General features: G+C 40.9%; 1 protein-coding gene across 1 annotated transcript; it reads left to right on the top strand.

The window, feature by feature from the left end:
* The first annotated feature begins 32,532 nt into the window (after nt 1-32,532).
* Nucleotides 32,533-186,534, top strand: LOC126213181 (DEAD-box helicase Dbp80-like). Its single transcript, XM_049940809.1, has 10 exons — nt 32,533-32,824; nt 46,489-46,745; nt 83,253-83,345; nt 113,576-113,678; nt 121,954-122,068; nt 137,244-137,421; nt 162,205-162,442; nt 167,504-167,666; nt 182,714-182,905; nt 186,114-186,534. Exons 1-10 carry the CDS (start codon nt 32,768-32,770, stop codon nt 186,173-186,175), a joined length of 1,458 nt encoding a protein of 485 aa, XP_049796766.1. The 5' UTR covers nt 32,533-32,767; the 3' UTR covers nt 186,176-186,534.
* The last annotated feature ends 101,824 nt before the right edge of the window (nt 186,535-288,358 follow it).

The raw sequence follows: 288,358 nt of genomic DNA on the forward strand, positions 1-288,358 counted from the left end.
CTCTCGCTCCGCCTACTGCTCGAGTTTCATCTGCCTCCTTCACTCAGTCTGCCCGTGGCGTCTGTTTTAAGTAGTTGACGTTTTGTCTGTGCGTCGGAAAATGTTGAGTGTACAGAAAGAACAGCGTGTTAACATCGAATTTTGTTTCAAACTAGGAAAATCTGCAAGTGAAACGTTTGTAATGTTACAACAAGTGTACGGCGATGATTGTTTATCGCGAACACAAGTGTTTGAGTGGTTTAAACGATTTAAAGATGGCCGCGAAGACACCAGTGATGACACTCGCACTGGCAGACCATTGTCAGCAAAAACTGATGCAAACATTGAAAAAATCGGTAAACTTGTTCGACAAGATCGCCGTTTAACAATCAGAGCAGTGTCTGAGTTAACAGGAGTTTCCAGGATGTCAGAACAAATCATTCTTCGGCGTTCCTTCTGTTCAATTGTGAGACACTTTGGAACCATTTTTGAACACACTTTGTTCATGTTGAAACTTTCATGAAGAATCTGCCTAACACTTTCCTTGTCAACTCCTGTTAACTCAGACACTGCTCTGATTGTTAAACGGCGATCTTGTCAAACAAGTTTACCGATTTTTTCAATGTTTGCATCATTTTTTGCTGACAATGGTCTGCCAGTGCGAGTGTCATCACTGGTGTCTTCGCGGCCATCTTTAAATCGTTTAAACCACTCAAACACTTGTGTTTGCGATAAACAATCATCGCCGTACACTTGTTGTAACATTACAAACGTTTCACTTGCAGATTTTCCTAGTTTGAAACAAAATTTGTTGTTAACACGCTGTTCTTTCTGTACACTCAACATTTTCCGACGCACAGACAAAACGTCAACTACTTAAAACAGACGCCACGGGCAGACTGAGTGCAGGAGGCAGATGAAACTCGAGCAGTAGGCGGAGCGAGAGTCACGTGACAGGCCACGCGACTTTCAGCCTTATTACATTCGTTTTATTGTTTCACCAGTACTAGTCCGGTTTTTTTCTAGCCACACCTCGTATGTTGACTGACAGAGACCGCTGACAGTTGAAGAGCATTGTAATGTGTGATAGGCAGACATCTATCCAGACTGTCACACGAGAATTCCAAAGTGATCAGGATCCACTGCAAGTACTATGACAGTTAGGCGGGAGGCGAGAAAACTTGGATTTCGTGGTGGAGCAACTGCTCATAAGCCACACATCACACTGGTAAATGCCAAATGACACCTCGCTTGGTGTAAGGAGCGTAACCATTGGACGACTGAACAGTGGAAAAATGTTGTGTGGAGTGACGAATCATAGTACACAATGTGGCGATCCGGTGGCAGGGTGTGGATATGGCGAATGCCCGGTAAACGTCATCTGCCAACGTGTGTAGTGCCAAAAGTAAAATTCAGAGGCAGTGGTGTTATAGTGTGGTCACGTTTTTCATGGAGGGTGCTTGCACCCCTTGTTGTTTTGCATGGCGCCATCCCAGCACAGGCCTACATTGATGCTTTAAGCACCTTCTTGTTTACCACTGTTGAAGAACATTTCGTGTTGTAGCAGCTCCTTATTGTCAGAGGGCTGCAGAACCGACACGCAAGACATGTTGCTAACCCCTTTTCAGCAGTGCAGAGAGGAACATCGCCAGCAGACAGAAACAGTGACAGACTTTCAAAATAAACACGGAACTACTTCGCCGACCAACATGTGACAAGTGTTCCACCAATCAGAACTCATGTGACTGCTGTAGCACTCTGCCGACCTGGCTTTATAAGCACGCCTAGACAATCAGACCGGCAGTGTTTACCAACTGCTAGAAACAGCTCTGGCCAGTACATCGGCCCTAGCCATGTACTCACTCGCCGTAGTCTTTTTGTAGCAAGTTCTATTTTGTAGAATAGTTTTGGTCTGTATTTTTCCTTTTTGGTATGTATTTTTCCTTTATTGTCTCGTCTTCCTTATCTGTTTGCTACCACAGTGTTGTGGGTTTTGTTGGTTTTGCATTTACAACTTAGTGTATGCTAAGAAGGTGTTATTTTATTTAATTGTGATAAAGTATGTTCAAATTGACGGTTAGTTCTTTCCTGCCAACCGCAGAACACTATAGTTCGGGCATGGTGATTGCATCTTTCAGCACGATCGAGCACCTGTTCATAATGCACGGCCTGTGGCAGAGTGGTTACACGACAATAACATCCCTGTGATCAAGTGACGCACACAGAGTCCTGACCTGAATCTTATAGAACACCTTTGGGATGTTTTGGAACGCCGACTTCTTTGCCAGGCCTCACCGACCGACACTGATATCTCTCCTCACTGCAGCACTCCAAGAAGAATGGGCTGCCATTCCCCAAGAAACCTTCCAGCACCTGATTGAATGTATGCCTGTGAGAGTGGAAGCTGTCATCAAGGCTAAGGGTGGGCCAACACCATACTGAATTCCAACTTTACCGACAAAGGGTGCCATGAACTTGTAAGTCATTTTCTGCCAGGTGTCCAGATACTTCAGATCACATAGTGTATGTTTCCACCCCCATGAACCATAGACCTTGCTGTTGGTGGGGAGGGTTGCGTGCCTCAGCAATACAGATAGCCGTACCGTCGGTGCAACCACAACGGAGGGGTATCTGTTGAGAGGCCAGACAAACTTGTGGTTCCTGAAGAGGGGCAGCAGCCTTTTCAGTAGTTTCAGGGGCAACAGTCTGGATGATTGACTGATCTGGCCTTGTAACAATAACCAAAACGGCCTTGCTGTGCTGGTATTGCAAACGGCTGAAAGCAAGGGGAAACTACAGCTGTAATTTTTTCCCGAGGGCATGCAGCTTCACTGTATGGTTAAATGATGATGGCGTCCTCTTGGGTAAAATATTCCGGAGGTAAAATAGTCCCCCATTCGGATTTCCGGGCGGGCACTACTCAGGAGGATGTCATTATCAGGAGAAAGAAAACTGGTGTTCTACGGATCGGAGCGTGGAATGTCAGATCCCTTAATCGGGCAGGTAGGTTAGAAAATTTAAAAACGGAAATGGATACGTTAAAATTAGATACAGTGGGAATTAGTGAAGTTTGGTGGCAGGAGGAACAAGACCTTTGGTCAGGTGAATACAGGGTTATAAATACAAAATCAAATAGGGGTAATGCAGGAGTAGGTTTAATAATGAATAAAGCAATAGGAATGCGGGTAAGCTACTACAAACAGCACAGCGAACGCATTATTGTGGCCAAGATAGACACGAAGCCCACGCCTACGACAGTAGTACAAGTCTATATGCCTACTAGCTCTGCAGATGATGAAGAAATTGAAGAAATGTATGATGAGATAAAAGAAATTATTCAGATAGTGAAGGGAGACGAAAATTTAATAGTCATGGGTGACTGGAATTCGATAGTAGGAAAAGGAAGAGAAGGAAACGTAGTAGGTGAATATGGATTGGGGTTAAGAAATGAAAGAGGAAGCCGCCTGGTGGAATTTTGCACAGAGCACAACTTAATCATAGCTAACACTTGGTTCAGGAATCATAAAAGAAGGTTGTATACATGGAAGAAGCCTGGAGATACTGACATGTTTCAGATAGATTATATAACGGTAAGACAGAGATTTAGGAACCAGGTTTTCAGTTGTAGGGCATTTCCAGGGGCAGATGTGGACTCTGACCACAATCTATAGCTTATGAACGGTAGATTAAAAATGAAGAAACTGCAAAAAGGTGGGAATTTAAGGAGATGGGACCTGAATAAACTGACTAAACCAGACGTTGTACAGAGTTTCAGGGAGAGCATAAGGGAACAATTGACAGGAATGGGGGAAAGAAATACAGTAGAAGAAGAATGGGTAGCTTTGAGGGATGAAGTGGTGAAGGCAGCAGAGGATCAAGTAGGTAAAAAGAAGAGGGCTAGTAGAAATCCTACCTTCCAAACTTTACAGAAGCTCTTCTGCGAACCTTGCAGAACTAGCACTCCTGAAAGAAAGGATACTGCGGAGACATGGCTTAGCCACAGCCTGGGGGATGTTTCCAGAATGAGAGATTTTCACTCTGCAGCGGAGTGTGCACTGATATGAAACTTCCTGGCAGATTAACACTGTGTGCCCAACCGAAACTTGAACTTGGGAACTTTGTCTTTTGCGGGCAAGTGCTCTACCATCTGAGCTACCGAAGCACGACTCACGTCCAGTCCTCACAGCTTTACTTCTGCCAGTATCTCGTCTCCTACCTTCCAAACTTTACAGAAGCTCTTCTGCGAACCTCTCATTCTGGAAACATCTCCCAGGCTGTGGCTAAGCCATGTCTCCGCAGTATCCTTTCTTTCAGGAGTGCTAGTTCTGCAAGGTTCGCAGAAGAGCTTCTGTAAAGTTTGGAAGGTAGGAGACGAGATACTGGCAGAAGTAAAGCTGTGAGGACCGTGCGTGAGTCGTGTTTCGGTAGTTCAGATGGTAGAGCACTTGCCCGCGAAAGGCAAAGGTCCCGAGTTCGAGTCTCGGTCGGGCACACAGTTTTAATCTGCCAGGAAGTTTCATATCAGCGCACACTCCGCTGCAGAGTGAAAATCTCATTCAGGAATACAAACGCCTCAAAAATGAGATCGACAGGAAGTGCAAAATGGCTAAGCAGGGATGGCTAGAGGACAAATGTAAGGATGTAGAGGCTTATGTCACTAGGAATAAGATACATACTGCCTACAGGAAAATTAAGGAGACCTTTGGAGAAAAGGGAATCACTTGTATGAATATCAAGAGTTCAGATGGAAACCCAGTTCTAAGCACAGAAGGGAAAGCAGAAAGGTGGAAGGAGTATATAGAGGGACTACACAAGGGCGATGTACTTGAGGGCAATGTTTTAGAAAGGGAAGAGGAAGTAGATGAAGATGAAATGGGAGATACGATACTGCGTGAAGAGTTTGACAGAGCACTGAAAGACCTGGGTCGAAACAAGGCCTGGGAGTAGACAACATTCCATTAGAACTACTGACGGCCTTGGGAGAGCCAGTCCTGACAAAACTCTACCATCTGGTGAGCAAAATGTATGAGACAGGCGAAATACCTTCAGGCTTCAAGAAGAATATAATGATTCCAATCCCAAAGGAAGCAGGCATTGATAGATGTGAAAATTACCGGACTATCAGTTGAATAAGTCACGGCTGTGAAATACTAACGCGAATTCTTTACAGACATACGGAAAAACTGGTAGAAGCTGACCTCGGGGAAGATCAGTTTGGATTCCGTAGAAATATGGGAATATGTGAGGCAATACTGATCCTACGACTTATCTTAGAAGCTAGATTAAGAAAAGGCAAACCTACGTTTCTAGCATTTGTAGACTTAGAGAAAGCTTTTGACAATGTTGACTGCAATACTCTCTTTCAAATTCTAAAGGTGGCAGGGGTAAAATACAGGGAGCAAAACTCTATTTACAATTTGTACAGAAAACCAGATGGCAGTTATAAGAGTCGAAGGGGACAAAAGGGAAGCAGAGGTTGGGAAGGGAGTGAGACAGTTGTAGCCTCTCCCCGATGTTATTCAATCTGTATATTGAGCAAGCAGTAAAGGAAACAAAAGAAAAATTCGGAGTAGGTATTAAAATCCATGGAGAAGAAATAAAAACTTTGAGGTTCGCCGATGACATTGTAATTCTGTCAGAGACAGCAAAGGACTTGGAAGAACAGTTGAATGCAATGGACAGTGTCTTGAAGGGAGGATATAAGATGAACATCAACAAAAGCAAAACGAGGAAAATGGAATGTAGTTGAATTAAGTCGGGTGATGCTGAGGAATTAGATTAGGAAATGAGACACTTAAAGTAGTAAAGCAGTTTTGCTATTTGGGGAGCAAAATAACTGATGATGGTCGAAGTAGAGAGGATATAAAGTGTAGACTGGCAATGGCAAGGAAAGTGTTTCTGAAGAAGAGAAATTTGTTAACATCGAGTGTAGATTTAAGTGTCAGGAAGTCGTTTCTGAAAGTATTTGTATGGAGTGTAGCCACGTATGGAAGTGAAACGTGGACGATAAACAGTTTGGCCAAGAAAAGAATAGAAGCTTTCGAAATGTGGTGCTACAGAAGAATGCTGAAGATAAGGTGGGTAGATCACGTAACTAATGAGGAGGTATTGAATAGGATTGTGGAGAAGAGGAGTTTGTGGCACAACTTGACTAGAAGGGATCAGTTGGTAGGACACGTTCTGAGGCATCAAGGGATCACCAATTTAGCATTAAAGGGCAGCGTGGAGGGTAAAAATCGCAGAGGGAGACCAAGAGATGAATACACTAAGCAGATTCAGAAGGATGTAGGCTGCAGTAGGTACTGGGAGATGAAGAAGCTTGCACAAGATAGAGTAGCATGGAGAGCCGCATCAAACCAGTCTCAAGACTGAAGACTACCACCACCACCACCACCACAACAACAACAGTGTATGTTTATATGTATGACTTATCTTTTCCTTGTATTAAGATGACAGACCCTATACGATTGTAAAATGAACCATGGGCAAATAAAATACTTATACTGATGTTCTTAATTTTCTTTCAAACTGATAAGAGATTCCCAGTTCCTTGCTTTATTTTAGATGGGGGCTTGTAGTACTTTGCATCAGAGTAGATGACGTAACTACACTCAGAACCCTAGATAAGCATCCAAAATATGGATACTATCTCTGCATCTTGCAACATCTCTATAAAAACTGTTTATTGGGTTGGTGCATAATTCCATTACATTTTTCCATATGTGTAATAAATATAACAAATACACATAACAATAACTTTAGTCATCAATAATGTTTTCTTGTTCACTATTTACAACACTCTGCCAACAGTGAGGTAACTTTTCAGCTTCACAGCTGTAGAACTCATGTGGTTTTGAGGTGAAGGACTCATTGAGCCTTGTTCGGAATGCATTTTCATCTGGAAAGATAATTCCTTGAAGGTTGTTAGCAGAAAGTGGGAGAGTTGAAAATCTGAGAGCACAAAATCAGGTAGATAAGATGGGTGCAGACTGACATGCCAACCCAACTCGTGTATGGTGTTTTTTGTTAGTCTAGCAGAATGCAGGAGGGCGTTATTGTGGAATGGCTGTCTTTCTGGTCATTGTTCTTGGATTGCATCTGCAAGACATCTCAGTTGTTGGCAATAAATGTCGGCAGTGACGGCTACACCTCAGGAAATAAATTCATAGTACACCACACTGTTGCTGTTCCACCAGATGCATAACATTTTCTTTTGTGGATGGATGAAAGTCTTTGTAAAAGGGGTTACTGCTTTGTTTGGGAGCGATCATTCTTTTCTTTTCGTTATGTTGCCATAAAGACATCATTTCTTGTCACCAGTAACAATACATGATAGGAAAGTTCAGTGTTTTTCAGGAGCCAATTTATGATGAGCAAGCAGAGATTCACATGTGACCACCCACCTATTTTTGTGATTTTGGCTTCGAGCTTTGTGATTTTGGCTTCGAGCACGCAGTACCCATATGTCTGATGTCTGGACACAGTTCGGCACATTTGCCAGTTCTCGAGTTTGAGTTTAAATGATCTTCATCAAACCTCGAAGGTCATCCTGAATGCGGAGAGTCACTTATGTCAAAATGATCCTCCTTAAATCGAGAAAATCATTTCCTTCCGGAGCCCTGTCCAGTGACATTATCTACATAACACAGTGTAAATGTTTCTGGCTGTCTCCGCTGCTGTCGCCCTTACTCAGACAGAAGAATATGTTGTAGATGTTCTGATTTCCCCATTTGGCACTCAATTTTCTAACATAGCTCCACTCACTATCTCCAAATGAGAAAACACCAATATTTAAACTCACATAGCAACTGTGAACTACAAATATAAAATGACAGTTGATAAATAATCCCCTAGCAATCGGAATACGAACATATAAAACAAAATTGTCACAAACGTATGCACTAACCAAATACTGTAGGTGCCCTGCCCCAGAAGACGACTCCATTAGAGAGTGAAAATATGCAAAATAAGCAAACACCCCCATCCACAGGTCTACGCAATTGGAGTTGCTTCTAGGCATAAAGAATGCTTAACTGAACTGAACTTCTTAATTAGTTTAATCACATTGAACAAGTATTTCATTAGGGATAAAATGAAAGCCAACACCAAGCGCCACTATGCAAGTTTACGTGTCCACATCACAAACTATAGAGGGGCAATATGAGAAAATCTGTGCACGAACTGTGGACCTTGCTGAAGTGGTAAGGCTTGTGTGGCTGAACAATACAGACAGATGTATCATAGGTGCAGTCACAATTGAGGGGAATCTGTGGCGATGCCAAACAAACATGTGGTTCACAAAGAAGGGCAGCGCCTCTTCAGTAGTAGGAGTGTCTGGATGACTGCCTGATCTGGCCTTGTAAGATCAGCTTGTACGGCCTTACTGTGCTGATATGGCGAATGGTTGAAACCAGGGCAAAGCTACAGCCTTTACTTTTTCCTGAGTGCGTGCAGTTGTACTGTGTTGCAAAAACTGATGACATCCTCATGGGTAATATATTCCAGAGGTAAAATAGTAAAAAAGTAAGCTGCTTTGAGCAGCATAATGAACTCATTATCGTAGCCAAGATAGACACAAGGACAACACCTACCACAGTAGCACACGTTTATATGCCAACTATCTCTGCAGGTGACGAAGTGATTGAAATAATTTACGGTTAGAGAAACGAAATTATTCAGATAGTGAAAGAGTATTAAAACTTAATTGTGATAGGTGACTGGAATTCAGTAATAGGAAACAGAAGAGAAGGAGATATTGTAGGAGAACATTGAGTGGGGGAAGTGAATAACAGAGGAAACCACCTGGTTACTTTTGAACGGAACATTATTTATTCATTGCTAACACTTGGTTTAAGAATCAGGAAAGAAATCTTTATACAGGGAAGACACCTGGGAACTGGGAAGTTTCAAGTTGATAATATAACGCCAAGACTAAGATTTTGAAATCAAATTTTAAACTGTAGGATGATTCCAGGGACAGATATGGATTTTGACCATAATTTACTGGTTATGATCCGCAGATTAAAACTGAACAACAAACTGCAAAAAATGAGAATATTAAAGAGATGGGAGAAAAAATAGAAATAACCAAATGATGTCAATAGTATCAGAGGGAGCATTAGAACAAGGAAAATAAAAAAACCAACACATCAATATCACAAATCTGTGAGTCCAGATAAACGTGTTTCCTGAAGAGGGGCAGTAGCCTTTCCAGTGGTTTCAGTGTCAATAGTTTGGATGATTGGCTGATCTAGGTAGCTCTGAAAGATGAAATAGTGAATACAGCAGAAGATAATATAGGTAAAAGGACAAGGCCTAATAGAAATCCTTGGATAACACAGGATATTAAATTTAATCAATGAAAGGTGAAAATATAAAAACACAGCAAATGAAACAGGTAAAAGGAGAGTGACATAAAATGCAAAATGGCTAAGTAGGAGTGGCTAGAGGACAAATGCAAGGTTGTAGAAGCATGAATAAGTAGGGGAAATATACGTGCCACTCATAGGAAAATTAGAGATATGTCTGGAGAAAGAGGAGCAATTATTTGAATATGAAGTAGTTGTCTTTTTTGGTATATAAAATTGATATTGATAGTTTTCTTGTTATTACTGTTATTCTGTAGTTGTCAATCCTTCATAAGTGTGTAGTCATAGTAGTGCACATACTGATTTTCATTTAATATCATGTTTTTTTCACAAAATGTTCATGTTAATTATAGTAAAATTGCTGAACAGTCTTATCCTTATCCTAGAACAGGGCTTCCCAGACTTTTTGTCATGGCATACCATTTGATATTTTTGGAAATTTGGGCATACCACTATAGCTTGTTCACTTCTTAATGAACCCTGAGATGTGTATTATGGCAGGGGAGTGGACGGGGGTGAGGGAGGTGTTGAGCGACAACTGTGACGGGGGAGAGGAACAGGATGAGGGAGGAATAATTTATAATTTTTACTATCTTGCTCAGTGCTGACTATCTGACTATGCACACACGTGTTTTGTGTCATGCCGAGCAACTGCTATGTAGGCTGTGGGGTTCCTGCCCCCGACCCCACTCCTCAACCGCTGTCACTGGTACAGCCCCCGCTGCCCCGACACTGCAGCCTCTGCCACCTCTGTTGCTGGCTCCTGTGAGGTGGACACCTCTGCTGTGTCTCTGGCACCGACTGCTGACCTCGATGAGGACTTCACTAAGGTGACACTGTCCCCAGTCCTGCCCTGTGGCCTCTCACAAGTGGGAGGGGGGGGGGGGGGGGGGAGTGTACGGCACACCAACCCACTCTTTCATCACTTGTGCCCCTTACTCGCCACTGGTGCCTGCCCACCACACGCTATAGCAGACACCATCATTGAGCAATGAAATGGACGTCAGTGCTATCATTGGAGTTTTCTGCGACTGGTAATCTCAGTGCCTTGTGAGATAATTTTTTTTTTTTTTTTTTTTTTTTTCAGGGTACCAGTGCTTTTCTGGTACCAGTGCTTTTTTTACTGTACCATCCATTTTTCTGTGCCAAGTGGTTTTTATATAAGTATGTATAAGGTTTTCCCACCCCAAGGAGAAGTGATGTACCATCACCAATTTGAGAGTGTGCACGTCCAGACAGTTCACAGGTCCACTTGTAGAGATCGCCTGGCTTGGCCCCATGGCGTGCTCTGGTGAGCTGCCAAAGAAACAGCATTATTTAAGTGATCACAAAGGAGTGCTCAGCCTATTGCTTACGCTGTATTACTGTTGTCCCGTCAATTTGTATCTTACATGTTGCTCTATAAAGTACTGTGTTCCATACATCGTGTTTGTTCTTGCTATAACATGGCTTTTAAGGTCGAGCGGTTCTAGGTGCTACAGTCTGGAACCGCGCGACCGCTACTGTCGCAGGTTCGAATCCTGCCTCGGGCATGGATGTGTGTGATGTTCTTAGGTTAGTTAGATTTAAATAGTTCTAAGTTATAGGGGACTGATGACCTCAGAAGTTAAGTCCCATAGTGCTCAGATCCATCCATCCATGGTTTTTAAATTATTTTAGTAAGTTAAACAGATCACTCCTTCTGTCTTCTCAAATTGAAAATTCAACTGTTCAGTACCTATCAGAAATGCAAAATTTGGAATGACTTTGCGCAAACATAGCATTTACATCCAGCAGCATGTGCTAAATAATAACACACGAGTCCCACTACACAAAAATAATATTTGCAGCATACACACCCCCATAACTTTATCGACTCAAGATGAAACCGAGACATAAAATACCTCACCAAAACTCCAGATCCAGGACAACAGACAAAACACCACAAGCTCTGCCGCGAACACTTATTTATTCAGTGCAGATACTTTCATCCTGACCACCATTCGTGATTTTAACAATGATTTCATATAAATACTTCTCATAAAACATATATAAATCTTTATAGTCATGTTGCAACCTCTTAATAAACTCGCTCATATGTTATTTCAACAATTTTAAACAAATGTCAGACATCCAGCAGTCAAATCGAAGCACTAATTTGACCCATTTTATAAATCACAAATAAAATTAAATACACATTGAAATTTACTGGAATATTAAAGAAGGAAACTCATGCTGTTAAGATCATCTGTGTCTGTGTGCAGGATTCTATAGTTATGGCACTATTTATCTAAAGAAAGTAAGTTGTTTGTAACATGTTTTATTAGATTCATTATTTTGCAGGCATTATCCTCTTTCATCTGGTGTCACAAGTGTGACTTTCAGATTGGGTTCATTTCTTACAATTTATAATAAAAAATAATTGTAATAGGGTCAATCCATTTAAAATCACCCAATATGAATAAAATTTGTTGATCAACATTTTTGATTTTCTTGATTTCTTTATCATGAGTTCCCTACAGGCAGGCATTCACAAAACACTGTTTTAAAATTTTTTATAAGCCATAGTTTTTTTCTGGCAGCAATATCTACAGTGGCGGTTGGGCAAATTTTAGTGGAAATCGACGTTTGCGGAAAGTTTAATTGCCATGTTATTTTAAAAGATATCAGAATAATTCAAAAACCAGTGTGCTCAGCATGAAATGAACTTCAGGCATTTTTTAAAAATTTTTCTGTCATGCAAGAGTGTCACTCAAACTCTTTCTGTAAAGACTCTGAATAAATTTATCAATCTCCATTTTTTAAGGCCTTCAATTTTCATGAAGGAAGAGAGACTCACTAATAATATGTTATCTCTGTGTTGTGCACTTACATAACTACCTGCAATAAAAGTTGCAGTCCTGAGAATGCACTCCTGCTTTTTCTAGAGCTTTTCAGAAATGGCCAAAACCCTTCTAATGTCAATTTTTGCAGGTCAATATCTAAAAAGGGACTGAATGAAAACAAGTGAAAATTTTACAGAATGTTCTTTATTCTCATGGGAATATCTCACAAAAAAATTATGACTGAGACTCAACTACATTGAGAGTAATAGAGCAGCAAATTTCAGTAAAAATGTTACCCCTCTACATGCTCGTGCAGTGCCAAGTTAGCAAACAAGGGCTTGAAATTATTACAGCTGACATTGGTCAAATGATGTTTAAATCATTACATACAATAAATGATCAAATATTTCTACTTTTAAATAACAATGAGCAGAGATAACAATTGGTAAGAGTTCTAATTCTTAAAATTAACGGTAGATTTGTTGTACTACACTTGCGTACAGTATACACATAATAATGTTTCTCCATGTATACAGATTTAAAACTTCAGTTGTAACTACTTGCCAGCTGCAATTTTCATTAGGGAGTTAAACGAACACGGTATTTCATTGCATAGTTTATCAGTTATGTTGTGTGTTCTACCAGACACTGTTGTGAGTTCCAGTGGAGTCAGCTTTCGTACTATTTTATTTGCAGGCACCTAAGAAGTGTCATTTTTGGAAAGTTGAAAGGCAGTTCTTGGACCAGAAGGGTGAAAGAAATGCACTAAAACATCATTGTTATCTTCACTTTTCTCTTCAATTTTTCCAAGCCACCACTTTTCATCATACATACAAACAACAAAATCGTTATTTGTAAAAGATGATACATTTGTAAAAAGTATTTAAGTTTGATGATCATCAAAGTTGGAGCCTTTGGAAGTAACAAAACATCTTATTTGATTGTCACTTATGGGAACATATCTGTGATAGCTTCTTGTTCCTTTCAATGGTAAACAACAATCAAATCTCTCAGTCAGCTTTGTTTTGATTTGTTCAATTTCAGTTGAAGAAACAAATATATATCTAATTCCAGTAATATTCTGTTGACAGTATTTGAACAAATCGTGTGGAGTCAGGATCTGTTCTGTGTAAGGTCTTTGAAGGGAAGCTCGTGTAACTTCTCTTTTTGTTGTTCCGCCTATCCCATCGCAAGAATTCTTTCCGTGTGATGAGGCAAAGAAATTCCACTCTGCTGGTAAACCAAAATCATTTTTGTGTTGGCAGATATTAATGAAGTTTTTCTTCTTTTTGTACTGGCTGCTTGCGCCATCACTAAAGTAGATTATATTTTCAACATTACGTATGATATTCTTAATTTCTCTAATGAGGTGATGTTGAAATGCATACACAGTTGTGGTATTATGTTCTAGGTGGTCACTAATTACACAAATAGATTTGCAACACACGTTGCCTTCTTTTTTAAAGTAGATGACAAACGGATGCAGTGTCGCTTGTGCATTAGTCCAGTGAAAACTTTGAATTTCATCCTGTACTGTATATGTATAGTTTTCTGCAAAATCACCAATCACTGAACAGTGGGTTTCTTTCAGGTTTTCTTTCGTTTCATTAAAATATTGATTTTGAGCTTCTGAGATAAAGTGATGGGATTTTAAAAGCACCAGCTTATCGACAAGAGACTGTAAAAATTCCTCACTGGGCACTACCTGTGTAATAAGCTCAACTCTTTATCAGTTTGTACCCATTGTTTGAAAACTACTTCATCAGGCAAGATGTCAAGTTCATTTTTTAAGATATCAAGTAGGGTATCTGGTCCAGGACATCCTGCACATATGTCAAGCATACATTTTTCATTATCAATATCACATACCATGAAAGCTATCAGGTCTTTATAATTTGCATTAAGCTTTGCTCCTTCCATCATCAGCTTTGTGTTTTGATGATGCTTGCAAACGCGTACAGTATGAGTTACTGATGAACCCGGAAGAACACAACACTTTGGTCGTAGAACACAAAACATAGAGCGGCCAATTTTGTTATCTGGGTATTTTTGTTTATAGAGGCTGTACAGCTCATTCAGCGAGAGGAGAATTAACCTTTTCTGCTTCTGCACCTTAAAATTGTCAATCACAGTTGAAACACATTCCTTTTTACCAGGACACATGCAACTATTGTCACCATCCTCGTAAAATTCTTTAACACTATTAATAACAACTTCACTTATTTTGTTCGCACCTTGTCTTTTCGAAAGATGTGGTAAGATACCTTGATCCATAACTAGCTGCCTAGTTAACTTCACCATGTATTCAGATGCACCAAATTCCTCGATTATTTTTTTCCTTGACCATGATCTTGGCAAGAGGCTAATTATCTTAATTTTGTCAGCTTTACTGGAAACTTTGAATTTTTCTTTCATTTTGGTAATAAGTATATCATACTCACTTTGTACATTTTCTGTACTATTTCCATTCTGAGCATCTAAGTCATTATAGAAAGATTCTTCCAATTTTCACTTGACAGCACTTGTAATTTTATCAGTTTTTCTTTGTAAAGCTGATAGTTGCTGGTCTTTGTTGAGCTTTGTTATTTTATGTAAAGGAGATAATTCCAAAGTTTCACAGATTGATTCTACTTGATGCAAAGCATCATCCTCAACCAATTCAAAAGGCCCAGGAAGAAATTCAGGATCATTCTCAACACTAATTGCCACTTTTTCAGCTGGTTTATTTACAAATATTCTTGATGCGCAAGTTGGGCATAGAGCTTGTCCAGGAATTAGGTTAATATCCACATTTTTTTGTTTGTTTAGGTGTTCAACTAGTATTTTATGCAAACCATTTTTAACTGGCTTTTTGTGAGTATCAAATGGGTCACAACACTTTTTACCAAAAATGTGGTTGTATTTGTCAAAATATTTATCTTTGTGGTAATAACAAATATTAGAAATTTCTTTCGAAATTCTTAATTTTAACAAACATTGTTCTTCAGCTGGCAAGTCACTCACTCTTATTAATTCTTGATGCACTTTCTTCTTGTTGTTTATGGCACTGTTCACTTATTAGTTCACCCACAAAACAACTCATTTCAATACTTGAAAAATCTACTATTCTTGAAAACAGTTGAAGATGGGGGACTTCAGATCTACACTTACAAAACTCTTATTCACTTCTTTATTGTCTTGGGTCCTGCAAAGAAAGTAATATGAAAAGTAACTCCAATGAAATTCACAAAGTGTCTGGTAGAACACACAATATAACTGATAAACTATGCAATGAAATATCGTGTTCGTTTAACTCCCTAATGAAAATTGCAGTTGGCAAGTAGTTACAACTGAAGTTTTAAATCTGTATCCATGGAGAAACATTATTATGTGTATACTGTACGCAGGTGTAGTACAACAAATGTACCGTTAATTTTAAGAATTAGAACTCTTACCAATTGTTATCTCTGCCCATTGTTATTTGAAAGTAGAAATATTTGATCATTTATTGTATGTAATGATTTAATCATCATTTGACCAATGTCAACTGTAATAATTTCAAGCCCTTGTTTGCTAACTTGGCACTGCACGAGCATGTAGAGGGGTAGCGTTTTTACTGAAATTTGCTGCTCTATTACTCTCAATGTAGTTGAGTCTCAGTCATAATTTTTTTTGTGAGATATTCCCATAAGAATAAAGAACATTCTGGAAAAATTTCACTTGTTTTCATTCAGTCCCTTTTTAGATATTGACTTGCGAAAATTGACGTTAGAAGGGTTTTGGACATTTTTGAAAAGCTCTAGAAAAAACAGGAGTGCATTCTCAGGACTGCAACTTTTACTGCAGGTAGTTATGTAAGTACACAACACAGAGATAACATATTATTAGCGAGTCTCTCTTCCTTCATGAAAATTGAAGGCCTTAAAAAGTGAAGATTGATAAATTTTTTCAGAGTCTTTACAGAAAGAGTTTGAGTGACTCTCTTGCATGATAGAAAAATTAAAAAAAATTATGCCTGAAGTTCATTTCATGCTGAGCACACTGGTTTTTTAATTACTCTGATGTCTTTTAAAATAACATGGCAATTAAACTTTCTGCAAACGTCGATTTCCTCTAAAATTTGCCTAACCGCCATTGTAAAAACAGCTGCCAGAAAAAAACTATGACTTATAAAAATTTTTAAAACAGTTTTTTGTGAATGTCTGTCTATAGGGAAGTCATGATAAAAAAATCAAGAAAATCAAAAATGTTGAGCAACATTGCCTGGGTGATTTGAAATGCATGGATCCAATAATGTTAATAACTTTTTAATTATTAAGGCTTTGGACATGGATTTATTGTCAGTGAGCTCATCCTATTGCTGCAGTTCAAAAACTGTTGTTGGGTTTTCTTCAAAATGCTTATAACAGGTTTTTCATATTTTTGTAAAAATTATATTATTGGCGAAATTTCAAGTCACACGCCCCTCCATCTAGCTCGTCCTGCGAACGTGCTGCAGGAACACACCCCTCTTTCTGCCTAGAAAAACTGGAATGACTGCTGGGCCTTATGGCTCGCTAACCACCTCTACTTGTACTCAGCTCGACTGTCACAGTCCATCTGACAGCTGGCTGCCCCAACAAACATTCACGCTGGCCAATAGCTGACGTTTCAGATTCAGTCCGTACTGTGCTGGTCAAACTAGCTGCTTGTAATGTTGCATACCGTGTCACAGGTGTGGGTTCAGCTCTTTAAATAACGGGGCTCTCGAAGCTCAAAGACACATTCAGTTATGCCACCATTCTGTCCGTGTCACCAGAGACAGAGAGAATGGTGGTTGTTGAGTTCCAGTGAAACCGTAACAATCCAATCGGTGACAGTCTGCCTGCTACCGGCTTGCCGATTTCGATGCTGAGATGCAGCCGACCTGATGCAAACAACACCTGTGGTCTGCTGTTGCCACATTCTGGGGCAACATGGATGAGGTGTGGATTGGTGTGCTGCCAGCCCTCCCATTTGCAGGTGACCTGCCAGCTGTCATCACCCCATCTAGGTGTGGCGCATTGGTGCAGGGCCCTGGCTGACTTGTGAACATCTGCTGCAGTGTCAGTCGACCTGTGGTGGGTGACCAGGGCCTAATCTTCACAACAAACTACATCCTGGACCACATTGCATCTACATCTACATCTAAATGCCCTACTGTGCAAACCACCATGAGGTGCATGGCAAAGGGTACATCCCATCCCATTGTACAAGTTGTTAATGTTTCTTCCTGTTACATTTCCATATGGGATGTGGGAAGAATGACTGTTTGAATGCCTCTGTACATCTAGTAATTATTCTAATCTTATCCTCACATTTGTATATGAATGATGCATATGGAATTGCAGTACATTCCTACAGTCATCATTTAAAGCTGGTTCTTGAAACTTTGTTAATAGACTTTCTCGGGATAGTTTACATCTGTCTTCAAGAGTCTTCCAGTTCAGTTCCTGCAGTATCTCTGTGACACTCCCCTTGGATCAGCCAAACCTGTGACCATTCGTGCTGCCCTTTTCTGTATACATTCAGTATCCCCTGTTAGTCCAAGCACAGATCCCATACACTTCAGCAATATTTGAGGATGGGTTGCATAAGTGATTTGTAAGCAATCTCCCTAGTATTATACCGATATACCAAAGACTACAACCTGCTTTACCCACAACTGAGCCCATGTGGTCATTCCATTTCATATTCCTACAAAGTGTTACACCCAGGTATCCGTACGAGTTAGCTGATTCCAACAGTGGCTCATTGATATTATAGTCATGGGATAATATGTTATTTCATATTGTGAAGTTTGCAGTTTTACATTTCTGAATATTTTATGCAACTTGCAAATCTCTGTACCACTTTGAAATCTTATCAAGATCTAACTGAAACTTTATGCAGCTTCTTTCAGACAATACTTCATCACAGATAACTACATCATCTGCAAAAAATCTTAGGTTGCTATTAATATTGTCTGCAAAGTCATTGATTACAACATTAAGAGAAAGGGCCCCCAGCCGGAGTTACTTTTACGTCTGACAATGACTCTCCAACCAAGATAACATGCTGCATCGTCCCTACCGAAAAAGTCGTCAATCGAGTCACAAATTTCACTTAAGACTCCATATAATTGTGCGGGGTGAGCAGCAAGTCTTGCCCCTATTATAACAATTTATAACAGAACAACCATTGGACATAATAATTTACATTTGATGCTGTTACATAGGTTAGTGTTACTAGTTTTTTTCTAAGATTACTTACTTTAGTAAACCTCAACGTGTGCTCCCTCGGTAGCTCTGAGAATGTCATGGCGGTATTCCAGTTCCAGGCAGGTGTTTTGTAACATGTGTTCTGTCACAATACCCACAGCAGCTTGTATCCTAGCCTTCAGTTCATCAACGTCAGCAACTGGTGTGATGAAGACTCTGCCCTTGATTAGTCACAGAAAAAAAAGTAAAGGGGCGTAATGTCTGGAGAGCGTGGTGGCCAGGGTGTTGGACCCTTCCTTCCAATCCACTGATCCGGAAACGCCCCTTGACTCTTTTTTCTGGGGCTAATCAAGGACAGTGTCTTCATCACACCAGTTGCTGATGTCGATGAACTGAAGGCTGGGATACAAGCTGCTGTGGTGTGGGTACTGTGACAGAACACATGTTACGAAGCACCTGGCAGGAACTGGAATACCACCTTGACATTCTCCAGGCTACCAAGGGAGCACACGTTGAGGTTTACTAACGTAAGTGGGCTTAAAAAAAAAACACCTAGTAACACTAACCTATGTAACGGCATTAAATGTAAATTATTATGTCAAACGGTTATTCTGTTATAAATTTCTATAATCAGGGCAAGACTTTGTGCTCACCCTGTATTTTGACTATAAGTATAGGTGTGGTACTGAGTGAAATGCTATCCTCATCTAAGCGTGTGACAGGCTGCCTACGAGACTGCTGAGGTGTAGGGCCACACTGCACCGCAGATTGCCAGGAGCAGATAACACATATCAACTACACACTGCTGCCTGCACAAAAACACACCGGCAGTGGCACACAGACTTACAGCTCTCACATCACTACTTGCTAAGCAGACACACGAGTGCTTATTCACAGCATGCACTGAGGCAGAGCCACTGTACGACACACTGAGCAGCTTCGTTACTCTGTATGCCCGTCCGTCACAGCAAATAAGTGTCATTACAAATATTGCAGTGTTTCTAGCAACTCTGGGCATCTCTCCCACACTCTGTGCTCAGCCCTCTGCACACAAAGTGATGACAGTTCCCATTGTTGCAACAATTGGGAATGCGAAAAAGTTAGTGTTCAGCATTTGCAAACTAAAAAGAGTAACTTTATGTGAAAGACAATGTTTTATTATCCACTAAAAAGCTGTTGTGCCTCCTTCTTGTAGGCTCATATTAAAAATGCAAAATCTGTCAAAGATATCAGCCCAATCTTGAAAACCACTGACTTTTTCCGGCACAATGTCAAGCGCCGGCACGTCGAGCAAGAAAGGGACGGCAGAGGGGGTTGTGAGGTGACCTCAGCCAATAGTATGCTCACGGACTCCTCGTCTAGCGTGACACTGAGACAGGAGTGGTCTCTACACGAAGAGAATATACGCGCCGCACTGCCCAGCCGCAGCCGGAGTTGAAGAAGAACCGTCCTCCGAACGCTACAGCATTGACTTATGAACTGTATTGTTTTGCTTGCATAGGAATTGTATATACCAAAGGACATTGATTACTTGCATGTCGCCATCTGCTTGCAACACACCTTTGTGAATAAGCAATTTATCTTACTGTAATAAATGTCATTAATACGATTTGCTTGAATTGTTGTCTAGCGATCTGAGAAAGCAGCTTTACTAGGCACCCAATACTAGATGAGTGGGTAGAACACAATGCTGGCCATCAACAAAAAAATTCTATGTGTCATTCTTTTTGTCAACGATAAAAATAAAAACATTAGACCTCAGTTCAAATATTGTCTGAAATCTTGCCATGAGAGAGCCATCTTACATCAGTGTGAAGAAACACACTTTTTAAGTTTACCTTCCATATCTTAACACAACAGTGCTAATGGCTGTGAGTTTAGAGCCCTTTCCCTGGTGCAGTTAATAACTTTTACAGTGTCTGCGAATACAATATGAAGACTTTGGGCTTATCCTTAGAAGCCGCAGCATCTGTACCCTTGTCTATTTGAAGAGTGAAATAATTGCAGTGCTGCAATAGCAATGACAGTGTTTCTTCAGTAATGAAAGTTGCATCTTGAATACTTCCTTTTTACAAAATTGGTGGATAATGGAACTTTCTGTATTTCTTTGGCTGCTTTATCCCCAAACTGCTTAGACCATGATTCTAGCCACGGACAGCAAGACACACTCACCAGTTGTGTGACATTTTCTGTCCTTTGCAATTCTAAAACCAGCCAGGTTTGAGGCTTTTATCGAGTTCATATCAGTCTTAATAAAATTTGCCACACATTTGGATTCTTTTTTAAAAACCTCAGATTTCCTATCTAACAAGTCAAAAAGTTTACCACCTAACTCAGAGTGCTTAGAACATTGATGATTTTTTAACAAAGAAGGCTGCCTGCTTTGACTTGAAAGCATTTCTAAGCATACAATGCATTGGGGAAACAGCTTATCTCTAGTTTCTGTATACTATAAAGCCAAGTAGTAAGTAGCTTTCATCATATTTGAGTTAGGAGTTGTTAAGATTTTTTAACTACATTATTGAACATAGAAGGAGCTTTCTGGCTTAAAAATAGCTTCTTGGTTAACTTAAAACACATGTCATTAATAACTCACATAGTCACATTAAACTTCACATCACAATTTATAGTATAAGGCACAATCAAATGAAAACCAAACACCTGCCATAATACACAGTCCACAGGTCATCCCCCCCACGTTGCTACATTTTGATACTGTCACCACTGTGGTAGGGAACGGCATAGTGCCACATCACAGATGCACGCAGTTGTTGGTTTATGACCATTGTTGATGGAGTGATTTAGTGTGTTTGTCCAGCTGTTTCTCAGCAGAGAGGTGTACAGTGAATGTTGCATGTTCCTGATGTGTGTGCATGAGTGGCAGAGGAGATTCCAGAAAAGGCGCACACCGTTGCAAGGTAATCTGCTTTCAGGACAGGCCCGTCGAGCCATTATCTCTGATGTGATGAGGCGAATTTATGGCTTTATCCGAGGAGCCTGACGAATCACGGAGCAGGAAATCTGTGTTCAGGTCGGCATTAGCCATGTCACTATGCATGCCGTCATGAAAGTCCACTTGCAATACCATAACATTTGCGTACAGTAGGTGCCGCGCCAAGTGAGTGAGGGACAAAAGATGGACAGAGTTGCTCAAGACTGAGTCATCTGCTGTGGTACCATGAGGAAGAGCATGCATTTCTGTTCCGTATCATTACAGGAGACGAAATGTAGTGCCACCATTTCGAGCTGGAGGGCAAATGGCAAAGTCGGTAATGGAAAAATCCCACATCTCCCCTGACAAAGAAATTCGATTGTATTCATATAAGTTCGGGTAAGGTCACGACGACCTTATTCTTTGACTGCTGGGGTCATTTGCTCATTGAATTCCTCGAACATGGAACCACAATCAATGTGCAGTGTTATGAAGACACTTTTCAGAAACTGTGACATACCGTAAATTCGAAATTCCCAGGAATGCTGTTGGACAGAATCATCCTGTTGCATGATAACACCCGCCCCCACACTGCCAATGAGATGAAGGCTGTGATTCAGTGATTTGGTTGGGAGCCACTGCACCACCTCTGTACAGCATGAATCTAATCTTTCACTGGGTGATTTTCACATCTCAGGCAAAGTGGAGAAAGATGTGTGGATGTTGAATGAGGTGGAAGAGTGGGTGCAGTTGTTAATCTGTCAGGGGTCAATCATGTCCTGTGAAACTGGAAGAGATCATCTCGCCTCCCAGTGTGATAAATGTCTTAATGCATGTGGTGATTAGTTTTGAACAGAACCATTCCACGGCCCGATTGTGATGGGTGTTCGGTTTTCATTTGACTGCCCCTCAAGGTAAGAACTAGCGCACTTTAGTACGCATACTCCTGTTCCAGACCCAAATGTCCTTTGTATCAATATGCCATTTAACGTATTACTCAACAAAGCGACAATAGCAACAATAAACTGTTCACACATAGAAGAAACTTTTTATGAAATGAATGAATACTTAGAGCTATAAGGCATCCTTTATTGTAAAATATGGCGTTTCAGTCTTCGATCGCTATTCTTTATTTTCAATAACCGGTGTGTTCTGTACGGACAAGTTACTCTGTAACTACAACATATGATCTGAAGATGGGCAGCTACCCGAAACCGGTTATTGAAAATAAAGAATAGCGATCGAAGACTGAAACGCCATATTTTACTTAATGAACGATCGTGGACCTCCCAGTGAGACAACCATGTCTTGTTGTGATATCCTTTATTGTAACAGCAGAGGAAACCACGTTAGGTGAAAACACAATCTTAAAAGAAAAAAAAGTGATATTTATGCTACGAAGACAATATTTTGTATTTTAACTCGGTTTCTAGGGATAAAATATAAATTTATTTATGTAATTAGAAATGTACTTTCATCTTTTTTATTATTTCAACTATTCACTTAAACTTATACCAGTAAACTGAAGGGTTTAATATTATAAGAAACCAATTGTTCTTAGAAAATAAGTAAAATGGTATATATGTGATATATCAAATGTTCTTGTAATACTGTATTATTTCATGTGACTTGTCCTACAATAGTAGTACACTATTTTGTACAATATGTAATCAGCTGGACCAAATAAAAAATCAAATCAAATTAACTACTGCAGCGCCACACATTGGTTCACCACATAAGTTGGCAGCAATTGTAAAGTGGTTGGAAAACTTTCGAATAATCACTGACAAGACCTGATGAAATCAAGATGAATCATTCCTGGCCAAATGACTAATGAAGGTAGAGGTGGGGAAAGTACAATACAAGCTTCCTGTGTCCTGCATACAGTCTGAAACGTTCTGCAGTAAATACGTTTTTTAACGTTATACAGATGCTACTTAGCAGTCATTTTTCTCACTATCATTTTGCTTTAAAAATAAAATACAGTAGAGCGTCGATTATGCGAAGTAATTGGGGGACACGGGTGTTCGGAAAACTGGTTTGTTGGGATAATCGAACTGTACATGTTTATTTGCCAAAAAGAACTACTGTACAGTAAATTTATTCATAAAAACAGGCATCTCTTTTAGTATTACAAAGTAACATACAAAGGCAACTTCAGTAGGAATATATAGTATGTGGCACAGTTTATTAAACAAAAATATATACATATTATATATGCATTTTGCATGAACAATACACATAGTATACAAAATTAAAATTGGATAAAGTGGTTGCAGATTCACCTTCTTCTAACCTTTTAATTATCTCGTACTTGTCCCTCATAGAAAGGACAACATGTTTACGTCTAAGCATTTTGTATCGTCAAGTTCACTTCTTCACGCAGCAGCACACAAGTGGTCCTAACAGAGAACAGAAGGTGACTGCACCGTGAGAAGCTCTTCTTGGGGACGTGCAATCCTTCAAACTGCGCGGAGCGGCACACCTCAACTCTAAGCCGGCGCAGCTGTTGCTTTGATACTGCCGCTACTTCTCCTGCCAGTGCCAAGCCGACAGAAGTGTGCTGATTGTTGAAACACAGCGACTGGCAGCTTGGCCATTCAGCAGCGCCTTGTGAAGGCCCCATTAGAAGCAGTGTTCCGCCAGTGGTGGCCCAGTGTGGCTACTACTGTGGGAAACTTGGTTTGGGAGTGAGGGGGATAATGGACGGTAGGGTGGGAGAGTAACAGGTGCGAGCGAGCACACAGTTCTGTTAAGCGGTCGTTCGGTTGACTGACGTTTGGATAATCGACGCTCTACTGTAATGTAAAAGAATAATTTGACTTGTATCTGTATATGTTTTATTTACTTGTGTGTGTACCACCTGAAATGTCCCTGCTACCACCAGAGGAACGCATTACCGTCTAGGAACCCCTGTCTTAGAAGACAGGTAGAAGAAAGGCAAAACTATGTTTACGGCATTTGTAAATTTAAGCAATGTTTTGACAACTTGTTGACGGGACTACGGTATACTCTTTGAAATTCTGAAGACAGCGGGTATAAAATACAGGGAGGGAAAGGTTATTTCCAACTTGTACAGAAAGCCGAATGCAACTGTAAAGATTCAAAGGAAGTCAAAAGAGTGCAGTGGTTAAGACTGGACAGAAACAGAGCTGGAGCCTATCCCCAGTGCACACTGAGCAAGCAGTAAAGGAAACCAAGGAGAAATTTTGAAAGAGAATTAAAGTTCATGGAGAAGAGGTAAAAACTTTAAGGTTTTCTGGTGACATTGTAATTCTGTCAGGGATGGCAATGGGTTTGGAAGAATTGTTAGCTGATCAGAATGGATAGCATCATGGAAAGAGTTAATAAGATGGACATGAACAAAAGTAAAACAGGGTAATGGCATGTAAGCAATTAAAGCAGGATAATACAAAATGAGAAACTGAAGTTGTAGATTGATGGTAGTTGAAGAAGAAAGGATTAAAATGCAGACAGGCAATAGCAAGAAAATCATTTATGAAAAAAAGGACTTTGTTACATCTAACATCTTTCTCTGCCTCGTGATGACTGGGTGTTGTGTGCTGTCCTTAGGTTAGTTAGGTTTAAGTAGTTCTAAGTTCTAGGGGACTGATGACCATAGATGTTAAGTCCCATAGTGCTCAGAGCCATTTGAACCATTTTGAACATCTAACATCAATTTAAGTGTTAGGGAATATTTTTAAGGTGTTTATATGGAGTCTAGTCTCATACAGAATTGTGGACAATAAGCAGTCCAGACAGTAAGAGAAAAGAAGCATTTGAAATAAGGTGCTACAGAAGAATGCTGAAGACTAAGTAGATAGATCAAGTAACAGTTGAGGAGTTACTGAAATGAATTTGGGAAATAAGAAATTTTTGGCACTATTTGACTGAGAGATGGAATTGGTTGATAGGTTACATCATGAGACATCAAAGAATTGTCAGTTTTGTAATGGAAAGAAGTGTGGATGATAATAATGTTAGAGGGACACTAAGGCTTAAACACACTAAGCAGGATACACTAGTATTGGGAGCCGCATCAAACCAGTTTTTAAACTGAAGACTACAACAACAATAATATGGGAAAATTGAGAAACTGATAAAATATATGAAGGGTGGTGAAATTTTACTACTTTTGGATGATTGAATGCGTTATTAGGGAAAATAAGGGGAAAACGGTGTCTCTGGAGAATATGATGTGGATAAAAGGAATGATCTCGTCTCAGATCTCTACTTATTTTGAAAGGTAATGGCTTTAGGAAAGATTGCTGTACAAAACCTGCAGTTACTGAATTTATCTATAAAGTGTACACCCTCCTGGATGAAGGAAGGATGACAGGCATATTCTAGATCTTTCCGAAGCCTTTGACTCAATCAGCTGTTGGCTGCCCAATAAGAAACTGAAGGCATACAACGTCAATGAATATTCTATGCAGTTATTGTCCACATACCTAACAAATCATAAGTAGTGCACTAAACTTTCATCCCAAATAGGTAATAAGGTCATGGATTTGCAGTCTTCTAGAGATATAGTAATCCATGGTGGTGTCACAGGGGTCAATCCTTGTTTATGTCAATGATGTATCTTTCTTTACGCCAATGACACAACATGACCTTTCAACTCCCACCTAGTAAGCTATGCTGATGACGCCTTCCTTCTGTTTTATGAGAAAGACTCTGAGGCAGTTGCAACTAAGGATGTAATGGAAGTAACCATGTATTTTCTACACCAAGGCCTAAACACCGATATCAATAAATCCCAGCTACGATCATTTAAAACAGTTACCTCTCATGAGATTGAAATACACTGAGGTGATAAAAGTCATGGGATACCTCCTCATACGAGGGTAATCCCAAAAGTAAAGTCTCCTATTTTTTTATAAGTACATAGACCTGTTTATTTCTGCAATGGTTTACATCAGTTTACAGCTTGAACATTTAGCTATTTTTTGACAAAATCACCATTTCTGTCGATGCATTTTTGTAGACGGTATGGCAGTTTTTGTATGCCTACGTCATACCAGCTCGCCGCCAGCTCCGCGGCTTTGGTGAAGGATGCCGCCACTGGTGTGATTGTTGCTTGGTCTCAGGTGTAAAGTGGTATGCCCAGGTTTTGTCACCCATGACAATTGAACCAAGAAAGTTTTCCTGTTCGGCTGCAAGGCGGTGAAAAAATGCGTGGAAAGCATCAACTTGTTGCCGTATGTGGTCCTCAGTCAGCATGCGTGGCACCCATCTTGCGCACACCTTCCGGTAGTTCAATGTTTCCGTTATCATTCTGTGAGCGATGCTTCAGGAAACCTCGGGAACCAACGTGCATACATCACCCAGGGTGATCCGCCGATCTTCATTTATGCTTTGCTCAACCTCCAACACTATCTCCTTAGAAATTGACAGTCTCCCGCTCCTTTGTTCGTCGAGAATTTCGGTCCAACCAGCTGCAAACTCTCTACATCACTTACGAACATTTTTGACAACCACGCACGACTCACCATACACTTCCGTCAATTGGCGATGGATTTCAATCGGCGCAGTGCCCTTTGCGTTCAAAAACCGAATAACTGCGTGCAATTCGCACTTGGCGGTAACATCCGACGGGAGCTCCACTCTCAATGGCTGCCAAGCCAAGACTGAGCACCTCAGTGTGGCGTGCATATGTTTACACACAGCACGTGAAGCACTCTTCATAACAGTGTGACCAACTGCCACACACACAGAATTCTTTACTTATAAAAAAATAGGAGACCTTACTTTTGGTATTACCCACGTATCATTCTGGACCTCCTTTTGCACAGCATAGTGCAAAATGTGATAAGTGACATGGACTCAAGAAGTTGCTGGACATTCCCTGCAGAAATATTGATAAATGCTGCCTCTGTAGCTGTCTGTAATTTCAAAACTGTTGTTCTTCAAACCGACAGAGCAGTTGTGGCCCAGTGACATGGATTCGGAGTTTGGAAACATGAAATCCGTGAATGGCTGCAGATGTTCTCCGAGTAGCCAAACATAACCATTTCCACTCAGTAATTGGTTCAGTTGGACCTGAGGATCCAGTGCATTTCATGTAAACACAGCCCACAGCATTGGAGCCACCACCAGCTTGTGCAGAGCCTTGTTGACAACTTGGGCTCATGGCTCCATGGGATCTGCACCACACTCAAACCCTGCCATCAGCTTTTACCAATTGAAATCGGACTCACCTGATCAGGCCACAGTATTCCAGTCATCTAGCGTCCAACCTATACGGTCACGAGCCCAGGAGAGGCACTGTAGGTGTTGTCACACTGTGACCAAAGGCACGCGTGTCTGCTTCCGTAGCCCATTAATGTCACAGTTTGTCACACTGTCCTAACTGATATATAATGTTACTTTAAAATCCGTCTTGATTGCAAATTTTTTTATTATTCATATGACCGGTTTTGGTTCATTCGGAACCATCTTCAGATCTGTAAAAGTAATTATACTAATTTACTATTTCACGAGCACACCTACTCTCAAAACAAAACAGTTTTTGGGGCGCATATGGCTGCGACAAAGCACTCAGTCACGAATATTGAAAACAACTTAGACATCCTGCATAGAGCTCATAAGGGACGGTTTCTTAACATTTTAGAAGAGATCGAAATATACACCCACAAAAATAAAGGTCCGGATTTAATCCTCAACGAACAAAGCGAATTCAATCATAACGCCTATTTTAGCATTTATGACGACCTACTAAGATGACAACTGTTGCGTATGGAGATCCAGGCCGAGGGACGAGAGATGGTGCACGGTGGAGAAGCCGGAAGACGCGTGCAACGCCTGGCGTCGTTGACGGGGCCCTCCTGTGCGGCTCTCTTGCCCGCGGCGATTGACAGCAGACGACTGAGCGGACCGCAGCACAACACCAAAATGGCGGGAACCACGGAAGCAGACCGTAGAAGAAAACAAGTTCACACCAGCACCATAGATATTAAATCGCCCTATGCCTTTTAGATCGTATAAAAATGATAATTTTACTGTTATTTAATCCTGACAAGTACAGATTTTAGCTTTGACATCTACATATTTTAATTAAATATTTTTAATATAAAAAAGATCTACTGAATACAGTATGTGCAAATGGAATGTAACAAATGTACCAGACGCCACCTGTCGGTAATAGTGTTATAATTAATATAAATGACGTGCACTCTGCCAACCAATTTTACGTGACGTAGCATGTGAAAGTTGCTGGATTTGGACGGGTTACTCCTGTAACTGAAATATCAGGTACGTTCTGGTACATTTGATGTTGACTAGATAGGATGAAAAAGATTTGCTTTCGTGAAATAGTAAATTAGTACAATTACTTTTACAGATCTGAAGATGGTTCTGAATGAACCGAAACCGGTCATATGAATAATAAAAAAAAATTTGCAATCAAGACGGATTTTAAAGTAACATTATAAAATCACTGATTGCTGTTATCCCATAAGACATTATGTCTGTTTATGCTAACTGATATGTCCGCCATAAATCTCACATTGATTTCTGTTGTTATTTCAAACAGTGTTGCTTGTCTGTTAGCAATGACAATTCCACACAAATGCCACTGCTCTCAGGCGTTAAGGGAAGGCTGTCGGCCGCTATGTTGTCCGTGGCGGGAGGTAATACCCGAAAGGTGGTATTCTTGGCACAATTCTGACAGTGTAGATCTCTGAATATTGGTTTCAAAATTGAAATGTCCCATGCGTCTAGCTCCAACTACCATTCTGCATTACAAGTCTGCTAATTCCTGTTGTGCAGCCATAATCACATTGAAAACCTTTTCACATGAATCATCTGAGTACAAATTACAGCTCCACAGTGTGCTCCCTTTTATACCGTGTCTATGTGATACTCCTGCCGTCTGCATATGTGCATATCACTATCCAATGAATTTTGTCACCTCAACGTACACAACATACAGCTATGTTGCATTACATCAGCTGAAACAGGTAACATTAAATTTCTTGATATTCACCTGGACAGAAGAATCTTCCTTGTCCGAATCACATTATTTGAACGTGAGGGAAAACAGCTGTCGCTTATACCGGAAATACGGAAGAGTCCGATCCCGCCCGTCTGCTGTGACCCATGACGTCACAAATATGGCGGATACGACCATAAACCATGATTATAATACGGCGCATATAAAGTCTGTACGTACATATTGCGAGGACGAAAATACATTGAAAAACAAACACAACCACTTTCCACAAAAAGCCTAATGGCACTAACGGGACAAGCGTGGGAAATGGGGAGTTTCTAGGTGGGGGCAAACTAAATACAAACAAATTTAGACACCCACCCCCATACAAAACCACACAAAACGACGAAAAAACCGACATCACAAAGCTCCCCAAATACCACTAAACACAATATCATCTGGAATCAGACACTTCCCTTGACCTATATAGCTCAACAGCAGCTCCCGATCCCATAAATTAGGATCGAACACTTCCCTTGGCCTATATAGCTCAAAAACATCTCCCGATACCAATATCAACATACAGTCACACGTTGGGATCGAACACTTCCATTGACCTGCGCACTTAATTTTATCCGATTAATTTTACTAAAATTACCACACGATGTACAGCGAACAACACTAAATTAACCTTGACACAAAATCATTAACTCACTGAAACGAATTCCACTACAAACACAGCCGACACTCGAACAATTCTGGATAATGTGCAAAAGCAAATTGAGCCCATTACACCACACAAACGAAAACCCTGAACATACCACCAGAGAGCACAACAAACCACAACACGACGACATCTGCAAACACGCCACACTAACAAACCAAACTCCGCGTCGTTATGACATCACACACGACAACACCCTTACGTCACGGGTCAAAGCTGACACGTGGGATCGGACGCTTCTGTTGACCCCTTATACCTGATAAGCCAACTGGCAAAAATAGTTCCAAGTCAAACCTTAAAAGTTGTATTCAGTGGAAAAATTTATCCATTTCTTAGTTATGATATTGAACTGTGGGGCTGTGCAGTAAACCTACACCTGAATAGAATATTGTTATTAATGAAAATAGCAGTTAGATTTATGCATCATGGAACCTTTGTGCAACATAAATATTTAAAAATATATACTTATTATAATTTTTGTGTGTAGTAAAAACAGTGTAAACAAGTGTAGTGACACACATAATTATGACGCTAGAATTAAGGGCAGCTACTTCAAGTGGAGGACAAAATTAAAAATAACTGCCAATAGTCCTTATATTAATGGTACAATGTGGTTCAACAAACTACCACATACTTTGAGAACTTGTGAAACAAAACTGTTCCACAAGGAGATAAAATGTTTCCCAATTATGTAAGTGTTTGTATTCACTCAGTGAATTGTAAGCTACAGGATCTCTATTGCAACATGTAATATATGTAGACAAATGCATGTGTTATTACTGTATGGATTATTTATACTAATTTATTACTCAACCTATGTATGCAACCCCATATTTATGCATGGGCCTGGGCCCAGGATAGCAAATACTAGGGGTGACAAATTTTTGAGAGTGAGAAAAATGTAGGGTGGTATCAGCTTGGTGCTTTTATTAATGTTTGTGCACATTTGCCCCTGTTTTATTAAGGTGGTGAAGTTCTAATATAAGGCAAACATCAAATATGAATGGTAAGGAATGTACAGATACAGAAAATTAGTTGAACAAAAGAGGAGATGGAAAAGGAAGTGTCGGGTCAAATGTCAAAGCTAGACATGTTTTTTTGTGAACAAAGGACTATATTCTGTAGCTGCTTGTTCTTCCTCTCCTGAGAATGTGAAACCTAGAAATGTGAGACGTGAGTTTCTCCTGGCGTATACAATTTTCAAACAACTTACAGAAATTGTACTACGAATTGACTCTGTCCTTTTGTTTTTTGACAAGGGTGAGAGCAGGATTCCAAGCAGAGATTAAACAAGTGAAAATATGTAGTCGAGGAGGCATACTTGGAAAAGACAGACTCTGATGAAATATTTTACATTGTTTGCATAACGATTGCACAAAAATGTAGGAACTAAATACTGGACTGTGAAGCATACTAAAGGGAAATTATAGATTCCAACAATAACTTACTGGCACCGTACTTGTAGCTTGCTGGACAGTGGGTTTCAAGACAGAAGAATAAAGACAAGGAGCACCTAACAAAGTGATGTACAATATTAAAACATAAAATGGAAATTCAGCAAGAGAATGAGCTATGGAAAATCTTGAAGGCTTGTTCACTAGATGATGGACAGCATGTGATAACAAAGTAAATACTTACGGCAGGGTAGACGTACATAGGTACAGTGAAAGTAGAGACAAATGAGTCGTGTATAACACAGAACATAGTCCATCTCATTGAGAAAAGGGACATGTAAGAATGAGACATAAAGCCAGCAGTACAGCATACTTCTAATGAAATACACAGTAATTGTTAACGATGTTAATAATAATGGATAATCGAGAGACATTAAGAAACAGGAAGATCTGTGTACATTAAACACTGATGTGGCACACAAAAGAATGAAATACGATTTAGCACGTGTTGGGAGATTTCTGCACAAACTGTTGTCGAATAAGATAGAAAAGGAGGACGCTGTTAAAGTTTCAAACACATAATACTATTCTTCTGAAAGTTTGCACAGTTTATTTTTGGAAAGAAGTGTATAATATGGGTCAGGAGATATAATGTATATAGACGTTAATTATTTTGTCTACGTACACCCAAATTGTGAAATTTGGGGTTTGGACTACATCGGTTGAATGCAAAATGCATGATATTCACGATGACTTAAGACTGTTATTTCGGACGACTGATTTTCGGGAGGGGAATAAAAGTACACAGAAAACAAAGAAATATTTTCGTTGGCAGAAGCCGAGAATAGTTATACTGTTCATTATTGACAGATAAATTTAAAAGAGAAAAAGAAGACTGTATTCACAATCATATTTAACAGCTACAAACTCTCGTTGATTAAATACATTGGTCAAATCAATAACATCTACACATCAGCCTAACTTGCAAGTGCATTCGGTGTTTACGACTTTCACTTTGTGTTTGTTTGCTATTTGTTTTGTTTGTACCTGCTGCTCTGGTAGGAAATCAGAGATATTGATGTTATCGACCATAGAGGTAGGAACCATGTTATCGACTGTTAAGCGAATAATTAATACGAACTGATTTGTGAAAAATAGTGTAAACACTGACTTGGTTTTTCAGGAAATGCTTCATGAACATAGTTTGTTTTCTGGCTATCAGAACAATTATTAAATATTGAACGAATTGTAACTGCATCCAGTTCTGTGGATACAAGGCTTTTGGCGTTACATACTTCGACATAAAAATGGCAGATGGAAAAAGCAGAGATGTATGATAGACATTCATGTGCAGCTGTGGTACATGAAGCGCGAAGGTGATAAATCAGTCGAAAAAATTCAAAAAAGTAATTGCATTATTCACACAGGAGTTAACTATGAGTAAAGTAAGCTGGGAGGAAGCAACAGAGGAAGAATTAAAGTTGGCGGAGAAGGTAAGAATGTCACAAGGTTTCACGTGTTTTTCTGTATTTACATAGTAATTAGAAGAATCCGCTCAGATCATGCCACTTCGTTCTTCGCAGCCAACTGTGATAGTTCAGTAACAGCCTATCGTATTTTTTTTGCTTTTAACAGGCGGACGCTATGTGAACAACATAACCTACAAACCATTCATAAATTTGTGTGTTACTGCACGTATAGGTATGGCTGATGTCAAAGGAACACCGAAATAAGTTCACTATTTGTACCCTGAAGTTTAGTCTTCATTTTTTCTCTCTCGTGTTGTTGAATCATATAGAGTATTGTTACTTGTTGGCCACACGACCTCTTGATACGTTGCAGTAAGCATCACGTACACAACAGTAGCCCATCAAGTAATTTAAATAGATTGTAAGCAAGGGTCAGCCCAGTGCATATAGTCCACAACGACCGACCGAATAACCACGTCCCTGCCTGAAATTGCTTTATGAAGTATTAAGAAGAGTGAAATTCGTGCGCAGTAGTACTTTGTAGTAATGCTGTTGTGCACAGTAACTGTATCACACACAATTTGGGTTTCAATGAACAGAAAATTCTTCAGATTTTCGTATAGAAGGGGGAAGTGTAATATATTTCGTCATTTCACTTTTTCTATTGTGGCGCATATCACGGCTACTTTCTACCGTTGGGAATGCTGTCAGTCAGTACTATATACATATCGTATCCTATGGAATTTCAGACTTAGGTTAAATGATGGAAACTGTAGTGAAAAGTAAAACCTCACATCTCATATGAAAAGATAGGACATGCAGTACTTGCTGGGATTTTCTCTCTCTCTCTCTCTCTCTCTCTCTCTCTCTCTCTCGAGTTCACTGTGAAGGAATCGGTGATGGAAGCTATGTGTGTTACAAGCTGCTGATGTGTGATTTTTCACTGTGTAATCAGGATTAATTTCTACCTGGTAAAGACTGCTAGTTATTCATTTTCATATATACCTTTTGTGGTCAAGTTGAGTGAAAGCATTAAATTTACAATTTTTTTGTAGATTATTCCATAGTAGCAGTGTTAAGACCACATCATTTGGAAACACTGTTCATAAGTACTTATAGATTTTTTTAAAAAAGTAGTAAAGCTAATCTTCTAAGTAAAGTAGGTGAAATTGCAATGAAGGGGTTGTGGCAGCTGAGTTGTTAAGCATCAGATAGCAAATGTTAGAGATTTAATCCTCTGTAGCTCTTTTGACCTATCACTTTGTGAATCTTCTCACAATGCTCTGTGTGCATGTGCAGATGCTCAAATTTTACAGTGTACGCCAACAGATGTTTGTGTACTGTATTGATGCTTCATGTCTGAGGTGAACAAAGTCTGTTACGGTCCATGTAGTGGTGGTCACACCCTACTGTGACTGTAGCCATATACACAGCCATTTCAAAGAAAAAAAATAATTTGTTTTCTTTATTGGTATGTTCATACTCTGATTAAAATTACCTTGTGATTGACAGATTGCAGTGGCAGTGTTACTGTCGTGGCTAACACGCTTCACAAGGCACTGCACGTACCTACAAAACAGGCAACACAGCAAGCCTATGGTGCTTCAGAAAGGCCTATGGTTGGTTGGCAGCTGGCCACCATCAGTCAACTCGTTGAAGCATAAACCACAAAGTAATTTTAATTAGAGCATAGAATATGATTGCTGTGTGCGCGTGTGCAGTACACAACTCTTCATTGCTTATCACTTAACTTAAACATTTCTCGAGTTATTCTCAGTTCAAATAAGATGTTTTTAATAATTAAAATAAGAAAATACAAGACTGATCATAATTCTTATTATGAAGTAGTCAATTTCGTCAAATGCCTCGGATTAAATTTAGGCAGGAATTTAATCTGCCAATGAGGTTTGAATTCCTATCAAAATGCTACTAACAGCAATACGCAAAACATTGCATATTATAGTTACTTTGAATCTGTGTGGTAAATTTTTCTGGTGGAGCATAGCACAGATACTGATTCTGCAGAAGAAAAAGTCATTCAAAATGTATGATACTGGCCATCGGCTTTGACTTGTGACAACAGTATTGTGTTATATGACGTCGTGGTTGCATGGCATATTTGATATGGATGATGTTTGAAGAGGGCATTTCATAGCCTGTGTTGAGCATTGGTGTTTGGAAAATGTATTTGAGTGATGTTATTAAGTCTTAGGACTGGAGTGCTGTTTGCTAGGAATTGTGTGTGTGATGATTTGTGAGTGAGTTATTTTAATGTCTGTGGCTGTTGATTACAGCTTTCCTTTTGGCTTTGGAATTATTAGCTCAATGTAATGTCCACAGTTGAAGATTAAATTTGTTTTTTGCTTGTTGTTAGTTATGGGCATGATTACAAAGTTCACCAGCAGGTCGCTGTGCTGCAGTGCCCATTGATGTGATGACAACTTTCAAGTATTTGCAGTTGTGTGGATTGATTTCTGAGTAGGTGAAATGCCATGTTTCTGGCAAAGTTAGCAGATTAACTAAAGTTGCTGTGTCTGTGCATGAATGATTGTGTGACTTTGACATGATAGTTTTTGGCGAACTATTAGAGGTGGTCCTAGTGTGTGAGAAATGGGAGACCTTAATTGTTTTAGGGTTATAGTGGCATGTGACACCCTAGATTTGTGTGTTGGCTCATTGGGGTTGGAAATATGGCTTTATTTTATTTTTTGTAGTGTTTTATGGTTTGTGTGTAATTGTTAATTATGTATTTAAATCGTCAGCATAATTTTTTGTGAACTCTTGACTGTGTTGTTAGTTGATGGTAATAATAACTAATGGATTGGTGGGTATCTTGGGGTTTGTTCTAGCTATTTCTGTCAGTGTAGGTTTTTGATCATCATCAATCGTCGTCATCTTGGACAGTTTCCAGCCTCTGCCAGAGTCTGTATGGAACATAGGCCTCTCCATCGTCTTCACCTTGGTCCAGTCTTCTCTGTCCTTCTGGACGCATACCTTGACTCCTTTCAGCCAGCTGTTCTTGGTCTTCCTCTTGGTATCTCTCCTTCCAGTTTCATCTCGTGTATCCTCCTGGGTATTCTCTTCTCCTCCATTCTGTTAACATGTACATACCATCTCAGCCTTGATTTCTCTATTTCCTCCTGTAATGGTTCCACTTTCATTAACTCTCTGATCCTCACCTTTCTTAACCTGTCTATCTTTGTCACTCCAATACTGTTTCTCAATAATTTCGTCTCACTAGCTTGTACTTTGCTTTTTTTCTCTTCCTTTCATAACCCAGGGTTCTGAGGCATATGTCAGGATAGAGACATAGTATGACCAGTATATAACCTTTTTACTGATATGGGTTACATCCTTGCTCCATATCGGGCTTGTGACTCTCTTCCAAAATGCTTTTGCTTTTCTCCCCCACTCGTTTATTTCTGTTGTTTTTTTCCATCTTCCTGTATCAGACTTCTTAAGTACTTGAAACTCTCCTCAATCTTTCCCCACCAATTGTTATTCCAGTTGTTCCTCTCTCCTTCTTTCTTGTTGCGATAATCATCTCACTCTTACTTATACTAAACTTCAACCCGTATTCTTGTACTGTTCGTTTCCATGTGTCCAATGCTTTTGTACTTCCTCCTCCTTATTCCCCCAAAGCATCAGATCATCTGCAAACACCATAGCTTTCATCTATTCCATATTCATAGTGCTGTTCCTGAAGTTGTCTTGCAGCAAAAATTAGATCCACTGTGGACCTTCCTGTTCTGAAGCCATGTTGCTCTTCTCTCATTCTTCCTTCTAATTTTGTCCGAATTCATGCTTCCAAAATTTTCTCAAAAATCTTTGCACAATGACTCGTCAGTTTTATCCTCAGATAGTTCTTGCACTCTTTTCTATTTCCCTTCTTAACGATCGGGACAATTATTCCCTTCTTCCAGTCTTCTGGGGTCATCTTCTGTCTCCACACAATTTTCATTACTCGATATAGCCACTGTATTCCAACCTCTCCTGCTGCTCTCACCTTTCTACACTTAGCTCATCCAGACCTGGTGACTTCCCTCCCCTCATCTTGCTTGATGCCTCTTCCACTTCTCCCCCATGTAAGGTCTTTTTCTATTTGCTGTTCCTCCTCTTCACCCCCCCCCCCCCCCCCCTCCTTGGCTTGTTCCTCCTCGTCCAGGTCTCCATTCGGTTTCAGGAGTTCTTCAAAATACTCCTTCCACATATTCTCGAGTTCCTCTTTATTCTCTACATCTTGTCCACTTTTGTTCACCATTCGAGCATAATCTGTCAGACCATTCTTCATCTTACTTTTTAATCATCCCATATAACACCTTTTTTGAATCTTCAGTATCATCCTCCATCATTCTGGTCCACTGTTCCATCCACTTTCTTCTTTCCTCCACCACCGATCTTTTTGCTTCTTTCTTTCTTGCCTGATACTCTTCTCTTGTCTCTATTGTTCTCTTCTGGAACCATGCCCTGAAGGCTCTATTCTTCTTCTGTACTATATCCTTTATTGTTTTATCCATCTCTTTTTGTTGCTTGTCCTCCCACATATTGTTTCCGCCACACTTACTAATGTTCCCTTGAATCCACCCCATTCCTCTTCTACTGTTTTTGGTTCTTCCTTTGGGATGCATTCCTTTACTACTTGTAGGTACTGTAGCCTAGGTGTAGGTTTTTGATGATAGTTATATTAGCGAGTTTTCATTTTTTGGTATTGTGGACTTTGTGAGCTGTATAGGTCAAGTGAATTTTTCAGTATCTGTGTTTTGGAACGATATGTAGCTTTGTGGTATCGTGAACTTTGTTTGAACTATATATGTCAACTGAAATTTCAGGCACAAGAATGTAAGATGATTGTATGCTTTCTATGCACCAATTTCAGTTATATGCTCAGGGTCCACAGTATACATGGGGATGAAAACATGTTGTTGTTCCAGTATTCAGTCCAAAGATTTAAATGAAATGATGCAGCTCTCAAAGCTATGCATCCTGTGCAAGCTTCTTCATGTCTACATAACTACCGTACTGCAACCTACATCTGTTGGAACCTGTTACTTGTATTCATCTCTTGCTGTCCCTCTACAGCTTTTACTCCCCACACTTCCAATCAAAACTAAAATTATAATTCCTTGATGCCTAAGTATGTGTCCTTTCAACTGTTCCCTTCTTTTAGTCAAGCTGTATCATAAAGCTCTTTTCTTCCCAATTTGAATCAATACCTCCTCATTAATTACTTGATTTACCCGTCTAATCTTCAGTATTCATCTGTAGCTCTATATTTGAAGTAGTTTGAGTCCCTTTGTCTGCACTGTTTATTACCCAAATTTTGCGTCCATGCGAGGGTGTGCTCCATACAAATACTTTCAGAGAAGACTTCCCAACATTTGAATCTATATTCAGTGTTGCCAAGTTTCTCTTTATCAGAAATGCTTTTTCTGCTATTGACAGTCTGCATTTTGCACTGATGTGACTAGTTATGAGATGCTTCCTAATATTGTGTTGGAGATCTTGTTCTCTGGAGTAATGCAGCAGCTTGATGTGGCATGGACTCCACAAGTTGTTGGAAGTCCCCTGCCTTTACAGCCATCCATAATTATGAAACTGTTGTCGGTGCAGCATTTTGTGCACAAACTGACCTCTTTATGTCCCATAAGTGTTCTGTGGTATTCATTTCAGCCAATCTGGGTGGCCAAATCATTCATTCAAATTGTCCAGAATGTGCTTCAAACCAGTTGTGAACAATTGTGGTCTGGTTCCACGACATATTGGCACTAAGTAGCCGAACATAACCATTTTCAGCCTGTTCCGTATAAACACAGCCCACACCATTATGGAGCCACCACCAAATTCCACAGTGCCTTGTTGACAACTTGGGTTCATGGCTTCATAAGGTCTGTGCCACATTCAGATCCTACCATCAGTTCTTACCAACTGAAAATGGGACATGTCCGAGCAGGCCACAGTTTTCCAGTCATCTAGGATTCAACTGCGAGCTCAGGAGAGGCACTACAGAGTGTTAACTGTAATATGGCAGAGTTGTGAGGGGAGTGCGGGGAGGGGAGGAAGCAAGCATTGGTTGGCGAGGGGAGAGGAGCCGTTGGGGGGGACAAGGCACGCCTGCCAGTTACAGTGCTGGCACTACAAATTGCACGTCATGCTCACACGAAAGCAGACGAAAGGCTTGGAAGTAAAACTTGCTTTAAATGTTGTTCGTAAACGAAACTGAAATTGTCATGTATGTATGTTTGTCTACTATGCGCTCACAAACCATTCATCCGATTGCAATGAAACTTTGGTGAGTTGTTCTCCGAACGCCCGAAAAGAGTAATGGACAATGTTTCAACGATTATATCACTGTAACATGTGAAGCGCAATTGATTAGGTGAAAGCTTGTCATACAGCAGACCTGGGTTTGATGCCCACTGCTCACAATTTTTTTTTTTTTTTTTTCATTTTATTTCATTCCCTGCAATGTAAAACTATTAATTATAAAATTTAAATATACTTAAACAGGTCATACAGTATAATGTAACTGTCAATCTCTATTTATAAAAATGAATGTATGATTGTCTGCCCTTTGTGCGTTCCCAAACCATTCATCTGATTGCGATGAAATTTTGGTGATTTGTTCTCCGTATGCCCACGAATGTACTGCAATATGAATGTGTTTCGAAATAATACAGTAACCAGTGGTGTTTCCGTACAAAGCAATACGGTAGCAAGGCAAAATGAAATATAAGGTAATTCGGACGAAATAGGGGGCTCCTTCAAAGTGATCGCGAACAAAATATCTGAAATGGAAACTCACCTTTTCTTGCCAGGCGTTTGTGGTGATACGCCAGGATAATTCTTGGAAAACTGTTTGAATCTTCCAATGCTACGCATGCTTTGTCCTGTGTATCTAGCAGCTCTCACTGAAGATTTGTAAATGGGGTGAAGCAATTTTTTCTGCTCCCTTTCCGTTTTGCAGCATTCAGTCACACGCAATATAATTTTGCGAGCATCGCTGCATAATACCGGTTTCCTTCTAACCGTAGGCCTACCGGTAGGGGTTGTTGGCGACTCCCGAGATGGGCCAGCAAATGCCTCTTCACTCATTTTGATAATGTTTAGCACAACTGCACAATAAAAACACGCAGAACAGTACAGTGCAAAACAATAACGAAGCAGACAATGGCTACCTTGTACAACACAGTCACCTACGTAATGTTGGCAGCAGTCGAAACTGCGTGCTTACCGAAGCCTCCCGACATTTAATGACTTCTACCGATTCAGGACTAGGGAGAGGTCTGCCGTCTAAAAGTTTACACACTGTACGTGTGATGTCGTGCCATTAGCAGAGGCACTCACTTCATACGTCTGCTGCCCTAGCCCATTAATACCAACTTTTGCTGCACTATCTTAACTGGTACGTTCATCGTACAACTCTCAGTGATTTCTGCAGTTGTTTAACACAGTGTTGCTTGTCTATTAACACTGACAACTCTGTGCAAATGCCACACCTCTCGGTCATTAAGTGAAGGCACTCAGTCATTGCATTGTCTGTAGTGAGAGCTATTGCCTGAAATTTGGTGTTCTAAGCACACTTTTGAGGCAGTGGATCTTGGAGTATTGAATCCTGTAACAATTTCCAAAATGGACTGTCCCGTGCATCTAGCTCCAACCACCATTCCGTGTTCAAATTCTGTTAATTGCTATTGTGCATTTCCGTGAATCACAGGCGAAATACCCACAGACTTCAAGAAGAATATAATAATTCGAATCCCAAAGAAAGCAGGTGTTGACAGATGTGAAAATTACCGAACTATCAGTTTAATAAGTCACAGCTGCAAAATACTAACGCGAATTCTTTACAGACGAATGGAAAAACTGGTAGAAGCGGACCTCGGGGAAGATCAGTTTGGATTCCGTAGAAATGTTGGAACACGTGAGGCAATACTAACCTTAAGACTTATCTTAGAAGAAAGATTAAGAAAAGGCAAACCTATGTTTCTAGCATTTGTAGACTTAGAGAAAGCTTTTGACAACGTTAACTGGAATACTCTCTTTCAAATTCTGAAGGTGGCAGGGGTAAAATACAGGGAGCGAAAGGCTATTTACAATTTGTACAGAAACCAGATCGCAGTTGTAAGAGTCGAGGGGCATGAAAGGGAAGCAATGGTTGGGAAAGGAGTGAGACAGGGTTGTAGCCTCTCCCCGATGTTATTGAATCTGTATATTGAGCAAGCAGTAAAGGAAACAAAAGAAAAATTCGGAGTAGGTATTAAAATTCATGGAGAAGAAGTAAAAACTTTGAGGTTCGCCGATGACATTGTAATTCTGTCAGAGACAGCAAAGGACTTGGAAGAGCAGTTGAACGGAATGGACAGTGTCTTGAAAGGAGGATATAAGATGAACATCAACAAAAGCAAAACGAGGATAATGGAATGTAGTCAAATTCTATCAGATGATGCTGAGGGGATTAGATTAGGAAATGAGACACTTAAAGTAGTAAAGGAGTTTCGCTATTTAGGGAGTAAAATAACTGATGATGGTCGAAGTAGAGAGGATATAAAATGTAGACTGGCAATGGCAAGGAAATCGTTTCTGAAGAAGAGAAATTTGTTAACATTGAGTATAGATTTAAGTGTCAGGAAGTCGTTTCTGAAAGTATTTGTATGGAGTGTAGCCATGTATGGAAGTGAAACATGGACGATAACCAGTTTGGACAAGAAGAGAATAGAAGCTTTTGAAATGTGGTGCTACAGAAGAATGCTGAAGATAAGGTGGGTAGATCACGTAACTAATGAGGAGGTATTGAATAGGATTGGGGAGAAGAGAAGTTTGTGGCACAACTTGACTAGAAGAAGGGATTGGTTGGTAGGACATGTTCTGAGGCATAAAGGGATCACAAATTTAGCATTGGAGGGCAGCGTGGAGGGTAAAAATCGTAGAGGGAGACCAAGAGATGAATACACTAAGCAGATTCAGAAGGATGTAGGTTGCAGTAGGTACTGGGAGATGAAGAAGCTGGCACAGGATAGAGTAGCATGGAGAGCTGCATCAAACCAGTCTCAGGACTGAAGACCACAACAACATGTGAATCACCTGAGCTCAGATGGTGGGTCTGCCAATGCACTGCCCTTTTATACCTTGCATACTCAATACTACCACCAACTAAATACGTGCATATTGTTATCCGATGACTTTTGTCACCTCAGTGTATTAGATAATAAAGAAGTCCTCTGTAAAACTTTGGGGCATATTATGTACAAAGGGTGTTCAAAAAGTTTTGCACAGTCGTCGCTAATTTTTTTTATTTTTTGCAGGAGGAGAATGAAATTTTTTGTGAACATACTTGGAACATTTAGCTATATATTGAACCTACTCAACGTAGCCTCCATCAGCAGTGATGCATCTGGCGCCACGTTCTTTCAATGATGTAAATGCACTTTGGTGAAATTCTGGGGATTGACTTTTATACCACCACTTGACACAGGAAATAAGGTTTTTCTCACTATCAAATGTTACTGTGCTGGTGGGCCTTCAGACTACTAGAGAGTTAAAAATCAAATGGAGCCAGGTCCGGACTGTAGGGAGGAGGAGGAACAATTTTCCAACCCATTTTTCCCGATTTTTCTCCTGCGTCATAAGGGCTGAGTGGGGTTTATCATTGTCATGGTGTAGTCTGATCAGCTGACCCTGAAGCTGTGGTCTGTGGGTCTTAATGGCACGTCATAGCTTGTCCAATGACAAACAGTAACGGTCCTGAAACTTTCTGGCAGATTAAAACTGTGTGCCCGACCGAGACTCGAACTCGGGACCTTTGCCTTACACGGGCAAGTGCTCTACCATCTCAGCTACCGAAGCACAACTCACGCCCAGTCCTCACAGCTTTACTTCTGCCAGTATCTCGTCTCCTACCTTCCAAACTTTACAGAAGCTCTCCTGCGAACCTTGCAGAACTAGCACTCCTGAAAGAAAGGATACTGTGGAGACATGGCTTAGCCACAGCCTGGGAAACATCCCTGGAAACATCCCCCAGGCTGTGGCTAAGCCATGTCTCCACAGTATCCTTTCTTTCAGGAGTGCTAGTTCTGCAAGGTTCACAGGAGAGCTTCTGTAAAGTTTGGAAGGTAGGAGACGAGATACTGGCAGAAGTAAAGCTGTGAGGACCGGGCGTGAGTTGTGCTCCGGTAGCTCAGATGGTAGAGCACTTGCCCGCAAAAGGCAAAGGTCCCGAGTTCGAGTCTCAGTCGGGCACACAGTTTTAATCTGCCAGGAAGTTTCATATCAGCGCACACTCTGCTGCAGAGTGAAAATCTCATTCGAGTAACGGTCCCAGTTAATTGTGGTGCCAGGTTCCAAAAGTCAATGAAAATGACGTCACACTGATCCCAGGAGGAGGAGGCCGTCACCTTTTGGTCTGCTGTTCGTGAAAGTCTCAGTTTCCTCTTCCGAGGGGAACCCGGATGACACCACTCTGTGGATCGGGGTTTGCTCTCGGGTTCTGACAAAAATAACCGTGTTTCATCCTGGGTAATGATGCCGGTCTTGAAGAGGAACTCCATCACTGACCATTGTCCCAACCTGACATCTACTTCACGGTCCATTATGGCTCACCTGTAAATAAAAGAAAATACTTTTGTATGCCAACTTGTAGCTGAATATTCCAAGTATGTTCACAGAGAATGTCATTCTCCTCCTACAAAAAATAAAAAAATTAGAGATGACTGTGTAAAACTTTTTGAATGCCCTTTGTACGTATATCATACATAAACTGCAAAAAAATGCATGTGGGTACCAGTATGTAACTTTTACCTGAAGCACCTCCAATTTTGAATTGTTTTCTGGAATGGGTCTACTGGAAACTGATGCAGCGTTATTAATTACGTAATTTTATTTTTGTAAGGTGATAGTTACAACTTTTGACTGCTCCTACTATTTGATTACTAGTGCACCTTTTGTAAAAAGTGAGCAGCTTGTAAAAACATTTCATTGTGGTCACTTTTTCTTGTTACGGTATTGGGATTTCTTTGGTGTTCTTGCCATCTGAAGTTATATTCTCAGATGCAATGAGGGATTTCTGCAGTCTCATGTAGTGGAATTAGATTGTGGTTTGGCATTAAAGGGCTTGCTCATGCAGTCAGCCAACAGTTGGACAGTTTTACGTAATCATAGGGAGACATTGTGTTTAGTGCTGAAATTGAAACATCTTAGAATGTAGTTTGGTATTTGTTTGTTGCTCGTATATTAAATGACTCTACATCATTTCTTGGAATGGACGGTATTTGCTGCTTTTTTTAATAATTCATTGCACATCCTGAGCTTGTGGTCAGGTTGATAACTGAATAGTTAACTGAAACTGACATTACCAAAGTAATCCTGTTTTACATTACAGGACTGCACTAGGTGCTGAGAGTTCCTTAGTGTCATGCTTCTTGATGCATTTCACAGCCTTTGATTTGATTGTGATCTACATGTGAGATATTAGGTTCAGTGCCTCCCTACCAAACATGTTTACTGTGTGCTATTCTCTCCTCTGGTGCTTAAAACTAGCCATTGGCATGACACTTCTTGTCTCCATTTGTGATCATTTTCTCAGTCTTCATGGCATGTTGTAATTGAATGGATCTGGTTTACTCTTTATTTGAAAGTGAATTCAAAAAAGCGTTAGAGCAAGGAGATAAATGTATGAAGCCTTTTTTTAAAATGACTTCATATTCACTATTGAGTTTACTAATATCCACTATTGCAAGGTTGACTTTACTCAACATTAATCTCAATACATAAAAGGAAATGGACTGACTCGCCATTGGGTAGCCCAAACCACTAAGAACAGAAACTTGGAATTTGGAGATGGTGTTGATCTTAGACTGTAGGCATCGTTTAAGAAGGGATTTTTAGAAATTCCAGCCCTAAGGGGATGAAATATGTGATGAAAAGTTTTTGAAAAATGTTGCTATTAAGGGAATTTTTGAATCTAGTTCTGTGAAAATTGGTATTTGGTTTCTGAGTGAGAAATAAAGAAATATATTTAAGAATTTTTGGATTTTTTTACCTGTGTAGGGGTGTAAGGTTTTTGAAACTGAATCATTATTAAAGAACTATAAAACATTTTTAAAGCTAAACCTGTGAACATTGTTCATTTGACTTCTTGGTTAAAAATAAAAAATACACAGTACAGTGTTTTTTGAAATTCAACCCCTAAGGGGGTGAAATGGGTCTTTAAAAATTTAAAAAAATATTTGGTTATATTAAAACATTTTTAAAGCTAAATTCGTGAAAATTGATATTCACTTCTCTATTAGAAATAAAGCAGTATGTATTTGGGGATGAAAGTTTCTATGGCAGTATCACCACAAGAACAGAAAAGGTAAGATTAACAAAAACGTCAGACTCCAGCTACCAGAATTGCCTTTCGGTCAGAAGCACATCTGAAAAAAATCGTGCTTCAGTCTTAATCAACATGAAAAGTTTAGACGGTATTGCAATCTGTGAAAAACATAAAAATTCGATTAAAGGAAAACTAAACAAAATCTGTGCAGACCGTTCAGTCTACGTGAGTGAAGCAGTGGTCACTAAGATAGTAAAGAGAATAAAAATGATGTAAGGCTCTATGACTTGCCAGCCTTGTCGCATGCACCATCACAAATCATAAAGTACACTGTCACATTATGAGAACACACAAAACAAAGAGCTAAAGGCAGCTCCCATAGCTAATTTTACTGTGATGGATGGGATAAAAATTCGTGAAACTAAGATTCACGCTTACTGCACGTGGTCTTAAAAAATCCGGCTTTGATGGGTAGTTGAATAAGAAAGAGGAAGGTACTGAATCTGAGTAAAATGAAATTTATGGCAGAATCTGACTGAAAGGAGGGCTCCATTCATGCGAGAGATTGAGAAATTGTTTTGATTTGGTAATGGATGGATGTATGGGAGTTAAACATTGTAGATGGAGACCAATGCTTGAAAACAGTTAGCATGTTCAAATGGGAGCAGGTTGTAGTATTATGCAGAGATGAAGAGGCTTGCACAGGATACACTAGTGTGGAGAGCTGTAGCAAACCAGTCTTTTGATTAAAGGGCGCAACATGAGATGATTAACATGTTCAGATAACTTTTCTGTTCCTCTTTATAGATGCTATTAATACCATCTGGTTTTAATTCCTCTGAGACCCAAACTTGGTCCTATCCAGTGAAGTATTAGAATGTGTTCTTTGTGGGTCAAATTAGTTACTTCATCAACACTCACCTTTCACCAGCCTTCAACATGCCTCAGTAACCCATACTATAGTATCATCTGTGGTAAATTTGACTCCTACATGTCCAGGTTCTGTTATTAATTAGATTCAATAGCCGACTGTTAAATTATTTTATATTCCATTAAACTTAGGCTTTTAGACTTTGGATTCACATAAACTATGAAGTCCGAGGTGGAATGTGCATAAAATGCTCCTCCTGATGTAAAGGACTTGAGTTTATAGTTTGTGGGATGACACAATTTAATTGTGTACAAAAAGAGCAAATAAAATTTAATTCTAAAGGATTTACTAAGTAAATGTTGTATTTGAGTAATATTTACCGTGTACAGTGGCATTATTTCCTATGGAACTTGTTTCAAATTTGACAGTCTGGTGTTGCTTCTTCTTTTCGTTAATGATTTGCTGGAATTCTGGAATTACAACTGGTCTGCTCGGTTTTGTTTGCAGTTGAAGAGTGTGGAAATAAAGAAAGAGCCGCCTGCCAGTAATGTGTCCCCTGCCACAGAGAGGAGCGGCGATTCAAAATCGCCAGCACCTGACGCTCCTAACGACGAGGGAGACGAGCAGATAACACCTGCCGAGCGCTCCTTGCTGCAGAAGATCATACGGAGGGGGCTCGTTGAAAATAAGAATGACATCGAGATTCAGAGAAAGGATCCGTCGTCGCCTCTCTTCTCCATCAAATCTTTTGAAGCCCTTCACCTGTAAGTAGGGATTGTTCTACTTTTCTTACCAGTATTGTCATTTACACTGTATTAAATACTGTTGAAGGAGAAATGTCAGAAGATAGTAAGCCTTTTGTGTTCTTACCTGTTGATGTCGGAATCCTTCTCTCCTTATATGTACAGGGTGTTCAAAATATGTGTCACATATTCCAATAAGAAATAGTATTGGTCAAAACTAGAACTTTTTGTATAATGATGCGTCCAGATACCAACAATACCTGTCGAGATATGGGCCAGTATGTCCTAACGTTCCATCTGCTCACACACCTACAGATACAGCTGGCTCAATTTGCATTCGTCACATGCTCCTTAAATGTTTGCGTGCTGTTGATGGGTTGGGATACACCAATGCCTATTAATGTCTGCATAGCCAGAAATCCAATGGATTGAGGTCCATTGAATGGGGAGACCACGTTACTGGACTCCTTGACCTGTCCATTGCCCACAAAACATTGTAGTGAAGTATAAGGGCCAGTCAAATGAAAACGGGACACCTGCCACAACGGGACCGTGGAATGTTTCCATACAAAAGTAATCACCAAACACTTTAAGACATTTATTCCGCTGGGAGATGAGACGATCAATTCCTGTTTTATAGAATGTGGTCACCTGCTGACGGTCCACACGTGTGCACCCACTTTTGGTTTTCTTCATCCAACTGGAACGGACACCCACACATCTTTCTTCACGTAGCCAAAGATGTGAAAAATCACACTGTGAATGATCCGGACTGTATGGAGGACATTGCAGTGCTTCCCAGCCGTGGTCCGATTGGCAGTGTGGAGGCAGGTGTTATCGTGCAACAGGATGATTCTGTCAGACGTCATTCCGGACGTTTTGACTTTATGGCACATCACATTTTCTGCACAGTGTCTTTGTAGCACTGTGTGTTGACTGTGGTTTCATCCTTGACAAACTCTGAGCATAGGGCTCATACGGTATGAGAAAGAGGTTATCGTGACCTCCCTGGAACTTGTGTGAACGGCTTTGAATTTCTTCGGTGGGGGAGATGCACGATTTTTCCATTGTTGGGTTTGCAGTTTGTCCACAGGCTGTTTGAGTCCTGTCAGATGGAATCACTCTGTTGCACGATAACACCTACTCCCACACTGCCAATTGGATAAAGGTTTTGCTTCAACAGTTTGGTTGGGAAACACTGCAACATACTCTGTACAGTGTGGATCTTTCACTGTGTGATTTTCACACGTTTGGCGACCTGAAGAAATACGTGCGTTGGACTAGGAAGTGCAAGAGTAGATGTGGTTGTGGGTACATCAGCGATCGACCACTTTCTACAAAACAGGAATTTGTCTCATCTCCCAGTGGGATAAATGTCTTAATGTGTGTGGTGACTACTTTTGAATGGAACCATTCAATGGCCCCAATGTAGAGCAGTGCAATTAGTCCTAAAACGGCTTAACCTGAACATCCAAAGTAAAAGTTTCCACCCAACTCCAAATTGTTGTATACAGTCCACATATTGTTTGGTAGAAAGTTACATCATTTTAAGCGTCAGGTCTCGGGGAGGGGGCGAGCGTGTTTTGATCTGTTTTTCTTAAATATTTTGAGAAGTATATGGTTTAGTGCAAAAAGTGCCATATACAATAATTATCTACATTAAATTGTGGACAAAAATGGCCCTGTGCATAATCTTGCTAAAGTGAACGGTTCCAGCGTTATGGAGAGTGTAAAAGTAGAAATTTTTTGCATTTTTAGATTTTTTGCAAAAATGAAATTATGCAGAAATAACTAAACAGTTTTAAGGCCTGGCCGTACAGAATGTGGCCTGGCCGTCCGGCCTGTGGCCTCGAACCGCAGCTGGCAGGCTGCACTGTTGAATCGCTCGTTATTGTATGGCAACGGTCGCACAGTGTGTGGCTTTGACGCCTCGGCATGCGGCTTTGACGTACTGGCCGCTGCCGGGTGGTCACAGATTACAGATTCGCCGCAAGCCGGAGCAGCTGCTTGCCACTGTTGGCGCATTCAACTGCTCTGCTGTCACACTGAAAGCAGCAGCGTGAGGCCGTTTTTGTCTTGCAGCTCGTAGTGCATGCATCATGCACACAGAAAGACTTGTAGAGGAGGTGAGAGAGTACAACTTTTTGTATGATACACGCGATCCTGATTTGGAGGTAGAATACTTTTGCCCTCGATGTGCTCTTGATAGCAAGCTGAATTCTCGAAAATAGTGTAGTCACTGTGATGTTCGTATGGATCAACGTTCGCCAGGAGAACTAGCGAAAAGAATTTTTTATAACAGAACAACTGGGATCCACTATCCTTCGGGCATTTTAACGTGATATGCTTTCTGTCTGTGCTTCCAAGGCAGTTCGGAAATCCCCAAAGTTCTAGAAATCCTCCTTCAGATTTCTTCCACATCTCTGTTGTAGGAGTAGGTAAATAGTTGGGCTGTAGAACAGTCCATATTACCTGGCACACTTCTTTCACAATTTCTGAGACTGTTGAGTGTCCTAACTGAAAAGAAAAAGCTATGGTCTGGTGACTGTCGCCTGTAGCCAAGTACCTGGAACAGATTAAAATAAATTATGCCGATAGAACAAATCGATAAGTTAACGACCAAAGATATTTTTGTTTAAATTCAATGAAAATTTTATGAATGCAATGAAACAAAACAATCTATTTAGTAGGAAGTTCTCTCTAGCGGGACATACAGAACTAGATGTTACTATTGTTTGCTGGATTCGTAAACACTGCAGATAAATTTATCACTCCACTCGTAACTAAATTGTGGGATAGCACTTTTTTCTGCCGAATCTTTCATATGATACAGCAAAACTGAAACGGAATAATTTATACGAGTTCTGTATGAAGCACAAAGAGGCCACAAATGGTAAAACTTACCCCAAACAAATGGCTAGTCTATGCCTTGTATCAATTGACTTTCTCCAGCTCGTTGTGCATTTCTCACTGCTACATTTTTATCAGGCGATGCAGTTCCTCGAAACATTCTCGCGACATACGAAAATATTTGAAGAACCTATCTTCGTCAGACTCTAGTTCAATATACAGATGACGGTATTCTCCTAAGCTTTCTCTCTCGCTATTAATGCCGTGCACCCAACACCTCCTCATCTCGGTGCCATTTCGTATATCTAGTACGAGGAGGAGTTCTTCTTAGTCTGAGCTACTCATTTCTGCACTAAAAATGAATTCGCACAATCATAACGTGTCCCGCGTGAAGCTTCCAAATCGCCTAACACCGAGACAATCGCGCTACGCACCCAAGCTTAATAATGGGGTTCGGCCCCTTCCACAGTATAACAGCTGACGCAGCAACAGTCGCTGCGGCTGGCCGGCCGTTGCTCGTGTGGCGTCTCTGGCCGCTGGGGCCCGGACCCCCGCTGCGCCGTCAGTCGCAGCAGCAGGCTGGATTCTGTCTGCCCGGGCCTTTATTAAAGAGTAATATTGTACAATCACATTATATTTCAAAAGAGTCTAATAGTTACCACAGAAGGTTAGAAGGCGGAGAAATACTGGGAACGAGGACCAGTTTACTAAAAGCTCGGCCACCAGTACAGAGCAGTGCGTAAGGTCCCTGTCGACCACCTACACCTGCCACCCACCCCTCCCCCTCACACACTCTCTCATGTACTTTCTTTCCCTCAGTCGTATCGGGGAGACCTGTTGAATGTGTTTGTGAGTGTTGTTTTTAGTGGACTGATGACCATAGATGTTAAGTCCCATAGTGCTCAGAGCCATTTTTGTTATTTTTAGTGAAGTTCCACTGTCATTTTTTTTAATGTTCGTCTTTAGAATGCTGTACGAACTACGTGATAGTCACTTGAAAGTTTGTGAATTACGGCAGAGTGTGCTTTGAAACCTTGTAAGGATGTGGGTGGTGAACTAATTACTCTGACTAGAAAAGCGGTGAACAAAATAATTAAGTGCAGTGAAATTTGTAAAGATGCTGTTAGAAAAGTTCCTGCAGTATGACTCGCTTCAAGTACATGGTAAGTATCGACAAACTTATAGGTTACGTCCAAAGTCACCTCAAAAAGAAAAGGAACCTCCAGAAAAGATTCCATGTGAATCATTTGATTTTAAAACCGTATGTTTTCTTTGTGGTTGCAAATGTAAGTAGGGTAGAAGGACAGATCCTCAAAATTACAGACCAATATCCTTAACATCGGTTTGTTGCAGGATTCTCGAACATGCAGCTAACTCTAAATATAGATAAATGCAAATTAATGCAGATGAATAGGAAAAAGAATCCCGTTATGTTTGAATACTCCATTAGTAGTGTAGCGCTTGACACAGTCACGTCGATTAAATATTTGGGCGTAACATTGCAGAGCGATATGAAGTGGGACAAGCATGTAATGGCAGTTGTGGGGAAGGCGGATAGTAGTCTTCGGTTCATTGGTAGAATTTTGGGAAGATGTGGTTCATCTGTAAAGGAGATGGCTTATGAAACACACAGACCTATTCTTGATTACTGCTTGAGCATTTGGGATCCCTATCAGGTTGGATTGAGGGAAGACATAGAAGCAATTCAGAGGCGGGCTGCTAGATTTGTTACTGGTAGGTTTGATCATCACCCGAGTGTTATGGAAATGCTTCACTAACTCTGGTGGGAGCCTCCGGAGGAAAGGAGGCGCTCTTTTCGTGAATCGCTACTGAGGAAATTTAGAGAACCAGCATTTGAGGCTGAGTGCTTTACAATTTACTGCTGCCAACTTTATTTCGCGGAAAGACCACAAAGATAAGAGAGATTAGGGCTCGTACAGAGACACATAGGCAGTCATTTCTCCCTCGTTCTGTTTGGGAGTGGAACAGGGAGAGATGATGATAGTTGTGGTACGAGGTACCCTTCGCAACGCACCATATGGTGGATTGCGGAGTATATATGTATATGTAGTATGTATAGGAATCCAGCTAAAGAAAAGTACAAGTTTAGTATAGAAACTTGAACTGATTGAAAACATCCAAATGAAAGCAAATAACAGGCACAAAAATTCGGGAGATGAGGTAAGTGTGAGGCTCTCTCTGATCATAGATCTTGTCAGTTCTGATGGGAGATATCACTGGCATTGTTACCGGACATTTCAAAAGCCAGGATCATCATGGCCCGAAAAGAGATCAGCAACAACCAAAGGTGGATCAAGTGCTGATGCCAAAAGAGAAGACACTGTTGAAAATCTGTGTGATTATGTGGAGCAAAATTAGGAATGTCAGTAGGCTTTCGAAGAATTACAAAATATGTTCCTTCAACTGAGTCCCAAAGTTGAGCCATATCCTGACATACATTTGAAAAGAAAACTTATCCAGCACTATGGTAATAATTAGAATTTTACAGTTTTATCAGGGAAAAGAAGTGTGATTTGTTTTTCTGGAGCAACTACTAATACCACTACTTTCTCCCATCTTTCGGGCAGTGTACGAATCCCGTGTTGAAAAAATTGTTCATCTTTTGAAGCGATCCACGAATCAATCCAATTTGTGACTCCTTCATGAGCTCGGAAGTGTTGGTCAGCCAGGCCATGCATCATTGATCTAAACAGGTGATAGTCAGAGGGAGCAATATCTGGAGAATATGGTGGGTGTAGTAGGACTTCCCATTTGAACGTTTCCAAGTACGTTTTGAACTCTTCTGCAGTGTGGGGCCGAGCGTTGTTGTGCTGCAAAATATCTTATCGTGCCTCTCGCTGCATTGCGGCCGTTTGTCTTTTAATGCTCTGCTCAAATGCATTAACTGCGTTCGATAATGAGTACCAGTGATTGTTTCACTTGGTTTTACCACCTCATAGTACACGATGCCGATCCCACCAAATGCAGAGCATGATCTTCGAGCCGTGAATATTCGGTTTGTCCGTCGGCGTGGAAGCATGGCCGGGATATCCCCATGATTTTTTGAGTTTAGTATTATCGTAATGAACACATTTTACGTTCCCAGTCACAGTGCGATGCAGTAATTCCTTCTATTTTTGCCTCTGAGGCACCTGTTCACAAACACACAAACGCCGTTCAATGTGTCTCGCTTTCAGCTCACACGGGACACAAGTTCCTTCTTTCTGAATTGTGCCCATAGCCTTGAGACGTTTCGAAATGGCTTGATGTGTCGCTCCCACTAATCGTGCCAATTCTTCTTGAGTTTGATGTGAGTCTAATTCTGCATCTACGAAAACATTCTCTCTTCCACCACTATGCCAGTCTACGACATTCTTGAAGTGTTGAAACCACTCGCAACACATTCTTTCACTAATAGCGTCCTTACCATACGTACTTGAGAGCATTCGATGAGACTCTGCCACTGTTTTCTTCATATTGAAACAAAACAGTAACACCTCCCGCTAATGACGAGAATTATGCTCGTAAACTGACATTTTCAATCAAGAACAACTTTATGATGTAGACACAAATCGACTAGTTTTTGAATGAGGTTAATGTTGACCGAGGTCAAAGCTAACTGCCTGACATCTGCGATCTGTTTCTTTCGACCGCTACTTACTGCTGTCGCTGCCTATTGGCAAATGGCGGAAGCAAAGTTGTTTTCGGTAATGCAAACTACAATGTCCAAAATGTGGATGGATGTAACACATTTCATGTCGTGGGTAGAACTGCTTGCATAACACCTAAAGCCACTCTTCAGGCAGAGGACAATGTACTTGACAGAATGTTACTGCTCTTGCTGTTGAAAAACGAGACCTGTTTGATTTGCAACCTTACAGAGCCCCAAGTACATCTGACTGTTCCAAAATAATTGCTACAAAAATGGCTTCTTTGAAAATAAAACCACTGTCACGTGAACATGGCCGAACATTTAATTTGTTTTGGTTGAGTGGTACCTGGTTGGAGGTCCCAGAAGAATGTAAACCTGGTTGGAGTGGCTGCATGGAAATGCTGTATGCGACGAGAGAGTTCCAAACTTCCGTTATAGTCCCTCTTCCATTCATCAACTTTGCTCCTTGAAATCCATCAACAATTTATACAGCTCTTCTTTAAGCTGCCACAAAAAAAGGGACTAGCAATGGACAAAGCATAACAATGGTGACTTTTGGTCAGCCTTCGTACATTAAAGCTCACGAAATAGTAGCAGCAGCAGCACCACCTGATGACACCTATTGAAGTCATTCTTCATTCTACTACGAGGTTTTCACTTGTTAATGTTCTTTTTGTCAGCCATTTCCAGGAAGTGGTGTGGAGGAGTTACAGTACTGTCTATGCCGAAGACAGTGTTCAACAAATGATGAACGGGAAAACGTATTCCAGGGTCAGTTGTTCCCTCTTCGTACTCGGAGGCACTCATTACTGTATTTTGGAAACTAGTAAAGCTCTTATTAGTGTGGTTAAAGATGAGCAGGGTTGCCACAAGTTCTGGAAATCAGGGAAATTCAAACGTGTCGGGAAAATTGGGAAAATATCGGGGAAATTGGGAAAATATCGGGGAAATTGGGAAAATATCGGGGAAATTGGGAAAATATCGGGGAAATTTGGAAAAAAAAAAACACTGGAAAAATCTGGTATTTGTCTCAGTAGATGAAATGGTTTGTTTACTAAGATGTCGTGCATCGTTGCTTGTTGCGTGCAGCTGACAAGATGCACCGCTTCCCTGCTCCCTCATTCTTACTGCTTCTCCCCTTCCTACCACTTCTTACCACTTGTAGTCAGTGCGGGCACCAGTTCTTGCTGCTTGCCTAGCAGCTGCCGATGAGAGGCAGGGAGGCATGAGGGGTGGTGTGTTTGGATCTAATTCTCAGAGACTGTAGACGCTGCGGCTGGAGACGGTGGTCATGTGTGCTTGAGTTTTGTCTGTGTGATTTTGAGAATATGAGTGTGTGTGTGTGTGTGTGTGTGTGTGTGTGTGTGTGCGTGTGTGCACGCGTGCGCGCGCTCTCTCATTTTCTGTCAAATGCTGTGGCCAAAGATTTAGTTGTGAGATTTTGATTGTCTTTTCTATGCCCCTGTCTGTGGCTCAGTGATCATTTTTACGGTGAGTTGCTACCTATCCTTGTTAGTATTGATTCTCAGAGTATCTGTGCAAGTTACATGTTGCATGGACTGATCACCACAGTCTCATTTCATCAACATGCTGTCTGTGACACGTGAATAGGTGGGCACACGAGTGGCCAAAACTGCAGGCCATTTCTGCGGGCATCTCTAATGGATCAGATCTGCTGATCTGAAGCTAATGTCAGGCCCTGCTCATTGGATCACCGATCTGCCCTTGGCATAATGTGGTAGATTTTCGGGGTTTATCCGTGGAACCAGGACAGAGATGCGCCCTTGGAGATCAGAGGCCGTGGGCAATGGATTCCAGGAATTGTGACTGTCACACCGCAAGCACATTGTACAGTGTGGCATTGTATAGATATTTTTTATTATAGTACATTTGACACTCTAGAAAGTATGGACAATCAGAAGAAGAAGAAAATTGTGGCAGTCGCTGGTAATTTGTATGCTATATACTCATAGATTTCTCGGAAAAAAATCTCACAATACTTGTAAAATAACACAGCTCTACAAAATAAATTTTTTTTTTCGTTGCCAGGGAAGTTTGAACGAAAATGGGATATTGTTATGATACTCATTCCGAGTATATTTGTACTTTTTCCAAATTGGCTCTGGTTTTTGAGATATAGGTTATTTGTGGAAATGAGAGTTTCATGTGGATAATATCGACTGCAGGGTCCATATATGGTGTAATGTATTTGCTACCTGTTTTTAAATTAGTGATATTGTACTATCTTTATTAAACAATTGTGCTCAGGGAGTGCATCTGTGTGGTTGAGGATTACATCATGCAAACATCACACTGTCAGCATGTGTTCAGTCCTGTTGTGCGGTGCGTGTGTTGAAGATATTGAGGGTTGTGCAGATTTGAATTCGGCGGTACTCGACATCCATTTGTTGGCCGAGGTAATCCCTGGACTCAGTAGTGAAAAACTTAAGGCAGGAATATTTGATGGTCCTCAAATTCGCAGGCTCATCAACGATACCAATTTTACAAGTGTCATGACTGTCACTGAAGCATCGGCCTGTAACAGTTTTGTCGCTGTTGTAAAATGTTTTTTGGGCAATCATAAAGCTCCCAATTACGAGGAACTGGTCAAAAACATGCTCACTAACTTTCAAAACTTAGGAGCTAACATGAGCATAAAATTGCACTTCCTTCACAGCCACTTGGATCGATTTCTCGTAATCTAGGTGATTTCAGTGAGGAACAAGGAGAGCGGTTCCATCAAGATATGAAAGGAATAGAGGAAAGATATAAAGGAATATGGGACAGGCATATGATGGCAGATTATTGCTGGAATCTGCAACGTGACTGTTCTGAAGAGACCTATAAAAGGAAAGCGTGCAGGAAGCGGTTCGTCATGGACGGAAAATGATATACTTATAGAGAAACTTTTCAATTATGTTTTATACGTGGACAAATGCCTATCAGGTTTTCATAGAAGCTATTTATAAAGATTATTTTTTCATTGTAGTTTGTAGCGCTCGAGTTCAGTATTAGCAATTTTTTCTAATTTTTTGAATAAATCATGCATTATCTCAAAAACTAGAGCCAAACTGCATAAATGGTTGCTATATTCGTCCTCAGCACCACTAACCCATCCTAAAGCCACTCAAATATCCTTGGCAAGAAAATGAGTGTTGACCAGTGTAATAGACATAACACAGTGGGTAATAACAGACAATAACGAAGATAGTAGAACAAACATTTTATTGGCGGTCACCTATAGGGTTGGTTTACACAACTCTTCTGTGCCTTATACACTTCTTTCAAGAGGCCTACTTTTTTACTGAGGTTATTTCTGTAGGGTATTTTAAATCTGTCTTGTGACTCCAAGGAAATGCTTTTTTCCCCCCCACCTGATGTGTTTTGTTTTACTGAAATAAAATAACAGCGGTCTTAATGGAACATGCATACATTTGGCTTCCTTTCTCCATCTAAAAACAGTTCATTACAAAAGATGTTGATGTTAGTACTTACGATTTTTGCTCACATGGGGGAAAAATACAGAAGTCCTTAAATTTTTTGTCAACTTATGTCTTTACTTACCCTTGAGATCACAAAATTGGCCAGGGAAAAATGCGAAAACTTGTCTGTATATCGGGGAATTTCACTTGGGGACACTTCTGGCAATCCTGATGATCTCAGTTTTGTCTATCCAACTTTCAAGCGTGGTAATGCATCTTGTGATAAGATTACGTAGTCATGTACAGTGAAGAGCTCTGTACAAATTTTGGAAAACCATCTTCAATGTTCCAAAGAATCAGGACAAACACGAAAACAGTGGATTCACTTCATAGAAATGATTGAGCTTATTTGAATGTTTATTAGAGCTGAGAGGAGTGCAGACTTTCTCCTTCTCCTTCACCGTGTCCATCAAATGCTCCCATTTTCTGCGCATGTGGTCACTTAAACTATGGTAAATCTACACGTGTTTATGTGCAAGACTTGCTGGAACTTTTCAACTCAGTGAGCCCAGATAACAATTTGTTCATTAATTGTGGTTGTTTCACCATCCGACATACTGAAAAGTTTTGGTCTGGAGTGACATGACCATCGAATAGGTTTTGATGAGATTCTTGAGTAGCATTGGTGGATTGACCGGACGCACATCAATAACAGCAGCAACTATTATTGGAACTGAAATGCAGGAGGATCTGCAGCGAATTGAACTCATGGTGCAGGGAATGGCAATTGAATCTCAATGTAGACAAGTGTAATGTGCTGCGAATACATAGAAAGATAGATCCTTTATCATTTAGCTACAAAATAGCAGGTCAGCAACTGGAAGCAGATAATTCCATAAATTATCTGGGAGTACGCATTAGGAGTGATTTAAAATGGAATTATCATATAAAGTTGAGCGTCGGTAAAGCAGATGCCAGACTGAGATTCGTTGGAAGAATCCTAAGGAAATGCAATCCGAAAACAAAGGAAGTAGGTTACAGTACACTTGTTCGCCCACTGCTTGAATACTGCTCAGCAGTGTGGGATCCGTACCGGATAGGGTTGATAGAAGAGAGAGAGAAGATCCAACGGAGAGCAGTGCGCTTCGTTACAGGATCATTTAGTAATTGCGAAAGCGTGGAAGACTCTGCAGGAGAGACGCTCACTAGCTCGGTGCGGGCTTTTGTTAAAGTTTCGAGAACATACCTTCACCGAAGAGTCGAGCAGTATATTGCTCCCTCCTACGTATATCTCGCGAAGAGACCATGAGGATAAAATCAGAGAGATTAGAGCCCACACAGAAGCATACCGACAATCCTTCTTTCCACGAACAATACGAGACTGGAATAGAAGGGAGAACCGATAGAGGTACTCAGGGTACCCTCCGCCACACACCGTCAGGTGGCTTGTGGAGTATGGATGTAGATGTAGATGAACTCCATGCCAGCTTGTTCTCGGGTGTGTGAAGCAATGCAAGAATTTGCAGGTGTGCGCAGTGTATAACCAGAGCAGCACGTGGAGCTTAGAGAGGCAAGGCAGAAAAGAAATTGCAAGGACTTGTAAACTTTTATTTATGGGCTTGAGGAACAGAATCCTCTTTCCACAAGCCTCTTTTCCCTTCAAAACTAGCGCCCCTTGAGAAGGTGGTGGAGTTGTCATTCCTACAAGGGCCTATCACTAATGTATCATGGCCTCTAAAATCACAGTTTGCTTTTACAAAACACAATCATGTATAAAAAGAAATTTGTTTCCTTAGTGATAATGTCATATTTATTCAAAACCTCCATAACTCTGGAACATTGCAAGATTATGCATAGGGTCATTTTTGTTCACATTAAAAAATGTAGATTAATTTTTTATGGGGTACTATTTGCACCAAGCCACATAGTTTTTGAAATATTTAAGAAAAACTACTAATTTACCAACGTCTCCCCCCCCCTTCCCCCCTCCAAGCCTGACACTTAAAATGATGTAACTTTTTACCAAACAATATGTGGACTGTATAGAACAGTTTGGAGCTGGAAGGAAACTTTTATTTTAGATGTTGAGGTTTGAGTCTAACTGCACCATACTAATGTGTTGAGTGTTTAGTTTTCGTTTGACTCAGAGTAGCATGTTCCATAGAAAATGGTGTGGTGCTTCTTTGTGCATAAACTAGGTATTGCCTTTCTGCAACGGTGATGTTGTCTAACAGAGCTGGTAATTAATTGTGCAGAAATTGGTGATATACAACATCTGTTAATCTGTTTGGTAAAATATATGGCCCTAAGAGTCTGTCACCAACAATTCCTGCCCATACATTGATATTGAAGTTATCCCGATGCTCCACCTCCACGATTGCTCGATGACTTTCATCTGCCCTCGCATGCATATTATGGTAATTAATTATGCCATCGCAGTCCTCTTACCTCAGCCCGCGACCTCTATTCCCTCCGATGATCTCTGCGTTGTCGTCTGCCACGTGGTGGTGTCCCTTTGGCATCGTAAATGGTCCTCCTTTCACGGGAATAAGCTTAGGATTTTCAAGCCTCTCCCGGTGCCTAGGATGACCTCCTCTCAACCCTCCCACCGGGAGGAGATTATTTTAACTCGGCTGCATATTGGGCACTGTGTTTTTTAGCCATTGTAATTTGCTCAATGGTGCTGCCCCACCAGTTTGTACGTATTGCGACCAAATTTTAACTGTCCGCCACTACCTGCTGGAATGCCCTTTTTTTTATGTTCCATCTTGGGTTCGACATCTGATTTATCAGTTGCTTCAGCAAATGACACGCAGGCTGTCGCCCGAGGTTTACTTTGTATCTGCTGAATCAATATGGTGAAGGCCGTTTAATTTTTAGTTTTGGATCTCCATTTTTGTATGGTTTTTTAAGCCTTTTTCCTGCATGCCTTGTTTAGATGTCTCCTATTCTTTCCATTGGGACTGACATATAGTTGTTTCCCTTCTCTCTTTGTTTGCATTCTTTAGTTTGGACTTGGGCCCGTATGACCTCAGTTGTTTTTTGCGCCCTAAAACCAAACAAACAAATAAACAATTATGCCATCTGTTATGAAGCCTGCCTCATCCATAATTAAACTTTGTTCCTCAGAAGTAAAAAGTCCTATATCTCAACAGTTGTGGTTTCTGTACACTTGTGACCAATAATACGTCCTGTAGGAATGTGTGACACTCTGTATAAGGATTTAATACTGTTTTCTGAAGGTAGACCACACCTCTTGTAGAACTCTGTATAAGGATTTAATACTGTTTTCTGAAGGTAGACCACACCTCTTGTAGACTTTGTAGCTAATACTAAGAAAATAACAGTAATTTTAGTTGATATTCCCCTGTAAGTCCTACAATTTTTATGACTCTCATTGTTTCCTATGTGGAACTGATTTTACAATGTATAAAATGCCAAGGTGCTGACTGGTCTGGCATCATACTGTATGTCCCCCTATAACTGGCTGCATAAATCAGCTCGGAGATTGTAGGAACGCAGAGGCATACAACCTATAGTAGTACTGCCCCTAATTAAGTACTGTAATGTTCAAAACAACCTGTGGTTTGACAGCTTTACCTTCTTTGTGTTAACCACTAAAATAAATTGCACTTGTACCTATTATCAGTTTTTTTGCTTTTTTCCTCCTGAACTGCAGGTTCATTTCAAGTGGTTTGATAAAGAAAATATCCTGGAATGAATATACTTTGTCACTGGAAAATATTAATAATGGTTCATGTATGTTGCAGTCTGCACTCTGTAGAATAAATTTGTGCCAGTAGTACTCTGTGGATCATAGTTTCTTTGAAACTCTGGCAGTTCAGTTTTCTGTTCTGTAAAGTAATTTCTTCAAAAAATTGACCAGCTTCAATAACTTACATTGCAATACAATACAATGTAAGGCATGATTTGTAAATTTTGAAATATGAAATGTGCCAACACTTTTGTACATCATATTGAAAAGTTCAACAAGGAGTGATGATTTCTTTCCATTCATTTTTACAATGAAGAGCATAAGATATTGTGACAAAGATATTGCCATCTTCTTGCAATCAGTGACTGCCCACTAAGAGATGCATTGTCTAGCATGGTAAAGGACTGTCACAAATGAGAAATGTGACACACTCAGCAACCCCACATGAAACAAAGGAAAAGGAAAAAACCATAGGTTTGCAGTACAGTGAATACAGTACGTTACAATGAAATATAAATATTGTAAAAACAGGGAAATTCAAAATGGATATAATGATTACAAATGCAATGCATGGCGACACTGTTAAGAATGAAGGAGCGCGTTAAAGAAAATTGTTTTTCTCAAAAAAACCAGGTGTTCTGGCATTCTGTATAACTTTTCTTGGTCACACACAGAATTTAAGTAATAGCTGATTTCACACCATATATTTTGAAGCACATGTGGATTCACCAAAGGGGGCACATTAGAAGTGTGCATTTTGAGATCTGGAATTTTTCGGCAAAGAAGGCATATTCCCCAGGTATTTCACATGATCTCATAAACAAAAATCCGTGGGTTTTAGATCTGGAGAGCTAAGTGATCAGAATCAGAACACAGCATTGTCATACCCAAGAGTTTGGAAAATGCCTATTGAAAAAACATGCAGACCTCCAAAGGGGGGGAGGGAGGTTGTCCTATCTCGGTGAAATATGTAATTGACGATACCTGTGTTGAACTGTGGCATCAACGATTGCTCAGCCATGTCCACTTAGCTCAATGCCGAAAAAATGGGCCATACAGTTTTTGTGCTGACATTGCACAGGATACATTATCATCTTTTGATGAGTCAAGCTGACGTTGAATTAAAAGTGTACTCATATTTGAGTGTTGTGCTAGTTAACTTTGCCACTTACATGGAAGATTGCCTTGTTGCTAAAATATGAATTATATACCGTTTCATTTCTGGCTTCATTTTGAGGATGTGTGAAATCATTGGCACTTGTAGCTGTCTGCTGGCTTTGTATGTCAATTTCTGTGGACTACATTCAGCAGAAAGAGGAATTCTTTCAACATTTTGTGCTGTGATATGCATGGCTGGCTAGTGCTTTCTCTTTTGCACAAACATCCCCTTAATTCGATCTGCCGATGCCGCGTGTGAACTTTAGCATTTGGAAGTGCTCTATTGTATTGCTGATGAAATTGTCTCTGCATCTTGATTGCAGAACAACAGTTGTTAAAAATCTATTCTGCCAAATGCCTTGTTTATGGGATCTGCATTTTCTCTTGCAACATGTAACTTTCAGTTGTTTGTTCCCGCACATATGCCAGCTTCTAATTTACATTGCTTGCACATTGGTAAAAATTTGGAACTTCCTTTTACATTCTCTGTAATTTTTATGGAAAAGACAGATGTCCCAACACTAATGTGTAGGGACAGGAAAAATTCGGATTTTGCAATAAATGCAAGAGAGATGTGAATTCTGCCTCAAAATGCGAAATGTCAGAATTACCTAAAAGGCGTTATTTCATAGCAAATTGTATCCTGAGAAACTATTTTATCAAAGAGAGTTTGAAATAGCTTTATTTTTGGCGTGTCAATATCAAAAATGGAATTAATTTTCAGTTACTGGTGTTATATAACATTTGGCAAAGCCGGTGTGGAAAGATAATGTACAGTAGAACCTGTTTGCAAAATAAAAAAGTGCACAAACACAATAACACATCAATGAATGGATTCTCTAGCGCCATGCCAATTGTGGGTTGTTGAGTGGTCTGTTTGTAAGATACATACTGTGCAATGCAACATAGTACTCAGCTGTGGGACCTAGTATTTTATAACAAAGAAATACTTATGTTTGCTAGCCTAAGTTCAAATGTTGGTGTAATGTGGACACTTTAAACGTTGGCAAATTAGTCGGATGTTTTGAATGGTGATTATGTCGAATACTGCTAGATGTCGAACCTGAACTGCTTCGTCACCAATACTCTGCCAACCTCAACCAGCAATTGTGCATTAGACTTTCCTGAATGCTTTGTATTGTGTGTTGCTCATTACTTTCTATTCTTATTTTGAAAAGAATGACGTGACTAATTCTGGTCCGTCATGCATTTCGATTGGGATCCTAACAACCCAAGAATGGATTGGCAATCCCTGTGACAGTGTGTCAGTTCTACTTTTGCAGGATACAGGTGTAGGCTGCAGCCCTGAAGGAGACAGGGCTTGCTTCCCTGTGCTGCTGCTCCCCCTCGGGTGCTAAAAATTCTAGTTTATTTACGCTTGTGTCAAGTTGCCTCTATACTGTGTCTGTACTTGGCACTATAATGATTGGGAAAAAAAGTCTAATTTTTCGACTGTGTTGAAGTTCATTGCCCAATGTTTGATTAGAGTTATTTTCAGTTCTGTTTCTATGCTAAGTACCTTGTCATTTCTGCCTATAATTTTGCAAAAAAAAAAAAAAAAAAAAAAAAAAAAATAGACGTTGATTTTGCAAAGAATAGGTGCTGCATTTTTCAATCCATTCTAATATGTTACAGTACACTGTGTCCAAAAGTTTTCAGACATTGTTTTGGCTCTGGCTTAAGGTAATCAGCCATGTAACTATTGGCATGTAAAATCTCCATTTCCGGCCAGCATTTTGAGGGAGGCTGTCTACAAAGTTCTTACTCTCTGTGAAAGCCGAATTTGTTTCTATTCTGCCTGAAGCGTGGGAAAATAGCTGACATGCACTCATTTTACCATCACCAAAACCTGATAGACAGAGCTCAAACCGGGAAAATCATTCTAATCACACCTACTTTGCGACTTTCACCGCTGCTGTAATGTACACTGTTGCAGACCAACAAAAAAAAAAGCGTGCTAAATTTAAAACGAACGCAAAATCACAAAGATTGGCGATCTTTTACAGAAAGTCTTATAACAGTTTCCCGAACGAAACTTTATCTTTAAACCTGGCAGAAAATCTAAGGAGATCGTGGTAATATGTAAAGTATGCTAGCGGTAAAACACAGTCAATGCTTCTCTGCGTGATAGCTATTGAAATACTATCAACGATAGTACTATGAAAGCAGAGTTACTAAATGCAGCCTTTCGAAATTCCTTCACCAAAGAAGACGAAATAAATATTGCAGAAATGGAACCAAGAACAGCTGCCAACACAAATAGTGTAGAAGTAAATATCCGTGAAGTAGTTTAGCAACTTGACTCGTGTAATAAAAGAAAGTCTTTTGATGTACACTTTATACCAACTTAGTTCCTTTCTGAGTATGCTGATTGAATAGCTCCATACTTAACAACCATATACAACCACTTGCTCGGAGAAATACTCTACCCAAATAGTTGAAAAATACACAGTGCAAGGTTTTGGAACATATATTGTGTTTAAACATTATGAATTACCTGGAAGAAAACGGTCTATTGGCACACAGTCAACACGAATTTTAGATAACATAATTCTTGTGAAACACAACAAGCTGTTTTGACAAGGCAGGTTATACACTACCCGGGACAACCGGGAGATCCGGGAATTTTGTCATCCGGTAGCAAACCGGGAAAAACCCGGGAATTTTTTTGAATTCCGGGAATTTTTCATTGTTTTAGTTTTCAGTTAAATCTTTTGTAATTTTGACTGGTAAAGGCCGATACTCTAATAAAGGATGTTGCTGTATCCCGCTACTGCAAAATAATACTTCAACAATAAAACATAAACGAGAGAAAAAACGAAAATAAATTGGAAAGGAAATGCGCCATATACAACGACGACACACAGTGCTTATGCAAGCGTGTGCCAACAGGGAAATGTGTCAGTGACTTTAGGAAGTCTATGCAGTGCTTCATAACGACAAATTGCTCCGATGAACGTGAAGTCACTACTGTTTACATTTGATTCGTTTTCGAGTTACGAGCGGGCTCGTGCGCATGCGCAGTCGAGTCGCGTTAGAGTTGGTAGATTCTCCCGCTTCTGGCTACAGGAATGTGGCTGTTGGCTGTGCAAGCAGTCGCAGCTAGGTGATACCGGGGAAAGGGGGCACCAAATTCATATTCTTGAGGAAAAGAACGTTTCACAAAGCGCCTAGCATTCAGCGCACGTTTGTCTGTCGATTATTCATATGATTTTGAAACGCTGCCCAGTTGGTTTTTGAACATTTTTGAACACATTTTAAGTTGATTTGTGAATGATAAGTTGATTTTTGAATACGTGATGTCTCGTGTCAGGAGAATCCTCGTCGCATCTAGAAATAAACTTCCCGCAGACAAAAGGAGACGGGGCTATACGAGCTGAGCGGAGTGAAGCCGAACGGATGAATGCCAATCGTTGTCTGATTATGTGGTTGATAGGGTTTGCGAATGATAGCGTTGTTATAATTACTAGCGAAATCTATAGATTCAGACTACCAGAGTGGAAATAAACGACGGCTAGCAGCCGCTTAAGTTCTATTTTGGAATTAACGCGGAAAACGTGTTGTACGAACACGTAACAGCACCTAACCGGAAAATAATAACCTGTGATTCTGGCAGGGCTAGTTATGTTAATCGGCGAACAAATTTTGCCAATGGCAGGAATAGCTACAGAGTTGGTGATGACAAGCTTGTTTGTTAGAACTAGGAAGGAGAAGAAACGGGGACACCACACAAATTATGGAAGAACAAAACGATTCAAAATTTATATAAAATTTTCGTAATACTACTTTTCGATCTCGTGCTTGAGAAGCCGGTGCGTATGAATGAAATGTGAAACCATTTCCTAAAAGAAAGCTTTTTGCTTGTAGTAGGCCTAATAGGCATTTGGTATTGGTACTTCGTGAATTATATTCTGTCTTGTTATAAAAATGGCCATTTATGCCAAATTTGTCTCGTTTATTTGGTGTGTGCTACATAATTGCTGCACTATTAGAAAGGCCTGTTTTGTTCTATCTAGCAGACAGTGACAAAATAGACGTAATCAGATCGAGAAACAACACCAGTCTTGGGTATTATTTATGTTTACAGCTTTTTTTTTTTTTTTTTTTCAGTATTAGACAACGACATTTCGATTTTTCATGTAGCAAACCGTTTGACGAACTTTGATGAGGTAATAGATTCTTTCGCAGAAAGGAAAGCACGCCATGTAAAGCTGTAGCAAAATTAGAGAGAAAAAAATGCTAGGAGCTAAGGATTGAACAAATGTGTACTTTCTTGCTTATGTCTTGTCTTTATTGTTTTTATGTATCCTATATTTAATTTTATATCACACAGAAGAGAAAGTTATTAGTTAATAGGCAATAAAGAGTGCAAATTTTGTGAAGAGTTCTTGTTCTCCTGATTACAAATAATCCCATCCGCTATTAATTGCGAGATATGTTTTAAAGAGGGGCTGGCTGTCAAACCGGCCGACTGGGAGCAGGAGAGGCACCACAGGCATTTCAATTTCCACTGTCCTGAATATAGTTTGATGGCATCCATTCCAAAATATACACGTTTCAATTCCACAGAGCGAAATACAGTGACGTGCGGTAGATGAATGCTTTATGAACAGGCGTGGCACTGCGCTTTGGCTCACTTAAGACCAAATAATATGTCTTAACATCTCCTCGAACACATGTTTTAACATATGTTTTATGTTTCAGACTTTTCAGAAAGATGTGCGCTACAAGGTGAACATGTTTTTGAAAATTTGATGTTTTTTAGTACTGACCCTGTTCGCAAATACCGTTGATCCGGGGCTGATGCTTAGAGCAGTCTGAGCTATAGTGGGTAGTCTCCACGTGACCCGTGTTTACAATTACTGATTTTGCTGTTTGCCCCTCGTTTACTGTCACGTCAAATGAAAACAAAACGGATTTCTGTGGCCGGGAGCTATCAAGTGAATTAAAATGCATTCACATAATTACGGAAGGCTAAAATTTTCATTAGTTTCAGATTTTAATTTATTTCCACTTTTCTGATAGTCAAGCATCAATCACCTTGCGAAACAATGAAGTTATTTTTGTCTGTTCGCTAAAGAAATTTGACTTTCATGAACTTTTTCCGCAGAGGCAGTCAATGTATTGGGAACGAAATGTTTAATTCCACAGTACTGGCTAGTTTCAACTGTTCGCTGCATTTCAAGTGCACGTTTTCAACTTCTAGCACATATGGCATTTTGCCATAATAAAGAACCAAACATGATATGATACAGTACTGGTGCTCCAAGAAAATTTACATCCCAAAACCACACGGAAAAGCTTGATATCAGATCGAGGTCTACTTCATTGGGAATCTGGACATACGAACGTGCACTTTAAGAATGCATTTTAAATGTGCACATTTTGGGTATGGTTCACGAAATTCCGATGCTCTTGGAGTATCCTCCGATGTCTTGTTTCTATTGACATAATGTAAGATCTTTTAATGTTTTAAAAGTACAGTATGGTAACTGTATGATGGCTGAGTTGTGAGGGGTGTGCGGGGAGAGGAGGAAGCAAGCATTGGGGGGTGAGGGTGAAGAGCCGGCGGGGGGGGGGGGGGGGGGGGGACAAGGCATGCCTACCAGTTGCAGTGCTGGCACTACAAACTGCGCGTCATGCTTACACGAAAGCAGACGAAAGGCTTCGAAGTAAAACTCGCTTTGAATGTTGTTCGTAAACGAAACTGAAATCCTCATGTACATTAAATATGTTTGTCTACCATGCGCTCACAAACCATTCATCCGATTGCGATGAAATTTTGGTGATTTGTTCTCTGTACGCCCACGAAGGTTACTAGCCGAAAAAAAAGGAACAAGACACATTCTTGAGGAGATATGACGTCATAAACAATGAGATGCCACCGCGGGAAGATACCCAGATTTATGCGTCCACTATTTGCGAATGAGAGCTCTTAGCGACTAGCAACAAATGTTACATACAATTTCAAACCTTTACGAAAATTTTTCTCGCTGACACTCCCCACAAAATAATGAAAGGAAAAATGGTTGTCGCTTGCTACATTTTCTCAGTACATACCGTAAATCTGCCGCAGTAGGCATGACGTTTTAATGTATTATTTCGTTACTATTAACTCTAATCGCAACATATTTCGCATACAGTATCCACATATATCAGTAAATGCGCCGGCAAATTTGTCTCTTTACGACATATAATTCAGGGGGTATGACGTAAACATCGAGATGCGTGAAAAAGTGCCACGTCAGGCATGACATTTTGTTCTATTATTTCTTCACTACTAACACTATTCGAAACACGTTTCGCTAACGAGTTAAAAAAGTATATAAAACCACGGGCGTATTCCTAAAAAAACTCCCGAGATGGGCCAGCAACTGCCTCTTTACTCATTTTGATAATGTTTAGCACAACTGCACAATAAAAACACGCAGAACAGTACAGCGCAAAATAATAACGAAGCAGACGACAATGGCTACCTTGTACAACACAGTAGCTACGTAATGTTGGCAGCAGTCGAAACTGCGTGCCTACCGAAGCTTCCCGACGTTTATCTACTTCTACCGATTCAGGACTAGGGAGAGGGCTGCTATCTAAAAGTTTACACACTGTACGTAGATACGGGCTTCACGCGTTATGATAGCTCCCCATGCGCCGTGACGCCTGTTACCTGCGCCCTCTGGCAGCTGTTGAAACGAACCTCTCTCTAACAGGTCGCGGGAAAATATTGCGAATGGTGGTTTGAAAAGCGTTACTTTCAAAGTAAATATCCTTTCACGCAAGATGAACTATGCGCGAGAATGTACCGTGAATTTATTAAATCACAGAGCGTTTGACTCTCATTTAAAAATCGACTCTTTGACTACGAGCCATTTAGAAGAATTTTGAACCCCAAAGATCAGACATTATTAAAAATTTTACTGGCACATTTGTGTGATATCTTTTTAAAGTGTAACACGCGGAGAAAAGATAAACATTATTTGCGAAAGCTTAGCTTCTCTTGCAGCTTTTTAACCGTAGAGACCAATATTACGTGTGAAAGCTTTGCTTGTCTTGTAGCAACACCATGTATATTAATTTAAACTATCAACTTTCCCTGTTTGTCTTTTGCTGGCTACTTAACAGTGATGTTTCTATTGGCTGACTACATCACGTGCCCTATACTCTGAATATCCGCTGCCATCGGCTGGCGAGATCACGTGACATGAGCTATGACTGCCTTACAAACGCTGATTCGGAAAGTAACACGCGGTGCTTGGTGGAATTCCAATGTATACTTTCATAATGCGAAAATACGCAGCGTACATATTGCTGCACATCAAAGATATTTCCAAAACGGTGTCCTTTCCCCCTGAGTTTCATTTTCTAAAGTGCCGGGAAAGTCTACCCCCGTGTATAAAACCATAACCATTCAGAGGATTGATAAGGGAAAATATACAGTCACTTAAACGGAAAACGCGTGTTTTCACCCGGGAGAAACCGTATTTTTAACCGGGAAATCCGGGATTTTTTTCCTTCGTCCGCGTATACACTCTGCAAGGGCTTTCAAATTTATTATGTATTTCTAGATTTCCAAAAGGCTTTTGATACTGTACCACAAAAGCGGCGTGTAGTGAAATTGCATGCTTATGCAACATCGTCTGTTATGTGGCTGGATTCGTGATTTTTATCTATGTAAATGATTTAGGAGACAATCTCAGAAGCAGTCTTAGGTTATTTGCAGATGATGCTGTCTTTTATTGTCTAATAAAATAAGATGATCAAAACAAATTGCAAAACTATTTAGAAAAGGTATCTGAATGGTGCAAAAGTGTGGGGGTCACCCACATGAGTGTTAAGAGGAATCTGTTAAAACTTGGGTTACGCAATAAATGTCTTAATTTAAATGCCATAAATTCTACTAAATACCTAGGAATTACAATTACGAACAATTTAAATTGGAAAGCATGCACAGAAAAATGTGGGGAAGGCAAACCAAAGACTGTTTTATTGCCAGAACACTTAAAAAATGTAACATTTACTAAAGCAACTGCCTACACTTCACTTGTCCATCCTCTTTTGGAGTACTGCTGCACGGTCTGGGATCCTTACCAGATTGGATTAACACAGTACACCGAGAACGAAGAGCAGCACGTTTTGTATCATCGCAAAATAGGGGAGATAGTGTCTCTGATATGATACAGGATTTGGGCTGGACATCATTTAGACAAAGGCGTTCGTTATGGGAGAATTGCCTCACAAAATTTAAATTGCCAACTTTTTCCTCCAAATGCTAAAATATTTTGTTGAATCAGACCTACATAGCGAGAAACAATCATCATTATAAAATAAGGGAAATCAGAGCTAGCACAGAAATATATAGGTGTTTGTTTTTTTCTGTGGCACTATTAGAGAGTGGAATAATACAGAATTATTGCGAGGGTGGTTTGATGAACCCTGCCAGGCACTTCAGTGTGGTTTGCGGAGTATCTGTGCAGAAATAGGTGCAGATATACCATCTGTGGGGTATCCACAGGATCCAGCTGCATCGTCTGTTTGGCTTGGATTGTGTGGTGTGAATGGTCACTCCCTAAAACCACACTGCTCAGCTGTGCAGTCCCGTGACATTGTCTCCGGCTGACCTCTCGACTGATGTTTGCCCTTTGTCATTGTGGTTGCTCACTTCTTGACAGCAGCACAACTGTGTGAACAAAGTCTGGCTTCCTCCAAGTGATACTTGGTTCTGTATCTCGTAACTTCCCACTAAACCTTATGCTAAGTAATAGTTTACATCATACAGTAATGTTCTCCAGGCATTTGTCACACTCCGACCCTTAAATCAGATTGACACAGGGTATACCACAATTTATCACTCAATTGTTCTTTTCATCATCAATTGTTCAGTAGTGTCACTTAGCAGTACAGAAATGTGTGGTTTATGACAATTGCACCCCATTACTTTTAACTCCTACACACAGAAACCAGATGGCAGTTACAAGAGTCGAGGGGCATGAAAGGGAAGCAGTGGTTGGGAAGGGAGTGAGACAGGGTTGTAGCCTCTCCCCAATGTTATTCAATCTCTATATTGAGCAAGCAGTAAAGGAAACAAAAGAAAAATTTGGAGTAGGTATTAAAATCCATGCAGAAGAAACAAAAACTTTGAGGTCTGGCAATGACACTGTAATTCGGTCAGAGACAGCAAAGGACTTGGAAGAGCAGTTGAATGGAATGGACAGTGTCTTGAAAGGAGGGTATAAGATGGACATCAACAAAAGCAAAACAAAGATAATGGAATGTAGTCGAATTAAGTCGGGTGATGCTGAGGGAATTAGATTAGGAAATGAGACACTTAAAGTAGTAAAAGAGTTTTGCTATTTGGGGAGCAAAATAACTGATGATGGTCGAAGTAGAGAGGATATAAAATGTAGACTGGCAATGGCAAGGGAAGCGTTTCTGAAGAAGAGGAATTTATTAACATCGAGTATAGATTTAAGTGTCAGGAAGTCGTTTCTGAAAGTATTTGTATGGAGTGTAGCCATGTATGGAAGTGAAACGTGGACAATAAATAGTTTGGACAGGAACAGAATTGAAGCTTTCGAAATGTGGTGCTACGGAAGAATGCTGAAGATTAGATGGGTAGATAATGAGGAGGTATTGAATAGAATTGGGGAGAAGAGAAATTTGTGGCACAACTTGACAAGAAGGGACCGGTTGGTTGGACATGTTCTGAGGCATCAAGGGATCACCAATTTAGTATTGGAGGGCATCGTGGAGTGTAAAAATCGTAGAGGGAGACCAAGAGATGAATACACTAAGCAGATTCAGAAGGATGTTGGTTGCAGTAGGTACTGGGAGATGTAGAAGCTTACACAGGTTAGAGTGGCATGGAGAGCAGCATCAAACCAGTCTCAGGACTGAAGACTACAGCAACAACACAGTCATTCTGTTAGGTCGACTACTGATAGAACTTTGGAACTCTAGCGATTCCTCCACTGCTTGCATGTGGTTCTTCCTTTGTATATCTACTTCTCAGGCACAACACAAACAGTTGACTTGGGCACTTTAGAATAGTTGATATTTCCGGGGTATATTTCTTGCTCGGGTGACGTCCAGTGACTAGTTCACTTTCGAAGCCGCTGAGCTCTACCGAGCGTCACATTCAGCTGTTATTGCTTCTCTACTGCGTCCTTTCATACTGGCGGTGGCGAATTCCACGTTACATAGGGGTGTCCAGATACTTCTGAACAGATAATGTATGTCCGCTTTCCTTGAAGCTACGGGTTGCTACAAACATTTTGGACACAGCTCAGTTTTCTTTTCTAATACAGAGTGAGGTGGTGCAGCAGCGAGATGCTGGACTCGCGTACTGGGTGGTGGTGGTTTAAATCCCGTTCGGGCGTACAGATTTACATTTTCGTAAATTAGACCAGGCAAATGTGAAGATAGTTAATTTAGAAAAAGTAACAGAATATGTCGCTCATTTTTCCTCAGTTTGTGCTTGTGCAGCTTCTCTGCATAACTACTGCAAGGTATGTCAACTTGGACCTCCTGACTATTTTGATATCCCTCTACATTTTTTACCCCTTCCCTGCATGCCTCCTTCTATTACCACATTATCAATTTCTTAATTTCCTCAATGCATCAGGGTATGTCCTACCAACAGGTCACTTCATTAGTCAAGTTCTGTCATAACACTTTTTTCTCCAGTATTCAGTTCAGTACCTTTTCAGTTACGGTATTATTCAGTCTGACCGTCTAATTGGCTGGAACAGCACATTTCACAAGCTTCTGTTCTCGTATTGTATGAACTGTTTATCCCACACATTTCACTTCTGCGTAAGGTGATATTACAGACAGATACCTTCAGAAAAGACTTCCTAATACTTAAAAATTGACATTAGATGTTGAGCAATTACACTTTTTCAGAAATGCTTTTGTTGCTGTTGCCAATCTGCATTTTATATATACCTGCTTTAGCAATCGTGAGTTATTTTGCTGCGTGAATAGCAAAATTCGTCTACTTCCAATGTCTCTCTTTCCTAATGTACCAAAGGCATTCAATAAGTAATGCAACACACTTATTTTTCTTGGCCAATATCTGTTGAAAAAATGCAGAATTTGCTATGGAACATGTCTCTTTATGTTGGAAAATCAGGGCACTGCAGATATTCATAGACACTTGACAAATGTCTTACGGACACCTGGTGGTGAACAAAAGCGTGGCAAGGTGTCTGTCATCATCACAAACTAGGCTCTCGGAGACCAGTGTGGCCTGAGCTCCCAGTTGGTGCACATCGACAGCGCAGAAAGATACGTATATAGCTTCTTTTCTGTGTTTACTTAGTAGATTCTTACTTAAATTGCGTGAGAGTTTCGTATAGGAGCTGTAATTTCGAGTTTCAGTTACTGTAATCGTAAATTCAGGCAGATTGTAGCGCAGTCGTTAGGCATTTGTACAGGTTAGTTCATACATTCTTTGCGTGTCTCCCTTGTGTTATCTAGGCACGGACTCGTGTTTCAGTAACTGTTGTTCAACATCGATTAGAATGGACAGGGACTGTGATTGCTGTGTTTGGATGAGGGCCGAGTTGGCATCCCTTCGCTCACAGCTGCAGGCGGCGCTGACTTCGGTCGCGCAGCTTGAGGCTGTTGCCGATGGGCACGACTGTGGGGAGCCGGACTTGGGTATCACGGGGATGTCGACCTCGTCCCGTCTGTCCCCAGATCGGTCTGCCGCTGTGGTTTCCTCGGTTGCTGCCCGCAGTGCGGCTGAGCCCTCGCCTGTGGTCGATTGGGAGGTCGTTCCGAGGCGTGGCAGGCAGCGAAAGACGTCCCCGGAGGCTGATCAGAAAGCCTCCCCGGTGCGTCTGACAGACAGATTTCAGGTGCTGTCTCTGGCTGAGCCAGATGCAGCTGCCTGCCCTGTTTCAGAGGATGATTCTCAGCCTTCCAGGTCCGGGCAATCGCAGAGGAGGGTGGGCTTATTGGTAGTTGGGAGCTCCATGTTAGGCACGTAATGGGGCCACTTAGGGATATGGCGGCTAAGGAGGGGAAGAAATCCAGTGTGCATTCCGGGTGGAGTCATTCCTGATGTGGAAAGGGTCCTTCCAGATGCCATGAAGAGCACAGGGTGCAGCCAGCTGCAGATGGTGGCACATGTCGGCACTAATGACGTTTGTCGCTTTGGATCTGAGGTAATTCCCTCTGGATTCCAGCGGCTATCTGATTTGGTGAAGGCTGCCGGTCTTGCTTACGAGATGAAGGCAGAGCTCACCATCTGCAGCATTGTTGACAGAACCGATTGCGGACCTTTGGTGCAGAGCCGGGTGGAGGGTCTGACTCAGAGGCTGAGACGGTTTTGCGACCGTGTTGGCTGCAGATTCCTTGACTTGCGCAATAGGGTGGTGGGGTTTCGGGTTCCGCTGAATAGGTCAGGAGTTCACTACACTCAGCTGGCGGCTACACGGATAGCGGAGGCTGTGTGGCATGGACTGGTCGGTTTTTTAGGTTAGAAGGCCTCGGGAAAGTACGGGGTGGGCTGCAATCTCAAAGGGTGCATGGCAAATACAGGACATGCTTGGATCAAGGAACAGTCGGAATTGTAGTTGTAAATTGTTGTAATTGTTCTAGGAAAGTCCCTGAGCTTCAAGTGCTAATAGAAAGCACAGAAGCTGAAATCGTTATAGGTACAGAAAGCTGGCTAAAGCCTGAAAAAAGTTCTGCAGAAATTTTTACGAAGTCTCAGACGGTGTTCAGGAAAGATAGATCAGGCAGAATTGGTGGTGGAGTGTTTGTGTCTGTCAGTAGTGGTTTATCTTGTAGTGAATCGAAGTAGATACTCCGTGTGAATTGGTATGGATGGAGGTTATACTTACCACCTGAACTAAGTTAATAATTGGCTCCTTCTACCGACCCCCAGACTCTGATGATACAGTTGCTGAACAGTTCAGAGAAAATTTGAGTCTCGTAACAAATAAATACCCCACTCATACGGTTATAGTTGGTGGGGACTTCAACCTTCCCTTCCTTGTTCAAAACCGGTGGTAGGCAGGAAACATCTTCTGAGATTGTCCTAAATGCTTTCTCCGAAAATTATTTCAAGCAGTTAGTCCACGAACCCACGCGAATTGTAAATGGTTGCGAAAACACACTTGACCTCTTAGCCACAAACAATCCAGAGCTGATAGAGAGCATCATGACTGATACAGGGATTAGTGATCACAAGGTCGTTGCAGCTAGGCTCAATACCGTTGCTTCCAAATCCACCAGAAACAATCGCAAAATAATTTTATTTAAAAAAGCAGATAAAGTGTCGCTAGAAGCCTTCCTAAGAGAGAATCTCCATTCCTTCCGAACTGACTATGCAAATATAGACGAGATGTGGCTCAAATTCAAAGATATAGTAGCAACAGCAATTGAGAGATTCATACCTCATAAATTGGTAAGAGATGGAACTGATCCCCCATGGTACACAAAACAGGTCCGAACGCTGTTGCAGAGGCAACGGAAAAAGCATGCGAAGTTCAGAAGAACGCGAAATCACGAAGATTGGCTAAAATTTACAGACGCGCGAAATTTGGCACGGACTTTAATGCGAGATGCCTTTAATAGGTTCCACAATGCAACATTGTCTCGAAATTTGGTAGAAATTCCGAAGAAATTCTGGTCGTGTGTAAAGTACACAAGCGGCAAGACGCAGTCAATACCTTCGCTGCGCAGTGCCGGTGGTACTGTTACCGACGACTGTGCCGCTAAAGCGGAGTTATTGAACGCAGTTTTCCGAAATTCCTTCACCAGGGAAGACGAATGGAATATTCCAGAATTTGAAACACGAACAGCTGCTAGCATGAGTTTCTTAGAAGTAGATAGCTTAGGGGTTGCGAAGCAACTCAAATCGCTTGATACGGGCAAGTCTTCAGGTCCAGATTGTATACCGATTAGGTTCCTTTCAGATTACGCTGATACAATAGCTCCCTACTTAGCAATCATATACAACCGCTCGCTCACCGATAGATCTGTACCTACAGATTGGAAAATTGCGCAGGTCGCACCAATGTTTAAGAAGGGTAATAAGAGTAATCCATCGAACTACAGACCTATATCATTGACGTCGGTTTGCAGTAGGGTTTTGGAGCATATACTGTATTCAAACATTATGAATCACCTCGAAGGGAACGATCTATTGATACGTAATCAGCACGGTTTCAGAAAACATCGTTCTTGTGCAACGCAGCTAGCTCTTTATTCGCACGAAGTAATGGCCGCTATCGACAGAGGATGTCAAGTTGATTCTGTATTTCCAGATTTCCGGAAAGCTTTTGACACCGTTTCTCACAAGCGACTTCTAATCAAGCTGCGGGCCTATGGGGTATCGTCTCAGTTGTGCGACTGGATTCGTGATTTCCTGTCAGGAAGGTCTCAGTTCGTAGTAATAGACGACAAATCATCGAGTAAAACTGAAGTGATATCAGGTGTTCCCCAGGGAAGCGTCCTGGGACCTCTGCTGTTCCTGATCTATATAAAAGACCTGGGTGACAATCTGAGCAGTTCTCTTAGGTTGTTCGCAGATGATGCTGTAATTTACCGTCTCGTAAGGTCATCCGAAGACCAGTATCAGTTGCAAAGCGATTTAGAAAAGATTGCTGTATGGTGTGGCAGGTGGCAATTGACGCTAAATAACGAAAAGTGTGAGGTGATCCACATGAGTTCCAAAAGAAATCCGTTGGAATTCGATTACTCGATAAATAGTACAATTCTCGAGGCTGTTAATTCAACTAAGTACCTGGGTGTTAAAATTACGAACAACTTCGGTTGGAAAGACCACATAGATAATATTGTGGGGAAGGGGAGCCAAAGGTTGCGTTTCATTGACAGGACTATTAGAAGATGCAACAAGTTCACTAAAGAGACAGCTTACACTACACTCGTTCGTCCTATGTTAGAATATTGCTCCGCGGTGTGGGATCCTTACCAGGGGGGATTGACGGAGGACATCGAAAGGGTGCAAAACAGGGCAGCTAGTTTTGTATTATCACGTAATAGGGGAGAGAGTGTGGCAGATATGATACACGAGTTGGGATGGAAGTCATTAAATCAAAGACGTTTTTCGTCGCGGCGAGATCTATTTACGAAGTTTGTCACCAACTTTCTCTTCCGAATGCGAAAATATTTTGTTTAGCCCAAGCTACATAGGTAGGAATGATCATCAAAATAAAATAAGAGAAATCGGAGCTCGAACAGAAAGGTTTAGGTGTTCATTTTTCCCGCGCGCTGTTCGGGAGTGGAATGGTAGAGAGATAGTATGATTGTGGTTCGATGACCCCTCTGCCAAGCAGTTAAATGTGAATTGCAGAGTAATCATGTAGATGTAGATGTAGATCACAACAAGGTTGTATAAACCTGTCAGATCTCACACAAGACACACAGCTGTTACTTTTCTGATGTCTGAACATGCAGACACTCTTTTGAGGTGATCCACAGATCACAATCGAAGATCTTGCTGCGCAACTGAATGTGTCTGTTGGTAGTGCTGACACACTTATTCACTAGTTGTGTTAGTCAGGCAGCGAGTAACCCAGTGGTCACCCACCTCTTAACAGAAGATCCTCAGGAAATTGGAGAAACGGCTTCAGTGTGTCTGACATCACAAAAACTCAAATGTTCTTCTCCTCCTACGTAGACAAAACGAGGTCTCACACACCCCTGCGCAACTGAGAGTAGTTCGCAAAACTTCAGTAGACTGTTCTTCCTCGTCCACTCTACAGCCTGGATCTCCCATCTTTGTTTGGACCGATGGAGGATGGACTCTGCGGAAAGCAGTACGTGGACGATGGAGAGGTTATTGACACAACAATGCTGGCTTAGATGTCGACCAGTAGAGTAGTACCGTGTGGGCGTACACTCTCTCCCAGTGTGGCTTAAGGCCGTTGCATTGAATGGAGATTATATTGGAAATGAGGGTTTTCTTGCATAAAGAGTGGGGAATAATTTGGTGTGTTAGACTCAAATATAAAACCAATCTGATTTCAGAGAAAAAAAAGTTGTATTACTTATTGAATGACTATTGTAATTTACTCAACATAGCACAATTTAATGTGACTGTATTCCATTATTCTCACTTTACTTTTGCTGATGTTAATTTTATAATGTCTTTTCAAGACACTATATGTACCATTCAGCTGCTCTTCAAAGTCCTTTGCTGCCGCTGATAGAATCAAAAGGTCATTGGCGATCCTCAGTGTTTTTGTTTCTCATCTGCGAACTTTAATAGCCTTTAGTAAATTTCTCCTCGATTTCCAGTAATGTTTCTCTCTTATCTCCGTAGACTATTAATGGAATGTAACAATATTAGAGAAGGAAAGTTGCCACTCACCATATACCGAAGATGCCGAGTCGCGATAGGCACAATAAAAAGATTCACACGATTATAGCTTTTGGCCATTAATGCCTCTGTCAACAATACACACACATACGCACGCACACACACTCACTCAAACACAACTCGCTCACACGACTGCAATCTCAGACAACGGGAAACCACACTGATAGAGACTATTAATGGCGTATTCAGGATATTTCAGTCAGTATTAACCAGTACTATAACTGCCACTGTACGATGAGACACTGCTCGACACAATTGGCACGTAAATAGATTATTCAGTCACTTAAATGTGACCATCTGTCAGAAGCCTGAATATCTGTCATTTGCTCTGTGGACCACTGTGAAATGTGCAGGAGGAGTCGGTGGGGTTGTGGAAGGTACACGGTCAGAGATGTGGGGCAGACTCGGATCTCGGGGCAGTAAAGTGAGGAGCAGCTATGACGTACCCCGAGTTGTCTCGGGAACACTTGGCCGAGCTGAAGTTGGCGATGCTCACTGGTACTCAGCCAGAGAAATGAGCAGCAGCGTGACTCGGATGAGTAGGAGTGTGACACGTGCACACTGCTAGCACATTTCCAACTTCACTGTGAAGTACTAAATACAGGGTTATTATAAATGATTGAAGCGATTTCACAGCTCTACAATAACTTTATTATTTGAGATATTTTCACAATGCTTTGCACACACACATACAAAAACTCAAAAAGTTTTTTTAGGCGTTCACAAATGTTCAATATGTGCCCCTTCAGTGATTCGGCAGACATCGAGCCGATAATAGAGTTCCTCCCACACTCGGCGCAGCATGTCCCCATCAATGAGTTCGAAAGCATCGTCGATGCGAGCTCGCAGTTCTGGCACGTTTCTTGGTAGAGGAGGTTTAAACACTGAATCTTTCACATAACCACACAGAAAGAAATAGCATGGGGTTAAGTCGGGAGAGCGTGGAGGCCGTGACACGAATTGCTGATCGTGATCTCCACCACGACCGATCCATCGGTTTTCCAATCTCCTGTTTAAGAAATGCCGAACATCATGATGGAAGTGCGGTGGAGCACCATCCTGTTGAAAGATGAAGTCGGCGCTGTCGGTCTCCAGTTGTGGCATGAGCCAATTTTCCAGCATGTCCAGATACATGTGTCCTGTAACCTTTTTCGCAGAAGAAAAAGGGGCCGTAAACTTTAAACTGTGAGATTGCACAAAACACGTTAACTTTTGGTGAATTGCGAATTTGCTGCACGAATGCGTGAGGATTCTCTACCGCCCAGATTCGCACATTGTGTCTGTTCACTTCACCATTAAGAAAAAAATGTTGCTTCATCACTGAAAACAAGTTTCGCCCTGAACGCATCCTCTTCCATGTGCTGTTGCAACCGCGCCGAAAATTCAAAGCGTTTGACTTTGTCATCGGGTGTCAGGGCTTGTAGCAATTGTAAACGGTAAGGCTTCTGCTTTAGCCTGTTCCGTAAGATTTTCCAAACCGTCGGCTGTGGTACGTTTAGCTCCCTGCTTGCTTTATTCGTCGACTTCCGCGGGCTACGCGTGAAACTTGCCCACACGCGTTCAACCGTTTCTTCACTCACTGCAGGCCGACCCGTTGATTTCCCCTTACAGAGGCATCCAGAAGCTTTAAACTGCGCATACCATCGCCGAATGGAGTTAGCAGTTGGTGGATCTTTGTTGAACTTCGTCCTGAAGTGTCGTTGCACTGTTATGACTGACTGATGTGAGTGCATTTCAAGCACGACATACGCTTTCTCGGCTCCTGTCGCCATTTTGTCTCACTGTGCTCTCGAGCGCTCTGGCGGCAGAAACCTGAAGTGCGGCTTCAGCGGAACAAAACTTTGAGTTTTTCTACGTATCTGTAGTGTGTCGTGACCATATGTCAATGAATGGAGCTACAGTGAATTTATGAAATCGCTTCAATCATTTGTAATAGCCTTGTACTAACACTATGCAAATGTGGCTGTCGCTGTTCGTCCTTCAAACTTAATGTTTAACACGTTGATTGCCATGAGGCTGCCACTGGCAGTTGGGGTACTCAAAGGTTTGTTTCTGCTGGGCTACTTGGCTCCAAGCAGAAGGCCGTCATCAAATTGAAGAAACGACATCAGCATGTTTGTCACCACAAAAATGCAATCGAACTTCTTCTCCTTGACAGTGCATAGCCTCAAACAAGTCTGCACAACTGAGGTTGCACCTGATGATGTGGTGTGGTCTGACACTGCAGTAAACATTATTTTATGTGTGGCAGACGTATTAAGCGTGCAATCGCTGCAGCTGTTACAAAATTTTATATGCTGCTTTACATTGGTAGTGCATGAAATCACAAAACTGACATGTCACCTTTTTTTGAGTACTGGAACTTACCTTGAGCTGCTTGCAGAAAGGTTAAGAATGGGCTGCATTTTTTATGAAGATGAAGAATCGGTGACTTATAGTGGCAGACAGGAATGAATGTATATATAAAATACACTAGGATGCCATAAGAAACGCACCACTTCAGAAGACAGATGTGAAAGCGTCCGAAACCCGTAGAGTTTAGTAGAGTTCTTAAAAACAGGAGAAGTGAGTGGTTTTTTTCATCATTACTTGATTGTTATTTCCACATTAGCGCCGTTTGACCTGTGCAGCGTGTAATAAATGTATGAGAATGCTCGATTTCTGTGCAGTGCGATGCAAGCACATCAACAGGACAGATTTATTTTGCAAATATCACAAGTCCGCGTTAGCACGCTAATTTTAATTTACACCTCGAAAGAGACTGGTTTATTGTGAAGACTGGAACCATACCAACATTTACTAACAAAAACTGACTATATGGAGTATCAGACCTAAATTGAGACTGGATTGAGGAGGTATGGCAGGGAGAACGTAATGTATTATCTGGGATGGAGAGTTGTTAATGGATGTAGAACTTCGTTACTCCCGTTGAAACCTGGTTGGGAACTGAGGTCGATTAAAGTAAATGGGTAAATCGATGAGGGTCATTGGTATACAGAGTGAGAGATGTCTCCTGATTCTGGAACTGTAAGGCTAGTAGCTTCAGTGACAGCATTTTAGTTTAGTTTGTCTGTGAAGGGTAGCATTACAAAGTTTCAAAAAATTCAGATTCTAGTGGTATTCTAATAATAAACCAGTAAGCCATAAATAAAACTTTGTTTTCTGTTAAAAACGAATGAGGAAAAAACAAAACAGCTCATATCTGTGTATACAGTTGTTCAAAATTGCATATAAGGATAAAGAATATATATGAGAGAAACAGTTTGCTTGATGGTTGAACTGCCCTTCTTTCATAGCTAAACCAGACTGCAATAAAGAAAATCAAACTGCACATTTTCATAGTGTGCCATAGCATGGTACTCAGCTTTAAAGGAAAACCTGTGTTTTAATAAATATACATATCCTGTGTCCGTCCAAACATTTATTGGAGTATTGTGTAAAAATTTGAAGTTAATCGGCAAAGAACCTTTTGAGATTTTTGGTAACAACATTAAACATCAGCTTGCGTGTATATAATAGTATGGATTAGAATGAATGTGGTGCCATGTGAAGTACCTTCTGCCACACACTTCACTGGTTCGCAGTGTAGACCGTGTACGCGGCTGCAGATTTAGGAAATGCACAGGTAAAATATTCTTAAAAAAAGGAAAAAATCTAAAGTCTAGTTTCTGTTGGAGAGCTACGATGCAGATTGCTTCTACATTTTTGTTTGAACAGAGTGCTTCCTTTATTGACATTACCACATACATGTCCTACTGTTTACAGTGTATCGATTTGCTGGGGTTAAAAGAATTTTTGAAAATAAATGATAAACTATGTGCTTGGTTTTGTGTCCAGTGTTACTGCTTGTATGCACAAAGCCCTTTTGCTATTTCACTCAATACTGTAAACAGGTCGCAAGTGAATCGGAGAACCACTTTGTTGATAACAGAGTATTGTGATGATGAGTTGTTACAATGCATTTCATTGGTTAACTGCCATGTGACATCATGCCACACTAGAAGGGGCTAGCAAAACACAAGGTCCAATCACATTAATGTGACCACCCACCAAATGCCTGAAAACCGCCTTCTGCAGTGCAGGAAGTGTGTCAGTGAGGTTCTGGAAGTTACCATCAGGGATGTGGAGCTATGACAACTCCATTGCCGTGACCAGGTGCTCTAGGTTTCTCCTCTGAGAATATACGGCACGAACTGCCTGATCGACGTGGGCCCACTTACTCTCAACGGGGTTTAAATCTGTGAGTTTGGTGCCCAGAGGAGTATAATAAACTCGTCCTGGTGCTCTTCGAACCATGCGTGTGCACTCTAAGCTGGTTGACGTGTTGCATTGTCTGCTGTGCCGAGGAAAACAAACTGAATGTACGACGTGGTCCCCGAGAGTACGGGCATTCTTGTGTCGATCCATTGTGCATTCCAGAATGATGAGATCGTGCAGGGAATGCCGTGATAAGATTACCCACACCCTTTAGTCTCCGTCCTCTGTCCTGGACCCTTGAGACATCGTTGCAGGGCTGTACACGCTAATGGCTGTGTGCTGGAAGGAGGATAAAATGTGATTTGTGTGAAAAGGCGACCTGTTGTCACTCAGGGGCACGCAAATGCCATCCTTCGCCACTTGCTTCAGAGTCTCGTAAGCAGCAAGATTCACTTTTTAGTGAGAGACCATCTTACCGTCTTACATCTTCATAACTTCATCCAAATTTCCACCACATCTGTAAAGCACACACGCACTGTTCTATAGACAATTTTCGGTTTATAATGTACAAATTTTACGTTTGTATTGAACCCTCAAATGGCATCAAGGATCAGATTGTCACTTGTTAATAACAAACCAGCCTCTTTAAATCAATCTTACTGCACACAGATTTCAAGATTTTTCAATATGTGTGATATTAATTAGCTAAAATTTGACGATGGACAGCCGGCCAGAGTGGCCGAGCGGTTCTAGGCGCTCCAGTCTGGACCCGCACGACTGCTATGGTCGCAGGTTTGAATCCTGCCTCGGGCATGGATGTGTGTGATGTCCTTAGGCTAGTTAGCTTTAAGTAGTTGTAAGTCTAGGGGACTGATGACCTCAGAAGTTAAGTCCCATAGTGCTCAGAGCCATTTGAACCATTTGACAATGGACAGAAATGCCCAGTGGTTAACTGACTTATGATGCACCCAGTATTTTAGCACAGGTCATTTAGCCAGTTTTGTTAACTGTCCCCCTTATCCTTTAGCATATTTTCTTTTTCAGCCATTTCATAACTTTGGATTTGAGACATGTCATAACCCTTATTTCTGCATGTAATTTTATTGTTGTTTGCATGAAGTAGACTTCTGTTGTCATTGTCTGTGATGGGTATTGCTAAATTTTGCATTTGTTGCAGCAAGCCAAACCTTCTGAAGGGTGTGTACGCAATGGGCTTCAATGCTCCTTCCAGAATACAAGAGGCTGCCCTGCCGATCCTGCTTGCAGAACCGTAAGTCTCTTTTTCAATTTGGAGGGTCCCTTCTGTCCTCTACAGAGTTTAATTGCAGCTAAATATGCAACATTTTATCTTTTCTACATTAGGTTTTTATTAAATGGCACACTGCTGTTTTCTGGGTAGAGGAAATGGAGATAAATGACTGCATTTGCTCTAGAAAGGCATAATTTTAAATAGCAGTTAGATATTAGTCTCCTCGTGAGGGACAAATTGCATTTGTGTGAAATTAGAGTAAAGCAGTTGTTAGTTATTTCCCTTGCAGATCCTTCTTGATTTTGACTCTGCTGCAAGAGATAGATTTGCTAGGGGATGGCTGGGACCAGTGTAAAGAAAAGCTATTTTCAGTAAGTTAGCAGATGACTAGGTCTTTTGTACAATGCAAGGAGGGAAGCTTGGAGTACAAATACAATCTTGACCCAGAACTGAATTTTCCCAGTTAATGAAAGTTGTTGATATCAGAAAATGTTAGCGTTTGTTTCTTTGGCATCTTTGTTCACATTACTTGTAAAATGTAAAAATTACATGTGCAAGGTATGGAGAACCTCGAGCAGCTCTGTGCCTTCTTGCTAATTTCACACTTTATTGTGTAAAAATAATCATCGATTGCCATTTAGCATTTACTGAAGAGTTGGTGCACATGAAAGTTGCTGAGTTTCCAGATTTTTGTGGAGGGTGGTTGCTTGCTGTATTTTTTCTGAATAGTTTGATGGTGCATTACATACATACGCTATAAATTGTCACCTCAATATGAAATATTAACATCTGTAGGGATGGATGCACAGTCCTCCGGTAATACAAATCAGTACCTCACCAAGTTATGCAGGAATGAATCTTTAGAGGAATGTGTACATTTTAAATCCAATGTTGTTTCCCCCTAGTAGGAATTAAATTCTAGTACGAATGAGACTGAGCACTAGCACTGGAGATCACAACTTCGTGTTAATTTATAGGTCCAACCGAGCAGGAGGGAGGAGTGAGCAGCAGCAGAAGCTCTTCGCGTTAGTGCACAATGTTTAGTTTAGTGCTTTTCTCAAGAACTACTATGAAGAAATGAATATTAAGTCTTTTCATATTCATATGAAGTCATATAGTCAATCATGATTGACTAGCGTGTGTCCAAGTTTTCTAAGAGCTTGGGTATTTATTTCATGCGTTAGCATTTATGTGAGGGACTTCCTTGTGGAAAAAGCAACTGGTGATAAATCTGTTGTCAGTAGTGTGATTTCTTTTTGTTTCAATAGCTTTCAATAATTATGCATCTATAGTGTAGTGAGAACTTTGCAGAATTAATTTTAGTGTTTGTTTATTCTTCTCATTTATAGTTTGTATGCATGTCAACTTCAGTAGTGCCACAGAGGATAAATTTCTCTCTTGTTGACATTATCTGTCTCCTAGTGAAATATGCTTTTAAATACTTGTCCTCGAGCCATTCCTCACTAGCCATTTTACACTTCCTGTCAGTCTCATTTTTATATGTTATATTTCCTTTTGCCTGCTTCATTTATTGCCTTTTTGTATTTTGTCCTTTCATCAGTTATAGTCAGTACCTCCTGTGTTTTCGAGGGATTTGTATTAGGCCTTGTCTTTTTACCTATTTGATCCTCTGTTGCCTTCACTATTTCATCTCTTAAAGCTACCCATTCTTCTTCTACTGTATTCCTTCCTCCTATTCTAGTCAGTCATTACCAAATGCCCCTCTGAAGCTGTTAACAATCTCTGGTTCGTTCAACTTATGCAGGTCTGATCTCATTAATTTCTAACCTTTTCTGCAATTTCTGCAGGTTTACTCTACATTTCGTAACTAGTAAATTGTGGTCATTCAGCATCTGCCCTTTGAAATGTCCTGCAGTTTAAAATTTGGTTCTGAAATCCCTGTGTTACCATTATATAATCAGTCTGAAGCCTTCTGGTGTCTCCAGATCTCTTACAGATACACAATCTTCTTTCATGGTCCTTCAGCCAAGTTCTAATGATTAGATTATGCTCTGTGCAAAATTCTACTAGGCAACTGCTTCTTTATTCCTCTCCCCCAGTCCAATTCACCTATTTTTCCGACTCTTCATCTTCCTACCCATCAAAATTAAATTTTCGTCACTCTTAACTATCTGAATAATTTCTTTCATCACTCTTAACTATCTGAATAATTTCTTTTGTCTCACACTTTCGACAATCTCTTCATAATCTGCAGATATAGTTGGCATATAAACTTGTACTACTGTGGTGGGTGTGAGCTTCCTCACAATAATGCATTTACTGTGCATTTCGTAGTAGCTTAACAGTATTCCTATATTTATTCATTATTTAACACACTTGTGCATTACCCTTGTTTAACTTTGTATTTATAACCCTGTAATCACCTGACCAGAAGGCCTGTTCTCCCTGCCACCGATCTTCACTAATTCCCACTTTATCTAACTTCAATCTGTGTATTTCCCAAGAAGGTATTATTGATTGATTTTTTTTTTTCAAATATCAGCAATAATGCATGACACAATGTGATGAAAATTACAGCTGGTGAAATGAATGTAAGAACATTATCTTCCTCGCTTAGTCCACCTGCTCACCTGCTACACACATACTTTGTACCATGCATCTGCGATAGTAAAATTGAGACATTTACAGCACACATACTTACACTGAAGTGCCAAAGAAACAGGTATATGCATGTGTATTCATTTACAGGGATATGTAAACTGGCAGAATACAGTGCTGCCATCGGCAACATCTATATAAGACACAAGTGTCGGACACTGTTGTTGGATCGATTACTGCTGTTATGATGGCAGGTTATCAAGATTTAAGTGAGTTCGAATGTGATGTTATAATCAGCGCACAAGCGATGGGATGCAGCATTTCTGAGGTAGCAATGGAGTGGGGATTTTCCAGTACGACAATTTCACAAGTGTACTGTGAATATTAGGAATTGTGTAAAACATCAAATCTCTGACTTTGCTGTGGCTGGGAAAAATCCAGCAAGAATGGGACCAATGACGACTGAAGAGAATCGTTCAACGTAACAGAAGTACAACCCTTCCACAAATTGCTGCAGATTTCAGTGCTGGGCCATCGACAAGTGTCAGCATGTGAACCAGTCAAAAAAACATCACTGATACAGGCCATAGGAGCCGCAGGCCTACTTGTGTACCCTTGACGACTGCACGACCCAAGTTTTACGCCTTGCCCTGGCCCTCGAACACCAACATTGGATTGTTGATGACTGGAAACATGTTGCCTTGTTGGACGAGTCTCAGTTCAAATTGTATCAAGGGGATGGACATGTGCAGGTATGGAGACAGCGTCATGAATCCGTGGTCCCTGCATGTCGGCAGGGGACTGTTCAAGCTGGTGGAGGCTCTGTAATGGTGTGGGGCGTGTGCAGTTGGAATGATATGGGACCCCCGATACGTCTAGATACGACTCTGACGGTCACACATACATAAGCACCCTGTCTTATTACCTGCATCCATTCGTGTCCAGTGTGCATTCCGAGAGACTTGGGCAATTCCAGCAGGATAGTGTGATTCCCCACACATCCAGAATTGCTACAGAGTGGCTCCAGGAACACTCTTCTGAGTTTAAACACCACCTCTGGCCACCAGACTCCCTAGACATGAACATTATTGAGCATATCTGGGATGCCTTGCAATGTGCTGTTCAGATGAGACCTCCATCCCCTCATACTCTACAGATTTATGGACAGCCGTGCAGGAATCACGATGTCAGTCCCCTCCAGCACTACTTCCAACATTAGTCGAGTCCATTCCACGTCGTGTGCCCGCGGGTGCCTTACACAATATTAGGCAGATGTACCAGTTTGTTTGGCTCTTCAGTGTAAATAGCTCATGAAAATTGCTGCAGTACACCAGTAATTTCATTATTTGCTTCACAAGAATAAGTGAAGTAACTGACAGTTAACTAGACAGTAACTCTATAATTGCTACTCCACTTCTGTAGGGTGTCCACATTATAATAATAATAATAATAATAATAATAATAATTTATTATTATTATTAGTGGCATCTGGTCAGACACAAATCACTGGCAGAGTGAAGTCTTTCACTTTCTGCCAGTTCAGAAGTAAGAGTCCAGCAGTTGAGTGATTTACAGACAGTAAGTATAGTGCATGGATTTTAACTGGGTTGCCTTTACACAGGGATGAACCAAGTGTTGAGAGGGAGAGGCATGCTATAGAGAAAACATGTTTTGTAACAAGCCTGTTGGTTTATTGGGACCAAACAGTGAGGTCGTCGGTCCCAACAAATTAGGGAAGGATGGGGAAGTAAGTTGGCTGGGCCCTTTTGAAGGAACCATCACGGCATGTGCTTGAAGTGATTTGAGAAATCATGGAAAACCTGAATCAGGATGGCCAAATGAGAGTTGGAACAATCGTCCTCCCGAATGAGATTCCAATGTGCTAACCACTGCGACACTTTGCTCGGTTTCGTAACATGTCTACCCTCAATGTAGATAGTTAGCTTCCTTTTGTGAAAAGGAGTTGTAGGTACCACTTGCGATGCACTGAGAAAAACTATATCATTCTGTTAAGAATGTTGGTAGAAATAAACAGTACCAATTGTGTTGAGTCATTAGTTCACTGTTTAATAAAATGCCTATAAAGAGTATATATTATTTATGTTTTGTCATTTTGAAAATCAATGTTCAACGAAAATTCTTTCTAAAGTTTGTTGATCACTAATGTAGATGATCTGTGGGGATGGTGGGGAGAGCGACTGGGGGGAGGGGGGGGGATGTACTAGCTAATATTTGATTGCGTCAAGGGGTAACGGTCTCAATTAAAGTTAGCAATAACTGCTCTAGATCACGGGATCCCAGGTTCAATTTGATCTGCTTGGGAGCTGGGTGTTGTGTTGTCCTCTTCATCATTTTGTTGTCACGGATGTGCAAATCGCCAAAGTGGCGTTAAGTGAAAAGACTTGACTACTGCAAATGGGGTCTCCTGGCCAGTAACGCTGTACAAAATAAATATTAACTCGTTAAAGTAGAATTTAGTAGTATCAAGTGTGTTATTTAATTATTTTATTTGTAGGCCGTCTAGGGATTACAGTAAGCTTGCTATTGCTGTAATAACAACTTGATATTGTTTATTTTTTATTATTTTTAAGGCAAATATTTTTTTATCGGTTCACTTTGTCTAACATTGTGTACATCTGAGCACTTGGCACCAATTGGCCATTTCTCCTCTCAGAAAGTCCCAAATTGCGCTTTATAGAATAACTTTGTGGTCGGTAGGTGGGGAGACAGTGTTGCCGATATGCAGGCAGACATGCCCAATGAGGCTCTGTGCTTGTATATGCAAAATAGGCTGTACAACGAGCATGTGGCACTCGAGAAAGATCTGCGAGTGGCTCGTGGGTGTCACCTACCACTCAGCTTATTCCATTATCAACCACAATGTAGTTGTTTTGAAGATATCCAGTTTGGTGTGTCTTTTGCTTGTATGCTCATTTACTGTAGTTATTTTTTGATGTTCATTTGCACAGATATTCTTGCTTAGGGTTTAGAGGCAACTATGTTGAAGATGCATCTTGTACATTAGTTGCTGCTGACACTTTGTATGTGGCTATCAAATTGTACTCTGTGTTTAAACATGTATTCACAATTTGTACTATTAGCCAAAACATTGACTGTTGGCCTTGCAATTGAAAGCCATGTGATGGTATTGCTGGCATGGAAGTGTGAGGGCGAATCACACAAATGGGATTTTACTTAAAATAATTATTTACTGAAAAATAAAAGGCAAATACATCTCCCATTCCATTACGTCATCTGCTACGGCAACCGTATGTAGAATATTTGAATTAAATTGGTGTTGGTTGCAATTTGTTCTTTTATTAACAACTTATTTTGCCTTTGTGAGGCATCTTCAAATTGGGTCTATAGGGATAACAAAACTAGCAAAAATTAGGGAATGGTCCTAGCATGCTCAGTTCTGAAAGTGAGTAAGGAATTTGTACTAAACTTAAAATTTTCTTTCGACAACATTTTAAAAACCATAAAACGGCTCTGTGCTAGATTGAAGTATGCATGGAATCAGATGAGAAAAACAACTAATGTAATATTGTGTAACTGCTCAATAGAATGTTAAATAAATAATCAAACTGAATAAAACATACCTTAATAAAGTTTTACCAGTAGACCAGCATGGTGCAATGTTAGGACCACACTTGCAAAAAAGTATACTCATTTAAACCTAATACACCGAGGTGCCGCTGCAACTTCACCAAGGCAGGAGTGTCAGCTGCTGACATCGATGAGCAATGGAATGAGGCATGCATACAGTGACTGCAGAGGACACACCTATATGGCATTCAAAGTATATTTAATGCTTATTAAAAAAACACCTAAAATTGATTGAATGAGTACAATAAGATTAAGTGGTTACAATTAATCAGAACGTTGTCGCCGATGAAGAAAGCTTTAAATTATTCCAAATATATAAAATAGTAACACCAACTACAACTAAATAAAACTGTAAAATAACCAACATATATGGGTGTCATCCCGATAACCAGGGATAAAAAAATTCTTAAAACAGGGAGTCCTGACACAATTTTTTCATGGTTTTTAAAAAGCTGTAGAAGGATAATTTTAAGGTTAGTAACGATTACATATTTACATTTATAATAATCCATGCTAGGACTGTACTCTAATATTTGCTTACTTTACTATCCCTATAGATAATCTAGAGATGCTCCACAAAGTTGAAACACGTTGTTTATAAAAAGTATACATTGCAGCCAAGACTGTTTTTAATTCAAAACAAATACATTTAATTTTTCTACATAGTTTTCTCCTTTTGAAATGCAATTTTCCCAGTGAGAAGGAAGTTTTTTTATACCAGTGCCATAGTGAAGCTGGTTGCCTCAGGAACAGATTGAGTACAGATCTCTCCACTCTCTTCACCTCCAAATCATTGCCCTCTTAGAGCTCCTTTAAGTTAGCCAAATAAAAGAAAATCACAGGGTGATATGTCTGAAATCTAGGGAGAATGATAAAATTGAATCTAGTGCAATTCTTCAAGTTTTGAGACTGTTGGAGCTTCAATACAGGACCCAACACGGTTATGGAGGAGGTTGACCTCTCGATTTGGTCAGTCTCGTCTTTCTCGGCAATACGCAGCCCTCACCTTGTTCGACAGCTCGCAGTAGTAAGCAGTGTCGATTGTGTGTTGCTTGTGCAAAAAAATCTGTGAGAAAAATGCCTTGTTGGCCGAAGAAAATGGTTGAAAGGACCTTGGCAGTTGACAGTCGGTTCTTGGCTTTTACTAGGGTTCTCGCCTTTCCTCCGCCACTGTAGACTAGCTTCTTTTAACTTGGGAATGCAGTGATGGCTCCACACTTCATTGCAGCTGACAATTCGACTCAAAAATTCAGCACTTTGTCGCAGATCTCACCGTATGCTTTTGGCAGACCTCCAAACATCTCGGCTTCTGATCTGGCACATACTTTACAGAACTGAAGGCCATTTGCGATGATTTCTTGATAGCTTCCTTAACTTACCTGACAAGTCCTGCAGTTTGTAGTCCAAAATGTTGATCTGATGATGGCGATCGTGTTCCTGATTTCACATTTTTGTTCTTCCTCCAACTGTGTTTGCCAGACAAACCCAAGAGTTGTTGACAGTGTTTCCACAAACTGTAGAGACAATCTCTGAAAAATTTCCATAACTCAAACTCATTCTCGAGTGCAAAATTTAAAATTATGTGCTGCACAACAGAATGGTGCGCTTGCTGCTCAAACATCGTGAACACTATTGACGAACTGGTTGTGAGTGTGAAATTGCCAGTGGCCCCCACTCCTAATGCCAACCTACTCCCCTCCCACCCCCTGCCCGCCACCTCCCAAGCGTATTAGAATGTGGCCCCAGTCCTACCAACTCTCTGGAACAAAAATCATATTTATATTTGATTTACCCTCGTATGTAAGTAGAACAGAGACAAATGGGGAATCAGTCTAGTGACGATATGGGCCTCAGAAAGGAGAAATCTGGTGACATAAGTGACTTTTTTAATGACCCGTGGAGCATCATGGAAATTGCAAATCTGGCCAGCAGTTTGCAAGCTACTATTGTGAGCATCTTCAGAAAATGGTGGAAGGACAATGAAACTGTGAATAAGTGACAAGTTGTAGGATTTCCGTACCTTGTCACAGAATGTAGGCGTCAGAGGCTTGACTGCTCTGTAAATTAGGGTAGGCAGCAATTTGTGAAAGGTCTGATGAGCAGTCATAACATTTCAGAGCACACCGTCAGTGTCATTATGAATGTGTGGTCTGCAGCACACAACCGTCTGACTAAATATGATCAGTTAGAATTACAAGGACATAGAATAATTGAAATTTGAGCGGGTACCAATGGAAAACTGTAGTCTGTTCTGACGAATCACGTTTCTTGTTACATTAGGTTGACGATTGTGTCCGGATATTATCATCCGGGTGAACGGCTGCTCGAAAAAGGTGCTGTGCCACAGTTGTGGGCTGGGGGCCAGTATTACCGTATTTACTCGAATCTAAGCCGCACTTTTTTTCCAGTTTTTGTAATCCAAAAAACCGCCTGTGGCTTAGAATCGAGTGCAAAACAAGCGGAAGTTCTGAAAAATGTTGGTGGGTGCCGCCACAACTAACTTATGCCGTCGAATATATGTAGTGCTACACAGGCATGCTTTGTAGGCACAAAGATAAATACTGGCACTAAATCCTCTGCGTCAGTAAATAAATTAAAAAACGAGCTTTTTTTCTCCGCCCCGAGTTTCGACCACTGCATTTTCATACATTATCCAACGAAGTAAATACAAATTCCGTATTGTTCATCTTCGAATGTAGCAGCGTTTCAATGTACTACGAAAATCCGACTGGCAAGACTGTTTGGGATGTTTGTCAATATGGCCAACTCTACGTTCTGAATTTTTTCCTACCTGTGAGAAGAGATGGTTGCTAATAGGAACTTCTATGAATTTTGAATCACATGCAGTATTCTCTTCACCATAAGAATAATAAGAATATAAACATTTTGCCATGTATTGTTATATGTTTGCTGCTCTCTCATTTAAATCCTGTCTGCCTAATAAACTACGAAACTAGAGTGAGACAACAGCAAACGTGGAAGAATATACATATCATGTCATGTTTATATTCGTATTATTCTTATGCCTAATAGTGATACAGTCAGAAATGAAGCACAGCAATTGACTAGATTTTTAAATCTAAGATGACTCTAATTTCTGTGCAGAATGTAATGTACTAAAGAGGTGTCTGCAAAGATTTTCAAACGGAGAAAAATTTTCGCTAAACCCTCGTTCAGAACATCTTCTATCGTACGCAGTGTATTATTTGGTTCTTGTTGATCATTATCAAAGAAAGCAGCAGTGTAAGTAACAACAAATTGCAGTCTCTTGCCATTGTTTCGCTAATGAGATGATTCCTCTCTTTTTTTTTTTAATTGTAAACGGCGGTAGTGCGTACAAAAGCAAGCCATGCCGCGAGCCGCGACAGGCCGTAAACACGAACTATCAGAATGCGACAAACGATGCATGACACAGTACAGTAATGCATTTTCAGCTTAGAGTGACGTAAACACCTATAACAAAGAAAACGACGCTTATCAGATCAAGGAAAAGTAAGCAATCAATGCAAACCAGATGAAGCAAGTGAAAAAGGAAGGGTACCCGTACAAATACGGACGGAGCGCCTGACGCATAGCAATGGCTACCTAGTAAAGCTTAACTGCTAAGGTTACGACTCGAACCAAACTACTGTAGCTGTATCGTCATTCATTCGACCTAACTTGTGTCTCATATTACAATGGACCAACTTTGTTTCGATTTGGAGATGCGGCCTAAAACTTTTCTGAATTTAGAGTCTCAAATTTCAGGTGCGGCTTAGATTCGGGAAAATTTTTTTCCCTTCATTTTGAGTCTCATTTTTCAGGTGCGGCTTAGATTCGAGTGCGGCTTAGATTCGAGTACATACGGTAAGTTATGGGCGACATTCACTTGGTCTTCTGTGGTAATTCTTGGCAGCCCTCAAAGGTGCTGTGACAGCTCCAGACTATGTGAACACTATAGTGGACAACCTGTATCCTCTCACACTGAGTCTTCTCTGACAGTGGTGATATCTTTCAGCAGGATAACTCTTCATGTCACAAGACCAGAATTGTGATAAAGTAGTTTAAGAAGCAGAGTAATGAACTTGTGTTGATGCCTTGGCCACCAAATTTGCCTGATTTTAGCCTGATTGAACACATCTTAGATGCTATGCCCATAATTTGCAGAAAATGCATGACCTGTGTGTTGACCTATGGTGCCACATACCTCTGTGAAACCTACCGACGGCTTTACAGATCTGTACTGAGCAAAATCACTGTTGTATTGCAATCCAAAAGTAGTTGAATATGCTATTAAACAGGTGGTCGTAATGTTTTGCAGCACCTCTGTATATTCCTTGTCAGTGTTTTTAAATGTTGATGTGGCCTTCAGTCCAGACTGGTTTGATGCAGCTCACCATGCTACTCTATCCTGTGCAAGCTTCTTCATCTCCCAGTACCTACTGCAGCCTACATCCTTCTGAATCTGTTTAGTGTATTCATCTCTTGGTCTCCCTCTACGATTTTTACCCTCCTCGCTGTCCTCCAATACTAAATCAGTGATCGCTTGATGCCTCAAAACATGTCCTACCAACCAATCCCTTCTTCTAGTTAAGTTGTGCCACAAATTTCTCTCCTCTCCAATTCTATTCAATACCTCCCCATTCGTTATGTGGTCAACCCATCAAATCTTCAGCATTCTTCTGTAGCACCACATTTCGAAAGCTTCTATTATCATTTTGTCCAAACTATTTATCGGCCACGTTTCACTTCCATACATGGCGACACTCCATACAAATACTTTCAGAAACGACTTCCGGACACTTAAATCTATACTCGATATTGACAAATTTCTCTTCTTCAGAAACGCTTTCCTTGCCATTGCCAGTCTACATTTTATATCCTCTCTACTTCGACCATCATCAGATATTTTGATACCCAAATAGCAAAACTCCGTTACTACTTTAAGTGTCTCATTTCCTAAGCTAATTCCCTCAGCATCACCCAACTTAATTCGACTACATTCCATTATCCTTGTTTTGCTTTTGTTGATGTTCATCTTACACCCTCCTTTCAAGACACTGTCAAAAAATGGCTCTGAGCACTATGGGACTCAACTGCTGTGGTCATAAGTCCCCTAGAACTTAGAACTACTTAAACCTAACTAACCTAAGGACAGCACACAACACCCAGCCATCATGAGGCAGAGAAAATCCCTGACCCCGCGAGGAATCGAACCCGGGCGTGGGAAGCGAGAACGCTACCGCACGACCACGAGATGCGGGCAAGACACTGTCCATTCCATTCAACTGCACTTCCAAGTCCTTTGCTGTCTGACAGAATTACAATGTCATCGACAAACCTCAAACTTTTTATTTCTTCTCCATGGATTTTAATACCTTCTCCGAATTTTTCTTTTGTTTCCTTTACTGCTTGCGCAATATACAGATTGAATAACATTGGGGAGAGGCTACAACCCTGTCTCAATCCCTTCCCAACCACTGCTTCCCTTTCATGCCCCTTGACTCTTATAACTGTCATCTGGTTTCTGTACAAATTGTAAATAGCCTTTTGCTCCCTGTATTTTACCCCTGCCACCTTCAGAATTTGAAAGAGAGTATTCCAGTCAACATTGTCAAAAGCTTTCTCTAAGTCTAGAAATACTAGAAACGTAGGTTTGCCTTTCCTTAATCTATTTTCTAAGATAAGTCGTAGGGTCAGTATTGCCTCATGTGTTCCAACATTTCTACGGAATCCAAACTGATCTTCTCCAAGGTTGGCTTCTACCAGTTTTTCCATTCATCTGTAAAGAATTCGCGTTAGTATTTTGCAGCTGTGGCTTATTAAACTGATAGTTTGGTAATTTTCACATCTGTCAACACCTGCTTTCTTTGGGATTTGAATTATTATATTGTTCTTGAAGTCTGAGGGTATTTCGCCTGTCTCATACATCTTGCTCACTAGATGGTAGAGGTTTGTTAGGCCTGGCTCCCTCGAGGCTGTCAGTAGTTCTAATGGAATGCTGTCTACCCAGATCACATTTGTTGAATTTTAACCTAGTGTATAGTACAATATCTTACACTCTTTTTTATAGTAATTCCTGTAATAAACATTACCCTGTGAGGATAAGACATTCAGATGGATGTAGAGATGTTAGCTTTATGTTGGAGTTGAACTGGAGATTTTGGTATGAGGCACGTCTGGAAAGTAAGTACCATTTTGAGAAAAAAGATTCAGAAAAATATTTCTTTCAAACCAAAATTTATTTTTACAAGGAAGAGCATTTCTTAATCAATTTTTCTACATAGTTGACACCATTGCTCAGACATTTATCGTAATGGGAAACCAACGTACCTATGTCTTCTTCATAAAAAGCTAACGCCAGTGAAGACAGCTACTGAGGAACACTGTTCTTTTTGAGTCGTCATTGCTGTCAAAGCACCTTACTCCAAAATCGTGCTTAAAGTTCAGTAATGAGTTTGTCAGAAAATGTGAGATCGGATCTGTACAGTGGGTGATCAAACTGTTCCCAATTCCAGAATTGTTGAGTAAATGTTTGAGTGACAGCAGCAGAATCCAGAGGTGTGTTGTCACGAAGCAACACAATGCCTCGATGGAGCATTTCACACCATTTATTTGAAATGTGTGCCATGGTTTTCTCAATGTTTCACAATATTGTACTGTGTTGATGGATTCATTCAACAAGCAGGATGCCCTGTCTGTCCCAAAAGGCAGTGAACATGATTTTTTTGTGCTGAAAAATGTTGCTTTGAATTTTTGTTTTTTGTGGGGGTCACAAGTGCCTCCACTCAGACTGTTCTGATTCTGGAGTGACATGACAGACCAAAGTTTCGTCACTGGTCACAATTAAGTTTAAGAACTTTTCTCCCTCATTACTGTATTGTGTTAAGAAATGTCCACAAGCACAGCAAAGTTTCTTTGTTTTGTGGATGTCCATGAATGTATTCGGACCCGACGTGAACACAGTTTGTGAATGAGATTTTCACTCTGCAGCGGAGTATGCGCTGATATGAAACTTCCTGGCAGATCAAAACTGTTTGCCAGACCGAGACTCGAACTTGGGACCTTTGCCTTTCGCGGGCAAGTGCTCTACCACTGAGCTACCCAGGCACGACTCACGCCCAACATAAGGCTGCCCACTCTGTGCTTCATCATGAACATTCACCATTGAATTGTCTCACCCACTTTTTCACCATTGCATCAGTCATTACATTTTTCTCATAAATCTCTACAAGTTGACCTTGAATTTGAGCTTGCTTAACATTCTTTGCATTCAAAGGCCGTATTACAGAATGCATTTCAGTCAGTAGGCTGGGAGATTACCTTGGACGATTTGAGTGATCACTAATAGATATAAACAAAACACAATTCAGCTGTCATGGTGTCGGTGGAAAGACAGTGAACCAGAGATGAGTGCTAATGTGCAGAACTGTGACACGTGTGCTGCGGCAATGGTAGAACGAAGTGCTACTTACCAGACACGCCTCGTATCCATGGTAAAGCACTCTTTGGATCCAAATGTTTTGTGTGGTATGAAAATTGTTTCCATTTTGTGGTTCTTGCTTGTGGAATTTACATATCTAGCTCATTTCCACTGTAACCCATTCACCCACTTATTGGAAGCCACTCCTTAGTTGTATTGGTGTGTATCTGGTGTTTAACTGCAGGTTCCAACATTCTAATTGCTGCCTTGTTAATATTTCGTTTTTTCACATACTGATTTGAAGAGTGGTGAGAGTGCACCTTCCTGTTGAATTTCAGTTTTGACATGAAAGGGTTAAGAGAGATGTTGAAATTTTATTTTGAACTTTGTGTCCGTCGAGCTCATTATTCCTATTCGTCTTGGAGAGAATAATTTTTGCCTTCCTTTGCAACTCAATTGTTGCTATTGTTTTTATTCAAAAACATTTCATGTAATTATATAGGATACCTGTCGATTATGTCTAATATGATTAGGTGACAAATGCTTTTTAAAAAGGATAGTAAAAATTCAGTTGCAATGAGGAGTAAAATTTATTCTTGTATTAAAGAAATAGCACTGAAGTAGCAACCAAGGAAGAATGGCTATAACTATTAACAATACAAGGTTATTGTTGTTATTATTATTTTATTATTATTATTCCATTAAATTTCGGGCATCCAGCTGTGTAAATAAAATTTCTTCCACCTATATTTCGGCCGCGTATCGTCCAGCCATCCTCAGAGTGAATCACAACACTGACGACAAGATGCCGTGCTTGGCACCTTGTCATCAGTCTTGCGAATCACTCTGAGGATGTTTGCACGATATGCAGACGAAATATCAGTGGAAGAAATTTTATTTGCACGACTGCATGCCCAAAATTTAATGAACTATTCATTATACTGCGAGAAGTAGAGAACGCACATTACTATTGTTATTCTTTCCTGTCTCAGACATTATGTCTGGTTAAAAATGGAAAGTGACGCGGACCTTGATCAAGCGTGACTTCCTTGTAACTGTATGGTATATGTTATATTGCATTTAGGAACTTTCGGGTAATTGAACATGTATCAATAATTACGGATTTCTGTAGTTGTATATATATGTTTGGATGTAGCTGTATTGCATTGATGTACTGGTGGATATTGTGTGGTATGACTCCTGTAGTTGATAGTATAATTGGTATGATGTCAACTTTATCCTGATGCCACATGTCTTTGACTTCCTCAGCCAGTTGGACGTATTTTTCAATTTTTTCTCCTGTTTTCTTATGTGTATTTGTTGTATTGGGTATGGATATTTCGATTAGTTGTGTTAATTTCTTCTTTTTATTGGTGAGTATGATGTCAGGTTTGTTATGTGTTGTTGTTTTATCTGTTATAATGGTTCTGTTCCAGTATAATTTGTATTCATCATTCTCCAGTACATTTTGTGGTGCATACTTGTATGTGGGAACGTGTTGTTTTATTAGTTTATGTTGTATGGCAAGTTGTTGATGAATATTTTTGCTACATTGTCATGTCTTCTGAGGTATTCTGTATTTGCTAGTATTGTACATCCGCTTGTGATGTGATCTACTGTTTCTATTTGTTGTTTGCAAAGTCTGCATTTATCTGTTGTGGTATTGGGATCTTTAATAATTTGCTTGCTGTAATATCTGGTGTTTATTGTTTGATCCTATATTGCAATCATGAATCCTTCCGTCTCACTGTATATATTGCCTTTTCTTAGCCATGTGTTGGATGCGTCTTCAGGGTGTATACGACCCGGGAATTTTTTCATCCGGAAGAAAATCGGGAAAAACCCGGGAATTTTTCGGAATTCCGGGAATTTTTCATTGTTTTAGCTTTCAGTTAAATTTTTGTAATTTCGACTGCAGAATTGATACTGCAGCAATAAAATATAAACTAGGGGGAAAAAATGAAACTTCAGTGGCAAAGGAAATGTGCATTTTACGACAACAAAACACCGTGCACGCACAAGCGTCTGCAGATAGCAAAAGTATGTCAAAGGCCGTAGGGCGCAGACTGTAATTCTTAGTAACAAAAAACTGCTTGCTATGAGCATGACGTCACAACTGTTCATATTAGGTTAGTTTGACCAGTTGCCAACGGTCTGTTGCGCATGCGCATTTGACTCGCGTATAAGCAGTAGAGTTGGGCAACACGATTCTTTTTCCCGATTCGATTCCTACGATTCAATCTCACATTGCGAATCGATTCCTACGATTCGTTCACGATTATTTCACGATTCATTCTAGTCTGCGATGGCACCATTCTTACGGAATGTAAAAAGTTCTACATCTTACTCACAGATGGCAGGACATGTCAAATTGTTAATGGGGTTACAATCGAACTGTGTCAAGATAAGATATGCCAGAAATAGTTTATTTATGAGTAAACATGCATACGACGTTACAAGTGTGATTCTCGATTTATACGTTTAATACCTTAATTGATGAAAGGTCACGTTTCATTTGATTGCATCTATTGTTTTATTTCAGTAAAGGTGGTGCAAAATTACGTGGTATGCCAGTGTGGTTGTGTGGCTTGAACGTATCTAACTACAGAAGTCTGTTTTATAGTAACAAAATCTAGCAGTGAGGCAGACGTGGTTTGGCTCATATCATCCTATTCAAATAAAGTTGAAAGCAAACAGTTAAATAAATATAAATTTTCATTTCCGAGATACCAGCGATCAGAGGAAACCATGTCTAACCTAAAACATATCTAGGATGATTGTTACTATTGGATGTACAGTTAAGTCCAACGTCTTCGTAATCGGATAATGTTATACCGCCATCTCACAAAATTTTGATACACCTCTACTGTAACATCCAATAGTAACAAAGATTTACGAAATTGTGATATAAAATACTTATTGTGTAAAATTGAGTTTTTTCAGGAAACACACCAATATAGATAAACTTAAAAATCAAAATCTTTATCTAAATGTAAAATTCTATCCAAACTGTTAAAGCCGTTCCCAAGAAACACGAAATTCGCGTTTTTATTTAAAAAATTCTTTTGTAAAAATCGCGTGCTGTAAGGAAAGACACCTATATACAGATAAAGATAAAAACCAAAACCTTAACTACATTCAATGCGTACTAACAAAGTTTTACGAGATGGCGTTATAAGAACATGTGAAATAGCGTTTTTATAATATAAAATTGGGCTTTTACGAATGGAACTATGTAGGATATATGTACTGTAAAATTGACTTTTTACGAAAGAATGGAACTATGTAGGTGAACTCAAGAAGCAAAACAAGTCTAAATACAAAATTTCATTCAAATCGTTAGGGCCGTTTTCGAGATACGCGATATATAATACATAATCTCAGTTTGGATTCCGTAGAAACACTGGAACACGTGGGGCAATACTGACCTTACGACTTATCTTAGAAGAAAGATTAAGGAAAGGCAAACCTACGTTTCTAGCATTTGTAGACTTAGAGAAAGCTTTTGACAATGTTGACTGGCATACTCTCTTTCAAATTCTAAAGGTGGCAGGGATAAAATACAGGGAGCGAAAGGCTATTTACAATTTGTACAGAAACCAGATGGCAGTTATGAGTCGAGGGGCATGAAAGGTTGGGAAAGGAGTGAGACAGGGTTGTAGCCTCTCCCCGATGTTATTCAATCTGTATATTGAGCAAGCAGTAAAGGAAACAAAAGAAAAATTCGGAGTAGGTATTAAAATCCATGGAGAAGAAATAAAAACTTTGAGGTTCGCCGATGACATTGTAATTCTGTCAGAGACAGCAAAGGACTTGGAAGAGCAGTTGAACGGAATGGACAGTGTCTTGAAAGCAGGATATAAGATGAATATCAACAAAAGCAAAACGAGGATAATGGAATGTAGTCGAATTAAGTCGGGTGATGCTGAGGGAATTAGATTAGGAAATGAGACACTTAAAGTAGTAAAGGAGTTTTGCTATTTGGGGAGCAAAATAACTGATGATGGTCGAAGTGGAGAGGATATAAAATGTAGACTGGCAATAGCAAGGAAAGCGTTTCTGAAGAAGAGAAATTTGTTAACATCGAGTATAGATTTAAGTGTCAGGAAGTCATTTCTGAAAGTATTTGTATGGAGTGTAGCCATGTATGGAAGTGAAACATGGACGATAAATAGTTTGGACAAGAATAGAATAGAAGCTTTCGAAATGTGGTGCTACAGAAGAATGCTGAAGATTATATGGGTAGATCACATAACTAATGAGGAAGTACTGAATAGGATTGGGGAGAAGAGAAGTTTGTGGCACAACTTGACCAGAAGACGGGATCGGTTGGTAGGACATGTTCTGAGGCATCAAGGGATCACCAATTTCGTATTAGAGGGCAGCGTGGAGGGTAAAAATCGTAGAGGGAGACCAAGAGATGAATACACTAAGCAGATTCAGAAGGATGTAGGTTGCAGTAGGTACTGGGAGATGAAGCTTGCACAGGATAGAGTAGCATGGAGAGCTGCATCAAACCAGTCTCAGGACTGAAGACCACAACAACAATACATAATCCAAATCCTATTGCTCGTGTGTAAAGAAGGTGTGTGTGTTTTGCATTGCATCTGCAACATATAAGAGGTACGCATTTATTCATCGTACTTGGATTTCTTGATTTTAATCGTGTGTATTGGGAGCTGTGTACTCGCTGTATATCGTTCCTGTCATCACTAGTTCGTGTATTACTCCCGCAAAGTAAGCTGACGTAAATGGGAAATGCCTTTACGCTCGTTCCCATCAGCCACCGCCAAGTGTCAGCTTGAGCTTGGTTTTCACAGTAATATTACGGCCCACGAACTTCGTTTTTTCGTTCCGAGCTTCCTTTGTTCACACGCATCCTCCACTTGACTGCCATCTGGCGGTCGTCATCATTCGGCACGACTCGGCGTGAATCGGAAGTTGCCTTCGAAGCATAGCGTACTAAGAATCGATGAATCGTTGGAACTTGGAATCATCACGACTCGGAAACACGCAATCGCTTTTGCGATTCTTTTGAACGACGATTCGTCCGTATCTCGATTCTTACGATTCTTTATTTAGAGTCGTTCAAATGAACGACTCATTCACGAATCGCCACAACTCTAATAAGCAGTCCCTCCTCCTGCTACTTGAAGTTTGGCTGTTAGCTGTATCGGTAGTAGCAGCATGCAACCAGATGCAACGAGAAAATTTTTTCTGGCGCGCCCTAGCTGCCAGATTCGCTCTTGCACAGAGTTGTCTGAGTTGTAGTGGGGAGGGGGTTAGTCTCCACGTGACCCGTGCTTACGTTAAGTGATTTCGCCGCTTCTCTTTGTGTACAGCTCCCACGTCAAATGAAAACAAAACGGATTTATGTGGCCGGGAGCTATCAAGTGAATTAAAATACATTCAGATAATTACGGAGGGCAAAAATATATTATTAATTTCAGTTTTCTGATTTTATTTTCTTTCCAAGTTAGTAGCGGGCAAGCATTAATCGCCTTGCAGAAGAATGAAGTTATTTTTGCAAGTTTGCTAAAGAAATTCCGCTGAGGCAATCATTTTATTTGAAACGAAGTGTTTCATTCTACATTATTGGCTAGTTCCAACTGTTCGATGAATTTCAAGTGCACGTTATCATCTTCTGCCATGTATGGCATTATGCCATAATAAAGAACCACACTGAAAAGCCGAATATCAGATGGAACCTACTTCATTGTGAATCTGGAAAAAGCCAATTTGCACTTCAAGCCGAATTATGCATTTTAGTATGGTTTACGAAATTTCGATGCTCTTCGGAGTATCCTCTGATGCCCTGTTTCTTTTATGGTGTAATGTAAGCTCTTAGTGGTTTATACACACGAACATGCGGGCTTCCCTACACCACTGCAGTTGCAGATGCACAATAATGGGTTTTCTGGCGTTCTCTGGCAACTGGTAAATCGAACCTATTTCTAACAGTATTGCGAACGGTGGTTAGAAAAGCGTTACTTTCAAAGTAAATTTCTTTTTACGCAAGATGAATTATGTTTCGTGTGAGAAAGTGGGATGGATATCTAAATCACAGAGCGTTCGAAACTGAACAGTTTGAGGACCAGCCACTTACAAGAATTTCGAGCCTAGGCATTTATGTCATGATTTTAAATTTACTGGCACATTTGTGTGATGTATCTTAAAGTATAACACACGCAAAAAAGATCAATATTACATGTGAAAGCTTAGCTTCTAATGTAGCGTGTCAATCTCAGAGACCAATATTATATGTGAAAGCTTAGCTTTTCTTGTAGATATACGGTACTGTGTACATTAATGTAAACCGTTAACTTTTCCTCTTGCGTGTAACCAGTGATCTTGCTATTGGCTGACTATAACACGTGTTCCATGCTCTGAATAGCTGCTGTCATCGGCTGGCGAGAACTCGTGGCTTGAGAGATGACTCGCTTACAAAAGGACATCGCAACCCCGGTCGCAACGCTCCGGAAACTAACGCGCTGTGTTTGGTGCAATTCGAATTTATACTTTCGTAATACGAAATTATGCATCGTATATGTTGCTGCAAATTAAAGGTCTTTCCAAAACTTCTCTCCTTTTTTTTTTAAAAAAAAGTCTCTCCAAAAATTCTCTGCACAGTCTTTCCTTTTTTTTTTCCCCCGGGAAGTTCTACGCGATTAATAAAACGTTAACCATTCAAAGGATTGATAAGTTTTACAGTTCCGAGGGAAAATCTACGGAAAACCTACTGTCACTTAGGACAGAAAAAGTGTATTTTCGCCCGGGAAAAAGCATATTTTTTAAACGGGATATCCGGGAGAAATCCGGGAATTTTTTTTCCTTGTCCCCGTATACACCCTGGTCTTGATCGATGTGAGATGATACGGGTGCTTGCCATGTATTGTTTTCTTTTTTCAATTTACTTTCTTTGTATCTGTTGATGTTATGTGATCTAAAGGGTTGTAGAAGTGGTTATGAAATTGCAATGGTGTAGCTGATGTATTTATATGAGTGATTGCTTTGCGTATTTTGCTAGTTTCTGCTCGTTCTAGAAAGAATTTTCTTAAATTGTCTACCTGTCCATAATGTAGGTTTCTTATCTCGATAAATCCCCTTCCTCCTTCCTTTCTGCTTAAAGTGAATCTTTCTGTTGCTGAATGTATGTGATGTATTCTATATTTGTGGCATTGTGATCGTGTAAGTGTATTGAGTGCTTCTAGGTCTGTGTTACTCCATTTCACTACTCCAAATGAGTCGGTCAATATCGGTATAGCATAGGGATTTATAGCTTTTGTCTTGTTTCTTGCTGACAATTCTGTTTTCAGTATTTTTGTTAGTCTTTGTCTATATTTTTCTTCTAGTTCTTCTTTAATATTTGTATTATCTATTCCTATTTTTTGTCTGTATCCTAGATATTTATAGGCATCTGTTTTTTCCATCGCTTCTATGCAGTCGCTGTGGTTATCCAATATGTAATCTTCTTGTTTAGTGTGTTTTCCCTTGACTATGCTATTTTTCTTACATTTGTCTCTTCCAAAAGCCATATTTATATCATTGCTGAATACTTCTGTTATCGTTAGTAATTGGTTGAGTTGTTGATTTGTTGCTGCCAGTAGTTTTAGATCATCCATGTATAGCAAATGTGTGATTTTGTGTTGGTATGTTCCAGTAATATTGTATCCATAATTTGTATTATTTAGCATGTTGGATAGTGGGTTCAGAGCAAGGCAGAACCAGAAAGGACTTAATGAGTCTCCTTGGTATATTCCACGCTTAATCTGTATTGGCTGTGATGTTATATTATTTGAATTTGTTTGGATATTAAGTGTGGTTTTTCCAATTTTTCATTACTATGTTTAGGAACTGTGTCAATGTAGGATCTACTTTGTATATTTCCAATATTTGTAGTAACTATGAGTGGGGTACACTATCAAAAGCTTTTCGGTAATCAATGTATGCGTAGTGTAGCGACCTTTGTTTAGTTTTAGCTTGATATGTCACCTCTGCATCTGTTATCAGTTGCTCTTTGCATCCTCGTGCTCCTTTGCAACAGCCTTTTTGTTCTTCATTTATAATTTTGTTCTGTGTTGTATGTGTCATTAATTTCTGTGTAATGACTGAAGTTAATATTTTGTATATTGTTGGTAGGCATGTTATGGGCGATATTTAGCTGGGTTTACTGTGTCTGCTTGATCTTTAGGTTTCAGATAAGTTATTCCATGTGTAAGTGTATCATGGAATGTGTGTGTGTCTGCAATGTAACTGTTAAATAAATGTCTGCTTGTGTCTGTGTATATGCAGATGGATATGGGTGTGTGTGTGAGTGTATACCTGTCCTTTTTTCCCCCTAAGGTAAGTCTTTCCGCTCCCGGAATTGGAATGACTCCTTACCCTCTCCCTTAAATCCCACATCCTTTCGTTTTTCCCTCTCCTTCCCTCTTTCCTGATGAAGCAACCGTTGGTTGCGAAAGCTTGAATTTTGTGTGTATGTTTGTGTTTGTTTGTGTGTCTATCGACCTGCCAGTGCTTTCGTTTGGTAAGTCACATCATCTTTGTTTTTAGATATATGTTAAATAATTTAGTTAGATGTGAATGTGTTGAGGTGAACTTCTTTAGCCAGAAATTTGATATTTTATCTTTTCCAGGGGCTTTCCAATTGTGAGTAAAATTAATTGCTCGGGTGACTTCATGTTGCAAAATTATCACTTCAGGCATTTGTGGTATCATCTTGTATGTGCCTGTTTCTGCTTGTATCCACCATGCATGCCTGTTATGTTGTACCGGGTTTGACCATATGTTGCTCCAGAAGTGTTCCATGTCTGTTATGTTTTGTGGATTGTCTATTTTAATGTGTGTGTTACCTATTGTCTGGTAAAATTTCTTCTGGTTTGTGTTGAATGTTTGCTTTGTTTCCTTCTATTTTCACTTTTTTTGTATCTTCTAAGTCGTTTGGCCAATGCTTGCAATTTCTGCTTCTTTTCATCTAATTGCTCTATCGCTTCTTGTTGTGAGATTTTACCTAACCTTTTTCCTTTTTTGTCTGATATTTCATTTCTTATAAATTGTGTTAGCTGTCCGATGTCTTTTCTCAGTTTTTCTATTCTGATCTGTAGCCTGTGTTGCCATGCTGGTTTTGTGGGTTTCTTCTGTATGTTGGTTGGTTCTGATCTCTGCCTAGTGTAGTGAGTGCTCCTATATAAACCAGTAGTTGTAACTCTTCCATAGTTGTATTTTCATTTATTTTGTTGTGCATGATCATGTTCATAGTTGTTATTTTTGTTTCGACTTGTGGATTATTTGGTAGTCTATGCAAGAATGGTCTAATGTCTGCAATTGTGTCTTTGTATTCTATATATGTTAGCTGAAATTTTTCTTCTATATCTAACATGTGTGTCACTTCGTGTTCTGTTTGTGCTTGTTCTGGTGGCAGTCTTAAGATTTCATTTTCCTCTGATTGTTTAATTGATGCGTGTTGTTCTTTGTGTGTTTGCTCTGGGATGTTTGAGTCCATTACTGTGTTTTCTTCTTCTTCTTCTTCTTCTTCTTCTTCTTCTGATTGCACATTATTTTGTTCCAGTATTTGTCGTACTTTTTGTTTGATGTTTTCTAATTGTGACTGGGGTATCCCGTTATTTTTTATTATTACACGGATCTGATTAGCTAGTCGTTGTTCTGTTAAAAATTTTAATTCTGGGTATCTGGTAATAAATTTTGTGTATACTTGTGATCTGTATCCAGTTGTTTTGGTTCCTAAGTTTGTTGCTTGGTAATAACAGAACATGAGGTGTCGGTTAACTTCATCTGACCATCTCATCCTCTGTCTTTGTTTTCCTTCTAGGGTGGTTGCAGGAAGCATATCCTGCAAAACACCTCTATTTGGATTTAAATCATTTTCTGTGTGGCTAGCAGTGTCTTTACCATTGTGGACGGGCATAGGGTTCAAGCGTCGTCCCCGACCGTGACAGCGCTTGTCCGAGGCTTCATTAGTTCTGTCCTGAACCAACTAATCACACTAAAAGGGGATTTAGCCCTATTAGTGGTTTGTTCTTTTCGTCACGTTTTACAACTGGCAGAACATACCGGAGGCATATTCTTTCATTATTATTATTATTATTATTATTATTATTATTAATGTTTCAGGAAGCACATTTTATGCTGAACATAACAGTGTGCAGTGAAAAAGAGAAACTGTGAAAACATTAAGATATTTCAGTTAAAACGTCTAGGCCCTGATGGTTATGTAAAACTATTCCGTAATGTTTCATCTGACTGCCTGCATCTGTGGAGGTAAAAAAGGGCAACTGCAATGAGGACTTGGTGGGAGGAGGGGAGGAGGCAGGGCCTGAATTTATAGAACTGCATAGAGGGCAACACCATTTGTCACTTGTTGCCAGTTGCTTGTCTGTCTCTGGTTGGTGACATCTTTCCCAATAAAAGTAATCACTCCTCATTCTAGCGGCACAAAGTTAATATCTATGTTTTATCTAACTTAATGCCCCCTTACTTCTTACTTTATGCTGAAAGTATTATGGTGTTTGTGAATCTCCATGTCCTCTCTGTGAAGAAATGTTCTGCTACAGCCTATTTGTCAGTATGTCCCAGGCGGCAATTCTTTTTGTACTTGCCTGCAACTGTATGGAATTTTGTCACCATGTGCTCAAACTACAAAACTGTCACACACACAGCAGTACTAATTAGATGGTCCTTCATTGGCTGTCTGCAGCGCCTGTTGGAAAAGTCTATAAACAATTTCACAACAGCTGGAGTAGAAGGGCTGCCCATATACACCTCATTAATTTGCTCGTAAAATTCATTGCTGAAGGTTATCGATGTGGATAATATCATTGTCCTTGCGGCTGAAAAAAGTAACGAGAAGAAAGATGATCATAAGAAGATTAATAATGATTTGGATCTGACAATTTGTAAGAAGCTTCTGAAATGTCCTAGAATGAAAGTCTTAAGTTACCAGTCAATTGTTATAAGTGTGTTATTTCTCTTTGGACGAGAAAGAACTCTGCAGAACAGAATCTTACATGCCTAGCATGTATGGCTTACAAAAAGTGCACAAGCCGTAGGTTCCTTTGTGGTCAATTGAGAGTGCTGTAGTCTCCCACATGAGATGGACAGATATCTGACCTCATTGGTGCAGCTGTACCTTGTTAAAACTGAGAGTTCTATTGAAAAATATGTTTATGATGGTTACTGTGAACGAAGCTACTTCATACATAGCAGATATTTTTTCTGACTCCTATAATAGCTTTATTTAGGCACTCCCATTACAAACTACAGCAATTAGCATGATGACCAAATTGATGATGTGGCCACAGGCAGACCCTTACCAGCTGTTGCCAGTTTGTTTGTGGACACTACTGACAGTCAATAAAAGAATAGCGAAGTGGCGCCGCTGTGTGTATACCAGGTGTGCAAGTATGAAACCGGAATTTGGTTGCAATAATTACACATCTGTTGTTTGAAACTGATAAACAATATTTTATTCAAAATAATTTCCTTTGCTATGTATGTATTTCTCCCATCTCTCAGGTAGGTGATGAATGCCACACCAAAAATGTTCTTCTTTTGAAGCGAACCAGTCAGCGAGCCATTTTTGTACATTGTCATACAAATTGAAGCATTGTTCAGAGAGTGTGTCCCAGTGATGCAAATAGATGATAATCAGAAGGAGCCAAGTCCAGAGAATAAGACGCATGTCCTAGTATTTCCCAACTGAATGCCTCAGTCATTCCCCTGACTCGTTTTGCTGTGTGTAATGGGGCGTTATCCTGGAGCAATATGACTTTGTGTTGCCTTTTTTCATATTCTGGTCATTTTTCACATAATGCTAGATTTAAATTGGTCATTTGCTGTTAGTAGCGATCAGTGTTAATGGTTTCACCAGGTTTTAGCACCTCGTAATAGATGACACCCTTCTGATTCTACTGAACACAGAGCAGTGTCTTCTTTCCAAAACGATTTGGTCTTGCAGTGGATGTTGATAGTTTGCCTGGAGTCACCCATGATTATCGACACTTAGGGTTCTGTAAATATATCCATTTTTCATCACCTGTCACTCTTCGATGGAGAAACTACTTTCATTTGTATCTGGCGAGCAGCATTTCACAAATGGTTTTTTGATTTGCTTGCTGTCTTTCATTCAGTTGATGTGGAACCCATTTTCCCACTTTCTGCACCTTTCCCACAGCTTTTAACTGAAGAGAAACAGCTTTCTGCATCACAATGAATTGCTCCACAGGTTCATGTTGAGTTTGAGTATCATCTTCATCCGATAAGACGTGCAATTCGTTGTCTTCAAACTTTATTATGGTCTTCTGCGCTCATTTCTCACGTCAAAATCACCACTTCTGAATTTCTTGAACCACTTGAAACACTGCGTTTTCTGTAGAACATGTTTGCTGAAAGCTTCGACAAGCATTCGATGCGATTCTGCAGCAGTTTTCTTCAAATGATAACAGAAAACCAATGCTGTCTGCAAAATGTAGATCATGGGCACGAAATTTGACATGTTTACGGGTTTGAAACAGATACCAGTTTATGGAACTTGGGTTACTGTGTGTTGACATACATCGTCAGCTGTTACAGGAAGCAGACGACACTGCAGTTGCAATCTTACGGGTCATACACTGACAGCTAGCACAATATATAGGGAAATTCTGGTTTCATACTTGTGCTGTGGACACAGGGTGAAGATGTGTTTGGGTATTTTCTTGGACATTTCAACAATATCACTTGGACATTTCAACAATATCAATACAGAAATTCAACTTACGATGGAGAAGGAGAGCATTGATGTAGCCGTGATCAAATGAGTGCATGGGACTTCAAGCTACGAGGTGCACTGTATAGCTACAGGCTCTGGTCGAAACCTCCATAAGAAATCCAACCTCGGCAGACATCTCTAATAAAATTTAAGAGCCAGTTTACTTATAAGATTAGCTTTTCAGAACAATTGTCACTCAAGTAACGAGACGGATTGAACACACTGCCGGCCGCGGTGGTCTCGCGGTTCTAGGCGCGCAGTCCGGAACCGCGTGACTGCTACGGTCGCAGGTTCGAATCCTGCCTCGGGCATGGACGTGTGTGATGTCCTTAGGTTAGTTAGGTTTAAGTAGTTTTAAGTTCTAGGGGACTGATGACCACAGATGTTAAGTCCCATAGTGCTCAGAACCATTTGAACCATTTTTTTTTATTGAACACACTGTCCACGAAGAGTGGAAGCCAGGACTAATAAGCAACAGCAGCCATCATCTGGGAAAGTTTTTCTCCCATTTTTTTTAACAAGATTGGAACAGGAAAGTGTTGGCCATTATGGAGTTGAAATTATTTTCAGAACCACCTTGGAGATGAAAGAATACTTAAGAACGACAAAAGATGGATGGCATTGACTAATGACACCTGGGGTTTAAAAAATTTGATGTAGCTTTGGGCAGGTATACATTGGCAACATGGACAGTGTTAACACCCGGTTAGTTGATCACAAAAGGAACCTGCTCTGGGACTTCGTGACAAATAGTCTATTGTCTGAGATAGAAACGACAAAATAAAATGCAGTGAGACAGGCATTTTAGCAAAGACAGTGCATTATCATGTGTGCATATAGGCGGACATAGAAATTAACTGACATAATAATTTTAATAGAAAAGTAGAAGACATCAAGTCAGATCAGATGTGGGTGTCAATTTTGTGCCAATAGAATGAGGATAGAGTGCTTTAATTGAAAACGATGGTTTCAGCCAGAGATAATCACGCAATTGTCATTATGTGACAGATGATGGAGGCCTCTATGTGGCCCTCTAAATTTCAGCATCGCCCTCAAGACTTTACTGCACTTCCTATTTACCTTCTGAAGATCTCTCTCGCAGTCAGAGGCAAAATGTGAGGGAAAAGTTAAGTGTATCATTCGTGGCCTCTTGATATGGACGTTTTGACTGAAGTAAACATTGGCTATGAAAGCCTACATTCTAACATCAATACTTTGAGGTCCAGCCACATAGAAAAATTTGGCCTGAGAAAACCAGGCATTTGTGCTGTCATTTAAATCATTACTGGCACATTTGTGTTCGATCTGTTGTAAACAATAATGTAGCCAAAAAAAAGACAAGCTCTGGCGATTATTTTTTATATTTATCGTAGTTCATTGATAGATTAAAAATTTTATGATGATGTCAAAAAATACAATTATTGCCTCCCTGCCCCCCCCCCCCCCCCCCCCTCCTTGCTGCCAAAAAGGTTTGAAGTGAGTTCTCCAATTTTATGCACAATTGGCTTTTGTGTGGATAAAGCTGAAGCATTCTGGCGTGCAGAGAGGTATGTTGCATTCAGGGTGATACCATTTAGTTTTTTCCCTGCTTGTTTGGCGAGTGAATTGTCTTGTCTTCTTGGAACAAGTCTTTGAAACCCTTGTTGGATGCTTTGTCAATAGATTTGCCTGTAAAAAAACATTATTTAAGACCAATAAAACAAATAGAATTATAGCAGCAGTATCTGTATTAACACTATTAGCGACAAAAAATTGTAACAGACTGCAGCATACCTAGGTACGAATTTTGTCCAGCCTGATCCCAATGAGGTAGTCCTCCTGCCGACCCAGAATCATTGAATTCTTCCTCTTGAGCTTCGTAAATTTCTTGGTCACTCTACAGATGTGACATATTTGTATCAGAATAACAGCAAACTGCAAAACCTAACAAGTATCACAGACAAGATTTAAGAATATGAAAACGGGCATTGACTCAAACATTTATAACTTCTCTCACGTGTGCAGTGTTTTCCTTTCAAAGTAATTCAAGAAACTGACAGTAGAAGGCAGCACCTGTGAAAGGGCAGCTAGCAAGAAATCTGTACATTGTTCTCATACGAAATAAGTTCAGTTTTTGAGCGATAGGTGGTTCATGTGTTGACAGTCGGGGCTCGAGCTATACACTGTTGTGGTCTTTTGAATGTACTGTTGTGGCCTGAATAATAGTTGTACTTGGTTGCTAAGTTTTAATAGGCAGTCATGCAGGAATTACATCACTGTATTGATACAGTGCACTAGCCAGCTACAACTGCATTGCTAAAGATCTCACTTGTGAAATACATGGTAAATTCTATTGTGGTTTTCCTTGTGTAGCCTTCTACTAATCCACCCATTTACAAAGTCTACAATATGAAGTATTCTTCTGTGTGCTCTGCCTCAGGGCAGCAACACTGCCACCTGCTTTATGCCTTTCTGGCAAGTATTGTAGCAGTTGGGTAGGGATGATGAATTGGTGTTATGAGATAAATTTGCTTCAATTAAAATTCTTGGTATCGGGCTTCATTACAAATTGTGATATTCGATTTCTTTATTTGTAAAGTCCTAAGTTAATTTCCTGTGAGTTAATAAGTTTGTAAATTTTTCTTTGCATACGTAATTTGATAAGTATTAATAAGCCAGTGCAGGTTTGATCATTCAAAGAACAGAGTACAATCAATACTTTCTCAGACTTTATTATACTTAAGACAAGATTAAAACAGAACATTAACAAGATATCCTAGCACTTACTTATTGCATGGAAATGACCTAAATATGCAGATTTTGAGATACTGCTCCCTGCAATATTGTGAGTTATTCTGATGGCAAATGCTGAGTGAAGCCCTTTCAAGACAGGGAGGATGTGAGGTTCCCAACTAAACCTGCTGCATAAGAGTTTTGAGCAATATCCCTCTGCATCTACTGACGTCTGTTCGCAATAACAAAGTCTCACGCTCTTTTGTCATTAGAATGGAGCTGGATGTAGTGGGTTTTGCTAAGGTTTACTGTTAGTGAATGTACCGTGAACCAGATCCAAATATGTGCAACAAACTAGTTGACGTCTGTCTCTAGGAGCACAAAACATTTGATTGCAAATCGGAATTCTCGTAACTTCTGCAAACGTGGTGAAGTTGCTCACTCTGTCAGCGGACAGAAGTGGATTGTTAATGTGTACGACTGAGCGAGGTGCCGCAGTGGCTAGTATACCGGACTCTAATTCGGGAGGACGACTGTTCAATCCCATTTCCGGCCATAATGATTTGGGTTTTCCACGATTTCCCTAAATTGCTCCAGGCGAATGCCGGGATGGTTCCTTTGAAAGGGCACGGCCGACTTTCTTCCCTGTCCTTCCCTAATCCGACGAGACTGATGACCTCGCTGTCCGGTCTCCTCCCCCATACAATCCAATCCGATCCTTAATGTGTATGAGAAGTAGCAAGGACCGTGGACAGATTCTTGGGGACTCCATAATGTATCATTACTCGGTCACTACACTTCCCACTTATTTGTTGTTTACATCAGAAAGTAGTTTTTACTGCCTGTCCTGTACACGTGATGTTAGTTAGTTACTCTCTTGTCCTCCAATTCCAGAGTGACCCTCTTTCTCAGGAAGTATCCTGTAACACACAGGCTGACCGGTTTGCGCTCTCACTGCTCTCTGGGTGAGGGTGGCTCTCAGCAGCAGTGGCAAACTGAGGAGTTGGGTCCAAAACCTGACAGAATCAACTAAAATAATAAATTGAAGCTGGCCTCTGTTATTTATGTATTACATTTACGTCTGCATAGTGAAAATAATGGCAGTAGTAAACAGTAAGTGTGTGAAGTTCTCTACAAAGCTGAGGATTTACACTCACAGCATTTGGAGAACATTTTGAAAGTTTGCTTCTGTACATGTTTCAGCCCCCAGAACATGATCGCACAGTCGCAGTCCGGTACGGGGAAGACGGCGGCATTCGTCTTGGCGATGTTGAGCAGGGTGGACCCTTCCAAGAACTACCCTCAGGTAAGTCGGCAGCACTCACACTTCTGACGTGTCTCTCGCCTTTGTAACTGTAGTGGCCTCTGTGTCAATAGGTGTGCTTCTTGATCTAAACAACTACCCTTGGTTTGAGCAGGACTGTCCCAGAAATTAGTGAAATACAAATTGTGCAATACTAGGAACAAACTTTTATCATACGGTGGAGGTGGTGAGTAAAAAAAATACATATATAAATCTAAATCTATATACATACACTGCAAGCCATTGTACAGTGGTTGGTGGAGGGTATCTGCTAATCGTTTCCTTTACTGTTCCACTTGTAGATGAACTGAGGGAAAAACAAGTGTCTATATGCTACGTGTGAACCCTGTTCTCCCCTATCTTGTCTTTGCAACTCCTACAGGAGATGTACATTTGTGACAGTAGAATGTTGTGCCCAAATGCCAGTTCTTTAGAATTAGTCAGCACTATTTTGCAAAAAGAATGTCTTCTGCCTTCCAGGGATTCCCATTTTCCACAAACAGACAAGCAACAGTGTGTAAAATAACTGCAGAAATCAATGTGGAACGTACGACAAACGTGTGGAGAAATTTGATGTTAATGGGCTACGGCGGCAGACGACCGACGCGAGTGCCTTTGCTAACAGCGCGGCATCGCCTGCAGTGCCTCTCCTCAGATCGTGACAGTAACAGTTGGACCGTAGACAACTGAGAGTCCGTGGCCTGCTCAGATGAGCCCAGATTCCAGTTGAGCAGACCCCACGGAGCCGTGGACCCGAGTCGTAAAGAGGCACTGTGCAAGCTGTTAGTGGGTCTGTAATGGTATGGTCTGGGTTTACATGGAAAGGGCTGGGTCCTCCGGTGCAACTGAACTGATCACTGGTTATGTTCAGCTACTGGGAGACCATTTGCGGTCATTCGTGGACTTAATATTCCCAAACAGTGATGGAATTTTTATGGATGACAATGTGCCGTCTCAATGAGCCACAATCATTCACCACTGGTTTAAAGAACATTCTGGACAGTTAAACTGAATGCTTTGGCCATCCAGATTGCCTGACATGAATCCCATCGGACATTTACGATATATAATTTAGAGGTCAGTTCGTGTGCAAAATCCTGCACAGTCAACACTTCTGCAGTTATGGACAGTTAGAGGCAACATGGCTCAATATTTCTGCAGGGGACTTCAGACTTGTTGGATCCATACAATATCGAGTTGCTGCACTAACGCTAAGGAAGGTCCGGCATGATATTAGGTGGAGGTCCTTGACTTTGTCACCTCATTGTATGTAATAGCTACTACAATGCAGTAGTGCCTACATACTATTATTATTATTATTATTATTATTATTATTGTCCTAATTGTTATTAGTAGTGGTGGTGGTCAAATGCAAAGCATTCGCTGCTTGAAGACTTCAAATTTCTGCCAGTTTGGATGTAAGGAGTCCTGCGATCAAGTGATTTACAACAAGAAATGTAGTGCACAAATTTAAATTTCGTTAATTTTAAATGCCTTGAGAATTCACTGAGAATTGCTTTGTCATTATATAAATAAGTGTTGTTAGAAATAAACAATTCCAATTGTCTCATTGATCAATAGTTCACGGTTTTTTTTAAGAAAAAGCTACAAAAACAAAATATCTTTTATCATTTTAAAAATGGGAGTCTTGAAAGAAATTGGTTTTCCATTCTAAAGTTTATTTAGGCTTATGGTGATGATGGTCGGGGTGGAGGGGTAGTAGTTTTTATCTCATTGAACTCGGGAGTAATGGTCTCAGAAAGGTTTATCTCCACTGAAAATGGTTTATTATTACCCTCTGCACTACTACACTTAACATTTACAGAGTACATTGGCTTGCTTCTGTTTGATAATATTTTGGACAGCCTGTTTTTATGAGATACAGTGTGAAGACTGAGCATTAAATATAAACATATTTTACATGTACTCTCTTTTTAGTATTCTGTACCTTAATCATTAAAAATCAAAACCTTATAGGATTGGATTGTTGCCTGTCCATCTGTCTCCTAAGACCCCTTTTTTAAAAGGAACGAGCATAAAGTTGATTGATCCCCCCCCCCCCCCCCTCCCCCTCCCCCAATACTAAGGTCGATGTCTGCTTGGCAGTAAAAGATTTGAGCTTCTGAGTCAATGCAATCAAGACAGGGCCATTTGTCACATATTTTGATATGTGAAAACTCATCATCAAAACATATAGGTGAACTAACTATATATGTAATTAAGTTTGTACAAAACACACAGAGTGCTAGTTCTACTGGCACAAGTTAAGGTTAGGTTAATAATGGTCACAAGAAATGAGAACAAAACTGTGGTATCTTCTTCTGATTGCTGGCAGTCTGCTAAATGTCTCTCTGAAGACGTGGTTACCATCGTATGAACCAGTGTCGTTTCCCATCTCTGCTTACTTGGCATACAGTGTAAAACAATAAAAACATAGTAATTATTGCTGCTCTCACCCATTCTATACTGGAGAGCAGTAAAACTGCCTGCCCTGCCTTAATTTGTAACAACCACTAAAATACAGTGGTCAAAATAAATGTTGCATATGGCCAAAACTTTAATATGGAATGTTGTGATCCAGCAATATGGTACCACATCAATACATTGGTCTTTTTGTAACATAATTCGATCGGAAACTATCCATGTGTCTACAGTTAGGTGGCAGTATGTGCAGTCTATGACACCCCTCTCATCTGTGAACATTGGAATATTTCTGCTGTGTCATTATGAGAGATGGGATGGTTCAGGATGGCCCGGACAACAGTAACATATATGAGAGGATCCTTACAGTCACTCATATAGATCAGGGAACGAGACAGGCAAACATCATAGTGAATGTCTCGAGAATATGGAACAAGTTTCTGCTGACAGTAACAGTTGAGAATCATCACAGCACGACTGCTGAAGAAAAACAACAGGCGTGCAGGACCGATATCTGCATAGAACAGCAAGCAGAACGCCTCAGCACAATGCTCTGTATCTGAAGGTGGCAGTTCCGAACAGCCAAAGGGCTGCAGGTATCAACAAAAACTGTGCGAAATAGGCTCCATGAGTAGGAATTAATGTGTCAGAAAAAATCTCAAGGCTCCTCCACTAAATCAGGTTTGGAGAGGGGCTCCTTTCAATGGGCACGAAACCATTCTTGTTGGACTAGACAGCGCTGGGACGCGACAGTCTTTTCTGATGAAATCCGTATCAGTCTTGACCCTGACAGTGCTAACATTCATGTCTGCCCCCCCCCCCCCTCTCCCTCCCCCGTTAGAATGCATCGTAGGATGGCACGCATTGTGGCTCCTTTTGGGGAACACATTGGTGCGGGATTCGTGTATATGGACGATAGTGCATGCCCCATCATCACAATCTTGTGAACACAGAACACCTTCCTAGAATCAGTCAGATGGAATGTCACCCTTACTCTCCATATTCCAACTTCATTGAGAATGCATGGGCCAAGCTAAAAAGAGTGATTTGAAACCATACTGTCCCATGAGAGGCACTACAGGACATTGTAGATACTGTTGTGGATGAATGGGACAATTCCTACAGGCTAATCTGCACATTTTGATAAGAAATATGCTTAACTGCATTCAAAAGTGTCCAATTGTGAGGAGAGAACGTTGGTTGATAAACAGTGTGTTACCCAACATGAGAGTCAGAAGGAACTGTACTGTATGCAGTGGAATCTTTTGTAAGGTTTTGTGTATTTTTGATAAAGACATTGTTGGCCGAAAGCTCATTTTTGTGACAGTCTTTTTGTTGTGCCTATGTGCGACTCAGTGTCTCCACGATGTGATGAGTAACAACTATCCTTTTCATAATATTGTTATTTTTATTTTCTTTTGACTATCTGTCAGCACAAAATCAGTTTTGTTTCCTATGATGTCCAGTATTGACAATACAGCAATATGCAACATTTATTTTGACCCAGTTCAAGTTGTCCGCTACGCTGAGTGCAGACTGTTACCACAGTGTCATTTGTATGTATATGCTATGTGCAGGTGTTAGTTTATCAAGAGAACTGTGATTTTCTTTGCACAGTATTACTGTTATTGTTGGCAAATTTCTTCATGATATTGAAAGACAATGCCAGAAGAGAGAAAATCTAATTGGCATTGCAGACTGCTGCATAGAAGGTTTATGGTGGTTCACTCCAAACAGTACAGAAATTTTCTAGAGAAGCATGGGAATAGAAACCTGTAGACAAGAAAGGAAGTTTCCATCTCCAATTAAAAGATATTAATGAGAGAAGAACAGTTAGATTTGGATGATTTCCAGAAAGGTGGTGCTCGTCGTACTGTATAGGAATTTGACACCTGTGGTGAGTATCCCATGAGGCAAAGGTGGCAGAATTTTACAGGATAGGTTGTTTTCACATGGGGTTGCCAGTAGAATGAAAGTACTCTGGAATCCGTAGCATTCAGGTACGGAAAACAACATAATGGAAGGTGCATTGTGATGGCAATCCCTGTTGTTCTAGCAGCTGAGAAAGATGCACATTCTCAGAAAAGAACACTGTTGTCCTAATACTATGAAAAGGATAGTTGCTACTCACTGTAGGGGGATATACTGAGTTGCAGGTACGCAAACAAAAAAGACTGTATGAAAGTGCACTTTCGAGCAACACGACCTTAGTCAGAAATAGACAACAAGCAGGCGTCGTGTGTGGAGACTCCACTGACAACAGGCTCAGCGCCTCTCGTGCTTGCTGCCAGACAGTCTGGGGACAACAAATTGGCATGTTGTTGAGAACATTTAGCGACGTGCGGGATGAGTGCAGTTCATTGTTTGGGTTGCAGGCATCTGTGCCTGTTGCTTCAGATAATGGTTAAAGTGCGGCCATCCGTGTGATGCAGGTTTGCAGGGTGCTGTTTTGTAGGAGGTACACAGCAAAGGGGGTGAAGGATAACGGCCTGCCGAAACAATAACTGTATAAAATGGACAGGAGAAAAGACCAATAGGGTGATACAGAAAAAGATTGCTGGATCAGATAAAGGAACATTTGAGGCTTAGAGGAGCAAACTGAGAAACGGTATCCATCCACCCATCTTGAGGTCGAAGCTCTCCTGTCAGTGTATGCTTACAAATGGATTTGCTTTTGGTGATGGCGTGCTTTGAGCAAAACATAATTTTTATTTGTCTTTTTATTTTCCAAACACGTTTCACTGAAGTTTCAGGACTATCAGTAAGCTTTTTATCATCTTTCCATAAAACAGGAAAAAATGCTCTTTAGTACTTCTACATACACAAATGTTAGGTTTTAAACTATTTACGTATTTGAAAAAAGACAGTTTTGTATGTATACCACATGTTGTGGTTTTCCTGGGTTTGTTATTTAATGCAGTTGTTTTGTTTCGTAACAGTTTGTTGTCTGTAACTGCACAGAAAAAAAAAAAAAAAAAAACCACACCCCACACACTCTTTCACATAATATTAGTAATGGTAGATGCAACCATAACATCCCTAGTCATAAAATTTTGGAGTAAATAACTACCGTATTTACTCGAATCTAAGCCGCACTCGAATCTAAGCCGCACCTGAAAAATGAGACTCGAAATAAAGGAAAAAAAAATTTCCCGAATCTAAGCCGCACCTGAAATTTGAGACTCGGAATTCAAGGGGAGAGAAAAGTTTTAGGCCGCACCTCCAAATCGAAACAAAGTTGGTCCATTGTAATATGAGACACAATTTAGGTCGAATGAAAGACGATACAGCTACAGTAGTTTGGTTCGAGTCGTAAGCTTAGCCATTGTTATGCGTCAGGCGCTCCGTCCGTATTTATACGGGTACCCTTCCTTTTTCACGTGCTTCGTCTGGTTTGAATCGATTGCTTATTTTGCTTTGATCTGATAAGTGCCGTTTTCTTTGTTATAGGTGTTTACGTCACTCTAAGCTGAAAATGCATTACTGTACTGTGTAATGCATTGTTTGTCGCATTTTGATAGTGCGTGTTTAGGGCCTGTCGCCGCTCGCGGCATGACTTGCTTTTGTGCGCGCTACCGCCGCTTAAAAAAAAAAAAGAGGAATGTCTCATTAGCGAAACAATGGCAAGAGACTGCTATTTGTTGTTACTTACACTGCTGCTTTCTTTAATAATGATCAAAAAGAACCAGATGCGTATGATAGAACATGCGTATGATAGAACATGTTCTGAACGAGAGTTTTGCGAAAATTTTCCTCCGTTTGAAAATCTTTGCGGCCGCTTCTTTAGTACATCAAATTCTGCACAGAAATTAGTCATCTTACATTTAAAATCTAGTCAGTTGCCGTGCTTCATTTCTGACTGTATCACTATTAGGCATAAGAATAATACGAATATAAACATGACACAATACGTATATTCTTCCGCGTTTGCTGTTGTCTCACTCTAGTTTCGTAGTTTATTACGCAGACAGGATTTAAATGAGGTACCAGCAAACACGAAAGAATACATCGCAAAATGGTTATATTCGTATTATTCTTATGGTGAAGAGAATACTGCATGTGATTCACATTTCATCAGGTTCCTATTAGCAACGATCTCTTCTCACAGGTAGGAAAAAACTCGGAACGTAGAGTTGGCCATATTGACAAACATTCCTAACAGTCTTGCCAGTCGGATTTTTGTAGTACATTGAAATTCTGCTACATTCGAAGATGAACAATATGGAATTTGTATTTACTTCGTTGGATAATGTATGAAAATGCAGTGGTCGAAACTCGGGGCGGATAAAAAAAAGCTCGTCTTCTACCTTCTTTTTAAATTTATTTACTGATGCAGAGGTTTTGGCGCCAGTATTTATCTTTGTGCCCACAAAGCATGCTTGTGTAGCGCTACATATATTCGACGGCAGAAGTTAGTTGTGGCGGCACCTATCAACATTTTTCAGAACTTCCGCTTGCTTTGCACTCGATTCTAAGCCGCAGGCGGGTTTTTGGATTACAAAAACCGGAAAAAAGTGCGGCTTAGATTCGAGTAAATACGGTATTCTATATGGTTGCTGGTGACAAACTGAAACAAAATAACTGCATTAAATAACATAAAATCCAGGAAGTCCACGGCATGTGCTAACAAGGTAAACACAAAATTTCGTCTGGTTATCAAATGTGTAAGTACTTTCTTAAAACCTCAATTTTTATATGTGTAAAAGTAATAAAGAGCATTTTTCCTGTTTTATAGAAACATAATAAAAAATCACTGATGATGGTTAAACTTCAGGGAAACCTGCCTGGGGAATACAAATTTGGTTTTGCTCAAGGTGGACCTTTTCCAAAAACAGATCTAATATAAACACAAGAAGAATATCTAAGTAGAGCAAAATGGAGACACTGTTCATAAGCACAGTAGCTGGCTTGCTAGAAGGATATGAAGATGGTGGCAGTGGTTTCTTGTTCAGTCCCCTCCCCAGTGTTGTAAACGCTGTTCCCTCTGTCCACTCCACTGCCTGTCCTCTTCACCTTCTCTCCCCTCCCAAACATGCATGGCTATGACTGAGAAGTGAGTGCAATAGTCAGTATGCTGGACTTGCACTGAGGAGGATAACGGTTCAAATCCCCATCTGACTATCCAGATTAGGTGCTCTGTGATTTCCCACAAATTGCTTAGAACAAATTTGTGGATGTTCGCTTCAGTGGCATTGTTGTCAACAGGATGTTAAACACTAAGCTTTATTCGATCCTTCCATCAGCATGAGGCAGAACAACAACTGGGCATATTGCTGCCTGTGCTGACTTGTTAGTATTACTGGTGAAGAGGTTGGAACTAATATGCAAAGTTGTGGAATGCTGTAATGTTAATGTAGTAAAAACTGAAGTGGTAAATGTTCAAAGGCTGAAGGATAGAGGTGTGGCTGCTATCTCACTGTAATATTTTATAAAAATTGCGTTGATGTAAGATTTAGCAACCTTAAAAATGTGTTTAAAAGAAGGAATTGTCACTTCTGGTTATAAAACTTTTATTGCAGTGTACTGTCTACTGATTCCAATTATCCTGTCATTTTTCATGTGAGTGCGTCTTAATGCACTGTGTATGCATGTGCCAGACAGCAGTGTAGGCCGGCACAATTTTCCAGGCTCCGGTTGTCGTGTGCTTTCGACTCGTAATGACTGGTGCGTACGGTGAGAATGCAACTCGGGGGAGGCGTGCAGAGGATGGGGATGGAGTGTCTGCTATAATTGCCCCTGCAGCCACCAGTGCGGCTGCCCCGTTGTACAGTGCCCTACAAGTCCTTGTATGAGAAGGAAAGGAGGGTGACAGGGAAGAATAAAAGTCGCCTGCTCAGCCTCGTGATTTGTGTTTCAGGTGCTGTGCCTTTCTCCAACGTATGAACTGGCAATCCAGACAGGTGAGGTGGCTGTGAAGATGGCGCAGTACTGTCCGGAGATAAAGTTGCGCTATGCTGTCCGTGGCGAGGAAGGTCAGTATATAAATACGTGATTGATATATTCACACCTGTGTCTCTTAAAGTTGCGCAAAAACTTTTTGAAACTGAACTAAATGACACTCTCACTACTACTACTACTACAAGAAAAAGTTGAAAAGAAATTCACTGTTTTTTTTAACATCACATTTATTTCACATTCATTTGTTATTTTTACTGCATATTGATACAGTCTTGAAAGACAAAATGTTATTTTTCCCCATAATCTCCAACCCTTTGAACTGCCTTATGCCACCAATGAGCTTAGGCCTCTTATACGTGCACATAGAAGTCAGAACCGGCTTGTTTCAGCCATTGTTTAGCAGTCTGAGTCACCACCTTCAAATCTTGCCCTGTGAAGGAATTCCTTCAGTTTGGTAAAGAGGTGGCAGATCACTGATGTAGGGCAGTGTTTGTGTTGCCCATCCAAGCTTTGTAATGTCGGTGGTGGTTTTCTGACCGAAATGTGGCTGGGCGTTATCATGCTATAGCAAAAGATAGTGTTTTTTGCAGATAATGTCAGATGCAACACATTAGAGTGTTAACTTTAAGGGTTGCCACATATGCATCAGAATTGCGAGGGCTATGATGGCATGACGTGCCCGAGCAACTGTTCTTCCTAATCGATAAACACAGTAACCGCCACCTTTCCTGTTGAAGGCACTTATTTCAATTCCTTCTTTGGCGAGTTTCTATGATGCCATTCCACTGATTGCTTTTCATCTGCAGTGGTGCAACCAGCTTTCATCTCCTGTCACACTTTATTGCGAGGAAGTCAAATGCAGAATTCTTGACCTGTTCCAAAAGTGTGCAGCACCTTGTCTTGTGTGTGTATCTTTGTGACCATTTGTCAACAGTCTTGTAACCAACCTCTTGCATAACTTTTTCATCTTAAAGTGCTATGTCTGAAGTCTGTTCTGTGCTCGGTCCATTGCTGTGCAGGAGGTCCTGAATATTGGCACGTCCACTATCAGCAGTCTTCTTGCCAAACAACTACTGTGCTGTGTTCGACAGTGTCATCCCAGTATACCATCTCCAGTCTCGTGGGACTGTTTGTGGCTGTCTCACTCCGAGAAAACAGGAACTGTATAACAGCACATAGCTTCAGACAAATATAGAGTTTAGAAGCTATCTTGACAGAATGCTGCAACAGCACGATAGAGGAAACGAACGGTCTGAAATAAATTTTAGTAGAAGTGGGAATAGTAAATATGTAGAACAAAGGTTGAATTTTTGAAAAACATTTTGCATTTCTTCTGGAGTGACCCTATTATTATTATTATTATTATAAGGAGAAGAAGAAGAAGAAGAAGAAGAAGAAGAAAATTATTATTATTAGACCAGTCTGCAGGATATCAGCTGATTGAAAAGAAATGTTTGTCATTAATTGCCTATTTTAGTTTTTATCTATCAAGTACAGTTTTTTCACAATGGAATAGCATTTATTTTACATTTTGTTGTAGGAACTTATTAGGACAGCAAGCAGTCTACATGAAAATGACATGATTTTTATGTCAGTTGGGTAGCCGAGCAAAGCAAAAGTGTTGGGAGTGTAAAGGTTTGGTCAAATTTGGGACTTTTGTGCCCATGACTAAAAACGTCTTGCACAAATTGCTTGTAGACCACAAAAAAATATTGCACCTGCCACTAACAATCAAATTGGGCTCAATGATACGGTTTGTATGAGAGCTACTGCAATATCAGTCCTGTTTTTAAGAAAGCTTCTGTGATATTTCCCTTTATCAGTGAAGAAAAATTGTAAGCTGAAATTTTTATTGATCTCAGATTTGCAAATTGATGGATTATAGATCAATAAATGTAGTAAATGATACAGAAAAAGATAAAAGGACTGCCTTCAAGTCTGTTACTAAAAACTTTTTGGTGAATAAAAACATGGGGAAATTTCAAAAACCTAGTTTTTGCTCGGGTGTGGAGGTTCACAACAGACACCCACATGTTGACTATTTCCCACAAAGTCTCTGATATTTTTCTGAAAAGTGAAGAGAATGCTTTCACCAGGACATAATGGAGATGGAGAAGAGATACCAGAGAAGATGGAAGAAAGTATGTTGGGCGACACTTGTTGGATGTTGAAGAGTGCAATGAAGATGAAGTTTCTGTCATGAAATCTAAAATGATAAAGTTTGAAAAGTGTAGCAGTATCCGTGTAATGTGACTAAGAGAGCTTTCTTCACATTTTCAGTATACAAGGTCTGTTATAAAAATTCCGGAACATTTGCAATTTTGTGCCGATGGTGTGTTGAAGAGAATTTGTTTGGCATTCCTGCTCACGCCTGTGTTTAATGTGTAACTGGCGAAAGTTTCATTGTCGCATGTTAGTTATTGTTCACTACTGTACTGAGTACGGCATTGTTTTGCACAGTTTGTCAATTTTGAGATGGCAGAGTTAGAGGAGCAATGCATCTCCATTAAATTTTACGTGAAACTCGAGAAAACCTATACAGACACACACCAAATGATGCAGGAAGCCTACAGTGATGAGTGCTTATTCTGTACTCAGTGTTACGAATGGTTCACACGGTTTAAAGATGACTCATTCAGGATGCCCTTCGATGTCCACTGATGACGCTCATATCAGGAACCTCAACAAAATTGTGTGTGCCAATCGAAGACAGACTGACTGATAGGTTGCTGAGGAATGTAACATTTCAGTTGAATTGTCACGATATCCTGACACAGCATCTTGGAATGCATCATGTTGCCGCCTAGTTCATCCCACGGCTCATGAGTAAAGACCAGGAAGAGCATTGCCTCACAATCTGTGAAGAGCTCTTATATCGCACAAATGAAAATGAGATGTTCCTTAAAAGAATCATTACTGGTGGTGATAGGTGGGTCTACTGTTGTGATGTTGAGAAAAAGATTCAATCTTTGCAGTGGGTCAGGAAAGGTTCTCAGAGACTAAAAATAGCTTGGCAGGTCAGATCAAATGTCAAAGCCAAGTTGTTGGTTTTCTTTGACTTTGAAGGATTAGTTCATCATGAATTTGTGCCACAGGGATGAACTGTTAATTGATGGTTCTATTGGGACATGTGACACCTGCAACAAAATAGGGGAAGGAAAATGTCTGAAATGTGACGATACAATTTATGGCTGTTGTCCACGATAACACACCTGCACATTCATTCCTGTTAGTGCGTTAATATTGCACAAGAAACAAAATCGCTATGCTGCCTCATCCTCTGTACTCTCCATACCTTACCCCTTCAGACTGTTCTTTTTTTTCGAAAGTTGAAAATTCCATTGTAAGGACAAAGATTTGCAACAATAGATGAGAGAGAGAAAATTTGCAGACGACACTTTGTGCAGTCCAGTAAGAGGTGTACTGAGACTTCTGGGAGTGAAAACTGTGTTGGGAGTGGTGTATCAATTGTGGAGGAGAGTATTTCGAAGGAGGGCATACACAGTAATTAAAAGGTAAGCATAGAAAATCTTGTGGGCAAAGTTCTGGAATTTTTGGACCAGACCTCATATACCTAAAAAAGATAAAACAAACGCTATGAAAATATAGACAATAATTGAAATTTTGTTTCAATATTTGTGCTTAAATTTCTTAAATCTTTAACTAATGAGATCTTCTTACAAAAAATTCGGATGTGGTAAAACAAAATGACAGAAACTTTCAGAATCAGAATTACAAACTGATTCTAGAAATCTGTTTTTGAGAAATCATCTGCAAAAATTGCAGGCTTGTATTAATGTTTTTATCTGCAAATTGATCACTTAAGATCATGCTACAACTTTTTTATTTTTTTTCTTGTTTGTACAGAGTTTCTTGTTTCCGATACTCCTTCATACAGTTCCTGTGCTCTTTCTTTATTGTTCTGCCCTTGTTCTTCCAGTCTTTGTATTCTTATTTTGCCTTGAAACCCATCCAGACTTTGTATTCTGTTTAAAACATGTCCCATTCTAACATGAGGGCTTCTGGAGTTATGGACCTCTCAATGTATTTCTGGGCTTCTTTAGTCCACATTGTGGTGCACTTCTTGTTCCAGAAGTAATCAAATGTTTGAATAGTATATGTTTGCCCATTCTGTACAGTATCCAAGAAATTCTGGCATCCTTGTCCTGATGGTTTTGGAGAAATCTTCTCCACATTCTGCTTGGCTTCTTTGTTGCTCCAAAGTTCCTAGCTGGCTTCAGTCTACATTGCATTCATGATCTTTGATAGGATTCTCCTTTCCAGCATCTCCAATTTCTTTAGCTTTTTGCTTGAGAGGAATTCACAGGCATACACGGTATTATAGTGTTTTAGTTGGATGTCATAGGAGATGTCCTTTTTGTTGTAAAAGTTTGTCAGTCCATATGCTCTCTCCATTTTTGAGATCTGATCACCTATCACAGCTTTTTGTAGCCCATTTTCTGATATGGTGTAACCAAGGGACTTGAATTTCTTTGCCATTATAATCTGATCTATGAGTGTTTCAAGGAAACTTGGTCCATATTTGCCATTTATCACAAGTCTGTAGTGATCTCCAGCCCTGTTCTGCTGGCAATCCTTTGCAGGAAGCTGATCTGGGCAGTCCCTTTCTCTGGGCTTTCTGAGAATATTGCACAGTCATCTGCAAAGGCCAGACAGTTGACTTTAATTCCTTCAAATTTTTTCCCTAAACAGATCAGACTTATTCTTCTTCTTCTTCTACATTATTATTATTATTATTATTATTATTATTTTTTTCAAAAACATTGTTGGCGGTATCATTCTTCTTCTTCTTCTTCTTCTTCTTCTACATTATTATTATTATTATTATTATTTTTTTTTTCAAAAACATTGTTGGCGGTATCAGTGTTCCAGCTATAGTTTTTGAAAATAATTACAACAGTCTAGAACCCAGTGCACATTTATTTAAAGGTGACTGGTTTCAGTCACTAGATGATCATCTTCAGACCTAGCCACTTTGGTGGGCAGTGGCTGTGTATGGAGCAGGAACTGCTGCATGGTCATGTAATGATGAAAATGGGTCAAATTTGAATAAACGTGTATTACAATCTAGACTCTCATGATTCGGGGAAATCCAGGAAAAACCTGGGAATTTTTTCATCCATGAGAAAACTGGGAATAGACCGGGAATTTTTGGTAAAGTTCTGGGAGTTTTTGGGAAAGCTCTGGGAGTTTTTGGGAAAGCTCTGGGAGTTTTTGGGAAAGCTCTGGGAGTTTTTGGGAAAGCTCTGGGAGTTTTTGGGAAAGCTCTGGGAGTTTTTGGGAAAGCTCTGGGAGTTTTTGGGAAAGCTCTGGGAGTTTTTGGGAAAGCTCTGGGAGTTTTTGGGAAAGCTCTGGGAGTTTTTGGGAAAGCTCTGGGAGTTTTTGGGAAAGCTCTGGGAGTTTTTGGGAAAGCTCTGGGAGTTTTTGGGAAAGCTCTGGGAGTTTTTGGGAAAGCTCTGGGAGTTTTTGGGAAAGCTCTGGGAGTTTTTGGGAAAGCTCTGGGAGTTTTTGGGAAAGCTCTGGGAGTTTTTGGGAAAGCTCTGGGAGTTTTTGGGAAAGCTCTGGGAGTTTTTGGGAAAGCTCTGGGAGTTTTTGGGAAAGCTCTGGGAGTTTTTGGGAAAGCTCTGGGAGTTTTTGGGAAAGCTCTGGGAGTTTTTGGGAAAGCTCTGGGAGTTTTTGGGAAAGCTCTGGGAGTTTTTGGGAAAGCTCTGGGAGTTTTTGGGAAAGCTCTGGGAGTTTTTGGGAAAGCTCTGGGAGTTTTTGGGAAAGCTCTGGGAGTTTTTGGGAAAGCTCTGGGAGTTTTTGGGAAAGCTCTGGGAGTTTTTGGGAAAGCTCTGGGAGTTTTTGGGAAAGCTCTGGGAGTTTTTGGGAAAGCTCTGGGAGTTTTTGGGAAAGCTCTGGGAGTTTTTGGGAAAGCTCTGGGAGTTTTTGGGAAAGCTCTGGGAGTTTTTGGGAAAGCTCTGGGAGTTTTTGGGAAAGCTCTGGGAGTTTTTGGGAAAGCTCTGGGAGTTTTTGGGAAAGCTCTGGGAGTTTTTGGGAAAGCTCTGGGAGTTTTTGGGAAAGCTCTGGGAGTTTTTGGGAAAGCTCTGGGAGTTTTTGGGAAAGCTCTGGGAGTTTTTGGGAAAGCTCTGGGAGTTTTTGGGAAAGCTCTGGGAGTTTTTGGGAAAGCTCTGGGAGTTTTTGGGAAAGCTCTGGGAGTTTTTGGGAAAGCTCTGGGAGTTTTTGGGAAAGCTCTGGGAGTTTTTGGGAAAGCTCTGGGAGTTTTTGGGAAAGCTCTGGGAGTTTTTGGGAAAGCTCTGGGAGTTTTTGGGAAAGCTCTGGGAGTTTTTGGGAAAGCTCTGGGAGTTTTTGGGAAAGCTCTGGGAGTTTTTGGGAAAGCTCTGGGAGTTTTTGGGAAAGCTCTGGGAGTTTTTGGGAAAGCTCTGGGAGTTTTTGGGAAAGCTCTGGGAGTTTTTGGGAAAGCTCTGGGAGTTTTTGGGAAAGCTCTGGGAGTTTTTGGGAAAGCTCTGGGAGTTTTTGGGAAAGCTCTGGGAGTTTTTGGGAAAGCTCTGGGAGTTTTTGGGAAAGCTCTGGGAGTTTTTGGGAAAGCTCTGGGAGTTTTTGGGAAAGCTCTGGGAGTTTTTGGGAAAGCTCTGGGAGTTTTTGGGAAAGCTCTGGGAGTTTTTGGGAAAGCTCTGGGAGTTTTTGGGAAAGCTCTGGGAGTTTTTGGGAAAGCTCTGGGAGTTTTTGGGAAAGCTCTGGGAGTTTTTGGGAAAGCTCTGGGAGTTTTTGGGAAAGCTCTGGGAGTTTTTGGGAAAGCTCTGGGAGTTTTTGGGAAAGCTCTGGGAGTTTTTGGGAAAGCTCTGGGAGTTTTTGGGAAAGCTCTGGGAGTTTTTGGGAAAGCTCTGGGAGTTTTTGGGAAAGCTCTGGGAGTTTTTGGGAAAGCTCTGGGAGTTTTTGGGAAAGCTCTGGGAGTTTTTGGGAAAGCTCTGGGAGTTTTTGGGAAAGCTCTGGGAGTTTTTGGGAAAGCTCTGGGAGTTTTTGGGAAAGCTCTGGGAGTTTTTGGGAAAGCTCTGGGAGTTTTTGGGAAAGCTCTGGGAGTTTTTGGGAAAGCTCTGGGAGTTTTTGGGAAAGCTCTGGGAGTTTTTGGGAAAGCTCTGGGAGTTTTTGGGAAAGCTCTGGTGGGAGTTTTTGGGAAAGCTCTGGTGGGAGTTTTTGGGAAAGCTCTGGTGGGAGTTTTTGGGAAAGCTCTGGTGGGAGTTTTTGGGAAAGCTCTGGTGGGAGTTTTTGGGAAAGCTCTGGTGGGAGTTTTTGGGAAAGCTCTGGTGGGAGTTTTTGGGAAAGCTCTGGTGGGAGTTTTTGGGAAAGCTCTGGTGGGAGTTTTTGGGAAAGCTCTGGTGGGAGTTTTTGGGAAAGCTCTGGTGGGAGTTTTTGGGAAAGCTCTGGTGGGAGTTTTTGGGAAAGCTCTGGTGGGAGTTTTTGGGAAAGCTCTGGTGGGAGTTTTTGGGAAAGCTCTGGTGGGAGTTTTTGGGAAAGCTCTGGTGGGAGTTTTTGGGAAAGCTCTGGTGGGAGTTTTTGGGAAAGCTCTGGTGGGAGTTTTTGGGAAAGCTCTGGTGGGAGTTTTTGGGAAAGCTCTGGGTGTTTTTCGTTGTTCCGCATAAGCGGATTCAACTTTGTATTTTCAACTTTGTATTATTGCATATTTGGATTCTACACCAAAACATATGTATGTTTTATCCAAAGCATTGATCCCCATTAGTGGTAGCTGGCACTGTAATTGACAAATATCAGGTGTTCCTATTTTTGCAATTAAGAACACACACATTTGAATCTACATTTCATTTATGGTATAAATGTAAACTTTTGTTATTAGTGGTTAGTATTGATGTTCAAATGTTACTTGTGTTTTGCAGATGTGATTGTACGGTACAAATAATATGGCTAGGCCTTTACATTTGTGGCAAATAAGCTGCTTGTATGGTACCATGGGGTTGATTGTAGCAAGTCCCCAAACCATTGGAATGCTAAATTTTGCTTGCCGTCCAGCCTATTGGTGCTCATGGGGTCTCTGTGAAGCATGCAGTCCAGGGGCTCAAAAGTCAGTTGTGCTCTGAATGTGCTCTTGTATTGTACATTGTACCTGATGCTCTTTGATTTCTGATCTTGTGACGTCTAGGCTCTCGATGTGATTCAGTCATCGGATTTTCCATTCTGCCATATCTGTCCATAGCTGTTGCCTTTGTGTTTTTTGGCAACTCACCACTGAGGCCGTTGGCTGGTCGGCCTGCGTTTCCTCGTTGTGTTGGATTCTGCTTACTAGAATTGGCGACAAGGATGGGATGTCACCAGTGCATTACGGACACGAAACTTGGACAGCTCATGGAAGAGCAACAGCAAAAGCTGCTCCTGCAGCAGTAATTGCAACAACAGTTCCATTAGCAATTCCAGCAGCAAATTGATCTTTTGCATCAGGAAATTCAGCTGCTGTCATACCGATTACCGGTACAAGGTTCACACCCTGCCACGACCGTGGTCACCTCCCAGACGGAGTCCCGCCCACCCTCATTTCCGCCATTTAACAATACCGAGGAGGATCGAAACACGTATTTGCAACAGCTGAAACAGCATTTCGCCACATTTTGGGTTTTTGATGACGCTCTCCAACAGTTGCTCTTCCTTTCTTGGACTTTCCCGGAGACATTTTTCTTACTTGAGAAGTTGGCTCCCCTCTAAAATCCGTTAGCACTCATTATGTGTTCATTGCTGTTGATCTGTTAGTCACAATGGTTCCACATGGTTGCACAGCACCTAGAGTTCCATCAGTACCACAAGCAAATGGGCTAGTCTTATTGACCGTGGGTGACTGATATGCAAGGTCTGTGTCGTCGACAACATGATTTTACCTGGGCCAACCCATCTTGCAAAACCTCATATGCTGATTCCATGATCCGTGACGTAGTGGTCCAGTTGGCTCCCGATCAGGGGTTCGCACTTCAGCCCTCCTTCGTTGGATGACATAATGAAAATCGTGCACTATATTGAGATCGTGCAGGAAGCAAATGAACTTTTTATGGCCTGGGGGGGCGGGGGCTACAAAGCTGACAGTGCAGGAGCACAGAAATCAGGCATGTTTAGACTGCATTCTGGTATTGCATGTCGTGCCCATCGTTCTTTGGTTCCTGATCTTGCTCAGTTTGATTCACTCTTCGGACTTAACATTGTGCTGTATCCATCCATAGCTGTTGTCTCGCTGTGTGTTTTGGCAACTCACCGTCGACGCCCTCGGCCAGTTGGCCTGCGTGTCCTGGTCGTGTCTGATTACGGTTACTAGACAGGGTTATACTGCTGCTTTATGTTTTATATTGTCTATTAACCTTTTTGTGGTATGTGACGAGTGAAGTGACCCAGGTGGTGTGAAACATTTCCCATAATGTGGTAACGCATTGAACAGTAGTCTTTCTTATTTTGTTTCACTGTTGTAAGTCACAAGTGGCATGGAGTTCATGCAGCATAACATAAATGTTTTGTTGGAACTCTAAATATCAATTTGATGATACCTTGATTGCTAACAATCAATAATAATGCATTATAGAGAAAACAGATAATCTACTTCATCATGTTCAATGTTTTGGAAGTAAAGAGGTAAAAGTGCATAAGGTCTTTTATGACATTTGACATAAAAGTGATCATTTATGATAACCTGTTATTTCAACATGTGAACAGAAAATGCTACAAAAGAATTTTTGTCTCCATCTATACTCTGCAATCCACTATGAGGTAATGACAGAGGGTACATCCCACTGTACCAGTTACTAGGGTTTCTTCATATGGGGTGCGGGAAGAATGACTGTTTGAATGCCTGTGTGTGTGTGTGTGTGTGTGTGTGTGTGTGTGTGAGAGAGAGAGAGAGAGAGAGAGAGAGAGAGAGAGAGCGCACGTGCAGTAACTATTCTAGTCTTACCATCATGATCCCTATGTGAGTGATACTTAGGGAGTTGTAGCATATTCCTAGAGTCATCATTTAAACCTGGCTCTTGGAACTTTGACTTTCTCGGGATAGTTCGGATTTATCGTCATCTCTTGCTGTTCAGTTCCTTCAGTATCCCTACGACACAACCCTGTGATCATTCGTGCTGCCCTTCTTTGTATACATGTAGTATTCCCCATTAGTCCTATTTGTTACAGGTCCCAGTCACTTTAGCATTATTCTGGAACCAGTCACACGAGTGATTGCTAAGCTTTACCCACGGCTGAGTCTATGTGATTATTCCATTTCATATCCTTACAAAGTGTTACACCCAGGTATTTGTATGAGTTGGCTAATACCAGCAGTGACTTATTGATATTATAGTCATAAGATATTATCTTTTTTCATTTTGTGAAGTGCACAGTCTTACAGTTATGAACATTTAAAACAAGTTACCAAACTTTGCAATCTGATTAAAATCTGACTGAATATTTGTACAGCTTCTTTATATAGTACTTCATTATAGATAAGTGCATCATCTGCAGAAAGGCTGACATTGCTATTAATATTGTCTTCAACTAATATACGACATGAACAGCAAAGGTCCCAATACACTTCCCTGGGGTACAATTGAAGCTACTCCTATATCTGGGCCGGTCGGAGTGGCCGTGCGGTTCTAGGCGCTACAGTCTGGAACCGAGTGGCAGCTACGGTCGCAGGTTTGAATCCTGCCTCGGGCATGGATGTGTGTGATGTCCTTAGGTTAGTTAGGTTTAATTAGTTCTGAGTTCTAGGCGACTGATGACCTCAGAAGTTAGGTCGCATAGTGCTCGGAGCCATTTGAACCTATATCTGGCGATGTCTCTCCATCCAGAATAACGTGCTTCCTCCTCCCTGCCAGAAAGTCCTCAATTGTCACAAACTTCCCTTGATACCCCATATGATCATACTTTTAACAATGAACATAGGTGTCATACTAAGTCAAGAAATACTGCATCTACCTGATCGCCTTGATCCAAAGCTTTCAGTATGTCATGTGATAGAAGTGCGAGTTGGGTTTCATACGATCGACGTTTTCGGAATCCGTGCTGGTTGGCATTGTGGAGGTCATTCCGTTAAAGATACCTCGTTATATTTGAGCAAGAATGTGTTCTAAGATTCTACAAAAAATCGATGTCAAGGATATTTGACAGTTTTGTCGACCATTTCTGCTACCCTTCTTGTAGACAGGTGTGACCTGTGCTTTTTTATTTTTTTCCCCTCACAAGAACGGGCACAGTTTTATGTTTGAGGGATCTACAATAGGTTATAGTTTGATGAGGTGCTTACTCGGCCGCAAATTCAGTATAGAATCTGAGGAGGATTTCATCGGGCCCTGGAACTTTGTTCAATTTTAATGATTTCAGCTGTTTCTCAGCACCACTTACACTAATATTTATTTCATTCATCTTTTCAGTGGTACAAGGATTAAATTGGGCCAATTATCCTGGTTTTCCTTTGTAAAGGAACATTTGAAAACAGCTATAGTGCAGTTTGTTTTGATGAGAATTTATGTTCATCAGAACAACATTATATTTAAAATTTCATAAAACCCTGGGGTTGAAGAAACTTGACCTCACTAATAAATTCTTGCAGAAACAATGATGTATATCAATTTAAAGTTCTAGGTCTTGCGATTGTAGAAACGTTTGAATTTACCATAACTGCAATAATTTGGAAGTTATTGTATTCATAAAGTCCTTGCTTATACAAAAAATATACTTATTAATACTGCTTAAATGGTACTAAATAAACAGTATGACAGTATTTGTATTAGAACGACATAGGAATTATTTGGAGGTACAAGGTCTATGTTACTGTAGTAATGAAAACTGTTTGCACAAACTATGTGTAATAAGCCTATGTAAGAAATTTTTGAAGTATTTACATAAATATCCTCAAACTTGGACCATACATAGAACCATGAAACAAGAGAGGTGGGATTTGTGTTAAATTACACTGATGGTAGAGAAAGTCACAACACCAAAGAGATGTATGACGTAAATGAAAGTTGGTAGGTGTATTTCTACATCTGAAAGACGATGTCTATCCAGATTTTGTGCCATTCATGTAAGACTTGTCCTATTAGCGCCACTGTGAGGATGCAGGTCAGGTTTGCTTAAATACATGTTGTCAACAGCTGTGCTCGTTAGTTACCTTAGAGACTGGATATGGGGAGTTGATGTTCACCAAGAATATCTATAAGGCAACAGAGGTGCTATTATCAACACACACACACCCCCACCTCCCCCCCCCCCCCCCCACACACACACACACACTCTTTGAATGAGCTCGTATAATAGGACTACGAGGAGCCGGATATTACTTGTGCAATATTGCAGAAAAACTTTGCAGGAATGTAGCCACTATACATAGTTGGTGACAACGGTGGTCTTGTGAATGTATGGTCACAAGAAGACAAGATTATGGATGGCCACACGGCACTAGCAAGAGGGAAGACCATTGTGTTCAGTGTATGGCTCTGGCATATTTGCACTGTATCTGCAGCAGCAATTTGAGCTGCGGTTGGCACCATTGTGACATAGTGAACTATTATGAATCAGTTACTTCAAGGACAACTCCGAGCAAGATGCGCAACAGTGTGCATCCCACCGACCCCAAACCACTGCCATTTGCAGATTCAGTGGTGTCAAGCGAGAGCTCGTTGGAGGCCAGGTTGTTTTTTGTGGTGAAAGCTGGTTCTGATTCGGTGCCAGTGATGGCCGTGTGTGTGTTAGGAGGAGGCCAGTTGAGAGCCTGCAGCCAGTCTGTCTGTGTGCTAGACACACTGTAGTTATGGTCAGGGGTGGGATTTTGTATGACAATAGCTAAGCACTCTCGTGTTTATCCCACGCACCCTGACTGCAAATTTGTGTGTCAGTTTCGTGATTTGACCTGTCGTACTGCCATTCGTTAACAGCATTCCGGGCAGCAATTTCCAACGGGATAATGCTCGTTCACATACCACTATCGTAACCCGACATGCTGTACAGTGTGTAGACATGTCGCATTGCCTTGCTTAATCACTAGATCTGTCTCCAGTTTAGCACATGTGGAACATCTTCGGATGACAACTCCGTCATCCAGAACTAGTATTAACTGTCCCTGTATTGACTGACCAAGTGCAATAGGTGTGCAACTTCTCACAAACTGACACCTGGCACCCATGCAACACAGTGCATGCTCCTTTGCATGCTTGCATTCGACATTTTAGCAGTTACAGCAGTATTAATGTACCAGCATTTCACATTTGCAATGGCTTATCTGGTGCTTGCATTAACCTGTGATGTAGCAATGTTGATCACTTAAATATATTACCTAGACAATTTATTCCCAAAATTTCAGTACTTTACATTAATTATCTTTTGGTGTTCAGATTTTTTTTCCCCGTCAGTGTGTTGTTAGTAATAACAAGAGATCCTAGTTTTGGACTGTGAATAACTCTTCTCTGCTAATGAAGGTGTTTTGTAGTAATCGTACCTTTGGTATGTCTCCGACTTAGAATCCACTGTGGAGCAGCAAATTATTATTTCAGTACGAGATAAAATTGTTAAGTTGTCTGACTAGAATTCACCATGGGGCAGCAAATTGTTATTTCAGTATGAGATATAATTGCTATATTGTCTTAGGGTTCAGAAATGTGTCAACTGATTAAATTTGTTATTGCATAAGAGCCAGTAAAAGTCAAAAGTTACTGAACATTGTCTTTATGTAATTTAGAAATAAAGGAGACAACTAGCTAAATAGCAGAAGCATGATTTGTGAAGCAGGCAAAAAAGAATGAAAACTTCGCTGGCTTTCAGGTGACTCCTTTAATGAGCTAGACCCCCCCCCCCCCCCACACACACACAAGCAAGCATACCTCACACTCACGACTGCCATCTCGTGCAGCTTGGGCTGTGTGCTTTCATTGTGCCTGCCTGAAACTTAAGTGTCATCTTTATGTTAAGTAGCAATATATCTTTTCCTTATATTGTTAATATTACATTTTTAATTAGTAAGTTAATCAGTTGGTGCTATATGTCATTTTGTACAGAAAAATTAGGGCATTAATAGTATGCAATCAAAGCCCGGAACCTGAGATTTTCAGTTAACAGTTGAGACAATAACCTGAATAGAAAAGTCCAGTCTAAATGAGAATTTGAGGTTTTTGTGTAAGTGCCACATGTCTTTAGGTAAATATATCGAAATTAAAATCTGTCTGTTATGAACAGTTTTTCTTAGGAACAAGAACACGTACCAAGTTGAAATTTATGTCACTTACTAAGAGCTATGGTCCCTTGGCCATGTAAAACATTTAAACTTCAAAGTTAATGCAGTCAAACTGTATGGAGATTTATGCCACATATTTTGGTATTCGCAGGCCCCATCACAACCTAGAGGGTGCATCCCGTTGACTTAGAATCGTAAAATGTGTTGAGAAAAAGGTTTCACAGTAAAAGTAAAAGAAAAATCTGAAAATTGATATATTGTAATAATATTTCATAAAAAATAGAGCTTAATGCATTTATCATCTGTCAAAAGCATAATAAAAATATTAATGAATGGAAATGTAAAATGTAAGGTATAGTTATGTTTTAGTAAGTAAATGAAAACATTTTACAAGGTCTTTTCTCTCTAGAGATATAAACTGAAGTCCCCCCCCCCCCCCCCCCCCACTACTTCTTTTATGTCGGGGCTAGTCTCGTGAACTATTGTAGAGATTTTGATAAGCTGTTTGAATTCCTGGGACTGATATATTGTCTCTATCAGTGTCACAAACAGGAAATGATGGTTGCAATTCTCAATTCCTGGGATGGATAAACTATCTGTATGCATAATTAAGTTGGTTGGGAACCCTCGGTGTGCGAATCCTATTTCCACTCGTCCAGTTTTTTCTGTCTCTGCCAACTACTTAATTCTTCTCCTGTTTGGTGGGTTGTCTCCACTCTGAAATTATTTTGAACCTTCTTCATGGAAACCTTCGCTGTGAACTGTGAAATTTATTGAAACTGGAATCCAGCAACACTTGAACAGTGAACATTACAGCATATCTAGTGCAGACCTTTACAAATTGAGTTAGCTATTACAGTTAGTTGCTGTTATTGAACTTCATTTCCAGTGACTCAAAATTCAATTCTACTTCACGTGTCTGGAGAACATTAAGTTTGTAAATATGTTATACTGACTTGTCTGCAACTCTTTACTATTGCAGTAAGTGCGACCTGACTGCAGTGCAATTACAAACTGCCATCATTATTCAGTTCCCAGGGGCACCAAAATCACGGAGCACATAATCATCGGGACACCTGGCAAAGTGCTGGACTGGGGGGTGAAGTTCAAATTCTTCGACCTGGGCCTCATTTCGGTGTTCGTGTTGGACGAGGCGGACATCATGATCGCCACCCAGGGCCACCAGGACCAGAGCTTCCGGATACACAAGTGAGTGAGTGCCGCAGCTGTCGGGACTGCACGTCTGGTGGTGCAGAGAGAGGACAGTGGCATTTTCTGCCTGCCAAAATGGTATGTGCTGCATCGGCACGGGCTGTACTGTGAGCTTGTGCGCTCGGGAAGTGCAAAACAGCTGGGTAGTGAGCTTCTGCCGTATGGTCAGCAAAATAACTGGCACGGGCTGAACTAGAGAGGATGAAAAATGCAGACTGGCACAGCAGGAAAAAAAAAAATCATCTGCCATTGTCTTTAAATTTAAAGATTGAAGATATTTTGTGAGTGTAGCTTTTGTACTTATTTGTGTGGGTCTAGATTTGTACAGATGTAAAATGTGGCACCAAAAAGTCGGGGCAAGAAGAAAATAGAAGCTTCCGAAATGTGGTGCTACAGAGCAATGCTGGAGATTAGATGGGTAGACCGAGAAACTAATGGGATACTGAAATCAAATGGGGAATAAATAAATTTTTGGGATAACTTGATTGAATAGGACATAGTCTGAGGTGTCAAGGAATTTTCAGTTTGGTAATGAAGGGAAGCGGGGGGAAAGGGGGTGAGGGGGACGGGGGAGATAAAAATTGTAGGAGGAGACCACGGTTGACTACAATAAGCAGGTTCAAATGGTTGTAGAATGCTGTTATTATTCAGAGAAGGGGCCTCTTTGACAGGATAGAATAACTTGAGAGATGCATCAAAACAATGTTCCAGGAGTGCTAGTTGTGCAAGGTTCACAGAAGAGCTTCTGTGGAGTTTGGAATGTAGGAGATGAGGTACTGGCAGAATTTAAGCTGTGATGGCGGATCGTGAGTCGTTCTTGGGTGGCTCAGATGGTAGAGCACTTGTCTGCGAAAGGCAAAGGTCCTGAGTTCGAGTCTCAGTTCGTCACACAGTTTTAATCTGCCAGGAAGTTTCATATCAGCGCACACTCCACTGCAGAGTGAAAATCTCACTCTAATAACGATGTTGTATCCTGAACTGTGTGATAAAATTTGCCAAGTCGGGTAGTTAAAAAATAATAATACTGCCTTATTTCTTCAGTCTCAATGAGTTTCAAAGCTGAAACCTCATTATAAATCAGTCCTGTGCAACAAATACATAAAGAGAGAATCTCAGTGTAAAGGTTGTTGTTGTTGTTGTTGTTGCTGTGGTCTTCAGTTTTGAGACTGGTTTGATGCAGCTCTCCATGCTACTCTATCCTGTGCAAGCTTCTTCATCTCCCAGTACTTACTGCAACCTACATCCTTCTGAATCTGCTTAGTGTATTCACCTCTTGGTCTCCCTCTATGATATTTACCCTCCATACTGCCCTCCAATGCTAAATTGGTGATCCCTTGATGCCTCAAAACATGTCCTACCAACCGATCCCTTCTTCTAGTCAAGTTGTGCCACAAATTTCCTTCTCCCCAATCCTATTCAATACTTCCTCATTAGTTATGTGATCTACCCATCTAAGGTACAAAACCAAAAACCTATTAAATAGAAACAGCTTTCTATAGCATTCATTTGCTTTGTTAAATTTTGGTTGTGTGGCACATTCTGAGTTTCACCGTTGCATGAAGTAGTTATCTCAACATTAGTTCTGCCTGATAAGGAAACCATCAGACCCATTACTCATTGATTTTGATGAGTTTTAGGTATGTTATAGAGGGACCTGCCCCAAATATCTGGCCAGTGGATTTTCGTGTGACGATGGCCCGTAGTTTCTGAGAAAATCGATGTTGTATTTTATGAATATTTCCTTTACCTGTCATGTTCAAATAAATGTAACACAATGGCTGAAGTTTAGATCTACCACACTGGCAGCAAGTGTTCAAATCATGCCTGTGTCCATACACTCTCCAGTCATACAGAATATCATTTAATAGTATATATCATACAAAATTATTCGAAAATAGACATTTTTTGCCATAATAATTTCATTAATAAATCGATTGTTACAGCATGCGTTCTTTAAATGTGTATTCCATTTATGGTTCATAGTTAAAATTCCAAATATTTTGTCAGTGTTTGGCATCTGCTGGACATGACCTCACCTCGTTGTCTACTGTCCCTCACTGACACGACATATACTATTTAATCATATTTTCAATGATGAAATCGGAAAGGCACAGTTTGAACCCTCACCACCAGCATGGTAGCTGTGAACCTTAACAGCTGTGCTGTGCTCACTTTATGAAAATCTGGCTAATGGTGCGGGTATAGGAATTGTGCATAAAACCTCGACGTCGATATTCTAGGGTGAGGTAGCAGTAACTCCATCCCCTAATTTTGTGTAAAATTTGCTAGGTTGGTATATGGGGCAGGTCCCTCCACAAAATACCCAAGACTCATTAAAATCCGTCAGTAACAATCTAATCATCTCCTTGTGAATGACACATCAGTGATAAAAGTTTACTGTTTTGTGCAGTTGTGTTATTGTTTGTTCCTTCCTGACAGTTTCACAGCCTTCAGTTTAATTGTATCTGTTTCATTCCTGTGATGTGACCTTCAAACTAGAGGGCATTCCACACTTGGTCTGCAAAGTGTTATGTATGTTAGTTACAGGAGCACACTGGACAAATAGTGAGTCACCGCAGGAAATGTAATGATAATACAATGTAACATCGCCAACAGGCTTGAGATGGGTGAGGAGACATGTCTCAGGGTTTCTTCAGGCCTGCAATAGCCTGCTGAAGTCATTAATTAATGGTCAGATTGCATGTAGATACCATACTGCGGTGATGTTAGTTGCCATGTTTCACCCACAGTTCCGAGTAATTCCAGATATGTTTTATAGGTGTAACATAGAGTGATTTAGTGGGCTGTTCGAGGTGTGATAGGGTGCTCGAGTATTTGTCAAATGGGGAATGTGCATGTGTGCAGCCCTGTGGAAACAGCTGTTGCCTTATTCAAATAACTTCCAGGAATGCAGCCAGGTGATGTTGTCAACAACCACTCATATTTCAACAGCAGCTCACCCTGCCATTTTCAAGGCATAACTGCAGCAAGTATACGCTGTACAAGGTAATTTTAAACCTCACTGTCACAAACCAAAGATAAACGGTGTCTGAAGTACTGTCAGTGAAGTTAATAATCAGCGGGTGAGATAGCTGTAACACCACCCCCCATTTTGCGACAAGAGGGAGAGCAGGATTCCATGCAGAATATGAACAAAAACTGCCATCTCTGTTTGTAAGGTTATTTGCTAATTTAATTTCAGCTTTTTCCTTAATAACACCATCCCATTAGCTGGAAGTGCACGCCAGACTCTCTGTGTTGCTATATTCCATAGGGTGACCCGTGCCAAGACAATTTTCTGCATTGGCGGATTTCTTCAGCTGTTGTAAGCGTGTGTGCCACTTACACTCAGTACACTGGCCCTCCACAGTCCTGATACCTAACCTATATATGGCACGGCACAACTGCAAGGAATAAAGCAGACACCTACCTGATGAAAGCCAAGATCATCCACTACTGAACCTAAAAGGACCCTGGTCTTTGACGGTGGCCAAAAAAACATTTAACTCAAATTTCCGCAAAATTCGAGCTATCGTGTTTGAAATGCTCCCTGCATAAAGTGAAAAGACATAGACTTTGGTGGCTAAAAGGTGACATCAAGATGGGTAACTCAGCCTGACAAACTCTCAGGATCTGAAATGATTTGGGCCCTTTACAAAGTACGGTATCCCTTTCGTGCTGGGCCAGATGGTGGCAGCTGTGAGCCTGCAGATAAGTCAGTGTGAGAAGGCTTCTAATAAACTGAATGTACCAACAAAGCATCCACATTCGTCCTGACCAGCACATCGAGGAAGGGGAAGGGTAAGGGAATTCGACCATCCTTTTTCGCCTCCATTGTGAAACAAATATTCAGATGGTTCGAATTCAGGTGTTCTAAAATGTCATTCAAATTCTCAGTGCCATGAGGTTGGACAGCAAAAGTATTGTCTACATATCTGGAGATAAAAAGTCCACAACATACACAGATGAGCCAAAACACTATGACCACCTGCTTAATAGCTTGTTTGCCCATCTTTAGAATTAAATACGTCACTGAAGATTAAGGACTCTCATGTGTATGTTGGAGTGCCTATCAGAATATTTCTGTGCTGCACAAGTTAGCCCTGTATTTAGCCATATTTGTAATTTTTCCTTTAGGAATGGTCAGTTTCCTGAACAATTAAAGTACTCAGTGTAAAGCTGCTTTATAAAAAGGGAGAAAGGGATAATGTAGATAATTTTAGACGTGTTTCTATGCCATCAGTGTTTGCTAATGCTGTTGAAAAGGCTGTGTATGGAAGGATAATTGATCATTTTATATCACACAATTTGCTATCAGATGTAGAGGTCGGCTTTACAAGTCATTTAAAAGCTGAAAATGCTATATTCTCTTTTCTCTCTGTAGTAGTAGATGGGTTAAACAAAAGGTTTCAAATGCTGAGTATAGTTTTTGACTTGCCTAAAGTGTTTGATTGCGTTTATCACAAAATATTGCTCCAGAAGTTTGACCATTACGGAATACAGGCAGTAGCTCACAATTGGTTCACCTCTTACTTGAGCAACAGAGAGCAAAAGGTCATTATTCAAAATGTTGAGAATGGCTGTGATGTGGGGTCTGCGTGGAGTACATTCAAGTGGGTGGGGGGGGGGGGGGGGGGTGCCTCAGGGATCAGTGTTGGGGCCACTCCTGTTGCTTATTTATATAAATGATACACACTCCAGAATTATGGGTAACTCTAAATTATTTGTGTTTGCTGATGACACTAGCTTGGTAGTAAAGGATGTTATGTGCAACATTGGGTCAGTTTTAGTTCATGGCTTGTGGATCATTCCATATCAAATCACCCAATAAAAAATAAATTTTACACCCACCTCCTGAGATTTTCATGAAATTTGGCTCAAATGGTTCTAATACCATCCTGACAACACCTGCAATTTTTTTTTTTTGCTGTATCTCTTCAGTTTTTTTTATAAATTTTTAAAGTTTTTATGTTTTGCGTTTTCTGAACCTTCGGAAATGGTCAATTTAATTTGTATTCAAAACTTTAAATTTGCTTATCTTAAAAACTCTTTTAGATAACATCATGAATTTCTGCAGCAAGTTTATTTATTATACATATTTGAAGATAAAAATGATGATATTAAAATATATTAATATTTTCTATGGAAAAAAATATATGTATTTTTTCTTTTTTTAACGGATGTTTTGTTTTATAAGAATTGCAATATCTAGAGTCTCAGACCTGATAGAATGCTCAAATTTGTTTTAATTTACTCTTAAACATATAGGCTACTTGATAAAACAAAAATGATGATGATGGCTTTTTAACATGTTTATTAATTATAATAGATTACATTAGAATTATGTACAAAGATACTTACGACACTTATGTATAACCCAACTGATTGCTTGAAACATTGAATTTTTTGAGTAATTTTGTCTTTTTAATAAACATTAATGCTGATTCAAACTGTTTTTCCACTTCATCCAAGAGCTTTCAGTTCTTTTGATACAGTCTTTTTTGAAGTAATACATTCTCCCAGTGCCGCTTGATTGAGGTGCGTCTACTACTCCGACTATGTGCTCCAAAGGCACTATGCAGGAATCTTCTCTTTCAGGCCAATAAAATGATGCAGCAGGTCTTGAAGGATGTAGAAATAGAATTTCTGCATCTTCTTCATCATTGAATATTGTTTTTACCAGTCCAAAGTACCAGTTACCATCATAATTTGCAGCCACATAGAAAAGACTAAGGAGGGTTTTACACTATCTGTAGTCCTTCTAATTTCAAGGTTGTTTGTTGGAAGTGGTTTGAAGTTATGAAAACTTCTTGTTCCAGGAATGGTTCGGGTTGCTGAAAAACGTTTTTCTAGTTTTAACCGTAGCAAATCAGCTTCTTTTTTGTCAATAAAGTGAAAATGAATGTTTTCAATATTTTTTTCACAAAACTTATACACATCGATTGCTGTCATTATTTGTTCTTTGTCTGAAAGCTGTAGACTGGCTTTCCTTAAAATTCTCTTAATAGTTCCTCCTAGGCCATCACAAATTGACTTCCCATGACTTGTTGCAAAAAAAGAGTGTTGGGCCTTCAAATTAGTCTCTCAAGTGTTCAGTCAAATTTTTAAAACTTTTTCTATTTTTGTACTGCCCAGCACAACCATCTGTAAAGTAGTGAACTGAGTCAGTCAGTATGATGTAATGACAGTGACTTTGTAATTTCTTTTTGTACAAAGTTAACAAAACCAGTGTCATGTTCTTCGTCATCACTAATAAAACAGTGGTTGGAAACAAAAACATTGTTTTCCTCATTTCTTAGAAAAACTCCAACTGGGTGTAGAGTACAACCACCTCTATTCCAGTGGTAACTTTGGATCTCATTTTGTATAACAAAGGAATAATTTTCACTGAAATCCATCACAATAATTGCTGTTTTGGGTGGTGGGTCTTCTTTCAATCTTTTAAAGGCTGCTGATTGGGATTTTGCTATAAACGAGTGCGGGGTGAGCTTTTCCAATGACATAACCAATAAAGAAATGTAGTCTTCAACACTGATAGACTGTTTGATCATTTCTGCCCTGTCTGTGTTAACCCACTGACTGATTACAATTTCTTCTTCTAAATCATAATATTCACTTAGTTTTTCAGTTAAGCACTCTGTTAGTGCAGTATTTGCAGGACAGCTGTTGCAATGATGTAGCATGCAGTTTTGGTTTTCTGTGTTGCACACAAGCATCTTAATTAGGTATTTATAAGATTCTTAAATTTTCACAGCATCCAGTAATAGTTTAACATTCTGGTGGATACTGCATACACATACAGTGTGTGTGCCTGCAGCACCAGCAAGGATACACCATTTAGGTCTCAAGAAACAAAATTTTGAAAATCCTACTTCTACCTCGGGATTCTCGTATTTGAAATAATAATAGAGTTCTCTCAAGTTACACAAAATGAGTCTTTTTTGCATGTACACATTTTCTTGAACACTTACTTTGTCTTTCGTTCCAGGTAGCACTCTGGAACTTTCATCCTTTTCATAAAAATCTGTTACAAGTCTTACTGTATTTTCAGAAAGAGTTTTACCTTTTTTTGGACCAGGAGTTTCCAAAATACCCTTTTCAGATTTGAGCTTTCTAGCTTGTCGCACCATGTACTCACTTACATTAAATTCTTTCATCACTTTATTTAGAGTCCAAGAATCTGGAGCCAAGGTCAAAATATGGATTTTTCTAGACCTCCCAACAGATGAAATCTTCTCTTTCATAAGAGAAATCATTACATCAAAATCCTTTGCTTTCTCAACCACACTTTTATCTTCTTCGTCATCATCAGAACTTGGTGCATCATATTTTAATGCTTTTGAAACCGCCTTTTTTGCAGTCTTTTCAATACTGCTAACCTTCCTTTTAAAATAAGACCCTTTACTTTCTTCGGACAAGCCATGAAGCTTTATCGGTGTTAAACCTAAATAATCAAGAGCAATGTTTGTTTGTATGAGGGATTCATTTCTGGATTCCAATGATTCTAATTCAACCATGACTTCATCATCTGTTTCACTTTCATTGACTTCAACTCTTAATTTTTCCTCACAAAAGTTACGGCATGTTGAGCAAAGCTTTTGTCCGGGTTTTATGCTAATATTTTTTGTCAGTAATTGTTTAGAAAGATCCAAGCCTACACTTCTCAACGATTTTTTGATGGGCTTTTTGTGTTTTTTTAGTGGGTCTACACATGTTGTTTGATACTTTTCAAAAACATTTAAAAAGTAGTAGCTGTGGTGTGAACACATATTCTTAAATTCACATAGATTAATTCCAGATCGTAAGTGGATCAAATCTTTTTCTTCCTCACTCAATTCTGATACCGGTTGTAACTTTTTTGAAGGTGTGTAGGTTGTTTGGAAACAGTCAGATTTTTTTAAATAACCCTACACTACAGGTTTGAATATCTGACATACTGATTTCACTTTTGGTCTGATTACTGTTCTGGTTACTTTTATAAGATATTGGAAAAGAATCTCTGTAAACTAAGTAACAGTACTTACTGAGAGTTCGAATAAACTTAATAAAATACTATCCAAGCACTATTTAACACTGTAATAATTTTTTACTTCAAAACACAGGAGTAACAAAACAAAATCCAAGTGTACATTGCTACTCCAGGAAGACAAAAACTTATTTTCGGTGTCTAAGTCACTTGGTATTTTTTGTTTTTAAAATATAATTAATATTATTTTAAAAGTTAGATAACTATTAAACAGGTTAAAAAGCCAACATAATTTTTCTTTTATCTAATAGCCTATACAATTAAGAGTATTTTAAAACAAATTTGAGCTTTCTATCAGGTATGAGACTCTAGATATTGCAGTTTTTGTAAAACTAAACATCCGTTAGCTAAAAAAAAAAAAAAAAAAAACTTGTAAATTTTTTTTCATTTGGAAGATTTTAATAGATCTTTATGGTAATTTTTTTTTAACATTTAGATATAATACACAAACTTATTCCAAAATTTCATACTGATATCTTGAGTATTCTTTAATATACAATTTTTTTTAGTTGTGAGGACACGTTAAGTTACAATTTCCGACTGCTGAAACAACGCCAAATCTAAAAACTTTAAAAATTTATAAAAAAAAACTATAAGAGATAGAGCAAAAAAATTTTACAAGTGCTTTCAGGATGATAAAAGTAGTAATTGTACCAAGTTTCATCAAAATCTGACATGGTTGGTGTAAAGGCCTGCGTGACTTGACATGGAATGACCCTTGTAGAAAATAAACTAATGCTACATCACAGTTAAGACTCAGTTTTCATGGTTTCTAACACACAGTTCACCAAAACCTGACATTTTAATTCCACAGAATTGGCATATTATAAGTGAAACTGAACAGTTCAAATTTCTGGTTGCTCAGATAGATAGTAACCTGTTGTGGAAAGCCCACATTCAGGATCTTCTTCAAAGACTTAATGCTGCCATTTTTACTACTCAAAAGGTGTCTGAAGAGTGTGTGTGTGTGTGTGTGTGTGTGTGTGTGTCCATTCACTGGGTTAGCTGAGAGCACTAATGCGCTGCTTCCTGGACTCGGGTAGGCATGCTGACCCCAGATCGAATCCGCCTGGCAGATTAATGACGATGGCCAGTGTGCTGGCCAGTCTGGATGTGGTTTTTAGGCGGTTTTCCACATCCCACTGGGTGAATACCGGGCTGGTCCCCACGTCCTGCCTCAGTTATGTGACTTGGAGACATTTGAAAAACGATCACACTATTTCATGCATCTGTTTTCCAGAAGCTACCATTCTAGTTCAAAAATCCTAGCAGTAATCCGCACACTTCCAAATCGAAACTGAAGAGTTTCCTCAAGAGTCGCTCCTCCTATTCTGTTGAGGGCTTCCTTGAAAAATTAAGCTGATTCTTGTTGTATTGTTGATTATGTTTACTTAAACTTATGATTTGAGTTTTTTCGGGTTCATAAACTTTTATTTTTATCCGTTATTACTTTTATGTTGTAATTTCATATACTGACATGTTCCATGACCTTGGAGATTTGATCCTCAATTTGGTCCTACAGAACTTGACGTGTAAATAAAAAAATTAAAAAAACTGATTCTGTGTATCAGGGATCTGACAGTTTGTTGTAGGTTTGTGTCTGTGCACAGGTCATGTAACTCGTATAAATAATTGGCCGCTGATAAGCATATGCGGTGATGGTGCCAGATAGTGACCCAGATGGGTTCCGTAGGATTTACATTGGGCAAATTTGCTCGCAGGGAAATCAACGTGATTTCGCTATGATGCTCCTCAAAACACTGTAGCGCAGTTCTGGCTTGGAGATGTGGTCAGTTATATGCCGAAAGCTGAAATCACCATCAGGGAAGACACCAATCGTGAAGGGATGCAAGTGGTTCGCAGCTGTCTGTGTGTCTTCAGTTACTACCACAGGTCCCATGAAAGCGCAGGAGAATGTCTCCCACAGCATAAAACTGCTCTCACCAACCTGTGTGTATGTTGCGCTGCACAGTCCGAGCCGCTGTTCACTTCGATGATAGCGTTTGTGGGGACTACTATTGACCTAGTGTAGCAAAAATGTGATTCACAAGAAGGGGCGAAACATTTCCATTGATCGACAGTCAAATCCTGGTAATCTTACGCCCACTAAAATCGTAATGGACGGTGTCGTCGGGTCGATGTGGGAACACGTAAAGGTTGTCTGCTGTGGAGCTCCACGTTAGACAGTGTACGATAAATGCTGCACTCTGAAATGCTTGTTCATGCACCAGCGTTGTGGTCTTTTGGCAAAGGTGCCCCATATCACCATCCATCGTACTTTACAGAGCAGACAAGCCTCCGAACCCCATTAACGCCTAGTGGTAGATGCTCATGACAGTAGCACGTGAACATTTGACTAACTTCACTGTTTTTGAGATTCTCATCTGTGGGCCCTGCATAATAATAATCTGCCCTTTGTCAAAGTCTCTTATCTCAATGGATTTTCCCATTTGCAGCCCATATCTCATCTAGGACAATCCTCTGTTTGTGTCTGCGTTGTGTACGTATTTTTGTTACTGCATCACATGCCCGAATGGCGATCAGGTGGCATGAGACATCATAGTGAGCAGTGGTCCTAATGTTTTGGCTTATTAGTGTACTTACCATGAAAATGTAGAAGGAAGAGAGATACTTGATCATTGAGAATGTTGAAATTTGTGTTTGTAGCAAACCTAAATGAGTACGCCCAGTCGTGGTGCAAAGAGTACCCCCGAAGCTTCACAGAACCACATGCAGCCTGAACTACATCCACTACTGACTGGGGTTTAAATGCCGTAGGGGCCATCGGAGAACTCAACACCTCGAATTGTCTGAAAAGATTTAAAATTATGACTCGTTAGGCTACACTGTGTGTCTGTCAGTGTACAGTTCCTATGTTGTTCGACCCTGTATGTGTGTGCTGTTGTTAGCAATGGCCTTTTGCAAAGTACCCAACTCCAAATCTCCAGTGGGTGCAGTTGCCTTTTCAGTGTTTGCTTAGAAACTGCTAGAGATGTACTTGCTGCAGTCACTGGCAGCAACAATTCTTGTCAGGTTTGAAACCAATTGCCATTTACAAGATGTAACGTGTCTGTGATGCCTGCCAATTAGTACCAGCTGGTTACAATTAAAATGCAGCTACTCACTTAGGTGTAGTGTGGGCTGAAATTAGTGTATGGCAGCGAAACTTAGTAGAAATGCTGATGCCGAACCAGCTTACGCTGGGAAGGAAAAAAAAAAACCCTCTCTCTCCCAATTTGGCTACCAGAGGGTGTATACGCACCGAGACAACTGGGAAATCTGGGAAAAACCTGAGAATTTTTTTCATCCGGGAGAAAATTGGAAAAATCCAGGGATTTTTTGGAATTCGGGAAATTGTTCATAGTTTTAATTTTCAGTTAATTTTTTAAATTTTGACTGGTAAGAACTGATACTCTTACAAAGAATACTACTGTATCCTGCTACTGCAGAATAATACTGCTGCAATAAAACATGAACGAGAGACAAAACCAAAATAAAATTTTAGTTGCAACTGAAATGCACTTTTTACGACGACAAAACACTGTGCACACACAGCGACTGCCATCAGTGAAATGTGTTGAAGGCCTGTCAGATATAAGTGAGTCTCATATCCAGTTTTCATTATGGGCGTACCTGCAAAATACCTTAAGTCTAAGCCAAACAATCATTACTTTTCTTCCTATAAAGAAGAATGTTAAACTTGTTTGCTTCAAATACGTACACTGTTCATTTATCATGATATGTTTACAAAGACAATTTTCTGGATGTGACTGTACATATTTAGTTGTAACATTACTGCACTACTGTATTATTCAGTGTAAATTTTTCTTCAGAAAAAATAATTTTCACTAATAAGTAAACTAACCCCAGCTAATCAAAAGTAAATGTAACTCTTAAGTATCCCTATCTTTGACTGATGACCATAGATGTTAAGTCCCATAATGCTCAGAGCCATTTTGTCCCTATTTTTACCCAGTTCAAACTACAGGCATCGGTCATTATAAGGCACTTCAGACACACATTCACTCAAGCCAGTTACTGCTAAAAAACATTTCTCTTTTCTATGTAAGTTCTTTGTTTCTGATCTTAAATTTTTTACTACTTTCTGAAATACTAGTAGATACATTTCTGAACTTTTAGAAAATTTTAAATAATATATACAAATACACTCCGAATGAAAAAATAACTGAAAATATTTACAGTAACTCCTCAGTTTGCAGTTGTCGTAATGTATACAACATGTTCATCTTCATTTATGTACAAAATCTCTGGCTTTGTACATTGTTGACCATAACAGTACTGCCTCTGTTCTGAAAGTTATACGTAAACAAGTATAGTTAAATTTCATCACACTTACATGTTACATTATCTTATTCTACAAAACTTTCACGTGTTCTCCTCACTCATTCCTCATCCACTGTTCTGTATGTTCATACAGTCTTTAGTACTGAAATGCATTCAAAAATGGTTTGTTAATGACTCTTACATCCTACAGCACATTATGTACACTATATACCCACAAGATAGTTAAGAAAGAACAGACGATAGCAAAATTTCTGAATGAAGGAGAGAGGTTGACAGTATGAAAACTAATATGAAATATTGCCAACAACTCAGGATGCCTGGTGTTTGCCAAACACCTGATGTAGCAAAGAATGTGTGTCTCCTGAGGCCAGTTAGTTGCTACTGTCACCATCCTCTTTCTGTATATACTTCCTTAGGTCAATGTTGTTACATAGTCGTAACAGTTTGTGGGTCTTACAATACTATAGCGTATAGGCCTTCACTTGAGGCTTGTTAACTATTATGAAGGAACTCAGACATTCGTCTGTGAATTTCTTGGTTTCTGCAGATAGTTTTTTTGACTTTTCCATAATTGTAACCAGTACCAAGTCTCCAATCTGAAAACTTGTGGGAGGGGCCCTAGTATCATGTCTTCTGTTTCTATGCAAAGCCTTCTTTCTATTTTGCTATTTTCTTTTTGTGCTCCATAGCCACTTCTGTTAGTTTAGGGAATTCCAACAGCTTGAATAATAAATTATTAGGTCTAATCCCGCACAGCAATTCGACTGGTGGAAATCCAATGGCTTCATGCTTTTAAGTGATTAATCACGTCTTCAAAATATCGAAGATAGTTGGCCCAAGCTGAGTGCTTCTTATGACAGCATATCCTGCAAAGTTGATTAAGCTCTATCATTATTCGTTCACACATATTACCTCGAGGGAAATACACAGAAATCTTTTATATGTTCAATATTTCTATTTCTCAGACACTTTTCAAACCCTTAGATACAAATTGTGGCCCATTGTTGCCTTTGGTACACCAATGGTCACAAAATAGTCCTTTTTCCAGTTTATTACCATTACTCTGGGATATGTCTTTCATTCGGGTAAAATGTAACGTACTTAGTGAACCCATCGACTAGTAAAAATATGTACTCACAACGCCTACCTTCCCCCCCCCCCCCCCCCCCCCTGAAGCAGGCAGTTGGCCAAACACTTCTTACTCAATTTTTGAATGCATTTTCTGTCCACATAATGGCCGTATTGTTGATGCATATAGTCTGTTAATAAATCAGCATGTTGCTCTGGAAAGCAAAGTTGCCAGTCCTTAATATCCTCCTTTCTTTGAGTAAATAGTACACCTTGATGCAATCTGAATATGCTGTTAATTGTGGAAAATTTGGATAGCCTAATGTGCTTTTAAGTAATTTCAGCTTATCATCTTGGTTTTATTCTCTCCTAATGTCTTTACAAATTCTCTTCAGTTGTCCCTCCTCTTCAGTGTGGATTGTTATACTAAAAATGTGGGCATCCTCTGGATCTCGCGTTGGTTATATTTTCTCTTCGTTTACCTCTATAATACACAACAAAGCATCCATCAGCTATCACATTCTCAGAGCCCTTAATACGTTTAATTTCTATATCAGACTTCTGTAAATACAATGTCCACCTTGTTAGTCTTGGGTGCTCTACATAAATTTTGCCTAAAGGTGGTCACTGTATATGATTATTTTATGACCTAATAAGTAATGTTGAAATTTCCTTAACCCAAATATAATGTTGAGAGCTCCTAGTTCGGATATACCATGATTCTTCTCAGCCTGTGACAAAGATCTACTAGCAAACACTATTGTTTTGTGGACTTGCTCTTCTCCTTCATTTTCAATTTGAAACAATTCCATCCCCAGACCATATTTACATGCATCTGATGCTAGGCAGAAAGGCTTGGGGAAACCGGGATGATTCAAAATTTGACTGTTTATCAAAGCTGCATTAAGTTCTTCAGAGGTCTTTGACACTCCTTTGTTCACTTACAGGGCATTCTTTTTCAGTAAATCTCTTAAACAGGCTGCGTTGAATAATTGTCACGCCATGAATTTTTGATAAAACCAAATAGTCTGAATATTCCCTTTAAATCTTTAAGACTTTCCTATTTGTAGGCGCTGCCAACTATTTCAGGATCTGGCTTTATCCCTTCTCCATTGACAATATTTTATTTCTTTCTCAATGTTGTCTAATTTCAACTTCTTTCCACCACTTACTGTGGTTTCCAAAACTCGATCCAGTAACATGCAATGTTCTTCCCAACTGCTAGTTGAAATTAATACATCATCCATAAACACAGTTATTCGCTTCAACAGTTCATCACCTAATACTTGGGACATCACCCTGATGAAAGGACAAACACTGATATTCAAACCAAAGGGAACTACTTTACATTGGTAACATCGTCGGTCAAATAGAAAGGATTTGTACTTCTGCCATTATATCCATAGAGGTGGAAAAATTTCATGCCGTTAAATTTCTGTAATAGTTCATCTATATTTTTGGGCTCATAACTTTATTTTCTTCAAAGCTCTTGCATCCAAAACAAGCCTAATAGGTCTTTTTTGGGGACCACAACTAATAGATTATTATATACACTAATGCCCCTTTTGGTTATGTTCCATTTAAGCATTTTCTGAAGCATTTCCCTTATTGCTTCTTTATGCACCTCCACAATCACAGTGTGTGTTTTTTTTAAAGTGTGCATCATTTTTTACTGTTAGATAACATTGGTAATCTTTGACTAGTCATGGCCGGTCCAAAAATGCGACCTGGTGTTTACTTACAACCCGTTTCATCTCATTTTTCTGCATTTCTGTCAAATTCGATAACTCCACTACCTTTTCTTCCATTCAGACCCAGATGTTTCTTATTTCATCAGGACCTATTTCCTCCCTTTCTCCATATTCATCGTATCCCACAATATCCTCCTTTTTCCTGCAGCAGTGTATAGGTACACCACATTGCTCACCTGCTGGAGACTGCTTTCTTCCTGCAGACGGCAGTCAGCCACTTCCTATGTACAGTAATGACAGCTTCATTATTCCCAAAATCTATCTTCCCTTTGTATTTTTGCAGAAAATGTGCCCCAAGCAACATCTCCACACTGAACCTGAAAATTATCAGGAAATTCTGGTACAATTACTCACACTGAATCTTTACAGGTAACATGACCTCATGAGTTACTGCTTTCTTACTTTTACCTGTGCTGCTACAATTTTTATTGTTGAGGAGGGCATAATAACTATTTCTTTCCAATTGGCAATAGTATCTACAAAATTTTTTGACACTGCACGTTCATCTAAACCACTATCAATTAAGAAAGGAACTTTTTCACCAAAAACTGTAACCTCTGTTATCAGTCACCCTGATCGTTCTTCAACAGTTCCTGGATCTGGTTCTTCCAGTAAATCCCGCACTACCTCATGTCTGTTGAATCCTATTCCTTCTGCGGAAATAACACACACATTTAGAGGACTACTTCTTTTTTAATTATGGCAGCTTTAATTAATTTGTCTACTAGTGACAAATCAAAACATTTCTTGAAACATTTACCTTCTCTAATCCTCTCAGATTCTGCAACACTTCCTTTTATGTTGTCAGAATTTTCAAAAAAAAACCAACTTTATCTACTTCTGTTGCTGCATCACTATTCAATGAGCTTTCTTCCACTCTGGCGACACCTTCTTTGACATTTGAAACTGGCCCGTCACTATCAGACAGAATCTCCTCCCTTTCCTGTGGTAGGTTTATAGTACCTGTACCACTAATCTGTTGTTTCATTGGTTGCTGGCTTACAAAGGGCTCTGCTAGTGGATTTAACCTATTTCTGGAAGTCTGCAAATGCTAGCTTCCTTACAGATTGCTGCTAGTTTTCCTCATTGCCTACTCTTCCATTAGCCATAGCATTCCATTAATTTGGCTGTCTGGGATGCTGTTCTGCTGTCTCAAGTGATTGCTGATTTTGATAACTGTCATTCATGTACCCATAATTTCTACATCCAGTGAAACCCCCTTGTCTTCTGGACATTCCTCTCCGACGTTAGATCTTTGCGCACCTTTTTACTTCACTTTTGCCTAGTTGGAGTCCTATAATCTCTATTATTATTTTCCTCTTTTTTCCAAAGATTCTTTACCCTTTTCAAGTAAAAAATGAGCTTGTTAATGTCGCCTCTGGGTGCAGAAATTACTTTCTTTCACCAGTATAAAGGTGATTCGTTTTCTAATCCCATTATAATTTGTTCCGTTTCTAACTTGGTAGCCATGTAATACAAAATAGTTACCACTTCCTGACAAACCTCTTAATAGTATATTTCTTTGGGTTAAACTTTCACCTGACCAAAAGCTGTTTAATACTTCCATCTGTTCTCTCTTCCCTCAGTATTCCCCAAAGAAAGTCTAAAACTTTCCATGCTGTCATCCTTGTCTACCATAATATTAGATAACACAAAGCCTATCTTCTCTTTGTCATTCCGTGACCTAGGTAACACATCTTCAAAATCACTCCAGAATGCTTTGGGATGCACAATCTTGTTAAGATCAGAGCTCAGAAACTATCTGTGGTTAACAAAGGCAGTTTGAGGACTCTGCAACACCATTTATCATTACATGACCACTACTGTCAGTAATTTTCTGTTCTACATTTGTTAGTCTAATGTCATGCTAGGTTATCAGTTACTACTGTACTAAATTGTGACCAGTTAGTTTCTAAATAATTTATTCATGCACCCACATGCCCTCCAAACAGTTTACTTTTGTCACTTTCCTCCTCAATTTTATAGCCAGAATTTATGATCCTCGTTACACTGTTTATCAACATGATCTACTTGAGCATGTACTTTATTCAAGCCAGCATTTAACTGTTCACCTAGATGTTCATTACCTTCAGTAATTTGCTTTATATGGGTAGTTAGCTCACCTTTTACTGTGACAATACAATTCTTACGTTCTTGTTTCGCATGGCATATTTGCCCTCTCACGCTTTCGTTAAGTTGTGATAACTCATTTTTTACAGAATCACTTAAGCCCAAAATTCTGTGACCAATTTCCTACAGAATTTCCTCTTTAAAATTTTTCAATTTATTATCAGACTGTTCTTACTGTTCTATAAATTACTGATTAATTTCAGAAACTAATCCACTTATTTTACTATTTGTTTAATTACCCAGCCCACTTATTTTACTATCCACATCAGACCGAAGTTCATTTGTTTTTGTATTCATTTCCTTCATTATACTGCCAGTACCCCCATTGTTTTGGAACATTGTTGCAATGCTAACTTTCTGCTCACCAGCCTCTAATGCTGGCTCTGTTTTCACTTCAGTGACAGTAAATGGTACCAATTTAACATTCAGACCAGGTGTCTGTTCCCTACTTGTTTCTTGACTTGCAGTACTTACATTTTTCTCATCAACTTCAAATCCTGTCCCTTTTATTACTTCCTTCATAAAACCTGGTGCTAACTTAACATTAGCTTCCACCTTGTTTTGTTCATTAATTGACCCATAAGTATCGGATGCTGAATTTTGATAACCACCGTCTTCAATTTGACACACATTAAAAGTAAATCTATCCACACACCCACACACACACACACACACCAAACGTAGGAAAACACTACTTAGCTTTTTCTTCGCATTGTCAGTACACCGAGATGCTACTGTGAGTCCATCTGCCACAGGGTGCCAACACTGGTCCAGTTTCTGGAACCCCACAGCACCATCCACGGCAGCCAACTGCTCCTTGTGCTGGTCTGCTACTGCTCGCTGCTCCACGGTGTGCTGTTGGCATTCTCTGACCCCTCTGCCTGCTGTGTCCTGTCCCTCCGTTAATAATGTTCACAATATCTGGACTGGGTTTAAATCCTCCTCCTATCTCTTCAGTTCAGAAGTACATCTGCACACATGTGGTTCCTTCTAACACAGGTTTTATGCTGCTGCTATTAATGTTCATTCAGCCTTGAACTTTAATTTTCCTGGCCGCTAAATACACAAAATGTGGTAGAGTGCATTGACTTGTCACTACCCTTCAAACAATCTGTCCACCTACATGGATAGGCTTCAGGTTGTCTCACCCTTCACTCTGTGATGGTATATGCTGGTTTAGCCGACAAAAGCAGCGTTGATGAAAAACCAACTAAATACTTATCACGCAAAGGCCAGTCTCATCACATGGAAGTTTTGGATGACATGAAGTGTTCACACGTGAATATCTCTTTATATAACTGACTCACAAGACTCAAACTTTCAAAAATGATCAATACTGTAGTCACTCTTCATCAGCGACATGATAACTCTCGTGTCATATATCTGAGGCACAAAGCCTTACTGAAAACCGTGAGAAATGCTGAATTCCTATTGGCTCATATATTAAGTAGCCAGTCAGATCATCTTGAGCACTTCTATACTCATGGTATTTCTAATGTCATCCAAGCAGATTGCCACAAGTAATTTATGCTAGAAATCTAGTAATTCATAAACTAAATACAGTTTAATGAACACAGAATAAAATTCCTTTCCACAAAATAATTTACTTGTAAATTTTACTCCGTGTCTCTTCTGGCTGCCTTTACAAAATCGGGGTCTCTGTGACATACATCACAAATTTCCCAATTGCAGAACTTTCTCACTCGTACACTTACATAATTTTAATAAAATATCACATTCTCACTTTACGGATGTGCTCCATTCATTTGCTTTCTCTCCAAAACACTCGCATAACCAGAACACAGTGAAATAATAGTTTTACAGTGTATTTTTAGTTTCATCATAAGTCTCTGGTAATGAAACTGAAGAAAATTCCAGAAAATTGTATTATATGATCCTGTCCTCTTAGTTGTAGTTTCAATTGATACTATAGATGAATACATTACAGTCCCTAACGCGGTTTCCCAATGCCAGCATGCTTATTGGGTATTTTAGGAAAAAATTTATATGTCCTTAAGCATTGAAGTTATTCATTTCAGTTTTTATCAGCATGGTTGAGTTATCCATAGATTTTCGGCATATAAAGTATGAAAAAAATCAGTTAATATTTAATAGTAGTTCTTCAGATTCATAGAAAGTATGTGTAACAAATTGCACGCAGCATTAATCAAGTACACAGCGCGCTCGACCCAGTGGCCAGCGTGAGAACCACACAGCTGCTCTCCTCCCGACTCTATGGCAAGCTACGCTTTCAACTCAGGACAACAACTCGTAATAATTTGCTGCATTGCAACCTGTAATACAAACAAATCGAGGAGTAAAACGAGGGTGTTACATGCCACCAAAATTATTTTGTATCTACTATCTCATGGGCGTGCGTTCGGTCAGGTGCTGCAAGGTTTCTTTGGTAATGGCGGCCCATTCTTCGTGGAGTGCTGTGCTGGAGGGGGTGTGGGGTGTCGGTGGCGGTCAGTGGGGCCTGGCGTGGGGTCGGCGTTCCAAAACATCCCATTATACTGAGTGCACTATCCGAAAATTACCTCGAGCAATTAAACAGAGAACCGACTCGTGGAGATAACATCTTGGACCTATTGATAACAAACAGACCCGAACTTTTCGACTCTATAAGCGCAGAACAGGGAATCAGTGATCATAAGGTTGTTGCAGCATCCCTGAATATGGAAGTAAATAGGAATATAAAAAAAGGGAGGAAGGTTTATCTGTTTAGCAAGAGTAATAGGAGGCAGATTTGAGACTACCTGACAGATCATAACGAAAATTTCTGTTCGGACACTGACAATGTTGAGTGTTTATGGAAAAAGTTCAAGGCAACAGGTACGTGCCGAGTAAAACTGTGAGGGACGGGAAAAACCCACCGTGGTTCAACAACAAAGTTAGGAAACTACTGCGAAAGCAAAGAGAGCTTCACTGCAAGTTTAAACGCAGCCAAAACCTCTCAGACAAACAGAAGCTAAACTATATCAAAGTTAGCGTAAGGAAGCCTATGCGTAAAGCGTTCAGTGAATTCGAAAGTAAAATTCTATGTACCGACTTGTCAGAAAATCCTAGGAAGTTCTGGTCTTACGTTAAATCAGTAAGTGGCTCGAAACAGCATATCCAAACACTGTGGGATGATGATGGCATTGAAACAGAGGATGACACGTGTAAAGCTGAAATACTAAACACCTCTTTCCAAAGCTGTTTCACAGAGGAAGACCACACAACAGTTCCTTCTCTCAATCCTTGCACAAATGAAAAAATGGCTGACATCGAAATAAGTGTCCAAGGAATAAAAAAGCAACTGAAATCACTCAACAGAGGAGAGTCTACTGGACCTGACGGGATACCAATTCGATTCTACACAGAGTACTCAAAAGAACTTGTTCCCCTTCTAACAGCCGTGTACCGCAAGTCTCTAGAGGAATGGTAGGTTCCAAATGATTGGAAAAGAGCACAGGTAGTCCCAGTCTTCAAGAAGGGTCATCGAGCAGATGCGCAAAACTATAGACCTATATCTCTGACATCAATCTGTTGTAGAATTTTAGAACATGTTTTTTGCTCGTGTATCATGTCATTTCTGAAAACCCAGAATCTACTCTGTAGGAATCAACATGGATTCTGGAAACAGCGATTGTGTGAGACCCAACTCGCTTTATTTGTTCATGAGACCTAGAAAATATTAGATACAGGCTCCCAGGTAGATGACATTTTCCTTGACTTGTGGAAGGCGTTTTATACAGTTCCGCACTGTCGCCTGATAAACAAAGTAAGAGCCCACGGGATATCAGACCAGCTGTGTGGCTGGATTGAAGAGTTTTTAGCAAACAGAACATACATGTTGTTCTCAATGGAGAGACGTCTACAGACGTTAAAGTAACCTCTGGCGTGCCACAGGGGAGTGTTATGGGACCATTGCTTTTCAAAATATATATAAATGACCTAGTAGATAGTGTCGGAAGTTCCATGCGGCTCTTCGCGGTTGATGCTTTAGTATACAGAGAAGTTGCAGCATTAGAAAATTGCAGCGAAATGCAGGAAGATCTGCAGCGGATAGGCGCTTGGTGCAGGGAGTGGCAACTGTCCCTTAACATAGACAAATGTAATGTATTGCGAATACATAGAAAGAAGGATCCTTTATTGTGTGATGATATGATAGCGGAACAAACACTGGTAGCAGTTACTTCTGTAAAATATCTGGGAGTATGCGTGCGGAGTCCTTAGAAAATGTAGTCCATCAACAAAGGAGGTGGCTTACAAAACACTTGTTCGACCTATACTTGAGTATTGCTCATCAGTGTGGGATCTGTACCATGTCGGGTTGACAGAGGAGATAGAGAAGATCCAAAGAAGAGCGGCGCGTTTCATCACAGGGTTATTAGGTAACCGTGATAGCGTTACGGTGATGTTTAGCAAACTCAAGTGGCAGACTCTGCAAGAGAGGCGCTCTGCATCGCGGTGTAGCTTGCTGTCCAGGTTTTGAGAGGGTGCGTTTCTGGATGAGGTATCGAATATATTGCTTCTCTCTACTTATACCTCCCGAGGAGATCACGAATGTAAAATCAGAGATTAGAGCACGCACGAAGGCTTTCAGACAGTCGTTCTTCCCGCGAACCATACGCAGCTGGAACAGGAAAGGGAGGTAATGATAGTGGCACGTAAAGTGCCCTCCGCCACACACCGCTGGGTGGCTTGCGGAGTATAAATGTAGATGTAGCTGTAGATGACAGACCAGAGTATGGAAAATAGAGAGAACACCATCGTGCGTCTATTGGGAGGAATAGATATATTATTTGGGTATGATCAAGTTACCATACAAGATAGTGAAGACAAATTACAACTGGCATTACGTAAACTAAGTGAGGTAAGTGCAAGCTGCAATCTGACTGTATTTATAAATAAAACTAAATCTATGGTCTTTTTAGGTATTCAACCAGTGTAACAATAGATCTCAATAGTAAATCAATAAAACAGATAACCTATTTGAAATATTTAGAATACGACATACCGTGTGATGGAGATATGCTTATAGAGAAAAAAATTGATACGTAGCATTGTATATTTGGCACAATAGGGAGAATACCTATCGGTAAGAAAAGGAAAGACAACCAACAGAAATTTTATATCGTCATGGCAATTCATACTTTATTATATGGGGCATAAAGCTGGACCCTGAGAAATAAAGATTTACAGCAATTACAAACATCAGACATGAAATTTCTGGGATCTGTCAAAGGCTGAACTAGGGAAGACAAAATTAGAAACGAAGTAATAAAGGAAGAATCAGGGGTGCAGCCAATCACCCAAAAGGCAATCCGGTACAGAGAAAAAGGAGAGAATGTGTACTTCATACATAACCATAAAGGCAATGGATTATAAAATGTGGGGCAAGAGAAGCAAAGGAAACACTGAGGCTGAAATGCGATAGTGAGACTGGAACAGGCCATAGGCCTAACCCTGAAGAGGCAGATTACTACTACTACTACTACTACTACTACTATTGCAGATGTACCCCTGCATATCTGCGTGATGACAGGGCTTTTATCTGGAGAATGATTACTGCATATATCAGCAACTGCTGACTGCTGGTTTCTATATCTACATACTCATATACATACAGGGTGTTACAAAAAGGTACGGCCAAACTTTCAGGAAACAGTCCTCACACACAAAGAAAGAAAATATGTTATGTGGACATGTGTTTATGTGGACATGTGTCCGGAAACGCTTACTTTCCATGTTAGAGCTCATTTTATTACTTCTCTTCAAATCACATTAATCGTGGAATGAAAACACACAGCAACAGAACGTACCAGCATGACTTCAAACACTTTGTTACAGGAAATGTTCAAAATGTCCTCTGTTAGCGAGGATACGTGCATCCACCCTCCGTCGCATGGAATCCCTGATGCGATGATACAGCCCTGGAGAATGGCGTATTGTATCACAGCCGTCCACAATACGAGCACGAAGAGTCTCTACATTTGGTACCGGGGTTGCGTAGACAAGAGCTTTCAAATGCCCCCATAAATGAAAGTCAAGAGGGTTGAGGTCAGAAGAGTGTGGAGGCCACGGAATTGGTCCGCCTCTACCGATCCGTCGGTCACTGGATCTGTTGTTGAGAAGCGTACGAACACTTCGACTGAAATGTGCAGGAGCTCCGTTGTGCATGAACCACATGTTGTGTCGTACTTGTAAAGGCACATGTTCTAGCAGCACAGGTAGAGTATCCCGTATGAAATCGTGATAACGTGCTCCATTGAGCGTAGGTGGAAGAACGTGGGGCCCAATCGAGACATCACCAAGAATGCCTGCCCAAACGTTCACAGAAAATCTGTGTTGATGACGTGATTACACAGTTGCGTGCGGATTCTCGTCAGCCCACACTTGTTGATTTTGAAAATTTACAATCTGATCTTGTTGGAATGAAGCCTCATCCGTATAGAGAACATTTGCACTGAAATGAGGATTGACACATTGTCGGATGTACCATTCGCAGAAGTGTACCCGTGGAGGCCAATCAGCTGCTGATAGTGCCTGCACACGCTGTACACGGTACGGAAACAACTGGTTCTCCCGTAGCACTCTCCATACAGTGCCGTGGTCAACGTTACCTTGTACAGCAGCAACTTCTCTGACGCTGACATTAGGGTTATCGTCAACTGCACGAAGAATTGCCTCGTCCATTGCAGGTGTCCTCGTCGTTCTAGGTCTTCCCCAGTCGCGAGTCATAGGCTGGAATGTTCCGTGCTCCCTAAGATGCCGATCAATTGCTTCAAACTTCTTCCTGTCGGGACACCTTCGTTCTGGAAATTTGTCTCGATACAAACGTACCGCGTCACGGCTGTTGCCCCGTGCTAATCCGTACATCAAATGGGCATCTGCTAACTCCGCATTTGTAAACATTGCACTGACTGCAAAACCACGTTTGTGATGAACACTAACCTGTTGATGCTACGTACTGATGTGCTTGATGCTAGTAGTGCAGAGCAATGAGTCGCATGTCAACACAAGCACCGAAGTCAACATTACCTTCCTTCAATTGGGCCAACTGGCGGTGAATCGAGGAAATACAGTACATACTGAGGAAACTAAAATGAGCTCTAACATGGAAATTAAGCGTTTCCGGACACATGTCCACATAACATCTTTTCTTTATTTGTGTGTGAGGAATGTTTCCTGAAAGTTTGGCCGTACCTTTTTGTAACACCCTGTATATACAAACTTGGCAGCCACTGTATGGTGTGTGGCGGAGGATACATTGTACCACTACTAGCCATTTCTTAGAGGGAGAGAAAAATGAATGTCTATATGTCTCTAAAGTTTTATTAGAATATTATTACAGTGTTTCATGTTTAGGCTGGAAGGCATGATTTTTGTAATGGCATATGACAGATACTCCCTCTGTTCTAAAATTGCCTTAATTCTTACCTTATTCTGTTTTCAAGCTAGAGCCATTCATTCTGTGCCCATTTCTGACCCCGCCGACACAATTATGTGCAGGATGCTGAAGCGGTCGTGCCAGATGATGTTCTTCTCGGCGACGTACGAGCAGGACGTGATGACATTCGCAGAGGCGATTGTGCGTAACCCGGTGATCATCCGGCTGAAGCGCGAGGAGGAGAGCCTGGACAACATCAAGCAGTACTACGTCAACTGCCGCAATGCCGAGGAGAAGTACCGTGCCATCAGCAACATCTACGGTGTCGTCACTATCGGACAGGCCATCATTTTCTGCCAGGTGAGCTCTGCAGCAGGTGGTGTCTTGGCTGCTGCAACTGCATGTTCTTCTGTAAATAAACGACTGTGGCGAGTGATAAATGTGCCCAATTTTGTGAGACTTCAGTTTATTGGGGATAGTCGTAAAGTATTAATTGTTATTTTGAATCGCATAACACATTTTTTGTTTGTCTGCAATCCTGGTGTACATTGAAATACTCGCGCTGCAGCAGTACTGTAGCGTGGCACTAGAAGAGGCGAAATGAAATGGTAGAAGCCTGTGATAAAGTAGAGTGTTGTGTGGTAACTCATTTTTGGCAGCAGCAGGATTCTTACAGCTCTATGAGACAAATTTAAATCGCTTGAGAAATCACAACATTTCTCCTGCTTGGGTAGTGCAGTGCCTGTGTTAGCTGCTGAGAATTTTTCCGGTTGTATGGCCGTGGTCCGTGGAACTCTTCAATCCCTGGCGTTTTGTCCAAGGCTACGTTGGACATCTTCGGAGGTACTCCTGTTTGTGCTGACTGAGGGATTGAAGAGTTCCACGGACCACGGCCATACAACCCGTAAAAATTCTCAGCAGCTGAAACATCCAGTTGTGAAAGGCTTTATTGGATGAGTGCCTGTGTTGTTCAGGAAAATGATTCACGGAACAGGCACTGTAGTGAGTACAGCCGTTATTTCCGTGAAATGTGTTTGCAGTTAAGAGTATGGCCGACCGTCTGCTCTAAGATGGAATGACAATGAAAATTTGTGCCGGACTGGGACTCGAACCCGGATTTCCGGGTTATTGTGTGCATGTCTGAAGGAACATTTCATTATATTTCTGAACTACACAGGCACTGCATTATCCTATTTATCCAGCTTTCAATTAAAATGTCTCCCCTGTCTAGGAATATACATAATGATATCAATATAATAGAGGGAAAAATTCCACGTGGGAAAAATTATATATAAAAACAAAGATGAGGTGACTTACCGGACGAAAGCGCTGGCAGGTCGATAGACACACAAACAAACACAAACATACACACAAAATTCAAGCTTTCGCAACAAACTGTTGCCTCATCAGGAAAGAGGGAAGGAGGGGAAAGATGAAAGGATGTGGGCTTTAAGGGAGAGGATAAGGAGTCATTCCAATCCCGGGAGCGGAAAGACTTACCTTAGGGGGAAAAAAGGACAGGTATACACTCGCACACACACACATATCCATCCACACATACAGACACAAGCAGTGCAGGTTGTAGTCACACAACTGACGACATACGGAAGTTTGTGTCTTGCCGTAAGTTGTTTAATTTATTTATTTACACGTCAAGTTCCGTAGGACCAAATTTAGGAACAAATCTCGGAGGTCGTGGAACATGTCAGTACATGAAATTACAATATAAAAGTAATAACACACAAAAATAAAATGTTTATGAACCTGAAAAAAAGTCAAGCCATAAGTTTAAGTACACACACTCAACAGTATAACATAAGAATCAGCTTAATTTTTCAAGGAACTGCTCGACAGAATAGGAGTGACCCCTGAGGAAGCTCTTCAGTTTCAATTAGAAAGCATGTTGATTACTGCTAAGATTTTTGAATTCTAGTGGTAGCTTATTGAAAATGGATGCAGCAGTATACTGCACACCTTTCTGCAGACTTGATTTCTGCCGAGTATTAAGTGAGTGAAAGCTGCTTATTCTTGGGAATAAGCTAATACTGTCAACAAGAAATGTCAGTAAGGAATATGTATATTGAGAGGCCAGTGTCAAAATACACAGAATCATAAACAGGGGTCGAGAAGAGGTTTGTTAACTTGCACCGTTTATTACCCGCCCCACCCATTTCTGAGCCAAAAATATCCTTTTAGAGTAGGAAGACGTACCACAAAATATAATTCCATATGACAAGGTGAATGAAAATAAGAAAAGTAGACTAATTTTCGTGTCGAACAATCACTTACTTCAGATACCGTTTGAATAGTAAAAATGGCAGCATTAAGTCTTTGAACAAGATCTTGAACGTGGGCTTTCCACGACAGCTTACTAACTATCTGAAGACATAGAAATTTGAACTGTTCAGTTTCACTAATCATATGCCCAATATGTGAAATCAAAACATCAGTTTTTGTTGAATTGTGTGTTGGAAACTGTAAAAACTGAGTCTTACTGTGATTTAGCGTTACTCTTATTTTCTACAAACCACGAACTTGGGTCACGAACTGCACTGTTTAAAACTGAGCCGATGTTGCACACAACATCCTTTACTACCAAACTAGTGTATCAGTAAACGGAAATATTTTAGAATTACCCATAATACTAAAGCACGTATCATTTATATAAATAAGCAACAGAAGTGGCCACAACACTGGTCCCTGAGGCAACCCCCACTTGACTGTACTCCACTCAGACCCCACATCACAGCCAATTTCAACACTGTGAATAATGACCTTTTGCTGTCTGTTGCTAAAGTAAGAGCTGAACTAAATGTGAGCTACTCCCTGTATTCTGTAATAGTCGAACTTCTGGAGCAATATTTTGTGAACAACACAATCAAACACCTTAGGTAAATCAAAAATTATGCCCAGCATTTGAAACCTTTTGTTTAACCCATCTATTACTACAGAGAGAAAAGAGAATGTAGCATTTTCAGCTGTTAAATGACTTCTAAAGCCGAACTGTACATCTGATAGCAAATCGTGTGATATAAAATGGTCAATTATCCTTACATAGACAGCCTTTTCAATAACTTTAGCGAATACTGATGGCATAGAAATAGGTCTAAAATTGTCTACAGTATCCCTTTCTCCCCTTTTATAAAGCAGCTTTATACTGAGTACTTTAATCATTAAGGAAACTGACCATTCCTAAAGGAAATTACAAATATGGCCAAATACAGGGCTAACATGTGCAGCACAGTACTTTAATATTCCGCTAGACACTCCATCATAACTATGAGAGTCCATAGTCTTCAGCGATTTAATTATTGACTCAATCTCCCCCTCGTCTGTATCACAGAGGAGTATTTCAGACATCAACCTCGGAAAGGTATTTGCCAAGAAAGTTATACGATTCCCTGTAGAAACTAAATTTTTATTTAATTCACCACCATTACTTAGAAAATGATTGTTAAATCTGATTTATCACTACCTGATACTCCTTCGTAAAATTCCTACATAACTCCCCTATGCTGTGAGTCACCTAGTCTAATGATAAGGTGACTACTCACGGTAAGTGGGAAATTCTGGTTCCACTCCTGGTGTGGTCTGCATTTTCATTGTTGTCATTCCATTATACAGCTGATAGTTGTCCATATTCGCAGTCGGGAATACATTTTGTGTATCTCCCCTGCTTATGAAACAAATTGCTCCACAGTACCTGACTTCATCAGTCAATTGTGCCACTCTGTTTTGTCTCCAGTGGCATGGTGTGGTATTGTGTTCATAATGATTGCAGAGTGTACCAGAATTGCAGTCGTGCACCTCGAGACAAACGGAAACTTAATTTTATAACAACAAAAATAATCAGTTATTGATAGTATATTATAAATGGACACACAAAAATCTACTTACCAAGTAGAACCAGGAGAACATACAAAGAAAAGGATTGAACTTCCACAAGCTTTCAGATCCAGTGGCTCCTTCTGGCAGAAGAGTTGAAGGGGATGGAAGAGCAGTGAAGGAAATGGACTGGAGAGGTTTAGGGAAAGGGGTACAGTTTAGAAAAGTCATCCAGAACCACGAGTCGGGAGATTTACCGGACAAGATGAGAAGGAAAGAGTGTTTGGGGACTGAGGTAGTAAGAGTGAAAAGCTAAGTGCATTGTACGTAACAGAGGTGGTAGGGGGGGATGGCAAAAAATAGGAAAGTCAGAAAATGAAAGATGTAGAAAACAGAAATGGAGTGAAGAAATAAGTTGTTACTGTGAATAAATGCTGAGACAGAAGGAATTGCTGCATATTAAGGCCAGGTGGGTGACGAGAACAAAGGACATGTTGGGGAAAGAATCCAGATTGCGCTTGTGGTGAAACTGGCACCGAGGCCGTGACTGTCGTATTGTAGTGCGTGCTCTGCAACAGGATATTGTTTGTTGCCTGTGTACACCCTCTGCCTATGCCCATTCAGCCTGACTGTTAACTGGGTGATAGTGATGCCAATGTTAAAGGCTGAACAGTGTATGCATAACAGCTGGTATATGATACGTGTCACTTCACATGTGGCTCCCTCTTTGGTAGTATATGTTTTGCCAGTTGCAGGGCTGGAACAGGTGGTGGCAGGACTTTGCACTGGGGATGGTCACAGGGTAGGAGCCATAGGGTAGGGAGATGGGTGTAGAAGGAGCTTAGCGTCTGACGAGAATATTGTGGAGATTGGTAGTGCGACGAAAACCGATTCTAGGTGTCGTAGGCAAAATCTGACAGAATGGGCCTCATTTCAGGGCACGATTTTAGGAAATTGTGGCCTTGTCAAAGTAGCTGACTGATAAATTAGAGACCAGTATTATACTGGGTGACAAGTTGGAGGGATCAGCAGTACCAGGATGGGATGTGATGGCCTGGTAAATCTGCTTTTGGACTAGGCTGTTGGGTAGTTATGTCCAGTGAAGGCTGAAGTGAGAGTGGCAGTGTATTGCTGTAAAGAGTCTGCATCCGAACAAATACATTTGCGTCGAATGCCGAGGCTGCGCGGGAGAGAACATTTGACACGGAAAGGATGGCAACTGTCAAAATGTAAGTACTGTCGTTTGTTAGCGGGTCTGATGTGGACGGAAGTGTGTAGCTGGCCTTCGGTGAGGACGAGATCGACGTCGAGGAAAATTGGCGTGGGATTCGGAATAGGACCGTGTGAAATTTTAATTGGGAGGAGGTATTTAGAGATTCCGGGAATTTGAACAGGTCAGCATCACCGTGAGTCCGTATGGCAAAGGTGTCAGTTTCAGTGTGTCACATTAAATGTTCATTTTATTTTCTTCCTCTGATCATTACACCCCGATTGCAGTACTGCAACGTGTTTAGTTGTTTGGATACATCCTATTTGGACATTATAGGGTGTTTGTCTTGCTATTTTCAACAGTAGCCATTTGTTTAAATGTTTCAGACGAGGAAGATCGCGTCGTGGCTGTCTGAGAAGATGTCCAGAGATGGGCACGCAGTGGCACTGCTGACAGGAGAGCTGACGGTAGAGCAGAGGATTGCGGTTCTCGACCGCTTTCGGGAAGGCATCGAAAAGGTGCTAATCACCACCAACGTGCTCGCCAGGGGTGAGTCTGCCGTTAATCTCGTGTCGAGTTAATCGGTTTGGATACTGCCGAGTGACCTGTTTATTGCCTAAGTCTGTGTCTGCAAAGGCGTGGGCACGTGGGAGCACCTTCGAGGGACACCTGGCAGTTGTAGTCGTAGAATCCTATGTTTCTTCGTTTTGAGAAGAACAAATTGCCAATCCTTGCACCACTTTGAAGTCTTACCAAAATCTGACACAATATTTGTATAGCTATCCTCGTATAGTACTTAATTATAGCTAACTGAACAGTCTACAAGAATTCTTGGATTACTAGTTATATTGTTTATGAAGTTGTAAATGTACAACATGAGAAGCAAGGGTTTGAACACAACTTACTGGGACACACGTGAAGTTACTTCCAGATCTGTCAATCAGTCTCTGTCCAAGATAATATGCTGCATCCTCTCTAGCAATAAATCCTCAATCCAGTGTGGAATTGTGTGTGATACCCCATATTATCATAGCTTATTATTAATGTTGATATGATACCAATGTTACAATAAATCCATCTCTTTTGAGGTATAAAATAGAACTCACCAGCTATCGCTGATTGGCGATGCTAGCAAAATTAATTTGTCCTGTTACGCTTGTCACACTGCACAGAAATCAGCCTACAGATGAATTTATACGTGCTAGATTAGTCGAACAGTATGACTGCGGTAATAATACTTGACAAATGATGTAACAACAACTCACTGTCTTTTATCCCCCCAGGGGGGCTCACCACTCTTTTGTGGGTTCATGCTTGGCTACCACGGAGCCTCAGCCTTTGCAGCATTTTTTCCTTTCCATACTACATGTCTATCTTCTTGCTCTTCTTTCTCCACTCCCTTGGGGAACATGTCTGGGGTATTATTGGGAATGTTCTGCATTCTGTTGCTGACGTGCGAACAGACTCAACTTTGTTTTTTGCTCTCTTTTCCTTACTTTGTTTCCCTTCTCCTCTCATTCCTCCACTTCGGCGTTTGAGGCTCCTCTTTCTTTCTTCCCCCCCCCCCCCCCTCGCCCCCCCCGTGTGCACTTCTGAAGGCTGGCCCACACGTCTGAAGTGAAAAGGTGACTGGGTAACACGTAATTCCCAACCCCGGGTCAACAGGTAGGGTTCACGCGTACACTGTGGTATAGGCCAGGTCCAGGGAGGGGTGATTACCTGAGCTGTAACCTTCCCAGATTGCCCATTGGTCCCTCTGTCAGGTGTTCAGGAGGTGTGAACAATCACCTAAGGTGGGTGCACTCCCTTGTGAAAAGGGCCCCCAGTCGGAAGGAACGCGCCATCGGAGATGCTGGCAATCGTGCGCAATTTCCTCGTGACGAGTCAATCGTCCTCTCCGTTGACGTCGACAAAACGTAAGTGTAATGAGGCTCCCGATTCGAAGACCCTTCCTGCTGCACTGGTGTTCCTTGTAGTGTCACGTACCGAAGACGGTCAGTCCTTCGCCACGTTCAATCAGTCTTATTCAGAAAGGTGTTGATGCCATTGCTGGCCCTGTGAAATCCTGCTCTTGTATAGGAATGGCACTTTGCTTTTGGAGTTGGCATCTGATTCTCGAGCACAACAACTGCTTGCCGTCTCTCTTATCTACGGCTACACTGTTCGTTTCGAGGCACATAGATCTTTGAGTTCTTCCCGTGGGGTAATTTACACCAGACTGCTTGACAGTCTACTCGAGGCTGACATACAATCTTACCTCTCTGACCAGGGTGTCATTGCCATCCATCGTCTAATGAAAAAGGTAGATTCGTCCTCGGTGCCCACCCGCACTCTTTTCCTCACCTTTAATAGGGTGATGCTTCCGTCCGAGATCAAAGCAGGCTACGAAATAATCACAGTCTGGCCGTACATTCCGAATCCGATGCGCTGCTGCCACTATCACCGTTTCAACCACACTCGAACATCTTCACGGCACCCAGCCAAATGTGTAACCTGTGGCAGGGATGCACACGAGGGCAAATGTGCACCGCCTCCTCCCCACTGTATCAACTGCAGTGGCGGCCATCCCACTAGATGAGTGGGCTGTTCAGGAGGTTCGCGTAAAGGAAAAAGTGCCTTACCCAGTAGCTCCCAAGTTACTGGCGAGTTGCAAACCCTGTGTTCTCCTGTCTGGCACATACAGTTCTGTTCTCGTTACCCCTCGCTCCACGAAGGACGTGGCGATGCAGGCGTGTGACCTCAAATTTGGCTCTGAGGTTGTGAAATCACCCAGTGTCACGGTAGCATAACTGTCCCCCATCCCGCTGTGCAAGAAACCGTCACTTTCGCCCAAAGGGGCGAAGCCACCCACTCCACAACCAGCAGGAAGGAAAGGTCAGGAGTAGTACTCTCGTCAAGACATCCTCAGTTCCTCCGGCCAGACGGCACCCTAGTCTTCCTCTAACTAGAATGGCTCGAAAAAGTTCACTAAAGATAAACGGTCTACCCTGTCACCAACTCGAAGATCCAGCTTGTCGGTGTCTTCACGTGGTCCCTAGCCCTATAGTCTGATTTAAAGTAGTTGTCACTTGACAGGCAACGTGCTGCAGGGCTCCCGCCACCAATAAACCGATGGCAGCCGGCGCTGTCGGCTGCCACTGCGTTGCCACTTCGCTCTGCCGAGCTGACTAAGGCATTGGGCCAGCCAGTCCTCAGCGAGCCGTTGTAGACGTGCGGGTGAGAGATTTGAGTGACTTATAGCTTCGCGTGTTTACGATGTCTGATGGAAGCGGTCGCAAGAGAGGGAGGCCGAGGCTGCACACTCCTCGGAAACCTCCAAAAAGTGGCGGACATGGCGTCGTTATACGCAGTCAGGCGCGTGAATACGTGTGTTCCTTAAGGGAGTATTTTGAGAGAGAGAGGGAGGCAGGAGGGCCTCTCGTTCCTTTGGATAAGGTGGTGGAGCGAACTGCAGCTGCTCTGCAAGTTAGCGAACGATCAGTAATAAGAATCTGCAAGGAGAAATTCACGAAAGAAGGCTCAAGTGAATCAACTAAATTGGAGACACCTGGGAAAAAGAGGCGACTGGAGAAGAGGGTCACAAAACTTGACTCTTTTCAGGAAGATGGCATTCGTCGTCAAATATACGCATTTTATTCGAGGAAGGAGTATCCGACACTCAAAAAACTACATGCTACCCTCACAGCGGCTGACCTGTTTCAGGGTAGTAAATCGTCTTTGTTACGAGTCGTGAAAATGTTAGGATTACACTATAAATCCATCTCTGGCAGAAAGTTACTAATGGAACGCCAAGATATTGCAGCCTGGCGATGCCGCTTTCTTAGAGAAATAGTGGGGACAAATTTTGATGATATCGTTTGGCTTGATGAAACGTGGGTGAATGCAGGACACAGTTTAAAAAAAGGCTGGACAGACGGTACCATCAGTGGAAGTATGGCAGCTCCAATCGGCAGAGGAAAAATGATAATTGTAGCACATGCCGGAAATTCAAAAGGTTTCATTCCAAATTGTCTGCTACTATTCAGTTCAAATAAGACCTCCGACTACCACGAAGAGATGAACCACAATAGTTTTGTGAAATGGTTTGAAGACTGTGTGCTCCAGAACTTAACAAAAAACTCTATCACTGTTGTGGATAACGCTCCTTATCACTCAGTAATACAAGACAAAGCACCCACAAAGGCAACGAGGAAAAACGGCATTGTTAGCTGGTTATAGAAACATAAGGTGCAGTTCGACAGTAATTTGACAAGGGCAGAATTATTAGAACTTGTATCGCAACACAAGCCAAAGAAACCGATTTACAGTGTGGATGAAGTAGCAAAAAAATATGGGCGTAAAATGCTCAGATTGCCTCCTTACCATTGCCATTTCAACACAATAGAGCTGATTTGGGCTCAGGTTAAGCGGCATATTCCTGAAGAAAATAAGAAATACACATTAACTGAAGTGGAACGCCTTTTGAAAGAGGCAGTTGAAATTGTGACATCGGAAGACTGGCAGAGGGTAGTGCATCACGTGAAAGGAGTGATACAGGACGCATGGAACAATGAAGGTATCTTACAACAAAGTGTCGAAGACTTGATTATATCTGTCAATACGAGCAGCGAGACGGATAGTTCCACTGACTCTGACTCTGAATTAAGCGGTGTTTTCGCATTGTCTGATTAGTGTGCAGTGTACTTACTGCCATTAAATAGTGTGTTTGTGAATTTATTTCGATTAATTCTTATTCTAGTTGTGAGACTAAGAAATACTGTTTGGCCAGCTCTCGACATCTCCATACGGTAAGTTAGACTGAATTTTAATTCTATTTCATTTTGTATATACACGAAGATGTTATTCAATGTGTGTAATAGTTTTCGAGATTTGCAATCTAAAGAAGAAAACTTTTCCGGACGCGAAAATTTCTCACACTTCAATAGTTAATGTAACAACGGCCCTAATTAAAACTAAGAAAAGATATTTGATTTGCTTATAGATACCACTGAGACTGATACTGTACGTAAATTTCAAAATATTTACATAATATGTATAGGAGATAGAGATTTTAAACGCCATACTTGTTTCGAGTTCAGTACTGATAGGGTTGCTTAAAAATTCTGTTTTCAGAAATTTATATACAAGAAACGTGATGCTCTACGAAAACTTTTAAAGGATTCTTTGCCGAGTGCATTATTTTGTTAATGAATGGAAAAAAATATTTTGCTGTGACACCAATAGTTTTTCAGTAATGACGTGATAAGTTAGAAGCTGTTTGCGAAATCGAGAATTTAAATGGTTTCAAACAAATTAACATAACTCTTGTCCTAATTAAAATTAAGAATAGATATTTGACAGATTGAGAGACATTGTAGAGATATACATCATATGTGGGTTTGAAATTTTTTACTTACTTTTTGTAGAAGATACAGGCTTTAAAACGATTTTCTATCGCTGGGGGTAGCGATGCGCTGAGGCGGCTGCCTCCAGCCAGTACTTGACGTGACAACGCCGCAACTTCGCAGCGCAAACGTCAAGTGACAACTACTTTAAATCAGACTATAGTCTCGTGGGGTCAACATTCCATCTCGTATGGGTGTCGTGCTGCTCATATGGGATGGCCTTCATAGTCAAACTATCTCCCTGACTACCCGTCTTCAAGCTGTTGCTGTTCACCTTTCCCTTCCCCACACGACTTTCTCCCTCTGTACCATTTATGTACCTCTGTCCTCCGATGTCACCAGGGCCGACTTCGTTCAGCTTATTGTGCAGCTACCGCCGCTGTATTTGCTACTCGGTGACTTTAATGCGTATCATCCCCTTTGGGGTTCTCCCAGGATCTGTCAGAGACGTGCCCTCTTGGCTGACGTCCTTAACCTCTTCTGCCTTAACACTGGAGCACCCACTTTCCTTTCTGACTCCTCGCACACCTATTTCCATTTGGACCTATCCTTTTGCACTACCCAGCTTGCCCGTCATCTTGAGCGGTCCATTCTTTCTGACGCCTACTCGACTGACCCTTTCCCGTGTACTCTCCATTTCCTGATCCCTACTCCATTGCGTGCACGCCCAAATGGCACCTTTACTCCTCCCTGGCGACTTTCAAAGAAAGAGATTTCCCCAGTTGCGATGACTAGGTGGACTACCTCACCAACGTTATCCTTACTGCTGCAGAACGTTCCATCCCTCGCACTTCCTCTGTACCGCATCGTGTCCCAGTCCCTTGGTGAATCGAAGCATGCCGCAACACAATTCGCACACGGAGACGTGCTCTCTGTGTTTTTAACCGCCACCCTACACTAGAAAACTGAATTCAATATAAACAGATGCAAAGTGTCGTAGAGTTCTTTGGAATAGCAAAAGAGTCAGCTGGAGTTCATTCACTAATTCTTTTAACAGTTCCACACCTTCCTCTGTCATGTGAACCAAGATCCGTTCCCCAATTTCCGGCCTGACAGCAGCTGACGATGTCACTGTGGATCCTATTGCTAACTCCAATACCTTGGGCCGCAACTTTGGGAAAGTTTCAAGCTCTTCCCACTGTCACCCTGCCTTTGTCCACCAGAAACGAGTGGAGGCGGCTCAGGCAATACCCTTCTCTTCCCAGAATTGTGAGTGCTACAATGCCACCTTTACTATGAGGGAGCTGGATCGTGCTCTCAGTTCGTCCCGCTCCTCAGCCCCGGGGCCGAACGCCATCTACATTCAGATGTTGCAGCACCTCTCTCTTGCGGGCGAGCACCTTCTGCTTAACACATACAACCGCATCTGAGCTGAGGGCACATTTCCTGGATGCTGGTGTCAAGCCACTGTCGTACCCATACTAAGCCCGGTAAGGACAAAAACCTTCCTTCTAGCTACCATCCCATGTCTCTTACTATCTGTGTTTGCAACGTGACGGAACATAAAATTCGTGCCCGGCTGGTGTGGTGGCTCGAGTCTCGCCTTTTACTCACGAATGCACAGTGTGGATTTTGAGTGCTGGATTCTGCAGTTGACCTTCTCTTTACTTTGTCCACCCACGTGATGAATGGTTTTCTGCGGAAACCCCAGACTGTTGCCGTATTTTCAATTTGGAGAAGCCCTACGACACCTGCTGGAGATCTGGTATCCTCTGTACTCTTTAATGTGGGGCTTCTGTGGGCGCCTGCCCTGTTTTCTTCGGGCATTTTTACGAGACCGAGTTTTCAAGGTGCGTGTCAGTTCTTTCTTGTCAAACACATTTATTCGGGAAAATTGTGTGCCTCAGGGTTCCGTCCTGAGCGTCATCCTCTTTGCTATCGCCCCTAACCCTATAATGGACTGTCTCCCGCTGGGCATCTCCAGCTCCCTTTTTGTCGATTTTAGCATCTATTACAGTTCTCCACGGACCTGTCCCACCGAGCGGCGTCTTCAGCACTGTCTTGATTCTCTTCACTCCTGGAGCATTGGCAATGGCTTTTGCTTTTCCACTGACAAAACTGTCTGCATGAATTTCTGGCGGCACAAATTGTTTCTCCCACCATCTCTACATTTTGGGCCCATTGCCCTTCTGTTCGTTGACACTAAGAAATCCATGGGGCTCATGCTTGATAGGAAACACTCTTGGTCCTCCCAGGTATCTTACCTGGCAGCTTGCTGTACTCGGTCCCTCAATGTCTTACTTGTCCTCAATGGTACTTCTTGGGGTGCCGATCGAACCACCCTCCTCAGTTTGTACTGGTCCCTTGTCTGATCGAAGCTCAACTACGTGTGCTTTGTTTATGCATCTGCACTCCTTTGATCATCAATATGGGGCTTGTCCCTCTTCTGTTACCTCCGGGAGTCTGCTTTTGCCACTTGCTACGGCGGCCTGAATTCACACTACCTGCAACTTTCCCAGTGGGTGTGAACCCTTCACCACCTTGGCTTTGTGACGCGGCCCGTATTAACCTTGGCCTTCATTCGCTTCCTAAGGACACTACTCCAGCCTCGGTCTATCACCTTCAGTTTCACGACTTTTTCATAGAACTTAATGATAGTACCTTTGTATACACTGATGGCTCTTCGACTGACCGTGGGGTCTGGTGTGCCTTCGTCATTGACACCCGTGTCTTTTGATGTTGGCTTCTGGCACACTCATCAGTATTTACAGCCGAGCTTTTCGCCTTGTATCAGGCCACAGAGTACATCTGACGACACAGCCTTCCCAATTGTGTCCTCTGCCCAGACTCTAGACACCCTCCAAAGTCTCTGTGTGCTGTACACTGCTCATCCTTTAGTGCAGTGGGTCCAGGAAAACTGTCACTTGCTCACTCTTGGTGGAGCCAATGTCATGTTTCTGTGGGTCCCTGCTCATTTCGGTCTGCCAGGAAATGAGGCTGCAGATGCTGCTGCCAAGGCTGCAGTCCTCATACCTCAGCCCTCAAGTACTTGTATTCCCTCTGATGATTTCCGTGTTGCCGTCTGTCAGTGGGTGGTGTCCCTTTGGCGTCGCCAATGGTCCTCTCTTCACGAGAATAAACTTCGGCTTATTAAGCCTCTCCCCACACCTTGGATGTGACCACATCTCGGCCGTCCCGCCGGGAGGAGATTATTTTAACTCGGATGCGTATTGGGCACTGCCTTTTTAGCCGTTGTCATTTGCTCAGTGGCCCTACCCCACCACTTTGTATGCATTGCGTCCAAATTCTAACTGTCCGCCACTTCCTGCTGGAATGTCCTTTTTTTGGCAATTTACGTTCCAGTTTGGGTTTGCCGTCAGATTTATCAGCTGTTTTAGCGAATGACGTGCAGGCTGTCAACTGTGTTTTACTTTTTATCTGCCAAAGCAATATGGCAAAGGCCATTTAATTTTTATTTTTGGACCTCCTTTTTTTTCTTCTTTCTTCTTTTTTTCTTTTTTGTCACCCTTTTTCCACGTGCCGTTTTTAGCTGTCTCCTATTCTGTCCATTGGGACTGACATAGTCGTTTCCCTCGTCTCTGTGTTTGTGTTCTATAGTCTTGACTTGGGCGCGTATGACCCCATTTGTTTTTTTTTTTTTTTTTTCGCCCTAAAACAAAACAAAACAAAACTGTCTTGTAATTCAAAATACTTAGTTCCTCTGCCTGTTACCAGTTTCGGATGCTTTCACATCTGTCCTCTAAAGTTGCACATTTCTTATGCTATCCTAACAATCCCAAATGGGTGGTGTGTTATATGATTTTATTTGCTGAGTATGTAAAGCAGCATGGATGTCCACAGTGGTTGCACACCTAACACACTGACTGCTGCAAGCAGAGATATGGATGTTTCACCACCAGGACAGGCCAAGGCATCAGGTATAAGTCTCTTCTGTGGCTGCTGGTGGCCTAGTGTTGAACAGTAAGCTCGAAGGATGAATAGTGAAGCTACATTTGCATAGTGTTAGTATTTACTACTTAACAGTGAAATCAAACAGTGGAAACTCCGTGTAGGAATATCAGTAATGAAGAAAAATATAGATTGTAACTTACTGTTTACTGTAAAGATGAGATGCTAAGTTGCAGATGGGCACAATTAAGACATGCCATTCACTCACTCACGCAAGCACTCCTCATGCACATGACTGCCAACTCCGTCAGCTCGTGCCAGAATGCATTGTGACCCGAGCTGCCAGATTTATGAAACTTCCTGGCAGATTAAAACTGTGTGCCGGACCGAGACTCGAACTCGGGTGCTTTGCCTTTCGCGGGCAAGTGCTCTACCAGATGAGCTACCCAAGCACGACTCACGTGGAAGGTAGGAGACGAGGTACTGGCAGAAGTAAAGCTGTGGGGACGGGGCGTGAGTCGTGCTTGGGTAGCTCAGTCGGTAAAGCATTTACCCGCGAAAGGCAAAGGTCCCGAGTTCGAGTCTCGGTCGGGCACACAGTTTTAATCTGCCAGGAAGTTTCATATCAGCGCACACTCCGCTGCAGAGTGAAAATCTCATTCTGGAAACATCCCCCAGGCTGTGGCTAAGCCATGTCTCCGCTATATCCTTTCTTTCAGGAGTGCTAGTTCTGCTAGGTTCGCAGGAGAGCCTCTGTAAAGTTTGGAAGGTAGGAGACGAGGTACTGGCAGAAGTAAAGCTATGAGGATGGGGCGTGAGTCGTGCTTGGGTAGCTCGGTCGGTAGAGCACTTGCCCGCGAAAGGCAAAGGTCCCGAGTTCGAGTCTCGGTCGGGCACACAGTTTTAATCTGCCAGGAAGTTTCTTTTAATTGTGCCTGTCTGCAACTTGGCGTGTTGTCTTTACCATAAGCAGCCATCTGTCTTTTTCCTACACTGTCGAGATTCCTACTTAACAGTGAATCTGGCAACTTGCCGGCAGTATGTGCACATCGTTCTATTCAGCCGAGCCGCACTGCTACTCACTCATCTGCCAGAGTACCTGTGCACCACCGACTGCTGTCCAGCCGAGTATTCCCGAGAGAATACGAGTGAGGCTGAAACTGCTCCTCTCTTTACTGCCACGAGACAAAATAGAAACTGTGGGGCCCGTGGAATGTCGTGAAACAGCTGCTCAAATCACCAAATCCCTACCGTGTTTCTCTCTTGGGCCAGAAGTTGGAACCAGTGTCAACCGAGGCTCAGCCGATCAAAATCATTTTTTTCTTCCATTGCTGCAGAGTCCAGGTTTTATGGCTTTGTACCCATTTCCCTGTTCCGGGCATTTGTATAATTGATGTGTGGTTTTGCAATTCTAGCTCACCCTGTAATTCGCAGCTTGTGCAGCTCCCTTTGTGTTGCTTTGTTGCGTACAGGATTTCAGAGTTCAGCATTCAATTCCTTTGTGATCTTTACAGCTGTTGTCCTCTTAAATTTTTTTTAATAATCTTCTCGAATGACATCTTTCGCAATCACTCGACATACACTTTCGTTCGTGTTGTTACTTAGTGGGTGACGATTTTTCACTTTCCCTGAATGTGTTAGAAATGTTTGGTACGGTGCCTCTTGAAATGCTAAACACTTCGGCTACCTTGGTTACAGAAGCACCCACCGTACGAGTGCCAACAGTTTATATGCTTCCCAAATCACTTGGTTCTGACATAATGCTCTCTCAACTACATACAATACTTCGCTGACTACAACCGATGCAACGTATTGAAGATGTTGTGCAGATGCTGTTCGTGATCAAATATGTTGTGCAGATGCTGTTCGTGATCAAATATGACAGCACAACCTGCAGGCGGGCTGGCATCTGAATTTTGTTCAAGAATGCATTCCTCGTGGCGTTTCCATATTTTTGTCCAACCCCTGTATTTTGTAGGAGAGTAAGAAGTGAAAGTATGCAAACTACGCTGGCAGCCGTGTCTGCAGGCCGACGCAGTGAGAGTGGCTTCTGAGTGTTAAGTAGGATGAACTGAGCTGCTGGGTTAACTTACCCACACGCGGGTGCCACTGTAGTTCACCATCCGTCCGAATGCAGGAGAACTTCACTTGTGGCGCCACATCCAGTGTATACCAGTAATATCCACTGACAGTACCTGTAACCCTTTTTCTTTTCTGTGGAACTGCATAATATTAATCTTTGTAAGACTAAGGTTAAGCTGTTTACTGTCAAGCAGATGTAAGCTTGTTCCGCAATTCCTATGACAGATAGTAGGGTAACTTGGGGTAAATCCGGCCTGGGTGGGTAAACCCGACCGCCCTCTGTTTGTGAGAAACGGCAAAGCGGAACTATTTAGCATTAGCGTTACTATAGTATAGAGCATTCGAAATAACGAAAATGTCACCTTGGCAGCTTTGCCGCATTTGATATTTAGACACTCAAAAGACAAGAAGTGTGTTTTTGATTGATTCAATTTAATTTTTGTGCAAATTGCATTACTACATTTTCCTTATTCAGGGTGTATACGACCCGGGACAGCTGGGAGATCCGGGAAAAACCCGGGAATTTTTCCATCCAGGGAAAACCGGGGAAAACCTGGGACTTGTTTAGAATTCCGTGAATTTTTCATTGTTTTAATTTTCAGTTAAACTTTTGTGATTTTGACTGGTAAGAACCAATACTCTAACAAAGGATATTATTGTATCCCGCTACTGCAGAATGATACTGCAGCAACAAAACATGAATGGGAGAAAAAACAAAAAAAAACGAAAATAAAATTTAAGTTCCAAAGGAAATGCGCCGTATACAACAACAAAACAGTGCTCATACAAGCGTCTGCCAACAGTTAATTGTGTCAGAGGCTTTAGGAACACTATGCAATGCTTTATAACAACAAATTGCCTCCGATGAGCGTGACGTGACAACTGTCTAAATTAGATACGTTTGAGCAGTTGCAGGCGGGCTCCTACGCATGCGCAGTTGAGTCGCGTATGAGTAGTACCTTCTCCCGCTTCTGGTTACGAAGTGTGGCTGGGCGCCGCTACTTAATATTGCCCCGGTTCGGAAATATCGTAGATTCGGGGCTGATGCACAGAGCAGTCAGAGTTCTGGTGCAGAGGTGGGTCGTCTCCACGTGGCCTGTGTTTACGTTCAGTGATTTTGTTGTTTCCTCTTCGTTTATTGTTCTCACGTTAAATGATAACAAAATGGATTTTTGTGGCCGGGAGCTATCAAATGAATTAAAATATGTTCGCATAATTACGGAAGGCTAAAATACGTTAATAGTTTCAGATTTTATTTCCTCCTTTGACAGTCAAGCATTAATCGCCTTACAGAACAATGAAGTTATTTTTGCTGGTTTGCTAAAGAGACTTGGCTTTTATTAATCCTTTCTACTGCGGCAGTCAATTTAATTGAAACCAAGTGTCTAATTTCACACTATTGGTTAGTTTCATCTGTTCGCTGCATATCAAGTGCACGTATGGTATTATGCTATATTAAAGAACCAAACATGAGTACTGGTACTCCAAGAAAATTTACATACGGATGTGCATTTTAAGCTGAATTGTGCACTTTAGTATGGTTCGCGAAATCCCGACGCTCTTGAAGTATCCTTTGATATCTTGTTTCTTTTATGATATAATGTAAGATCTTTTAGTGGTTTACACGTACGAACACACGGGCTTCCTGCGTCATCGTAGCTGTGCGAGCGCAGTGACGCCTGTTATCTGGCGCTCTCTGGCAACTGCTGAAACGAACCTATTTCTAACAGGTCGCACGAAAATATTGCGAATGGTGGTCTGAAAAGCGTTACATTCAAAGCAGATTTCCTTTTACGCAAGATGGACTACGTGCGAGAATGTACGATGAATTTCTCAAATCACAAAGCGTTTGACTCTCATTTAAAAATCAACTCTTTGAGGACGACCATTTAGAAGTATTTCGAGCACAGAAAATGAGAAATTTGCGTTGTTATTAAAAATTTTACTGGCACATTTGTGTGTGTATCTTAAAGTGCAACACGCGCAAAAAAGATCAACATTATATGTGGAAGCTTAGCTTCTCTTCCAACTTATTTATCTTCGAAACCAATATTATATGTGAATGCTATGTATATTAATTTAAGCCATTAGCTTTTCTTATTTGTGTATTCGTGCTACTTAAGAGTGATCTTGCTATTGGCTGACTACATCATGTATCCTATTGCTGTCATCAGCTGGCAAGATCACGTGAATGAGCTATGATGCTTACAAAAGCGCATCGCAATCTCAATTTCAATGCTTCGGAAAGTTCCATGCGATATTTGGTGGAATTCAAATTCATACCTTCATAATACGAAAATATACAGCGTACATGTTGCTGCACATCAAAGGTCTTTCAAAACGTGTTTTTCCCCCTGAGTTTCGTTTTCTAAAGTGCCGGGATATTATACGTCGGTATATAAAACCATTAACATTCAAAGGATTGATGACTTTTACAGTGCCAAGGAAGAGTATACTGTCACTTAACACGGAAAAGGTGTATTTTCAACTGGGAGAAAGTGTATTTTTAACCGGGAAAAATCCGGGAATTTATTTTCCTTGTCCACGTATACACCCTGGTATTAAATAAAACGATTGGAAAACAAATGGTAAGTGATTTTGTTATGCATTTAGTGACCCATCAGTGTATGTATCGTTTTTGTCTGAAATTTCGTGTAAATTGTTTCTGTGTGTGTTAAATGGAAAAATGGCATGGTGGGGTAAAGCCGACTACTAAATGGTGGGGTAAATCCGACCACATATTTTTTATTGTTTGTGTATGGAATTATTTATTTATAGAAACAAAGTGAATTTTTGTTTATTTTTAGGAAAATGGTACGAAATTACAAACGAAAAACGACAAAACTTAATCAAAATGATATTCGCCGAGCAGTTGCTGCAGTGTCTTTACGATCGCTCGTGATTTTATCATTCCGAGATTGACATTGCTGTTGCACTGCCGTGCTATGAAATCATCCTTTTTCAATTAAAATTTACATTCACATAACTTTCAGTATGTTTAGTACTCTAAACATTGTTATTTTTTGAATACATTTTGTTCATTTATGTAAAAAACAAAATTACTAATAATTATTTAAAAAAAAACAAAAAAAAGAAGAAGAAGAAGAAGAAGAACACATTAATTTAGAACTATTTCTGTGCAAAATCAGTCAATCAAATAGGGGTTGGATTTACCCCACCATTTGTGCAAATGGCAAAAATGGATGTTTCTTACAATCTCAAAAACTATTGATCGTATAACAAAAATATTTTGCAAACAGTTGTTCCTTTATATTACCTATAATTTAACCTATATAAAGTTAAGATACGACCTTAGATAAGCGCTTTATAGCCACAAGAAATTACTAAGTCGGTTTTATCCCACCTTACCCTATACCCCATCTGTCCATAAAGTTTCAAGACTGGAGACATATAGTCTCCCCACAGTTGAGTGCAACACAAAGGACATTCATACAACTATGGGAAACTGTCAGAAAAGTCCTCCTTTAGGAAGTCATTCAACTTTAGGATGTCATTCAACTTGAGCATCACATTTAGACCTTTGTTGATCTTTGAAAACTGTGAGAAATCCACTCTGCACTTTTTCATTTTGTGATAGGTTCTTGTCAGTAACATAAAGCATCACCACCCATGATGATTTTTTTTTTTTTCCTCCAGAAAAGAATTTTCTGTGTTTTTCTTTTCAGTGGAGTCACAGCAAGTGTCCATGCATTGTAATTTTTGTTTGGGAGTTGAGATATGTGGGACTAACTTGGTACACACTTTTGTCGTCTTCAAAATGTTTTAGAGAATGTCTTGAACAGTTGAGACAGAGGTGGTCAGTTTGTTGCTTTATTGAAATTTGTGACACGACAATGTTGAGCTGCACGGCCACTATTTACCACTGCCTGCTAACAACTGACGGGTCAAATGCAAATCTGTTGTTTCCATTTGTTAGTTCAAGCAGCCATTATTGTTTCTGACATATCTAATATTCCAGGAATAAAATAAGTTCTGGATCTTTTTGGATGGTCAGTATGTAGTAGCAGGTAGCAGGACATATGTCTTACAGTTTATTATAACTGCTATGTTCTCTGTATGTTCTTGCACAATTTTTTTGTCACCAGACGTACAATTTGTGTGATAACGTGCTGACTGTTAGGATGAATACCAAATGCCAGTAAAAAACTATGCTGATTATTCAAATGATTTTGAGAAGCATTCTCCCATTGTGTCTGTATTGAAAACATAGCAGTTATGTGTACAGGTGTGTAGTTTCAAGTTACACTATCCTTTCTGCAGGTATCGACGTCGAGCAGGTGACGATTGTGGTGAACTTCGATCTGCCAGTGCTGGTGAACCGGCGGGCGGATTGCGAGACGTACCTCCACAGGATCGGCCGGACAGGTCGCTTCGGCAAGGCTGGCATCGCTATCAACCTGGTTGACGGACAGGAGGCGATGGGGTTGCTGCGGCAGATAGAGGAGCACTTCGGTACGGACGAATGCGGGGTTTGGTTTGTCACATGTGGCAGGGTAGCGACTCGCGGCTATTAATGGGGAGACACAGCTTCTTTCTGAGCAATGATGTTTCCAGTGTTCAGGCTTTATCCTCTGACTTGATGTGTGATTGCACCACATTCTGAGCTCATGAATCTGTTCTGTCAATGTTGAAATAAAAATAAGGGAAGGGGCAGAGGTAACAACGTCCCCTGTAATTGATGAAAAGTACAGTCAACATATGTGTGAGTGAGGCTGATAATGTTGCTAATTTTCAGACGACATCCTCCAGGTGTGTGTGTAGTCTTTTACACGTCTTGCTCCATAGGACCAAACTGATGACCAAATCTCCATGGTCAGGGAATGAGTCAGTACAAGTCAGTAACTGCAGAAGAGTAATAATAGGTAAAATAAAACATACTCAGATCCTATGCAGATGACAAGCTATGACCATATATAACACAGGAATTAGTGTACCCTTCAGGTACAAGCTGTTGGTACAATGGTATATTTGTAAATGAGACCATTGCATTGCTCATTTGGGGAAATTCATGGTGGTATAACTGTTTATGGTAAATATGAAGGGGATGGTGGTTTTGTGTGTGTGTGTGTGTGTGTGTGTGTGTGTGTGTGTTGTTTTTTGAGAGGGGGGGGGGTGTTGTTCACACACGCATTGAAAATGTAATAAGGTATGTTATTGGGAACAGACACGATACTAGTGTAAATATTGTCATTTAAGATGGATTCATGTTGTTTTCTTTGCTGTCTGTATATTTGAAATGTTTCAAGGATGTCTAGATTTTTGCCTTCAGGTTGGATATGTAGGATGCTGATACTTGTGTTGTTGACAATGTGTTTTGTTTCATGCATGTGGGTGGCTATTGCTGATGTGGTATTTTTGTTTTTCATTGCTGCCATGTGTTCTTTGAATCTAATCTCAAATGATCCACCTGTATGGCCCAAGTAGAAACACTCACAGTACAAAATTGAATATTTAGACTGTGTTGTGTCTGCATAAGCCAGACAAGTAGATCATTTGAGATTAAATTCAAAGAACACATGACAGCACTAAAAAACAAGTAATACCACACATCAACAATATGTATGCAAATGTGTAAAAGTCCATTTTATATTAAAAATGTGTATCATGTTCTGAAAAGCCATTTACCCTGATAATAATAAAATGCTGGTGTTGTAAGGAAGAACAAACAAAAATTTTGTGTATAGTTGCACTACTCAAATTGGAAAGAGTACAGTCTGCAGAGATGGTATGAATTTAAGAAATCTTCCAACATTCTTTTCATGCACAATCTCTTATTTAAAATCACCTCATTAACCAATATTTGTACTTCCTATGAAAGGAATATCCTGAAATCAGTTAGGGGATCTCTAGATAACTTTAATTAAAAGTTTAGACCCACTAAGTTCAACTGCTCATGCACAGCAGTCAGTACAGTGTGGTGATAAGTCATTAGATTCAAATGGAATACAGTTTTCCATGTACATGGCCATTCCCCATACAGCAAAGAGCTTCTTGAAAAAATGGCTAGCTAATATGTACCCTGATGTAGGGAACCACTCAGTGGTCACATTGTTTAAGTGGTGCTCCAGTACACTAATAATGTCTATCAATACCAACAAGCAATTCACTAACTTCATCTGTAATCCATTTTATACTTCGGTGAAATATGCTAATTCCTTGACTACATAGATATCTGACCTTTTTGAAGGTGTTTCCTTAGTTAGAGAAATTTTTCATAAGGAGGGATACTGATAGCTGATTTCAATCTAAGGAAGGGTCAGCTCTAACAGCTATCACACAGAATTTTCCCACGAGTGAGCCCTACCGTCGTCCACTACGCTGTCAACATCATCTGCTTCCCATAGCTGTTGAGATACGGACCATGTATCCTGCAGCTGTTGGCGTACGCCTCTGCCACGAGAACTACCTAACAGCAGAAACTACTTCTTTCTATTTCAATTTACAGCTAATGTTGGTTTCTTATCTGTTGTAGCCTGCTGCATGTTTCCTACATCTACAGCTACAAGAAAGCTCTCTCCTCTAAACTGTGACAGTTGGTCATATCTGTTGGGGATACATCAAATGAAACTGTCTAAATATACCCTTCTCCTGGCAGCCTTCTTCCCAACTGCCAGTTACCATTCCCCAGCCCGTTTGTCCCTCCTCATCCTATCTACCTCCTCCCTTATATTTTCTAACTGCACCTTAATGGCACAGATCATACACTCCTGGTCCTCTGTTGACTTACTGCTGCTAGATATCATGCGATTTTGTCACAAATCTTGCACTGTAACCCACTACTCGTGAACCTATGATAGAGCCCACAAAGCTCTCTGGTTAAAAAAAAAACTGTGGCCGCCTTACGTAAGTTATATTACAGTAAAGTGATTTTATGAACTATTGCTTTGATTGAAACAAAACACACACACACACACACACACACACACACACACACAAAGGCCCCTCTTCTCTTGAGATTCCCAGTTCTTCACAGAGGCAGTCTGCCATTTTGTTCTTTGTTATTCAGACTTGTTTCACCTGACTGAAAGCATTTGCACCATGTGACCACTGTGTTGCACAACTCCATTATTACCACAGTAGTTGTAGTGCTAGGGATTCTGCATGAGAAATCTTGTGCATAGAGGCTGCCCAATTGCTGACACATCAGTACTGTCCCAGAAAATACAGCCACTCGACAAAGGATGTGACCCGTCCAGGATATTGTTCAAATACCAAATAGTACTAACAGGGATACTGAACTTTTGTAAAAGAGGGCAGCCAAAGTGGTCGCATGTTTGTTAAGCCGGAGATGCTGAAGAAACTGAACTGGCAGACACAAAGTAGGTGCAGAGAAGTCCTACTACTGAAGTTTCAAGAACCACCTGTAAGTGACAAATCTAGGAATTTACTAAAACTACTGTACATATCACTCCCATAGGGATTCCTATGACAAGATTAAACTAATTTCAGCGCCCCCAGAGGATTTTAAGCAATCCTTTTTTTCCACACACTTTACGTGAATGGAACAGGAAGGGGGTTATAACTAATAGTAACTCTGCCATGCCATGAATTTCACATTCTTACTATTGCAATGTAATATTATTGTCAGCAGAATTTTGTGGTTTGGTGGAATTTTACCAACTGTTTACTTCACACTCATCTGTCTCATTCTCACTTTCAGGCAAGAAGATAGCACTGCTCGACGCAGAGGATGTCGACGAGATTGAGAAGCTAGGCCAGTGAGCAGTCACCACGTGTGCTGCGCAATGACTGACTCTTTACGAGCCTGGTGTGGCATTACGTGGCCAGTTCTGGGTGATTTGAACGTGCAAAAGTTACTTATTTTTAATTTTGGAATACAGTGAATTGAAGCAGAACAGTGTGTTTTGTGTCAGTGACGTTTACGTATCAGTGATGTTTATATGCTCCTCTGTCCCCTCTACCTTCCTATGTTCTCCTGCTCCACCCACCGTAATGCCTTCCTCTTTATTCTGGACTCGTGTGAACAATTCGTTCTATGGATTGTTGCTTCACAGCTCTCACCATTCAGCTTGTAATGAGTAGTAAAGATATGATGTATGTAAATAAAGCTATTTGCATAAGTTTTGTTTACAGTTACTCGAGTAGCTTTCCTTGCTGCAGTAATACCTTTTTGCAGAATTGAGCATGCTCCCTGTAGTCCAGTCAGAGGAGTGTCCTCAGTTGAGAAGCGGTACAGTCCAGGTGACAAGTGGTGCCATAGTCTTTCAGCTACCGTATTTACTCGAATATAAGCCGCACTCGAATCTAAGCCGCACCTGAAATTTGAGACTGGAAATTCAAGGGGAGAGAAAAGTTTGACTGCACCTCCAAATCGAAACAAAGTTGGTCCATTGTAACACGAGACACAATTTATGTCGAATGGATGAAGATACAGCAATAGTAGTTTGGTTCGAGTCATAAGCTTAACAGTTAAGCTTTACCAAGTTGCCAATGCTATGTGTCAGGCGCTCCGTTCGTATTTATACGGGCACCCTTCCTTTTTCACGTGCTTCATCTGGTTTGAATCGATTGCTTATTTTGCTTCGATCTGATAAGTGCCGTTCTCTTTGTTATAGGTGTTTACGTCACTCTAAGCTGAAAATGCGTTACTGTACTGTGTTATGCATTGTTTGTCGCATTTTGATGATGAGTGTTTCCGACCTGTTGCCGCTTGCGGCGTGGCTTGCTTTTGTGCGCACTACCGGCACTTACAATAAAAAAAAAGAGAGGAATTGTCTCATTAGCGAAACAATGGCAAGAGACTGCTATTTGTTGTTACTTACACTGCTGTTTTCTTTGATCATCAACAACAACCAAATAATAGACTGCATATGATAGAAGATGTTCTGAACGAGGAGTCATCTTAGATTTAGAAATCTAGTCAGTTTCCATGCTTCATTTCTGACTGTATCACTATTCAGCATAAGAATAATACAAATATAAACATGACATGATACGTATAATCTTCCACGTTTGCTGTTGTCTCACTCTAGTTTCGTAGTTTATTAGGCATACAGGATTTAAATGAGATAGCAGCAAACACGAAAGAATACATGGCACAATGTTTTTCTACCTTTTCTTTTAATTTATTTACTGACGCAGAGGTTTTGGCGTCAGTATTTATCTTTGTGCCTCCAAAGCATGCATGCCTGTGAAGCGCTACATATATTCGACGGCAGAAGTTAGTTGTGCCGCCACCTACCAACATTTTTCAGAACTTCCGCTTACTTTGTACTCGATTCTAAGGCGTAGGCAGATTTTTGGATTACAAAAACCAGAAAAAAAGTGCGGCTTGGATTCGAGTAAATATGGTATTACGTACGTACAGACTGATTATTGCAATTTGAATTGTGCTACCACTTAAGTAAAATGTGGGCAGTGATGGTATTCAGTTCCTGCACTGGTGTGTAAATGAGCAGCGTTACTCTTTGTGAGTACAATTACTCACTTGTGATGTGTTCTTCTGAGACGTAGTACGACCAAAATGTTAGACTTGTTTTCCTACAGTGCTTCTTAACATAAAATCTAACTCCACCATTTGCAATTCCTTCCAAAATTTAAATTGCATCATCACATCAGTGATGAAGTGGACATTGTTAGACAAATAATGAAAAGCACTTATCACATCAATAGCTTATACTCATCTTACATGCAGATTTAACAAGACCTGGGTTTTTATTTCATAATAATCCAACACACTTTTTTTTCCAAATTTGATTTTATTTTCTCCAGGCAAGATTTGAAGAGTGGAAATACAAAACATTCTAACTGCCAAAGCTCACATTCATCAGGAAAAGGTAAAAACAGTATCTCTCTCTCTCTCTCTCTCTTCTTGTGCAAAATTTATTTGTAGCCAAAAAACTGAAGCTATTCTTATGCCATAGAATTGTGCTGTCCACCTCGTCATTGCAGAATATAATGAGACAATAGTCATCTTGTGAATTTTGCAGTTCATATGTCTGTGCATGGTAAGAAAATTGGGGAGGAATTTGGCCTTACGCAAGACACCTTGGTAGTTTTCTTTTCACCCAGACAAGTTTTAGATGTGTCTAGGTGAAAACAAAACTACAAAGGTGTCTCACATAAGGCAGAATTACTTTCCAGTACTCTTAAGAAATGACACAGATTAGAAAATAAATATAGTAATTTGTTAAAATGTTCTAATAGCCCTACAAGGAAACTGACAGTCTTAAGTTTTATTTGAGATAATGCAGGTACAAAAATACCACAGTATTATTTTAACTACACTCATGCTCATAAATTGAGGATAATTGCAGAATGTGGTGCCACACAACGCGGCACTACACAAAACTGGCACTAATAGCATAGGTACATACGGAACACACACGACACAGATCTGTAAGTCCACAGTATTGGTGATAAGTTGAGAAAACCATCCTGAAACACGTCCTACAGAACGCCACTGTTTCCTGTGCTTGTACCCTGACATCAATATTGGATATGATCACCATGCACACGTACACAGGCCACACAACGGGTTGGCATACTCTGGATCAGGTGGTCGAGCAGCTACTGGGGTATAGCCTCCCATTCTTGCACCGGTGCCTGTCGGAGCTCCTGAAGTGTCTTAGGGGTTTGAAGACTTGCAGCGATACGTCGACCGAGAGCATCCCAGATGTGCTTGATGGGGTTTAGGTCTGGAGAACAGGCAGGCCACTCCATTTGCCTTATTTCTTCTGCTTCAAGGTAGTCATCCACGATGGCAGCTCTGTGGGGCCGTGTGTTGTTATCCATCAGGAGGAAGGTGGGACCCACTGCACCCCCGAAAAGGCAGACATACTGGTGCAAAATGACGTCCCGATACATCTGACCTGTAAAGTTCCTCTGTCAAAGACAAGCAGGGGTGTACGTGCACCAATCATAATCTCACCCACACCGTCAAACCACAACCTCCATCAGGTCCCTTTCAAGGACTTTAAGGGGTTGGCATCTGGTTCCCGGTTCACGTCAGATGAAAACCTCGCAAAAACCACTGTTCAGACTTTATACCTGGACTCGTCTGTGAACATAACCTGGGACCACTGTTCCATTGACCATGTACTGTGTTCTCGACACCAGGATTTACGGGCTCTCCTGTGACCAGGGGTCAGTGGAATGCACCTTTCAGGTCTCTGATTGAATAAACCGTGTCTGTTCAGTCATCTGTAGATTCTGTGTCTGGAGACAACTGTTCCAGTGGCTGCAGTAAGGTACGGAGCGAGGCTACCTGCAGTACTCCGTGGCCGTCTGCGGGCACTGATGGTGAGATATCGGTCTTCTTGTGGTGTTGTACACTGTGGACGTCCCGTTCTGTAGTGCCTGGACACGTTTCCTGTCTGCTGGAATCGTTACCATAACCTTGAGATCACACTCTGTGGCACACAGAGGGCCCATGCTACGACCTGCTGTTTGACGAGCCTCCAGTCGCCCTAGTATTCTACCCCTCATAACGTCATCAGTATGTGTTCTTTGAGCCATTTTCAACACACAGTCGGCACTAGCACGTCTGAAAATGTCTGCACACTTCCTTGCTGCATCTTACTCTGACATGCACCAACACACCTCTGCGTATGTGGACTGCTGCCAGCGCCACCGTGCGACGACCGCAGGTCAAATGCACCGCATGCTCATACCCCGGGGTGATGTAAACCTACAAACCGTCCACCAGAGCATTGTTTCACCATGTATCAGCATTATCCTTAATTTATGAGCATGAGTTAGTAGAGGTGTAGTCAACAAAAACCATTTCTCATTTCGGACACTTTTTACAAATGAATAACAAAATTCAATTCCTGAAAAAAGAATCCCTCCGTATTGACTTCTGTTCCTTACACAACTCCGTTCTTGAGATCAGATGTAGGAAAGTTTGCTATAAAGGTTTCTGTGCTGTTGAGGGAGAAATGGCAACATTGTGAACAAGTTTTTCTGTTTTTCAAACTGGTCTTTCACATGAAGTAGCACGGAATGTGTCTGCCATGATGGTCTCTTTTGGGTACAATGACATTTCTCTATTCCTCTATTTCAGAGTAAGGATTTTTAATAGCTATTTGAGATGAATGAGTAAGAGACACTTTATTCATAGTGGATTTGGGGATCTTACATGCCTGCTTTGACAGCAGTGTTTCTGTAGTGTCTTTAAAATCAGAGTAGTCAGTTCTATGCACTGGAATTACATGGAATGATTTCATAGCTGTAGCTTTCAGAACTCCTGAGCAAAGCACTGCTCGGCACCTTCCGTAGTAGAGTTGGTGTATGTTGATCCCTGGCAGTTGGCAACTCTGTTGCCAGCCACGATTGTGAACCACAAATGGCTGCAGACAAAACAGTAGCCATCTATTGAGCCGCTGCTTGAAGATGCCACTGCAACTGTCAGGGATTGTCTTACAGGGGCTTGACCGTAGTAACAAATGTTTGGAACATTTTCGCCGTAATGTGACACTTGGAACAAGTCGAGGAACATGCAATGGAGTACTGAGAACAAAAAAGCACTGCAAAAGTGTTCTTTGGAAAAAATGGCACTAGGAACATTTTCAATTTCCACTCTTCCATTTAACTTCTATTTTTCTGTACAGTTAGTGTCTTTTCACAGCAAACCATTAATATTAGTAAATTTATTGCATCACTTTTCATACCTTCTAATATTTTAATTTATTATGTTGCTATGTGACTTAAGTACATGTACCATTTAGGTTATTCTATGTTGATTGGAATATGAAATTAATATTGCGTTCCAAATTGTTTAAATTTTAATATAAATTTGATATTTACTTGATATGAGTAAATGGACTGCCCCCTGCACCTGTATTTTTATCAAACTTCAAACGGTTGTGAGCACTATGGGACTTAACATCTGAGGTCATCAGTCCCCTAGAACGTAGAACTACTTAAACCCAACTAACCTAAGGACATCACACACATCCATGCCCGAGGCAGGATTCGAACCTGCGACTGTAGCAGTCGCACAGTTCCGGACTGAAGCACCTAGAACTGCTCGGCCACTAAATGAAGGAAAATTCTCTGAGAAATAGTTGAAATTGGAAAAATGTGTGCACAAAACTTAAAGATAATGCAAAGAATGGAGAGAGAGATTATTTATATGAATATCTGTATTATCAGATTTTGCTTTAGTTATACTATTTGACACTGGCAACTACATTACACCATTGGTCTCCATTTACAGGGTGTTACAAAAAGGTACGGCCAAACTTTCAGGAAACATTCCTCACACACAAAGAAAAGATGTTATGTGGACATGTGTCCAGAAACGCTTAATTTCCATGTTAGAGCTCATTTTAGTTTCGTCACTATGTACTGTACTTCCTCGATTCACCACCATGATTTCATACGGGATACTCTATCTGTGCTGCTAGAACATGTGCCTTTACAAGTACGACACAACATGTGGTTCATGCACGATGGAGCTCCTGCACATTTCAGTCGAAGTGTTCGTACGCTTCTCAACAACAGATCCGGTGACCGACGGATCGGTAGAGGCGGACCAATTCCGTGGCCTCCACGCTCTCCTGACCTCAACCCCCTCGACTTTCATTTATGGGGGCATTTGAAAGCTCTCGTCTACGCAACCCCGGTACCAAATGTAGAGACTCTTCGTGCTCGTATTGTGGACGGCTGTGATACAATACGCCATTCTCCAGGGCTGCATCAGCGCATCAGAGATTCCGTGCGACGGAGGGTGGATGCACGTATCCTCGCTAACGGAGGACATTTTGAACATTTCCTGTAACAAAGTGTTTGAAGTCACAATCGGTTGCTGTGTGTTTCCATTCCATGAGAATGAGCTCTAACATGGAAAGTAAGTGTTTCCGGACATATGTCCACATAACATATTTTCTTTCTTTGTGTGCGAGGAATGTTTCCTGAAAGTGTGGCCGTACCTTTTTGTAACACACTGTATAAATCACAAAACTACAACAGGTTTCTCAAGTGCCTTAAAAAGGCCATAATCTTCAAAATGCTTTGTAGGGACCTCTAAAAATGCCAAATTTTAAAGTTTAAGCCCTAAAAATTGTATGAAAGCCTTTTTTAAAAGTTTCATTACTTTTTCTCTCAGTATACTTGTGGAAATAATCGTTTGTGTATGAGACAAAAGTGAGGAAGGAAAGCAAAAGGTTACTGCTCGTATACAATTTGGCTATGGAAAGAAGGCAGGTCGATACTGTGTGGGGAAATGGGATGCACAGACGGTCGCTGTGGAAGGACCAGTGCTAGCAGCTTACGGATGCGTGCACCTCGTACCGTACAGTACCTACGATATATTGTACTCGCGGTTGTAAGAAGAGTTCACACGCTTTATATAGACGGTGAGTGAGTGTCGGATGTAGTATCGGACTTTTTTGTAGCAAAAAGTCTAAATTAAGACTGTTAAAATTCAACGATCTCAAACATCCACTACTGTTAGATCACTGCGTGTGGCATATGGCTACAATGGGGGCTAGAATACAGACAACAAGGAAGTCAACTAAACATGCTGACATTATACGAAGAACAAACCGCCTTCTTTCCGTACTTGAGCTGTTGAGGACGTGCCGAAGTCAACGGTGAATTGCTGGAATGCATGACATTGCATTTCTTTTGCCCATTTGCAGTGGTTTTCTTTGTATTGCTACTGCTGGCATAGTTTGACTAGTAAGGAGGGCGTGTGTTTTCAGTTGACAGTCGACAGATTTTCTGTGTGATGACAAGAATAAATGTAGTAATGAATCATGTGTGTCTTTCCATTCAGTCCTTTTGATCAGTACCCTGTGAGCTAGTGCTTTTTTAGTTCTTTAACACAGATTTTGTTGAGTGCTACAGCCCTTGAGTGAAAATTTAAAAATGCCATAATGGGCAAATGAGTTTCTAATCGTCCTCGGGGTCGATAGAAGCATTGGGTAGCTACACGAGACTCAGTCCGGGCATCAGTTTCATAGGAGATCAAAGATGTCACAAAGACAAGTGCCTATTCTTTGTTGGCAGGCGCTGCGGATTATATGTTAACTACAGCCAAGACAGAATAGATGTACATGCCCACAGTGTCTTCAATCTCCATCTATGCATGTGACGTCAGGGCAGAATTTTGCGGAACCAGAGTTCCTCCCCTCCACTGAGTCGTTTGTTGAATGTTACTGCCAAGTGTCCATAATGTGTAAATGTGTTTTTAGTCGTCTTTGGTTAAAAAAAGATGAATTTAAAAATTGGAATATACCATCTGATGATAAATTCAAAGCAAATTGCATTGTGTGCTTGGAAAGATGGGAGAATCATCCTTAAAACAACATATTTTTCCACATGTATATGTTGTTTTGGTGAATGTTTTACTGCAGAATAAGTTTGTGATAATATTCATTAATACAGAACAACCTCTCAAATCCAGAATTGGTTGGTGCTCGCCGATTATGGACTTAAGATAATACCAGATTAGGAAGAGAGATCCCGAAATATCGCTTCTGTTTGAGACTGTAAACATTATAGGTATTTCTGCAGAAAACGTGGGTATCGAGATATCCTGCTTGTGATATCGTGTATTGATTGGTTCGTGCTGACTTGCTGATGTTCGCTCGTAAGTGAAAACATTCTTGCAATATATGATGATAAACAAAATGCATGGAAAGTAAGTCAAATCATTCTCATTGTTTCCATGTAAAATACCGATCTGCATAGTTTCTGGTTCGTGTAAGTGTAAGCTATTATTATTTTGGCGCTCGTTCCTCATGTCAGTCACCCTATTACCAAAAAAGAAAAGAAAAGAACTGGAATATTTAAAGAAGTAATTTGTATTCTTTCTGGAAACGCTAGTTTCTTTTCCACAGTTTTTTTTTTTTTTTTACAAAGACCATATGGAAATATATTTTTCCTAATTTGTCACTGTTTTCGTTAATGCAGTAATGTAAACAAACTAGCAAAAGATCAACATGTTCCACTGTAAGCAAAATATCTCGAACATTCACATTAACAGATACCATAAAAACTGTTTTAAATTTGATATATGAGGAGTTTCTTCTCAGATCCTATAAATCGCCATGACTTTGTTGCTAGATATAAGGTTCTTTTGCACAGGTAAATTGCTCTCTGCAAACAATAAAATTTTGTTTTGGAAGATAAATCTATATATGCAGAAATTCATAAAATTAGTTTAGGCTTTTTAGGAAACTTAATAGCAAAAAATTTACTTTTTGAGGAAAAAGTCCCAGAGAAAGGTATCTTTAATTTAAGATCTAATGATTGTAATTTTTTGATTCCATTAGTGAAATTTCTAAGTGAGCAGGCATCTCTCTTAAGGTCTCAGTCCTTCAGAGGAAAGGCTTGATTTTTATTTTTTTTTTTATTATTATTTTTTTTAAGTAAGTTCTTGACTCCAAATTTTTTAAAGCTTTACAATGTCATCAAAAAGTATTGATTTTATCTCATGCTCAAGCAGATGTAGAAAGAGGTTTCTCATCAAACAAATTAATATAAGTGGAGAATATGACAAGCGAAACATTTATTGCCCAAAGATCACATAAAACATCCTGGGGATTAGCTAATTTTGAAGTCAGCAAGGAACTTCGTTTATCTGCTGCTACCGCCAGGCAAAAATATACAATGTATCTTGAAGAACAGAAAAATTTGAGACAAACTGAAATTCTAGATTCCAAAAGAAAAACATTGGTAAATGAAATAGGACTGAAAACAAAAAAGAGAACTTTAGAAGCTGCTATTAGTGAGCTAGAGAAATGTGCTGATGATTTGGTGGAAAAAAACTGAAAATATGGGAGATAAGAAATATACTTTCCAATCAAACAGTTTCAGAAGATCAGGCAGGAAAAGAAGAATTAACAGGACTAAACACTAAAATTGAATCAGTGCTGAAAGATGTGAAAGTAAATTAGAATACAATATACAATTATAATTAATGTGTGCTTTGGTGGTGGTACAGTGTGTGTATAAAATAAAATGTACTTATAAAATATATATTTTAAAGTGACTCATTATGCCTTTTAGTTGGTTTTGCAAAATAAAAAACTGTGGTACTAGTAAAAATTTATTTTATCTTAAATTTTCAGTCTCTTTTGTTTTCTGTTTAGAATGAGTACGTTCATAGGCCCTAGTTTTCAGATCAGAAAAAGAATGAGAACCCTGTACAAAGACATCAAGACTAAATTGGTGTTCCCTTCACATGCTTGAATTAACAATTCTTTTTTCTTCTGAACATTTAGGCTGTTACGGATGGTGTGGATCCGGACACCCTTCTGTAATAGAACACTGCACTGCACCCAGCCCCTACGAGTGCCCCGCAACGAGTGAATCAGATTATGGCTGTCCTTTCTGTAGCCTGTAGAACCTATGTATTGCCATAACGTGTTCTTAGAATACACATGGAAATGCTTCAGACTGACTACTGCTGGGCAGTGAGAGGTGCGCACCACCTGTGAGGCAGGAGATAATTGTGGCTACATGTGTGAGAGCTAGAGGTATAGTAGAAACCCACTAACCCAGTACCTTCAAGATGTTGACGGTGCCAGACTACTAAAATGCCATGTTACTGAATGTCATCTAAAAACAGTTGTGTATGGAGTAAGACACACAAGGTAAACAACGGGTGAAGGTATTTGATGGTTTATTGTATGTTCGGTGCTTCGGTAATAGTCATAAAAAATTAGAATACTGTGCAAAACAACCTTTTAAAGAGCAAATGAAAAGAAACTTTATTGCATACACCGTGTAATGTAATTTTACAAGGGGTACACACACGGGGAGAAAGCCGGGAATTTTTTCATCCAATAGAAATCTGGGATAAACCTGCGAATTAGTGGATTTAGTTGATTTTTCATTGTTTTAGTTTCCATTTAAATTTTTGTGTAATATTCAGGGTTAAGAACCGATACTCAGGCAAAGAAGTAGCCCACTAATGCAGAATAATACTGCAGCAATAAAACATAAGTGTGAGAATAACACTGAAATGAAACTTGAAAATGCACCATTTACATCATCAAAACACACAAGCTTTTGCCGACAGCAAAATGGTTCAAAGACTATGCAATGCTTTACACCAACAAAATACTTTCGATGTGTGTTTCTTGTAGACCTAATTTCTATGAGCGTGAAATTGAAACTGTGTACAGTTATAACAGGTCGCGAAAAAGGAATACGAATGGTAGTTTAAGAGTTACTTCAAAAGTAAATTTCCTTTTATACAAGATGAATTACGTTACATGTGAGAACGGCCATTGAATTTCTTAAATCACAATACATTAGATTCTCTTTCAAGACTTAACACTGAGGAGCAGCCATTTAGAAAAATTTCTGGCCCAGTGGACCAGGCATTTATGACGTTAATTAAAATTTTACTATCTCATTTGCACTGGTATACACTACGTGATCGAAAGTATCTGTTCACCTCGCTGAAAATGAATTAAAAGTTCGTGGCGCCCTCCATCAGTAATGCTGGAATTCAATGTGGTGTTAGCCCACCTTAGCCTTTTGGCAACTTCCACTCTCACAGGCAGACTCGGTTTCAAATAGAACAGTACATGACCTCAGTTCATGGCTTGTAGAAAATAAACCAATGCTAAATCACAGTAAGACTCAGTTTTTACAGTTTCTAATGCACAATTCAACAAAACCTGTCGTTTTAATTTCACAGAATGGGCATATGATTAGTGAAACTGAACAGTTCAAATTTCTAGGTGTTCAGATAGATAGTAAGCTGTCATGGAAAGCCCACGTTGAGGATCTTGTTCAAAGACTTAATACTGTCATTTTTACTATTCGAACGGTATCAGAAGTGAGTGATGGTTCGACACAAAAATTAGTCTACTTTGCTTATTTGTATTCGCTATTGTCATATGGTATTATATTTTGGGGTAACTCTTCCCATTCTAAAAGCATATTTTTGGCTCAGAAATGGGTGGTTCGGGCAATAAGTGGTGTGAGTTCACGAACCTCTTGTCGACCTCTGTTCACGAGTCTGGGTATTCTGACATTGGCCTCTCAATACGTAAATTCCTTTTGTCGTTTCTTGTTACCACCATTAGTTTGTTCCCAAGAATAAGCGGCTTTCACTCGGTTAATACTCGGCAGAAATCAAACCTGCATTTGGATCAGACTTCCTTAACTCTTGTGCAAAAAGGTGTGCAGCACACTGCTGCATCCATTTTCAATAAGCCCCCTCGAATTAAAAAATCTTAGCAGTAATCCACGCGCTTTCAAATCGAAACTGAAGAGTTTCCTCATGGGTCACTCCTATTCTGTCGAGGAGTTCCTTGAAAAATTAAGCTGATTTTTATTGTATTGCTGATAGCGTTTACTTAAACTTACGGACTGACTTTTTTAAGGTTCATGAACATTTATTTTTATCTGTTATTACGTTTATGTTGTAATTTCGTGTACTGACATGTTCCATGGCCTTGGAGATTTGCTCCTCAATTTGGTAAATAAATAAATAAATAAAAATGTTCCATCAGGTGATAGGAGGTTTCTTGGGGAATAGCAGCCCATTCTTCACGGAGTGCTGCACTGAAGAGAGGTATCTATGGCGGTCGGTGAGGCCTGGCACGAAGTCGGCTTTCCAAAACATCCCAAAGGTGCTCTGTAGTATTCGGGTGAGAACTCTGTGCAGGCCAGTCCATTACAGGGACATTATTGTCGTGTAACCATTCCGCCACAGGCTGTGCATTATGAACAGGTGCTCGATCATGTTGAAAGGTGCAATCGTCTTCTCCGAATTACTCTTCAACATTGGAAGCAAGAAAGTGCGTAAAACATCAATGTAGGCCTGTGCTGTGATAGTGCCACACAAAACAACAATGGATGCAAGCCCCCTCCATGAAGAACACGACCACACCACCGCCTCCGAATTTTACTGTTGGCACTACACACGCTGGCAGATGACGTTCACCGGGCATTCTCCATACCCACACCCTGCCATCGGATCGCCACAATGTGTACCGTGATCCGTCACTCCACACAACGTTTTTCCACTGTTCAACCGTCCAATGTTTATGCTCCTTACACCAAGCGAGGAGTCGTTTGGCATTTACTGTGTGATGTGTGGCTTATGAGCGGCCACTCGACCATGAATAAGTTTTCTCACCTCCTGCCTGTCATAGTACTTACAGTGGATCCTGATGCAGTTTGGAATTCCTCTGTGATGGTCTGGATAGATGTCTGCCTATTACACATTATGACGCTCTTCAACTGTTGGCGGTCTCTGTCAGTTGACACACGAGATCAGCCTGTACGCTTTTGTGCTGTACGTGCCCCTTGACGTTTTCACTTCGCTATCACATCGGAAGCAGTGGACCTAGGGATGTTTAGGAGTGTGGAAATCTCGCGTACAGATGTATGACACAAGTGACGCCCAATCACCTGACCACGTTCAAAGTCCATGAGTTCCGCGGAGCGCCCCATTCTGCTCTCTCACAGTGTCTAATAACTACTGAGCTCACCGATATGGAGTACCAGGCAGTAGGTGGCAACACAATGCAACTAATACGAAAAACTTATGTTTTTGGTGGTGTCCAGATACTTTCGATCATATAGTGCATCTTAAACAGTAACAAATGTTAAAAAAGACAAAGTTTCAAGGTTGGTTTTTCATATTTATTTTAGTTCTGCCATACATTACAAATTATGCAATAATGATGGCAAAAAGAATACGTAATTATCTGTCAAAAAAAGGCGCCAAGTGAGTGAGCAATGTCTATTGGAAAGTCGAAGTGCTAGACAAACAAGGTTGTATTCAGACAGGTAACCCATGAAATGTTTGGTGCACAGCAGTGAAATTTATAATCTTGCTTGCCAGCAATATTCAGATGTTGCAATTTAAGTTGTGCTCTTACGATTCTGTCTGACTACACCATTAGAAAATAAAAAATATCAAATTTTTGGCGGTCAGTGAAAGCTTAGCTTTTCTTGTAGCTATACTGTATGTGTATTAATTCAAACCATTAACTTTCCTTATTTGTGTTTTGCACTAGTTACTAGTGATGTTGCTATTAGCCGACTACGTCACATGTCGTATGCTCTGAATATCTGCTGTGACTGGCTTGCAAGATCACATGACATGAGTTGTGATTGGCTAAAAAAAGTGCAGTCTCGATTTCAGTGCTGTATTTGGTGGAATTCATGTTTATTATTTCGTAATATTAGAATATGCAGCGCAAATGTCGCACATCAAAGGTGTTTTCAAGACACGTTGCTTTTTGCTGGGTTTCATTTTCTAAAATACCAGGAAGTTCTATACTAGCGTAGAAAACTTTCACTATTCAAAGGACTGATAAGTCTTACAGCTCACGGGGAAAGTATATTGTCACTTAAAATGGAAAGAATGCATTTTTACCAGGGGTATAGTGTGTTTTCACCCGGGAAAAAAAGTGTATTTTCAGTTGAGAAAAAATGCTTTTGTAACTGGGAATTCCAGGAACTTTTTTTCTTGTCCATTTATACACCCTGTGTTAAGTTCAGGACAGTACAATATTAACCTGTAGTACATACAATACTGTGTATACATTACTTAAAGTATTTATATATTGTATTCGCTTGCAATAAGTCCTAATATCTTCTTGTTTTGTGTGTCCAATTCTTTTTTTAAAAAACTTGTTAAACTGGTATATAGTACACTAATTTATAAGTTCTGCAATGTTGTACGATTTGCTGCTTTCAGAAAATCTCATTAATGTATCAGCAGCAGTAGTTGCTTCATTCCAAGTTGGTTGAGGTGTTCGTTGCATCAGCCTCTTCTTCTCCCTTGGATTCTATATTTGGTGACTGAAGTTCTTGTTGTGCTGTATCACTTTCTGTATCGCTTTCTATTCTTTATCGCTACTAGTGTCAGTCCATTCCAAAACTGCATCTTGCACAAATTACTTACTTTATTTTGAGTAACATCTAACAGTTAAACAACACCATCATTTCAGATTGAAAGGGTGGAGTCTGTTTCTTCTTCGTAGGCTTTTGGCCAGAGTTTTTTCCAAGATTTCAGAAGAGCAGTAAGCTTAGCTTTATTCCACACCAATACAGTTCCAAAAGGAATCTTTAATGTTATTTTTTTTTCAAAATTCATCACTGTACAATCTGTGTTTATAATCCCTTGAAGAAAAGAAGTCTTGTAAAAACACTGGAAAATTCGAATTACTCCCTGATCAGTTAGCTGAAAGATAAGTGGCAAATATATCCTCCGAGGCCAATTTAGATGCTGGAAGGTAGGCTGTACAGTTATCTAGCAAAATCTTGCTCTGTTCAGGCAACCAAGTTTTTGTAAATTTTTTTCTTGCAGAGGGTACAAAATTATGAAAGAAAACAGTACTTAAACAATTCTAGTCGTCCATGCATTGGAATGAGCCCCAAAAATAACAGGAAAATGTAAAATGCTTTCAAAAGCTCGTGGCTTTACAAAATTGCTAATAACGTGAGCAGTCAACACATGGTCATGGAAGCATCTGAACACAAAACAGTTACTGATTTTTTTCCGTCTTTACGTGCCAAAGTTGAACTAGGCAAGCAGCACCAAAGTAGGCCTGTTTCACCGGCATTGTAGATTTGACTAGCAGTTAAGTTACGGTGTTTAACCAAATTGCAAAAAGTTTCTTTGTATTCTTCAGCTGCATTTTTATCTGTCCTCCTCATCTATGTTAAGGTTCTGAATTCCATGCTGAGTTTTGAGTTGGTATATCCAACTGTAAGAATATACACATTCAGTTTCTGATAATCCCAAATCATCGAGAGAAGTTGACCTTTTTCCATGATCGTAGGCTGTCGCAGGTTTTTGTTCAGACCTTTTTGCATAGAAAATTTCATCCACCTGGTCTAGGTTGGGCTTTTTCAAAGTGTTTCATGACTCAGTGTCTTTCACTGCAACTGTGTGTGAGACAGACTTTTGAAGTTGACCTTTATCTTTTTAATGGGGTTGGGTTGTTTGGGGAAGGAGACCAGACAGCGAGGTCATCGGTCTCATCGGATTAGGGAAGGACGGGGAAGGTAGTCAGCCGTGCCCTTTCAAAGGAACCCTCCAGGCATTTGCCTGGAGCGATTTAGGGAAATCACTTTTTTTCATGTCATAAATTGTTGAAGAACCAACTTCATGTTCTTCCATAATCTTGCTTCTGTTCCCATTTTTCTCAAACTGATAAATGAAATCAAGCTTTTGTTGCATTGTAAGTGTAAGAAGGTTCTGTTTAACTTTGTAACACCAATAATACAGGTAAAATACCTTCTGCACCATCCAAAATTTTTTGCTGTGTAATATCTATTGGTAATTAGCCCTATACTTCTAATTCGGAATCTGTAAGCTTTATTACAGAAACTATAACATGTAATACAGGGTGTATACGTGGACATGGAAAAAAAATCCCAATTTCCCAGTTAAAAAATACACTTGCTCCATGGTGAAAATACACTTTTTCCGTGTTAAGGGACAGTATATTTTCCTCAGAATCGGAGAACTTATCAATCCTCTGAATGGTCAAGGTTCTATACATCGGCGTAGAACCTCCCGCTCACTTAGGAAATGAACCCCAGAAGAAAACGCGTTTTCGGAAGATATTTGATTCGCAGCAACATGTACGCTGCATATTTCGTATTATGAACTTATACAATCCAATTCCACCAAAAACAAAATGGCTCTGAGCACTATGGGACTCAACTTCTGAGGTCATCAGTCCCCTAGAACTTAGAACTAGTTAAACCTAACTAACCTAAGGACATCACACACATCCATGCCCGAGGCAGGATTCGAACCTGCGACCGTAGCGGACACGCGGTTCCAAACTGAAGCGCTTAGAACCGCACGGCCACACTGGCCGGCCACCAAAAACAGAACCTGAGTTTCCGAAGCATTGCAAATGAGGTCACGATGGGCCTTACTAAGCCAATCATATCTCATGGCAGGTGATCTCGCCAGCCGATGGTAGCAGAAATTCATCACGTTTACATGGGACACCCAAAACCAGATTTCGTAAACTAATCTTCCAATACCGCTTCTGGGTGGTCATGTAAAAACTTCAAAATCGATTCTGGAAACCCGCGTCTGGTTGCCAGTTTCCTAATTCTGCAATCGATTTTCACTTCCATGTAAACGCAGCCAGTATTGGAACGTTTTAAAACATTTCAGCTAATATTGATGGAGTGGCTTTTTGTACAGCGAAGGATAAGTAGAAATATTAGACTGAAGCTGTTTATACCTCGTCTAATTGAAGAGAAATAGCGATTGTGCTGACTAAATCATAAACTGTATCTTCTGTTTCCCAGACGCCGTAGTTGACTGGACTGGCAAATCTGCTTCAGACAGAGAAAAACAGTTCCCGAAATTCGGTTTTCGTGCTTCAGAAAATATGTCGCGTGTAAACGTGGTGATTCAGAGCATAGGACATGTGACGTAATCAGCCTATAGCAACATCCCTGTTAAGTAGAGCGAACACACAGACACTAAAAGCTAATGGTACAAATTAATGTACATAATGTAGCCACAAGAAAAGCTAAGCTTTCACATATTACATTTGTCTTTTTTGCGTGTGTTACACTTTGATACATCACATAAATGTGCCAGTAAAATTTTAAGTTATGACTTAAATGCCTGGTCTTCTGGGCTCAAAATTCTGGCCCTCAAAGTGTTAAGCTTTAGATGAAAATCAAACGCTCTGTGACTTAAAAAATTCGAAGCACGTTTGCACACGTAACATATAACTCATGTTGCGTAAAATGAAATGTTCTTTGAAAGTAACGCTTTTCAAACCATCAATTGCAATATTTTCTTGCGACCTATTAGAATTCGTTTCAGCAGTGGTCAGAAAGCACCAGAAAATGGCGTTAATTTGCCTGTGGAGCTACGACGACGTAGGTAGTCCGTATGTTCGTACGTATATAACATTAGGAGACCTTACATTACGTCATAAGTGAAAAAGGACACCAGAGGATGCTCCAAGAGCTTCAGAATTTCGTAAACAATAAGAAAATGCATAATTCGGCTCAAATAGCACATTCGTATGTCCATATTTGTAAAAGACGTACGCACCAAGCTGATATTAAACTAAGCAGGAGAAGTTACTGCTCATACGCATCTATACTGCGTATGCGCATAAGACCGCTGGTAACTACCCAAAGGAACCTAATGAAACTGTTGTTGTTATGAAGTATTGCATAGTCTTCATGCTAAAGTCTTTCACACATTTTTCTGTTGCAGACACTTGTGTGTGCACTGTGTCTTGTTGCTGGAAATGGTGCATTTCCTTTGCAACTTAGGTTTTATTTTTTTGCCTCGTTTATGTTTTATTGCTGCAGAATTATATTGCAGTTGTGGGCTAAAGTAGAGTATCAGTTCTTATTAGTCAAAACTACAAAAATTTAACTGAAAACTAAAACAACAAAACATTCCAGGAATTCTAAAAAATTCAGGTGTTTTTCCCAGTTTTCTCCCGGATGAAAAAATTCCTGGGTTTTTCTCGGTTGTCCCGGAGCGTATACACCATGTTATAGTATAGTGTTTGTGAAAGCATATAATCGATTACAATTGTAATGTAAATATTGTAAATTGCCGGGTAATAGCCAAGGGAACTTTATTTAAATATGTATAAATGGCAGTGACGAAATGGCAGTAGTTGTACCATTACTTATCTTTGCATGTGGAGACTCTCTGTCTACTACACTCCTGGAAATGGAAAAAAGAACACATTGACACCAGTGTGTCAGACCCACCATACTTGCTCCGGACACTGCGAGAGAGCTGTACAAGCAATGATCACATGCACGGCACAGCGGACACACCAGGAACCGCGGTGTTGGCCGTCGAATGGCGCTAGCTGCGCAGCATTTGTGCACCGCCGCCGTCAGTGTCAGCCAGTTTGCCGTGGCATACGGAGCTCCATCGCAGTCTTTAACACTGGTAGCATGCCGCGACAGCATGGACGTGAACCGTATGTGCAGTTGACGGACTTTGAGCGAGGGCGTATAGTGGGCATGCGGGAGGCCGGGTGGACGTACCGCCGAATTGCTCAACACGTGGGGCGTGAGTTCTCCACAGTACATCGATGTTGTCGCCAGTGGTTGGCGGAAATGTGCACGTGCCCGTCGACCTGGGACCGGACCGCAGCGACGCACGGATGCACGCCAAGACCGTAGGATCCTACGCAGTGCCGTAGGGGACCGCACCGCCACTTCCCAGCAAATTAGGGACACTGTTGCTCCTGGGGTATCGGTGAGGACCATTCGCAACCGTCTCCATGAAGCTGGGCTATGGTCCCGCACACTGTTAGGCCATCTTCCGCTCACGCCCCAACATCGTGCAGCCCGCATCCAATGGTGTCGCGGCAGGCGTGAATGGAGGGACGAATGGAGACGTGGCATCTTCAGCGATGAGAGTCGCTTCTGCCTTGGTGCCAATGATGGTCGTATGCGTGTTTGGCGCCGTGCAGGTGAGCGCCACAATCAGGACTGCATACGACCGAGGCACACAGGGCCAACACGCGGCATCATGGTGTGGGGAGCGATCTCCTACACTGGCCGTACACCACTGGTGATCGTCGAGGGGACACTGAATAGTGCACGGTACATCCAAACCGTCATCGAACCCATCGTTCTACCATTCCTAGACCGGCAAGGGAACTTGCTGTTCCAACAGGACAATGCACGTCCGCATGTATCCCGTGCCACCCAACGTGCTCTAGAAGGTGTAAGTCAACTACCCTGGCCAGCAAGATCTCCGGATCTGTCCCCCATTGAGCATGTTTGGGACTGGATGAAGCGTCGTCTCACGCGGTCTGCACGTCCAGCACGAACGCTGGTCCAACTGAGGCGCCAGGTGGAAATGGCATGGCAAGCCGTTCCACAGGACTACATCCAGCATCTCTACGATCGTCTCCATGGGAGAATAGCAGCCTGCATTGCTGCGAAAGGTGGATATACACTGTACTAGTGCCGACATTGTGCATGCTCTGTTGCCTGTGTCTATGTGCCTGTGGTTCTGTCAGTGTGATCATGTGATGTATCTGACCCCAGGAATGTGTCAATAAAGTTTCCCCTTCCTGGGACAATGAATTCACGGTGTTCTTATTTCAATTTCCAGGAGTGTATAATTTCGATATAGAGCAGCACTAATCGTGATTACCCTTTAAACCACCACTTTTTGGTTGCTGCAGACAAATGGCACATGACAGAAGCTATCCGACAGGTGACCGCAGCAATAGTTGGCACTAAATTGCCGGATGCAACCTAATACTGTCAAACACGTCAGGAGTACTCAGCATGTCACCATATTACTGAATGTGGTCAAACTGTCAGATGGCAGGTTAACTGGCTTCTACTGTATTGACACAGCAGACAGTGGCTGTGGTGCAAACCTGTAGAATGAGGAGCCCAATAGAAGTGTGTGGTGTAGCCTTGGTGAAGCCTGCAATGATTTCCCCTCCTGAGTCACCTGAGAATCGCAGTTGCATCCCATGTCCTCACTTATTTGCTGGGTGTATTCTTATTTCCGTCTTCCCCTACACTTTCTGTCCTCTACAACCCCCTGTAGTACCACAGAGGCTATTCTCTTTGGTCTTAACACACATCCTATCATCCTGTCACTTCTTTCCAATATCTTCCACAAGTTCCTCTGCTTGCCAATTCTGCGGAGAGCTTCTCATTCATTATGTTACTAGTCCACCTTATTTTCAACATCCTTCTGCAGCATCACATCTTTCTTCAGCATCACATGTTTTCAGTTCTCTTCTGTTCTGGTTTTCCCATAGACCGTAAGTCACTACCATCAGTGCTGTGTTTGAGACATATATTTCATGAACTTCTTCCTCAGTTCAATCAAATAGCAAAATTTGTTCCCCCATCTTCTCTGTTGTCATAAATTCTGAGTAGCTAGATGCTAAGTACATTTCTGCTGCTACTCATTGCTTTCATCTTCCTTCACTTTACTTCTAATCTGTATACTGGACCCAAAGACTGTTCATTCCATTCAGTACATCCTGTAATTCTTCTCCACTTACACTGAGAATAGCGATGTTGTTATTGATATTCTTTAACCTTGATTTTTAATCTCACTGAACCTTTCTTTTATTTCCATCATTGTTCCTTCAATGTATAGATAGGAGTGAAATAGTTCATACCTGTCTTACACCCATTTTGATCTGAGCATTTCATACTTGAGGTTTGTAGCCTTAGATGGAAGTGAAAACTGGGTGGTGATAATACAGATGAGACAAGAATACCAACTTTTGAAATAGGGTGCTCTAAAAGAATGCTGAAAATTAGATGAGTGAATGAGACTGCTGTACTGAATCAAATTTTAGCCGAAATAAATTTATGGCAAAACTTGACTAGAGAAAGAATTATTCCTATAATATAAGTACTGAGGAACCTGATTTATGTGGAACCTCATTAACAATAGCTGCAATTCATCCAGATACTTTTAAAATACACAAACTGGACAGTACTCGATACTCTATGGAAGTACTAAGGAGAGCAGTCGACCACGATAATCACGAAATTTAAATTCAGCTAACCACGACACACAGATAACGCCACGGCTCCAGATCTCTTCAAAATTTAATATTATTGGCATTTTTCTGGAAACAATAAAGCCATTACAACAGGGTGTCAGTTAACAAGATGACAATGAGTTGTACAGCACCTTAGACCTTGGATGTGTATAGTCAAGGCCATATTTAGGCACGTGTAACATGTGCAGCTGCACAGGGTGGCAAAATTTTGCCACGGGACAATTTTTAACTAAAATTTTAATGTTAATTGCATTAGTGTTCAATGATTTATTGGCAGAGTATTGACAAATATTTTTACTTGTCATTAAACTCTTATTTTATTACCAGTCCTCCTATATGACATCTTCCACACACGAGTGCATAAAGGCTCTATCAAATAGGGAGCGTGCAACCTGCGTGGGCACCAGCTGTGGTCTCTGTGTTGCATGCTATGCTACAGCATTGGCCGGTCAAACAGGAGGCATGCACCCATCCATGGTCTCTGTGTTGCAGGCTACGCTATACCAGTGTACGTTTGTAAGATATGCAACACTGTGGTTATATAAAGGTGATGGAAAAGAGGTGAAAATAAGGAAGACAACTGATGAAAGTGTACACTGAAGAGGTGTTTTCTTTGTTTATAAATAAGTGCGCAGTTGCATGACGTAGTACCAGGTGAATATTGTAGTGTCCAATACAGTTAAGTTGATAATAATGTGCTTGTGCAGACTGTTGGTGCCACTGTAGTACAATTTGAGCTACAAATATACTGCTCTGACAACAGCTGCTGCAATATCGATTGTATGCCTATAGGCCTTAAAAAAACTCATTGCTCGCAAGATTAGAGATTAGATCAGATTTGTACTTGAATACGACACTTCATAATGATGTGGAACATGTCAGGTTAATAAAAGGTGTCTGTATAAGATATTACATTACACAAAAATTACATTACATTTTTTTTGTGGGGGTGGGGAAATTACCCACTTACTATATCCAAAAATTCATCTAATGAGTAGAAGGAGTTTCCATTCAGAAATTCTCTTAATTTCCTTTTAAATGCTATACGGCTATCTGTCAGACTTTTTATGCTATTAGGTGACCAAAGACGTTTGTGGCAGCATAATTTACCCTCTTCTGAGCCAAAGTTAGATTTAACCTTGAGTAGTGAAGATCATCCTTTCTCCTAGTGTTGTAGCCATGTACACTGCTATTTCTTTTGAATTTGTTGAGATTGTTAATAACAAATTTCATAAGTGAATATATGCATTGGGAGGCTACAGTGAAGATCCCTAGCTCTTTAAATAAGTGTCTGCAGGATGATATTGTATGAGCTCCAGCAATTATTCTGATTACACGCTTTTGTGCAATGAACATTCTTTTAGTTAATGATGAGTTACCCCAGAATATGATGCCATACGAAAGCAGAGAACGAAAATAGACGTGGTAAGCTAATTTACTGATATGTATATCACCAAAATTTGCAATGACCCTTATAGCATAAGTAGCTGAACTCAAACGTTTCAGCAGATCTTCAGTGTGTTTTTTCCAGTTCAACCCCTCACAATGCATACACCTAGAAATTTTGAATATTCTACCTTAGCTACCGATGTCTGATCGAAATCTATATTTATTGATCGTGTCATTTCATTTACTATGTGGAATGTATATACTGTGTTTTGTCAAAGTTTAATGAGAGCCCATTTGCAGAGAACCACTTAATGATTTTCTGAAAAACATCGTTTACAATTTCATCAGTTAATTCTTGTCTCTTGGGTGTGATAGCTATACTCGTATCATCGACAAAAAGTACCAGCTTTGCATCTTCGTGAACATAGAATGGCAAGCCATTAATATATATTAAGAACAGCAGAGGACCCAAGACCGAACCTTGCAGCACCCCATTCTTCATTGTTCCCCCATATGAGAAATCGCCAGTTTTTTGCATATTATGTGAACTGCTTATTTCAACTTTTTGCACTCTTCCAGTTAGGTATGATTTATACCATTTGAGCTTATCTAGAAGTATTCCATGATTTACACAATCAAAAGCCTTTGAGAGATTTACTCAGAGCATTTAATATTTCAGTAGTAAAAGTATATATAGCATTTTGCGTTGAAAACCCTTTCTGGAAACCAAACTGACATTTTGTTAAAACTTTATTTTTCAAAAAGGTGTGAAGCTACTGTACAATACATTAATTTTTCAAGAATTTTGGATAAGGCAGTCAGAAGCGAGATTGGGCTGTAGTTGTTGACATCAGATGTATCCCCTTTTTTATGCAGTGGTTTACAATGGCATACTTGTCTATCTGGGAAAATACCCTGCTTCAGAGAGCTATTACATATGTGGCTAAGAATCCCACTTATCTCTTGGGAACAAGCTTTTATTATCCTGCTGGAAATGCCATCAATTCCTTATGAGCTTTTATTCGTGAGAGAGTTAATTCCTAATTTCAGAAGGAGAGGCGGGTGGAATTTTAGTTGTATCAAATTGTGTGGGTAAGGCCTCTTCCATTAACTGCCTTGCTTCTTCTAATGAACATTTAGATCCTATTTCCTCTACAACATTTAAAAAAAGATTATTAAAAATGTTTTTGACTTCTGGCTTGTTGTTTGTCAAGTTTCCATTCGCTTTGATTGTAATGCCGTCACCCTATACTCTTGGTTGCCCTGTCTCCCTTGTAATAATATTCCAAATTGTTTTGATTTTGTTACCAGAGGTATTAATCTCAGACATTATACACATGCTTCTTGACTTTTTAATAACCTTTCTTAATGTCGCACAGTAGTTTTTATAATATTTGGCTGTTTCTGAGTCATTACTCTTTCTTGTTGTTAGATACAGTTCCCTTTTGTAACTACAAGATACCTTTATTCCTTTAGTAAGCCAAGGTTTTTTACATGGTTTCTTATAGTCAGATTTAATTACTTTCTTGGGGAAACAGTTTTCAAATTCTCTTACAAGTGTATCATGAAATAGGTTATATTTTAAATTAGCATCAGGTTCCTTGTATGCCTCATCCCAGTCTAACTGCTGAAGATTTTACCTGAAATTTCTAATTGTTGAGTCATTAATTGAATGCACAACTTTGGAGGGTAGTTTTGAATTACTGAGTGGAGCTATGTCACTGTAACTAGCTGAGCACCATGATCAGAAAGGCCATTCTCAACAGGACAAGAATTTATGTTTTTAAGCTTATCTTGGTCTATAAAAGTGTTATCTACCAGTGTGCTGCTGTCCTTTACTACCTGAGTAGGAAAATCAATGACAGATGTCATTCTTCCTATTAGACTCTTTAAATGCATCAACACTGAAGTCCCCACAAATAATAATTCGCTTTCCCCTATCTGACAGATAGCACAACAAGGCAGCCAAGTTTTCCAGGAATAAATGAAAGTTTCCTGAAGGGGACCTATATACTGTTACAATTATAAAAGAGCCCTCCTTCAGTTTTAGGTGACAGGCATATGCTTCTATATGTTGCTCTAGAAAAAACTTTTGTATCTAAGCTTTTTACACAGTGATAACTTTTGACATATGACAACTCCTCCTCTCACCTTATTCTCTCTACTCATATGTGCAGCTAGTTTATAACCACTGATATTTACCTTTAAAATATCAGACACAATGTGATGCTCAGACAGGCATAGTATATCTATTACATTATCAGATTCAATGTCATCTAAACAAACCAGGATCGCATCTACTCTGTTCTTCAATCCTGGAATATTTTGGTGAAAAATGATAACTTTATTTTTTACTTTACTTTTGTGAGAATCTACTTTTTTCTTTAATCCACCAATATTTTGGTTAAATATGATAACATTATTATTTACTTTACTGTTGTGAGAATCTTGTGAGTTTCAAACCTCTTTAGCACCTGCCTGCCTGAACTTCTCACTGGACACTGATATTAGTCTAAAAAAGAGGTACATCCATGAGTACTAGTGTCCCCCCTTATGGATTTTGCTAAGAACCCTGCCACTTTATCCTTCCCTTCCCTAATGAGGTGTAGGCTATGCCTTGTGAAATCCCCCTATCAATAGCCTCGACAGGAACCAGTAACATGTCTGACAGAGTGGCCACCCTACACAACTGATCCAACTCCATATTTACTCTCCTGACAGAGTGGTTCAACTGGGGCTGATCATACCGCACGAAAGCAAGCACCAGCCCAACATTGGTATGGGTTGTTGCAGAGGCTATTTTCACTAGATCACACTCAATACTGTAGGCCTGATCCCTATCAATACTGTTTCCCACTCCAGGCACTATCATCACATGATCCTGCTTTGAGAAACCCTTGCACAAGGAACCTATATCCTCTACCACATGTCTAAGACATGCACTTGGCTTGAAAAAGTTTGTGACCTGGTACCTGTCTGAGCCGTGTGTTGGCTCTCAACATATATTGCACTGTTAAGATTGTTCTGCGTCCTTCCATTCCATCGTTAATTGATTCTTTCATATTTATCTTTATGCTGCGTATGATTCTGTTGAGATTCCCCTCTGGCCGCGTGTCTGGTCTTATCGATCTTCGAGTCGTTGCTTCCTGTTAGCCTTGTGTAAGGGAATAAGATCTTTGGGGGGATGGCCGGTTGGTTGCCTAGCGGTGACGACTCTGTCGGTCGGTTTTTAAAATCGGGAATTAGAGAATGTCGTACGAGGAGACCGCGGCGTGGCATGGCGGTGGAGAGTCGGCTGTTGTTCCGAGAAGCCGCGTGTTCTATCCTGGCGGTGCGAGACGTGTGGGGACGAGTTGACGGGACAAGGCTGTAAGCTGTTGCTGTGAGCACCCGGGGGCCACGGCTGTGGTTCCGAGTCACTACTTGGTGGGAGCGGCAATGGATGTCTTTAAATTTTCCATCCGGAGGGATGGTATTTCGCCGCCGTGGGTGCAGAGAAGACAAGGGCTCCGGTGACACAGCGCGGGGCTGTGTGACTGTGCCCAGTTGGGTACGCTGGCGACGTGGACACGGTCGGGTGTGAGGAACCTTTGCATCGGAGGTCACCTGCTGTTTCTCTGATTAACTGCAAGTTAAGATGGTGAAAGGTTTAGATGTTAATTGAAGAATTTTGGTTTGTGCAACCAGCGTCTTTTCTGCCTTGTGGCCTCCTGCGTTCGGACTTCCTGTCCCTGTCGTTGGTGTAATTATAGACCGTGATCTTTTGGCTTCTTATTAGTACTGCCTGGGAGGAAGTGTAGTTTTGGGCAGTGATTATGGTTCTTGATTCGATTCCTCCTCCTCCCCTGGCCTCGTGTGACGTCGATGTGATTGCTGAATGTGAGGCGTTGTGGGTCTGTTAGTCCGCTTCTAGCCTGAGCATCCTTTGGGAGACTATTGTGGCCACCCTTACACCCGCTCGGTTAATTATTTCTATCCCAGGACATTTTGGTGGCAGGACATGGTATCAAAGTTGTTAGTTGTTGTAAAATGTTAAATGGTTGTATTCTACTCTGATTGTTTTTGGCCACTGTTTAAAAAGGTTAAGTTTGCCTTTCATTGGTGGTTTTTTAAATTTATGTGGCTTTAAAATTGTTAGTTATTGTAAAAGGTGAATGACTGTATCTTTATTTTGATTGTTTTAATCTACTTGGCATCCTTTGAAAATGCTAGTTCTGCCTCCCTCTTAGTGAGCCCTTGTAATTTAACATCTTGTTGTGCCAAAGTTTAAAAGAAGTTGGCTCCCTACATGTTCGGAAGCAAAATTGTATGCAAATTGGTGTTTTGTTTCATTACTTGGAAAGTTTTAATTTTGTTATTAAATGCTTTATCAAAGTCTGTTTTATGTAAAATGGCTTGGTTATTAACGGTAAAGTAAAGTTTTCAATTTCATTACTTGGAAAATTTTGATTTATTGTCTAACGTTTTATCAAAGCCGGTTATAAGTAAAATGGCTTGGCTGTTAACTGTAAAGTAAATTGTTTTGAAAAGGCACTCATGCCTACTAGCTTTTTTGACTCTGTTCCTGGTCAAGTGGTAAAGCAATGACTTTTAATGGTTGAAGTAATCAATAAAGAAATTGTAAATTGCAACTCGACAGCAACCAACTAATTTTGGCCCCGTTTCCCAACTTGGGGTTTTCCTTGATTAATCGTAACACCTGCCTCACTTTCACCTAATTTTTCCTGCAAAATCTGGCCCACACCTCTTCCACGGCTGCTACCTAGCAACAGAACTTTCCTCTTGCTTTCTACTTTTTTTGAAACAGTTGGTTTCCTAGTGACATTGTGCTGCATCTTAACTACATCTACTTCTACTGGAGCCTCTTCCTTACGTAACTGTGGTAGCAAGGCAAATCTATTGGTTGTGCCAATTGGGAAACTATCAGACACTGTTCTCTTTCATTCGGGAGGACGACGGTTCAATCCCGCGTCCGGTCACCCTAATTTAGGTTTTCCGTGACTTCCCTAAACCGCTCCAGACAAATGCTAGGATGGTTCCTTTGAAAGGGCACGGCTGACTTCCTTCCCCATCCTTCCCTAATCCGATGAGACCGATGACCTCGCTGTCTGGTCTCCTTCCCCAAACAACCCAACCCCAACTGTTCTCTTTCTGCGGCCTCTGTTCCCAGCTACCACTTCCCACACTGCTGTTTACCCTCCTCTCCCTTAACCTCTTCAGTTTCTCCCTCACTCTCTCCAAATCAGTCTGAAGGGCTCTAATTTTCTCCTCCTGTTCAGCTATAATCCTATCTCTTGAGCAAACCCTGCAAAAGAATGGAAGAGTCTCGTTTGCTTCCCCAATTCCCATGCCGCTACAATTTCCCCAATGAAACCACCTGTCACAACAGCTGCAAAAAAGCCCTGAACTAACTTTCCTACTGCAGCTCACTCACTTAGTATCTATGGTAGTTTGGAAATTAGTTAAGAGATTTACTAAGTGATAACAATAATATATAAAATACAGATGTAAAAGGACACTAAATATGTGGTACACTATTAGCTAATGCACTTCAATTTGTGGTATAATGCTAAATATGCACGTTAAAAAATTAGGCCTAAACAGCCGAATGTAACCAAAACGAACTTTTTGCGATTACTGGAAGAATACACACATAAAAGAAAAACCTTTAATGGCAAGCTTGAAGGGCACACTAAAGAACGTATTTAATCAGTTAATCTATACCAAATGGACTTAAGATTGCGGTATAATGCTAAGTATACCGAAGGCATTTGCCACCACCTAACGGCCCTTACATATTTGTCTTTTGAAATTTTTTTTTGAAGGATTTCCAACGCCAGAGATACGGAGAAAGGGGTCACTGTCAGCACGTGAAGGACTGGCACGTTTGTGCCCGACAGTAGTTTTGGATGCAGAATACATTTTCTTCACACGAATTTGTGGAAAAATGTAGAATTCTGAAAACTTGTCCTGATGCACTGTCTTTTATAGCTGCTCACGTGAATAACTGCAGAGTTGTAATCGTGATCAACAACTGCAAGAGGACAACTGAAAACAGATTTCTGTAACAAAAATAATTTGAGACACCACTTTAAGGGCACTTCATTCTAACACGCTTTCCAACTATGCTGCCAGTACAGCTAGGATATTGCCACCATCACATCAACCCCATCTCAATTTTCTTCCAGATTTCCTCTGCTGGTTGAAATAAATACAGTGGTTATAAAATGATGTACATTTCTTGACACACACATTTGGCTAAGCTGGAGTGAGTTGTCCTTTCCGTGTGGAATTAAATAGCATTGATGTGGTTTGAACAACCAGTGGGCAAATATATGGGGCAAAAAGTACTATTTTTTTAATAATAAATGCATTATATGAAATAAAATAATTTACGTATGGCTTGACTGACAGGCTGAGCTGCTTGAGCAAAATGGGAGAATCTGACAGACTCGTACATGAAATACCTAAAAATCATAAAGGGAGGCTCGGGTTCAGGCAAGCAGTATCAGAACTGGCCATAGGCAGGTCGTCTGCAATTTTTTTTTTCTGACACATCGTTGCCACGCCATAGTCATCAAATGCTGAAGAGTCAGAGGAATCATTTCCTGACGATGAGGATCCAGAGGAAGAAGCATAATTGAATCTGTAATTTCAGTTCATCCAGCGTAAAAGCCAAAACGAAAAGAAATAAATGAAATGTAGCTGCAGTCACAAATTATCAACACAGCAGGGTCAGTAACGGGAGAGAGAAGTGCAAGCTTGACCATATGACAGCTTACTTCTGATTTACGCATACTCGTTCAACACGTTCCTAGATGGAACACAACCTCATTAAAAATGCATCTGGCATAGTATTAGGAGAGATCTGCGGTATTAAACGGTGAAACATCTAACTTCTGCAGTCCTACCATCACCCAGTTCAGCGATGTCACTGCATATTGCTGATGCTGTATCATAAAATGAAGTCACCATAGCAATTTAGGAACCAGGAGAACTTTGCAATGACTTTTCTAGTGCTAGAGAAGTGTGTGAGAAGGCAAAAGTTTGTTTCAGTATAGATGATTCACCTGTAGTTCACAGTTGTTTGTACACGGCGTTGACAATATTTTTCAGTTTATGTTTTATTTATATAGTTCCAAGTTTTACGATTATTACTATTTTTGATAATATATATTAGAGTAAGTAATAAAATAAATTGCTTCTACCATAAATAATGTTCGATAATAAATAACGTTCTACCAAGCAGTGACAGAAGAATCAATTAACATCATAAATCGTCTGCTTGCGGCAAACAAATTGACAAGTCTTTCCTCTGAACCCAAGGGCTTTCTCTACTTCGTTTCAATTTTTGTGTTAAATGAGCTTGTGTAACGTTTCCAGTTGTTCATGTGAATCTAAAATAACTGAAGAAACGGTCTTCACGAGACCACAGTTCCCTGCAAAGATGGTGAATTTTGCCATCATCTTGTTGTTTGCTGTTAGTTTCATATTACCACTTTCTTCGTTTCCTTGAAACAAGTGCAAATAAAGGCAACACTTGAGCATTGTGAGAACTGGTGCTCAAGTTTACAGTACAGCAGCTGACTCAGTTGTAACAAACGACATTTGACAACTGAATAGTTGCGTCCTGCACACGCTCCTACCGCAGCATACTTACAGCGCGTTCTGAGTGTGCGGGCAGCCCGCTCTCTGTTTGACACAGCCTTTTAATTCTTGGCGTAATCATGTAGCCTGCGAGCCTCTTAAAACATTCGCAGCTATGCTGCCGTCATAAACAACACAACTTGTCACGTGGTTCTCAACTTAAAATTAAGGTACGTAATTCGAATTCTAACTGGTCATATTGAAGTTTTTTTGGTGTATTTGATATAATCGAAGTACAGTGGCATTTAATATATGGCTCATGACTATCTGGCCTTCGGAATATCCGATCTACTTAATTAATGTCACAATAATACTCCTCAGTAATAAAATGAAGATTAATTTATTGTACGTACTAAATTTTTCCAAAGATGTAGCAAGCAGGCTCCAGCTACAATGCTGCATGTCATTTCAAAATGTTTTGTACATCCTGGTGTGCTTCTAACACATCTAGAGTCACAGTTATAATATTGAATAAATTATGGGAATCATATTAAAAAAAAAAGAAGATACTTAGAAGTGCTCACAAACAACAATAAATACACGAAGAGAGCAGCTCGCTTGGCACCCCTTTTTCATTTTTTCTTCAGTTGCATATTAAATGGCCAAACTGCAAGCATTGTTAAATTATTATTTTGTACGATCTTTTGTGTTTTAATCAGAAACTTCAAAATGGGTTGTAGACGGAAAAAAACTTGTAGTGATTATGCAAGTCAGAAAATGTTATTAAAATGGGGTTTTCATACAGAAAAGGGTGTTTTTAACAGTACTGCTGGTGTTGATAGAGGGAATTTGTAAAATCCCAGCCTATTCAGCTTTTTTGCCAGCTTGCCCCTCTGCCACATTAGACAGGTTAGTCCAATACAGTTTTTTTTTTTCCTTTAGTTCATGGTAGCGGTAGGGATGTAGCGGCACAAGAACTGTGTGGCTCTGAACACTCAGGTGAAGTTGCAGTTCAGAGCAGTAACAATGAACTGTGTAGCTCTGTAAGTACACAGGAAATTAAAGTTGTAAACAGCAAACAGGATGTGGAAGTTCCAAGTTTCGGAGTTCTGGAAGGATCTCAAGAATCTACATGCTCTAAAGCAGTGAATTTTCCTATTCCTAGCAATGATCCATTTTATTGGGAAAACAGTGATTAGACACTAAAACGGGTATAAATGAAAACAAAAATGCTGATTTTTCCATGTCTTTGTGGTGATACTTCGACAGAACTCAGTGGTTTTTCAGCAAAAAATTTACTAAGAGGTATTTGGTGAACAGGAAAATTATCAACCGTGAAATCTTGTGTATTGTCCTAGCCGAGGATAATTGTTTTGTACATGTTGTAAAGTAATTCGGTGATGCATCTCAATTTGCAACATCTGGTTTCAGTAATTAGAGCCATGCTGGAATCCGAGAAGTTGAACACGAAAATTCTACCACCCGCAGAAAAATGGAAAAGTGGAGGAAATGAGATGAACAGAACTTACAAATAGTTGCTCACAGAGCATGAACATATTGAAGAAATGTGCTAAGTATAGTTGTTTCTGTAGTTAAAAAGCTAGCTTCTAGGGGTCTAGTATTTGGTGGAGATGAATAGGTGTTTGGCTCTGTGAAAAATCAAAATTTCGTGATGTGTTTGGAATTAATTGCAGAGTATGTTTCTGTTTTGGATTACCATATAGCAAGGTTTCCTAACCCTGGAAGATGATTTACTTTATATTTGTCAACATCAACTTCTGAAGATTTAATACGTCTTATGGGGAGGCCAGTCACCCAAGAAATATGTAATCTACATATTTTTCAGTCATAGCAGATTCTACACCAGGTATATCCCAGGATGACCAGTTAAGTATAATAATGAGGTATGTAAATGAAAATGGTCTCTCAGTTGAAAGATTCCTGTGTTTTATCAAAAACGCAGGTCACACTGAGGAGGAGAATTCTAGAGCAGTTTTGAAATTTTTAGAACTACATGGACTGAAATTTCACAACTGTAGAGGCCAGTTGTATGATAACACAACCAACATGTCTGGTGCAATGACCGAAACTCACCAATTTGCTTCATTCCATGTTCGCGTCACACACTGAATATATTTGGCCTACGATCTACACAATGATGCACAGCTGCAGTACGGTTTTTTAAGTTAATTCAAGGTTTATACAACTTCTTTTTTGGGTTCTACAGGTAAACGGCACACCTTGGAAACATTTTTTGATTCTGTGAGTATGACACTGAAGTCTGTCTACAACACAATGGTGCGCATGTGAGGATGCTTATAAGAGTTGAATGAAATTGGAAAGGCGTGTTTTGTGCATTAAGAACAATTTCAGAAAACGAGAGTGGTAGAGTTATATGCAAAGCTGAAGGTCTTAGAAAGTTATGCAGTATTGAGGTAGCTTTCATGACTTCTGCAATTTGTCAAGGTAATGAAAAAACTGCAAGCTGAGGATGTAGGCATTTCTACTTCTGTTGAAATGTATGACTCTCTTGCAGTGGTTTTAGCTGACTTTCAGAAATCTTTTTAAATTCAAAGCATTCGGAATAAAATAAACTTATGGATATCAGGAATTTGGAATTAGTTCTACTTCTTTCAGCTGCTGAGAATCAAAACAGCAAACATCAAATTAAATGTGTTCACAATACTTTTTGCATTTGTAGAACAAATTCCCCCTCCCTCCACATGAACCATGGACCTTGACATCACTGGGATGGCTTGTGTATCTCAGCGATCCAGGTAGCTGTACCGTAGGTGCAACAACAACAGAGAGGTATCTGCTGAGAGGCCAGGCAAACCTGTAGTTCCTGAAGAGGGGCAGCAATCCAGGTGATTGACCGATCTGACCTTGTAACACCAACCAAAACGGCCTTGCTATGCCAGTACTGTGAACAGCTGAAAGTGAAGGGGGATTACAGTTACAATTTCTCTCCAAGACGTGCAGCTTAACTGTATGGCTAAATCATAATAGCACCCTCTTGGGTAAAATATTCCTGGGGTAAAATAGTCCTCGATTTGGACCTCTGGGTGAAGACTACTCAGGAGGATGTCATTATCAGGAGAAACAGAACTAGCATTCTATAGATCAGAGAGTGGAATGTTAGAGCACTTAATTGGGCAGGTAGATCAGAAAATTTAAAAAGCGAAATTGGTAGGTTGAAGTTAGACGTAATGGGAATTAGTGAAGTTCAGTGGTAGGAGGAACAAGACTTCTGGTCATGTGAATACATGGGGTATGCATCTCTGCTATATGGTGAGTAACAACTTTCCTTCTCATAATATTGTTACATTCCATCCTGGACTTTCCATTGTTTGATAAAAGAAGGTTTTATGCGTGGTAGAGACCTGGAGACAATGGAAGGTTTCAGATTGATTATATAATGGTTAGACAGAAATTTAGGAACCAGATTTTAAATTGTAAGACATTTCCAGGGGCAGATGTGGACTCTGGCCACAATTTATTGATTATAAGCTGTAGATTAAAACTGAAGAAATTGAAAAAAGGTAGGAAATTAAAGAGATGGGACCTGGATATGTTGAAAGAACCAGGAGTTGTTGAGTTTCAGGAGGAGGATTAGGCAGCAGCCTACTAGAACAGGGGAAAAGAATATAGTAGAAGGCGAGTGGGTGGCTTTACAAGGTGAAATAGTGATGGCAGCAGAGAATCAAATAGGTAAACAGACAAAACCAAATAGAAATCCTTGGATAACACAGGTGATATTGAATGTAACTGATGAAAGGAAAAAATACAAAACTGCAGCATATGAAGCAGGCCAAAGAGAATACAAACATTTAAACAATGAGACTGACAGGAAGTGCAAAATGGCTAAGCAGGACTGGCTAGAGGACAAATATAAGGATTTAGATGTGTATTTCAATAGGGGGAATATAGATACTGCCCACAGGAAAATTAGGGGGTCTTTTGAGGAAAAGAAAAGCATCTGTATGAATATCAAGGACCCATATGGAAAACCAGTCCTAAGCAAAGAAAGGAAAGCTGATAGGTGGAAGGAGTGTATAGAGGATCCATATAAAGGAGATGAACTTGGAGGCAAGAGCATAGAAAGGGAAGGCGATGTAGATGGAAGGGAGATGGGAGATATGATACTGCAAATACAGGGAGTGAAACATTATTTAAAACCTGTATAGAAACCATACGGCAGTTGTAAGAATTGGTTGTAGCCTACCCCCAATGTTATTCAATCAGTACGAACAAGCAGTAAAAAAAGGAGAGAGAGAGAGAGAGAGAGAGAGAGAGAGAGAGAGAGAGAGGGTTTGATTTGAAGTTGAAGGAAAAGAAAAAAAAAAAAAACTTTTAGGCGGCCAATGACATTGTAATTCTGTCAAGACAGCAAATGACTTGGAAGAGTGGTTGAATAGAATGGAGAATGTTCAGTGTCTTCGAAGGAGGATATAAGATGAACATCAATAAAAGCAAAATAAAGATAATGGAATGTAGTCAACTTAAATGAGGGGATGCTGAGGGAATGAGATTAGGAAATGAGGCACTTAAAATAATTGCTTAGTTAAAGTATACAGGCAGCAAAATAACTGATAATGGCCAAAGTAGAGAGCATATAAAATGTAGACTGGCAATGGCAAGAAAATCTTTTCTGAAGAAGAGAAATTTGTTAACATCGAATGTAGATTCAAGTGTTAGGAAGTCTTTTCTGAAGGTATTTGTCTGGAGTGTTGCCATGTATGGAAGTGAAAAATGGACAATAAACAGTTTAGACAAAAATAGAATAGAAGTTTCGAAATGTAATTCTACAGAAAAATCTTAAGGTTAGATGCGTTGATCAGATAACTGATGAAGAGGTACTGAATTGAACTGGGGAGACAAGAAATTTGTGGCACAACTTGACCAAAAGAAGGGATCAGTTGATAGGACACATTCTGAGACATCAAGGGATCACCAATTTAGTATTGGAGAAAAGTGTGGGGAGTAAAAATCGTAGATTTATTTATTTATTTAGCGTATGGCTCATAATATCACAGTAAAAATTACAGAAACAACACGATTTAAAAAAAATCACATATGTATAAACAGAGCAATAAATAACAGTTTGTATATGACACCGCCAATTGTAAATTTACACTCACAGAAGAGCAATCACAAGCAGATGTCCAGCTTAGATAATAAATAGTCGATTGCCTCTTGGGTCGCCATTAGGAAATCCCTTAGAGGGAGACCAAGAGACGAATACAGTAAGCATATTCATAAGGTTGCAGGCAACAGTAGTTATTCGGGGATGAAGAGGGTTGCACAGGGTAGAGTAGCATGGAGAGCTGCATCAAACCAGTCTTCAAACTGAAGACCACACAACACAAAACAGCTTCACCTGTGGAATGAAATATTTCTTCTCCTTCCACATCTTTTTGTGCAACGAAACACTATAAGATTCACCATTAATCGTAACCATGCTCCATTGTGCAGGCTGCACAGGTGGCGTAGTACTTTTCAATTGAATTTAATCATGGCAAGCAGCCCACACATCTCTCACAGCCACTCAGGTGGCCTGTGAAACCTACACGGTGCGGCGGGTGGACTGCACAATCTGTGCGTCACGGTTGGCGGCCCGTACAGCTTGCACGTCGGTATAGGTGGCACGCGCAGCTGTCGAGGCACGATAGGTAGCCTGTGCACCTCACACGGTGCTGTGGGCAACACGACCCGCTTTGAAGGCTACACGGTCACCGTAATACACTCCTGGAAATGGAAAAAAGAACACATTGCCACCGGTGTGTCAGACCCACCATACTTGCTCCGGACACTGCGAGAGGGCTGTACAAGCAATGATCACATGCACGGCACAGCGGACACACCAGGAACCGCGGTGTTGGCCGTCGAATGGCGCTAGCTGCGCAGCATTTGTGCACAGCCGCCGTCAGTGTCAGCCAGTTTGCCGTGGCATATGGAGCTCCATCGCAGTCTTTAACACTGGTAGCATGCCGCGACAGCGTGGACGTGAACCGTATGTGCAGCTGACGGACTTTGAGCGAGGGCATATAGTGGGCATGCGGGAGGCCGGGTGGACGTACCGCCGAATTGCTCAACACGTGGGGCATGAGGTCTCCACAGTACATCGATGTTGTCGCCAGTGGTCGGCGGAAGGTGCACGTGCCCGTCGACCTGTGACCGGACCGCAGTGACGCACGGATGCACGCCAAGACCGTAGGATCCTACGCAGTGCCGTAGGGGACCGCACCGCCACTTCCCAGCAAATTAGGGACACTGTTACTCCTGGGGTATCGGCGAGGACCATTCGCAACCGTCTCCAGGAAGCTGGGCTACGGTCCCGCACACCGTTAGGCCGTCTTCCGCTCACGCCCCAACATCGTGCAGCCCGCCTCCAGTGGTGTCGCGACAGGCGGGAATGGAGGGATGAATGGAGACGTGTCGTCTTCAGCGATGAGAGTCGCTTCTGCCTCGGTGCCAATGATGGTCGTATGCGTGTTTGGCGCCGTGCAGGTGAGCGCCACAATCGGGACTGCATACGACCGAGGCACACAGGGCCAACACCCGGCATCACGGTGTGGGGAGCGATCTCCTACACTGGCCGTACACCACTGGTGATCGTCGAGGGGACACTGAATAGTGCACGGTACATCCAAACTGTCATCGAACCCATCGTTCTACCATTCCTAGACCGGCAAGGGAACTTGCTGTTTCAACAGGACAATGCACGTCCGCATGTATCCCGTGCCACCCAACGTGCTCTAGAAGGTGTAAGTCAACTACCCTGGACAGCAAGATCTCCGGATCTGTCCCCCATTGAGCATGTTTGGGGCTGGACGAAGCGTCGTCTCACGCGGTCTGCACGTCCAGCACGAATGCTGGTCCAACTGAGGTGCCAGGTGGAAATGGCATGGCAAGCCGTTCCACAGGACTACATCCAGCATCTCTACGATCGTCTCCATGGGAGAATAGCAGCCTGCATTGCTGCGAAAGGTGGATATACACTGTACTAGTGCCGACATTGTGCATGCTCTGTTGCCTGTGTCTATGTGCCTGTGGTTCTGTCAGTGTGATCATGTGATGTATCTGACCCCAGGAATGTGTCAATAAAGTTTCCCCTTCCTGGGACAATGAATTCACGGTGTTCTTATTTCAATTTCAAGGAGTGTACAATTTAACTGATCTCAAATCCGGCAAGAGGGCTGTGGGCTCACGTGGTGTGAAGGCCAGCCACTGCAGCTCGTGGGCTGCTGTGGCGCGCCCATGTGGCTCGAGGAGCGTGGCAGGTGGAGCGTGTCCCATTGTGGAAGTTGTGTGGACAGCATGCACTGCTGTGTAGGCCGAATTTAACTGTGGTGGGCAGCCTGCGCAGCTTGCTTGGCATAGTGGGCAGCCCACACAACTCGTGTTGCTTGTTGGTCAGCTTTCACAGCTCACATAGTGTGGATAGTGTCCATGCAGTTCCTGTGTCTTTCTGGTAGACCACTCAACTTATGCAACATTGTGGATGGCCCACACAGTTTGTGTGGCATGGCGGGTGACCCATGTAGCTTGCTAGGCACGGTGGGTGACCTGTGCAGACAACCCCAGCAGCCTAAAGGTAGTTGCCATTTTTTATCTACTTATTATGTTGTACTACAACAACTTTAATTTGACACGCTTTGCTACAGCTGAGCACCGGTTTTCAAGAGAAAGAGACGGACAGGGGTGGAGGGGGGTGGCATAAATAAACCTAGAAACAAATTTAATAATTATTGTTTGGTTGTGCAATTAATAATATGAATTTTAAGTGTGCCATAAATTTTTTAATTTCAATAGTTCTTTTAAGAAGAGTAATTTTAACTATTAGCACATATCAATTGTACCACATCAATTTATTTTTTATACATTTTAGCCCAAAATACATCAGGGACAGAATCATATGAATGGCAGCCCTGCAGCCAGGCGACTAGCTCAAGTTTTGGAGTTCTCGTAAAGATAAGTCATTTTAGATTACAAAATATATAGTTTAGTACTGATTACGTGGTAAATAGGTCTATTAGTGTGCCGTTTAAATGTACCATTAAAGGTTTCATTTTTCTTTACGTAATATAGCAGAAACCGCGAAAAGATCGTACAGTTGTATTTTCCGTTTATGTTTTGCCGCAGCAAATCTATAGAATTTCGTTTAGTTGTTCTTTGCTCTCTCCAGCAATTTAACTGTAGCATACCTCTTTATTATTTAACTCAAATTTCTGGAAAGTAGTGTAAAGTTTAAGTTGTTGTTTCAAAAACTTTACACTGTTTTTTTGTGTATATACAGTTGCATATACGCCAAATTTGTGGAACTATATTTTCGTGTTTATCTGTATTTTAACAGACTTATTCTCAATAAACTATTACGTTTATAATGAGTGAAAAGTGCTTGAATTGCCGTAGAATTGTTAGGTCGGGGCTTTGGTGTGACGGATGCTGTAGTTTTTTCTGTGTGGTTGACTGTACTGGCGTGGGAATAGGGGAAGTAAATGAGAGTCATCAGTGGTTTTGTAGGATATGTAGTAGAGATAGGAAGATACTAGAATAGGAGGGGAAAATTTCCGCCCTGCACTCTGAGTTAGACAAGGCCAGGGGAGATGTTGATAGGTTAAGGAGGGAGAAGGGTAAAGAGAGATGGGAAGTGGCAACAGGCAACAGGAGGAACAGGCCCAGAACTTTGTCTGACAGCTTCGTGGTGAATGTGGAAAACAGATTTGACCAGTTGCTTCAGTTAGAAGCTGGTGAGCCTCAAGCAGTTGCAGGTGTAGACTGGGCACAACAAACTTTCAGCAGCAAATTGAAAAGTAAGAATGTAGGGAAATCAGTAAAGAAATGAAATGAAATGTCGTGTGGCTAAGGCCTCCCGTCGGGTAGACCGTTCGCCTGGTGCAGGTCTTTCAAGTTGACGCCACTTCGGCGACCTGCTCGTCGATGGGGATGAAATGATGATGATTAGGACAACACAACACCCAGTCCCTGAGTGGAGAAAATCTCCGACCCAGCCGGGAATCGAACCCGGGACCTTAGGATTGACATTCCGTCACGCTGACCACTCAGCTACCAGGGCCGGACATCAGTAAAGAGAAAGAAAGTGTAGTTGTTAGGTAGTTCCCATGGAAGAGGTGTTGGCCAACTTTTGGAGGATGAACTTGGATCAAAATACCAGGTCACCAATTTTTTTTAAACCTAGTGCTGATCTGGAGCAGGCGACATAGGATTTAGGATCACTTTGCAAAGATTTCACTAAGGAAGACAACGTGGTTATAGTGGGTGGGGCAGGTAATAGTATTGACAGAGATCCTGGGTACAGTACAGAGTGTGACCTAGCAAAGATTGCATCAGCATCAAATCATACTAGTTTTGAGTTTGTATCTGTACTTGGTCGCCATGACTGACCTCATTTGAACTCTTCTGTCAAGAGAGTTAATTTGGAGTTAGGTGCAGGGTCACACACTGGTGTGGTTCCTGTTGATTCTCTCAATAGGTTGGATTATACTAGACATGGCCTTCACCTCAACAGGAAAAGGAAGGGTAAACTGGCTGGGAAAATAGCAGGAAAGTTAAAGGGGGGAAGCACTGTCACGAGTGATAAAATACCAGTGGTTATTGGGTTCATAAAAGACCCTTTTTTAGGGTAGGGAGGTCAGAAAGAAACCAAATTTTAAGAGAGGTTAGGACTGAGCAAACATTCAGTTTGAGAAAAAAAAAAAAAAAAAAAAAAAAAAAAAAAAAATATATATATATATATATATATATATATATATATATATATATATATATATATATATATATAACAGAGGGAAACATTCCACGTGGAAAAATATATCTAAAAAGAAAGATGATGAGACTTACCAAACAAAAGCGCTGGCAGGTCGATAGACGCACAAACAAACACAAATATACACACAAAATTCAAGCTTTCGCAACAAACTGTTGCCTCATCAGGAAAGAGGGAAGGAGAGGGAAAGATGAAAGGATGTGGGTTTTAAGGGAGAGGATAAGGAGTCATTCCAATCCCGGGAGCGGAAAGACTTACCTTAGGGGGAAAAAAGGACAGGTATACACTCGCACACACACACATATCCATCCACACATACAGACACAAGCAGACATATTTAAATATGTCTTTAAATATGTCTGCTTGTGTCTGTATGTGTGGATGGATATGTGTGTGTGTGTGAGTGTATACCTGTCCTTTTTTCCCCCTAAGGTAAGTCTTTCCGCTCCCGGGATTGGAATGACTCCTTATCCTCTCCCTTAAAACCCACATCCTTTCATCTTTCCCTCTCCTTCCCTCTTTCCTGATGAGGCAACAGTTTGTTGCGAAAGCTTGAATTTTGTGTGTATATTTGTGTTTGTTTGTGCGTCTATCGACCTGCCAGCGCTTTTGTTTGGTAAGTCTCATCATCTTTCTTTTTATATATATATATATATATATATATATATATATATAATTCTAGCTTAGCTTATTACGTCAGTATAAACAGACTTTCCTAATAAGAACTTATTTGAGTTAGTAACACTATCATTCAAGTTCATTCCCACTGTAAAGTTGCCACTCACAAACAGCCATTGGTAATATCTATATATAAAAGTCCAACAAACAAAATTATTTTACAAAACCAATAGTCAATGGCCTCTCAGACCATGACGTGCAATTCCTTCTGTTAAATGTTAATACTGAACAGGATATAAAATCTGTTAAATCTGAGCTCAAGAGGGTAATCAATAAGCCAAAAATGGATTATTTTAGGACACTCCTCAGAGACTTTCACTGGACTGATGTTTACAGTGCTCATGGCATGAATGAAAAATATAAGTGCTTACCTTATTTGAACACTGTTTTCTCCCAAAACCAACCAAGATTAGAGCAAAGTTTGCAAAGAAGCTATGGATTACTCAAGGAATAGGGGCATCTTGTAAAACAAAAAGAAAACTGTATCTGTCAATCTGAAACAGTTCTGGTGTTGATGCTGTAGCACATTACAAGAAATACTGCAAAATATTAAAGACATCAAAACAAATATATTACAAGGAAAAGATAGTCATATCAGATAACAAAATAAAGAGAATATGGGGTATAGTAAAGGAGGTGACTGGTAGAACTAGGCATGAAGAGGGACAAATAGCATTAAGAGTAAATGATACATTGGTGACAGATGTGTATAGTGCTGCAGAACTTTTGAACAAACATTTTATAACTGTTACTGAAAAGATGGGGTTGTCCGGTTCTGTAGATGCTGCTATGGAATACCTCAGATCAGACATTTCAAGTAACTTCCATAATATGAATTTGACCCTCACTACCCCAGCAGAAATAATGTCCATCATAAAACCTATAAAATCAAAAACGTCTAGTGGGTATGATGAAATATCAACAAAGTTAATTAAAGAATGTGATTCTGAGCTAACTAACATATTAAGCTAGCTGTGTAACCAATCGTTTATGAGTGGAATATTTCCTGAATGGTTGAAATATGCTGAAGTTAAGCCACTGTTTAAGAAGGGAGAGAAAGAAACAGCATCAAATTTCTGCCCAATTTCAGTTTTGCCAGCCTTCGCAAAAATTTTAGAGAAAGTCATGTACAATCAGCTTTATAACCATCTTATCTCAAATAACATACTGTCAAAGTTGCAGTTCAAATTTCTAAAGGGTTCTGATATTGAGAAGGCTATCTACACTTACAGTGAAAATGTGCTTAATTCATTAGACAAAAAATTGATGGCAACTGGTATATTTTGTGATCTGTCGAAGGCATCTGACAGTGTAAATCACAATACCCTTTTAAGTAAATTAGAATATTATGGTGTAACAGGAAATGTTGCAAAATGGTTCAAATCTTATATCTCTGGCAGGAAACAGAGGGTGTTATTAGGAAAGAGGCATGTATTAAGCTATCAGGCATCATCCAACTGGGAAGTAATTACATGTGGGGTCCCACAAGGTTCCATTTTAGGGCTCTTACTTTTTCTTGTGTATATTCCATCAGTAACATTACCAGATGCCAAGTTCGTTTTGTTTGCCGATTATGTTAGGCATATACTCATGGGACATCCCTTACAAGTTCTGAACTGCATGAAGTGTGTTTTTTCAAACTTTAGTGACAAAGAATTGGCTACCAACAAGTGATTAATGTCCACAAATATTTCATTAGCCGATCTTTCTAAGATTACACTTGATTTGCTATTTATTGCAATGTTTATATCAAGTTATACTGCACTTATAAATATAACTTCTGCACAATGTCAGTGCAGTAATGTGTTCATTGTAAATAAGTGTGTGTGTGTGTGTGTGTGTGTGTGTGTGTGTGTGTGTGTGTGCGTGTGTGTGTGTGTGTGTGTGTGTGTGTGTGTGTGATGTACAGTCTAACTTTTGCACCATTTCAGTGCAGTAATGTGTTCACTGTAAATAGATATTATAGTAGTTCTATTACATGTTTATTACCTCATAAATAAAAAAAAAAATGTTTATTTTAAATTCAGTGCATTAGTGTTTGTAAAATGATCCTTCCACATAGTGCTCATTAAAAAAATGACGATCATTCGATTTGGGACCTGTGGAATGGTACATTAGCTTATTTGTTTGAGTTGTAAATACACTCCTGGAAATGGAAAAAAGAACACATTGACACCGGTGTGTCAGACCCACCATACTTGCTCCGGACACTGCGAGAGGGCTGTACAAGCAATGATGACACGCACGGCACAGCGGACACACCAGGAACCGCGGTGTTGGCCGTCGAATGGCGCTAGCTGCGCAGCATTTGTGCACCGCCGCCGTCAGTGTCAGCCAGTTTGCCGTGGCATACGGAGCTCCATCGCAGTCTTTAACACTGGTAGCATGCCGCGACAGCGTGGACGTGAACCGTATGTGCAGTTGACGGACTTTGAGCGAGGGCGTATAGTGGGCATGCGGGAGGCCGGGTGGACGTACCGCCGAATTGCTCAACACGTGGGGCGTGAGGTCTCCACAGTACATCGATGTTGTCGCCAGTGGTCGGCGGAAGGTGCACGTGCCCGTCGACCTGGGACCGGACCGCAGCGACGCACGGATGCACGCCAAGACCGTAGGATCCTACGCAGTGCCGTAGGGGACCGCACCGCCACTTCCCAGCAAATTAGGGACACTGTTGCTCCTGGGGTATCGGCGAGGACCATTCGCAACCGTCTCCAGGAAGCTGGGCTACGGTCCCGCACACCGTTAGGCCGTCTTCCGCTCACGCCCCAACATCGTGTAGCCCGCTTCCAGTGGTGTCGCGACAGGCATGAATGGAGGGACGAATGGAGACGTGTCGTCTTCAGCGATGAGAGTCGCTTCTGCCTCGGTGCCAATGATGGTCGTATGCGTGTTTGGCGCCGTGCAGGTGAGCGCCACAATCAGGACTGCATACGACCGAGGCACACAGGGCCAACACCCGGCATCATGGTGTGGGGAGCGATCTCCTACACTGGCCGTACACCACTGGTGATCGTCGAGGGGACACTGAATAGTGCACGGTACATCCAAACCGTCATCGAACCCATCGTTCTACCATTCCTAGACCGGCAAGGGAACTTGCTGTTCCAACAGGACAATGCACGTCCGAACGTATCCCGTGCCACCCAACGTGCTCTAGAAGGTGTAAGTCAACTACCCTGGCCAGCAAGATCTCCGGATCTGTCCCCCATTGAGCATGTTTGGGACTGGATGAAGCGTCGTCTCACGCGGTCTGCACGTCCAGCACGAACGCTGGTCCAACTGAGGCGCCAGGTGGAAATGGCATGGCAAGCCGTTCCACAGGACTACATCCAGCATCTCTACGATCGTCTCCATGGGAGAATAGCAGCCTGCATTGCTGCGAAAGGTGGATATACACTGTACTAGTGCCGACATTGTGCATGCTCTGTTGCCTGTGTCTATGTGCCTGTGGTTCTGTCAGTGTGATCATGTGATGTATCTGACCCCAGGAATGTGTCAATAAAGTTTCCCCTTCCTGGGACAATGAATTCACGGTGTTCTTATTTCAATTTCCAGGAGTGTATCTGTCATGTATTATTGTTTTTCTGACATGTTCTACACTCTTGAGGACCTCCTCACTATGGATCAATTGGAATGAAAGTAAATCTAATCTAATCTAATTTAGTGGAACAGCTGAGATAATTTTAACCTATGCGAGAATCGGTGGTATACATAGTATCGGTTATCTCTACATAAAAAAAGGTAATGTTAGAGAATGATAATTCATTATGGTATCTCTCTCACAAAATTTGGAAGAAGGATGTTGACAATATTTTGTGACAGACTATAAGGTTTTTCCAAATAGTGTACAAAATGATGCCCAGGATAGCACATAGATGTAGAGAAGTATCTGATACATACCATATAGAGAACATAAGAAAAATATCTAATATAAAAATCACATAATCTATACATATATCATGATATGGCTTTCAGATCTGTGGAACATACTGTCACAAGACAAATAATACAAAGTGAAAACTACAACATTATACCACTAAACTCTAGAAATAATTACAGAAACAATGTAAATTACTAGAATTTAAAAATTTTAAGTTAAGATCTATACAATCAACCCTTCAAAATCTTCAAAAGAGAAGAGAAAATTTCAGAGCCTAAGTGTACCAGGAGCGAGCTGACTCAATGAAACTCACAACGATGGGCACATACCAGAAGGATATAATCAATCATGAGTAGGAATTAATCAGCCATATAAATGGTAGTAGCCAAGGATATGTTGACTCATGAAAGAACAAAATAATGGAAAAATATTAGGGCCTGAGTTTACGATGTGGGGATCGACCCATGAATCCAAAACACACCGGGTACAAACCAAGTAATGAATAAAGTTCATAATCATATCAGTGAGTTCAATCACATGCAGAGAGTAATTGTGAAAATCAGAGTATGAAAGCAGACATGTATGATGTTGTTGTGTTCTTCAGTTCAGAGACTGGTTTGATGCAGCTCTCCATGCTGTTCTATCCTGTGCAAGCTTCTTCATCTCCCAATACCTACTGCAACCTCCATCCTTCTGAATCTGTTTAGTGTATTCATCTCTTGGTCTCCCTCTTCGATTTTTACCTTCCACGCTGCCCTCCAATACTAAATTGGTGATCCCTTGATGCCTCAGAACATGTCCTACCAACCGATCCCTTCTTCTGGTCAAGGTGTGCCACAGAGTCCTCTCAAATCTATTCAGTACCTCCTCATTAGTCATAAGATCTACCCATCTAATCTTCAGCATTCTTCTGTAGCACCACATTTCGAAAGCTTCTTTCTATTCTCTACTTGTCTAAACTATTTATTGTCAATGTTTCACTTCCATACATGGATTACACTCCATACAAATACTTTCATAAACGACTTCCTGACACTTAAATCTATACTCGATGTTAGCAAATATCTCTTCTTCAGAAACACTTTCCTGGCCATCACCAGTTTACATTTTATATCCTCTCTACTTTAACCATAATCAGTTATTTTGCTCCCCAAAAAGAAAAACTCCTTTACTACTTTAAGTGTCTCATTTCCTAATCTAATTCACTCAGCATCACGTGATTCAATTTGCCTACATTCCATTATCCTCGTTTTGCTTTTGTTTATGTTCATCTTATATTCTTCTTTCAAGACACTGTCCATTCTGCTCAACTGCTCTTCCAGGTCCTTTGCTGTCTCTGACAGAATTACAATGTCATCGGCGAACTGCAAAGTTTTTATTTCTTCTCCATGGATTTTAATACCTACTCCGAACTTTTCTTTTGTTTCCTTTACTGCTTGCTCAATATACAGATGGAATAACATCAGGAATAGGCTTCAACCCTGTCTCACTCCCTTCCCAACCACTGCTTCCCTTTCGTGCCCCTTGACTCTTATAACTGCCATCTGGTTTCTGTACAAATTGTAAATAGCCTTTCATTCCCTGTATATTACCCCTGCCATTTTCAGAATTCAAAAGAGAGTATTTCAGTCCCACATTGTCAAAAGCTTTCTCTAATCTACAAATGCTAGAAACGTAGGTTTGCCTTTCCTTAATCTATCTCTAAGATAAGTCTTAGGGTCAGTATTGCCTCACGTGTTCCAACATTTCTGAGGAATCCAAACTGATCTTCCCAAGGTCAGCTTCTACCAGTTTTTACATTCATCTGTAAAGAATTCTTGTTAGTATGCTGCAGCCATGACTTATTAAACTGATTGTTCAGTAATTTTCACATCTGTGAACACCTGCTTTCTTTCGATTGGAATTATTATATTCTTCTTGAAGTCTGAGGGTGTTTCGCCTGTCTCATATACATCTTGCTCACCAGATGGTAGAGTGATGTCAGAGCTGGTTCTCCCAAGGCTATTAGTAGTTCTAATGAAATGTTGTCTACTCCTGGGGCCTTGTTTTGACTTAGGTCTTTCAGTGCTCTGTCAAACTCTTCGCGCAGTATCAGATGTCCCATTTCATCTTCATTTACTTCCTCTTCCATATTTTGCATATTTTAATTCAATAATGTGATATGGAATAATGTTCTGGGGTAACTCATCTTTAAGGAAGAAAGTCTTCACTGCTCAGAAACGTTCTCCAAGCATAATATTTTGTGCTCACTCATGATCTTCATGTAAAAAATGTAAATGCCATGTGGCTAGGGTCTGCCAGGTAGACCATTCGCCTGGTGCAAGTCTTTCGAGTTGACGCCACTTCAGCGACTTGCTTGTCGATGGGGGTGAAACTAAGATGATAAGGACAACACAATGCCAAGTCCCTGAGTGGAGAAAATCTCTGAGCCAGCAGGGAATCTAACCCGGGCCGATAGGTAAGACGTTCCATCGCACTGACCACTCAGCTACCAGGGCGGACATCATCATGTTGATATATGGTGAAGGAGTTGGGCATTCTGACCACTGCTTCCCAGTATGTTTATTCCCTCATGAAATCAATTGTAGTTCAAAAGTATCAATGATGTACATAATTACAATACCAGAAAGGAAAACGACATTCATTAGTCCACATTAAGGTAGTCTGTACCATAGAAAGGGGTACACAATACTACAACTAAAATGTTTGATAATTCACCCAGTGGTATAAAATGTGTGAAAGATAGGTAAGTAAAATTTGAAAATAAACTGAAAGAGTTTCTCCTCGACAACTTATTTTACTCCACTGAAGAATTTCTGTTGTTGTAATGTGTGAAAGGTGATGGGTAGGAAATACCAACTCAAGTCCATATATTTAATGCTACTACTATGTCAACTACTACTACTACTACCACCAATACTACTACTACTACTACTACTGTTGTTGTTGTGGTTTCAGTCCTGAGACTGGTTTGATGCAGCTCTCCATGCTACTCTACCCTGTGCAAGCTCCTTCATCTCCCAGTACCTACTGCAAACTACATACTTCTGGATCTGCTTAGTGTATTCATCTCTTGGTCTCCCTCCACGATTTTTACCCTCCACACTGCTCTCCAATGCTAAATTTGTGATCCCCTGATGCCTCAGAACATGTCCTACCAACTGGTCCCTTCTTCTTGTCAAGTTGTGCCACAAACTCCTCTTCTCCCCAATTCTATTCAATACCTCCTCATTAGTTATGTGATCTACCCATCTAATCTTCAGCATTCTTCTGTAGCACCACATTTCAAAAGCTTCTATTCTCTTCTTGTCCAAACTATTTATTGTCCACGTTTCACTTCCACACATGGCTACACTCCATACAAATACTTTCAGAAACTACTTCCTGACACTTAAATCTATACTCGATGTTAACAAATTTCTCTTCTTCAGAAACGCTTTCCTTGCCATTGTCAGTCTACATTTTATATCATTTCTACTTCGACCATCATCAGTTATTTTGCTCCCCAAATAGCAAAACTCCTTTACTGCTTCAAGTGTCTCATTTCCTAATCTAATTCCCTCAGAATCACCCGACTTAATTCACTACATTCCATTATCCTCGTTTTGCTTTTGTTGATATTCATCTTATATCCAACTTACAAGACACTGTCCATACCGTTCAACTGCTCTTCCAGGTCCTTTGCTGTCTCTGACAGAATTACAATGTCATCGGCAAACCTCAAAGTTTTTATTACCTACTCCAAATTTTTCTTTTGTTTTCTTTACTGCTTGTTCAATATACAGACTGAATAACATTGAGGAGAGGCTACAACCCTGTCTCACACCCTTCCCAACCACTACTTCCCTTTCGTGCCCCTTGACTCTTATAACTGCCATCTGGTTTCTGTACAAATTGTAAATAGCCTTTCGCTCCCTTCTTTTTACCCCTGCTACCTTTAGAGTTTGAAGGAGAGTATTCCAGTCAACATTGTCAAAAGCTTTCTCTAAGTCTACAAATGCTAGAAACGTAGGTTTGCCTTTCATTAATCTATTTTCTAAGATAAGTCGTAGGGTCAGTATTGCCTCATGTGTTCCAACATTTCTACAGAATCCAAACTGTTCTTCCCCGAGGTCAGCTTCTACCAACATTTCTACAGAATCCAAACTGTTCTTCCCCGAGGTCAGCTTCTACCAGTTTTTCCATTCGTCTGTAAAGAATCTGTGTTAGTATTTTGCAGCTGTGGCTTATTAAAATGATAGTTCAGTAATTTTCACATCTGTCAACGTCTGCTTTCTTTGGGACCAAATAGATTGTGGTCAGAGTCCACATCTGCCCCTGGAAATGTCCTAACTCTCTGTCTTACCATTATATAATCTATCTGATACCTTTTAGTACCTCCAGGAGTCTTCCATGTATACAACCTTCTTTTATGATTCTTGAACCAAGTGTTAGCTATGATTAATTATGCTCTGTGCAAAATTCGAACAGACGGCTTCCTCTTTCATTTCTTAGCCCCAATCCATATTCACCTACTATGTTTCCTTCTCTCCCTTTTCCTACTGTCGAATTCCAGTCACCCATGACTATTAAATTTTCGTCTCCCTTCACTACCTGAATAATTTCTTTTATCTCATCATACATTTCATCAATTTCTTCGTCATCTGCAGATCTAGTTGGCATATAAACTTTACTGTAGTAGGCATGGGCTTCGTGTCTATCTTGGCCACTATAATACGTTCACTATGCTGTTTGTAGTAGCTTACCCGCACACCTATTTTTTTATTCATTATTAAACCTACTCCTGCATTACCCCTATTTGATTTTGTATTTATAACCCTGTATTCACCTGACCAGAAGTCTTGTTCGTCCTGCCACCGAACTTCACTTATTCCCACAATATCTAACTTTAATCTATCCATTTCCCTTATTAAATTTTCTAACCTACCTGCCCGATTAAGGGATCTGACATTCCACGCTCCGATCCGTGGAATGTCAGTTTTCTTCCTCCTGATAACGACGTCCTCCTGAGTAGTCCCCGCCCTGAGATCTGAATGGGGAACTATTTTACCTCCGGAATATTTTACCCAAGAGGACGCCATCATCATTTAACCATACAGTAAAGCTGCATGCCCTCGGGCAAAATTACAGCTGTAGTTTCCCCTTGTTTTCAGCCGTTCGCAGTACCACAACAGCAAGGCCGTTTTGGTTAATGTCACAAGGCCAGATCAGTCAATCATCCAGACTGTTGCCCCTCCAACTACTGAAAAGGCTACTGCCCCTCTTCAGGAACCACACGTTTGTCTGACCTCTCAACAGATACCCCTCTGTTGTGGTTGCACCTATGGTACAGTTATTTGTATCGTTGAGGCACGCATGCCTCCCCACCAACGGCAAGGTCCATGGTTCATGGACTACTACTAATAATAATAATAACAACAAAAAGCTTATAAATCTTCAGTATGTATCTATATTATCGTATTAATTTCCGACATAAATGTAAAATGGTCCATTACACAATATTACGAACTATCATGCAAATGATCCATGTGAACATAAAATTAATAACTTATTTGTTTTGTTATTCCTTGTCAAACCATAGATATTAGCATTACTCCTCTTTATCCTGTCGACAAAAATTACCACTGAGTCATTTTTCTTCCGTGGACACCCCACTCAACTGTTCGTGAAGGGACGTAAACCTATTTGGATTCTTACATTGCAGCACACCTTCTTTCAGCTGTTTAAACAAAAGCACATTTCTTAAGTTTTCATAATACATCATGTAAATCTTTGCTTCTCCCGCTAGTTTGGTCATCTGTAACACCTGCTCATCTCTCAAAAATTTAGCTTTGTGGTTACGTCTGTTGTTTCATCTAAACCGATGCTAACAAAACTGGCATTAGCTGAATATAATGAAGGACATGTCAAACTGGAGGAAGCACTATCTTCTGATTCTGCATCTCTGTGTTGTCTGATTTTAACTGAGATACTTGATCTACAATAGACTATGCCGACTGCTGTGCATCATAGGATGCACTTCATATGGAGGACACTTTGCTTCCACAAGATCATAATGACATATCCGCTGCTCTCGCCCTTGTGGGCAGGCAGCTGACAGCCTTGAGAAACATCCATCATGACGAGAGTGAGAGCTCAAGGGTGGACTGGTTCCACCCACAAGTCACACCCACCCAACATCCGACCATGCCCACTCCTTGCTCTATGTCATACCCTCTCTATCAGTGATCTTGTGCATACAGTGAAGCACACACAGCTACCCCACCACTGATATCATCCCCACCCCTCTCACTATACAGCATACAGTTTCCATGTGTCTTCTGCATGACTCACTGCTCTGCATCCTGACTGTCGCCCACTGTAGATCTTCACACATCAACATCAATCTCACTGGCTGGCTTCATCTGGTTCCACATACGACTACCACACATCCACCACAGGGTATCGATGTTTTACCACACCACATACAGAAATAAAGGAGGAACTGACCACAACATGACGCCATTTCAACTGCTGTCATCTGCACAATACCCCTTCAATTACAGCTGGCAGCTTACGGAGCCACTTCCTCATATGCAATAATGCCAGACTCTGCGATAGCACCTTCGCTTACACCTGCTTCAACAATGGCCCAAAAAGATTGGTACTCAACATTCCTGCCTCAGCATAGCTGCCAGCCAAACATGGATGGCCTACGCACATTCTGAGCCTATCAAAGTTCACATTCGCTAAGAAATTAACGACTCACATCAAAGGTACTGCCCCCTCAAGGTACCCTTTCACTTTGATTAGGTCAAAGTCACTCTGGCCTGTATGGCCTCCACATGCCAATTTCCTTGTCATTGACACCCCAACCCTGTGTTTTTAATGGCACCACCAGCATCCCACGCGGATACACTGGATGCTTCTCATACGAGCCACACCTATACCACTACTTCAGTGCTCATACCACGCCCACCACGACTTTGAGAAATGGTCCAGTCATGTCTCACACAAATGACAGCCGTGGTACGACTGGCCAAGTGGAGATGCACAATATCATTCGAGAAATGGTTGTGTCAAGTCTTGTGAAAGAGATTGCCACAGAATGACCGGTCATGTACATCTGAACATCACTGATGTGCTGCGAGTGCAATAATTGAGAATTTGCCAGAGATTTCAGTTTGTCCTTAGCACCTATGGTGTGTTTTTCCTATGCATACATTCACTCAACATGGTGTAAGTCTACTATACCATTTTATACCTCATTTATATCATATCCACACCATACCTGATTTCCACTTAGTAAAACGTGTTATTAGAACCCCAGATTTTATTTTTCTCCCGCCATGTGTTTTTGTTACTACCACTGTAAGCAACATTCTCTCAGTTAACTCTTTTTCCTGCTGTTACAAGTTATATATGGCTGATATTTCCCGCATTTTGCGCTTTTGAACTCAAGGCCCCAAAATGCCATAACTGATCAGCAGTGAACAGCGGACTGTTTGAAAGACACATCAGTCATCATTTTGATGGTAAAATTACGTTCCTTTGGTTATAACACGTATTCCTTTGTGTTATGTGAAAAGCATAATGTCTTGTTTAAGTATGTAACTACAAGATAGCACTTTAATTTGTGAACAGAAGGCAACCAGTAACTGTTAAATGATTTTTTATATACTACAAGAAATTTGCCATAACTGTTTGTTCACAACTAAATGCAACTTCTTACTTTAACACCTGGTTATTAACCAAATTTTTGAACTAAAAAATATTTAGCATCATATGATTTTTCAGATATATGGTACAATACATATTACGATTTCGTACTTCTGCACCCCAGAAAAACTTGGCACTTGAATTGTGAATCCTTAAAATCTTGTTCCTACTGTAATATAGTGCCAGTAGCCTAAGGCATCTGTTCTGCAGTCTTGTGGGATACAAACTGCCATGCACTAAGGCTGTAGCAGCCACATCTTTTACGTTGAGACGTGTTGCTCATTGGCTCGTAATTATTCAGAGTGTAGATGGGTGATGATATGTGGGGAAAAATACACTCCTGGAAATTGAAATAAGAACACCGTGAATTCATTGTCCCAGGAAGGGGAAACTTTATTGACACATTCCTGGGGTCAGATACATCACATGATCACACTGACAGAACCACAGGCACATAGACACAGGCAACAGAGCATGCACAATGTCGGCACTAGTACAGTGTATATCCACCTTTCGCAGCAATGCAGGCTGCTATTCTCCCATGGAGACGATCGTAGAGATGCTGGATGTAGTCCTGTGGAACGGCTTGCCATGCCATTTCCACCTGGCGCCTCAGTTGGACCAGCGTTCGTGCTGGACGTGCAGACCACGTGAGACGACGCTTCATCCAGTCCCAAACATGCTCAATGGGGGACAGATCCGGAGATCTTGCTGGCCAGGGTAGTTGACTTACACCTTCTAGAGCACGTTGGGTGGCACGGGATACATGCGGACGTGCATTGTCCTGTTGGAACAGCAAGTTCCCTTGCCGGTCTAGGAATGGTAGAACGATGGTTCGATGACGGTTTGGATGTACCGTGCACTATTCAGTGTCCCCTCGACGATCACCAGTGGTGTACGGCCAGTGTAGGAGATCGCTCCCCACACCATGATGCCGGGTGTTGGCCCTGTGTGCCTCGGTCGTATGGAGTCCTGATTGTGGCGCTCACCTGCACGGCGCCAAACACGCATACGACCATCATTGGCACCAAGGCAGAAGCGACTCTCATCGCTGAAGACGACACGTCTCCATTCGTCCCTCCATTCACGCCTGTCGCGACACCACTGGAGGCGGGCTGCACGATGTTGGGGCGTGAGCGGAAGACGGCCTAACGGTGTGCGGGACCGTAGCCGAGCTTCATGGAGACGGTTGCGAATGGTCCTCGCCGATACCCCAGGAGCAACAGTGTCCCTAATTTGCTGGGAAGTGGCGGTGCGGTCCCCTACGGCACTGCGTAGGATCCTACGGTATTGGCGTGCATCCGTGCGTCGCTGCGGTCCGGTCCCAGGTCGACGGGCACGTGCACCTTCCGCCGACCACTGGCGACAACATCGATGTACTGTGGAGACCTCACGCCCCACGTGTTGAGCAATTCGGCGGTACGTCCACCCGGCCTCCCGCATGCCCACTATACGCCCTCGCTCAAAGTCCGTCAACTGCACATACGGTTCACGTCCACGCTGTCGCGGCATGCTACCAGTGTTAAAGACTGCGATGGAGCTCCGTATGCCACGGCAAACTGGCTGACACTGACGGCGGCGGTGCACAAATGCTGCGCAGCTAGCGCCATTCGACGGCCAACACCGCGGTTCCTGGTGTGTCCGCTGTGCCGTGCGTGTGATCATTGCTTGTACAGCCCTCTCGCAGTGTCCGGAGCAAGTATGGTGGGTCTGACACACCGGTGTCAATGTGTTCTTGTTTCCATTTCCAGGAGTGTAATTTATAAGCTTTATTGAATGTATTAGTTGGCTATTTGTTTCTGGCGTACGAGATGTTTGGGAAAAGTAATGAGGATAACAATACTGCAATTGATCTGGCAACGATACGTTGTTTTGCTTGTCTGTTCATCCTAACAAATGTTCAGTTAGAGTTTCAGCTCCGTGGAGTTGTCACGTGATTTTTTACAGCGCTATTAGTGAAATTGTGTTCTCGTTGTGTTTTAAGAAAATGGAACAGCGAAATTGCAACAATACACCTCCAAGTTCTGTATTAAAATTGGGGAATCTGTGAGTGAGACCCCTGATAGACGGAAACATGCTTATCAAGAGCACAAGTTTTTCGCTGCCACAAATCATTTTTGGAGGGCTGAGAACATGTTGAAGATGACCCTCGCCCAGGGAGATTTTCGATAATAAAAAATCGAAGAACTTGTGTGTACTCTTGTGAGATTGGACCGACGTTTAACAATAAGGAAGATGGGTGAACTGTTCAAATACTTTTAGTGTATTTCAAACTCTGACTTAAGTTTTGCACATGCGAAAACTTTGTGCCAAAATGGCTCCAAACAAGCTTCACATCTGAGCAGAAGTGCAGTCGAAGGAACGTGTGCATTGATATTCTTGAAGGGATTGCCAGTGACCTTGAATGATTCAGTCATGTTATCACAGGTGTTGAATTCTGGATTTTTAAGTACAGTCCTGAGAAAAAGCAGCGAAGTGAGGAGTGACACAAACTAAGACATCTCAACCCAAAAAAGTTCGAATGAACAAGTCACATAAAGAATTTAGTCCTCCAGGATAAATTATCAACCAAATATCCTTGAACGGCTTATAAAAAGGGTGAATCGAGTCAGACTGGACATTGAAGAGTAAAGAGTGCCTCATCATGACAATGTGCTACACCACACGGTCACTTCCATCACGGATATTTGAGCTGAAAAGGCATTCCTGTTGTTCCACAGCCCTGATATTCACCTGATCTGAGCCCTTGTGACTTCCTTTTTTTCCCAAAATTGAAAAACGTCTTAAAAGGACGCCATTTTGAGACTCTGGAGAACATTCAAAAGACTGCGATCAGCATGTTAAAGGCCCTACCAGCTGAAACGTTTCAATGTTCCCACCAAGACGCAACTATGACTCTGCCAGAGGGAACTAGTTTGAAGATACTATGAAGAGGACAATTTGCTGCTTGAAAAAAAAAAAAAATCTTGGTGCATAAAAAAATCAGTCTTAATAATTTTCTCACGCACCTTGTAATTACAGAGCAAATGCAGGTGTTAACAGAGGAAAATTTTCGCCAAAAGCAGGAACATGAGGACCTCCTTTCTAGATCTGAGGTTACGGAAGCTGGTTAGAGGGAAAAAAGGCAGAATTTGAGACAACTTCTTCTTTTGATCCAACAGTAGTTACACTTATCAATCCCTTTTGGGTAAAACAGTGGAAGATGTTTTGGTTTACATTAAGGATGTTACAGCTACTGCTGCAATGAGCGGTTGGCCAGAAAAAGTAACCTTCTGCGTGGCTAACTTATATTCAACAGGGAAGCCAAGGCGTGTGTGGCGTAACATGAGATCCTCAGTAAGCACAGTCATTTGAGCATTTTCTTTGTTGGACTGTGCTGGCGTTACCAAAAACTAAATAGCTCCCAGTATTCTCGTGAGACGCTCAGGACTTTGAAGCGTAATTAGTCAGTGGAACTATTTTCAGACAGAATTCTCAAAGTCAATGCTTAGACCTATGTTTCTACCCAGAATGCAAAGGTGAATAACGAGTTACAGCAGGAGGCAGAAAACAGGACGCTAGACGTTTTCTTGCGCAGAATTCCCGCAGAACTGCCACGAAGGGTTCACATTTAGAATATGAAAGATTTAACAGCAGCTCCTAGAATCGTGACGCAATTGCAGGATATTTTGGCATGAAGCAATGGGTAGATCGCTGCGCATTCGCTTCTGAGGTCAAACGCTACAGGTGTGGACTTAAGGGACACATTCAGAAAGAGTGTAAGCAACCAGTGTTACTCGTATAGGAAAGTGGGCCACTGAGTGTCTGATTGTCTGAATAGAAAGAATGGGTTTAGAGAAGCAGCCATTGAACTCAAACATCTATGCTTCAACTATCTGAAATCAGTTCTGATAGACCGTAAAACCGCCCAGATAGAATGCTGCTTAGTGAATTTAGGTATTGGTGTGCAACAGAGGTTTATTGTAGACACAGAGGTGTATGTGTCCATCATCAGTCTGGACCTAGTGAGCAGGAGGAGACTGGGACCACCACGATAAATTTATCTTGGATAGGTGATAGTAGTGTTGAGTCTTTGGGTATGATGCTATTTGAGTTTACCATTGAGGAAAGTATGTTTACGGAGCATGTAAAAGGTTTGCCGTATGTGGTTGAAGGATATTCAGTGATCTTTCGACTAGATTTTCTCGACAAACATCATACAAGGACTGGTCTTTGTCAATACACAGTTGATCTCAGTGAAACTTTGTTTCGGTTGGGTTATACAGTTGCAAACGAAGCCATGTTGCAAAGGCTCACCTGTCTTGAAGGTGATGCCAACTAAAATGCAGACGAGTTCATCAGAGATTTATGAGCAGGACAAAATACTGGCAAGTACAGAAAAGGAAGTGAGGGTTTCAGTGGGTACTGATTTGCCTCGTGGGACTTCATACGTTGCTGAGCCAGTCTCAAGCAATAAAGAATTGGATGGTTCAACTGTTTTGTACGAGAACTCAAACAGGTAAGCTTTTGTACGAGAAGCAAAACGTGCATGAAGAATGTTAATGAGACATGTATGGTTCTAGTTAGCATAGATAACTTTGACAGAGGTGAAATAAGTCTATAGAAAGTTATAGGTGTAGCAGTATGAGAGGAGGAAGACTTCGTTAGATCAAGTCTGGATGTAAACCACAAGCAAACAGTTGATGCAGCAATGTCATGTGAGAAGGTGGGCGACTTGATGGGCAGTGATTGGTGTGGAAGAAGTACTGTTGATGTTTAGCGACTTGTTTCGTACAGATGGTTGATTACCAGCAGTTCCAGTAACTTAGCATCACATACCAGCATGGCATGGAACACCAATTTGTAGCAAACCACATAGCACAGCGAGACATTTACAGTCGTTAATAGAGGAGTTCATTGCACAGCAACTACGAAATGGGACCGTAGAACCTAGTGACAGTCTCTGAAGTGCAAATATTCTAATCTTCCCTCAGAAATCATTGGCTGGAAAGAAGAAATATAAGTTTCGCTGTGGTTATAGGTTTATGAACGCATAGACCATTACAGATGCTTATCCAATCCCTAATGTCAGAGAAACCTTGGATAATTTCGGTCAGTATCGTTGCTTTACTACACTGGATCTCAAAAGTGGTCACCACCATTAGAAGTAGCGCTTGAAGATAAGGCCAAGACAGCATTTACCACATCATGTGGGCATTATCAGTATAAGCAGATGGCATTTAAAAATGCACTTGCTACTTTGCAGCGGTTATTAGAGGGTTAAGACCTATGACCTGTATGGTCTATTAAGATGATGTAATAGTCATGTGAAAAGATTGGAGGATGTTTTTAGTACGTTATGGTTAGCATATATAACACTGAGCATGGAAAAAAGCCATTTTGCTCAAACTCCAGTTAACTATCCTGGAAACGTGATTAGTGAGTGTTTTGTGCAAGCTGATCCTCATTTTTCAGGAGCAATTCTAAATTTTCCAGTAATGCAGACGACCAAACAGATACACTCATTCGTTGGCTTGTGCAACTACTACCGTAAATTTGTAATTTCGTAAAATTAGCAGAATATTTGAACAGTTTATTCAAAAAGGGTGTAAAGATTCGATGAACACAGGAATGTCAGCTAGCATTCGAGAAACTGAGGAGGCACTGATTTCGGATTCCATGCTGGTTTTTCCAGATTTTGAAAAAGAGTTCATCCTCTCTTGTGACGCTTCTAAATGGGCAGTTCGCTGTAATTTGTGTCAAATGAATGACAGACAAGACCATCCAGTAGCATATGCTTCGGGAAAAGGAAGTGCTAGCAGTGGGTGTTGGACACTAATCCCTATACACAAAATGGAAAGAGAAGAAGTTCTTGACCAGATATCATGGACTATATAAGGTCGTGGTGATGACCTCACCAGTTAACACAAAGATACAGTTTCCTACCAAAGCCGGCCGCGGTGGTCTAGCGGTTCTAGGCGCTCAGTCCGGAACAGCGCGACTGCTACGGTCACAGGTTCGAATCCTGCCTTGGGCATGGATGTGTGTGATGTCCTTAGGTTAGTCAGGTTTAAGTAGTTCTAAGTTCTAGGGGACTGATGACCACAGATGTTAAGTCCTATAGTGCTCAGAGCCATTTGAACCATTTCTCTTTCCTACCACAACATCTATTGTGCACTACAGTTGAGTGAAACCATTTAAGGACTGTTACAGTATTAAATATTTCCATGGTTATCTGTATGGTAGAAGATTTAAAGTTGTGGCTGCTCATGCATAATTGAAATGGTGGCTTGGTCTAGAAGATCCATGTATTCGTCTAACACATTGGGCCCTGAGGCTTAGTTAGTTTGATTGCGAGGTTGTCCACAAGTCAAACACACAAATGCAGACTTAATGAGTGGCAGAGTAGGCATGTTGAGCACACTGAGCAAGGGGTTGTTGGATGGCAACAATCTGAGGCAGAGAATAAAGACTGTCAGGCTTTTAGATCACAGCCGCACTGTATCATACATGTTATTTGTTATGCACAGTCACGAAACATAGGACATGTGTCATGGTCCTGGGAGGTGTGTTGCAGGCAGGCTCATGACCACGGGTCCACAGGTCATAGCGGCTGACGAGCAACTGATTGGTGTGTTTTGGAATGGTTTTGGTGGAAAAATAGTAAGCGTGATATGAAGAGTATGTAGGAGACTGTCCACCATGTGCACAGAAATACGATATTTCGGATCAGAAAATCCCTGTGCAGAATTTACCAAAGGTGTCAATGCCATTTTAAATGTTTGAGCTCGACATTTATGCACCATATAACAGAACACCTGCGGAGAATCGGAGTATGCTTACAATCATTGACCATGTTTCTCGCTTTCTAGTAGTGATAGGAATTCCTCACCAACAGGAAATAGTTAATAATTGCATACTGAATTTTGGAGTGCCTAATACCTTAGTCACAGATAGGGGTACGAACTTTGTTTCGTAAGTTGTGAGACATCTATGTCATGTGTAGCGTATTTGGGAGTTATTAACCAGCTGTTGGACCAATGGTAGGACAGAGATCGTTCATAAGACCATTTCGAAAATGTCAATCTTTGACGTGAGTGGTAGGCACAACGTCTAGGATACCTGTCTTCCACATGTGATTTGCACGTACAACTCAAACGTTCATGCAGGAACAGACTTGTCACCATTTGAGGTAGTGTACAGGACGAAGATGCCGTCCCCATGTCACATCTTAAGTCTTAAATTAGGACCGAACTGCGAATCAGTGAAGAAGTTTGAGAGAAGAATTTGGGAGGTATGGATAAATGTACAAAAGGTGAACACAAATGCCCTGGTATGCCAGGAGCAACCAAATAGGAGCATGGGCAGACTACCACAGCATCGTATAGGGCAGTGGCTATTGGTCACTAATCTCTATACACCAGAGAGAAATATTTCTTGGCCAGATATCACGGACAATACTAGATCATGGATATCATCTCACCAATTTTAATACAAAGTTACAGTTTCCTGTCAAAATGGTTCAAAAGGCTCTGAGCACTATGCGACTTAACTTCTGAGGTCATCAGTCGCCTAGAACTTAGAACTAATGAAACCTAACTAACCTAAGGACACCACACACATCCATGCCCGAGGCAGGATTCGAACCTGAGACCGGAGCGGTCGCTCGGCTCCAGACTGTAGCGTCCAGAACCGCACGGCCACTCTGGCAGGCTATTTCCTGTCAAAGCGTCTACTGTGCACTTTAGTTGGGTGAAACCATTTAAGGGTTTGGTGGACGTGGTACCACAATTAGGTGCCATGGAGCTAGTACACAAAAGTTCAGTAGGCAGAAAGAAGGAACCTCTAGCGGTTAGACAGCACAAGGCACAGTACATGCCTTGTGCTTTGATATATAGCAATTATTTATGTTGTTATATTCTCTGCAACGTTATGTGAGTGCCAGATTTATTCTTGATATTTGTGCTATGGATATGGTTTGCACTGAGTTGTGTTCAGATGGATTTAATGTTTTCATGTCATTGGGTATTTTTCTTTTATTATTGTAGGATTATTGTCAAGTTGTTATTACTGTTATTTCATTTTTCTAAATGTCGTCAGTTACTCGTTTCAGAAGGAGGGAAGGGATAAGGGATGATGGACGGTTCCTTTCTTCAGGTGGCGACTTCGTGAGGACATTGTGGATGATGTCAATGGTCGTGGGTTGGCCATACTACATTGGAAGTGGAACAGAACGCTTAACCATCGTTTAACCATTAGAACCAGGCGTTGTTCTCTAGGCAGTCGGCTATCTGGCTTACAAGCCATCAATGGACACTGAAATCAATAGTAGAGAGACGGGAAGTTAGGGATGAAATCCATAGTTTGGAAGAAGCTTTTTCGGAATTATGTAAAGAGGCTCAGGGAAATGACATTTATAGGAAAGTGCATGAGTTACAGTTTACCTACGACAAATTAAGAACACAGTTATCACAGCTGGTGGATAGCGTACCACAGATCATCGTTCTGAGGAAATAAGTGAGTTGAATGTTAGAAGTAAATTATCAAAATCGGTGTTTGGGACAGTGGATGACGAGTACATTAAGATATTAAATTACACACTCGGTCACATCCAGCAAATGGCGAGTTCTACAAATGGTGTTGTAGAATGGCAAGCAACTCGGTTGTCTATTTTAGAGCATGGTGTATTAAACAATACGAGGGCAGTATGGGTGTTAACTATGGACTAACTCCGTATACCAGCGAGACACAGAAGATTTTGAAAATCGATTTGTGGAAGATACTGCGACAGTGAAGCTTGTTGGATGACAAGTTGGTCATTGCAAGGTTGCTCCATGCATTAGCAGATTGGTTGGGTGATGCAAGGAGTGAGATGACCATATTGCAGAAAGCAATTTATCATGCAGTACATGAAGGCTAAAACTGGTGTTCATTCCAGCACGATAGTTTACGTTAGAATTATGCCTAGAAGAGAAGGATTTGCTAGCAGAATTAAAGACTGTAGTATAAATGATTGAAAGTAATTGAGCATTATGTTTTCATGTGGATAAGATAAGGCTAAGAACGGATCGAGCAAGGGTGTATACAGTGGTTCACTTGCCTATAGTAGGGGTTGGTTCGAAATTTAAGTGTTACATCATTCATCCATGTCACCTGAAATGGGGTAATAGGGCAATGGATACAGATTAGGAGGTGGGAGGTATTGTCAATTTCGGGTACTAGGGAATCTCATATGGTTATGTCGTTAGCAGCCTCTCAGTGGAGTACTGTTGTCTGTCCAGGAAGACTAGTACAGACAGATATGCAGAAACGTGAGGTTAGTATGTTTTCAGGGAACATAAGTGAGACAGTTTGCAAGAAAGAAATCTTCCCCACATGGTCTTACTTCTAGGAGGTAGGGAGGCATTGGCTGTACTCGGTCTTCTCGCCAGAAACTCTATTGACGAACTGCTGTGAAAAAAGGGAAGTCTGAGGGGATGAGAATATTAGAGTTGCAGGGAAGCAGTATTATCATGAACAGTACAGCTTGAGAGATAATCGGGAAGGATTTACACCTTATGAACATGCTCACTGGTAGGACTGTCATGGAACTGATGTAGAATACGGGATATTGGCTGGAAAGGTCACTAAAAGTACTAACTAACCAGAAATTACCTTACCTCAGTGCCATCCCTAAACCCGAACTTAGGTGTTCATTAGACAAATTTGTTGAACCACAACCTGGAAAAATTTCAGTGGAGTAGACGTTACAACATGTTCAAAATTTACGAAGAAATCATAATCACGAGATCATATCGTTAAGTATTATAGCTACCAGTTGTGGTATGTTTTTATTGGGTATTTCCATATTTTATTTCTGTAATAAATGGAGACGAGTGCAGTCTACAGACCTATCATCTGCCAATCGAGACGTTTTGCAGCCAGATACGGAGTCCAGCCCAGCTGACGTGCTAATTAAGTAAACCACTTAATAGTATTGTTGACATTATGTCAAAACACTTTGGGTAGATGAGGGTTTGTGACACCAGTTAGCAGTCGAGTGCATGGGACAGCTAACATGTATGACGAAGAATGAAGTATATGTTAAGTCCCATAGTGCTCAGACCCATTTTTTGAATGAAGTATACTTTGTAAATCAGGTGACTGAAAACTTCTGATAAACTCACACAGTGTGTATTTAACTGGGCCTAGCAACCTGTGTTCAGAACAGAGCAAGCTAGAAGAAGCTGACAGTACAAGTAAGCCGGCCGGAGTGGCCGAGCGGTTAAAGGCGCTACAGTCTGGAACCGCACGACCGCTACGGTCGCAGGTTCGAGTCCTGCCTCGGGCATGGATGTGTGTGATGTCCTTAGGTTAGTTAGGTTTAAGTAGTTCTAAGTTCTAGGGGACTTATGACCACAGCAGTTGAGTCCCATAGTGCTCAGAGCCATTTGAACCATTTTTGAACAGTACAAGTAAACTCACTCGTCCACCTCCACGAGCCTACATCACAAGCGTTGTTAGCATCCCACTTAGTTAATGAATCGACTTCATTTACTGCCGACCGGAGTGGCCAAGCGGCTCTAGGCGCTACAGTCTGGAACCTCGCGACCGCTACGGTCGCAGGTTCGAATCCTGCCTCGGGCATGGATGTGTGTGATGTCCTTAGATTTAAGTACTTCTAAGATCTAGGGGACTGATGACCTCAGAAGTTAAGTCCCATAGTGCTCAGAGCCATTTGAACCATTTTTGACTTCATTTACTTCCGGTACGATGGACGTGGAAGAATTATGGGCAAATTTTAAACACATTGTAAATCACGCATTGGACAAGTATGTGCCGAAAAAGTGGGTTACCGACGGAAAAGACCCACTGTCGTTTAACAGCGCAATTCGGAGAATGCTCAGGAAGCAAAGGCAGTTGCACTCGCGGTACAAGTAAGATCGGGAGAATGAGGACAGGCAAAAGTTAGTAGAGATTCGTGCTGCTATAAAAAGAGCGATGCGCGAAGCATACAACCACTACCACCGTCATACCTTAGCAAAAGATATTGCTGAAAATCCAAGGAAATTCTGGTCTTACGTAAAATCGGTAAGCGGGTCGAAGGCTTCCATCCAGTTACTCACTGATCAGTCTGGCCTGGCAACAGGAGACAGCAAAACGAAAGCTGAAATTTTAAATTTAGCATTTGAGAAATCTTTCACGCAGGAGGATGGTACAAACATACCGCCGTTTGAGTCTCGTACATAATCCCGTATGGAGGGCATAGTGATAGACATCCCTGAGATTGTGAAGCAGCTGAAAATAAATAAATCGCCAGGTCCTGGTGGGATTCCAATACGGTTTTACAGAGAGTACTCTACTGTATTGGCTCCTTACTTAGCTTCCATTTATCGCGAATCTCTTGCCCAACGTAAAGTTCCGAGCGACTGGAAAAAAGCGCAGGTGACGCCTGTATATAAGAAGGGTAGAAGGACGGATACTCAAAATTACAGACCAATATCCTTAACATCCGTTTGTTGCAGGATTCTCGAACATATTCTCAGTTCGAATATAACGAATTTCCTTGAGAGAGAGAAGTTGCAGTCTATGCATCAGCATGGCTTTAGAAAGCATCGCTCCTGCGAAACGCAACTCGCCCTTTTTTCACATGATATCTTGCGAACCGTGGATGAAGGGTATCAGACGGATGCCATATTCCTTGACTTTCGGAAATCGTTTGACTCGGTTACCCACTGCAGACTCCTAACTAAGCTACGAGCATATGGGATTGGTTCCCAAGTAAGTGAGTGGCTCGAAGACTTCTTAAGTAATAGAACCCAGTACGTTGTCCTCGATGGTGAGTGTTCATCGGAGGTGAGGGTATCATCTGGAGTGCCCCAGGGAAGTGTGGTAGATCCACTGTTGTTTTCTATCTACATAAATGATCATTTGGATAGGGTGGACAGCAATGTGGGGCTGTTTGCTGATGATGCTCTGGTGTACGGGAAGGTGTCGTCGTTGAGTGACTGTAGGAGGATACAAGATGACTTGGACAGGATATGTGATTGGTATAAAGAATGGCAGCTAACTCTAAATATAGATAAATGAAAATTAATGCAGATGAATAGGAAAAAGAATCCCGTAATGTTTGAATACTCCATTAGCAGTGTTGCACTTGACACAGTCACTTCGATTATATATTTGGGCGTAACATTGCAGAGCGATATGAAGTGGGACAAGCATGTAATGGCAGTTGTGGGGAAGGCGGATAGTCGTCTTCGGTTCGTTGGTAGAATTTTGGGAAGATGTGGTTCATCAGTAAAGGAGACCGCTTATAAAACACTAATACGATCTATTCTTGAGTACTGCTCGAGCGCTTGGGATCCCTATCAGGTCGGATTGAGGGAGGACGTAGAAGCAATACAGAGGCGGGCTCCTAGATTTGTTACTGGTAGGTTTGATCATCACGCGAGTGGGAGTCTCTAGAGGAAAGGAGGCGTTCTTTTCGTGAATCGCTACTGAGGAAATGTAGAGAACCAGCATTTGAGGCTGACTGCTTTAAAGTTTTACTGCCGCCAACTTACATTTCGCGGAAAGACCACAAAGATAAGATAAGAGAGATTAGGGCTCGTACAGGGGCATATAGGCAGCCATTTTTCCCTCGTTCTGTTTCGGAGTGGAAGAGGGAGAGAAGATGCTAGTTGTGGTACGAGGTACCCTCCGCCACGCACCGTATGGTGGATTGCAGAGTATGTATGTAGATGTAGAAGTGTATACAAAATCGAGTTTATGGGCTCAAAGTATTCAGTCATGCCGTTATTTTCTCTGTATCATCAGCAGGACAGAAAGATGGGTTTTGAGTTTCAGAAGAATCATGATGCACTCTTGGTGATGAAGATCACCTGCCATCTTCTGCAGCCTCCTAGCCACCTAGACATCATTGGGCATTTTCCTGGTTGCCACCGGCCATGGTGGTCTCGCGGTTCTAGGCGCGCAGTCCGGAACCGTGCGACTGCTACGGTCGCAGGTTCGAATCCTGCCTCGGGCATGGCTGTGTGTGATGTCCTTAGGTTAGTTAGGTTTAAGTAGTTCTAGGTTCTAGGGGACTGATGACCACAGCAGTTGAGTCCCATAGTGCTCAGAGCCATTTGAACCATTATGCTGGTTGCTCCCTCTGGGAGTGACTGGGGCATTGTTGCTCAGCATCAGGCATCTGGTGTCGGCTACTGCACTCAAGAGCATGACATGGGGACCACAAGTAAGTGTGGCGACACGTATCTGTCAAGAGTCCTGAGCACCTGGGAGGGCCATACTCGTTCTTCACCGATGGCAGCATGCAAGACATTTACTGCTGGTGGGCTGCTTGGTAATTGTGGTAGTTGCTGCCCATGACCCAGGACAATGAGCATCACTAGCAGACAGGAGAGTCAGTGCATTCTGTGATCACCTACATTTGCCAGCACATAACATGGCCCTAAGGGCGGATGGAGTGCTGTGTAAGGCTGCTTGAATAAACAACTGTGAGTACTCCCATTGTTTGGCGTAAATCTACCTTCTCCGTCACCATTCTTCTCATGCATCCTAGTGCATAGTGGCCCAGAATTGGCCAAGTCGTTATGGTAGCATATGTTGTGGGCTGGTGAATCATGAAATCTAACTGCATGGTGTTTTCACCATCATCCAAACTATTTTACAGCACCACAAAATGGGAAATTTTGAGCTTCATGCCCACAATTAATGACAAAAAAAGGCAGCTACAATAAAAAGTCAGTGATGCATCCACTCTGAAAATCATTGGTGTCATTCCTGAATTCGTTCGTGCAATTAAACACTGTGTAATCCTCACCATTTTTCTTCACATAATCTGCGATTCATAAATATTACACTTAAGACTAACAAATTCTATATGTGTGCATCAATAAGTAAATCTAAAACAGAAAAAACGAAGCACCACAAACGGATTATCCGGATAGAACGAAAATCGGTAGATGTGATGTACATGTATACAGACAAACAAATGATTACATCTTTAGAAAAACTGAATGATTTATTCAAGAGAAATATCTTCACAAATTGATTCAGTCAGTAATGTGTTGGTCCGCTCAGGGCATTATCCAAGCAGTTATTTGTCTTGACATTGATTGATAGATTTGTTGGATATCCTCTTGAAGGATGTTTATTTATTTATTTATTTATTGATCCGTGGGACCAAATTAAGGAGAAGTCTCCATGGTCATGGAACGAGTCAATACATGAAATTATAACACGATATTAGAAACAGATAAAATGAAATACAAAAAAACATATTCAGGTGACAAGTCGTAAGTTTAAATGAAGAAATCAACAACGTAACACTGGAATTTGCTTAATTTTTTAGCTCTTCCAGGAGCTCCTCGACAGAATAGAAGGAGTGAGCCATGAGGAAACTCTTCAGTTTAGACTTAAAAGAGTTTGGGCTACTGCTAAGATTTTTGAGTTCTTGTGGTAGCTTATTGAAAATGGATGCAGCAGAATACTGCACTCCTTTCTGCACAAGAGTCAAGGAAGTGCATTCTACATGCAGATTTGATTTCTGCCTAGTATTAACTGAGTGAAAGCTGCTAACTCTTGGGAATAGGCTAATATCGCTAACAACAAACGACATTAAAGAAACTATATACTGTGAGGGCAATGTCAGAATTCACAGATTTTTGAATAGGGGTCGACAAGAGGTTCTCGAACTTACACCACATATAGCTCGAACAGCCCGTTTTTGAGCCAAAAATACCCTTTTTGAATCAGAAGAATTACCCCAAAAAATAATACCATACGACATAAGCGTATGAAAATATGCGAAGTAGACTACTTTTCGTGTTGAAGTGTCACTTATTTCAGATACTGTTCTAATGGTAAATAAAGCAGCATTTAGCTTCTGAACAAGATCCTGGATATGGGCTTTCCACAACAGCTTACTATCTATCCGAACGCCTAGGAACTTGAACTGTTCCGTCTCGCTTATAATATGCCTATTCTGTCTGATCAAAATATCGGTTCTTGTTGAATTGTGAGTTAGAAACTGTAAAAACTGAGTCTTCATGCCAAATTCTGTCCAATTGGTGCATTAGGTCTTTAAAATCCCGAGCTGGTTGTAGGGTCCTCCCATAATGCTCCAATCGATTTCAGCCAGGGGGAGATCCGGCCAAGAAAGAATCTGATAAGCACAAAGACAAGCAGTACAAACGCTCGTCGTATACAGGCGAGCATTACCTTACTAAAATGTAAGCCCAGGATGGCTTGCCATGAAGCACAACAAAATGTGGCACAGAATATCGTCACATAGCACTGTGCTGTAGGGAGGCAGTGGATGACAACCAAAGAGCCTCTGCTACGAAAATAAATGGCACCCCAGACCATTATTCCTGGCTGTCATCCAATATGGCGGGTGACAGTCAGGCCGGTATCCCACTGCCGTCCAGGACATCTCCAGACACGTCTTCACTGGTCACTGGGGCTCAGTTCGAAGCAAGACTCATCACTGAAGATGATTCCAGGCTGAAGACGTGTCTGGAGATATCCCAGGTAGCTATAGGATACCAACCTGACTGTCGCCCACCATACAGCGCGACAACCAGGAGTGATGGTCTGGGGATGGCATTTCATTTCATAATAGGACTCCTGTGGTTGTCATCCACAGCACCCTTATATCACAGCTGTACATCGACGATACTGTACACCCTGTTTACGTGTCCTTCATGGTGTTCCATCCTAGGGTTACATTTCAGCAGGATAATGCCCGCCTGCACATGGCAGCAGTTTCCATTGCTTGTCTTCCTGCATGCCAAACCCTATCTTGGGCAGCAATGTCGATGGATATCTTCCCAATCGAGATCATTTGGAGCATTATGGGCACAGCCTTCCAACCAGCTCAGGATTTTGACCTTCTGACGCACCATCTGGACAGAGTTTGGATAATATCTCTCAGGATGACTTTCGACAACTCTGTCAATCTGTCAGTCAGTGCCGAGCCTACTAACTGCTTGCCTAAGGGCCATAGGTGGAACAACACGTTACTGACTTGCTCTATTTGTGAAGCTCTTCCCCTTGAATAAATCATGCAATTTTTCTAAAACTGTAACCATTCGTTTGTCTCTACATGTACACCACATCTACCGATTTCCAACCCATTCAGACAACTCCTTCATGGCGCGTTGCTTCCTTTGACTTAGAGTGAATGTAATGTTTGATCTGTGTCCTTACAAGCCACTATACACTTCAAGTGCCAGACTCTTACCACCCCACTGGTGTCCACCCAGAGGTTCAAAATACCCTATGCCTGCAGTAGCCTCAGAGAGTCTAGTTATTTTTACAAGGTCTGTGTTTAAACTGCTACTATAAGCTCCACCATCAATTTCCAAAGCAATTTATGTGGAAATTATGTCATGACCCCAGTCAAACACAGCTTGTACGATAATGCACAAACAGTACAGCTTTTTCCGGAATATACATCATTTTGTTTTCCATGAGAAAAAGAAGTGACATTTTTAAGGCACTTTCAAAATGTTTCTGTTTCGTCACCTGACTACCTTCTAAAATGCAGTGAATCATTAAAAACTGCAAGTTCTCTCTTAGTTATTACCTGGTAACAATAAACTTGTCGTTTTATTCAATATCAATCCCAGTCACTGCAAAGCGTAATCTGAATTAGTAACAGTTAACGTAAAATAAAAAACTGCAGTTGAACTGGTTTTTTCTCTTACAGCCATGTCATGTAATGCACTCAATCACTGTGCAAGAAACAATTGACTTGAAGTTAGTGGGACTACTTTGTACTAATTTTGCAAGGTTCGCACTGACAAGTTCTTCTACAATCTTAGTTTTGTGCATCCCTATTTTAAAAAATTACTTGGCTTTTCTACTGCATCTTAACACCATTCAGAATTCGTATGCACTTTTCAGATTCGTGAAACTTTTGGAAACTGGTGAACAGACAGCTTATAACTGTGCTATTTTGTGCCAGAAACATACACACCGTACAAAGTGAACTTTTAACTGAGTCTAATGGAAATGTTCTCTTTATGCCATCTACGTTATTCTTCAAATTTTAATGTTTGTCAGGTTGCCATAGATTCAATAAAATCTCATACTTTATTTACTGTTTTTTATATATATTTATTTATCTATCACATCTGATCCAATAAGGGACCAGGGTTTCACACATACAGTATGTCTTTTACTTTACATAACAGTTACCTAGCAAATAACACTAATTTTATATGATAAATAGTAATAAAATAGCGTATAAATTAAAAATTATTTGAATGTATGCAGAAGAAATGTGTACAAATAATTCTGATTGAGAACTAGTAAAGGTAATACTAGAATATACTACTTCTACCACTTGCTACTAATAATAATAATGATGATGATAGTGATAGTAGTAGATACAAAAAGTATTTGTAGGTATACAAAAGTAATATTATCTGGTATGGTAAGTTCTGAGTTAGGTCAATTTAAGTAGGCTGCACCAACTAAGAGCACTGGGGAACGAGGCACATCTCATTGGAAAAGACGATGTAATGGCATAACAGGTGTGTACAGGGACAGAGGTAAAAATTATTGGTGCTTCAGTAGATATGTCATTAACTGTCTTTTGAAACTGGAGATGTTATTAAGTTCTCTGATAAATAGGGAGGTGACTGAATGATGGAGTGGGACAGAAAGGATTTTGCTCTGACGGGATGGAGTGTTTCTGCATTGTTTTGAGACAAGGTTAAGGAGAAGAGAGATAAGAAGGACAGTGTACATTGACAAGGCAGTGGAGGAGACAGAGTGTATGGGAATCTCTTCATTTGTCTGCCTGCAGCCAAGTTACCTGTATATATGATGGTCAAATATGATTGAAGACTCAAACATCACAGTTATATCAAACACAGAAGTAAATGCCTATTGGTTACACAAGTGCAGTTTTACAAACAGGGGTATTATATATACAAATAACGCTAAAAAATCAAAAGCCCCATTTTTTAGGCAATACAGGAGGTAATTATACACACGTAAAACGGCATTTTTATATACAAATAATCGAAAAACTCAATTTACACACTAATCCCACTCCATGAGCGCAAACTGACAGGTATAAATTTAATATGGAAGCTAAAATCCGGGATCGGTGATCGAGCCATGCCGCCAGTGCAACGGACATTAGCGACGAATGGTATTTGTCATTTATTGTAACGCTAGGAAGAATAAATGTGTCCTGTCCCGAAACTGCTTTAGTCGTTTTTTGTCACCAAGCCTCTCCCTTGAGCATAGTGCGTGGGCGCGGCGATAAAGCCGGTTCACTGCACGTGAGTGGCCGTAAGCGGAGATACCACGCGTTCCCGCTTCACTGGTGACCCCGACGTGATCTGAGGCTAAAAAAAACACATGTGGTGACGAACGTTCGTCGGTACGAGAGACGTGGAACCGCGAGTAGGCTTGCGCGTATACGCCCGCGCCGAACAGTGCTCCGTAGTAAAAATATTCTTAACTAACTCTTTTTTTTGTATTGTTTTTGTGCGCGTATGTTTTGATCGCGGCCTGCTTAGTGTTATTATTTTTTCGTGTGTTTCCCTTGTCGCGTTATTTTCACTGTGTACTTTCCTCGGAGGATGCTAAGTTCACCGGACTTGGATACGATGTGACGTCATTATGACGTATACACGCTACATCGAAAACGATAGATACCGTATATCGACTATTCGACTTTTGTGAACTTTCGAGAGGTTGTGACTGGATAGCGCTGTGCTCTGCGCCATTCGTTTAGATGTGTTTTGCGTTCCTTGCGTTTAAATCGTGTATTGTACTGTGTTTGTGTCCTGTGCGTTGTTTTTCGTTTGCTCATCTCTAATTATGTGTTCAGCATTCGAGACACTAATGAGAGAAAAGCTGAAAGAGTTCAGCATCGATGACGACGGGCAATTTTCGTGGTTATTGTGAATCTCAAGCAGAAATTGATGTACTTCTGACCCAGCTGAAGTGCGTCGGTTATTCGTACTCGGTGAGAAGAAGCACTCAGCAGCCAAAATCTTCAGATGCGTCAAGACACTAACCTTTGGTTAAGATTACACTGAGAAATCCACTTCCCCTCGTATTTCATCTCTGGTCGACGATTTTTCTTCAACAATGCCTCATATTTTTCTTTTTAAGTTCGAAATTCAATCATTCTACACACCAGTCATTACTGGACACTAAGGTACCTGTCTCTGCGGTCCGAGTGTAAAATTACTTGGAATTATGGTTGATAAAAGACTATCTTGGGATGGACATATAAATTACTTAGCTAACAAACTTGCACGAGTTCTCTTTCAGCTATATAAATTAAGAAAAGAAAGTCAGCAAGAGTATGTTGCTACAATCTAATATGTACTGACAAGACCAATTGTATGAAACCATACTAAAATATTGAAAATAAATAAATATTATTTTCGGCGTAAGCGTTCAATACAACAATCACACAATCTAATCTGGTCGGGACATGAGAAGACTTCACTTTTTTACGAAATGTGTTGTCCGTGGTGTTTTCAAGGCCACGGTCAGGAATATTCTATTAATATCCAGCTCTTTTACATTTATTTTGGCGAAATACATATACGCTGCAACACTGAGCTGTTATCAGAATCGCACGTGTCAAAACAAACCACTAGCTGACGACAGTTTAGAATCTCGAACGTTCGTAAAAGTCGATACGTGTGTTAATCGACTAACGTGTATCTACGTCATAATGACGTCACATCATATCCAGGTTGGGTGAACTTAGCATCCTCCACTTTCCTCTTGTACGAGGATTCGACTCTGAACTAAGATGGCGACACCAGAGGAGTTGCAAAAGACCGTCGAAGAACTGCTCGCACGCAACACGAGGCTAGAGAGTGAGCTAAAAGCACGGACTACACGCGCGGGCGCCGCGCAGCCACAGGCAGCTCAGGCCGATCCCCGCCACACCAACGCCTCCTACGACCGCCGGAACGCCGACAAGCGCTGGCCGGGCACTGATCAGGGTGCCTCCCTTCTGGCCGCGCGACCCTGTAATGTGGTTCAGCCAAGTTGAGGCGGTATTTATGAGCAACCACGTGACCTGCGACCTGGCGAAATTTGGGCACGTAGTGAGCCAGCTGGACCAGAACTATGCGGCCGAAGTGCGGGATATAATCACCGCCCCGCCGACACAGTCAAGCTACAGGGTGTTTCAAAAATGACCGGTATATTTGAAACCGCAATAAAAAGTAAACGAGCAGCGATAGAAATACACCGTTTGTTGTAATATGCTTGGGACAACAGTACATTGTCAGGCGGATAAACTTTCGAAATTACAGTAGTTACGATTTTCAACAACAGATGGCGCTGCAAGTGATGTGAAAGACATAGAAGACAACGCAGTCTGTGGGTGCGCCATTCTGTACGTCGTCTTTCTGCTGTAAGCGTGTGCTGTTCACAACGTGCAAGTGTGCTGTAGACAACATGGTTTATTCCTTAGAACAGAGGATTTTTCTGGTGTTGGAATTCCACCGTCTAGAACACAGTGTTGCTTCATGAAGACGTAGTTTTCAACAGAGGTTTAATGTAACCAAAGGACCGAAAAGCGATACAATAAAGGATCTGTTTCAAAAATTTCAACGGACTGGGAACATGACGGATGAACTTGCTGGAAAGGTAGGGCGACTGCTTACGGCAACCGCAGAGGGCAACGCGCAGCTAGTGCAGCAGGTGATCCGACAGCGGCCTCGGGTTTCCGTTCACCGTGTTGCAGCTGCGGTCCAAATGACGCCAACGTCCACGTATCGTCTCGTGCGCCAGAGTTTACACCTCTATCCGTACAAAATTCATACGCGGCAACCCCTCAGCGCCGCTACCATTGCTGCACGAGAGACATTCGCTAACGATATAGTGCACAGGATTGATGACGGCGATATGCATGTGGGCAGCATTTGGTTTACTGACGAAGCTTATTTTTACCTGGACGGCTTCGTCAATAAACAGAACTGGCGCATATGGGGAACCGAAAAGCCCCACGTTGCAGTCCCATCGTCCCTGAATCCTCAAAAAGTACTGGTCTGGGCAGCCATTTCTTCCAAAGGAATCATTGGCCCATTTTTCAGATCCGAAACGATTACTGCATCACGCTATCTGGACATTCTTCGTGAATTTGTGGCGGTACAAACTGCCTTAGACGACACTGCGAACACCTCGTGGTTTATGCAAGATGGTGCCCGGCCACATCGCACGGCCGACGTCTTTAATTTCCTGAATGAATATTTCGATGATCGTGTGATTGCTTTGGGCTATCCGAAAGATACAGGAGGCGGCGTGGATTGGCCTCCCTATTCGCCAGACATGAACCCCTGTGACTTCTTTCTGTGGGGACACTTGAAAGACCAGGTGTACCGCCAGAATCCAGAAACAATTGAACAGCTGAAGCAGTACATCTCATCTGCATGTGAAGCCATTCCGCCAGACACGTTGTCAAAGGTTTCGGGTAATTTCATTCAGAGACTACGCCATATTATTGCTACGCATGGTGGATATGTGGAAAATATCGTACTATAGAGTTTCCCAGACCGCAGCGCCATCTGTTGTTGAAAATTGTAACTACTGTAATTTCGAAAGTTTGTCTGCCTGAAAATGTACTGTTGTCCCAAGCATATTGCAACAAACGGTGTATTTCTATCGCTGCTCGTTTAGTTTTTATTGCCGTTTCAAATATACCGGTCATTTTTGAAACACCCTGTACAAACGGCTCAAGGAAGAGCTGAGCCGGCGGATTTCGTCGTCCGAGGAACAGCGAGTGCACCAAGTGCTGCGGCAAGAGGAATGCGGCGATCGGAGGCCCTCGCAGTTCCTGCGCCACTTGCGGAGCCTCGCGCAGTCCGATACGGTGCCAGATTCGCTGTTACGCACTATCTGGGTGCGCAGCCTCCCAGCTCAGGTGCAAGCAGTGATAGCCGCTCAGACGGAGATGCAGCTGGACGCCGTCGCTAACTTGGCCGACAGGGCGCACGACGCGCTGACGACGGCGCCTAGCACAGCGGTTGGGAAGCGTAACAGACACATCATTGTGGTCCAAAACCACTCGGAAGTGACGTCAAAATGACGTATACGCAAACGCGCTGCACACTTCGACTGATCGGAATCGGTGGTCGAATCGAGTTAGGTGACAGTTTTCGGACCACACTGGAGTGTACGTTAACACATCGGTGCGTGTCTGCTGAATCGTCTTGAAACGAGTGTGATCCACTGATATGTGACCGTAATGTGAAAGAAATGTGGCTGTTATCGCACGTACACTGTAGCGAAGAAATGGAAATGTATTTATAAATTACGTATAAGTAAATAAATCGTACGGATTCTCAGCTTATCGGATTTTACCTGTTTCTTGACCGTGCTGTGGTTGATCTGCTTATTCCGTCGAGGACCAAATAGGTAGCATAAAATGTTACACACCTAAATAATAAATGCAGTATTTTCGTAACACATTCCATAAACAATAATCTTTTAACCGTTGAGAGAAGCTAAATATTGCCACTACTTACGAGAAATTTGCTGTCGAGTACACAGCTCATACTGGGGAAAAAACAAACTGTTAAGAATAGTGTCGTGCTAAGGCTATTAATTTTCATTTCCTGGGATACGTAAGATTCCAGTGCATTTATAATGAAATATTGGTTTACCAAGAGCTGTTACTTGTGTTAAAAAATAGATACGTTTTCTAAATTATGCCTCACAGGAAGTTAATACCTTTCGCCGTCTTCTCAGTTAATTGTTAAAACAACTTTTCAGAAGAAGCATGGCTTTGTTATACATTTAAGTGGTAGTTGTTTGGCTACACATAGTACAGCTAATCTTGTATATTAACAATAGTTTCTATGATCATACAAATGAATTTTGATCATGCAAAAGCGACTTTAAAGGATTATAAAAGAAATCTCCAAGGGCAACATAAAATTCTTTAAAAAACTACTTCCTGTGTTCATTATACCACAGCTAAATTAGTAAGAATACTTGTGTATTGTGCCATGCAGTGTCCTCACACAAAAACTACACTCCTGGAAATTGAAATAAGAACACCGTGAATTCATTGTCCCAGGAAGGGGAAACTTTATTGACACATTCCTGGGGTCAGATACATCACATGATCACACTGACAGAACCACAGGCACATAGACACAGGCAACAGAGCATGCACAATGTCGGCACTAGTACACTGTATATCCACCTTTCGCAGCAATGCAGGCTGCTATTCTCCCATGGAGACGATCGTAGAGATGCTGGATGTAGTCCTGTGGAACGGCTTGCAATGCCATTTCCACCTGGCGCCTCAGTTGGACCAGCGTTCGTGCTGGACGTGCAAACCGCGTGAGACGACGCTTCATCCAGTCCCAAACATGCTCAATGGGGGACAGATCCGGAGATCTTGCTGGCCAGGGTAGTTGACTTACACCTTCTAGAGCACGTTGGGTGGCACGGGATACATGCGGACGTGCATTGTCCTGTTGGAACAGCAAGTTCCCTTGCCGGTCTAGGAATGGTAGAACGATGGGTTCGATGACGGTTTGGATGTACCGTGCACTATTCAGTGTCCCCTCGACGATCACCAGTGGTGTACGGCCAGTGTAGGAGATCGCTCCCCACACCATGATGCCGGGTGTTGGCCCTGTGTACCTCGGTCGTATGCAGTCCTGATTGTGGCGCTCACCTGCACGGCGCCAAACACGCATACGACCATCATTGGCACCAAGGCAGAAGCGACTCTCATCGCTGAAGACGACACGTCTCCATTCGTCCCTCCATTCACGCCTGTCGCGACACCACTGGAGGCGGGCTGCACGATGTTGGGGCGTGAGCGGAAGACGGCCTAACGGTGTGCGGGACCGTAGCCCAGCTTCATGGAGACGGTTGCGAATGGTCCTCGCCGATACCCCAGGAGCAACAGTGTCCCTAATTTGCTGGGAAGTGGCGGTACGGTCCCCTACGGCACTGCGTAGGATCCTACGGTCTTGGCGTGCATCCGTGCGTCGCTGCGATCCGGTCCCAGGTCGACGGGCACGTGCGCCTTCCGCCGACCACTGGCGACAACATCGATGTACTGTGGAGACCTCAAGCCCCACGTGTTGAGCAATTCGGCGGTACGTCCACCCGGTCTCCCGCATGCCCACTATACGCCCTCGCTCAAAGTCCGTCAACTGCACATACGGTTCACGTCCACGCTGTCGCGGCATGCTACCAGTGTTAAAGACTGCGATGGAGCTCCGTATGCCACGGCAAACTGGCTGACACTGACGGCAGCGGTGCACAAATGCTGCGCAGCTAGCGCCATTCGACGGCCAACACCGCGGGTCCTGGTGTGTCCGCTGTGCCGTGCGTGTGATCATTGCTTGTACAGCCCTCTCGCAGTGTCCGGAGCAAGTATGGTGGGTCTGACACACCGGTGTCAATGTGTTCTTTTTTCCATTTCCAGGAGTGTATATATGATTTATGAAGAATGAGTAAATAACTTGACTGCATAAGAAACAAGGCAGTTTGCTATGGGGTGCATAGCTCAGTCAGCAAGAAAGAAGAGTAAATGACAGGCTGTGTTACAAAGAGTGTTGTCGTAAACCTTTCACATTATTCCCACTTTCCTGGCAATTTAACTATGCACACTTCACAGCTGAATGAAATATTTCATTTTGTATATGAATCCAGTTCATGTGGACTTTCTTCTCATATGGCTGTGACTTCAGTTTTTGAAAATTTTACTAATAATTTACAAACAGAACACCATGAAGCTTTCCATAAAGCATTCTTGTAATCATTCTTACTGTGAGAGTATATAAAAATTCGTTCTGCACCCTTCCAGTATCACAGTACCTCTACATTTTGCACCACATAATGCAGAGTAACTGTAGATTTGATTCAGATGCTCAAATAATTGTTCAAATGATGAGAGATGTAAGGTATTTATTGTGCTACACAGAGTGAAAAACAAAGCAGACGCTTTTTCCGCTAACTCGATTCGACTACAGATCTCGATCAGTCGACAAGTGTGCCGCGCGTTTGCGTATACGTCATTTTGACGTCACTTCCGAGTTGTTTTGGACCACAATGTTGTGTCTGTAGCTTCGACCATAGATACTAATAGACTGGGCAAGCAGTGCAGCGGCTATACGTCTGGCGTGGCTGCAACATAGAATCACGTGACTGTTGGCAGAACGTCGGCGGGAGTTCAAGGCAGCATTCTGATTTCTGATTTCACTTCCAGTATTTCTCAGTGGATTTCCTGCTAACTTCACCACATTAAATGTAGCTTATGAAAACACAGCTAGAAGTGATAAATTATTGCGTAACCACTGTACAAATTTAGTTTTACAGCCATTACTTCCCAATGAACTTTGTCAACTGCTGAAACACTTTCGATGTTCGGCAATATATTCGCCGTGAATATTTCAGTGTTACCAATTATGAGATGCATTCTCTACTAACAATACGCGTTATGCACTGCATAAAATGTAAATATTGCTTGTGTGTGTTTTAGTGCCTTGGTTGTAGAAAGTGTTATAGACGTCATAAATCGGCATAAACAACGAAACCTGTAACGTAAACACACGTGTTCACATCAAATGTAACGAACTCAATTGTGTCGTTCACCCACAAAACGTAAAGCAGTTTCATTTGAAAGCTCTTTTTTGGTTTAACCCTTTGTTTCCTGACATAAGGTAAAATTTACTTTTTAACATTTTCTTTGCAGAATTTATGCTATTGTGGCCTCAAATGATGGTAGGATTTTTTGTAACATTTTATTTTATTTTTCACAACTTTTTTCTCTCCTGGTACTCAGAAGTACCGTCAGACTCCATGGTCAGAATCACAACATGCGCAGAAAAATGCTCCAATTTTTATAACTTGTACTTCATGCCACATAAATATTAAATATTTTTACATTAGAAAATTAATTAACAGAAATATGATATTTCTGAATTTTTTTTAAATTTCGCATAAATTTATTCTAGAGCAACTTCACAATACATAATAACTTAGCTATACATTTTTGACAGTATATACATATCACATATTTAGTGATACCTCATGAAATTGTAGGAAACAGTTCTTTTTCTCATTGCAGCACAAATACAATTTACATGTACTACATTGAGAATGTGGTCTCGAATGAATTTTATTTTTCGCACACATTTCGCATCGTCCTCTTTTACAACTGAACACTACAAAATGGTTCTCTCGGTTGCCAAGACGTACATCCTTCGGAGCAGAAAAGCCATCCTTCCTTCTCTTTGGGAGAGTTATTTCATCTTTATCAGAGTTTCTCTTTTTGAGATTTGGCACTTGCTGTTCATTCATTAGCGGCCCTAGTGCCACAGCACGCCTGAATTCCAGCAGTGGCAGTGCCCCATGTAGATCACTGAAAACGACGCAAGCACTGACAAAAGTAATTTCTATTGCTCCCCAGAAGAGACGGTGCCATCATTTCTTTGATCGCTTGTCAAGACCATAAGTTGAATGTAATCTGTTTGCATGATCCACACCACCCATGTTTTTATTGTAATCACATACAATAACTGGACATGGTATAGTCATACTAGTTCCATCTTTCTGTTTTCTTGTCACTACGCTCTGTTCAGTGCCATGGAAGTTTGACGCAAAATATACTACTTTATTTTCCTTCCGTTGAAATACTGTTAGGTCTAAAGATGACTGCCTGTGATTTGATTTAGACATTTTTCTTTAGGTAAATTCCCTGGCAAACCTTTCCTGTTCGTTCTAATTGTTCCACAGGAAAATGTATTTACGGGTTTCTGTGTGAGAAAAAGTGGACAGAACAACTAGTGAGAGGTAACGCATTGTTGCTACAATAAAGTGTTCGCACAACCTGACGGTACTAATAAGTCCGCCTTATATTTTCCACTTTATCTCATTCAATTGTAACGTAATGCTTCAAACTATTATAAAAAAACAAAGAAGGTAAGTACGTACAATGGAAAACTCAACGGAAGTTTCAATAAATTGCGCACAAATTCAGGCAACACAATGGAAATAAGCACATACAATCTTCTGTTTTCACAGCAGCGCGCGAAAAACAATTTCAAGCTCTGACCGCCAGAGAGGTCTATGTATTGCACAATAACATCTATTAAACAGTAGAGCAGAGTTACTGTTACGTACCGACAGGCTCTCAGATCACGAAACTGCACCACGAGAAAATAATGAGAGTCAAAACTTACTGGTACTTTTAAGTACCGTCAGGCAACAAAGGGTTAAACAGTATGTTTCGTAGATGTATCAAATAAGATAGAATTTATATCTACAAAATCAGTACCTACTTACACGAATACTTGTTCCACAGATCATGAATACGATACTTCGCAATGATGTATCAGTTTAATGAAAGGTAGACCTATCATTACATGACAATTCTTCCAATCACTTATTTATATCTAAAAATTCGTCTACTGAGTAGGAGCAGTCATTCATAGATTCTTTTAGTTTGATTTTAAATGCTGGTTGGCTATCTGTCAGGCTTTTAATGCTTTTTGGTAAATGACCAAAGATTTTTGTAGCAGCATAATATTTATCCCATACATTACAGCTTACTATCTGGAAACTAACATTGGCCACACAACTACCTTTTTGCAAATTGTATTCAGTATCTGTTTCTGATGTTCGTATGTATTGTAACTGGGAAGTACAAAATAAAACTAAACCCTGATGAGAAAGGAAACCCCTAACTTGTTTTTGCAAATTATTCTTTATTATGTAAAATAATACCAGCATAATTCACCCCTTTTTGTACCACAGTCAGATTTAATCCAGGATAGTAAAAATCATCCTTTCTTCTTGTGTAGTAGCAATGCACATTGCCATTGCTTTTGGAGAGTGGGAAGGGTTATTGGTAATAAATCTCTCTCTCTCTCTCTCTCTCTCTCTCTCTCTCTCTCTCTCTCTCTATATATATATATATATATATATATATATATATATATATATATATAAACAAAGATGATGTGACTTACCAAATGAAAGTGCTGGCAGGTCGACAGACACACAAACGAAATTCGTTTGTGTGTCTGTCGACCTGCCAGCACTTTCATTTGGTAAGTCACATCATCTTTGTTCTTAGATATATTTTTCCTACGTGGAATGTTTCCCTCTATTATAACTATCCCTAGCTCCTTGCAATTCGAGACACTAACATGAAATTCCAACTCTCTGTTTAAACAGGCACTGCCCAAATAGCAAACAATTAAGTTATTCTTTCTCCTGCAAAGTGTGTTAAGAGTTCTATTCTTAACTATCTATGGCAATCTGTTACTAGACTAGGAATATCACATCTTGAATGACAAAGGTATGAGCATAATATAATTCACATAAATTTTTCATAAAACATTTATTTTGCAACACAATACAGTATTTACAACAAACTCAGCACTGAACAAATTTCTATTTTTTCTAAACCTCCCATATTCTTTCTCGTCAGGAGTTCATTTTCGCTTTCTAATAAGCCATATAAAGAATTTGCACATTCAGTATAATATATGGTTTTCTTCAACTTACGTACTATAAATCCTGCAATGTACACAACAACATTTGTCACATACTTTGACAGTTGTTTGAAACAAATAGAAGGGATACTGTAACAGTGATCATGAGACACGTTTTCAACATCAGGAATTTCAGCTCGGAAATTTATACATGAAACAAATGGGTTTGTTTGTACTTTACCCAGTGCTGAAGATACATTCAGAATGGAACACTCTTCAGTGTCTAAACAAGTTCCAAACTCTGAACCCCTTACTTGCTGATGTATAAGTAACCTTTTGTAAGCAGCTTTGAACTGAGTGGCTGTAGGGTTATTGTTATCACCACCATACCTCCTGATTGAACTAAAAAATGTCTCGATGTGATCTTGTAACAACTTGTGTGTCAGTACGAATTTAAGTTGTGGATTAGGACTGCTTATCAGAGAATTGTATAACCTTTTGAGACTTTGAATTGACACAATAAAACCAAGGAAACCAGTCTTTCTGTTTGTAAACAAAACAGAGGGGCCATTTGCATCCAGCCTTAAATTCTTTATATATTCTTCAGCTTCATCCAGAAAAGACAAAATGTGGCTATCAGTCTGCAATGACAGAGGTGCTTTATAACCTTTCGCTAACAGATTTCTACTGTTGAAGCAATCAAAAACATTGTTCATAATCCTTATGAACCTAACTGTTGGATCAGTCTTTAAAATCGTCTAGCTGCAATCTTTGCCAAGAAATTCAAGGGCATTAGCTACACTATTACTCAATGTCTGTGCAGCAATTCTGACATTCATCTTATGGCGATACCACTCAACATGCTTCATTCTTACTTTTGTAGCAAGATGAAGTGTCTCCACACATTGCAAATCATGTAACTTGAGTACATAATCCCATTTAATAGGATTTCTATCGCCATCAAAAATTGTGCCCTTACCAGCTAAGGTATTACGTACTAACTTTAGCATGTGACATGGGTCAATGAAAATACATATTTCATCATTACACAATGGGTGCTTAAAGAAAGATTTTATGTTAGGTAAAGAAAAAGAAGCACCTAGCTTTTCTATCATTGCAGTATTTACATGTGTTCCATCAAAAGTTACTGATATCACCTGAACACCAGCATCAAAAGTAAACTTTAGAGCCTCATTCAATAGGTTAGATTTTTCTAGTGCAGTTAGTCCACTGACTAGAAAGTAACCAATTGGCAGTTTCCAAGAACTGTTAACAGCAGTTACCATAAATGTTAGTGCCTCATTTGCAACAGGAAGGTTATCATCATCAAGCTCTGCCCCATAATCTACATATCCAACAAATTTATTTTGACGAAATTCAATGTGTTTCCTTATTGCAATTTCGTCAAATGACATAGCACACAGCAATTTCTTGCCCTTGTTCATAAGCTCTTGACTCTTTATTCTGAGAGCAACTGCTGCTTCTTTGCTGAAACCTGGATTTCCATCAATCACACTATACCACCTTCTCAGTGTCCGTGGATGTGGCAGAGATGTACTGAAATTTCTCCTTACGTAACTGTAAGCCTTGCTGCTGTAGAAATTAAGAGTTAAAGCAAAGGTCCGAAGAGCTGCTGGGTACTTTTCTCTTGTTTGACCCCTGCTGACATGCTTTAACAACTCTGAGGTACCTGGTGGCAGCATCTGAAAGCAATATGATAATCTCAGTAAAGAACTGCAAGAGCTAGGCTACAAACTGTCATTCACTCAACATGTTCTGAATATCAATCACATCATGCAGAAGACTCTACATTGATAAGGAATGAGAAAACAACACATAATTAGCAGTTACAAACTAAATTTGTGCACAGAAGGAACAAAATATCATAACTGTTTCTACTATTTGTGCTCATGTATGGTAGATCTAACATAGTTAAGTTTCCAAGAGTGTCTCCACTTTAATAAAAGTTACTGCTTTCTCATTTATATTAAATTATGGTTCTTTCTCCTACTTTATTTTATCCATTGTGGTTATTGAACACCACAACTGTGTTTGTAAATTACACTGTAGGAAATAATGCAACCAGTCACAAGTTTCTTTTAGTAGTGATTTGTATTGTACCATTACTAGTTTTGAGTCTGAGCCCATTGTCAGATGGTAGCATTGATTTCTTGCAAGTTTTATCTATGTGTCCCAAAATATAACAAAGTTCTAAGAGAGGAAATGTAAAAGAGAGAATTTCATGAAGTAAGTGCAATGTGTACAGTCTATATACAATCTCTTCTATATACCTTTCAAGAAATATGCAATTTCAAAATTTTAGGACACACATGTAAAACTGCAAGGAATTAGTGGTATTGCATGGCAATGGGTTCCAGGCCGAAACTAGCAATGTTACAATAACAATCACTTCTAAGAAACTTGTGGCTAGTTGCAGTACTTTCCACAGTGTAATGTTATCCTATTATTTACATGAACATGTTGATATTTTTCAAAACAATGCCTACATTTTTGTGAATAGAGACTTTCTTACAATCAACTATGCCACTTGTCATGGAACAATAAGACAGGTACAATACTAGAATCTACACCACCTGATATTTATAATAAGAATGGCAATTTGGTATGTCTTTAATGTCATGTGGCAAGAAATTATAAGTACTACTTGAAGTACATAGTTCTATCTTACCTTCAGCAAATTACCCATGGATTCACTTATAAGATTATTCTTTTGAAGATCACTTATTAATGATTCCAAATTTAAAATTTTCTTCCTCATTCTGTGGGCTGATCGCTGCAAATTACTTAATTTTCTGGCTTTCTTCTTCAGCTGCTTTTTTGCAACACTTGCCATTTTACTAGCAATGCCAGGAACAGCCAAATCATCTTCCTTAAAATCTCCTATGTATCTAAAACATTTGCTTGTCCCAGCTTTTACTTCAGAAGCTTGTACAGCGGCTGCAAACAAAATACCAGTCCACTGAACGAAAATGTACATGAAAGAATTTCCCCTCAGTCTGAAGCATATTACGACAATGTCACTTTAAAAAACGCTGTTACATTTTTACAGCCACTGCTTAACACTCTCTTTCTTACGTTAACATATTAACACAAAGTAGATATCTAGACTTACGAGAATTATGGGAAGTTTCTGCACATGAAATTTCGTCTAATGAATCTCTCTTAGTCGGAGGTTTACGAAGATTGGCTCTCTTTGCTTGCAGATGCTCAGGGAAATCGAATTTTGTTGGCACGGCGTCACTGTGAAGCCAATTCCCACCAGTCTTTTCTTTGTCGAAACAGTTTTCTTCAAAGTGCTTCGAACAGATGCGTGTGTGCGCAGTAGGCTTGAAATCTTTTCGTTTCACTGCCTGTATCCACATCTGCCTGCGCCCTTCATCCTTTGGAAACCTATATGAAAGAAAAAGCAGCTTTGTAGCTTACCATTTCAAGAAATATATACGATTGCAATGTGCGCCTGGAAACACACACAGCACTTCAAACCGCCAAAAGTACGTAACTGTGGCATTCTGGGTAAGGATATGATACACACAATAGTTTATCAGTATTCAAGAAATGCTGCTAAATTAAACTAATAATACTTACACGTGAAATTTAATGTTACTTCCCTTCACAAAACGCTCGGTACAACCATAAGCACAACAGGATACCACCATTGTTTTGCCAATAGTCACGTGGTACAGCACTAGAGATGTTGGTGCCACGAAATTTACGTCATGACCAGTCTACCAATATCTATGGTCGAAGGTCTGTAGGCTTCCCCACAGCGGCTGCGGCAGCTTACGACTCCGTCCCAGAAGCGTCTCGCGGGCCCCGAGGAATCATGACGTCACATCATGACATGACGTCGTCTCTCACGCTAGCCAATATCGCTGGTAGTTTTCGAAACGCGGATATTCTTTGAACATGACATGCTAATGCATTGTGGGTGTGTGTGTGTATAATGGCGGGTTTTGTGATTTGTGTGCGGTAAAGCTTTTCAATCACGGAAAAAAATTGATAATACTTGCTGCAAAAGCAGATGTTTGCAGAGGAGAAAGGATAGTTTATATTCCAGATAATGGACGGTAAGTAACTTCCGTTAGTAATCTTATAATGCTCAAGAAAAGTTAAGTGTATGGTAAGTCTACAGAAATTTCATTCTTTGTGCCTATAGTATTCTGATGCATTATGTTACCCAGTAAAGTTTCTTTCAATGCATCTATGTGGATTATTTGTGGTAATGGCGTATTCTCATAACAAATGGATTCGGTATTTAAGTTGCAATCATCGTAACTTTTTCCTGATCAAAAAGTGTGTAGTAACTGTATTCTAACGTCAGTAACCTGCACATTTGAAAACTTTTGAATGTTCAAAATTACATCATTCATCATAGTCAGTATTTTTTTACAATAAAATAGGTATGAATTGCAATGACTGAATCCAGATTTGTGAGTGATGTAATCTGTTTTTGTAATGGATGTTTCAGTTTCTGAAGTGAAAATCCAAAGAAGAGAACACAGCGAGAAGTAGCCTTTTGTCTGTTTCATGGTTTGTAGGCCTACTGGGGAAACTCGCCATGTAAAAAAACGAGTAACGCATCAAGCTTGGTACCTCTATGGTGATGTGGAAATCCGAGCGTTGTTAATAAAGAAATTAATTGTGTGTGTGTGTTTCTTTTGATTCCTTTATCATGTTGCTTATAGTAGACCAAATTTAATTAAAATACCCAGGTGATAATTTCAACATAAATTGGACTATGTGGATAGCTGTTTCTAATGGCTTTGCTGCTTGTCAGAGGCAAAGTATGAATATTTACCATCCTCTGGCATGTGCGTTCACTATTCATTTATGGCAAAAGAAATCACTGACTGAAAGCATAATTTGCTTGGTAGACATAATTGGAAATGACCTTTTTAGTTATAATTTTACGTTTTTAGATAATAGTACTCCCTGAGAGATTATCTTCTGCATTTCTTGACCCTGACATGACTAGTAATGGATGTTTCACCACCAGGTTAGGCATACAGCATTAAGTGTCCTGCTCTGCTGTGAGCAGCATGGTAGTCAATGTGTTAAGCAGGCATTTAGGAACTTTGAATGTGAAGTATATGCATCTGTACAGTTGTGGCTAAAAGAACAGCTAGAATGCTAATTACTGTTTCAGGAATTATCCTTTACACAGTTAAATATGTATCTAAAAATGAATTCATGAATAACTTTGTAGTCATTTAATCGTTTGGTTTTGTAAGACATTTAAATAAAAATACTGCACACCCAAAAATAGTCTGGAAATGGCAAGGAATATCAAATATAAGTAAATATTATTCCTCAGTAAGATAAAAGTGTAAAATTTCTGATACCTGGTTGTTACCATATCACTGCTGGCCCCAGCAGAGCAGTCTGCTGTGACCACCGGCACATTCATGCCAGCCAACAGGTTAATACACAAAACAGGGCAGTACAAGACTTGGTCCGTAATTCTCATTTGTTGAAGCAACTAAAATCAAATTTCTGAGGTGTGCTGGAACTGTGTTATTGGTATATTCCCCAGCATGATTTAAAATTTTTGCATTGAAATGGCACTGACAGTGCGTAATATATTTTGCAACTGAGAATAGATACTAAAAAATTTATGTGGGAATATATTTCAAGAAATCCTTTCATACCAAACCTGACAATTATATTGACACACAAGTAAACCACCTGAATGGCACACTGGGTTATACAAGCATTAGCTGTAGGTGTAGAATAGGTAATTTACACAGAAAACTTTTCATACAAATTTTATTGTAAAGCACACTAAAGTTAAGGGAAAGGTGCAATGTCTAGATGAGATAAACTTGGACACGCAAGAACTGGTTTTGCTCAGATATATGGAAAATTAACTGTAGTATTATATGACATACAACACATCTGAGGTGCAAATTTGTGGAGAGGAGAGATTGCATTTAACCTGTTGTGTATGGTGCACATTTTGTTACAGTGCTGGGATGATGTCATCCAGATTTCAAAATTAGTGGTCTAGTAATGAAACTCTCATCAGATTTAATATTTAAAAATAAACATGCCTGAAAAAGGATGCTGAATTAGGACTTTCAATTAAATTGCAAAAATGTTCTTGTTTTGCACATTCACTGTGGATGACACTTAAAAGCATGAATGAATGAATGAAATTTTATTGTCGTTTAGCTATTACAGCAATTGACAAAGTCAAGTTACATATATACAAGTTATACAGCATATATACATGGGTTAAAGATCAATATGTGACATAAGTTTTACATAAAATACAATATTTAAAATGAAATAATATGAAAGCATTGCATCATAACTGATTCAGTTAAAGAAATTATGCTGCACTCTCCAAATCGGTACCACTATGATATTTTACAGTCGTAAAATTCCTGAAGTGAGTAGTATGGATTTGCAGCTAACCAACTGATCAATTTGTCTTTAAATAAATCAAATGGAGCTTCTACCCATTCTAGTGGCAAATTATTAAACATCTTCATACCCACCACTTCATAGCTGTTCAATGACTTGGATAATCTGTAGTAAGGTATGTCAAGATTGCTACTATTTCTGGTTCCATGAGAGTGTACATCTCTTCTACACTGGTATTCTGATAAGTTGCTCTTTATATGCAGTAGGGCAGTGTAAATATACATGTTTATCACAGTTAATATTTTTAAGTTGATAAACAGTGGTTTGCAGTGGGCCAGTTTATCACTGTTTGTGATAATTCGAATTACTTTCTTCTGAAGTACCAAAATGTCCTGAAGGTGTGAGCTATTGCCCCATATTAAAAGCCCATAAGATATAATACTTTGAAAAAAAGCAAAGTAGGCTGATCTTACATAGGCCGCAGGTACATGGTTTATTAAATTCTTTAACAAATACACCACTCTAGACAGCCTTGCACTAATGTATTTAATATGTGGCTCCCAAGTCAGTTTAGTATCTATAACAATACCTAAGAACTTAACACTATTCTTGAAGTCTTCTGCTGGCGGATCTCTCAAACTAAATACAATCTTTTGAGTTTTACTCTCATTAAGCAGGAACCCATTAGCTCGGAACCAGACTGATGCCTGTAATATTGTGTCGTTTGCCACAGTTTGGAGCATATCAATGTCTGAGCTGATATTGAAAAAAGTGGTATCATCTGCATAGAGAATGGAGTGAGTATTTATGTAGGATGGTAGATCGTTTGTCATTAGGATAAATAGCAGAGGTCCTAATACTGAGCCTTGTGGCACACCACACTTAACTTCAGCTAGCTGTGATCTCTGTTTACCAATACAAACAATTTGTCTATGGTTGCTGAGGAAAGATTCAAAAATGTTGTCAACTTCACTGTTTGTGATTCCGTAATAAACTAGTTTGTTGAGGAGTGAAATATGCTCCACAGAATCGAAGGCTTTGCTAAGATCACAAAAGGTAGCCTGAGCAAAATTTTTTCCTTCATAAGCATTAAGCACTTTTTTAATCAGGGAGTCAATGGCATGGACTGTGGATTTGCCCTTCCTAAAGCCAAATTGTACCGCAGTAATAATGTTATTACATGTCAGATAATCACACAACTGGGAGTTGATGATGGATTCCAAAACTTTAGATAAAATAGGTGTCAGGGATATTGGGCGATAGCTAGATAGGCAATTTTTGTCTCCTTTCTTGTAAATGGGCACTACCCTAGATAATTTCAATACTTCTGGGAATACTCCTTCAATTAGACATCTATTTATACATTTAGTAAGAGGATATACTATGTAGCCAATTATCTTTTTTAACATATTACAAGAAGTACCATATATATCTTCACTGTCAGAGGGTCTAAAGTTATTTACAAGAGTTAAAACAACATCTGGTGTGACTTTTGTTAAAAGGAATTTATCGTTCAGAGTGTAGTCTACATTATGGTATTTAATGAGATCAGCAACAGTCTCTTGTGGCCTCACAATGCTTTCGCTAATTTGGTTAACAGATTTTATACAGTAGTTATTAAATTCGTCTGCTGAAATTACTATCTCAACTTTCTGCTTGGTTTTGGCCACTGAATTTATTATAGTCCATGCTTTTCTGCATTTATTTTTTGATGACTCAATGCTGACTAGGTTATGTTGTTTTTTGGCCTCATTTAAAGCATACTTATATTCCTTTTGTGCTCTTGAGTACCTTTGTTTAGCCATATCAGTTTTCTGAAGTCTGTAAGAATCTCTATACAACAACAGCCTTTTTTTCATATTGGCTAATTGAGTGGTATACCATGGACTCTGATCCCTATGTCTATTACTGTTACTTTTAGGGTTAACTTTACATTTGTATTGAGGGCAGTTGGTCTCGAATATATTTAAGAAATAATGAAAAAATCTATCAAACAATGTATTGGCAGAGCCCTGAGCATTACTGTTAAACAGATGTGACCAGTCATAATTACTGAGTGAGACCATGAAATTAGACAATTTTTCTTGCATTATTGGTCTTGTGATGACTATTTTAGGCTCTTTAAACTCCTTATACTCCATGTTAGGCCTATCTGTACCTATTTTTACCCAAACTGAGTCATGGTCCGAGAAATCGAAGACAGCTACATCTGAAGACAGTAACTCTCTATTGACATTTGTAAGTATGTTGTCGAGACAAGCGGACTGTCTTGTGGGTTTGCAGTTCGTAAAAATGAAGTTGAATTGTCGTAACAGGTTTTTAAATTCATTTACAGTGTGCACATCTTTGTTTACATCAAATGCGGCATTGATGTCACCACCAATCACAATACTATATTTCTTCCACTGAGGACTAAGAAAAAAATTTAGTACAGTCTCAAGTTTTTCTAAAAATATTAATGGACTTCCATCTGGTGATCTATAAAGAGATACAATAGCAATTTTTAAATGATCCAGATATATGCCTGTGGCTTCAAAGTGTATCTCACTGCACAAAAATCCTAGATCTAGTTCATTACTACAATTTATTAATCCCTTCTTAATGTAAATTGATACGCCCCCATGAATATGTTGCTCTCTGCTAAAACTGTTTGCTAAGTGGAAATCATCTAGTACATGAAAAGATATTTCATTTCCTTCACACCAGTGCTCACTTAAGCATAATGCATCAAATAAGTTCTCATTTGCAAATTCGTTTAAAATTGTGTGTTAGTAGCTCTTATTGACCTTTGTGTCAGTCACAGTGAACATGTTGAAGGTTTTAAAGTAACAAAGTAGTTGTTGACATTGAGATATTAATGGATGACAGCAGGAAACAGCAATGAAATAATGTGAATTACTTAAACCAGGAATTAAACAAGTCTACATAGCTTTGAACACAGCCAAAAAATGGTTGGTTCAAATGGCTCTGAGCACTATGGGATTTAACTTCTGAGGTCATCAGTCCCCTAGAACTTAGAACTACGTAAACCTAACTAACCTAAGGACATCACACACATCCATGCCCAAGGCGGGATTCGAACCTGCGACCATAGCGCCTAGAACTGTAGCGCCTAGAACCGCTCGGCCACCACGGCCGGCGAACACAGTCATTTCACACTTCTTATTCACTGCATATTTGTGTGCTATAACTAATACAGCAACCTTTTATTTTCTCATCTTTGATCTGGAACACGTGTCACATCTTGCTTGTTTTCCTAGAGCAACTCTAGGTTTACAAGATCCACATTTCAGAATTCTGGTAATTGCTAGTCCTACCTCATGCTGAAAGTGTGGGTTGATAGCTGTCTCTTCAGATATGATCTCATCAACTGCCATTTCAGAAACTTGAAGCAAAAATGTGATTATTCAATTTTCTGTCAGTGATGAATATATCACTAATGTATAGGTATATTCATGATGGTATAGAACAGTGCAGGGCCATCTTCTGCTGGGTAGACTAAACTGTGCACTTCACATCCAGTGCATCAATTTCTTCATAGGTAGTATCATAGTACACTACTATCTCAGACTTGATTGTTGCGATGCTCAATGAAACAGCATTATGCCTTGAAGACACTAAACTAACAGCCTTCTTAAGTTTTTGAATGAAGGATATAAGAAGTAATATATCCAAAAACAATTAAGTTTTACATTTTGCTGTCAGGAACTCTTTTGGAATCTTTCCTTTTATTATTATTTTGTACATGTGTGGCCTTTTTGTTTCCTCTTCCCAGTTTGACGAGTACATCTGATTTGCTTAATGGGGATATTTATGGTTACAATAAATAAATAAATAAATAAATAAATAAATATGTGGATACAATGCAACCTGCAAACCAAGATCATCCTCCAAAACTTTACGAGCCTAGGAAATAAGCACAATGATTTGGACATAGTAGCATGTTTTAATAAACCAGATGTTTCAGTTATTACTGAGCATTGGTATACCAAAAAAGAATCTTATTATGCACCCATTAACAAAGAAGTTCTGCTCATCTTTCAGTAGGGATATCAAACCTTATGGTAATGTTGCAAAAAGTGGCAATAATTGGTGCTCAAAGATGTAATTCCTACGTGTTGAAGATGTTACTCAACTTTCTGCGATAAGCTGTAGATGGGAAAGGAAACATAATTTTAGATACAGACAAACCTCCATCTGAAATTACAAATTTGTTTTAGCTAATCTCTATCAGTTGCTTGTAGAGAGAGATAGTAAATACTAAGGGAAAACGGCTGGTAATTATGCTGATAATTGTTCACAGTTTAATAAAACCTTATCTAACACAAATCAGTTTTCACTCATAAGGATGGCGAGTGGCACACACAGATCTAACATTACTGATAGGTAATACAGGGTACCCAGGACTTTGTACTGGGATACTTTCTTTTGTTGATTTGTGTAAATGACAAAATACTGCTCCTCAAATTCAAGGATAGTTCTGTATGCTGATGCTACACCCATTGCATGCAAGTGTAAAGATCGTGAGCAACTACAAAAACTATGAAACTGTATTACAAATGAAATAACTCAGTATTTCTATGAAAGTCATCTCATTGTCAGCACAAGATAGCAGCAGTAACGGATTTTCACCCCACAATACAGATTTTTAAATTCAGCTGTGCACTGGAACTGATATTGTCACCAAAGAAAACTACTGCTTGGTTACAGTTAAACTTTCTATATTTAACATGTTATAACATGCAAATAAACGGTCCTTATCAGAGCCAACTTTAACTATCATATCTATAAATATTGAAGGCATGTCATCAGCCAAAGAACATCTGTTATTCAACCTATGCCGTGACAAAAAATGCAACGTCCTGTGTATACAAGAGACGCATAGAGATGAGCGACAGAGACGACCAAAAATACCGGGCATGAAACTAGCTGCAGAAACACCGCACTCTCAGTATGGAAGTGCTATATTTGTAAGACCAGGGCTTCAGATAATCAGTGCTCACTGCACCGTAGAAAATAACATCGAAGTCATTTCAGTGGAGCTGAGTAACTGCATGGCTACCTCTGTGTATAAGCCCCCTTCAGCTGCATTTTCCTTCACACCACCCAGGAACTTGCATAACAGCAAGACGTCTGTAGTAATCGGTGACTTTAACAGCCATAGTCATTTGTGGGGATACTCTGAAGATGACGAAAATGGGGAGGCAGTCCTCTCCTGGGCTGAATCCTGCCAGTTGTCTCTTATACATGACAGCAAGCTACCCCCCCCCCCCCTTCCTTCAACAGTGGCAGGTGGCAACGTGGATTTAACCCTGACCTCCTCTTTGTGAGTGAAGACATCACACAGCTTTGCTCCAAATCAGTGTGCTCGCCCATACCAAAGACGCAACACAGGCCACTACTGTGTCAGGTTCTTCCAGCAATAAGGCCACAGGAGGTGAATTTCAAACGGAGATACAATTTCAAGAAAGCTGATTGGAAAAAATTTGCTAAGATGCTGGACAAGGAGATTAAGTCTGTGCGACCTATTACTGAAGAGTATGACAGCTTTGTTCAAACTGTCAAACATTGCTCCCGGGCATCAATTCCAAGAGAGTGTAGGACAATATATCTGCAGGGTGTGACACCTGAAACAGCTGCTCTGCTGTACGGATACTATCGACTATGTGAAGAAAACCCTTATAGCGAGGAGACTTATCTGGCTGCGCAAAATACTCTCTCCTCAATCTCTAAGGCGAAGAGAGAACAGTGGATTAAACTGATGACAGAATGTGAGATGAGTAGAAGTAGTCAAAAGGCCTGGAGATTGTTACGACACCTTAACAATGATCCCTCCCAACCCAATACGCATACAAATGTGAAGGCAGACCAGATCGCATACCAGCTTTTGAAAAATGGTAAACCTGATCATACCAGTAAAATCGGGAGATGAACCCTGGAAAGGGAGCCCGAACAAGAGGGAAACACTCTGTCTCGACCATTCAGTTTGAATGAGCTCGACTCAGCTCTAAATAAGTGCAAAGTCGGAAAAGCAGCAGGGGTAGATGACATAAGAAGTGAACAGATCAAGAACTTTGGTCCAGGCGCAAAGTGCTGGCTACTCGAGCAAATGAATAATTGTATCAAGAGCGGCAAGATACCAAAATCTTGGCGGAAAGCAAAAATTATAGCTATACATAAACCAGGGAAGGACCGGGATGACCCCAAAAGCTATAGGCCAATCTCCCTCCTATGCCACCTGTATAAGGTATTGGAAAGGTTGATCCTCCAAAGAATTACGGATATGATAGAACCATTACTGATCCCTCAACAGGCAGGATTCAGACAAGGGAAGAGCTGTACAGCACAGGTGTTGAATCTGACACAGCATATAGAGGACGGCTTCCAAAGGTGGCAGATAACAGGAGCGGTGTTTATAGATCTTTCAGCCGCCTACGACACTGTCAACCACAGACTCTTGTTGTTGAAGCTATACAACCTCACCAAGGACTATAAACTAACCTGTCTAATTAGAAATCTTCTGCAGAACCGAAGATATTGTGTGGCATATCAAGGACAAAGAAGCAGATGGAGGCAGCAGAAAAATGGGTTGTCACAGGGCAGTGTACTGGCACCCACCCTCTTCAATATATACACTAATGACCAGCCGTTACCAGAAGGAACACAAAGCTTCATATATGCAGATGACCAAGCAATCACAGCACAAGATCACAGCTTTGAGAGGGCGGAGCGGAAGCTAACTGATGCTCTGAAAGAATTAACTGCCTTTTACAGGGACAATCAATTGAAACCAAATCCTTCTAAGACCCAGACCTGTGCTTTCCACCTCCGAAACAGACAGGCTAGTAGAACCTTGCAGATAGATTGGGAAGGAACCTCTTTAGAACACTGCAAGACTCCAAAATACCTCGGAGTCACTCTGGACCGTGCTCTTACATATAAGGAACACTGCTTAAAAACAAAGCAAAAAGTGGCTCCCAGGAACAATGTGGTTAGGAAGCTGACTGGAACAACATAGGGAGCACAGCCAGACACAGTGCGCACATCCGCATTAGCCCTCTGCTACTCTGCAGCTGAGTACGCTTGCCCAGTATGGTGCAGATCTACACATACAAAGAAAGTTGATGTTGCTCTGAATGAGACATGTCGTATCACTACGGGTTGTCTAAGAGCCACACCTGTGGAAAATCTGTACTGCTTATCCGGCATAGCCCCCCCCCCCCCCCGCGGACATCCGAAGAGATACAGCAGCACGGAGTGAAATGAAGAAGGCATTAACATCCGAAGCCCACCCACTACATGGCCACCAACTGGCACAGCAAAGACTTGTGTCTAGAAAGAGCTTCCTTCACAGTACAGAACCACTCGCTGACACTCCACATCAACACCGGGAGAAGAGATGGCAGGTCAGATGCCAGCATCTGGAGGAGTGGCTGATCCCGCAAGAAGTAGTTCCCCCAGGCCACACAGAGAAATGGTCAACTTGAAAATCACTCAACCGCCTGCGTTCTTCTGTCACAAGATCCAAGAGTAATCTGGAGGGGTGGGGCTTCCAGGTGGACTCTCTCCAGCGTGACTGCGGAGCTGCCGTGCAGACATCAACACATCTACTACAATGCACATTACCTCCAACTGTGTGCACCATGGAGGACCTCGTAAACGCTACACGAAGTGCACTGGACGTTGCAAATTTTTGGGCATCCACTGTATAGATTAAAATTACCTTATGTTTGACAACACAATCTGTATCTAATCATTTATTTCATTCTTGACTAGTTTAATTTATAAACCATAATGTATGTATGTATGTATGTAGTAATGTATCTAATATATTTTTTTTTTAGTTTGCTTCTGACACGATAAATAAATAAAATAACATGTAAACTAATTACCTTTCAAGAACATAACTTGGTAGCATTAATGTCAAGGGCATGGGGAAGAGAGATAATGCAGAATCAATTCAATTGAAACACTTTTAATGTGCTGCTACAGTACACCATACCATTACATACCAGTACCATTACTGGTGACGGTGATGGAGGCTGTTATGAAAAGCTTGCGATATTATTCAAATCTGATATGGCAAGTTAACAGAACTTTTGATCCATGTGAGTAAAATTATTGTGTAAAATCGATAGTGCAGCTTCTTACAGAAGTGTCTTCAAGGCCTTCGGAGTCTTTCACTTACATGTCAACATATTTACTCCCTAATAGTATTTGTTGTCCATAATAGGGGTAATTTTACTCTGTTCAGTGAAATGAACTTGCAAAATACTGGAAGGAAATGGAATTTCACATTCTGATTGAAAGTCTTTAAGAGGTTGCTGCAAGACATCAGGCAGAAAACTGAAAATCTTAAGATATTAATAAAATACAAAGTAAAAAAATTATTTTATTAGCCTCTCCTTCTATAATTATAATTAAACGTAATGCTCTTACTCAAGGATGCATATGATAGTTAACACTAAGGTTCAAATTAACAGGGTTTTAATGTTACCATTATATGTATGGCTGCCAGTACTCATTGTAAAATTCTGAAATGCTTTGTACAAAGTATGAGAGAAACAGCACTTGAATAAAAAAACCATTTCTAGCTTTCAGGGTCATTACTTCCTTCCTCTGGGAAGATGAATATGTTTTGTGACTGGAAATGAGGGGAAGATCACTTAGACCACCCGTATCGAACACTTATGTGACACATTCATGAGTACTGCTCCAAAGTTTGAGATCCATGTCAGATTTAAGCAACACATTGAAGCAACTAAGAGGCTGGATGCTAGATAGGTTACCAGTAGTTTCAAACTATGTGCGAGTATTATTTTGTATAACACTATTGAGAAAATTTAGAAGGCATGAGAAATCAGGGCTCGGATGATAGACAGCCTTTCTTCCCTCTCTCTATTTGCGAGTGGAACGGTACCATTTGGTTGCTTGTGTAGTATGTATATACATAAAAATACGGAAGAAAATTGTGACTGCCTACTACATTAAGAAGTAATAGTTGAACTAACCTAAAGCTTCGTGATTTACTTCAAATGTTTTGTCCCACTGACACACTCTGACAATCAGTGACTTCCATCTATAGCAGTCTTACAATTTGGAGATGTCAGTATTGCTTCGATCTATTAATATTCCCTCATTGAGCTCTTTTTATTTTAAGATCATATAAACTGGATTTTTGAGAAACTACATACAGGAAGATGTGATTGGCATATAGCTGTTTGTTTACAGAAAAACAACGATCAATATTTAAGCATATCGGTAACACACACAGGGCAAGAGCACTATACTGGATTTCGCCCCCTTTTCCCTAGAAACATTGACTGGAGTAATAACTTTATTTGTAGCATAGTCTGAGGTCTACATTAGGTTGAAAAGCGATAATTTAGTTGACAGTTGTGGAACACAGCGAATGAGAAATAAAGGTTGTGGTAACAGATAGACGTGTGTCTTTGCCTAATATTTGTTTGTGGCATATTTAAATGCACTTTTCCACATTTAACGCATTTCTCATAATAAAAAAAATAAAACTACTACGTCATCCCCAAAAAACATATATTAGAAAATGAAGAAGCATCCGACGCGTTTTGCTGCATATTACGTACAGATATCGTACACAAACTGGAAAAATGCAATGGGCGTTCCACTACGCATCCTTTACCATATTTGATTCGTTTTTCCGCATTTGCTACTGCTGGTATGGGTTCAAAGACAAATTCGTGCTGCAAACGTCTCAGTGGTAGTTAGCCTACATTAGTAAGCAGCAGTTAATGCGTTAAAAACATTTAGACACATTGTCCGCAATGCGTAATATGTGTTATGCTATAAATCACTCTGCCTTTCGACCAATAATTTGTAATGAGTTGGTTTCAATCAATCACGTACGGCTCTAATATGTAACCTTGACTACGCTGCGGATTTATCATGTCACCATAATACAGATTATTCGCATTTAAACCTTCTTTCTACATTTTATTCTGTTAACGGAAGCTTCATTCAAACAATCTGGATTGATTTGACATTCCAAAACATCAGCTGAAGGCAAGTCTGTATAAACACTGTAGCCAACGTGTGACGTCACCTACGTCAACAGAGTTGTTAACAGGTCTAGTCACCAGGCAGCGCTATCACGCTTTCAGCCTTTTTGATGACGTCATAAAGCGATTCCTCGGGGCCCGCGAGACGCACGTCTCCGTCCCCCCACCTCCGTGGCGGCACGCGCCTCCCGCACCCGCATCGGATGCCGACCTGCACCAGCTAGTGCAAAACTTGACCGCACAGGTGGCAGCTCTCTCTCTACGCAAATCGACCGGTTGGCGCGCTCGCCGCAAGAGGGCAGCACGCGCCGCAGCGGCAGCAGACCGGCCGACAGGCGGCGCGGCTCGCGCGGCTAGCATTCGTCTCACGCTAGGTGAGGAGAGCCCTACGTCATAGTGACGTAGGCACGCGTCATCATGAGTTTCACGAGTTGTCCTATCGAGTGTTGTGTGCATTCCGTGTATATGGACTGTTGTGTGCGTCTTGAATCTGCATTGTTATTTGTTTATGTGCTTTCATTGTCCTATGCCCGGTGTTGCTAGCGTGTACGTCGTTCTGAACATGGGCTCTAACGGAGATGAGAGAACTTTCGAGCAGATCCATGAAGATAGTCTGAAACATTTCACTATCTTTCTTAGTTGATTTACAACACGAAGGCAAAATTAAATGGAACTAGATGGTTAAATGTTTCTAGCAACAATCGGAATTATCTTCAGAACCATTTCAATTTCTCAGTTTAACGTTTCTGCCCACATGAATTATGTACAATTCATTGGATTTTATAAAAATACGAAACACTTTAATTTCTTCCTATTTCACGTTTTTATCCACATGATTTATTCAATATTAATCGGATTGAGAACATGAATAGACACTTTCTAAACTTTCGTTATGGTTATGATTCCTTCATTCAGATATTCGTTACGTTCACGAAACACACAATAACGTCCCACATTCTTTGGATTGCAGCTTAATAATTAATTACTTCAGTTTTCTGTCCACACGATTTATGCACGATTCATCGGATTTGGAAAGAATAACAAGCTTTTTTTTATTTCGTTATGGCTCCTTCGCTCAGACATTAATTACGTTCATGAAATACACAATAACATCGCAAATTGTTGGGATTACATTTAACAATTCATTCAGCTGGGATGAGCATATCACACAACTCCTGCCACTTCGTTTGTACACATGTATTTACATTTAGCTTTGACGTTATCGGTCTAACTGCAAAGATCGATATACGTACGCATTTAGTCGATTTAGGTTATTTACGTCACGATGACGTAGCGTTACGTCATTATGACGTAGGGTTCTCCTCACCAAGCGTGAGATGAATGCTAACCGGCTCGCGCAGCCGGCAACGCAGCAACAGCCGCTCCAACGGTACCCCACAGATGTCAGAGTACGCACAAAGCGGCTACTGCTGGTACCACGCCCGCTTCGGCAACGAAGCAACCAAGTGCCGCGCTCCTTGCTCGCAGCCAGACTTAGGCACACCCGGCTGCAGTGTGATATTGAAGCGTCTGTTTGTTGCGGAACGGGGGGCAGGCGTGAGGTACCTCGTCCACACGGGTTCGGACCTCTCGATATTCCCCCGTTCTATGTTACGAGACCACAGGCGGGCCGAGGCACTTTGCCTTACAGCGGCGAGCAATTCCGCTATTAAAACTTACGGCCCACACAGCCGCCATATAGATCTAGGCCTACGTCGCACGTTCTCGTGGACTTTTACTGTGGCCGACGTCAATGAGCCGATCCTGGGTGCAGACTTTCTCGGCCACAACGGGCTGCTAGCCGACGTTAGAAACGGCCAGCTCATCGACGCGCCAACGAATTTAAAGATAGCGGGACTGCGCCGGCAGGCTGCATACTACAGTGTTAAACCCGCAAAGTGCCCCGGACCGTACGCGGACATCCTTGAACAATTCCCCGACCTCACCCGCCCAGCCGGTGCACCGAGAGACATCACACATTCGACGTTGCACCACATAATAACCACACCCGGACCCCCCACATCGTGTCGCCCACGTCGACTCACGCCTGACAGACTTGCAGCAGCAAACGCAGAGTTTGAGGCCATGCTGCGGCAAGGCATCGTGCGACCATCGAGCAGCCCATGGTCATCGGCGTTGCATTTAGTGCCCAAAAAAGACAATTCGTGGCGCCCGTGTGGGGACTATCGCGCCCTTAATTCGCGAACGGTGCCGGACCGATACCCAGTCCCACACCTTCAAAGCCGGCCGGAGTGGCCGAGCGGTTCTAGGCGCTTCAGTCTGGAACCGCGCGACCGCTCCGGTCGCAGGTTCGAATCCTGCCTCAGGCATGGATGTGTGTGATGTCCTTAGGTTAGTTAGGTTTAAGTAGTTCTAAGTTCTAGGGAACTGATGACCTCAGAAGTTAAGCCCCGTAGTGCTCAGAGCCATTTGAACCATTTGAACACCTTCAAGACTTCAGCTACGCCTTGGCGGGGTGCGCGGTGTTCAGCAAGATAGATTGCGCAAAGGCGTACACCCAAATTCCGGTGGCGCCCGAAGACATTGAAAAACCAGCCATCGTAACGCCCTTTGGGCTTTTCGAAAGCCTGTTTACGACTTTCGGTCTTCGGAGTGCTGCCCAGACTTGGCAGCGGTTCCTGGACGGCGTCTTGCGAGGCTTGCCATTTTGTTTCGCGTACCTCGATGACATCCTGGTGTATTCCAAGTCGCCCGAACTCCACCGCCGCCACTTAACGACCGTCTTTCAGCGCCTGAGTGAAGCCGACATCGTTATTAACCCCGCTAAATGCGAGTTCGGTGTGACGGAAATCGAGTTCCTCGGCCATTTAATTACGCCCACCGGATCGACACAGCTACCGGAGAAAGTGAAAGCAATACTGAACATGCCGCGTCCGCAGACGCACAAAGAATTACGACGTTACCTCGGCATGTTGAACTTTTATCGTCAACACCTGCCCAACGCCGCAGCTGTGCAAGAGCCGCTGACTAAGGCGTTACAAGGTCCTACCTCAAAAGGAAAGACCCTCGTGAATTGGACAGACGCAATGGAGCAGAGCTTCACGGACTCAAAAAGGAATCTCGTGGAAGCGACGCTGCTCGCGCACCCGGTACATGACGCGGACTTAGCTGTAGTCGTGGACGCCAGCCAGGCCGCCATCGGCGCGGCGTTACAACAGGGCGTCGGCGGGAGTTGGCAGCCTCTCGGTTTTTTCTCAAAAAAGCTTTCCGAATTGCAACGTGCTTGGAGCGCTTATGACCGAGAGTTGCTTGCGGTGTACGCGGCGGTGAAATACTTCTGACCGTCCATAGACCGTCCCGACAATTCGTCATTTTCACCGACCACAAACCCATTACCCACGCGTTTGAGAACAAGCACACTAAGTGTTCACCGCGCCAACTCCAGCAGTTAGAGTACGTGTCGCAATTCACGACAGACTTCCGACACATTTCGGGGATAGACAATCTCGTCGCCAATTGTTTGTCCCGAGCGTTTGCCGTTATTGCACCCCCTGTGAACTTTGAGGACGTGGCCCAAGTACAGGAGAGTGATGAAGAACTGCAACGCTTCCATCACGACACTTCCAGCGGCCTGCAACTGGAGCTGGTGCCTGTCCCCGGCTCCGCACGGAAGATTTGGTGTGACATCTCAACCGGTACGCACCGACCGTTCCTCCCGGAGAAATTCCGGCGCAGTGGCTTCGACTGTGCCCACGGACTGTCACACCCCGGCACCAACACCTCTGCGACGCTCGTGGCTGCGCGTTTCGTCTGGCCCGGGCTCCGGAAGGACTGTCGCGAATGGGCGCGCACTTGCACCGCATGTCAGCGCGCCAAAGTCGGGAGGCACACGCACGCACCCGTGGGCACCTTCCCGGACGCGACACGCCGATTTGCGGACGTTCACGTGGACCTCGTCGGCCCGCTTCCTCTCTCACAAGACAAGCGGTACCTCCTAACTATGGTGGACCGCTTCACTCGCTGGCCGGAAGCAACGCCCGTCGCGGACACTTTTTTTTTTTTTTTCACTAGCTGCTTATATTTTATGACCCACCGTCTAATTTCTTATGGTGGGTCGTATATTGCCACTTAGCCGCTGTGACTGGGTCCGGGGTCCGCAGTGACTGAAAGTAACACCACACCGCCTCCCGTCCCCACTCACACCGTTGCCCGTGTCCCGCCACGTGGAGGCGGGCTCTGTTTAGATCCATTTGATATCTTTTTTTATTTTTTTGTGCAGCATTAGAAAAACGTATAACTAATACAAAATCAAATAAGATATTAATAAACAAAACGAAATTAAATATTTAGAAAGAAGGAAGGAAGAGAACTGAATAGAGAAGTTATAGGTATAATATTGCCCGTCACCTGGTTGTGGGCGGCGGCCCGGGTCTTGGAATGAACCTCAAGACGCTGGCCGTTGCTCACCATGCCTTTAACATCTACTATCCTAAAAACTACCTTAACTAGAAGAGATTAGGGTACGTTAAAGCTAGAAACTAAGACTAAGACCTCCATGTCCAGCCTACTAAACTATTTACGATATACAATAGAGAGGTAACTGATTATGTGCTTGGCTCAAAGTTGCTAATGAAAGGGTACTCGTAGTAAAATTAATAAGGTAATGACGCTAACGGTTTGTGTTGAACCTACAAGGCTCCTAGTAGAGTACATCAGGCGCAAGCACATCCAGGCCCCGCCGACAACACGACGTGAACGGTGGTTTTCCCCGATCTACCATAGGTATCCGTCGGGTTGGGCTCAAAAGAGAGGAACCACAATTAAGATCCTTCCATCCAGGACGTGCGCCGCCTCTTACCAGGGGGGCGTCGGTCCCTTGAAGAGGTGCCCAACTTTAAGCTTCAGATGAGAAGTTCTTAGTATAGTGGAGGTTGAGGTTAGTTGTACAAACAGTTCACACTGAGCCAATGAGACTTACAATGATACGTGGTGTGGCAGTTAGCACCTTCCGGCCCCGCCAGCAACACAGCCTGAGCGGTGGTTTTCCCCGATCTACCATAGGTATCCGTCGGGTTGGGCTCAAAAGAGAGGGACCACAATTAAGATCCTTCCACACAGACTGTGCACTGCCTCTTAACGGAAGGCGTAGGTCCCTTGAAGAGGTACCTAGCTTTAAGCTCTTATTGAACATGGAGATGCTGTTAACTGTTTATATATAAGGTGCAATCTGTTTTTAGGATTGTGTGTGACTTGTGCACCTCTTGTCGGTTGTTCCACTCTATTCTTTGAATTTAACTTGGTTAACACTATGGATCATCCGCGCTGGACGCTTCAATATCTGTGTTGGTGCCCTGGTCTGTATCTGTTTCTTCTTCATCACTCGTGGTGCTAATCATATCTGTGTCCCCCTGGGCATCGTGACGTCGCGGACATCACAGCCGAGACCGTCGCCACCGCATTCGTCGACACCTGGGTGGCACGCTTCGGATGTCCCAGTCACGTGACAACTGACCGTGGCCGCCAGTTTGCCTGCGCGTTGTTTACGCACGTCGCCAGACTGTGTGGCACCCAGTTACACAGGACAACCAGCTACCATCCGGCGTCG

This window comes from Schistocerca nitens, chromosome 11, assembly GCF_023898315.1.
Source record: "Schistocerca nitens isolate TAMUIC-IGC-003100 chromosome 11, iqSchNite1.1, whole genome shotgun sequence".
Taxonomy (NCBI): domain Eukaryota; kingdom Metazoa; phylum Arthropoda; class Insecta; order Orthoptera; family Acrididae; genus Schistocerca; species Schistocerca nitens.

Coding starts and splice junctions, on each gene's coding strand:
- LOC126213181 (XM_049940809.1), top strand. CDS start 32,768: ATGAGTAAAGTAAGCTGGGAGGAAGCAACAGAGGAAGAATTAAAGTTG. Junction 32,825..46,488: donor AATTAAAGTTGGCGGAGAAG/GTAAGAATGTCA, acceptor TTTTGTTTGCAG/TTGAAGAGTGTGGAAATAAA. Junction 122,069..137,243: donor TGCTGTCCGTGGCGAGGAAG/GTCAGTATATAA, acceptor ATCATTATTCAG/TTCCCAGGGGCACCAAAATC.